Source organism: Carcharodon carcharias, chromosome 20, assembly GCF_017639515.1.
Source record: "Carcharodon carcharias isolate sCarCar2 chromosome 20, sCarCar2.pri, whole genome shotgun sequence".
Classification (NCBI taxonomy): domain Eukaryota; kingdom Metazoa; phylum Chordata; class Chondrichthyes; order Lamniformes; family Lamnidae; genus Carcharodon; species Carcharodon carcharias.
In genome coordinates, this window is record NC_054486.1 from 33,122,296 (window position 1) to 33,328,612 (window position 206,317).

The 206,317-nt window shown below is 46.0% G+C and overlaps 4 protein-coding genes and 1 non-coding gene across 12 annotated transcripts; 1 reads left to right on the forward strand and 4 right to left on the reverse strand.

Moving 5' to 3' along the window:
* Positions 1-1,708: 1,708 nt before the first annotated feature.
* Positions 1,709-68,065, reverse strand: LOC121292725 (serine/threonine-protein kinase PAK 4-like). 3 transcript variants are annotated; one of them, XM_041215051.1, is made up of 10 exons: positions 68,007-68,065; positions 45,828-46,067; positions 42,313-43,023; positions 32,240-32,686; positions 31,294-31,427; positions 29,845-29,971; positions 22,359-22,484; positions 21,155-21,289; positions 9,964-10,081; positions 1,709-1,796 (listed from the first exon to the last, which is right to left on the reverse strand). In XM_041215051.1, coding segments are annotated over exons 2-10 (2,007 nt in total). In that variant the 5' UTR covers positions 46,035-46,067; positions 68,007-68,065; the 3' UTR covers positions 1,709-1,794. The 3 variants fall into 3 exon arrangements, with proteins under 3 accessions (XP_041070985.1, XP_041070984.1, XP_041070986.1); XM_041215050.1 differs by lacking the exon at positions 1,709-1,796 and having other exon boundaries at positions 8,299-10,081; XM_041215052.1 differs by lacking the exons at positions 1,709-1,796; positions 45,828-46,067; positions 68,007-68,065 and adding an exon at positions 43,713-43,933 and having other exon boundaries at positions 8,299-10,081.
* A 1,366-nt stretch (positions 68,066-69,431) lies between these two features.
* Positions 69,432-69,513, reverse strand: trnas-gcu. Its single transcript has one exon. It is a non-coding gene; the product is annotated as a tRNA-Ser (tRNA).
* Positions 69,514-77,619: 8,106 nt separating this feature from the next.
* Positions 77,620-110,240, reverse strand: oip5 (opa interacting protein 5). 3 transcript variants are annotated; one of them, XM_041214997.1, is made up of 6 exons: positions 110,219-110,240; positions 102,325-102,460; positions 92,705-92,771; positions 88,833-88,955; positions 80,521-80,602; positions 77,620-78,961 (listed from the first exon to the last, which is right to left on the reverse strand). In XM_041214997.1, exons 2-6 carry the CDS (start codon positions 102,458-102,460, stop codon positions 78,806-78,808), a joined length of 564 nt encoding a protein of 187 aa, XP_041070931.1. In that variant the 5' UTR covers positions 110,219-110,240; the 3' UTR covers positions 77,620-78,805. The 3 variants fall into 3 exon arrangements, with proteins under 3 accessions (XP_041070931.1, XP_041070929.1, XP_041070930.1); XM_041214995.1 differs by lacking the exon at positions 110,219-110,240 and adding an exon at positions 104,852-104,893; XM_041214996.1 differs by lacking the exon at positions 110,219-110,240 and adding an exon at positions 104,779-104,834.
* Positions 109,152-156,714, forward strand: nusap1 (nucleolar and spindle associated protein 1). 4 transcript variants are annotated; one of them, XM_041214991.1, is made up of 11 exons: positions 109,152-109,288; positions 122,240-122,308; positions 124,556-124,738; positions 124,874-125,051; positions 126,144-126,260; positions 128,475-128,581; positions 141,134-141,327; positions 141,710-141,897; positions 148,925-149,029; positions 150,938-151,025; positions 154,164-156,714. In XM_041214991.1, the coding sequence occupies exons 1-11, from the start codon at positions 109,214-109,216 to the stop codon at positions 154,249-154,251; spliced, it is 1,392 nt and encodes a 463-aa protein (XP_041070925.1). In that variant the 5' UTR covers positions 109,152-109,213; the 3' UTR covers positions 154,252-156,714. The 4 variants fall into 4 exon arrangements, with proteins under 4 accessions (XP_041070925.1, XP_041070927.1, XP_041070926.1 ...); XM_041214993.1 differs by having other exon boundaries at positions 141,710-141,801; XM_041214992.1 differs by having other exon boundaries at positions 141,137-141,327.
* A 6,833-nt stretch (positions 156,715-163,547) lies between these two features.
* On the reverse strand, positions 163,548-198,980 carry ndufaf1 (NADH:ubiquinone oxidoreductase complex assembly factor 1). Its single transcript, XM_041213851.1, has 4 exons — positions 198,285-198,980; positions 178,159-178,344; positions 174,098-174,172; positions 163,548-163,910 (listed from the first exon to the last, which is right to left on the reverse strand). The coding sequence occupies exons 1-4, from the start codon at positions 198,759-198,761 to the stop codon at positions 163,770-163,772; spliced, it is 879 nt and encodes a 292-aa protein (XP_041069785.1). The 5' UTR covers positions 198,762-198,980; the 3' UTR covers positions 163,548-163,769.
* Positions 198,981-206,317: the final 7,337 nt, after the last annotated feature.

The window sequence follows — 206,317 nt, forward strand, 5'->3', positions numbered from 1 at the left end:
CGATAGGTCCAGTGCTAGATCTGCAAACTCTGACACGTGGAGCAGGTAGTTCTAGAAGGGTTAAGTAGATGGGTTGTTCAGCAGTCTCTCCAATATCTTGACTTCATCTCTGCACCTTCCCGATGAAGTCTCTTGATGTGTTCAGTGCCTTCCCAAATGAGCCTCTTCTATTTTGGTTGGTCACAAGCCAGGGTCTCCCAGGAGCTGGTGGGTGTGTTTGACATTTCCAGAGATACTTTGAAGACATCTTGGAACATTTCTGCTGATTTCCTGGGAGTCTTCTGCTGAGACCAAGTTCCAGGTAGAGTAATGCTTCGGGAGTCTGGGTCAGGCATATGAATAACATGCACCATCCAGTGAGGCTGGTTTTGAGTGATTAGTGCCTTGATGCTAGGCAGGTTGACAGGAGAGGATGTGGCACTAACACCATGCTAAAAGAGAGATTCAGGACAAGTCTAGCAACTCAAAACTGGGCATCCATAAGATGCTGTTGGCCATCAGTGGTAGCAAAATTGTATCCAACTACAATTTGTAACCTCATAACCCGGCACACCCCTCACTCATCAATGCCATCAAGCTGGGGGAATCAAGCCTAGTTCAATGAGAAATGAAGGAGAGCGTGCCAGGAGCAGGGCCAGGCATACCTAAAAATGAAGTATGACCTAGTAAAGCTACAACATAGGACTACATGCATGTCAGGCAGCAGAATCAGCATGTGATAAACAAAACTAAACAATTCCATAACCAACAGATCAGCTCAAAGCTCTGCAGTCCTGCCACATCCAGTCGTGACAACAAACCAGAGGAGGAGGCTCCACAAATATCCCCATCCTCAGTGATGGAGGAGCCCAGAACATCAGTGCCAAAGACAAGGCTGAAGTGTTTGTAACCATCTTCAGCCAGAATTGTCGGGTGGATGATCCATCTCAGCCTCCTCCTGTCATCCCCAGCATCGCAGATGCTTATGGTCCTGGTGCCTGCAGGCAAATTCAGACCAACGTTTTAGGTCAATGGCCTTTCAGCAAGAACTGGAAAAAATTAGAGATATAACAGGTTTTAAATTACTTCAGGGGAAGGGAATGTGGGGGAGGGTTGGAAAAAGAACAAACAAGATCTGTAATAGAATGAAAGGCAGAAGAGATTGAACAGCAAAAGGTTTCAAGGTGCAAGGTCCAAAGAGATTGGTAATGGAACAAATAAAGAAATAAAAGATGAGTAGTGAAAATATAAGTAGGATTAGCTGTCTCATCACCAGTACCTGCTGCCCGAAAATTGAGGGAAGAGGTAATGGTCTGAAATTGTTGAACTCAATGTTGAGTCCAGAAGACTGTAAATTGCTGAGTCGAAAGATGAGGTGCGATCCTTGACTTAGCATTGACCTTCATTGGAACACTGTAGCAGGCCTAGGACAGATGGGTCAGAGTGGAAGCAGGGTGAAGAATTAGTATGATAGGTGACTTGAAGTTTGGGGTTACGCTTGGTGACTGAACAGACTGAACTGAATTAGAGGAGACTGCATCGTGAGCAGCAAAGAAAGAACAAGTAAATCACTGTTTCACTTGGAAGGAGTGTCTGGGGCCTTAGCTGGTGAGAAGGGAGGAGGTGCAATGCTTACATGAAAAGATGCCAGGGGAAGGGGATGGGATATTGGAGGTAACTAAATGGATCCAAGCCAGATGGTGAAGTATGAAGCAAGACACAGACCTTTTCCTTGTTAATAGGTTTATTCACAGGATGCAGCAGTACTGATCTCTGCCTCTGAACTAGCAACACAGTGTTCCAGTTGCCTCTTTTTCCTCGAGTAAAACAAAAATCAAACAGACCAACTAACTAATAAATTAATTAACAGCCCCTTAAAAAGGGCATTGTAACAAAAAAAATCAAATCGTTAAAGGAACATAATCAAATAAATTAATATTATGGAGCTAGTGGCTCTTTATACTCTTTTGAGTATACCAATAAAACAAATAAACTAATTAACTGAAGAACAAATTAACAAGTTAACAGCCCCTTAAAGGGTTCTGTGACAAAATGCAAAACTTCAGCAAAAACATTTTAAATGAAAATAATGTTTCAGGAGAAAATGATGCATCCAGCCCCCATGGTGCCCACCAGTCACAAAAGGCCTCAAGTAAGGGATATTACATGCTCCTTCTCCAAGGACAACCAGGGACAGGAGTAGCCATGAAAGAGAGACAGACTGTCAGGTTGAGTGACCCCCCCTCAACTGCCTGCACCTGTTTATGTCAATTTTGGTCAGGCCCAGGAGCAGGCTAATAGGATGTTGCCCTGCCCATCCCCCTCCACACCGGGTGGCCAAAGCTCAGGAGCGTGGGGCTGAAGTGCAACCAAAACATAAGGATCACCCCCTCAAATAGTGGAAAACGGGCTACAACCTTGGACAATCTACATATACATGGAATACGCTCTCCTTGAGGCCGCAGAAAGTGCAGGTGGCCTGGGAGTCTGTGAACAATCATTTGTTGCACGGAACTGCTGCATGCAACACCCTCCACGCCAAAGCCCGATGGTAAAGAGGAGAACTCTCACAGAGAGCCTCCCATCGGGGAGGCCCACTGCCTCTCGTTGGCAGGATGGAACGCTATGGTATGTCCAGACAGCTGGCAAGGGCATGACTGACTCTCTTTATATTCTTTTGGTAGACCAAATTAACAAGGGGAAAAAAGACAATTAGCAAATTAAGTTAAAGTGATAGCCTCTTAAAGGGGCTCTGTAACAAAAGGACAAAACTCCAAAGGAAACTTATCTAAGTCAAAATGACATTGTGGTGGGCTGATGAAACACTCCAGCCCCTATGGTGGTCATGGAAGGGCTCAAGTGTACCGGTAGACACTGTTTTCTCCCTCTCCAGGGACATCCAGGCATGAATGTGTCCGCAGAAAAGAGGCAGGCAGTTGGGCCGGACGACCCCCTCAAGCACCCACTGCCTGGACCTATTAATGGCGATCTAGGCCAGGCCCAGGAGCAGGCTAATGAGGAAATCCTCCCCCCTACCCACAGAATCATGGAATCACAGAATGTTATGGCACAGAAGGAAGTCATTCGGCCCATCATGTCTGCACTGGCTCTCCAAATGAGCATTATGACTTAGTGTCATTTTCCTGCTTTTTCCCTGTACCCTTGCACATTATTTCTATTCAAATAATCATCTAATGCCCTCTTGAATGCCTCGATTGAACTTACCTCCACCACACTTCCAGGCAGTGTATTCCAGATGCGAACCACTCACTGTGTGAAAGCGTTTTTTCCCCACATCACATTTGCTTCTTTTGCAAATCACTTTAAATCTGTGCCTTCTTATTCTCGATCCTTTTACGAGCTGGAACACTTTCTCCCTATCTAATATGTCCAGATCCCCATGATTTTGAACACCTTTACCAAATCTCCTCTTAGCCTTCTCCTCTCCAAGAACAACAGTGCCAACATCTCCAATCTATCTTCATAACTGAAGTTTCTCATCCCTGGAACCATTCTTGTAAACCTCTTCTGCACTCTCTCCAATACGTTCACATTCTTCCTGCAGTGTAGCACCCAGAGCTGTACACAATACTCCAGCTGAGGTCCAACTAGTGTCTTAAGCTCAACATAACCTAGCTGCCCTTGTACTCTATGCCCTTATTAATAAAGTCCAGGATACTGTATGCTTTATTAACTGCTCTCTCCATCTGTCCTGTCACTTTCAATGATATATGCACATCTATACCCAGGTCCCTCTGCTCCTGAAACACCTTAAGAATTGTGCCCCTTATTTTATGTTGTCTCTCCATGTTCTTCCCACCAAAATGCATCACCTCACACTTCTCCACATTGAACTTCATCTGCCACCTATTTGCCCACTCCACCAACATGTCAATGTCCTTTTGATGTTCTATACTGCCCTCCTCACAGTTTGCAATGCTTCCAAGTTTTGTATCATCCGCAAACTTTGAAATTATCTTCTGCACACCAAGATCTAGATCGTTAATATATATCAGGCAAAGCAAGAGTTCCAATACTTGCGGAACTGCACCACACACTTTCCTCCAGCCCGAAAAATATCCATTGACCATTGCCTTCTGTTTCCTATTACTCAGCCAATTTTATATCCATGTTGCTACCGTCCCTTTTATTCCATGGGCTATAACTTTTTTCACAAGTCTGTTGCGTGTCTGACTCTCTTTACATGTGTTCTTAGTCCTGGATCAGACAATGCCCATCAACTGTGTGCCCTTAACAACATAATCAGCCAACCATTAACATTGACCATAGTGTCTCAGTGTGAATGGTCCCTCTAGAGTGCTGAAAGGGGGGAGAGAGGATGTGTTTGGTGGTGGCATCATGTTGGAGGTGACAACAATGGCAGAAGATAATCTGTTGAAAGCGGACGTTGGGGACAAAAAGAATCCTATTATGGTGCTGGGAGAAAGGAGAAAGGATGAGGGCAGGATATCCTGGGTTGAGGAAAAAGGAAACATACCCGAAACGCTAGTATGGTAGGTTGCATTGTCATAACAGGTGTGATGGAGATGGGAAAACTGGAAGATTGGAATGGAATCCTTACAGGAAGTGGGGTGTGAGGAAGTGTAATCAAGCCAGAAATGCTGAGTAGATGATCCATGTTAGCCTCCTCCTGACGGCCCCAGCGTCACAAACGCCAGTCTTTAGCCAATTCGATTCACTCCACATGATATCAGGAAACAGGTGAACATATTGGACACAGCAAAGGTTACAGGCCTTTTTTTATTTTTTTTCTTAGGATGAGAGCGCTACTGGCAAGGTTTCCTGTCCCTAATTGCCCTTGAGTAGCAATCACATTGATGTGGGTCAGGAATCACATCTAGGTTAGACCAGGTAAGGACAGTAGATGTCCTCCCCTGAAAGACACTTGGGAACCAGACAGTTTTTACAGCAATCCAGTAGTTCTACAATCTTTATTAATGAGACTAGCATTTTATTAATTGAATTAAAATACCCCCACCTGCTGTGGTGGGATTTGAACTCATGTCTCTAGAACACGAGTCCAGGCCTCTGGATTACTAGTCCAGCAACATTACTACTATGCTACCATTCCCCCTGACGACAGCCCAGCTGTAGTACTGAAGATTTGTGCTCCAGAACTAGCCATGCATCTAGCCAAGCTGTTTCAGTGCCATTATAACACTATAACACTGGCATCTAGCCAAAAATGTGGAAAATTGTCTAGGTATGTCCTGCCAACAAAAAGCATAGTGGTGATGTTACTGGACTAGTAACCCAGAGGCCCAGGCTAATCCTATGGGGACATATGTTCAGATTCCACCATGGCATTAAATTTAATGAATAAACTGGAATTCAAAAGGTGGTTTCAGTAATGGTATGAAACCACTGTCGATTGTCATAAAAACTCATCTGGTTCACTAATGTACTTTAGAGAAGAAAATTTGTCATCCTTACCTGGGGGTAAGGTCTGACCGGCATGTGACACCATAGAACCATAGAAAAGTTACAGCACAGAAGGAGGCCATTCGGCCCATTTTGTCCACGCCAGCCCGAGGACACCTAGGTGCCCTTTCTAATCCCACCTTCCTGCACCCGGCCTATAGCCCTGCAGCTTACAGCACTTAAGGTGCAGATCCAGGTACTTTTTAAAAGAGGTTAAAGCTTCTGCCTCTACCACCAACTTGGGCAGCGAATTCCAGACACCCACTACCCTCTGCGTAAAAAAGTTCTTCCTCATTTCCCCCCTACACCTTCTGCCACTTATCTTGAATCTATGTCCCCTGGTTCTAGAATTCTTCACCAAGGGAAACAATTTTATCCAGTCCACTCTATCTATTCCTCTCATAATTTTGTACACCTCAACCAAGTCAGCTCTTAGCCCTCTTTGTTCTAAGGAAAATAACCCCAACCTATCCAGTCTCTCCTCATAGCTACACTTTTCTAACCCTGGCCACATTCTAAACCTCCTCTGCACTCTCTCCAGAGCTATTACATCCTTCCTGTAATGTGGTGACCAGAACTGCACACAATACTCCAGTTGTGGCCTCACCAGTGTTTTATACAATTCCAACATTATATCCTTACTTTTATATTCTATACCTCTGCCAATGAAGGAGAACATTCCATATGTCTTCTTTACAACCTTGTCTACTTGAACTGCTGCCTTCTGGGACCTGTGTACTTGTACGCCAAGATCTCTCACTTCATCTACCCCTCTTAGTATATTCCCATTTATTGTGTAATCCCTTTAACTGTTTGACCTCCCTAAATGTATGACGTCACACTTCCCTATGTTAAAATCCATCTGCCACTTTACCGTCCACTCCACCAACCCATCTATATCGTTTTGGAGATTATGGCTATCCTCTACACTATCCACTACTCGGCCAATCTTTGTGTCATCTGCAGCCAATCTTTGTGTCCAGGCCCACAACAATGTGGTTGACTCTTAACTGCCCTCTGAAATGGCCTAGCAAGCCACTCAATTCAAGGGTAATTAGGGACAGGCAATAAATGCTGGCCTTGCCAGTGGCGCCCACATCCCATGAAAGAATTTTAAAAACGTGATGGAAGGTGTCACTGACAGTGAAGAGACACTTACTTAGCTATAACCATTTCACCAATTCTCAGTTTGGGTAGATCAGAGTGTTGTAGCTGTACTGGAACAACTTGGCAAGGCTGGCTCTGGAACATCTTCAGTACTATATTTGTCTGCTCCATGGTATATCTTGGCTGCCATTGCTCTCTAGCTTTGAAAGCTCACCCTCACTCCATGCTCAACTTCCTGTCTTTATCCCATTCGGGTTTTACTGACTGGATCAAGAACCAGAGGGCACAGATTTAAAGGTAATTGGCAAAAGAAATGGCGGCATGAGGAAAATCTTTTTCATGCAACAAGTGGTTAGGATCTGGACTGCTTGAGAGTGTGGTAGCAGAGTCAATTGAGGTTATCAAATGGAAATTGGATCATTATCTGAAAAGGAAGAATTTGCAGGGCTATGTGGAAAAGGTAGGAAGTGACTCTGGTTGAATTGCTTCTTCAGAGGACCAGAACAGACACAATAGGCCAAATGGCCTCCTTCTGTGCTGTAACCCTTCCATAATTCTACGATGGAATTAATATACTTATTATAGGCAGACCCGGACAGCAGATTTTCGTTTAACTTGACCGTTTATAGGGAAGCTTTTACATTATATTCACTGTAGTAAGCTAACAAGATCAACACACCATATTGTACCAACATTGGGCCAAAGAAGCCATTTTGTATTCTGTAATTTATAGTCATTCACATGTATTAATTAATTGCTGTATGATAGTAACCAGCCAGCAACAGATGATCAAGTGAATAGTGAGCCACAATGTATCATTGAAGAAAAAGTAATTAATCAAGTAGTTATTAAAGGCTGGATAATGTGCTAATATTTGAAATATAAAGTATTAATTTGCTGCTCTAAGCATGTGGGAACAGACAGCACTCAGCACTACCATCCTTGACTGTCTGAAGCAGGTACAAGAAAATGAATGGAGACTAGTCCAAACTCAGATAAAAGAAAGATTATGAAATGTCCCATTGTTCTTCTACATGGAACAAAGTGCATAAATGGCCAAATCCGATAAAACTGACCAAATAACAACAATGACATGTTGGATAATCACAACAGAACTGATTCGTAATGAGGTAATGCTACTTCAAGGGTTAAAAGTAGTTTTCAAGAACCATCTTGCTGCTTGCAATTTTGATATTGTCATGGTGGTACTGGGTCTTCCCTGGCAGGATTTGAGAGAATTTGTGAGAAGGTGCAAAAGTCAGTTGTGTATTGATAAAGTATATATTTTTCTTTCTTTTTAAATAAACTTTGATACTATTTGCTATTTCAGAGTCCCGTCTTGCCTTACGGTTGAGTCTCGTTCAAACTATTCCGTTTTAGAGGGTCAATTTGGGACAGATTAATTAGGCCGCGCACAACTAAATTAAACTGAGTCTAAATTTAAATCAAATACCCCTTTAAAACTGACAATGTTTACAAGGAAATAGTAATATAAAAGATACTCTAAGTACAGTGGATCAAGTACAATGGGAACAAAGTCTATTAATGAGCTCTTAATCCATTGCAAAAAATTCTGCTAGAATGGAAAAGTCTCTGGTTTGCATGGACCGGATTGTTTGTCAGGGAAAGTCAGTCAGGTGTATTATCTGGTGTTACAGTGTTAGTGAGTCGAGATTTCACATTTGGTCACTGAACAAATCGCCAGGTTTTCAGAAATACCCCAAAACATTTCAAAGCACTCATCTGAGCCTCTTCATTCTCCAAGTCAGGTTTACCAATGAACTTGTTATTTAATTCCTGTCACATCATGGGCTATGAAGGACAACCTGAACTTGTGAAAATGCAATATAAATGTATATTTTCTTTATCTATAAAATACTATGCAGTGATGCACAAGTACAGCTACACAGGGTTTGCACCATATTCAATGAGAAAATATATATCTGTCTGCAAAGATGCCTTCAGTTCACTCTTATACAGACTAACGGGCTAGTTCACCAAACATAACAAGGAATGCACAGTGAACTAACATCCAGCTCTTTGAGATTACTAGAAACTGTTTAGTTATTTACTACAATATCACCACCAGCAACTTTAGACAATAAACCAAACTGTTCTAAGATCAGAAAACCTTGTCTGCTCTTTAAATATTAAACACATCATTCAATATTTGTGACAGATGAAGTTTGAGGCAGGGCTCTTGAACTTTCTCCAATGATCACTGCAAGGATCCTCCAGTGTTCGCCCTCTAGGTAATACTGCCCAACATAAGGATTAACCTAGTCTAGCCTAGACTCCATCCTCCAAACCTAGCAGTCTAGTCATTCTTGTGCCTGTGCGTTGCACTCATTGGCCCATGCTGTTCAAATGTCATGGGCCTGGAGGTTTGGAAAGTGCTGTTCTTAGTCAGAAAACAGAACTCCAAGTCCTCCTCATATTAGAAACATGAGAGAGATGCAAATTCATTGTGGTGTAAATCTGAAGGCTTCTCATGGGTCTGAAGTTTTGGGTGGGGGTACCAATCCTTGAGTTTGGATGCTCCTATTTCTTATTATTTCTAGACCATGAGTATCATGAGTATGAACAGGATGAAAACCCTGGGTGAGTGAGCCTTTGCATTAGAACTGCCTCAGCAATGGCAATTCTTAACGTAGGCAGTGAGCATGTAGTGTATGTCCTTGTATTTATATGTTGGACCTACCCACACAGTCATGACGCCTCAGTGAATTACTTTGGAAGTTCGTGCATTTAAGATCCTTATAATTGATATTTCAGGTCAGCTGCAAGAGCACAAAAGCTGACAGGCAGCCTGTGAATCCAGCTATATGCTGCCACCCACTGTAAAAATAGATAATATACACAGAAGAACTGCCAAGAGAAACTGTTACAACACCATATTGTCCTCAAATCTTTTGAGAAAACTATTCCCCAAAGAACTGGCCTCATGTTACTTTGAGAAAATACAGAGTGAGCAGATGGTAGCCTGCTTCTGTGGAACTGTCCCCCAATGAGTGTCAGTGTCTGTGGAACTGTTCCCCAATTGGAGGCAGTGGCTGTGGAACTGTATACTAGTGAAAGTCAGTGTCTGTGTCGACTCTAGTTTCTTGCACTACGTGCTGGGGAAAGTGCTATGCTGTGGATCCTGCCGAGTATTCCATCAATACCATAATATACCCACCTATGTGAGGTATTCCAGAGAGCCCAGAAGATTTGCACTATCTAGGGTAAAAACTTTGATTTCCCACTGTCCTCTGCTCGGTCCTTTCCTGTTATAAAGCTGGAATCTTGATGTAAACTCAGCCACCTCTTTTTTCAGCACAGAACTCGGGCCTGAGCTATTACTTTCCTAGGCCAGGGTGACACTTCCCTGTTTGGACACACAAACCCTTCCATAAAGCAATCACTGTCTACACGCCTGGATCAAAGAGATCATACAGTCAGGGGGTCCAGCCTGAAGCATAAATGGATGTGCCAGTAGCTCAATGGATGTAGCTCTCTCTGTCACATCGTGAACCAGCATCCGGTCTAGGAAATCCCTGAGAATTGGAGAGACCTGCAGAAGGAAAAACATTGCCCATCAGTTAACGAGCAAGACAGAGCTGAAGAAAACAACCCGGTAGGAATATTCTATCACAATTCCCCAACCCCATTACCAGAGCTCAGTCTGAATATTTTAATCCCACTTATATCATGCCTTTGGTGTAGATAAACATCCCAAGGCACTTTGTGCCTCTCCCAGACGACATTATTGCTTTGGGTGGGGAGTGTATAAATTGTGCCTTTCTTGTCTGTCATTGTTCATATGTTCACTTCACAGAGGCATCTCACAAATAAATAGACTCCAAAGGTGGGTTTTTTGAGGAGACAAGTGATGTCAACAAGTTTGAATAGGAAGGGAGGAAATAGTTAACAATATCGGTTAACATGGGGGCCAGGAAGGGAAGTTTGGGTAGTCAGGAGTTTGGTAGGGATAGGGTTGAGGGAGCAGGAGATGAGTCTCATGGACATGGTGAGCTCAGAGAGGATATGCTTAGGGCTGGGGCAGGATAAACCTGGGAAGAGGTGGGCAAGGGGAAAAAGGAATAGCAGATGGTCTCAATCTTAGTGACAAAGAAGTTCATGTAATTTTCCCACTTGTTGGGGGAGAGGATGCAAAGAATAGGGGAGGTTTGGCTTGACCTTGAGGGATGGGAGAGAGTAAATGTTTTACTGGGGGTGAGGGTATCAAAGATGGAAGAGAGGCAATGACTGAGCAGACTGACAGCTGTAGCAGCGCCATGGCAAATGGAGGGCCACAGGCTAGGATGTTGGAAGTTTTAAAATGCTATTGCAGTGACTTTGGAATATTTTTTCAAAAGTGGATGTAGAAGGAGTGGGGCTTTTACAGCTTTGGGTGATGTGGGGGTTGTGAGGGACACAGGGTATAACCTTGTCAGTGATTGAGATCATGCAAATAGGGAGGGCACAGGAGAAGACAAGGCTGCAAGGTTAGTCGTGAAAAAAGTTTATGGAGGACAGAAGGCCAGTAAATTTAGATGAGAAAGGACAAGGGAAATTCAAGTGTGATTGAAATTACCAAGGATGAGGAGTCACTGAGTGCAGAGACCGAGGGAGGAATAGCCAAAGACATGCCAACCACTTCGTTTGAATTATCCTCATCCTTAAAGAAATTTTCGGCTACTCTAACATCTGCTCATGTTATTACTTTGACCTCAGGTGACGGACTTTGTTTAGCCAGTGTTCTGGTCACCACACACGATGGGAAAAATACCTGGAACTTGTTCTTGTAACTGCTCCGTCTCTTTAGCCTCTCTCGGACCTTTCATAATTATGGGTGAATTTATTTACCACTCCTACCGATCCAGACAACAAATCACACTCCAATTGCACCTAATATACTCTCCACTTATCCTGTTTACCAATACTTTAGCTTTCATTGAACTCACTGGAGGGAAAACTAGGTCCTTCTCCAGCAAAAGAGTTTGAGTTGCTCCTGTATCCTTAATATAGTTATAGGTTTAGCATATCATTTGATGAAAAAGGGATTATCTTTCCTTTAGACAAAAATCCTTTATATCTCTCATCTACCTTATTTGCTTCACCTGCATTCACAGCAGCGTTTACTTCCAGACCTTTATTTGTAGTTAAAGCTACAATTTGATCCCTGGCATTTTCTTTTTGAATTCCATATTTGGATTCACTCTTACAAACTCCAATAAGTCCCATGGGCTTCCCTCGGAACTCCCAGCATTCTGAATGAATGTGACCCACTTTATTACAATGGAAACACTTAGGCCTTCGAGTTTCACCACCACCCTCAGTGCCTTCCTTCTGATCTGGGGAGGAGATCTCAAAGTATTCCCAGCTATCCATTCTTTACCCTGGCTACTTGCCTTCCTTCCACTCTCCCACTTTCTATCCTTTTCAGATTTATGGGAGTGATGGAAAGAAGGTTTAGTCATGGATCAGCTCATAATCATCAGCCATTACAGCTGCTTGTCTAGCAGTTGCAACCCTTTGGCCTTCAACGTGGGTTCCTATTACAGAAGGGAGGGAGTTTTTAAATTCTTCCAAGGGAATTGTCTCTGAGGACTTCATAGATAGTTTCAACTCCTAATGCTTGTATCTACCTGTCAAAACTAATTCGCTTAATTCTTCAAACTCAATGTAAGTTTGCCCAGGCTGTTTCCTTAAATTATGAAACTTTTGTCTGAATGCTTCAGGGACCAACTCATATGCATTCAAAATGGCCTTTTTCACCACATCTTAATCCCTAGAAACCTCCTCTGACAGCAAAGCATAAATTTCCTGTGCTCTACCTATCAATTTTCTCTGCATGGGCAATGTCCAGTTTTCCTTTGGACAGTTCATCCGTTTAGCTATCTTCTCAAATGAAATAAAGAATGATTCAACATCCTTTTCCTCAAATTTTGGAAGAGCTTGTACAAAGTTAAATATCTCCCCACTGGGTTCTGATCTGGAAATAAGCCCTGCCTCACCTACTGGTGCCTCTTACTTAATTGCCAATAGTTTAAGCTAGAATTTCCTCTCTTTTTCTCTTTCCTCCTTTTCTAACTTTGCCATTTCTAACTCCCTTTGAAAAGTTCTTTCTCTCCTCCTTTTCTTTTTCTTTCTCTACCCTTTCTGTCTGTTCCTTTAGAATGCCCTTTTTGCCTGTTCTCTTTGGAATGCCCTTTCTGCCTGTTCTCTTTGGAATGCCCTTTCTGCCTGTTCCCTTTGGAATGCCCTTTCTGCCTGTTCTCTTTGGAATGCTCTTTCTGCCTGTTCTCTTTGGAATGCCCTTTCTGCCTGTTCTCTTTGGAATGCCCTTTCTGCCTGTTCTCTTTGGAATGCCCTTTCTGCCTGTTCTCTTTGGAATGCCCTTTCTGCCTGTTCTCTCTGGAATGCCCTTTCTGCCTGTTCTCTTTAGAATGCCCTTTCTGCCTGTTCTCTTTGGAATGCCCTTTCTGCCTGTTCTCTTTGGAATGCCCTTTCTGCCTGTTCCCTTTAGAATGCCCTTTCTGCCTGTTCTCTTTGGAATGCCCTTTCTGCCTGTTCCCTTTAGAATGCCCTTTCTGCCTGTTCCCTTTAGAATGCCCTTTCTGCCTGTTCTCTTTGGAATGCCCTTTCTGCCTGTTCTCTTTGGAATGCCCTTTCTGCCTGTTCCCTTTAGAATGCCCTTTCTGCCTGTTCTCTTTGGAATGCCCTTTCTGCCTGTTCCCTTTAGAATGCCCTTTCTGCCTGTTCTCTTTGGAATGCCCTTTCTGCCTGTTCTCTTTGGAATGCCCTTTCTGCCTGTTCTCTTTGGAATGCCCTTTCTGCCTGTTCCCTTTAGAATGCCCTTTCTGCCTGTTCTCTTTGGAATGCCCTTTCTGCCTGTTCCCTTTGGAATGCCCTTTCTGCCTGTTCTCTTTGGAATGCCCTTTCTGCCTGTTCCCTTTGGAATGCCCTTTCTGCCTGTTCTCTTTGGAATGCCCTTTCTGCCTGTTCCCTTTGGAATGCCCTTTCTGCCTGTTCTCTTTGGAATGCCCTTTCTGCCTGTTCTCTCTGGAATGCCCTTTCTGCCTGTTCTCTCTGGAATGCCCTTTCTGCCTATTCTCTTTGGTATGCCCTTTCTCTTTTCTTTTTCTTTCCCTGCCCTTTTTCTGCTGCCTCTAGTTCAATTCTTTTTATTTGCAACTGAATTTGAGCCCATTCCAATGAACCACCCCTTGGAGAACTCAGTCTCTCGGGTATTCCTTCCAGTTTTAAATGCTGTGTCATCTCTTTGATTACCTTTGCCTTCCTGTCTTTGTCAGGCAAACCTACTTTTAATTTGCTTGCCAATTCGATTAACCTGGCTTTTGGGATCCCATGTAAAATCATTAGGGACATTTCTTCCACTTAGCAGTTTCCAGTGCCATCTTATTTTTGACAGTACAAACCTGGTGTATCCTTTGAGCTTTTTACTTCTAAACCTATGCCCAAATGTCGTTGTCCTTTGTTCCAAAATTTCCTGGACCCGAGCCCCCAAACTTTGTCACGACTCACTGGGGATAGTGTGCCGAAATACCAAGCCCCACTGTTCCCCGAGCCACGACAAATGTGAAAAAGTTTTATCAAACTACCAGATTGCCCCAATTCTACCTGTTTAATTTATGTTAACAGAATACGAGTGCCAGGTTTGTAAACTTACTAAGTAAATAACTGTTTATTGAACAAACTGTCATTAACCAGTTGCAAAAGAAAGAAATATGAACTGCTAATTTCTAACTCTATAACCTAAACTCTATCCCTTCTTAAATCCCTATACACACAGATACAAGACACATAGAACACACAAAAACATGGATTTTAAAGATGGGATAAAACAGTTCAACAGCACCAATTCCAGAGTACAGGATTCGATGGGTTGATTTTGGAGGGTAGGATTAGTAAGTTTGCGGATGACACAAAGATTGGCCAGCTGGTTAACAGTGAGGTTGAGTGTCTTGGGCTACAGGAAGATATAGACAGGATGGTCAAATGGGCAGATAAGTGGCAGATGGAATTTAACCCTGGAAAGCGTGAGGTGACACACTTTGGAAGGAGTAATTTGACCAGGAAGTATTCAATGAACGGCATGACACTAGGAAGTTCTGAGGAACAAAGGGACCTTGGCGTGTGTGTCCATAGATCTTTGAAGGCAGAGGGGCATGTTAGTGGGGTGGTGAAAAAGGCATATGGGGCACTTGCCTTTATCAATCGAGGCATAGATTACAAAAATATGGAGGTCATGTTGGAGTTGTATAGAACCTTAGTGAGGCCACAGCTGGAGTACTGTGTGCAGTTCTGGTCGCCACATTATAGGAAGGATGTGATTGCACTGGAGGGGGTGCAGAGGAGATTCACCAGGATGTTGCCTGGGATGAAACATTTAAGTTATGAAGAGAGGTTGGATAGACTTGGGTTGTTTTCATTGGAGCAGAGAAGACTGAGGGGCAACCAGATCGAGGTGTACAAGATTATGAGGGGCACGGACAGGGTGGATAGGGGGGAGCAGCTGTTCCCCTTAGTTGAAGGGTCAGTCACAAGGGGACATAAGTTCAAGGTGAGGAGCAGGAGGTTTAGGGAGGATATGAGGAAAACATTTTTACCCAGAGGGTGGTGATGGTCTGGAATGCGCTGCCTGGGAGGGTGGTAGAGGCGGGTTGCCTCACATCCTTTAAAAAGTACCTGGATGAGCACTTGGCACATCATAATGTTCAAGGCTATGAGCCAAGGACTGGTAAATGGGATTAGGTAGGTAGGTCAGGTGTTTCTCATGTGTCGGTGCAGACTCGATGGGCTGAAGGGCCTCTTCTGCACTGTGAGATTCTGTGTTTCTGTGATGTCTTCCAAATTCCTTTCATTTCTAGTTGATGACGTAAGGTGATCTTCCAGCATTTTCTGTCTTTAGTTCACTGGTTGAGCACTTGCCTTTCAATGTCTCTAACGGTGATTTTTCCCTTTGCCTCTTGACAGGAGTTTTCAGAGAGAATGCAGGTTATAGAGATGTGAGGAGAAAAGGCCAGCTAGCTGAAGGGTCATGAGGACTCGAAACGTCAACTCTTTTCTTCTCCGCTGATGCTGCCAGACCTGCTGAGTTTTTCCAGGTAATTCTGTTTTTGTTTTGGATTTCCAGCATCCGCAGTTTTTTGTTTTTATATATTTGGTATAAGGATCATCAGTTCTTTTTCTCAAACATAAACCAATATAGATTGATGGTTTGTTTATAAACCTTATTACTGGTTTATTTAATCTCCAACAACTCAGTTATTTAGAAAAACTGTATAACCGCATCTGAAAATGGTTTACAAAAAACTTTTTTTTAAAACTTGCCTGTTATTAGTTGCACATTCTGTCTGAACAGACAGAGGGTCATGTTCACCAGTTTAATATCTTTAGCTTGTGGGGTTGGTGAACGAGACAGATTTCTGGAGGATATTTTAGTTTAATTGAGAGTTCTGTAGCTAAAAGCTACCTAAAGTTGGGTATGACTACATTCCATTAATTTCTGTGAAGTGGGTGGCTTCTCTTTAACTTTCTTCTCTTTTCCCGTGTGTTTCTCCTGCTTGAGAGAAGGATTATTTTGTGACACAATGGAAAATTTCTAGGGACTTCCAGTGGTCTGCAGATCTAGTGTGTGAATGACTGCACGAGCACAGTGGTTCCCAACTTCTTTGGTTAAAACATAGAAACGTACGTAGAAAATAGGAGTGGCCATTTGGCCCTTCGAGCCTGCTCCACCATTCATTATGATCATGGCTGATCATCCAACTCAATAACCTGCTCCCACTTTCTCCCCATATCCTTTTCACCCCAAGAGCTATATCCAATTCCTTTTTGAAAACATACAATGTTTTGGCATCAACTACTTTGTGTGGTAGCGAATTCCACAGGCTCACTACTCTCTGGGTGAAGAAATTTCTCCTCATCTCAGTCCTAAATGGTCTACCCCATATCCTCAGTCTGTCACCCCTGGTTCTGGACACCCCCACCATCAGGAACATCCTTCCTACATCCACCCTGTCTAGTCCTGTTAGAATTTTATAGGTTTCTATGAGAATCCTCCCTCATTCTTCTGAACTACAGCGAATACAATCCTAACCGACTCAATCTCTCCTCATATATCAGTTCTGCAATCCCAGGAATCAGTCTGGTAAACCTTTGCTGCACTCCCTCTATAGCAAGAACATTCTTCCTCACATAAGGAGATCAAAACTGCACACAATATCCCAGGTGCGGTCTCACCAAGGCCCTGTACAATTGCAGCAAGACATCCCTGTTCCTGTACTCGAATCCTCTGACTATGAAGGCCAACATACCATTTGCCTTATTTACCACCTGCTGCACCTGCATGCTTACCTTCAGTAACTGGTGTACAAGGACACCCAGGTCTCATTGCACATTCCCCTCTCTCAATTTATAGCCATTCAGATAATAATCTGCTTTCCTGTTTTAGCTACCAAAGTGGATAACTTCACATTTATTCACATTATACTGCATCTGCCACACATTTGCCCACTCACTCAGCTTGACCAAATCACACTGAAGCATCTCTTCGTCCTCCTCACCCTGCCACCCAGTTTTGTGTCATCTGCTAATTTGGAGATATTACATTTCATTCCCTCATCTAAATCATTAATATATATTGTGAATAGCTGGGGTCCCAGCACCAACCCCTGAGGTACCCCACTAGTCGCTGCCTGCCATTCGGAAAAAGATCCATTTATTCCTACTCTTTGTTTCCTGTCTGCCAACCAGTTTTCTATCCATCTCAATACACTAGCCCCAATCCCATGCGCTTTTATTTTACACGCTAATCTCTAATGTGGGACTTTGTCGAAAGCCTTCTGAAAGTCCAAATAAACCAAATCCACTGGCTCCCCCTCATCAACTCTACTAGTTACAACCTTGGAAAATTCCAGTAGATTTGTCAAGCATGATTTCCCTTTCGTAAATCCATGCTAACTGATTCTGCCACTGTTTTCCACCTGCTCAGCTATTAAATCTTTTATAATGGACTCTGGAATTTTCTCCACTACCGTCATCAGGCTGACTGGTCTATAATTACTTGTTTTCTCTCTACCCCCATTTTTAAATAGTGGGGAGTTACATTAACTACCCTCCAATCTGTAGGGACTGTTCCAGAGCCTATGGAATCTCGGAACATGACCACCAATGCATCCACTATTTCTAGGGCCACTTCCTTAAGTACTCTGGGATGTAAACCATAAGACCATAAGACAAAGGAGCAGAAATTAGGCCATTCGGCCCATTGAGTCTGCTCCACCATTCACCCCATAGATTATCAGGCCCTGAGGAGCTATTGGCCTTCAATCCCATCAATTTCCCCAACACCATTTCCCTACTAATATTGATTTCTTTCAGTTCCTCCCTCTCACTAAACCCTGTGTTCCCCAACATTTCTGGTATGTTACTTGTGTCCTCCTTTGTGAAGACAGAACCGAAGTATGTATTTAGTTGGTCAACCATTTTTTTGTTCCCCATTATAAATTCCCCTGTTTCTGACTGTAAGGGACCTACATTTGTCTTCACCAATCTTTTTCTCTTCACATACCTATAGAAACTTTTACAGTCACTTTTTATGTTCCCCGCAAGCTTACTCTCGTACTCTATTTCCCCCTTCTTAATCAATCCCTTGGACCTCCTTTGCTGAATTCTAAACTGCTCCCAATCCTCAGGTCTGTTGTTTTTTCTGGCCAATTTGTTTGCCTCTTCCTTGGATCTAATATTGTCTCTAATTCCCCTTGTAAGCCATGGTTTGGCTACCTTTGATGTTTTACTTTTGCGCCAACAGGAATAAACAATTGTTGCAGTTCACCCATGCGCTCTTTGAATGTTTGCCATTGCCTATCCACCGTCATCCTTTTAAGTAACATTTCCCAATCCATCATAGCCAACTCACGCCTCGTACCATCATAGTTTCCTTTATTAAGATTCAGGACCCTAGTCTCAGAATCAACTACGTCACTTTCCATCTTGATGAAGAATTCTATCACATTATAGTTGCTCATCCCCAAGGGGCCTTACACAACTGGATTGCCAATTATTCCTTTCTCATTACACAATACCCAGTCTAGGATGGCCTGTTCTCTAGTTGGTTCCTCAATGTATTGGTCCAGAAAACCATCCTGTATACACTCCAGGAATTCCTCCTCTACGGTAATGTTACTAACTTGATTTGCCCAATCTATATGCAGATTAAAGTCACCCATAATTACAGATGCTCCTTTATTGCATGCGTTTCTAATTTCCTGTATAATGCCATTCCCAACATCACCACTATAGTTTGGGGGTCTATAAACAACCCCTACTAATGTTTTTTGTCCCTTAGCATTTCTCAGCTCTATCCATACAGATTCCACAACGTCGGAGCTAATATCTTTCCTCACTATTGCATTAATTTCCTCTTTAACCAGCAATGCAACTCCACCACCTTTTCCTTTTTGTCTGTCCTTCCTAAATACTGAATACCCCTGGATGTTCAGTTCCCATCCCTGGTCACCCTGCAACCATGTCTCCATAATCCTGACTATATCTGTTTACATCTATTTGCATGATTAATTCATCCACTTTATTGTGAATGCTCCTCGCATTAAGGCACAAAGCCTTAAGGCTTGTCTTTTTAACACTACTTATCCCATTCCCACTATTTTTCACTAAGGCCCTCTTTGATTCTTGCCCTTGATTTCTCTGCCTAATTTCTCTGAAGAATGCTCCTTTTAAATAGATTTGTAATCACTGCCTCCCGCACCACCACCACCCCCTCACCTGCCACCATCTAAATCATAATACTAATTAGAAAGTTAAACCTACTGATAGATTTCTGAAATATTTAGAAGAATATTAAAATCTTATCCATTTTAAGCAGATTTGGTAGTCATGCCACTGGTACACTTACAAGCTCGGCCTGAAATATTAAAGTAATGGTTCAGGTTGACTGAATGACTGAGACACGTATTGAACATCATCTAACCAGCAGTACAGGTACAAAAGCAGGGTCTCAGGCTGTGGGGCTGGGGTGGGGTGGGAGGGGGGTGCGCATGGATAAGGGGGAACACTTTATCAGTAAATGTTTTGTGGACAGTATTGTGAAGCAGCCCTGGGATGTCTGCTTCCACAATTCATTGCTCAGTCCTACAGGAAAGTGGCAATGCTAGTAGAGGCTGATGTGTACTTCTTCTGTGTGCAGCTAGGAATATATGGTGGTTCCAAAGAGGAGAGGAGGAGGTTTTGTTGCTGATTTTTATTGTTTTGAAGGAACTGAAGATAAAGAAGGACAGTGCCAGGGCTCTTCTCCTGATCAATTTGGCCACTGTTCACAGCATCTTCACAGATCGACATTCATCATGTTCTGATCCAATCTTCGGCCCCAGCTGTACTCCGATTGTACATTTTGACTCCTCTTACAAAAAAATTCCAAGATTTGTAAGTTCCATTACGAGATCATCAGCAAAGTTCAGATATTGTGTCTCTCACAATGAATTCATAAGAGTTGGCATGCTTGTCTACCTCCCTCTTTGAAACCCATCCCTCTCAATCTGACTTTTCTCCATCATCATCAGGGTTTATATACCTTCAGCATTGATTCTAGCCCTCTCTCAGAATGAACTATATTGTTCATAACTCCAATAACATAATTCAAATAAATCTTCATATAAATCCCCTCACGGCTTTGACCACACTACCCCACCCCCACGCCCAGCCCCGAATCTCTGTTGCTTCCTTCAGTCCTACAAACTTACCCCCGCCTCCAACCCTTTCCAAACTCTCCAGTTCTCTGATGGGCCTTTTCTGAATCTCATCCTCCCTTTGCCCCATCATTGGCAGAAGTATCTTGGAGAGACAGATGCAATATTACACCCACCCTCCCTGTGGCCTCCCTGGAGAGTTTACCTGTTTGATTGAGGCCAGAAGTGGTCATATTGCCACCCCATTCTCCCTCTCCCTAAATGCATGGGTTCCAGTGCAGTAAGGAACATTTAGAATTTCTTTACAAGGGCTGTGGAGTCTTTAATTGATTTTAAGAATGTTTGAAAAGGACTTTTTACGGTTTGCATCAATTATAAAGGGATCAATTGCAACTTTCTTGGATAATAAGAAATACTGGTCCATGTGACCTCGTGACTCCTGCCCTGGAAGCAGTATTAACAGTAAGGAAGTTAAGACCAGAATCCATGTGTTAATGGCGGACATAAAGGACAGCTGCAGACACAAAGGAGATCTACAAGTGGAAGAGCTGGCGGTTGAAGGCACAGATGCAGACACAGAGAAAGTGGAACACAGAATTCTTGTGAGGAGAAAAAGCAAATTCCTCTCAGAAAGAGGTCAGTTTTTCTCTTTGGCAGAAAATGATACAGGAGCTCTTGGAGGCACCGCACCAGCTAGCTAAAAAGGTCTACAACCTGAAAAGCTGTGTGACTAGCTTGGACATGTTCTAAGATTTTCTGGTGAAAGGTCCAGCCAGTTGAATTGGACCTGAGCCTGGAGCATACGCAGGCAATGCCATGAGGCCTGAAATGTAGGTAAAACTCTCTTGTCAGGCCCCACCTTCACTGAGCCAATCCTGGGACCCAGGCTTTGAGATATTTGAATCACTGACCTTGTGTTCCAGCTTCAGTCTAGGAGGAGGATTGTCCCGGAGCATCTTCATGGCTTCCACAGGAGAGTCATTGAAATAGGGGGGCTCTCCATCAATCATTTCCATCACCATGATGCCCAGTGACCAAATATCCACCTGCAAACATAAAGGAGTATTTTTACTATCTGTCTACAATCTCATGTTAGCCCAACAACTGTTGCTGCACCAATGCTGTCGGGCGCTTCACCCCAACACACCAGCACTAACACCTCCAGCATGCAGGGCCAGTGCTTCAGCCCCCTACTCCCTCTCTACAACTGTCGCTGCACCTGGGCACTAGTTTGTGGACACTCCATATTGACCTACCCCATCTAAAAGTCAACTTCATCCCACCACAAGGTCTCAGATTTTAACATGGACCATCTCATTCCATTTCATCCCAGCTCTCTGCTTATGACCAGAACAGGTCTCGTCTAATGTCTGTCAAGCCTATGTAACCTGAGTTCCCTCTGTACCCAGCTGCATTCACATTTTGGCTACCTTAATAGTCCAAAGCCCATTACTTATATCTCTTGGGCAATTCTTGTCTGCCCCCTTCCCCACCTGTCACCCAGTCATGCCACCTCTCAATTCTTGCCTCTCAGGTCACTTGTCTCAATCCCTTGCTTCACCCCATCACTACTCCTCTTTCTTCTAACTCTCCTTTACACGTTTCAGGCTTGAATTCACCTCAGTTAAGCCTACGACCACCCTCTGAACCTGTTTCAGCATTCCTGTCATTCTAAGAAGAGCCCATTGAGGTTTCTGCCTCCTTACAAACAGTTGTCCTTTCTAATGGTTCCTGCCAAGCGTGCCTGCTGGGGTCTAACCCCTTTAACCTCCTTCTTATTCCACTTCACCCCCACCCCCAACCCACCACTATCCTTAATGGATCAGCCATCATCCATTAGCCCCTCTCTGTATCGCCCTTCAGAATGTCCCTTCGCTCCTGAACAAGGCCCATGTAACCATTAACTTATCGGGAACAACTGCATTGCCATCCCGGCTTCGACTGAGACTTGGCTTGTGGCTGGTGACATTTTGCCCTTATTGATGTCAGTCCCCAGCAATACTTTCCACCACTTTCCCTATCAGCCTGTTCCTCCATCAGGATCCCCTACCCCAGAGCTAGAGGAACCAACCTCACTTATCCTCACTGATATAGCCTGCCTATGGTGGAACTTACCTCTGGTCCATATGGTAATCGGGCAATCACTTCTGGAGCCATCCAGTATGGTGTCCCAACCAAAGATCTTCGCCTTGGAATCTCCTCATTCACTTGGGCACAAAATCCAAAGTCTGAGAGCTTAATCTGAGAGAGAGAGAATGAGAGAGAATAAATTTGAGAGGGGTCTGGATTATATGATTAGTTTAAAAGCAAGGGACCTGTAAAATCCAAAGGGCGCCCACCACCTCCTGCCCTCCATAGCCCCACTGCAATAAAACGGGGGATGGGGGAGCCATTGAGTGGTTCACCCGTCCTTAACCCTTTGAGGTCTTTACATGCCCAATTAATGATCACTAAACGGCCTCATGGGGAGGCTTATGCCAGTTGGGAAGCCCAGCAGCTTTAGCTGGGTGGAAATGGGGGGTAGCCTCCTTTGACAGCCCCCAGGTCCATCAGAGGCCACCAAGATCATGCTCCCTTTAACCCACCCCCTTAACCTTAACCCAGCTTTCCACCCTCCTCAACTCCCGGCCTTCCCAAGGCCTGTCAACCTGCCAGCAAGACCCCAAACTAACCTGGGCTGCTTGGCATGGTGGGACTGCCTGAAGTCCCAGCAATGTCCACTGCTCCTGGTGGCACTGCTTTAGATGGTCGGCAGCTCTCCAAGACGTGACTGCCTCCCAAGAGATGGCCGTCCCCGACTACAACACTGCTCCCATCATGAGTGAGTTCCTCCACCCACCCCACTTTTTAGCCGCGTGGGATGGGAACTATGGTGCCCCATTATATCCTGCCCAGAGTGTGTGTGAGGTTGAGAGAGACAGAGAGTGAGGGAGATTGAGAGAGAGAGAGAAAGGGATTCTTAGAGTATACGAAAGAAAGAGAATGTGAGAGATTACGAGAGTGTAAGAAAATGGCAGAGACTGGCAGTTTTTTTTTTGTTCCTTCATGCAACTGGGACACCATTGGCTAAACTAGCATTTATTGCCCAAAGGGTCCTTGAGAAGGTGGTGGTGAACTGCCCTCTTGAACCACAGCCCTCTTGAAGGTACACCCACAGTGCTATAGGGAGTTCCAGGATTTTGACCGAGCGACTGTAAAGGAACAGAGATATAGTTCCAAGTCAAGATAGGACTTGGAGGAGAACTTGGTCATGCTCCCATGCACCTGCTGCCCTTGTACTTTGAGGTGGTAGAGGTTATGGGTTTGTAGGATGTCGTGCCAAGTTCTGGCACTGCATCTCACATATGGTACATACTAAGCGCCAGTGGTGGAGGGTGTAGATGTTTAAAATGGTGGATGGGGTGCTAATCAAATGGGTGCTTTGTCCTGGATGGTGTCGAGCTTCTTGAGTGTTGTTGGGGCTACACTAATCCAGGCAAGTGAAGAGTATTCCAGCACACGCCTGACTTATGCACTGTAGATGGTGGACTGGCCTTGGGGAGTTAAGGGATAAGTTACTCTCCATAGAATTCCCAGCCGCTAACCTGATCCTATAGCTACAATATTTACATTCTGGTCCAATTAAGTTTCTGGTCAATGGTGACCCCAAAAATATTGATGGTGGGATAATCAGTGATGTTAATGCTGCTGACTGTCAAGGGAAGATTGTTAGATTGTCTCTTTTTTGTGATGGTCATTGCCTGGCACTTGTATGACCCAAGCCTGAATGTTGTCCAGCTCCTGCTGCATTTGGACACAGACTGCTTCAGCACCATTTGCAATTCCTCGGATACTGAACACTGCAATCATCAGCGAACATCCCCACTTCTGACCTAATAATGGAAGATCATTGATGAAGCAGTTGAAGATGGTTGGGCCTAGGAAATTGCGCTGAGAAATTCTTGAAGCGTTGTCCTGGGGCTAAGATGATTGATCTCCAACAACAACAATCATCTTTCTTTGTGCTAGGAATGACTCCAGCCAATGGAGAGTTTACCCCTGATTCCAATTGACTTCAATTTTACTGGGGCTCCTTGATATTACATTCATCAAATGTTGCCTTGATGTCAATGGCAATCATTCTCACAGCACCTCTGGAATTCAGCTCTATTGTCCATGTTTGGACCAAGGCTGTAATGTGGTCATGAGCCGGATGGCGGAACCCAAAATAAACATCAATAAGCAGGTTTTTGCTGAGTAAGTGTTGCTTGATAGCACTGTCAAAGAACCTTCCATCACTTTGATCAAGAGTAGACTGATGGGGTTTAATTGGCTGGGTTGGATTTGCCCTACTTTTTGTGGACACTGCATCAGTTTGGCTAAGAGTGCGGCTAGTTGTGGTGCACAAGTCTCCAGTACTACTGCCGGGACGTTGTCAGGGCCCATAGCCTTTTCTGCATCATGTGTTCAGCTGTTTCTTCATGTGGAGTGAATCGATTTGGCTGAAGACTGGCATTTGTGATGCTGGGGACCTCAGGAGAAGGCCGAGGAGTATCAGCCACTCACAAAACAGCTTCTATAGACAATAGACAATAGACAAGAGACAATGCTCAATACAGAAGTGACATACACCCTGGTCGCAGTCCAGTGTCTCCGAAGGCTGGCAGATGCCAATACTAATGGTTCTCTTACCACCTGCGCAGACCCAGTCTAGCAGTTATGTCCTTCAGTACTCACCATCTCAGCCAGTAGTGGTGCTACTGAGCCACTGTTGGTGATGGGCATTGAGGTTCTCTACCCAGAATATATTGTGTCCTTGCCTCTCAGTGCTTCTTCCAAGTTCAACATGATGAGTACTGGTAGTAGGTGATAATCAACAGGAAGTTTCCTTGCCGATATTTGACCTGCTGTCATGAGACTTCATGGGGTTCAGAGTGAATACTGAGGACTGCGAGGACCACTCTCTTGTGACTGTATGGCATTGTGCCATGGTCCCCACCCACCACCCTTTGCCCCTATACCTACTATCCCAACCCAACCAGTATCCACCATGGGCAGTCTTCAGGAGCCATGATGAGATAAATAAAATAAAGTTCTAAGTTTCTATTGCAGACTTTATTAAAAAAAACTCATTCATAAAAACCAAATTGCTACATTTACATTCCTTCAACTATATAATCCCTTATAAGAACATACTCGCTCATAAAAACAAGCATTAGAATTCATAGTCCCACTTCAAAGAGTCTATAACCCTTTGGAGCTGTGAAATGGAAGGTAATCATTGTGACAAAGGAAGGTTGTGAAATCAGTCATGCAGCACAAACCTAGTAACTATGCTTTCAGGCTTATGTCAACAAACAGGGTGAAATAGCAAGCACTGATTTTTTTGTGGCTCTGTAAATCTTTGAAAAAAAACTGTGTTAAGGGCAGGAGTTTTAAATGCCTTAATAGCTTCACAGATGCTTTTGACACTTTTGGCCATGCATCTTGACAGTTGCTTTTGACAGTTCCGATAAGTTTATGCCCTTTTTAATGCACATTCAAGTCCAATTTTAACAATCCCAAAGGGTACCTTACCTTTCCCAAAGGTGTCTCAGGATCATATCCAGAGGGGTACCCCATCTCTCCTAAAGGGTGGCCCACTTCTCCAAGGAATCCACAAAGTTTAGACTTGCACCTACCAAGTCTAATCTGCATATGTCACATTTCCCACCCCTGGCTAACAAAATTCAGACATGACTGGAGGCAGCTGCTGTTTTATATCGGCAGTTGCCTCTGTGAAATGAGCACACAGAAATCCTGACCTGGGCCTATTCCCGGCCCCGCAAAAATGGTAGTGTTTGGGGACGGGACCTCTGTAATTTGGCCTCTTCCTTTATCTTTGCAACGACAGAAGACCTCTCTGTTGTGGCAAAAATTCAGGCCTATGAGAGAGGGAAACAGAGTGAGAGAATATAAGAGATAGTGGGTGGAATTTAATGTAGGTGATGTGATGGGAGAATAATGGGAAACCTATGTCACCTCTCCAAGGGGCTTCCATCACTATTTAAATGCAATCAGGCAATTTAGTGGGCAACATCAGGCCTCCCACAGAATTGAGCCCCAGTGGGGTGGATATCCTGCCAAGAGCTGCTAGCCAATCAGAGGCCAATAGCTCCCCATTGCCAGCAGCCCCACTGGGAGCAATGGTTACTGCTGGTAATGCTGTGAGGCCTTCACGAGACATCATTGTTGGATCCCTGGAGACAAGTGAGACAAGGTTGGGAGTCACAGGGAGGAGGTCGCTGGTGGGTGGTGGGGAGGGGCTTGGATGTCAGGGCAGGGGTGGCTGTCAGCAGGCATCCCCCCCCATGCTGGGTTTCTCTATCAGGCACTGCATGCCATTGAAAGAGGGACCCCCCTCTGGGAGGCTGAGCTACCTTCCAGAGCCATGGGAGACCGTTGCAAGCTTGAGAGAATCCCTGAGCCACTACTAATTCCCGATGGGTTCAAGGATAATGGCCAGAATATACCACCTGTCGGGCAGGCGCGTGCCCAACCTGACCCAGCGTAAAATAGTGTGTGATGATGTCAGGCGAGTGGATGATCTATCTCAACCTCCACCAGAGGTCCCTAGCATCAGCGATGCCAGTGTTCAGCCAGTTTGATTCACTTCATGTGATATCAAGAAACGGCTGAAGGCACTGGATACTGCAAGGGCTATGGAACCTGACAACATTCCGGCAATGGTACTGAAGACTTATGCTCCAGAACTGGCCTCGCCCCTAGCCAAGCTGTTCCAGTACAGCTACAACACCAGCATCTACCTGGCAATGTGGAAAATTGCCCAGGTACATCCTGTACACAAAAAGCAGGATAAATCCAACACAGCCAACTACCACCCCATCAATCTACTCTCCATCATCAGTAAAGTGATGGAAGAGGTCATCAACAGTGCTATCAAGCAGCGCTTGCTTAGCAATAAGCTGCTCACTGACGTTCAGTTTGGGTTCCACCAGGGCCACTGAGCTCATGACCTCATTACAACCTTGGTTCAAACAAGGACAAAAGAGTTGAACCCCCGAGGTGAGGTGAGACTGACTGCCCTTGACATCAAGGCAGTATTTGACCGAGTGTGGCATCAAGGAGCCCGAGCAAAACTAGAGTCGATGGAAATCAGGGGGAAAACTGTCCACTGATTGGAGTCATACTTAGCACAAAGGAAGATGGTTGTGGTTGTTAGAGGCCAGTCATCCCAGTTCCAGGTCATCACTGCAGGAGTTCCTCAGGGTAGTGTCCTAGGCCCAAACATCTTCAGCTGCTTCATCAATGACCTTCCTTCCATCTTAAGGTCAGAATTGGGGATGTTTGCTGATGATTGCACAATGTTCAGCACCATTCTCCTCAGGTACTGAAGCAGTCCATGTCCAAATGCAACAAGACCTAGACAATATCCAGGCTTGGGCTGACAAGTGGCAAATAACATTTACGTCACACAAGTGCCAGGCAATGCCCATCTCCATCAATAGAGAATCTAACCATCGCTCCTTGACATTCAATGGCATTACCATCGCTGAATTCCCCCACTATCAACATCCTGAGAATTACCATTGACCAGAAACTGAACGGGACCAGCCATATAAATACTGTGGCTACAAAAGCAGGTCAGAGGCTTGGAATCGTGTGACGAGTAACTCACCTCCTCACTCCCCCAGCACCTGTCCACCATCTACAAGGCACAAGTCAGGAGTGTGATGGAATACTCTCCACTTTCCTGGATGAGTGCAGCTTCAACAACACTCAAGAAGGTTGACACGGTCCAGGACAAAGCAACCTGCTTGATTGGCACCACATCCACAAACATTCACTCTCTCTACCACTGATGCACAGTAGCAGCAGTGTGTATCATCAACAAGATGCACTGCAGGAATTCACCAAGCCTCTCCGGACAGCACCTTCCAAACCCATGACCACTACAATCTAGAAGGACAAGGGTAGCAGATAGATGGGAATGCCACCACCTGGAAGTTCCCCTCCAAACCACTTGCCATCCTGACTTGGAAATGTATTGCCGTTCTTTCACTGTCGCTGGGTCTAAATACTGGGACTTCCTCCCTTACAGCTCTGTGGTATGCCTACACCACATGGACTGCAGCGATTCAAGGTGGCAGCTCGCCACCATCTTCTCAAGGGCAAATAGGGATTGGGCAATAAATGCTGGCCCAGCCAGCGATGCCCAGAACCCAGAATGAATATTAAAAAAACTGCAGCAGCAACACAATGTGAAACCCTCTACCCCACTAACAGTTACCCCATCTATACTCTAAAGGCACATTTAATTGGCCCCAGCTCCTGGGAAGCCTGAGGTCAGAGCTGCACCCAGGATTGGGCAAAATTGCCATCCCAGCACACTCATGGAGGCACAGCAACCAGTGGGGACTTGGTATCAGATTCAACCTCCTCAATGACCCAGGCCTCAGCCGATTGCTGAGCCTTTGCCTCACACTGGTATAGAAGTAACGGGCAGTGAGCAGCCTGCCCCAGGCCCCAATTACAGGTGAGCCCAGACACAGAGACACTCGATAACAAGCAGGGAGGTGTGGGTGGAGGTAGGGTGGGAGATAAGAGGGCAGTTTGATGCTCAGGTCCCAAGGGTGCTGCTGAATTTAACACACTGACAGCTTTCAGCAACAGGCTGCAGCCAGGGAGCAGACATGAGGGTGAGAGGGATCAGAAAGGTTGGACCAGTGGAGAGAGATCAAAGTCTAGACCAGGAAGCAGGAAGTCAGAAGGGTCGGGAGAGGGGGAGATGGGAAGAGGTTGGAAGGGGTCAGAAGAGTCAGGAATGGGAGAAATCGTAACGGTTTCATAGGACTGGGAGGTGATAGGTTAGGTGGGAGTTCAGATTGTGGGTGGGGTTTGTCCAATCGCAGGCGGGTATTGGGGGTGAGGTGGGCACAATAGGTTAGCTTGGTGGGCCAGGGGGAAACACTAATGTCCCTTTAGGCTCACTAGCAGATTATTGCCTTTCCAACATTGCTCGATTTAGCATTCCATGTTTCCCTTTAACTGCCAGGTTTTTCAATGCCTGAGAAAAACAGCCAGAGTTAAACCTAAAATGGAGAAGAAAAAAAAATCAGACGCAGGCACCCTCATTAAAAATTTAGATTAGCAACCCAGCTCCTGCAAGTGGATTGGCTGCCCGCACCCCAAACCACCTCCATTAAAACTTGAGTGGGCGGGCTCAGGACGGATTTGAAAATTTTTACACTTTTGCTTCCCGCCTGACCCAAATGCGCATGTTCTTTTTTGAGGTGTTAAAATTTCCCTCAAGTGCCAGCAGCTAGTCCCCTCCAAGCACCCCCAGCCTTGGTTTGTGTTTTTAACACAATCACTAAACCAGAGGTTGCCAATGGGGTTCACTGGACAGCGAGCAATGTTTGCCTACCTTAGCCCAGAGACAAGGAGTGTAACCCAGCACCCCCACAATCATCCTCCATCTGCTGAGACCAGAGAGGCCAGGGAAGATGTCTAACCAGTTTCCTGCCCTGTGTCCATCTCAGTACCACACCAGGAGCTAAAACTTATAATCACTGCAATTTTGAGGGATATTATTTCAACTTTAACTAGTGATGTCTCTTACCCGTCCGTCGAGTGTGAGCAGAATGGAGTCACTCTTGATGTCTCTGTGGATCACACCCTGGGAGTGGAGGTAAGTCAGAGCCTTCAATATTGACAGGCAAACAGTAGCGATCTGCTCCTCATCCATCCTGTACAAGCAATTAATGCAGGATAATTAGTGAATGCAATCTGTCAGATATCTGTACATGTAGAGAGTGTGACTAGGTCAGGGTGGCACCTGTGGGGAGATAGAGTCAAAGTGACGCCTATAGAGAACAGAGTGTGATTATGTTGGAGTGATATCTATTGAGCACAGAGTGTGGTTGGATTGGGGTGACTTTTCAGGGGACAAAGTGTGACTGAGTCAGAGTGACATCTGTCAAGGAGAGTGACCGGGGTCAGAGTGACTCCTATAAATGACTGAGTGTGACTGGATCACAGATACATTTAGTTGAATTGCATTGAAATTTGACCCAACTCAACAATTGGATCCTTGCCCTCCACGTGAGCAATACTTCTAATCTTACGTGCTCTCCACTGAGTCACTAGAAATAGTCTTTTTCTATCCAGTCAGCCTCATTCATTCATAATTTAGAATATATTTATCAAATCAGCCCATTACCTCCTCTGTGCAAACAAACAGACCCAGTTGATCAAGTTTTTATTTGTACTTGCATTACCTCACATCAGGCAGGAAGCTTATTATTAGGCACAGTAAGTGAGCTAGAGTAACATTAGGTAATGATTGGGTTGACTTTGAGTGCTAGAAATAAAATGCTGACAGGAAGAGCTAGGTGCCAGTATGTCTGTGCAGGTGGAGTAAATTCAGAAATAAGGATATGATTGTGTGAGAAATGTCTGGGAGGATAAGGAAGTGCTGACAGCATGACCAGCCTGATTGCTGAAGCATGTGAAATGTCTACAGTGCAGTAAACAGCTCAAGCTGTAGTGCGCAAATTGAAGATGGGAAGTTCTCTCAGTGACTGCTGATGTCCTTACATGCTCACCTTTTGTTGACCTATATTTAACTGAATAAAGATGGCATACTCCAGGAAACTGGAGGAACACTAAACAGTCTTGAAGAGGCCACTCTAAATGGTCTGGGGGTTTAGTGCATGAATCCCCAATGAGTTTATTACTTGTGAATATCAAGACGTCTGTCTCATAAGTCTGGCTTATGTTCAGTTTATAGTCAATTAATAAATAAAGATTAATCATCAGACAACTTTTCATCTCGAGTCCATGAGCCTATATTGAAATGAAAGATTAAGGAGTGTTTTAACACTAATGAGCCTGTGCTGCATCCTCTCTATTACCTCAATGACAGTCCTATAGTGTGGTGATCAAAATTCCACATGGTATTCCAATTATGATCACTTCATAAAGGATCACCATTACATATCAAGAGTCTGATTCAGATATCAGGATAAACACAGAGTTTGACTCAGTGGAGTGGATGCTGTGAGAGTACCTGGCAAAGGCGATGATATCGGTGAGTGCTCCACCCTGCAGGAGCTCCATCACAACCCACAGTTCATCCCCAACCAGATGGCTGCTGTACATCTCCACCACATTATCATGATGATAATCTCTCATTATTACAACCTGAAGAACAAAACAAAAAGGTCTCTCAGTGATAGGATCTGCCTCCATGGAGGAAAAGCTGTACCACTAATGTACTGATCGCACCGCGCTTGTGTCTCACCACCCTCCTGCCATTGCATTCCTAACCTACCGAACCCCTCTTCACTGTATCTCACCCGCCAATCCCCTCTCTCTGTATCTCTCACCCACCAATCCCCTCTTTATATCTCTAACCCACTGATCATCCCCACCTCACAGTGTCTCTAACCCGCTGATCCTCCCTCACTGTATCTCTAACCCACCAATCCCCCCCTCGCTGTATCTCAACCCACCGATCACCCCCACCTCACAGTATCTCCAACCCACTGATCTCCCTCTCTCTACATTTCTAACCCACCAAACCCCTCTCACTCTATCTCTAACCCACCAATCCCGCCTCACTGTATCTCTAACCCACCAATCCCACCTCACTGTATCTCTAACCCACCAATCCCACCTCTCTGAATCCCTAACCCGCTAAACCCCTCTCTCTGTATCTCTAACCCACCAATCCCCTCTCTCTGTATCTCTAACCCACCAATCCCCTCTCTCTGTATCTCTAACTCACCAATCCCCTCTCTCTGTATCTCTAACCCACCAATCCCCTCTCTCTGTATCTCTAACCCACCAATCCCCTCTCTCTGTATCTCTAACCCACCAATCCCCTCTCTCTGTATCTCTAATCTACTGCCCCCACTCAGTTCCATTTGCCTATTCCCAGTGATTAGTGTGCTCAATGTTTGTAATTTTGAGGTGCATATTGGCACAGCATCCCCAGGAAGCCTCGCCCTTACTTCATTGAAGAGCAGCTCCCGTCGTTGCTGTGTCCTCAAGTCCATCCTTTTCACTGCCACCCTTCGGCCAGTGTGCTTCTCTGTTGCAACACACACGATGCCTGTGGAGCCCTCCCCGATTTTACTGAGGGCCTCCAGCTGGTTCCTGGGATCACTCTGGTTAACCACTGTTGCCATGGCACTCCTGAATTCCTTGTGTGTAACTCTGCAACCTCGATCAGGTGAACTGGTTTGAGGTTGCTGCTGCTGAGCTGGGCTGAGCTGTGGAGAGCTGTGTCTGTTGAGGCTGGGCTGTTGTTGGGTGATCCCTCTCGATGGGTCGGGGACATGGCTTGGTGCTGAGACAAGTTCAGTCTCCTTTTGCTTGGCAATCGCTGCCACATTTTTCCTCAGCCTCAGGGCATCATTCTGAATTATTCCTCCATTCCGCCCAACATGGTTGTTTACCTTTGGAAAAGATTCAAACACAGGTTCAGCTAAAACCTTCAGCAAAAAACTCATCCACCAACACAGAAAAGATCCTCTTCTACACCCTGATCCCTGTCCACATTAGTCCCATCATCACTCCTGATGGTGCCCTGCACCACCAACTCCAGCAGAGTTTACCAAGTCAGCAAAGGATATCTCACTTGCAAGGGACTGGTGGGGTTGTGGGGGGCGGCCTGTTAGTTATGGGCATCCACTAGCAATCCAACATTGCCCCATACAACTCCCCATGCTTTCACAGAAACACTCTCTTCTCCAATCTCCTCAGTGCCTGGTCTGCTACTTAGTCTCAGTTTTCTGCTCCTCTTATGGGAGATTGTTTCATTCAGGGCTGAGCTGGTCCCCATCTGCTATGCTCCACTGCTGCTCAATGACCTCTGCTCTGCCCTATTGTCACTTTTAGCCCTCCACTAGAACACTGAAACCACTTGTACATTAGTCCGTTAGTATGCTGGACATACTAGTATAGTGGATCTAGCATTACACTGGATCAGCCAACACACAGGATTTGCCAGAATACAGGGTGTACAAGTGCACTGGATATACTAGGATAGTGGATCCTCTAGTACACTAGATTCTTTAGTACACTGGTTTTGCTAATATATTAGAACCACTAGCACACTGGAGCTACAAGCACACTGGATCCACTCGGTACAGCGACCAACTAGGAAGGCAAATCGCATGTTGGCCTTTGTTGCAAGGGTATTGGAGTACAAGAATAAAGAAGCCTTGTTACAATTCTACAGAGCATTGGTGAGGCCACACGTGGAATACTGCTTGCAACTTTGGTCTCCATCTCTATGAGAGGTTATATTACGTTGAAGGCAATACAGCGAAGGTTCACTAGATTGGTCCCTGGGATGAAAGGGCTGTCCTTTGATGAGAGGCTGAATAAATGAGGCCTATATTCTCTGGAGTTTAGAAGAATGGGAGGTTATCTCATTGAAACACTTGACAGGGTGGATACTAAGGAGTTGCTTCTGCTAGCTGGGGAATCTAAAACAAAGGGCACAGTTTCAGGATAAGGGGATGATCATTTAGCACTGAGATGGGGAGAAATTTATAAAAACAAAAAACTGCGGATGCTGGAAATCCAAAACATAAACAGAATTACCTGGAAAAACTCAGCACGTCTGACAGCATCAGCGGAGAAGAAAAGAGTTGACGTTTCGAGTCCTCAGAAATTTCTTCATTCAGAAGTGCGTGAATCTTTGGAATTCTTGACTCCAGAGAGTTGTGGGTGCTCTACCATTGAATATATTAAGGCTAAGATAGGCAGATTTTTGATCTCTCAGGGAATCGAGGGATATGGGGAGTGGGAGGGAAAGTGGAATTGAAATCCAAAACCAGCCAATGATTATATTGAATGGCAGAGTAGGTTCAACAGGCCATATGGTCTACCCCTGCTCCTACTTCTTGTGTTCTTATGCCAGTACACTGAATCCGTTTGTACATTGCATTCATTTGTACACTGGATCCACTATTAAATTGAATGTGCCAGCACTGAGGATTTGCTAGTATATGGGGTCTACTAGTACATGTTGGGATATGTTGGGATAGTGGATCCAATAGTATACCAGATCTGCTAGTAAAGTGGATCCACTAGTACTGGATCCATTAGTGTACTGCTTCCACTAGTATACTGGAACCACTAGCACTTTGGATCTGTTAGTATACTGGATCCACTAGTTCAACTGATCCACCTGTTAATTGGATTCACTAGTACACTGGATGTTAGTAAACCAGATACATCAGCACACTGGATTTACTAGTATACTGGAAGCATTAATAAACTGAAATAGCTAGCACACTGGATCTGGTAGTATACTGGATCAGCTAGCACACTGGAACTGTTAGACTCTGAATCTGCTGTCGTGCTGGATCTACTGATATACTGGATCCACTAGTGCACTGGATTCACTGGTACACCAAACCAGGATCCATCAGTACACTGGATCCACTAATATACTGGAAATGCTCGAATATTGGATCTGAGCTAGCACACTCAAATTAAATCCTTTAACGTCCTCATTCTCTACCACCCACCCAAGTATCACACCAAACTTCTCACTGAGATATCTTTAACATATTCCTCACTCGGCCACTGCACCAAGCAACTTCTCATCCCCTCTGATTTCAGTTTCCATCTCAACTCCCCAGAAGCTCATTCACTGAATTCCCTGACTTCCTGTCATCCTTTAAGCTCTCCTTCCATATAAACTCCAATAGTGACAGACACCTCTTGTATTCAAGGTGAGGGCATCTTCTGTCACTTCCTTGCATCCTTCTCCATTCACACTCTCCTTCTTTCTCCCAATCTCATTTTCTTCTGTTTCTGACCCTGAAGTAAACTCTCCCTCAAGTTACCTACAACAGAACTAAGGATGTTACGGCATTAGAGAGGGAGCAGGAAAGATTCACAAGAATGGTTCCAGGGATGAGGAACTTCAGTTATGAAGATAGATTGGAGAAATTAAGACTGTTTTCCTTAGCGAAAAGAAAATTGAGAGGAGATTTAATGGAAGTTTTCAAAGTCATGAGGTGCCTGGGCACAGTAGATAAGTAGAAACTGTTCCTGCTCATGAATGGATCAAGAATGAGAGGGCATGGATTTAAAGTAATTAATAAAAGAAACAAAAGAGAAACTTTTTACATAGTAAGTGGTTAGGGTTTGGAATGCAATGCCTGAGTGTGTAGTGGAGGCAGGTTCAACTGAAGCATTCAAAAGGTAACTAGGCTGTTCTCTGAAATGGAAGGATGTGCAGGGTGTTAGGGAGAAGGCAGGGGAATGGCACTAGGTAAGTTGCTTACATGGAGAGCCGGTGCAGATACCATGGGCCAAATGGCCTCCTTCTGCACCATAACAATTCTGTAATTCTGGAAATACCCAACCTCCTTTTGCCTTTGGCTCTCCATTCACCACAATATTTCTGCAGTTGTTGATCTTCTCAATCACACCCTTACCCGCTACCTTTGATGACCTTGCCCCTAGTAAAACAACCTCTCCCATCTGGTTGTTCGTCTTGGTATGTGGCCCCCATCTTCACTCCCTTGTCCAATAAAAGCAGACTTGAACCTTAATGGTGCATAAGTGCTTTAACCATTCATCAGCAGATCTGGCTGGATGACATCACACACCAGCAGACCCTGCTGTCCTTTGCCAAAACTGCTCACTATTTCTGGATCATCCTGGAATGCAAAGATAAACTCTGGCTTCATTTCTTCACCATCAACCATCTCCATAAACCCCTCTCTCCTGCTTCACCATCCTCACCTCTAACAACAAGTGTTGATAGTTCACTGACTTTTCTCAATAAGCTTAAGGCCATTATTTTGCTGCCTCTGCTGCATCCTCCCCCTCCCCTTACCCACCAGACCAAGCTTGCCCAAGGTTCCTCCTTCCTTAGCTCTGAACTCACAACTTTTTCCAATTTTTTTCCCTATCACCCTCAAGCCAATTTCAAGTTAATCTTATCTGTGAAAACCACCTCCAACTCCCTCAACCTAATTTTCATGAAACTGTTGAAGACCCAACTTCCCTTCCTGGCCCCCATGTTAGCTGATATTGTAAAAGGTTCCCTCTCCTCAGTACTTTTCGCCTCCCCTTCAAATCTGGCAACACCTCTTTAGAAAACAATGTACAAGATATTGGGCTGCAACTTCCTCGGAGTGGCAATCAACATTGGATTATCATCCGTGTCCAATTACTTGCGTAGATATTTTTCCGAGCCTGTATTGCCTGACCTCCTGACTCAGGGTGGGTGAAATCCAGGGAGTGCAGCTCATCTCAACATGGAAGTCCAGCTCTGCCGAATTGAAGGACAACATGCGCCTCTTTTTACAGCACTGGTCAGACCTCATGGGAGATGGGGCCTCAGGAGGGGGGAGGGGGTTGGGGGGCCTGGTCTCAAGTAATATTCACTCCATACTATTGCCAAGCAATGACCATCTCTATAAGGGCACAATCTAACCATCTGCCCTTGACAGCCAGCAGCATTGTCATCACTGAATCTCCCACCATCAACATCTTTGGGGTCACCATCGAGCAGAAACTTAATTGGATTATACATATGAATATTGTGGCTACAGGAGCGGGGATTCTGTGGCAAGTAACTCATCTCATGATGCGCTAAAGCCTGTCCACAATGCATAATGTCAGGATTATGATGGAATACACTCCTGGGTGAGTGCAGCTCCAACAACATTCAAGAAGCTAGACGCCATCCAGGACAAAGCAACCTGCTTGATCAGCACCTCATCCACTACCTTAAACATTCACTCCCTCCACTACTGGCACATAGCGGCAGCAGTGTGTAACATATACAAAATGCTGTGCCAGAACTTGCCAAGGAATCTTACATAAGCCTGTGACACTGAAACAGCTCTTATCAAATTCTCATCCTTTGTGACTATGACCATGCTAAACTATCCCTCCTCATCCTTCTCTATCTGTCTGCAGCCTTTGACAGTTGACCACACTATCCTCCCCCAATGCCTATTCTCTGTTGGCCATCTGGGTGGACCTGTCACTGAAGGGAAGCATTATCCAGAGACTTGCAGTGAGGTTCCCTATTTACACTGACAACACCCAGCTCAAACTCACCACCACCCTCTTTTGATTGCCTCTGATTTGTCAGACTGCTTGTCCGACATCCCATACTGGATGAGCAGAAATTTCCTCCAATTAAAAATTGGGAAGATTAAAGCCATTGTCTTCAAACTCCTCACAAAATCTGTTGCTTTACCACTGATTCCATGTCTTTCCCTGCTTACTGTCTCAGGCTGAACCAGCTTTTTTGCAACCTGGGTGTCCTATTAGACCCTGTAAGCTCGTAATCCCATATCCCCCTCATCACCGAGACTGCCAACCACCACCTCCATCATATTGCCTAACTCTGACCCTGTCTTACCATATCTGCTGCTGACACCTTCATCCATGCTTTTGTTACTTCCAGGTTTGGTTATTCCAATGGTCTCCTGGCTGGTCTCCCATTTTGCACCTTCGCTGAACTTCAAATCATCCAAAAACCCTTCCGCACATACACTAACTTGTACCAGGTTCCATTCTCTCATCACCGTTGTGCTCACTGACCTAAGTTGATTTCACCTTCATTTTAAAATTCTTATCTTTGATTTCAAATTACTCCATGATCTTATCTTTCCCCATCTCTGTAACCTTCTCCAGCCTTACAACCCCCCCAAGAATTCTGCATTCCTTCAATTATGGCCTCTTATATATCCCTTGCTCCCTCCACCTCATCATAGGGATGTACGATTAACATGGTGATTATGTTACTTAACTAGCAACCCAGAGACCTGGACTAATGATCTGATGACATGAGCTCAAATGCTGCTACTGGGGAAATTGTTCTACGAAGCACAGGTCTGATCCATAGCCTGCTCCCTACGTGGTCTGGTCAAAATGTGATTCCGGACCCCACAGCAATGCTGTTGACTTTCAACAGTCCTCTCAAATGGCCTAACAAGCACTTAATTATGTAGGATTGTGCAATAAATGTTTTCTATCGAGGTTCACATTCCATGAATGAGTGAAAAAAATAATTGGCAGCAGTGCCTAGCCCTAAGCTCTGGAATTATCTTCTTAATTAAACCTCTGGCTCTCCACCTCTTTAAGACTCATTAAAACTTACCTCTTTAGGCCAAGCTTTTAGTCACCTAATTTATTTGACTTGCTGACAATTATATCTGCCAACATTTCTGAGAAATGTCTTGGGACATTTTTTGATGTTAAATGTGCTATATGAATGCATGTCATTCTCAATCTATACCATGTCTCTGAACATTAATTTCTCTGAAATAATTTCCAATTAATGCACTGTCTAATTTGATATCTTTCTTTCCAATCATTCTGCGTTAATTCCCACTTTATTTCATTGAAATATTTTCTTGGCCATGTTTCCTAGATGTTTAATCATTCATCTGTCCCATTTCATGTATTGCATTTTCCTTTACAAAATAAGATCATTCTTGGCATTAAACTTGATCCATCATCTACCCGCCCATTCCTCTAACCTATCCATTTACTATTGAGCAGAAACTTAACTGGACCAGTCATATAAATACTGTTACTAAAAGTGTAGGTCAGAGGCTGTTCTAAAGTCAGAACTCATCTCCTGACTCCTCAAAGCCTGTCTCCTCAAAGCATATATCAAGGAGCATGATGGAATACTCTCCACTTGCCTGGATGAGTGCAGCTTCAACAACACTCAAGAAGCTCGAACAAGCTTCCCGGTCAAAGCAGCCCACTTGATTGGCGCCATCCACCAACTTAAACATTCACTCCTTCCATCAGCGACAAACATTGGCAGCTCTGTTTATCATCTACAAGATGCACTGCAGAAACTCACCAAGGTTTCTTTGAAAGTACCTTCCAAACCCATGAGCTCTGGCCAAGACAGCAGACTCATGGGAACTCACCTGCAAGTTCCCCTCCAAGTCACACATCCATCCTGATTTGAAACTAAATCACTGTTCCTTCACTGTCTCTAGGTCAAAATCCTGGAACTCCCTCCCCAACAGCACTGTTGCTGTATCTACACAACACAGACTACAACAGTTCAAGGCAGCAGCTTACCACCACTTTCTCAAGGGATGAGCAATAAATGCTGGCCATGCCAGTGATGCCCACATCCCAACAGCAAATTGTAAGAAAAAGTCCCTCCACCACCTGTAGAATACTGCACAGTTTGTCACGCCCTCTTAATTTGGTAAAATTCACAAACCTCTGCATCTTTATTTTAGTACACACATATATAATTATACGCAAGTATGTTTATAAAATGAGTAACAATGACAAGGTCCTATTTACTTCCCAACCCTATTAGCTCCAAGAAGATGGTGGGCAATATCCTTCTAAACATTATTTCATTGCGCATGGTCTGGTCATTTGAATGCATGATACCTTCAAATTTGTTTGTGCAGCCACAGCTCGTAAAAGGCATAGCCAGTGAGCAGCCTGTGCAGTTCCTTTCAGATTAAAGGAAACCATGGTGGTGGGTCTTCTGTAGCAATGGGTTACAACTGAGTGGTTTGCCCAGAACATGGGACTGGGGTTACATGTAGTTATTTAGTAAGAGCATTAGTAAACCAGTTGAGGTTCTGCAACAGTTACAGAATCATAGGATCATAGAATGGTTACAGCATATAAGGAAGATATTCGACCCATTGTGTCTGTACCAGCTTTCTGCATGAACCATTCACCTGGTGCCTCTCCCCTGCCTTTTATAGTCCTACACATTTTTCTTCTTTAGATAATGATCCAATTCTCTTTTGATAGCCACAATTGAACCTGCCTCCACCACAGCCTCAGGCAGTGCATTCCAGATCTTAAACACTCGCTGTGTAAAAACATTTTTCCTCATGTAATAATTGCTTATTTTGCCAATCACCTTAAATTGGTGTCCTTCTACTAATGGGAGCATTTTCTCCCTATCTACTCTGTACAGGCTCCTCATGATGTTGTAGCCCTCTATCAAATCTCCTTGTAATCTTCCTCAAGGAGAATAGTCCCAGCGTCTCCACTCTATCTAGGTAATTGAAGTTCCTCATCCCTGGAATCATTCTCGTGAATCTTTTCTACAGTCTCTGTAATGCCTTCACATCCTTCTTAAAGTGTGGAGCCCAGAACTGGATGTGATACCCCAGCTGAGGTCGAACTGGTATTTTATACAAGTTTAATATAGCTTCCTTGCTCTTGTATGCTATACCCCTATGTTGGATCCTGGTCACTAGTTTAGTTGGACTAATGGATCCAGGTTGCACGTTTGTTTCAGGTGGCCGAGTTGGTACCATAGACAGAATAGATCAGCAGACAGTTCTTATGTAGAACACATTCTATTTATTTACAAAGGAACACAACAGCTACACTTGAGTGCTTACAACTCAAATCCTGTCTCTGCATTACAGACTCTAACTCTAGACTACTCACTACTGAGGTAGCCCACACTACTCTGCTGTTGGGTACTCAGATCATGTGATCTTCCATTATAACATTCTTCTTAAAGGTATATTACACATCAGCTTACCACACCCGATGAATAAAGCTTAGGATGCTGTATACTTCATTAACTGCTGTCTCAACCTGTCCTGCCACCTTCAATTATTTATGCACATATACACCTCTGTTCCTACAACCCCTTTAGAATGGTACCCTTTATTTTACATTGTCTCTTCATATTCTTTCTACCAAAATGAATCACTTCACATTTCTCTGCATTAAGTTTCATCTGCTACTTGTCTGCCCATTCCACCAACTTGTCAATGTCCTTTTGAAGTTCATCATTATCTTTACAGTTCACAAGACTTCCAAGTTTCATGTCATCTGGAACTTCTGAAATTGTGTCCTCTACACTGAAGTCTAGGTCATTAATATACATCAAGAAAAGCAAGGATCCTAACACCAACCCCTAGGGAACCCCACTATTAGCCTTCCTCCAGTCCAAAAAGCAACTGCTCTCCATTTCCTGTCATTCAGCCATATCCATTTTGCTACTGTTCCTTTTATTCCAATGTTGTTTTCCCCCACCTCTGGTGCCAACAAATTTACCAGAATTGTTAAATTCAACTTCCTACAGTAGGATTTGAACTCACAATCTCTGGTTTACAGGTCCAGGGGTCTAGGCACTAAGCTACAATGGCCTACCTTCATCTTGGGCCTACCTCCAAACATCAGTGGAAAACAAAAGCAATTTCAGAGCAAGTTGACATAATCTGTCTCATATAAATATAATGCCCCGTGGGTAAACAGATGCACTGATGTTCATAATGTCATGGAGCTATTAATGTATATAATAGTTTGGAAAATATTTTTCTTTTAAAATAGAGGTTTATTCTGTGGGTGTGCCTTAATTGGATTAAAGCCAGCTAGATGGGTGATTTGATCTGTACTAGTTTTGATATGTAAGAGAGATGGTGTGTTTTTGCATTTTTGAATAGAGAATTCAAGAAGTAGGGTGAAAACAGACACCTATCTAGCAGCTACCATGCAATATGTTTATATTACTAATAAAATCGGTACTATGAAAGGGGTTTTATTGTTAGAGAGATTTAGTTCAGAGGCTGTTGATACAATGAGAACATTCAATGGGCAGTGGTAGGTATAACAAGACAACCATTTTGGGTGTGTAGAGCAGAGGCAATGTGAGATCAAAAGGCAGCTGTAAGCCTCCAACTGGCTCCACAGGAACCAAAGTGAAAAGAACCTCATTTTGAATTTGTAAGGTGAAAATGTTTTGCCTGGTGTTTGGTTAAGTCTATGGGTTGCTGTTGCCGTAATGAAAATTAGTGTGGGAATTTGTTATAAGTTATGATAGTAGTAATTTATAGTCTTGTGTATATATATTTTAACCTGTGTAAATTAATAAAATGTTTCATTTAGTTTAATGCATAATCACGAGAGCTGGTGGTCTGATTCCTGAATTTAGAGTCACATCTCAAACATAACACTTAAAATTATAGACTATGACAGTTGTTTAAAGTTTCCCTTTAGGATTTTTAAATAACTCCGCTTTACCAATCGCATCGGTCATAACAATAACCTCCAATCTAAGCAATTCCAACTTCCATACCTGAGTTTGAATGACCGATGTGACTCCTGCTGAAGTGTCCGGCAAGGGGTCTGCTGCTAGATTGGTGTTGAGTGAGTGCCCTGTTGTGCCATTCTCTGGAGCGTTGAAGGACGTGCTCGAGCTCAGGTCCAAGCTATGCTCTCTTGTCCACTTTGGGCTGGACTGAACAAAGAAGCAGGACATGGGTCTCCAGCCAAGACTGCTCCTTCTCCCTGGTCTCAACCTGCTCGCCATACGTGGGTGGACAAGTTCTGCAGGGATTTCATTAGATGGGACAGTGACATTCTGGGGTTCAAGTGAAAGACTTGGTAAATTGTAGATAGACTTTGTCCTCTGTCGTTCATATTCCAACGAGGGTATAGTTAGGTTCTGGATTGATCTGTTCATGTGAACCTCACACCCGTTTTGTTGCAAATATGAACACTTTTGTAAACTCAACCTAGCCGTGAAGTTCCCATTCTCTCCTTTACTCCTTCCATGGTGACCTCTGGAGAAGATCCTGCTCCAACGTCCTGTGGAATTTGGCTGCTTTTGCAGCATCTCTTGGGTGCTGTTTTCCTTGATTCTCCTCAATAAGCACTCTTTTCCTCGGGATGAGCAAAAAGTGTTTCTCCGTAAAGAGTTAGATCTAGTGACTGAAAGTTTCTGTAGATCAGACAGCAGCCCTGTGATGTAACCATTGCTTCCAGGTGTGTTTCCACGAACAATGGGCTGTGAAATAAAAGGTAATGTTATTAAGGATTTATTTTAGGATTTATTTATAAGGATTTTATTAATTTTATTATTTTATTAAACTCGTATCATAATCAAGGTCAAAGGTCAGGGGATAGTTTGCATTTGCATTTCCAATCTATGGGTCTAAATCAAAAATTCAGCTTTTGGATTCATCGTTTGCATCTTAAAAGGTGATGTTGCCAGGTTATAATTAATTAGAAACCGTCTGCTCATAGGCCTATCAGAAAAGGAATGTACTGGGTGAATTTTGATACATTACTTCCTATGCAAACAGGCAGTTCTTATCTTATTTGGTTTTCCAGTTGTCAGACACACATGAAAATCCACGAGACTCCCCCAACTAACAGAGAAACCCCCAGAAGGTGAGCTGTTTAATCGGTACAGAATGGGCAGTCTCTCCTTGCAGGTACACGCACTACTTACATAAACCCACAGGGCGAGATTCTGTTTGCTCGGTACAGAGTGAACATTCTCTCCCTGCAAGGACACAATCACTTACAGAAACCCCCACAGGGCAAGACTCTGCTGAGTAGAGAGAGTGAACACTCTCTCCATTAGGGGCACACATCACTACATAAAGCCCACAGCATTTGATCAGTACAATTAATTATTTACCCTCCCCAACCCTGACACAGATTGTCAAACACCCACCGTCGTGGACTCACCTTGGCCTCTCTCCTCAGACACACAGATTGTCAGCTGCCCACTCTGTTCATAGATGAAAAACAAGTTTACATACTTTACCGTTGATGCTGAAACATGACCAGCCTCCTGGGTTAGGGTAAATGCTGCGAAACTGAAGCCCTGTGACACATACACACACACATATACACATTATACTATTCCATACTGAGCACTGAGGTGTCAGTACTTGAGCAGCCCTCCAATCTTTGCCTAATCCTCCTACCACAGGCATGAAGAATGAGGAAAACAACCTGAGTCACTGTAGAATTCACACAAAATTCTAGGTTGCTCCTCCAACAATGGTGTCCAAATAAAGGAAAAATCTTTCTGATGTAGGAATAGACTCATCACCCCTTACAGAATTCATCAACACACACTCGCACACTTATACACATATATATATACATATATATATACACACTTAGGTTCACACAGATTCACATGCTCACACACATTCGCATGCACTCATACACACACGCTTGCACACACACATCCATAAATGCGCACAGACTCAAACATGCTCATAACTCATACACTGGCAAATTCCCATACACACACTGACTCACTCATACAGATACATCAGGACTCATGAATACGCATGCCCTGAGATTCCCAAACTCACTCACTCATGCTCATGCACTCGCAGACACCCACACTCTTACACTCACACTGATACGTATTAATACTTGCACCCACGTACATTCATGCACACTCATAGTCTCACAATCACACGCATACAGTTGCACAGACTCGTGCATGCATTCAGACACTACTGAACTCAATTGTTTCTGTCCTGTGAGATGATGGTTTGCACCATGGTGGTCAATTGTGTGTGTGAAGCATTGCCTGGTGTGACTCAGGAGCCCCACTCTGGCATGGCAGTCTTTGCTGCAGAAGAAGACAGTGCACAAAGAAGGTGCACAATTTGTGGTCTCTGTTTACTCTGAGCCCTCTTTTGGGCCAGCTGAGCTTTTCGATTCTGCTCATCTCTGCCAATGCCCTTCCAAACAGTCAGCCTCCAGAGATCATGGCCATCAGCAATTGCCTCCCAGCGTCACAGTCAATGTCTTCCATCTTCATACCTCCCTTGCAGGTGCCCTTGTAGCAGAGGTATGGACACCCAGGAGGTCATGACTCAGTGGCCAATTCACTGTACAGAAGATCTTTGAGTATACAGCCATCATCCATCCGATGAATGTGGCCAAGCAAGCGCAGACATAATTGGTTTAGCAATGAATGTATGCTGATAGAATTAGCATGCTTCAGGGCATATGAGTTGGTGACCTTGCCCTGCCAAGAGATGTCAAGGATACTGTCTGAGTCAGCAAAGGTGGAAACTGTTCAGCCTCTTCTCCTACCTAGTATATGTTATTCAGGTCTCACCACTATATTGGAATGCGCTGAGGGTGCAGGCTTGGTTGACTCACAATTTGGTGTTCTCAGTCATGCTGCTGTTGTTCCACACTCACTTACTCAGCTTGGAATTCACATGCAGACTCATGCTCATATACTTGCGCACACTGAAAGGCACAGATACTCACACACACTCACACTCAAACTTTCTATCATTGGAAGGTGTAACAGTTATGGGCCGGGAAGAAAATTGATTTTAATTCATGTTATATTGTTATAATGATTAGCTTTAGCTTACAAAGGGTTAACTAACAGTTGCAAAGTTTTTAAACCTCAACTTGAAAGTTAATTTGGAAACAGTGAGATGTTGTTCACTACTTCCCACAGCAGTTAATCCCTGGTGATAGAAGTGTTCCCTGAGGGTAATATCAGGCAGGCAGGTCATCCACTTTCGCATGTTACGTGTTTTAAGACACAGTGGTTTATTAGGTCTGTTTTACTCAGTGCCCTACTGCCCCTTCCCTTTAATTGTTCATCTGTTAAATCCCTCACCCTCAGTGACCCCCTGCCCTCTCCCTCCATGGCCCTCACCTCCTCATGTGCCCCTCACCCTCAGTGCCCCCAATTCTCACCCTCAGCATCTTCACCGTTCATGTCCTTCACCCCCAGTGCCCATGCTCTACCCTCCATGCCCCTCATCCTCAGTGTCTTCACCCCTCACCTTCAGTGCCCACTGGCCTTACCTTTGGTGGTGTGAGCTCCACTGGTGTAACCCCGGATGGATCTACCAAAGGTTTTGGCCGTTTCACGCTCTCTGCTAATAGCCCCTGCCACTGTTGGGGCAGGCCAATGAATTTCTGGTCTTGTGGGTCAAAGGATGTGTGGACCCTGTGCTGGAAGTTGAGAGGAGCCGAAATCTCCAGTCGATGGGCTTTCCTCTTCTTCCACATATCGAACTAGTGCAGGGAGCTTCAAGAATGAATCTGTAATGCAAAGAGACTGAGGTTAGCAGCATATTAGGAGAATAAACAAGCTGGGGCTGGGGACCTGCCAGCAGTATTACCAGGTGCTCACATTCCTTGGTCTGCCTGTCTCTGAAAGCAACCAATGGTAAACAAAGGTGTGCAGCCACACCTCATGGAAACCTGTGAGCAGCTGAATTACAAAGGATGGTTTTTAAAATTATAGACAATCCCACTGTCAGTATGTGGGTTCAGCACTGAACTGAACTGAAGCTAGGTTAGTGACTTGCCCACAATAGCAGCAAGTGGAGTTCCCATCAAAACTTCTTGCCAGCCACCTTTCCAAAAACACTTTTTTCAAAAAATACTTTATTCATAAAGTTTGCAAAAGCACATCACATAATATCGCCCTCAACCTGATGGCTGCATCTGTGCAGCAGAATGAAGTTGTATGTAGGCCCTTGGTATGCGAACACCAAATGTCATTAGGTGCTGAAATTCTATCTGTCATTGACATTACATAAAGCATAACAGAGTTCAATTTCTGTCAATCCAGTATATGGCATTCTCAGGTGCTCATCATTATAGGTTATATTTACAATATACATTTCATGTCAAACATTCTCTGGTGTGTACAGCCTGAGGGGTTTTAGATGGGTTTCAGTGCCTCAGTGTACTATAGTGGGGGGCCTTACACAGTTGCCTCTCCCCATTCAGCCTTTGAACAGCTGTCCCAAGCTTTAGCTTGTCCTTCAGCACGGAGTCCTGCACCTTAGAATGTGCCAGTCTGCAATACTCGACTGTGGACAACTTATTGCATTGGAAAACCAATAAGTTTCAGGTGGGCCAATGATTACCTTTGTTACAAGTTGATGGTCGTCTAGCAGCAGTTGATGTTTATCTTGGTATGGGACCCTGTGATCAGCCCATAGAGCACTGAATCCTGTCTTATGGAACTGCCAAGGGTGAACCTGGACAAAAACCACTGCATCTCTTTCCAGACCTGCTTTGCAACAGCATGTTCTAGAAGAAGGTGGGCAACACTCTCTTTCCCCAGTGCAACTGCCTGGAGGGCAGCATGCAGAGGCAGAGAGACTCTGGGCATGCAGGAAGGATCTGGCAGTGAGGGTCCTCTCACCACCTGCCAAGCTACATCTTGGTGCTTGTTTGAAAGTTCTGGTGATGAGGCATTCTGCCAAACGAATTTGGCAGTCTACTCAAAATATCATCCAACCAGATCCAACATCTTTTCTTGCAGGGCCTCGAGGATGTTAAGTGCAGACCACTGCCTGTTAGATGATCAAAGGTGTTTTTCTACACAAACTTTTCCAGGAGGGACTGGTGGTACAGTATGGTCCAATTAAATGGAGTGTTCCGCAGCAATGTGGCCAGACCCATCCTTCCCAACACCGGGACAGATAGAATTTCAGCACCTAGTGACACTTGGTGTTTGCATACCAAGGGCCTACACACAGCTTCATTCCGCTGCACAGATGCAGCCATCAGGTTGAGGGCGATGTTAGATACGTTTTTCCCTCCCCTATTCCAGAGATTTTGTAAATGGACATGGTCCATTTTCATTCTCTAGATAAAGCAGAAGATGGCTCAGGTGACCAATGTGGCATATGAGCAGGCTATGGGCCTGACCTGCACAGAGAGTGCCTTGTACCTGATGACCAGGTTCTTAACTGCAATGGAGAGGAAGCATCACTCCCACAAGCCCAGGTTTGTTTCACCGTGGCTACATGCTCCTTCCAGTTTTTGGCACATGCCCTGGACCCTCTGAACTATATCCCAAACACCTTCACTTATTCTGACCTGATGGTGAAGGGGACAAAGCTCCAGTTCCCAAAGAATATGACCTCACTCTTGTTATGGTTTACTTTGGCTCCCAAGGCCTGGTCACGGATGCTCCTCAGTCTGCGCACTGACAGTGGATCAGAGCAGAAAATGGTGACATCATCCATGTACAGGAAGGCTTTGACCCGAGTGCCTTCACTGCCTGGGATTGTCACCTCTCATATGCCTGCATCCATCTTGACGGACTCAGCAAAAGCTTCAACCCAGAAACAAGAGGGGGAGAGAGGGCAGCCCTGCCTGACTCCAGATTTGATCAGAAAGCTTTCCACTTCCCAACCATTCACATTAGTAATTCACATCAGTATGGTTCACATTAAGCAGCGAAACGGGTCGCCATTTTCTGATTTGTTCCCTCTCCCCCTTACACTTATAGTGGGAGTAACGTTGCTTTTCTTCATGGATTCTGGAATGTTGCCGGCCAGAAGAATGCCCTTGTACACTTCCAGCAAGTCAGAGGCTGACCCAGACCCAAAGAGTCGAATAGAAATAGGCTGGTAAACCATCACTTCCGGGAGCTTTGCTTGACTCTAAGGGCCAGTGGTCAAAATCTCCTTTTTTTTCCCAAAGGCTCTTTGAGATTTTCTTGAGGGCTACTTTTTGATTTTTGGGGACTATTTAAGATTAAGATTTTAGGTTAGAAACCTAACTTTACTCGAAGCAGTAACTTGCAAACTTGCACTGGGCCTCCATTACAGAAACAAGAGGCTCGATGCTGGGCAGGTGGCCAACAATTAAACGGTTTTTGTTCATTCACCACCATCCCTCCCTGAACCACCATCCTCCTCCAGTTGTTAATGTTAAAGCAAACACAAGCTCTGGAAGGTCAGGGTCTTCTAGATCAACTGGACTCCCAACTTTTTCTACACATCAAAGCTATATAGCAGTCAAAAAAAATCTTATATGCAGACAGACACTTCTAAAGCAGAAACATTTGAAGGAAAATTGAAGGGGAACAGAAGAAAACTGGATATTCCCCACAATATTTTTTCTCCTCCCACCCCACATTTCTACACTTCAAACATTGCTCCCAAAATAATTTGCTGGACAAATATAAAAGAGGAAGAAGGTCAGTGGAAAGGATTTAAGTTTTTTTTCTTTTTTGCTTGCTTATTATTGTTCCAGAAGTTGTCGGTAAACTTGAAAGCCAGGCCCAGGCGGAGAGCTTTAGAAGGAGAAAAATAAATAATTTTTTTTAAAAAAAGAGTTGGGAAATCATTTGCACAAATAAAATAAGCTGCGAGTGTGAAAGTGAGCAACATTGTGCTCAACCTGAAATGCCTTCATCTTCCCCAATCCCCTCTCCTTCCTCAATGTCTCTCTCTCTCACATACACACACTCTCCCTCCCTCCTTCTATCCACGCCCTCTCTCTCTTACCACCCCCTCCCTCCATCTCCCGCCGCACTCTGTCTTTCTCTGCCTCTCCGCCCTCTGTCTCACTCCCTCTCTCTCCCTACCTTCCCCAAATCCCTTCATCTACCTCAGTGTCTATCTCTTTTCTTTCTCTCACACATACTCTCTTTCTATCTTCCCTCTCCCTTCCTCTCTTTCTCTCCTGCTCCTTCCTTCTCTGCCACCCATTCCCTCTCTCTCACTTCCTCTCTCTCCCTACCTCCCACCTTCTTTCCGAGCCTGAAAAGCCTCATTCTTCCCTAATCCCTTCTCCTTCCTCAGTGTCTCTGTCTTTTTCCCCTCTCTCTCACACACTCTCACTCTCTCACAAACACTCTTCCTCCCTCTCCCCTTCTTTCTATCTATCCCTCTCTCTCTCACACCTCCTGGCTGCCATTCTCTCCCTTCCCCTCCCTTTCCATCTTCCCTCCCTCTCTCTCTCTTCCCTCCCTCCCTGCTCTTCCTCCCTCCTTGATTTTCCTCCCTTGCCCTCTTCCTCACTCTCTCCATCCCTGCCTTCCTCCCTCTTCCTCCCTGCCTCCCTTCCCCTCTCTCCCTCTTCCTCTTGCTGCCATCCTTCCTCTTTAGACCCACCCTCCCTCTCTCCCCCTCCCACCCTTGGCTGCTTCTCCCTCTTTTTCCCTCTCCCCCTCCCTCCCCCACTCCTCCCTCCCACTTCCATCACCTCCCTCTCTCCCACCCTCCCCTTCCTCTCTCCCTCCCTCCATTCCTCTCCCACCCTCCTCCACTCCATCTCTCAGGCCTCCTCTCTCCCTCCTCCATTCCTCTTCTTCTCTACAATCCCCAGTCTCCCACCCTCCTTCCTCTCTCTATCCTCGACTTCCTCCCTGCTTCAATCCTCCACTCACCCTCCCTCTCTCACCCTGAAAGGCCTCCTTCTTCCCCCAAAGCTCTCTCCTTCCTCAGTCTCTCTCCCCCTTCTCTCTCACACACACACACACCTCCCCCTTTCTCCCTCTATCTACACCCTCACTCACTCCCTCACCCTCCTTCCCTCTCCCCCTCATTCTTTCCTCTAACTAACCCCACTCTCTCCTCTCCATCTCCATCTGTCCTCCCTACCTCCCCTTCTTCTCTCTCCTCGTCTTCCTCCCTCTTTCTCCCCTCCCTCCCTCTCTCACACTTTCTGCCTCCCTCCCCCCTCTCCCTCCATCTCTCTGCCTCCCTCCCCTTCTCTCTCCCTCCTTTGCGGTCTCCCACTCTCTGCCTCCCACCCTCATCTCCTTCTCTCTCCCTCCTCCTTCTCCCTTTCTCCTCTCTCCCACTCCCTCCCTCCACCACCACCCTCCACCTCCATCTCAGCCCTGGTCTCCCTCCCTCCCCTCTGGTCTCTCTCCCACACTGTCCCCTCCTCTCTCTCCGGATTCCTCCCTTCCTCTTTCACCCCTCCCTCTCTCCTTCCCCCTCCATCTCCCCTACCTCCCTATCCCACTACTTCTCTCCTACCTCCCCCTCAATCTGCCTCCCTCTCTTTCCCTCCATCCTCCCTCCCCTTTGATCTCCACTACCTCCCACTCCCTCTCTCCTCCCTCACTCTCCCTATCACCCACCTTCCCACCCTCCTCTGTCTCTCCCCGTTCCTTTCCTCTCTCCCTTTCTCTCCTCTCCCTCCTCCTCCCTCTCTCCCCTCCCTCCCTCCTCCTCCCTCTCTCTTCCCCTCCCTCCTTCCCTCCTCCTCCCTCTCTCTCCCCCTCCCTCCCTCTCCTGTTCCCTCCCATCTCCTCCTACCTTCCCCCTCCATCTGTCTATCTCCCCACCTTTCCTCTCTCACTCACCCCCTGCCTCCCCTCCTCCCTCTCCACATCCCTCCTCCTCCCTCTATGGCTCGCTCACCCTCCCTCCCCCTCTGCACTTCTGTCTCTCCCTAGTCCCTCCCACCTCCCTCTCCCACCCTCCCTCCTTCAAACCCCCCCCACCATCTCTGTCCCTGCCTCTCCCTACTCCCTCTCTCGCCCCACCTTGTCACCACCATGCTCCCTCCCCAGTCCCGCTCTCCCCCTTCCCTCCCCAGCCCTCTCTCCCCCCCTCCTCTCTCCCCCCCTCCTCTCTCCCCTCCCTCCCTGTCTCTCTCCCCATTCCACCCTCATCTCTACACCCCCTCCCCCATCCAAACCCCTCCATCTCCTGTTCCTCCCTCTCCTCTCCCTTCCCCTCCCTCTCCCCTTCCATGCACGTCCCTCCCCCTCCCTCCCCGTCCCTTCCTCCCTCGCTCACACCCTCCCTCCTTCACCCCCTCTCCCCATCCATCTCTCCCATGTCCCTCTCTCCCCTCCATCACCCCTCACGCTCTCCCGCATCGCTCCCTCCCGCTCCCTCCCTGATCCCTTTCTCCACCCATCCCATCCCGCTCTCTCCTTCGTCCCTCTTTCCCCAACCCTCCCCGTCCGCCTCCCCCATCCCTCCATCCCTTTCTTCACCCCTCCTTCCCCATACCCGTTCCTCTCCCCCTCCCCTTTATCTTCCCTCTTCTCCCCGGCCCTCTCACCCTCTCCTTCCCACCACGTCCTCTCTCCCCAATCCCTTCAAGCCCCACTCTCCCTGTCCTTTCCCTGTCCCTCTCTCCTCCCCTTTCACTCCTCCCCTCCCTCCCCCAAAACCCTTTCTCCCCATCCCTCTGTCCCCTCTGCCTCCCCCTCCCACCCTGTCCCACTCTCCCCTCTCCCACCCTGTCCCTCTCTCCCCTCTCACTGCCTCTCTCCCCTCTCCCTCCCTTTCCTTTCTCTCCCTCCCTCCCTGTCCCTCTCTTTTCTGCCCTACTTTCCACCACTCCCCACCCCCATGCCTCTCTCCGGCTCACTCCCTGTCCACCTATACCCACCCGCCTCTCCATCCTTCTCTTCCCCCTTCCTCCCCATCCCTCTCTCTCCCTCCCCGTCCCTCTCTTCCCCCTCCCTCTCTCTCCATCCCTCTCTCCCCATCCCTCTCTCACCCCTCACTCCCTCCTGTGTCCATCCTTCTTCCACATCCTTCTCTCCCCATCTTCCCTCCTGCCCCTTTCCCTCTCTCACCCTCTCCTCAGTCTTTCTCTCTGCCCCGTCTCTCCTTTGTCCCACTCTCCCCACTCCCACCATCATCCCTCTCTCCCCCCGCCTCCTTTCTCTCCTCTGTCCCTCTCTCCTTCTTCCCCCTCCCCGTCCCTCTCTCCCTCTCCCTCCCATCACTTTTCCCCCTCTATTCCCCTCTCTCCCCCTTCCTCCCCCATTCCACTCTCCCTTCCCTCCCCGTCCCTCTCAACCCCTTTTCCTCCCCGTCCCTCGCAACCTCCTTCCTCCCCCTCCCTCCCCCTCCCCCTCCCCCCACCACATCCCTCCCCTCCCCCTCCACATCCCTCCCCTCTCCCTCGCCTCCTCACCCCTCCCCTTCCCCTCTCCCCCCTCCACATCCCTCCCCTCTCCTTCGCCCCTCCAGCTCTCCCCCCACTCCTCTGCCCCCTCTCCTCTCCCCACGTCCCTTCCCCTGCCCCCTCCCCCCACAGTCCTCCCCCTCTCCCCTCCCCCTCCCTGCTCCCCCCACGTCCCTCCCCCTCCCCCTCCCCCCACATCCCTCTCCCCCTACCCCCACATTCCTCTACCCCCTCCCCCCTCCCCTCTCCCCTCCCGCTCTCCCCATGTCCCTCCCCCTCCCCCCTCCCCACTTTTCCCACATCCCTCCCCCTCCCCTTTCCCTCCTCCCCTCACATCCCTCCCCTCTCCCCCAGTCCCTCCCCCTCTCCCCCTCCTCCCTCCCCTCCCCCCACGTCCCTCCCCTTCTCCCCACGTCCCAGCCCTCCCCCCACGTCCCTCCCCCTCCCCCCACATCCCTCGCCCTCCCCACGTCCATTCCCCTCTCCCCACGTCCCTTCCCCTGCCCCCTCCCCTCACATCCCTCCCCCTCTCCCCTTCCCCCTCCCCTCTCCCCCACGTCCCTCCCCCTCCCCCCTCCCGCTCTCCCCACATCCTTCCCCCTTCCCTCTCCTCTCCCTTCTCCCCTCTCCCTCCTCCCCTCTCCCCTCATGTCCCTCCCCCTCTCCCCCATGTCCCTCCCCCTCCCCGCTCTCCCCATGTCCCTCCCCCTCTCCCCCCTCTCCCCCCCACTCTCCCCACATCCCTCCCCTTCTCCCCACGTCCCTCGCCCTCCCCGCTCTCCCCACGTCCCTCCCCCTCTCCCCATGTCCCTCCTCCTCCCCCCCACGTCCCTCCCCCTCTCCCCTCTCTCTCCCCCCCTCCCTCCACCCATCTCTCCATCCTGTCCCCCTCCCCTCCCTCCCTCCCTCCATCCATCCCCCCCTCCCCTCCCCTCCCTCCCTCCATCTATCCCTCTATCCCTCTCTCCCTCTTTATCTGCACTAGATCTGCCACCATCTTGGCCTCCCTCTCTACTATCTCTCCCACTCTGTTGCTTCAGCTCCCCCAATCACAGGTTCCTTTTCTGCCACCTTTGCTGCTCATCCAATTATCAATTCTGTCTCTGGAGGAGCAGCAAGAGCGGGAAAGAAGGAATCTGTGATTGGAGGAGCTAGAACAGCCTGCATGGGGGAGACAGAACCTGTGATTGGAGGAGCAGCCACACTCATCATTCCCCCAATCAAACTCTGCATTGCTTGCCCAATTTCAACAAGATAATGCTCCTGCAATTGTTCAGGTCTAGAATATTACCTTACATTATGAAAAAATTCATGAAAGATCACCCCCACACATTATTACCTTACATTATAGCTCAATTTGTAAGGGGGTGATTTTTCTTGAATTTTTTGCCCCCGTCATTCCTTTCAATAGGCTAATTGTGACAGTTCATGGGCAAATTCACCTGCATCTTGAGCCCTGCAAGATGGCCTTTGTAGTTAGCAATTCATCCATACTCTTGCCTACTGCTGTCTAAGACTTCCATGATAGAGGACAGGAAGAGCTGGGAAGTTGTGTTGTCTGTGGGCTTCACAACATGCAGGCCAGCATAAAAGGATTTGCTGATCCTTTGTATATCAGCCAGTGATGGTGTTACTGAGCCAGCTTTTTCCTTCAGGTTGTTGATCACAGGGCTCTCTTTGTGTATCTTTTGGAAGAAGAATTGTCAGCACGTCTCATCCTGCTCCATGATGCAGACTCTGGATTGAAAGATGATCTTGGGAGACTTCTCAGACAAAGAGCAAGGCTTGCTGGCTCTTCACCTTTTGGATGTCCTCCCTGATATCAACCCCCATTGACCGCAGCAGGAGCAGATTCTGCATGATATTTGGAATTCAGGACATTCCCCTCTGTTTCTCTCCTTCATCTTCTGAGCATCTTTGAGGATGAAAAACCTCTTGATGTGCACCTTGATTGCTTCGCACCTGCGTGTCTGGGACTCAAAAGGTGGTTTCCCAGTTCTCCAACTTTCATAATCCCCTTTGAGTTCTTCAATGTTTTCTAGGGTCAATAATTTCTCCTTCAGATTTCATGTCCCTATACCAACCTTCTGGTCTTCTTGTAGGTGACATTCAGCCAGTAGGAGGCAATAGTAAGAGTAGAAAGCCAGCTTGACATCAACAGAATGTGAACACTCGGGACACAAACAGGAAGACTATTCTGGAATGGATGGACCCATCTGGCCTCGACTAGGTTTATCTGCACGGTGCTCCATCTGCAGGATTGCTGAAGACATCATGCAGCTTGGAATCTTTCATCACTTCAATCAAGAGTCTGGAAGTGCTGACCAGTTTGCTGTCAGCCCTGTTGGATGGTCCAGCAGCATTGATGCAGCAATTGAAGTCACCACTGAGAATGACCAGCCTGGACATTGCCAGCTGCAGTGTGAGCTGCTGGACGACAGTCAGCCACTTGCTGGTTTTGAGCCAAGGCATAGACGTTGATTAACCGGACCAGGGGGGTTTTTTACATTATGTTCGCTATTCAGAGGCGACCACCCACCACCTCCTTAACTTTAGAGATGGTGAAGTTGTTTCCCTGAGGCAGATACCTAGGCCAGAGGAATAGGAATCACCTTTTGATCAGTTCTCTAGAATTCCTAATGGGCTGTGAAGAGTAACGCAATTATTATTACAGAAGCATCGCAATCATTGACTAGGTGCTGAGGTGCGGTATTTCTCACTCCTGAAGAAACAGCAGGTCAGCTTTGTCCTTGGTGAGGTACCCCAAGATCAAAACACATTGTGTAGTAGATTTAACGCTATGCACGTGAACGGAGACTATCTTTATACCCATTTAAACCATTTATTGTCTCTGCTGGGACCAGGGTGAGAGAGGGTGATCAGGGTGTTATCACAGGTGGGGTTGGTTCAACCATTCGAAAAAATTACAAGTATGCAGGAACCGACGTCTGACTCTCTGTGGGCAGCCATCACCTTTTGCGGCCTTGTATGCATCCATCTGCAGGAGGGTGTTGGCCAGAAACTGCTAGTTTACGGGAGATCTCCACTCATGTGAATCTTGTGCAATGACACAGGGTAGCCTTGGCACCTATAATTTTGGAAATCCACTGGTCATCCAATATGCCCATCACCTTCCCACAGCCAATCAGAAACCAAACAGACCATTTATTACCAATTGGATAAGAACAGGAGGAGGCCATTTAGCCCCTTGAGCCTGTTCCCCCATTCGATGAGATCATGGCCGATCTGTGACCCAACTTTGGCCCATACCCTTTAATAGCTTGGGTTAAAAATCTATCAATCTCAGGATTAAAATTAATAATTGGTCTAGCATAAATTGTAATTTGCATAAAAGAGTTCCAAACTTCTACCTCCCTTTGTGTGTAGAAGTATTCGTTAATTTCACTCCTGTAAGGTCTAGCTCTAGTTTTCAGACTATGCACCCTAGTCCTAGACTCCGCATCCGGCAGAAATAGTTTCACTCTGTCTACCTCATCTGTTCCCCTTAATAGTTTAAAAACTTTGATCAAATCAACCCTTAACCTTCCTTCTAAATTCCAGGGCGCTCTAGTTTGCTTAATTGCTCTTTGGAATTCAACCCTTGGAGTCTAGGTATCATTCAGATAAATCTGATTTGTACTCCCTCCAAGGCCAATGTATCTCTCCAAAGATATGGTACTCAGAGCTGTTCACAGTACACCAGATGCAGGAAAACTAGGGCTTTGTATACCTGAAGCATGACCTCTCTCCCTATATTCTATTCCTCTATATATAAAGGCCAGCATTCCATTAGCCTTTTTTATTTATTTTCTGCACTTGGCCTTGACGTTTTAATATTCATGATCACTAGTCACATCCTGCCAATAAGAGCACCGGCCCTTTACCCCTACTCTGTTTCTTGTCGCTCAGCCAATTTCCTAACCAGGTCAATAATTTGCATTCAATAATATTAGTTTCAACTTCAGCTAAAGTCTCTTATGAGGGATTTATCAAATGACTTCTGGAAATCCATATAACATCCATAGACATTCCCTTTTCCACAATTTCAAAAAATTCAATCATTTTCTATAGACTTTGGAACAGTTCCTAAAGATTGGAGGGTAGCTAATGTAACCTGACTATTTAAAAAGGGAGGCAGAGAGAAAACAGGGAATTATAGACCAGTCAGCCTGACGTCGGTAGTGGGGAAAATTCTAAAGTCCATAATAAAAGATTTAATAGCTGAGCATGTGGAAAACAGTGGCAGCATCGGACAGAATCAGCATGGATTTATGAAGGAGAAATCATGCTTGACAAATCTACTAGAATTTTTCAAGGATGTAACTAGTAGAATTGATGAGCCAGTGGATATGGTTTACTTAGACTTTCAGTAGGCTTTCGACAAAGTCCCACATAAGAGATTAGCATATAAACTTAAAGCACATGGGATTGGGGGTAGTGTATTGAGATGGATAGTAAACTGGTTGGCAGACAGGAAACAAAGAGTAGGAATAAACAGGTCTTTTTCTGAATGGCAGGCAGTGACTAGTGGGGTACCACAGGGATCGGTGCTGGGTCCCCAGCTATTCACAATATATATTAATGATTCAGATGAGGAAATTAAATGTAATATCTCCAGATTTGCAGTTGACACAAAGCTGGGTGGGAGGGTGAGCTGTGAGGGGGATGCAGAGATGCTTCAGTGTGATTTGGACAAGCTGAGTGAGTGGGCAAATGCATGGCAGATGCAGTATAATGTGGATAAATGTGAGGTTATCCATTTTGATAGCAAAAACAGGAAGGCAGATTATTATCTGAATGGCTATAAACTGAGAGATGGGAATGTGCAACAAGACCTGGGTGTCCTTGTACACCAGTTGCTGAAGGTAAGCATGCAGGTGCAGCAGGCGGTAAAGAAGGCAAATGGTATGTTGGCCTTCATAGCCAGAGGATTCGAGTACAGGAACAGGAATGTCTTGCTGCAATTGTGTAGGGCCTTGGTGAGACCACACCTGGAATATTGTGTGCAGTTTTGGTACCCTTATCTGAGGAAGGATGTACTTTCTAAAAAGGGAGTGCAGCAAAGGTTTACCCAATTGATTCCTGGGATGGTGGGACTGACATATGAGGAGAGATTGAGTCGATTAGGATTATATTTGCTGTAGTTCAGAAGAATGAGGGGGGATCTCATAGGAACCTATAAAATTCTAACAGGACTAGACAGGGTAGATACAGAAAGGATGTTCCCGATGGTGGGGGAGTCCAGAATCAGGGGTCACAGCCTGAGGATATGGGGTAGACCACTTAGGACTGAAATGAGGAGAAATTTCTTCACCCAGAGAGTGGTGAGCCTATGGAATTCATTACCACGGAAAGTAGTTGAGACCAAAACATTGTATGTTTTCAAGAAGGAGTTAGGTATAGCTCTTGTGGCGAAAGGGATCAAAGGGTATGGGGAGGAAGCAGGAGCAGGCTATTGAGTTGGATGATCAAGCATGATCATAATGAATGGCGGAGCAGATTCGAAGGTCCGAATGGCCTACTCCTGCTCCTGTTTCTATGTTTCTAGGTTCATTAGGTCTGACTTATCCTTTAAAGTCCGATGTCTCCAATTTCTTTTATGATTAATGAATGAAAGTGTTCAAAGAAGATGAAATATAAACACCCAATTTCTTTTAATGACCCTATGATCTTTCTCCCGGGCTTTTTGCAGCAGGATATTTTTCTTTAATTCCTGACGACTCCTGGACAATCTACTTACGATGCCTGGCCACAGTGCCACCCATAGTTTATTGAACCAGCTTGTGGCTTCCCCTGTACTTACTCAATGAGAGGCTTCTTTTCTTGTGTTCTTATAAAGTGCATTTATTTTATCAGTGGGTGCACTGGATTGAGGTTAGTGTCTGCAAACATAAGTAACAAGTGACTCATCTATACCACATTCTGAGCTCTTAGGGAAAGCCAAGAATTAGCTTATCCACTTCCTGCTGGCTCACACACCAACCATGTGCACTTCAACAAAAGATCACAAGTGACTCACACTGGCTGTGTTTCTGCATCCTGTATGGGCTGACTAGACATTGTTGAGGAGTATGACTGGCACACCCTCCATGGTATACTTGGAAAAGGCTACCAGCAGGCTTCATTCAGGGCAAGGGACCCAGAGTTCGGAGTATGTATCTAAATGTTCCGGTCTGTGTCCTCAAGCCTCACTCTCTGCCCCAGACTCCTCAACCTGTTCTGTTTGATAATTCAGTCCCTTCCCTATGCTGCACTGTGACCCTCAGCCTTTCCAAAAACCCTGTTCTGCACTGTGACCCTCAGCCTTTCCCCTAACCCTGTTTTGCACTGTGACCCTCAGCCTTTCCAAAAACCCTGTTCTGTACTGTGACCCTCAGCCTTTCCAAAAACCCTGTTCTGTACTGTGACCCTCAGCCTTTCCAAAAACCCTGTTCTGCACTGTGACCCTCAGCCTTTCCCCTAACCCTGTTTTGCACTGTGACCCTCAGCCTTTCCAAAAACCCTGTTCTGCACTGTGACCCTCAGCCTTTCCCCTAACCCTGTTTTGCACTGTGACCCTCACCCTTTCCCCTAACCCTGTTCTGCACTGTGATCCTCACCCTTTCCCTTAACCCTGTTCTGCACTGTGACCCTCAGCCTTTCCCCTAACCCTGTTCTGCACTGTGATCCTCACCCTTTCTCCTGACCCTCTTCTGCACTGTGACCCTTAGCCTTTCCCCTAACCCTGTACTGCACTGTGACCCTCAGCCTTTTCCCTGACCATGTTTGGCACTATGACACTCAGCGTTGCCCCCAACTATGTTCTGCACAGTGACCCTCAACTCTTTGCCATCCCTTTTTGTACTGGGCCCCTTGACTGATTCCCTTTCTTGCGCTGTGACCCTCAGTCCTACCCCTTGTAATCTGATTCTCAGCTGGTTGCTAAACTGGTAGAATTTAAAGGGATAATGGTTTTACATTTTCCAAACACGGAATACGATGTTTAATTTGAACTTATCTCCGCTCCAGAGAGGCCTCTTTTCACAGAAGCCTCGGCCTCCTTCTGAGATCCCCAGCATCACAGATGCTAGTCTTCAGCCAATTTAATTCACTCCATGTAAAATCAAGAAACAGCCGAGGGCACTAGATACTGAAAAGGCTATGGGTCCGGACAATATTCTGACAGTAGTACTAATAACTAGCCACACCGGTAGTCAAGCTGTTCCAGTACAGCTACAACATTGGCATCTACCTGGCAATGTGGAAAATTGCCCAGGTATATCCTGTCCACAAAAAGCAGGACAAATCAAACCCGGCCATCAATATCCATCAATATTAAATTAATGGCAATGTCAGAGATGAAGAACTGGATTCATGAGTCTAAAAGTTCAATTGGACCCATTAACAGGCATAAGATCATGATGTATAAATACCCTGCACCCAGTCCCATTGAGGCAGAATGCAAACTTTATGCTGTCTGCTCATCAACATAATGGTAGCATGTAGCCCAGCATGAAACGTACAGCTGACTGGCTGCACATTCAGCAGGGGTCTCAGGTGTTTGGATAACACAATGCACAGTTAGCCTGCACTTCTGAAAGGCTGTCTGTCTCTCTTACAGTAGAAAAGCACTCAGGCTACAGCAGCTGCTGGAACAGTCTGAGGAAAGCTAGGATGGACGGAAGAGGATTACAAATGGAGCAACAAGTCAGAGAGAATTCTCCCAGGTTTTTGGATGCAGGGCTGGGAACCTTGGTCCTGGGGGTCAAGAGGAGGAGAGAGGCCAGGAAGCCTTCAAGGCACACCCTACAAAGAGAACGGGAGCAGGTGGCCAGAGAGGTCAATTCCTGAGGATTGGCTGCAGTGCCAGAAAAGGGTCAGGGATAAGACCAAGGGGTGGTGGTGACATAATGATAATGTCAATGGACTAGAAATCCAGAGGCCCAGGCTATTGCTGTGGGGACATGGGTTCAAATCACGCCATGACAGTTGGTGGAATTTAAATACAATTAATAAATCTGGATTGTTGTTAAAACAAAAACAACTGATCCACTAATGTCCTTTCGGGAAAGAAATCTGCCATCCTTCCCAGATCTGGTCTACATATGTCTCCAGACCCACAACAATGTGGTTGACTCTTAAATGCCCTCTGAAATGCCATAACAAGTGACTCAGTTGTATCAAACTGCTACAAAGTCTAAAAGGAATGGAACAAGATGGACCACCTAGCATCAACCAAGGCACCGAATGACAGCACACGCAGCCCTGATGACCCTGCAAAGTCCTCATTACTAACATCCGAGGGTTTGTGCCAACTTCGCAGACTAGCCAAGAAACAGCCTGACATAGTCATACACACGGAATCATACCTGACAGATAATGTCCCAGACACCACCATCACCATCCCTGGGTATGCCTTGTCCCAATGTCAGGACAGAACCACCAGAGTGGTATACAAAGGGAGTTGCCTTTGGAGATCTCAACATTGACTCTGGACCCCATGAGGTTTCATGGCATCAAACATGAGCAAGAAAACCTACTGCCTCCGCACAACCCCCTTGCCCCCCAAGCTGATGAATTAGCACTTCTCCATTTTGAACACTTTAGGTGCACTGAGGATGGTGAGAGCACAGAATGTACTTTGGGTGGAGGACTTCAATGTCTGTCAGCAAGAGTGGCCCATTAGCATTACTACTGACAGGGCTGACCAAGTCCTAAGGGACATGGCCTGCTAGACTGGTTCTGCAGCAGGTGGTGAGGGAAACAACAAGAGGGAAAATCCCACTTGACCTCATTCTCAGCAATCTACCTGTCACAGATGCATCTGTCCAAGACAGTATTGGTAGAAGTGACCACCACAAAATCAATCATTGTGCCTACAAATTGAGGATACCCCCCATCATGTTGTAGCACTATCACTATGTTAAATGGGATAGATTTTGAATGGATCCAGCAACTCAAAACTGGGTATCCATGAGGCACTGTGGGCCATCAGCAGCAGCAGAATTATGTTCAACCACAATCTGTAACCTCACAGTCCAACAAATCCCCCACTCTACCATTAGCATTAAGCCGGTGGATCAACCGTGGTTCAATAAGGAGGGCATCAAGGAACAGCACCATGCAAACCTAAAAATGAAATGTTAACCTGGTGAAGCTACAACACTGCACACAAAGCTAAACGATCCCACAACCAATGAATCAGATCTAAGCTCTGCAATCCTGCCACATCCAGTCGCGAATGGTGGTGGACAATTAAACAACTATCTAGAGGAGGAGGTTCCACAATGATGGGGGAGCCCAGCACATCAGTGCAAAAGACAAGGCTGAAGCATTTGCAAACATCTTCAGTGAGAAGTGCCACATGGATGATCCATCTCGACCTCCTTCTGAGATCCTCCAGCATCGCAGATGCCGGTCTTCAGCCAATTTAATTCACTCCATGTAAAATCAAGAAACGGCCGAGGGCACTAGATACTGCAAAGGCTATGGGTCCTGACAATATTCTGGCAGTAGTACTAAAGACATGTGCTCTAGAACTAGCCGCACCGATAGCCAAGCTGTTCCAGTACAGCTACAATGCTGGCATCTACCCGGCAATGTGGAAAATTACCCAGGTATGTTCTGTCCACAAAAATCAGGACAAATCCAACCTGCCAATTACTGCCCTATCAGTCTACTCTCCATCGTCAGCAAGGTGATGGAAGGCGTTGTCAATAATGTATCAAGTGGCACTTACTCAGCAATAATCTGCTCACTGATACTCAGTTTGGGTTCCACCAAGGCCACTCAGGTCCTGACCTCTTTACAGCCTTGGTCCAAACATGGTCAAATGAGCTGAACTCTAGAGGTGAGGTGAGAGTAACTGTCCTTGACATCAGGGCAGCATTTGACAAAGTTTGGTACCAAGGAGCCTTAGCAAAACTGATATTACTAGGAATCAGGGCAAAACTCTCCAGTGGTTGGAGTAATACCTAGCACAAAGGAAGATGGCTGCAGTTGTTAGAGGCCAATCATCTCAGTCCCAAGACATTGCTGCCGGAGTTCCTCCGGGTAGTGCCCTAGGCCCAACATCTTCAGCTGTTTCATCAATGACCTTCCTTCCGTCATAATGTCAGAAGTTCGCTGATGATTGCACAATTGTCAGTCCCATTTGCGACTCCTCAGATACTGAAGCAGTCCGTGTCCATATGCAGTAAGACATGGAGAACATTCAGGCTTGGGCTGTTAAGCAGCAAGTGACATTTGCACATGTGCCAGGCAATGACCATCTTCCCATGTCATTCAATGGTATTACCATCACTGAAATCCCCACCATCAACATCCTGGAGGTTACCACAAACTGAATTGGACCAGCCATATGAGTACTGTGGCTATAAGAGCAGATCAGAGGCTAGGAATCCTGCAGTGAGTCACTCACCTCCCGACTTCCCAAAGGCTGTCTACCACCTACAATACGTAAGTCAGGAGTGTGATGGAATACAATCCATTTGCCTGGATGAGTGCAGCTCCAACAACATTCAAAATCAACGCCATCCAGGACAAAGCATCCCGCTTGACTGGCCCTCCATCCACCACCTTAAACATTCACTCATTCCACCACTGTCGCACTGTAGCAGTGGTGTGTTCCACATACAAGATGCACTGTAGCAACCCGCCAAGGCTTTTTTGAGAGCACCTTCTAAACCCATGACCTCTACCACCCAGCAGGACAAGGGCAGCAGATACATGGGAACACCACAACCTGCAAATTCCCCTCCAAGCCACGTGCCATCCTGACTTGGAACTATATTGCAGTTCCTTCACTTTAGCTGTGTGATATCCTGTAACTGCCTTCTTAACAGCACTGTGGGTCTACCTACACCACATGGACAAGCAGTTCAAGAAAAGATCTCATGATCACCTTCTCAAGGGCAATTGGGGATGGGCAATAAATGCTGGCCTAGCCACATCCTATGAAAAAATATATTTTAAAAAGTTCAATGTCTTCACGTGAGTGGTCAAGGTCAGTAAATGCATCTTCACATGATATCTCCTACCCACCCACACTCTCACAGTCCACCTGTGTTCTTGTTATTGGCTTTCAGCCAGACTGCTGCCCCCTATGTTGAGGTGGTCTGAAGGCCCAGAGCAGTTTAAGGGTGTCCTGCAAGGCCATCTACAGTCTCCTCCATTGAAAGTCAGCAGCCTTCCACCAGTCATGCTGTAGCCACTGGGGTTAACACCATGTTGGAGCACTAGTCAAAGCAAGGCACCCGCAAGACAGACAGTAAGGGAATGCACAAGGATGAATAGTTCAGTTTCATTGGTAATATTGGAAATGTTGGATAAAATTGCTACATCTTTTTTGAGCTGTATTTTATTTCAGAATTTTGTCTAAGAGGATTCTGTGATAGTCCGTGGCAGAAGGATGGAATAGTGGAGCAGTGGTGATGTAGTGTTGAGATTCCCAGGAATGTGTCTGTATTCACAGAGAATTCCTGGGAGTGTGTTAGTATTTATAAGGGATTCCCAAGAGTGCGTCTGTGTTTAGAGATTCCCTGGAAACGTGTTGATATTTACAGGGCGTGCCAAGAGAGGGACAGTACTTACAGAGGGTACCCAGGAATGTGTCAGTATTTAGAGGGTGTACCCAGGAGTGAGTCTGAATTTACAGAGGGTCTGTGCCCATATTTACAGGAGGTCTCCAGAATGTGCCAGTATTTACAGGGGACCCTGGGAGTGTCATTACTAATGGGTGGATTCCAGAGCTTATCAGTATTTACAGGAGGTCTCTGAGAGTGTATCAATATTTACAGGGTATAACTTAGAATGTGTCAGTATTTACAGCGCTCATGGGTTGGGGTGGGGGTTGTTCCAGAGTGTGTCAGTACCTACTTGAGGACCCTGAGTGTGTTTCGGTATTTACAGGGTGTTCCTGAGAGTACATCAGTATTTACAGGTGGTCCCTGGGAGTGTATCAGTATTTGCAGGGCTCTATGAGAGTGTGTCAGTATTTATAGGGGGTACCCAGGATTGTGTCAGCATTTACAGTGTGTTCCCATGAGTGTTTCCAGATTTACAGGGATCCCCCAGGAGTGTGTCAGTATTTACTGGGAGTCCCCAGAGTGATTCAATATTAACAGGGGCTCCTTCAGAATATATCAGCATTCACAGGGATGACTTGGTGTGTGTCTGTTTTTACAGGGGTTCCCAGGAATGTGTCAGTACTTATAGGGAAGTCCTGGGAGAGTGTCAATATTTACAGGTGCTTCCAGGAATGTGCCTGTATTTACAGGGCTCCCCCAGTGTATGTCAGTTTTTAAAGGGGAACACAGGGATTGTGACGGTATTTACTGGAGGTCCCAGAATTGTGTCAGCATTTACAGGAGGTCCTGGGAATATGCCAGTATTTATAGGCGGTCCTGGGAGTGTGTCCGTACAAGGGGTCCTGGACGTGTGTTGGTAATTAGAAGGGTTCCCTGGGTGTGCGTGTCAGCATTTATAGGGCTTCCCTGGGAGCCTGTGTGTATATACAAGGGTTCCCAGGAGCTTGTCAGTATTTAAAGGGAGTCCCAAGAGTGTGTCTGTATTTACAGAGGCGTCTCTGGGAGCATCTCAGCATTTACAGAGCATCCTTGGGAGTGTGCCAAAATTTATAAGGGGTTTCTAGAAGTGTGCAGATAATACAAAGCTAGGTGTGAATGTAAGCTGTGCGGAGGGCATAAAGTAGCTGCAGAGAGATATAGACAGGTTAAGTGAGTGGGCAACAAGGTAGCAAAAGGAGTATAATGTGGAGAAGTTGCACTTTGAAAGTAAGCCTAGAAAAGCAAAGTATTTTTCAAAAAACATGAAACTTATAAATATTGTTGATGTTCAGAGAGACGGGAGTACTCGCACAAGGAACACATCAAGTTTGCTTGCAGGTACATCAAACAATTCAGAAAGCAAATGGAATATTCATTAAGTACTGGCAGACTTTTGGGGACCCCTGTAAATGCTTACACTTTCCTGGGGACCCCCTGTAAATACTGACACACCCAGAAACTTCTGTAAACTATAAACTCCCAAAGAGCCCCCTGTAAGTATTGACACGCCAAAGAGCCCCTATAAATACTGACACACTTCCACTGACCCCTTTAAATCCAGACACAGTCCCAAGGGCCAGTTAGCAGAAAACTCGTTTGGAGTCATTCCTCGCCCTAATATTATGATATCTGAATACAAGTGAAGGTGTACTAGCTGGAGGCACAGTAACATTCTCCCTCACTCACCTTCCCTAGAGCTTAATGCTGCACTGGTTTGTGAAATGGCAACACAAGGAGTGCACTTACACACAGGGCTTTCCTGCTTCCCAGCACCAGACTTCTATTTACACTCAGCGATAATGGAAGCAGAACTTCAGCTCTCTGTCCATAAGACCTTTAGACATGGAAGCAGAAGTAGGCCATTTGGCCTATTGAGTCTGCTCCGCCATTCAATGAGATCATGGCTGATCTGTTAATCCTCAATTCCACTTCCCTGCCTTTTCCCCATAACCCTTGAATCCCTTACTGATTAAAAATCTGTCCATCTCAGCCTTGAATATACTTAATGACTCAGCCTCTACAGCCCTCTGCAGTGAAGAATTCCACAGGTTCACTACCCTCTGAAAGAAGAAATTCCTCCTCATCTCTGTCTTAAATGAGCGAACCCTTACTTTGAGATTATGCCCACTGGTCCTAGGCTCTCTCACAATGGAGAACAACCTCTCAGCATCTACCCTGTCAAGCCCCCTAAGAATCTTATATGTTTCAATAAGGTCGCCTCTCATTCTTCTAAACTCCAATGAGTACAGGCCCAACTTACTCAACCTCTCCTCATAAGAAAATCCCTCCATTCCCAGGATCAACCTAGTTAACCTTCTCTGGACAGCCTCCAATGCCAGTATATCTTTCCTTAAATAAGGGGACCAAAACTGTTCTCAGTGTGTTCTAACTAGCGCCTTGTATAGTTTTAGCAAGACTTCCGTATTTTTATACTCCATTCCCTTTGAAATAAAGGCCAACATTCTATTTGCCTTATCTATACCTGCTGAACTTGTATGCTAGCTTTTTGTGATTCATGCACGAGGACCCCCAAATCCCTTTGTGCTGCAGCTTTCTGCAGTCTTTCTCCATTTAAATAATATTCAGCTCCTCTATTCTTCCTGCCAAAGTGCATAGCCTCTCATTTTCCCACATTATATTCCATCTGCCAAGTTTTTGCCCACTCACTTAACCTGTCTATATCCCTCTGTAGACTCTTTGTGTCAAACTCACTGCTTGCCTTCCCACCTATTTTTGTGTCATCCGCAAACTTGGCAATAGTACATTCATTTCCCTCATCCAAGTCATTAATATGTATTGTAAATAATTGTGGCCCCAGCACTGATCCCTGTGGCACTCCACTAGTTACAGGTTGCCATCCTGAAAATGCCCCCCTTATCCCAACTCTCTGTCTTCTCTTAGTTAGCCAATCTTCTATCCATGCTAATATAATACCCCCAACACCATGGGCTTTTATCTTATTAAGTAGCCTTATGTGCAGTACCTTATCGAACACTTTTTGGAAATCCAAATACATAACATCTGCTGGTTCCCTTTTATCTATCCTGCTTGTTACCTCCTCAAAGAATTCTAATAAGTTTGTCAGGCATGATTTCCCCTTCATGAAGCCGTGCTGACTCTGCTTGATTATATTATGTATTTCTAAATGCTCTGCTATTACATCCATTATAACAGACTCTAACATTTTCCCAATGACAGATGTTAAGCTAACTGACCTATAGTTACCTGTTTTTTCTCTCCCTCCCTTTTTGAATAAGGGTGTTACATTGGCAGTTTTCCAATCCTCTGGGACTTTTTCAGAACTAAGGATTCTTGGCAGAGATAGTGGATCCACTATCTCTGTAGCTACTTCTTTTAATATCCTAAGATGCAACCCGTCAGGTCCACGGGACTTATCGGCCTTTAGCCCCATTAGTTTCCCTAGTACTTTTTCTCTAGTGATAGGAGACATTTATGATTCTCTCCTTTGCTTTCCTGACTTTTTTTTCCAGTCTGTTAACTATCTTCTGTCACTGTTGCCCTCAGATCTGTGTGCATTAGCTCTCAGCTGGTGAGGGACAGGAGGAGCATTAATTGGGGGATTTTTCTCTAGCCTCAGACTAGCTTCTAGCCTCTCTTTTTCTCTAGCGTCAGGCTCCCAAAACCTGCAGCACAGGTACCTCATGTAGCTACCTGGAACTTTAACCCCCCACTCCCCCACTCCCACACCATCGCACCCCACTACCCCTACACTATTCAGACATCCACCCACAAACTTTTTTTCTTTTGAGTGTATTCTTGTGAGATAGAATTTACTTACCGCTCGACACCTAGCTGCGGGAGTGTGCTCCAGGAGTGCATGACTGGTTATAAACTGTGACTCACAGCAAGCTGCTGCTTGTTCAAACATTCTGGACTATGATCCTCCTTGCAGGTTTGAAGCCTCAGCAACCAATTCACCAATCAGCAGAGGCTTCTTCGCAAATTCCCTCAAATACTCACAAGAAACCCTGATGGGGAGATCTCAGCTCAGGACCCTCACGCAAGGCCCTCAAACATTACCTTTCTTTACCCTTCATTCCCCTCCCATTCTGTTGACTTTTCTTAAACTATGTTTCCTTAAATAGTGAGTCAGCTCCAGAAATGGGACAATGAGTTGGATAGAGTATTATCCCTCCACTCCTTCCTGCTGCTTCTTCACTTCCACAGGCACCCCTTGGCGCACTGGAGGATACCCAAAGCATTTTATTCACAAGACTGTGTAGATATGACATTCAACTACATAGGGCATCACACCTGAGCCCAATCTTGCCTTCAGCAATGTCGGCTAGCAACTTGCAGCCCTGGCTCAGGAGGCACTGGGGCTAGCTGTGCTGTCCCCAGCAATAAGCAATCAAACCCATAATTTGTAGCTTCATGTTACAGCAAGCTTGGCCTAAATAGCCAAGTGGTTATGGTACTGGGTTTGTAACCCCAAGGTCAAGAGTTCAAATCTCACAATGGCAAACTATGAAACAATGTAACTTCATCTGAAACAGATGGAAACGGGTTTGTACTCGAAAGAGTTACAGCAAGCTGGGTGGGTGTACAGGCGTCTTATTAAGCTCTAGTGTACAGGCACCAAGTTATAGACAGCAGGACATCTCCCAATTAATGCTCCTCGCCAGCTGAGAGGTAATGCGCCCGCATCTGAGGGCGACAGAGGCAGAAGGTAGTTAACAGACTGGAAAAACAGTGAGGAAGGGGAGAAAATCATAAATGTCTCCTGTATTCAGCCAACTATTTGATTCTGATTTGTTTTTATGTTTATCTCCTGCTCTCTCTAAGGGTCCAGCGCAATTGACATGTAAAGTCAGCCTGGGGCCATGCTTCAGGCCTTAGTCTCAAGGTGCTGATTCCCATGGGTCAGTCTGGGGCTGTCAGTACACACTGACCCTCACAGCCAGGGGCCCTGCATGCTCCTGGTAACTACACACTGACCCCCCCATAGTCGGTTTGGGGCTGTGACTACAGACTGACCCTCGCGGTCAACCTGGGGTTCTGCTCCTGGGTCACGGACACAAGTGTATTGAAGGTGGGAGAATGGGCTCTTAGTATTTGTAAAATAATATGCAGTGAGACACACTGAACTGAAAGGTAGAAATGGGAAAAACAGTAAATTCAATAGTTCATACAATAACTAGAAAAATAATTTCAGGTTACTGTACAGCGTATGAAAAAATAGCTCTACAACGGAGCTACAATACGACGAGGATGGGATTCGAACCCACGCGTGCAGAGCACAATGGATTAGCAGTCCATCGCCTTAACCACTCGGCCACCTCGTCACCGACTGCAAGTGGCGCCGATTAGACACTTCATAAGGAAATCCAACCTCCAGTGCGCTCTATGCTGTACACGAAACTCAGTGTTGCGCGTTCCCGTCAAGAGCTCATTGCGCATGCACTACTTGGGAGAGGGCCGAGACGGATACTGCAGGCAGGTGACTGAAAATGCGGGGAAACAGCGCGAGGGACGTCATTGTACGCTGATACAGTAATGCACGTTGTGGCGGAGTAGTGCTCACCATTGCACATTAACATCCACCACTCCATAGTAGTATGGACCATCGCAATCCAGTATGCAGTAGTATACACCATTGTATTACTGTGCACTGTTAATCAATGTCAATATATGCTCTACGCTTCTCACTATTATCCAGGCACCATTACTCTCTAATGTGCAATACAACGCCTAATATACACTACTAGATTAATGTACGCAACTATACACTGGGAGGAGGCTTAGACTGCATTCCACACTAAAAACAGTAAGCTACAACAGTAACTTACATTTATATCAAATACATAGCACAGGAGGATCATCACTGCAGGAGTTCCTCAGGGTGGCGTACTATGCCCAACCATCTTCAGCAGGTTCATCAATGACCTTCCTTCCATCATAAGGTCAGAAGTGGGGATGTTCACTGATAATTGCACAATGTTCAGCACCATTCGCAACTCCAGATAGTGAAGCAGTCCATGTCCAAATGCAGCAAGACCTGGACAATAAACAGGTTTGGGCTGACAAGTGGCAAGTGAAATTTGTACTACACAAGTGCCAGGCATTAACCATCTCCAACAAGAGAGAATCTAACCATCACCCCTTGACGTTCAATTGCACTACCATCACTGAATCCCCCACTAGCAACATCCTGGGGGTTACCATTGATCAGAAACTGAACTGCACTAGTCATATAAATACTGTGGCTACAACAGCAGGTCAGAGGCTAGGAATCCTGTGGCAAGTAACTCACCTCCTGACTCCCCAAAGCCTGTCGACCATCTACAGGGTATAAGTCAGGTGTATGAAGGTATAGTCTCCAATTGCGTGGACTCACCAAGTCTCCTTAGACAGCACATTCCAAATCCACGACCACTATAGTCTAGAAGGACAAAGGCAGCAGACACATGGGAACAGTACCATCTGGAAGTTTCCCTCCAAGGTACACAACATTCTGACTTGGAAATATAATGCCACTCCTTCACTGTCACTGGCTCAAAATCCTGGAACTTCCTTCCTAACAGTAGGTACCTACACCACATGGAAGCAGCAATTAAAGAAGGCAGCTCACAAGCACCTTCTCAAGGGCAATTAGGGATGGGCAATAAATGCTGGCCAGCCAGGGTCACACATCCCATGAATGAAAAAAAAGGCCATTTGGACTATCGTGTCTGTGCCAGACCTCTGCAAGAACAACTCATCTAGTCGCACAGCCCCACCTTTTCTCCTGCAATTTTTTTTTCTTAAGAGAATTATCCAATTATCTTTTGAAGGCCTGAATTGAGTCTGCACTCTCAAGCAGTCCATTCCACATCCTAACCACTCACTGCATTAAAAAAGTTTTTCCTCATGTCATCTTTGCTTCTTTTGACTGCACAACAGATAAACCAGAGAGCTGGAGTCAAAGTAAGTGAATCTTTTGCAAAACTGTTAATTTTGTGCAATAATCACTCATTCGTACCATTTTATCCACTACATTAAACTATATTGTGGTTGCGGCATCACTTTCCGAGCGTCTGAGCTGAACTCCAAGGGTACCGGATATGACAGCATGTCAGTGCCCAACCAGGACTTCAGAACGGATTGTGGTAAATATTATAAATTTCACTCCAGGTTGTGGACTACTCTTGAGCATTCATGGCAGATGTATTATTAAACAAATACACTTTTCAGGCATTTCTTCTTTCCCGTTTAAATTTTCTGCCAAATGAGGAGCATCTCTCCTTCATGAAAGTTTTCACTCTGGCTGTTTTTGATCTGTAATTTTCTGTGACTGTACCCTATGATTAAGTTTTAGTTACAACTTGGTGTTTACACTTTCTCTAGACTCCATCCATCCACTGACATCCATTTGATCTCCCAATACCCTCTGCTGCTTTAATTATTTTAGGTTCTTTGGCTTCAAGCTTCCTTTATAACAAGAACATTGTCTTTCTACCTCCATCTTCTCCACAATGGGCTCTGAACCCTTAACTTCTCCTCTGAACAGTGGACAACCAATTCTCATCCATCACAACTAACATACTTCTTCATCCCGTGGCCATCGTTCCAACCTGCCATATTTGTTCTCACATCTGAACTATGAGTGTCAGCTGTAGTTCAGTTGTAAGCAATCTTTTGGTCTTTCTTTCCATCCTTAGCAATGAGCTTCCTACAGCCCATATTAATAGTCCAGGCTCCCAGGACCACTAATTCTGCTCACTCTCTAAAGATTCCATCCCTTTCTCCTAGATTCTACACTGTATCCACTCTTCCATTGCCATATCCATCACCTATACAATTCCAATATTCTTTCCACTCCGGCTTTCTGGAGGGACGTGTAGTATATTGGGTTAATAATTATAGTAATGAGTTAGTGATGTGTATCATGATGTAACAGTGACATCAATAGTGATGTGCTAGAGAAACTAGAGTAGATGGAAGTCTGTACTCAAGAGAGATTTACCTGCCTAGTAGCTCATTGTGTAAGGAGTGTAAATAAAGTTGTTTGAAACAACCTACAAGAGTTACTCAAGATAAGATAGGCCTCGCAAACAACATACTAAAAAAGACTATTCCTACAGGATATCTTTGTTTGGGAAAATACTACAGGAAGAGCAACTGGAAAACATGGTGCTGCAAGATTGAACAAAGATAAAAGAAAAGCATCTGGGATGCTCTGAAGAAGTCATTCAGACTCAAAACGTTAACTCTGTTTCTCTCTCCACAGATGCTGCCAGACCTGCTAAGCTTTTCCAGCATTTTGTTTTTATTTCAGATTTTCAGCATCTGCAGTATTTTGCTTCTGTCTTTGTTCAGTCCTGCAAACACCCTGTTTTCCAACTGCTCTTCCTGAAGTATTTTCCCATACAAGGGCCTTCACAGGAGTATTATCAAACAAAATTTGGTACCAAACCAGATGAGGTATTAGGACTGGTGACCCAAACCTTGAGGTAGGTTTTAGGGAGCATCTGAAATGAGGAAAGAAGCAGAGAGGAATAGGGAAAGAATTTCAGAGGGTGAGGCCCGGGCAGCTGAAACAAAAAGAAATACAGACTTAAATTTATATAGTGCTTTTCCAACCAGAGGACATCCCAAAGTGTTTTATAGCCAATGAATTACTTTTGAAATGAAGTTCCTGTTGTAAAGTAGGAAATTCTGCAGCTAATTTGCACCATACAGTTCCCGCAAACAGCAATGTGATAATGGCTAGTTAATGTCTTTTTGATGTTGATTGAGTAATAAATATTGGCCAGAGCACTAGGGATAACTCTCCAACTCATCAAATAGTGCTACAGAACCTTGTATATCCACTTTGCAGAGTAGAGGAGGCCTCAGTTAAACATCTTAACTGAAAGACAGCACCTCCAATTGCGCAGCATTTGCTCAGTATTGCACTTCCTCAGTATTGTTAGCTTTGATTTTTGCACAAAAGTCCTTGAGTTGGACTTAAACCTGCAATCTTCTGAATCAGAAACAAGAGTGCTATCAATAGATGCACAGCTGTCACACTGTGACTGCCAATGGTGGAGCAATTAAAATCAGGAAAGAACAAGAAGCCAGAATTGGTGGAGCACAGAAATCTCAGAGGGTTGTGAGCTGAAGGGGATTAGAAATAGGAAGGGTGAATAGGGAAGGATTTGAAAACAAGGATGAGAATTTTAAAATCAAAGCTTTGCCATACCAGGAGCCAATGAAGAGCAGTAAGCACAGGGGTGATGGATGAATGGGACTTGGTGCAATTTAAGATACAGGCAGCAGAGTTTTGGATGTGTTTATGGAGTTTATGGAGAGTGAAAGATGGGATTGGCCAGGAGAGGAATGGATTATCAAGACTTGGAAGTATATTGCCGTTCCTTTACTGCTGCTGGATCACAATTCTGGAACCCCACCCCCCCCACTCCCTAACAGCACTGTGGGTATACCTGCACAGCTTGGACTGCAGCAGTTCAAGGAGGCAGCTCATCACCACCTTCTCAAGGGCAATTAGGGATGGGCAATAAATGCTGGCCTAGCCATCAACACATCCCATGAATGAATTTTAAAAAAAGGTAATAAAGGCATGTATGAGGATTTCGGCAGCAGATGACCTGAGGCAGGGGCAGAGTTTATGAAAATGGAAGCAGGCAGTCACAGTGATGGACCAGATATGAGATCAGAAGTTCATCTCACAATGAAATTGGATGCCAAGGTTAAAATGGTCTGGTCCAGCAGCAGACAGTAACCAAAGAAAAAGATAGTGTTGTTGGCTTAGACTGAAGAGAAGGACTTCTGTCCTCCCAATAATCACTTGGGGTAAGGCTGCTCATTCAGGACTGTGCAGTTGGCTAGCAGTGGAGGGGTCAAGCGAGGTGGAGTTGAAGCAGAGTTGGGCATTGCTGTTTATTCCGCTACACATCGTTCCACCATCCCCCCCCGATTCCGTTCTAATAATCGGCTCGATTATCAGCCAGTTCTAAAGGCTCTTTCAGATGTTGATGATCCAACCACACAGCTCCAGTGTTTTATATTTTCAATATATAGTTTTTACTTTCATCACCTTATTTCCCATTCAGGGAAAGAACAACGATCTTTAGCATACAACTTGCTAATTTTGTTCCCACTAGCACCTTGTCAGCCACTCTATAAGTAAATTGCTCCTCAAAAGTGTTAACTAAAAATATAAATAAAATCATATAACAGCACAAACTCATTATGAACCAACATTAGATGATTGGTAGGAGCATTTAGTATAAAATGTTGGGAGAAGATAGTTTTAATTACTTTTGCCTGCTTCCATCTATCAATTGCAGGCAAGTGTGGACATGACAGGATTAATTAATGACCTCAGAGTAAAGGCACCCCTGGTAGCAGCGACCGCAATATGATGAAATTTTACATCCAGTTTGAAAGGGAGAAGAGCAGGTCTAAGACTAGTATGTTAAACTTAAATAAGGGCAACAATGTGGGGATGAAAGCTGAGCTACCTGAAGTGAACTGGAAAACTAGGCTAGAGGATAGATCAATAGAGAAGCAGTGGCAGACATTTAAGGGGATATTTCAGAATAAGTACATTCCTACTATAAAGAAAAATTCTAAGGGGATGATCCACCATCCGTGGTTAACTAAAGATGTTAAGGAAAGCATCACACTTAAGGAAAAAGCATACAACTCCGCAAAGATGAGTGCCAGGACAGATGATTGGACAGAATATAAAGAACGGCAGAGAACGACTAAAAGGTTAATCAGGAGAAAGAAATTAAAGTATGAGAGGAAGCTAGCTAGAAATGTAAAAATGGATAACTTGAGTGTCTACAAGTATTTAAAAAGGAAAAGAGTAAGTAAAGTGAACGTTGGTCCTCCAGAGTGACAGTGGGGAGTTATTAGGTAATAAGGAAATGGCAGAAGAAATGAACAAATATTTTGCTTCTGTGTTCACAATAGATACAAAAAAATTCCAGTAATAGCTGCAAATCACATGGTCAACGGGAGAAAGGAACTTGGTGAAATTGAAGTCACTAGGGAAACGGCACTGAGCAAATTGGTGGAGCTGCAGGCTGGCAAGTCTCTGGGTCCTAATGGACTACATCCTAGGGTCTTAAGAGGTGGCTAATGAGATAGCTGATGCGCTGGTGTTAATTTTCGAAAATTCACTAGATTCTGGAAAGGTTCCATCAGATTGGAAAGTAGCAAATGTAACCCCTCTATTCAAGAAGGGGAAGGAGGCAGAATATACGAAACCATAGGCCAATTAGCTTGACATCTATCGTGGGCAAGTTATTAGAATTGATCATTAAGGAGGTTATAGCTGGGCACTTAGGAGAACTCAAGGCAATAGAGAAGTCAGCTTAAAAACAAAAAACTGCCGATGCTGGAAATCCAAAACAAAAACAGAATTACCTGGAAAAACTCAGCAGGTCTGGCAGCATCGGCAGAGAAGAGTCAGCTTAGTTTTGTGAAAGGAAAATCATGTTTAATCAATTTCTTGGAGTTTTTTTTGAAGGAGTAACAAGCGCAGTGGATGAAGGGGAGCCTGTGGACGTACTTATACTTGGATTTCCAGAAGGCATTTGATAAGATGCTACATCAAAGATTACTACAGAAAATAAAAGTGCATTGTGTAGTGGGTAACATATTAGCATGGACAGAAGATTGGCTGGCGAGCAGAAAGCAGAGAGAATGCATAAATGGGTCTTTTTCTGATTGGCAGGGTGTGACAAGTAGATTCCCACAGGGTCTGGACTGGGGCCTCAACTTTTTATGATTTACATCAATGACTTAGCTGAGGGGAGTGAAGACATGGTAGCTAAATTTGCAGATGACGGAAATATAGGTAGGAAAGTATATTGTGAAGAGGGCATGAAGTTGCAGAAGAATATAGGTAGATTGAGCGAGTGGGCAAAGATCTGGCAAATGGAGTTTAATGTGGGAAAATGTGAAGTTGTTCACTTTGGCAGGAAGAACAAAAAGGCAGAGTATTACTTAAATGGAGAACAGCTGCATAATTATGAAGTGCAGAGGGATCTGGATGTTCTTGTACGAGTCAGACAAAGTTAGTAGGCAGATACAGCAAGTAATTAAGGCAGCTAATGGAATGCTATCCTTTATTATGAGAGGGATTGAACATAAAAGTAAGGATTATTATGCTCCAGTTATACAGGGCATTGGTGAGACTGCACCTCGAATAGTGTGTGCAGTTTTGGTCTCCTTATTTAAGGAAGGATGTAAATGCATTGGAGGCAGTTCAAAGGAGGTTTACTAGATTGATAACTGGAATGTGTGGGTTGTCATATGAGGAAAGATTGGACAGACTGGGCTTGTTTCCACTGGAGTTTAGAAGAGTGAGGGGTGATTTGATTGACGTATACAAGGTCCTGAACGGCCTTGACAAAGTGGCCTTCGAAAGAATGTTTCCTCTTGTGGGCTAGTCCAGAACTAGGGGGCAGTGTTTTAATATTAGTGATCACTTTTTTAGGACAGAGATGAGGAGAATTTTTTTCTTTCAGGGGGTTGTGCAACTTTGGAATTCTCTGCCTCAGACGGTGGTGGAGGTAGGATCATTGAATATTTTTAAGGCAGTGGTAGATAGATTCTTGTTAGGCAAGGGAATCAAAGGTTATCAGGATTAGATGGGAAGGTGGAAATCAAAACACTAGATCAGCCATGATCTTATTGAATGGCAGAGCAGGCTCGAGGGCCCAAATGGTCTATTCCTGTTCCTATTTCTTATGTTAGATGGGCTTTTCCACTGTAGATTTTAGACCTGTAGCAGTGTAGAAATTCTCAGTTGGATTTTAGTCACTGATCCTCCAGCCCCACTGCAGGTTAGAAATGAAAAAGAAAGACACAAAGTTACAGATTGCTGGATGCTCCTTTATCAACCCCAAATCTAATGTGCAACTCCAGTTGGCATGGACATCCTTCCTTCTTCAGGTTTGCTAGGTAGAATTCCTGGAAACTGACACGGGAGATGCTAATATCCTACGTCATCTACATAAGAGAAATGACCCTGCCTCTCTACATTGAGGCTGCTCCAGGAAATGTACATTAAGAGCACAGCAACAAGGAGTGCAGCTTAGAATCCCCATGCTCAGAATGGGCACATTGGCACCATTAGGGAATGTCTCTGCCTGCATTAGAGGAAAAGTCAGCTCCGAGAAAGTTACAAACCAGGAAGACCCAGTAACTTTGCTACCAGAGACAGTGAGCCATGCAAGTGGCACCGTCTTTCCTCATGCAATATCCTGCAAGAAACAAGAGTTTGAACTCTATTAAAGGTGTGTGCACACAACCTCAAAAATGAACTCTGCATTACAGAATGATAGCTCATTACTTAGGGTGTCAAGGGTGACCGAACTGGAAGACTCATATGAGTAATCAAAATATAGATCTCAAAGCTATTGAGAACAAGAGGCAGAAAATACACAAAACAATGAACCTGCCCCATCCTATTTATTGCATGACTTGTTACAGTATAATATACAGTAATTTTGACCAGAAAAGGATCCTTAAAACATCTGGTACACTAAGTTGGACAAGGTTACACAGAATTCAAGATTACACTTGGATTGTGAAGAGGTACAATGGAATCCAATTTGGTGATAGATTCAGGCAGTCCACTCCAAGTGATAACCAAGTAATTAATGATTTTATCAGAAGGGAGCAAAGCCTATTATGCACATGCTTTTTACAGTGCAACATTGATCAATCTTCAAACAGTGGTATGGAAGATTAATGCTGGAAAATAAGTGTCATTGCAGAGTAAATCACTGCCTAGTTTTTTGAAGTGCTGGTGAGAAACAAGAAAGAGAGCTTAGCTGTGTTGGCCCCAAGCCAGTTGCATTAAGCTAGCCAGTTAACTGGTTATTTAACAATCCAATAGTGCCTATGCTGGTTAATAACTCAGGCAACTGTCTTTCAAAGATAGGAAATCAGCTTTAATCAGTGAAACTGCCTGAATGTTATAGATGATTATTATAATTCTACCAGATGGATTGCAAGATTGGACAGTATGTTTTGATCACGGGAAGTGACTGATCACTACAAGCAACAATTGATATACCTGTAGTTTGAGACCACTGTAAATTAGTAAGTAGTGGTGAAGCAGCTGGCTAACTTACATTTTAGATTGTGTATTGAACATGATGTGGACGTTGAAGTTGACCAGGAACATTTTTGAATACCAGATAGCAGGTTACATTGACTAACGTGGGCTCTATGTGGCATGGGATTACAGTATAAAGGTGAACTGGAGTCCTAGATAGCAAGTTACTGGCTTATGTCAACTTAATTTAACCAGCTGTTGTACAATTCTGTGACCTGATAGCAAGTTACACGCATATGGACGCAATTTGATCACGTGTTGAACTGTGTAGGTGTATTAGAATTCTGAATGTCAGATAGCAGGTTAAACAAACCAATTCTTCATACGTGAGCATGTCTGAAGGTGCACATGAGCAATTCCAAAACAGTGACTTCCACCAGTTCAATCATCGGACCTAAAAATTTCAGAATTCCTTTGAAGTAAGTGAAGTTTATTTTCCAAGGCAGCCAAGTGTGTCAGTTGAGAGTGTGGTTAACTGTGGCTGCACTTCCAAAGGCCCAAAGTGAAATTGAACCCTAAACCTCGCAGCCAAGGTAGTACACTTCCGGTTCACGTCCATGTTCCAAGTCAAGTATGCTGATCCCTAGCCCACTCTCTTCTCCAGCTAATTCATCCAACTTCTTCACTGCTGCCATTAGTCGACAGTGAGCCACCACAAGCTGCCTTTTCAACTGTAAGTTAGAAGGAAAGCAGTCAGAAGGAAGTTCAATGAACAACAGACAGAAACAAGCACTTGCCAGACACTGGCTAGTGCCAGACAAAGTGGGAAAGACAACTGATCAGTTATCTCAAAAGCAACACAAGACTACACAGTAAGCCACGTTCACAGGAGGCCTTGGCTGCACACAGCAATACAGATAGGCATTCAGTGAGGGTAGAAATAATTCCATCAAAATTAGTTATATTGGAAATATTAATCCAAGATCGCTGCTTTAATGGTTAATTGACTGAGTGTTGATGCAATTAACTGATCTCATCAGTGCAACAATTTTCGGCTTGAGTTTATTTGTGCAGACTGAATTATGACCACAACTACACTAGATGGAGCACTTCCTGCACATGTGCAAATGCAGTGTATCTGTGACATCACTGACAGTGATGTTCCAGGCAGCTGCCTGTATTAAGACATACACAGATGAGAAACCCAACTCTGTTCTTGATTCCCCCTTGCCATCTCCCCCCACTGCAACCCCTTGCTACTTCTCCTCACTCCCCATCGCTCCCACCCACTTCCCTCCTGTTACCTTTGCCACTTCTCACTCTCCTCACTGCCTCCCCCACAGCCCCTCATCACTTCACCTCACAAACCCCTGCTCCCTCACACTTTGCTTGTGGCCCTATGCCACTGGCTCTTTCCCCATCCCTGCTGCTACCCCCTAACCCCACTCTCTCTGCCCCTAGCTCGCTTCCAGAACAGATAGCAGGGAGTGGAAGGGGAAAGTGAAGGAACCAGTGAAGTGGAAGGGGAAAGTGAAGGAACCAGTGAAGGGATTAGCCAGGGATCACTGGAGGAGAAGTGGCAAAGGGAGGGGGAGGGAAGTGGGAAGGAGTGGGGGGAAGTAAGCCAGTGGCAAAGCTAGTGGTGAGGGGCTGCAAGGGAAAGGGATTGGAACAGGGGTTGTGAGAAGTGGTAAAGGGTGCAGGCAGTGCTTGGGAGCCAAGGTATCAGGGCGCACAATGATGATGTAAGTGGTTGGAGAAACCATGCATGCACCAGCGGCCAAAATAAACTTGACGATTTCCTTTTCTTATTTGGCAGTGACAGGAGTTAGTGCAGTTGATTTTCACTCTTGCTCTCCTCCCTTCAACTTCCCCGCACTGTGTTATGACCTAACTGTACGTTTTATCACTTCCAATGGAGGCACGATCAAGATCCAAAAAATGTCACCATCGAAATTGCACCCATAAACATGCATCAGACTACACTAGGTCATCCTATAACATGGCCTGTTCAGCATAGGCCCTTTCTGACCATATTTACAATCCAGTGCTGCATCAAATGAACCCACTGTGGGATGAAAGACCGCAGCTTAATGGCCTCCCTTAGTACCTTGAACTTTTACTTAAATCACTGAAGTTCCCAGGTGATTTAGGTTTGAATTATTTTCAATCATGGCTTCAAACATTTTGAAGCTCTTTGTTTCTTACAAATGTAAAAGCGTAATCTTATATATGTGCAGTCTTATTTTCTAAAGATTTAGAACTTTAGAGATATGGAACACAACACTACCTCTCCTATGTGTTGGGTTAAGCTCTGCGGTTGGAGGTTCACGGCTGCAGCTTCCACCTCAGAATTGCTCTGCAACTTGTAGCTGAAAGATGAAATAGTTACACAAATGGATCACTTGGAATTTGTAGCCTTGTTTCTAAAAACAAGATCACTTCAATTTATTCTCAGAGCATCCCAAATCAACCAACAAGTCCCTTTTGAAATGTTGTCTCCATAATATAGGCAATCAACAAGTGCATAGCAAGGCCACGGAAAAAGAAAATGAATGATCATTTTTTGTGTATTGTGATCTTTGAGGAAGGAACATCAGAATGCTCATACTATGCTTTAAAGATCCACTTGAACAGGCCTCATTTTTACCTAGAATTTAACACCTCACTTGATGGACAGCACCTCAGATGTGCAGCACTCCCCTAATACAGCACTGAAGCGTCAGGCTAGATTATGTGCTCAAGACTCAAATGTGGCTTGAACCCACAGACTTTGATTTGGACATGAATGTTACGATTTAAGTCAAGTTGTTAATCATTTCCAGTCCTTCATTAAGTGGCCAGCAGAAACAACTGTTTAAAGCACAAGCCCAATGTAAAGCAGTCAAAATGACAGCAAAAGCCACAAATGAAAGTAGCCTCCTCACCCCACTCCTCCCCCATCATGATCTTGCAGCTAAAAACTAAGAATTTAACATTGAGACAAGGAAACGCCACTGACAGAGTTCAGTACATTTTTTGCTGAAAATCAATCAGAAGCTGCTTAACTTGGTAAAAAGGAACAATGATTAGCAGTTGGAGTAAATACATTCTCCTACCCCTTGGAAATATCCAATAGGTAAATTTAATTCAGGAGGAATTACAAAGAAAACTATCCTGAAGAGGTGTAAAAAGAGCAGCATCAGCAGAAATAAATGTAAAGCACAAAAGAAATCTAGGGAAATAGTGGAGGCAATCTAAAATGAAAGGAGAATCCCTGTGATTATTGAAGTTAAGGGGAAGTCACCTAGGCTGTACCAGAATTAGAAGGACTGAGAGTTAAAAATTCCAGCTTTTAACATACATCAGGATAGGCTTAAATAAATTATATTTACAAGAGAGACAAACCTTCAGTTACATCGAATATACAACACAAAAACAGGCCATACGGCCCAACTAGTCCTTTAGGAACAGTGGACCATTCAGCCCCTGGCACCTGTTCCGCCATCAATGGGACCTTGGCTGATCTGCATACCAACTCCATTTCCCACCTTGGCTCCACATCCCTTAATAGCCTTACCTTGGAAATGTCCAAGCTCAGATTTAAAATTAATTAAGATAGCATCTACAACTTTTTGTTGAACAGAGTTCCACATTTCAAAATAATAAATAGGAGCAGAAGTAGGCCATTCAGCCCTTTAAGACTATTCTGCCACTAAAGAAGATCCTGGCTGCTCTTTTACCTCAGCTACAATATCAATATAGTATCCAAAAATCTACTTGAACCCTTCTATCAACCTTTGCAGGAAGAAATACTCTCTCCCGAATGGCCTGACTCTGTGAATAGTGGTGGACAGTTAAACAACTCACTGGAGGAGGAGGCTCCACAAATATCCTCATCCTCAATGATGGGTGAGCCCAGCACATCAGTGCAAAAGATAAGGCTGAAGCATTTGCAACAATCTTCAGCCAGAAATGCCGAGCGGTTGACCCATCTCAGCCTCCTCCGGAGGTCCCCAGCATCACAGATGCCAGTTTTAAGCCAATTCGATTCACTTCACGTGATATCAGGAAACAGCTGAAGGCACTGGATAGTGCAAAGGCCATAGGCCCTGACAATATTCCGGCAATAGTAATGAAGACTGGTACTCCAGAACTTGCCGCGCCCCTAGTCAAGCTGTTTCAGTACAACACTAGCATCTACCCGGCAATGTGGAAAATTGCCCAGGTATGTCCTGTACACAAAAAATAGGACAAATCCAACCTGGCCAATTACCACCCCATCAGTCTACTCTCAATCAAGAGTAAAATGGAAGGGGTCATCAACAGTGCTATCAAGCGGCACTTGTTTAGCAATAACCTGCTCGCTGATGCCCAATTTGAGTTCCATCAGGGCCACTCAGCTCCTGACCGCATTAGCACCTTGGTTCAATCATGGACAAAAGAGCTGAACTTCCCAAGGTGAGCTAAGAGTGACTGCCCTTGACATCAAGGTAGCATTTCACAGTGCATGGCATCAGGGTGCCCTAGCAAAACTGGAGTCAATGGGAATCAGGGGGGAAACTCTCTGCTGGCTGGAGTCATACCTAGCACAAAGGAAGATGGTTATAGTTGTTGGAGGTCAGTCAACGCAGCTCCAGGACATCACTGCAGAGTTCCTCAGGGTAGTGTCCTGGGCCCAACCATCTTCAGCTGCTTCATCAATGACCTTCTTCCTTCCATCAAAAGGTCAGAATTAGGGATGTTTGCTGATGATTCCACAATGTTCAGCATCATTCCTGACTCCTCAGATACTGAAGCAGTCCAGTCTATATGCAGCAAGACCTGGACAATATCCAGGCTTGGGCTGACAAGTGGCAAGTAACATTCTTGCCTCACAAGTGTCAGACAAATGACCTTCTCTAACAGGAGAGAATCCAGCCATACCCCATGATGTTCATTGGCATTACCATCACTGAATTCCCTATTATCAGCATCCTGGGGGTTCCCATTGACCAGAAACTGAACTGGACTAGCCATATAAATACTCTGGCTGCAAGAGCAGGTCAGAGGCTCGGAATCACGCGACGAGTAACTCACCTCCTGACTCCCCAAAGCCTGTCCGCCATCTACAAGACACAAGTCAGGAGTGTGATGGAATACTCCCCACTTGCCTGAATGAGTGCAGCTCCCACAACACTCAAGAAGCTTGACACTGTCCAGGACAAAGCTGCCTGCTTGATTGGTACTACAAACATTCGCTCCCACCACCAGTGACACACAGTAGCAGCAGTGTGTACCATCTACGAGATGCACGGCAGAAATTCATCAAGGCTCCTTCGACAGCACCTTCCAAACCCATGACCATTGCCATCTAGAAGGACAAGGGCAGCAGATAGATGGGAACACCATCACATCGAAGTTCCCCTCCAAATCACTCACCATCCTAAATTGGAAATATATTGCCGCTCCTTCAGTGTTGCTGGGTCAAAATCCTGGAACTTCCTTCCAAACAGCACCACATGGACTGCAGCGGTTCAAGAAGGTAGCTCACCACTACCTTCTCAAGGGCAACTAGGGATGAGCAATAAATGCTGGCCCAAGCCCGCATCCCATGAATGAATTTTAAAAATTTTAAGATTACATCCCCTGTCCTAGACTCCAACAGCAGGGTAAGCTTCCCTCTATCCCATTAATTCCTTTCAAAACCCTAAAATGCTCAATCCAATCATCCCATAACCTTCTGTATTCCAGGGATTTCAAGAAACCCTATCTTCAGTTGAGCAATGAATTTTTAAATTTCAGTGTATTCAAAATCATTAGGGGTCTGGACAGAGTAGACGGGGAGAAACTGCTTCCACTCATGAAAGGATCAAGAATGAGAGGGAACACATTTGAAGTAATTTACAAAAGAAACAAAGGCCAGATAAGAAAAAAACTTTCACATAGCGGGTGTCTAAGGCCTGGAATGCATGCCTGAGTGTGGTAGAGGCAGACTAATCGAGGCGTTCAAAATAGAATTAGACTATTATTTGAAAAGGAACAATGTGCAGGGTTATGGGGAGAAGGTGGGAGAATGGTACTAAGTAAATTGCTCATTCGGAGAGCCAGTGCAGACACCATGGGCCTTGTGCCCTCCTTCTGCACTGTGAAAATCCTGTGATTCGGAGATTCACTGACAGAGCTGGTTTGTCCCACACAGTATAGTTCCTGCCCAATTCTGGACTTGTCAGTTCAGCTAATATAGACACTTCAGTTCCCTCAAAGACATATAGCTTCAACACAATGACTTCACACTTATCAAAAGTAACATAGCATAGCATTGTCAACCGTGTATCAATGTGTTTCAGAGCTGGAGTGGCGGCTGGGGACATTGTGGAGCATCCACGAGGCAGAAAGTATAGTGGATAGCACGTATAGAGAGGTGGTCACACAGCAGGCTAAGAGTCCACAGGCAGGAAGGGAATGGGTGACCACCAGGCAGAACAAAAGGACTAGGCAGGCAGTGCAGGAATCTCCTGTGGCTATTCCCCTGCAAAACAGATATACCGCTTTGGATACTGTTGAGGGGAATGGCCTCTCAGGGGAAAGCAGCAACAGCCAAATTCATTGCACCACAGTTGGCTCTGCTGCACAGGGGGGGAGTAAAAAGTGTGGAAATGCAATTGTTATAAGGGATTCAATTGTAAGTCATTTCTGTGGCCGCAAACGAGACTCCAGGATGGTATGTTGCCTCCCTGGTGCTAGGGTCAAGGATGTCTCAGAGCAGCTACAGGACATTCTGAAGGGGGGAGGGTGAACAGCCAGTGGTCATGGTACACATTGGTACAAACAACATAGGTAAAAAAAAAGGAGGTCCTAAAAGCAGAATATAGGGAATTAGGAAGTAAGTTGAAAAGCAGGACCTCAAAGGTTGTCATCTCAGGATTACCACCAGTGCCATGTGCTAGTCAGAGTAGAAATAGCAGAATACATCGGATGAATTGGTGGCTGAAGAGATGGTGTGAGGGGGAAGGTTTCAGATTCCTGGGACACTAGGACCAGTTCTGGGGGAGATGGGACCAGTACAAACTAGACGGGTTATACCTGGGCAGGACCGGGACTGATGTCCTAGGGAGAATGTTTACTAGAGTGGTTGGGGAGGGTTTAAACTAAATTGGCAGGGGGAAGGGAACTTTTGCAAGGAGTCAGAGGAGGGGGGATCAAGGACAATAATAAAAGATAAAAACGGGAATAAGAAAAGTGATAGGCAGAGAAATCAAGGGCAAGAATCGAACAGGGCCTCAGTGAAAAAAAGTGGGAACAGGACGAGTAATGTTAAAAAGACAAGCCTTAAGGCTTTGTGCCTTAACGCGAGGAGCATATGCAATAAAGGGGATGAATTAACCGCGCAAATAGAGGTAAACAGGTGTGATATAGTCGGGATTACAGAGACATGGTTGCAGGGTGACCAGGGATGGGAACTGAACATCCAGGGGGATTCAGTATTTAGGAGGGACAGACAAAAAGCAAAAGGCATTGGAGTTGCATTACTGGTTAAAGAGGAAATTAACGCAATAGTGAGGAAAGGTATTAGCTCCGACAATGTGGAATCTGTATGGGCCGAGCTGAGAAACACTATGGGGCAAAAAACATTAGTGGGGGTTGTAGATAGACCCCCAAACTATAGTGGTGTTGTTGGGAATGGCACTAAACAGGAAATTAGAGACACATGCAATAAAGGAGCATCTGTAATTATGGGTGACTTTAATCTGCATATAGATTGGGCAAATCAAGTTAGTAACATTACCGTAGAGGAGGAATTCCTGGAGTGTATATGGGATATTTTTCTGGACCAGTATGTTGAGGAACCAACAAGAGAACAGGCCATCCTAGACTGGGTGTTGTGTAATGAGAAAGGAATAATTGGCAATCTAGTTGTGCAAGGCCCCTTGGGGATGAGCGACCATAATACGATAGAATTCTTCATCAAGATGGAGAGTGACATAGTTGATTCTGAGACTAGGGTCCTGAATTTTAAAAAGGAAACTACTATGGTATGAGGCGCGGGTTGGCTATGATGGATTGGGAAATGTTATTAAAGGGATGACGGTGGATAGGCGTTGGCAAACATTCAAAGAGCGCATGGGTGAACTGCAACAATTGTTTATTCCTGTCTGGCGCAAAAGTAAAACAGGAAAGGTGGCTAAACCATGGCTTACAAGGAAAATTAGAGATAGCATTTGATCCAAGGAAGAGGCATACAAATTGGCTAAAAAAAAACAGACCTGAGGATTGGGAGCAGTTTAGAATTCAGCAGAGGACCAAGGGATTGATTAAGAAGGGGAAAATAGAGTACAAGAGTAAGTTTGCAGGGAACATAAAAAGTGACTGTAAAAGTTTCTATAGGTATGTGAAAAGAAAAAGATTGGTGAAGGCAAATGTAGGTCCCTTACAGTCAGAAACAGGGGAATTTATAATGGGTAACAAAGAAATGGCTGACCAATCAAATACATACTTTGGTTCTGTCTTCACAAAGGAGGACACAAATAACATACCAGAAATGTTGGGGAACATAGGGTTTAGTGAGAGGAAGGAACTGAAAGAAATCAGTATTAGTAGGGAAATGGTATTGGGGAAATTGATGGGATTGAAGGCTGATAATGCCCCAGGGCCTGATAATCTACATCCCAGAGTACTTAAGGAAGTGGCCCTAGAAAAAGCGGATGCATTGGTGGTAATCTTCCGAGATTCTATAGACTCTGGAACAGCTCCTACAGATTGGGGGGGGGGGGGGGGCAGGTAGCTAATGTAACCTCATTATTTAAAAAGGGAGGTCAAGAGAAAACAGGGAATTATAGACCGGTCAGCCTGACGTCGGTAGTGGGGAAAATTCTGGAGTCCACTGTAAAAGATTTAATAGCTGAGCACTTGGAAAACAGTGGCAGAATCGGACAGAGTCAGTATGGATTTATGAAAGAGAAATCATGCTTGACAAATCTACTGGAATTTTTCAATGATGTAACTAGTAGAGTTGATGAGGGGGAGCCAGTGGATGTGGTTTATTTCGACTTTCAGAAGGCTTTCGACAAAGTCCCACATAAGACATTGGCATGTAAAATGAAAGCGCATGGGATTGGGAGTAGTGTATTGAGATGGATAGAGAACTCTCTGCAGATGCTGTCAGACCTGCTGAGTTTTCCCAGGTAATTTTGTTTTTGTTTCAGATTTCCAGCATCCGCAGTATTTTGCTTTTATGGATAGAAAACTGGTTGGCAGACAGGAAACAAAGGGTAAGCATAAATGGGTCTTTTTCCGAATGGCAAGTGGTGACTAGTGGGGTACCGCAGGGGTCGGTATTGGGACCCCAGCTATTCATAATATATATTAATGATTTAGATGAGGGAACTAATTGTAATATCTCCAAATTTGCAGATGACACAAAGCTGGGTGGGAGGGTGAGATGTGAGGATGCCAAGACGCTTCAGTGTGATTTGGACAAGCTGAGTGAGTGGGCAAATGCATGGCAGATGCAGTATAATGTGGATAAACGTGAGGTTATCCATTTTGGTAGCAAAAACAAGAAGGCAGCTTATCATCTGAATAGCTATAAATTGAGAGGGGAATGTACAATGAGACCTGGGTGTCCTCGCACACCAGTCGCTGAAGGTAAGTATGCAGGTGCAGCAAGCGGTAAAGAAGGCAAATGGTATGTTGGCCTTCATAGCCAGAGGAATCGAGTACAGGAGCAGGGATGTCTTGCTATATTATACAGGGCCTTGGTGAGACCACACCTGGAATATTGTGTGCAGTTTTGGTCTCTAAGGAAGGATGTTCTTGCTATAGAGGGAGTGCAGCAAAGGTATACCAGACTGATTCCTGGGATGGCGGGACTGACATATGAGGAGAGATTGAGTCAGTTAGGATTATATTCACTGGAGTTCAGAAGAATGAGGGGAGATCTCATAGAAACCTATACAATTCTAACAGGACTAGACAGGGTAGATGCAGGAAGGATGCTCCCGATTGTGGGGGTGTCCAAAACCAGGTGTCACAGTCAGAGGATACAGGGTAGACCATTTAGGACTGAGAAGAGGAGAAATTTCTTCACCCAGAGAGTGGTGAGCCTGTGGAATTCGCTACCACAGAAAGTAGTTGAGGCCAAAACATTGTGTGTTTTCAAGAAGGAGTTGGATATAGCTCTTGGGGCGAAAGGGATCAAAGGGTATGGGGAGAAAGCGGGAGCAGCTATTGAGTTGGATGATCAGCTATGATCATAATGAATGGTGGAGCAGGCTCAAAGGGCCATATGGCCTACTCCTGCTCCTATTTTCTATGTATGTTTCTATGTAAATTACTAGAACATGGCTTTCAACACAAACAAAAATTCTCAGGGTAACTTTCTACTGACACCTTTCAAAATCTTCATTGGGAATTTGGGAGGACGAACAATCTAAATGTTTTCAATCCTTTCTGGTTGGATTCCACTTAACACCAGATCTGTTAAACCCATTTTCACCATGTTAATCTGATTACTCCCTAAACATTTCACCTAGGATCTTTAGAGGCATTATGAACTGAGTTTGAACCTAGGACCATTAGAGTGTGTACTTTGCTCTATACTGTGCCTGGACCTTTGGCACGAGGACTGCTGTCTCTACTCACCAGTGCAAGGCACTCTTGTCCAAACAGTATAGTCCACGGAGGTGAGATAACAATTCTGTTGTAGACAAAGGAACAATACCCACATTGGCTCTGCAGAAGCTGCAGTACAGGGACTTGTAAAGGCTGCAAACAGAGAACATTATGTAAGAGTGGAAAAGGCCCCTTCAAATAACTTCATGTTACTAACGTTTGCTGTTCCAGTTTCAAAGTCTCATTCTAGTATATTGCAACATCAAGCTGTAGTAGTTTTCTTCTTCTGCAGTTTTATTTCAAAAAATGTTAAACATTAGAAAGTTGTGCGGAAATTAAGACAGCAGAAACTGTAATTGCGATTTGCAGTAATGTACTCATTGGAATTTCCATTTCTTGCCCAATCCATTTTCTCTGCAAATCCTATGCACCATCACACATCCCCCATGATAGTACAAGAGGCAAATGGATGTCTAAATATTGCAATGGTTAAAAGCAAGACTCTGAGCAACCAAACACTGTCACTCTCACCTCTTTGATACTCAAGTAGTTCCCAACAGCCCAGTTTTCTCAGAACACTGCCTTCAATTCTATGCATTATTAGCCCTCCAGTATCTCAAATTCCCCCCTCAGTTCTAGCCATATAGACACTTCAGTTCCCTCAAAAACATATAGCTTCAGCACAATGACTTCACACTTGAGCGCTATCAAAAGTAACATAACATAGCTAGATCTCAGACCTTCCAGCTTCTCCTTAAAAGAGCTTGACAGCAGTTAAATTCATTCTCCATCATCCAACTCAGTTATCTGTAACAAGTTACCAAACTAATAAATCTGAATCTGTTGCATTGGCTTCTGCATCACAAACTGATCCCTCCTCTCCATTGGTATCTGAATTCAATAAATTTTCATTGTCTTTGTATTCAGGTTGTTTATAAAGATTAAAAGCACTAAAGGACCCAGCACTGACCCTTGAGGTCTTCAGTACTTTACCACATCCCAAAACTCTCCTACCCCAGTTCTTGTTGCTTCCTCTCTGAGTCAATGCAATTTCAACTTGCAAGTTTGATCCAGGATTCTCACTGCATTGAGTCTATTGTCCATTAAAGACTTTCTGGAAGCAAAGGTACATTAGGCCTAGAGCTTCCAATGCCCAATTGGGATGTTGTATCCTCCAAAGAGAAATTTGCTCAGACAGGATTTCCTCTTCTGAGGCCATAGGAGGACTACTTTTTTTTTAAAAAATGTAGCGAGTGGTTAGGATTTGGAATGAATTACCCAGAATGCACAGTCTGAGGCTAAGGTGCCGATCATTTAGGACTGAGACGAGGAAACAAAGGGTTGTGAATCTTTGGAATTCTCTACGCCAGAGGTTTATGGATGCTTCATCATTGAATACAGTAAAGGTAGGGATAGACAGAATTTTGTTCTCTCAGAGAATTAAGGGATATGGGGACCAGACAGGAAAATTGAGTTGAAACCCAAGATCAACCATGATCATATTGAATGGTGGAACAAGCTTGACAGGCCATATTTCTTATCTCTTTTGTTACCCAAGAGTGTGGTGGAGACAAATTCAATTGTGGCTTTTAAAAGGCAATTAGATAAGCATCTAAAAGAAAAAAAAAATTACAGGGCTTCAGGGAAAAGCCAGGGGCTGGTACTAGCTGAGTTCCTCTTGCAGAGAACCAGCATGGGCAGGATGCACTCAACAGACTCCTTCTATGCTGTAACAATTTCATGGTCCCATGTTCAGGTCATTTACATAGAAGGGACCTTCAAATGTGTTCCTATTGATTGGTTCTATAATTCTGTCAGTTAATGTAGGACTGACAAGTCTATAGTTACAAAGTTTTGTTTTGCCTTTGGAAAATAAAAACCATGTTGGCTTGTTTCTAATCCAGTTGACAGAGCACTGCATTTATTAATTCTGTTTTGGGTCAGTGTTCTATAGATGATGTCCCTACACTCATTGAGCATCTTCAGGTCTACAGCATCCATTCATTCCTGAGGAATTCATTATTATTTTTTTTCTGGCCAAGCATGTCCTTTTCTATTCAGCTCTAGATTTTTTAGTTCGCACATTTTAGATTACGCTCTTAAATGAACGCCAGCTTGCACTGAGTCTAATTGAACATATAGCATAGAAATAGGCCATTCAGCCCAACTGGTTTATGCCAGCATTTATGTTCCACATAAGCCTCCACCCCTCCACTTCCTATTAATATATCCTTCTATCCCTTTCTCCCTCATGTACTTATCTTGCTTCTCCACAAATACACCAGTACCATTTGATGAGCAGGCTGAACCTATACTCATTGGAGTTTAGAAGAATTAGAGGTGATCTTATTAAAACACAAAAGATTCTGAGATAACTTTTTTTTGACAGGGTAGATGCTGAGAGGATTTTTCTTCCTCTTCTGGGGGAATCTAGAACTAGGAGGCACAGTTTAAAAATAAGGGGATGAGGAGAAATTTATTGTCTCAGAGGGTCATTAGTGTTTGGAATTCTATTACCCAGCAAGCAGTGGAGGCTGGGTCATTGAATATATTCAAGGCAAAGTTAGACAGATTTTTTTTAACTCCCTGCCCCTATAATGCTTAACTTCACTTTCCCTCATGGGAGTCAAGGCCACAACCATATCAGCCATGATCTTACTGAATGGCAGAGCATGCTCAAGGGGCTGAATGGCCTACTTCTGCTCATAATTCTTATGTTTTTATCCTTGTGGTAGCAAATTCCATATTCTAAATCGCTCTGGGTGATCAAGTTCCTCCTGAATTTCCTATTGGGTTTATGAACTCTTAAATTTATGACCCTCTGGTTTTGGACTCTCCCACAAGTGAAAAGTTGTTGTCTACATCTGTCCCATCAAACCCTTTCATTATCTTAAAGATATCAGGTCACCTCTCAGCCTTCTCTCTTCTAGAGAGAAGAGTCCCAATCTATTCAACCTTTCTTGATAAAGTATACCCTCTCAGTTCTGGAATCATCTTTGTGAATCTTTTTTGCATTCTCTTCAATGTCTCTATGCAATACTCTTTTTATAATATGGAGATCAGAACTTTAACTAGTACTCCAAATGTGGTCGAATCAAAGTTCTATATAAGTTTAACATAAGTTCCCCACTATTTAGTTCAACCTCTCCAGAAATGAATATCCATGCTGGTTTCTTTGCTTTTTTAATTACCTTATTAATCCTCATCACCACTTTCAGTGATTTTTATATCTGCATGTATACATCCCTTCACTCCTATACCCCATTTATTCTATTACCCAGGCATTTTGTGACCTCCTGATTTTAACCAAAGTGCACCACCTCATACTTGTCTATTTCAATATAGTATCACAGAAACTCCAACAGTACTTCTATCAAGATCTGTGACTGTGTTTGCTAGCTGAAGTAGCAAATAGCAATTAATAAAGGTTGCTCAATGGTGCTAGGTACATCACAGAAAATTAATCCTGGGAACCAAGGTTAGTGAAAACATTCGACGGTGTAGGCAGTACACCGTGAGCTGAATGCTTAATTCATTTGTTTATTAGTATTGGTTGAGGGAATTTCAGCCACACAAGGTAGACAACCCTCTGCTTCTCTCAAAATTGTATTTTTGCATTCTACTCAACATAGGAATTTGCAATTATATTAAACTATTACATAATTTTTAACCTCAGCTATCAAATATGTACAACTTGAGTTATGAAAACTGTCTTTGGTTCCCATTATTTCCAACTGGAATTCTGATATGGGAACAAAATCACAATGTAAACTTCAGCAAACAGGCTGGCTCGACCATTACACTGGACAGATAGCAGAAGGATTGAGTTTTCAGAAATACTTGGATTGAATGTAGTCAATCTAAAATGCTGTTAAGTGTACTGAGAAGCCTTATGTACTCACCATTCAGATAATGGCCCTTCACACCCTATTAAGGTGGTGGGATCCAGTTCCACATTCTCAGTCACCCCTGAAACCAAGAGGGCAGAAATAAGAGTTTTCTATTAATGAGAAAGAACAATGGAAGAAAGAAATTGTCGACTGGAAGCATCCAGAAAACCAACTGCAACTGGTGATAAGGACTCAGTTGTCTGCTGGGATTGTGGAGTCATGTGTACTCAGGAATGGCAATATGTGGTTCTGCTATATACTCATTATTTACAAAATAATTTCCAGTAAAAATGAAAAATGTTATTGCTTTGAGTTACTCTAAGACCAAGTGTTTAGCCTATGCTTATAGCCTAAAGACCAAGACATTGGAATGGGGTCTAACACCTAGGAACTGCCACATTTGAAATTTTCTACAGAAAGTCAGCTTGTTATTTCATCTCTACAGTCAGATCCTCAGTAGTTTTACCTAAGCTTACTGGAATACATGGATCACTACATTTCAGGCAAGTTTTCATTACACTAACCAACATCTTGCTGAAAGCCATCGTGTCTTTTTTCAGTTGCAATGTCTAACGCAGCCTGAGCACCTGAAAATAGGCCTGCATTTCCAAACCAACCAGGAAACATTCATTGCCTGGGCCAGAACACACCAACTGCCCAGGCTAATTGGAACAACTTCGACCCATTGCATCATAGAATGATTACAGCCCACAAAAGGAACCACTTGGCCTGTCATAACCAAGTCATCTCTCTCCAAGAGCAACTCACCTAGTCCCACTCCCCCACCTTTTCCCTGTAGCCATGCAAATTTTCTTTTCAGATATTTATCCAATTCGCTTTTGAAGGCCTCGATCGAATCTACCTCCATCATACCCTCAGGCAATGTATTCCAGATCCTGTCCGCTTGTTGCATGAAAAAGCTTTTACTCATATCGCCGTTGCTTCTTTTTGCCACAGAAGGCTAGCAGACTGCCTCTCCCTCTCTCCACACCTGTAATCCCCATCAAACCCAACTCTCATTCCTTCCACTGCAGTTATTTTTTGCCTCCTCCTTCATGAAGTTTACCATATACTTGAGAGTGCCAACTTCTTTTTCCATGCTTACTGATTCATCCTGACATTGTCCCTATCCTTTACAAAGCCCGCAATATAAGCCCTTCTCCCTCACCCTTATATTCCAACATCCTGAAAGCACTCATGCAACCATTACAATTTTCTTTGCAGTCTGGCCACCCCAAAGTATCACCACTGCAATCAAAATCAAACACAACATCCAGTTCTTTCAACACTGGTGTCCATTCCATACTCCATTCTCTAGCAGCTTTCCACAATTCACCCCATGGAAACACACTTGTACTTCCTCAAGTTTGCTTTAGGTGAAGCTTAACCAACACAATTATCCCCCTCCCCAGATTCCCAAAGTCCCAGGAGACCCTACCTTCAATAACCTCCCGCAACTAGCTAGTGTGTCAACAGCTTCTTCCCAGCACACAGCACCAGTAGTAATCCTGTAATTATAATCCTCAGGTGTTAAAACAGATTTTTGATCCACAAGGGAGTCAAGGGTTATAGGGACAAGCAGGAAAGTGGAGTCAAGGCCATAATCAGATCAGCCATGACCTTATCGAATGGTGGAGAAGGCTCAATGGGCCCAATGGCCTACTCCTGTTCCAATTTCTTATGATTTTATTAGGTATTACTCTTCAAACTGGAATTCATCTGAAAATCTCCAAGATTTTGACTATTTTCTGTGTGAACTAGGGCTTCTGACCCTTCTCACTCTGTTATTCAATTGCATCCCTTATTGTGACACTTGGAAAACATCAAACTATTATGGATATTCAATCACAAGCTGCAAGAGGCAGCTGTCACCCATATATATAGCGGGGAGCCAGTGGCATAGTGATATTGTCACTAGACCCAGGACAATGCTCTGGGGACCCAAGTCCAAATCGGCAGATAATTAAATACAAATTCAATAATAATCTGCAATTAAAAGTCTGACGATGACCACGTAACCATTGCTGATTGTCACAAAAACCCATCTGGTTCACTAGTACCCTTTAGGGAAGGAAATCTGCTGTCCTTACCTGGTCTGGCCTACATGTGACTCCAGACCCCACAGCAATGTGGTTGACTCTCAAATGCCCTCTGAACAAGGGCAATTAGGGATAGACAATAAATTGTTATGGGCATCTTCATCTTTTGTTCCAGTGCTGCTTGTGGCTTTCCCACTATTAATGCTCTTGAACACATCTCAAGCATCCAACACTCAAGACAATACTGGACTCGGGATCCCTGTTCCTACTATTCCTGCTTCCTCTTATAGATAGTTGATCTACTTTCACCCTCTGCTCTAACTGGGAATTGGTAATTCACATTCCAGAGCCCCTTCCTCATGTATTCTTACAAACTGAACACCTAGAGCAAATCCACCTGAAGACATTTCTTGTATTTATGGTGGTCCTGGAGACCCAGCTTCACACTAGTACCACACAGTTCTTCACCACCAAAACCAGTTATTCAAAGCGAGTCACTAGGAGCTCTACTTATTTGACTTTTTGTGATGAACCACCCTATTTCTCATTCTCCACAAAGATCAAACACAATCCAAACTCTTTGAGATTATAGGAATTATAGGATTATGGGGGTGGAATTTTAAAGGGGGTGCAGGAGCAGAAAGACTTGGGTGTATATGTGCATAGATTATTGAAGGTGGCAGGAGAGGTGGAATAGTATCCTGGGCTTTATTAATAGGGGCATAGAGTACTAGGGCAGGGAGGTCATGCTGAACTTATATAAGATCCTCGTTAGACCACAGCTGGAATATTGTGTACAGTTCTGGGCACCATATTATAGGAAGGATGTGAACTCATTGGAGAGAATGCATAAGAGATTTACAAGAATGGTCCCAGGGATGAGAAACTTCAGCTATGAGGATAGATTGGAGAAGTTGGGGCTGTTTTACTTACAGAGGAGAAGGCTGAGAGGAGACTTGATAGAAGTTTTCAAAATCATGAGGGTTTGAACAGAGTAGGTAAGGAAAAGCTGTTCCCACTCGTAAAAGGATCAGGAACGAGAGGGCACAGATTTAAAGTGATTTCAAAAGAAGCAAACGTGACGTGAGAAAAAACTTTTTCACACAATGAGTGGTTTGGGTTTGGAATGCACTGCCTGAAAGTGTGATGGAGGCAGGTTCAATCGAGGCATTCCAGAGGGCATTAGATGATTATTTGAATAGAAACAAGGTGCAGGGTTACGGGGAAAAGGCAGGGTAACAGCACTAGGTCATAATGCTCATTCGGAGAGCCGGTGCAGATATGATTGGCCGATTGGTCTCCTTCTGTGGCGTTAAGATTCTGTGAATTGCTAGACAAGTAAAGACCAAGGTTCGGCTACCATTCTGGTAGTCACATGACACAATATTACATCTGATAACTAATTATGCCAATCTTTTATTAGTCTACAGCAACCACAGACAAGGTAAGACCTCCACGTTACTCACAATAAGTGGAGGAATGAGTCCAAGGCTAGTCTTTTACCTCAAGCTGGTTTATTCTCAAGACAGCTCTTCAGTCCAACAGACTTTTCCAGTTCCTTCCACACCAGTGTCACAGCTGTACCCATTTATATTATTTTGATGGGTGAACCAATGCCCATCACCTGTTTTAACAAGCAGTTGTCTTTAACAACGTAATTGCCAGTCAACAAGAAGATTGTCAAGTCCAATAACAAAGTAATTACTGATACATATTTCATAAAGCACTGGTGACTTGTGTCAATCCATCATATCTTAGAGATCTCTCTTCTTTCTAACATTTCTTTCATACTAGCTAGATCTATTCTTAGCCTTTTTTCAGCGACACTTATTGTTGAATGAACATTATCCCAGAGACCAGTTATCAACATAACATTCTATGGGCAACCTTCTCGTATAGTGTTTCTGTCAGTATATTGGATAAGTAAACCCCCATATCTATCGCTTCTACTAATGCCAGTGTTTCAGCAGCTAAAATGATTTTCATTACCCTTTTTATTTTCTTGGCCTTCCAAGCCAACAGGCAACATTATTCATTCCCACCAAGAATATGATAAACCCTACTGTGATAGAATATCCATCAGGAAGGTTGGCATGCGAAGCATCGCTAAAAGATGACCAACCTCATATCTTCTGGTCCATCCAAGGCTAGAAATTTAAGTGAGCACCTTTCTGAATTTAGTTTCTTTAATGTTTTATTTGGTCTCAGAACGTCCTCAGCATGTTTCATCATAGTACTCAGTTCCAGCACGCCATAACTAGTGTCATGTCTAGTCTGAGTACACAACCAGTTCAATTGCCCAATCAAACTTCTCAACTGGTCTGTTTCTTCCTTGGATGCAGGATCCTCTTTTTCTGAGTGTCTAATCCGATTTATTAGCATACGATTAACATTTTCTAGATAAGATTGTTGATTCAATGTCACTCCTGACTTGCTCTGCTTAACGTCTAAATCTATGTATTTAAAAGCCCCTGAAGCCTGACTTCCAACCTTCAATTCCTTCTTTATCTATGATTACCCATTGCTCAAATTCTACGCACAGCCTCCACACAGAAAATCATCAACATGCATGATAAAGATTACTGCTAGTTTCTCCTTATGATGCCAGTAGAACATCACAGGGTCTGTCTTTAACTGAGTGCAACCTGTTTTCAACAGGACAGACCTCACGGAAAAATGACGTAATCTTGACGCATCATTAAATCCATAAACACACTTGTTTAGTTTCCACAGCCTTCCTTCTATATTACCAGCGGTTTCAAAAAAAAATTCTCTTTGAAATTTCTCACTTTGCAAAAACTTAGCCTTTATATCAATCGATTTGCACTACCAGGAATATGATGCTACAACAGCTAAAAAAACTTCAAGCTCACTTTCCCTGCAGTAGGCGAGTCCACCTTGACATCTTGATCCCCAAGTCTTTCTTCAAAGCCTTGGGCTACTAATCTCGCTTTAGCCTTGTCTGGAAGTACCTTTTTCTGTACAGATCCACCAGTGAGGTAAGGTTGGTTATCCCCTGTCAGGTATTTCAAATTCTTTCCAACTCTTTTTGTTTGGCTTCCTTTATTAGCTTATTTTCCAATTTATTAGCAACTACTAAAACCTCTCAGTCATAAGGGCTTCTACTTCTGTTTACATTCCTAACTTATTCTGTATTCCTCGTTCTTGTCAAGCTACAACTTCTACTTGCATTCCTCTCTTTCTGCACTACTACTATATGATCTTTCTCCCACGTAAGCAAAGTCCCATTCGCAAGTCTGTGATCTTTTCCCGGGGTCATGACTACTTTCTGGTCCATTATCAGAACTCATACTACGCTTTCTGGGCTTCCACATCGTTACCTTGGTTTGCCAGTCCATGAGTCTTATCTACTACTCTTCATTCTGCACATTTAGCCAAAATTTATATTTATCAGTGGCTTTTCCTACTCTCCCTATGATGGTGGCATCCCCCCACACACTGGCCCCTTCTGGCATGTATGTTACTTTTGGTCCTACTTTGGGTAGTTGCCCTTTTGGATGAGTAGCCTTACCCTGTATCACAATGTTACTTTGCTTATCATCAGTCAACCCTCTCTCTGCTGTAGTCTGCTCCTCATAACTGCCCAATTTGTGTGTATGTGAATTGCATGGTACCTCATCGCTTTCTATGTCCTGTTCAGAACTTGTGCCAATTAACCTTGAAGAATGTACCCTAACAGTTTGATTGCCGGTGTTGCACAATTACTATTTTTTCATCACTCCCTATCACCTTGCCAGGTCCTTTCCACGCTTTCCAACCTTCTGTTTTGTAATATACTATGTTTCCTTATCTAAACTATATTCCAGATGGTTTTATGCGGTACTGTAGGGCTCGCCGAATTTTATCCGAAACCTCAGCTTTAATGAAAGCTATTCTGCCTGCATGCAAAGCATTCAGATGAGCAGATAGAGTGGAGCTAATGCTAGTCCCTTCTAGAACAGGGAGAGCATGTGATATCACCAAAGGCAACTTTGGATTTCTCCCGAAAACCAGCTGGTATGGACTGTACCCCCCAACCATTTGCAAAGAGTTCTTTGCATGCAATGCCTATGCCAGTGCCGTTTGCAGTCTGGTTGATCAGCCAATATTTTATGTAACGTCATCTATCACTGCATGGTTTCTCTCGCAGAGACCATTACTAAACAGGTTCTCAGCTGCAGTGTGCATAACTATGATGTTCAAATTTTCATGTCTCAACATTCCTCATAGGTAATGATGGGGAATTTGCCAATGAAGAATTTCATTGGTGTTCTTAATCCTGTTCCCACCCATTTCTCCATGACCTTATCGACATTGGTCCATTTGTCCTTACTATGTATTGCAGTGGATAGACTAAATCTGGTTGCCATATCTTTAAAGTGTAGCAAAAAAAAAATCCCCCATCCTTGTCCCAAACTGTTAAGTCCATTGCAACAGCATCGTTACATTCCCTGGCTGGTGGCAAGTTCACAGCAGGACATGGTGGTGTCTTGCGATATTTAATACAAATTTCACGCTGAGCAGTGATTTGCTTAATAAGGTCGTCATATCCTTTATCAACCACTCCAGCATCGCATAGTAGTTTTCAGTTTTTGTGGCACCGGATGTGCAAATTGTCTATTTAACTTCCAAATAATCATCTTTTTGTCCACCAAATTCTTATTCCCAGAAGTTAACAAAACTTCATGAATTTTTTGATGGGAAATATCTGACTTCCTTAGTGGCAGGCAGTAATGGCCTGACCAAGTTAAATGTGGATCCATAATTTTTCCAAACACAACTGTTCAATCATTCATCATGTCTCGTGTCATCTGAGCCTTTGTCATCGCAGATCGACTTAACAATAGAGGTATCGCGCTAGAAGCCATATCAGTACTGATGAACAGACTGATCTCTGCTACCTTGAAAGGGAGGACTACTCTTTTGGAAGATGTTAATGTTTTATCATCTCCAAACCTGAAGCAGGTAGAGCTTTCATGCTCCTTGACCTTCTACTGGTCTGCATCATCGAGAGATTTCAGATAGCAGTTAAGCCAATCCATCCCACACACCGTGGAAGTGCAACCACTATCCAGAACTGCACAGTTGAAGGAATCGACCACAAAGAAAATCATCACTGGATTCAAACTCGCAGTGACCAACACAATTCCATCATGGCAGTCACCATCATTTTCAGCCTCAGAAGAATCCATCTCGTGGGTTACCTCAAAAACACGATTCTTTCACCTTGGGCAATTCATTGCATAATGATACTGAGAACCACACTGAAATACCATTCCCCGTGCATTTTTCGGATTTGCAAACCTACAGGTCATCTTCCCAGACCTGCTTTTTATCTCGACTCTCAAATTGTCTAAGGTTACGACCATTTTCAGACCGCCTGTCATTAACCCCGTCTTTGTATTGGAATCTTCATCTAATATTTGGTCGATCTCAAATTCAGCCACCATAGAATCCTCCATCCTTTATTTCATGGCATAGCTGCTTGTATTTGCTAAGGAAGCAGCTGAGAACGACTGTTTCCCCAGAAATCTTTTTAGGGCAGCAGCCTTTTGGTCTAGGAGAGTCTTTCCCTTGGAATTGAACCCCCGTCAGTACTAAAAGTCTAGCAACGTGGAAAATGTGAGCACAATTGAGTAACTTAAATGTCAATACCGACTCTGGAATTTCAAATTCAAATCTCTGTACTTTCATATACCACTTATCAAGATCCATGATATATTCTTCCATGGACTGATCATCTGTTTTCCTAAATCTATCAAAGGTTGTCCAAGCTTCATACACTTCCAATAACTCATCCTTTTTGTAAAACTTATCAAAAAATTGTAATAGAAGAGTCAATCCCTCTTCATTGTCCAAGCCATCCACTTCCATTTCTGAAAATACTTTATTGCTAATCATACTCTTTTCTGAGCAATGATAAAACCAAGGCCATATCTTGCTTCTTCTGGGGTAGAGGTAACCTTGTCCACACCACCTTGTTCTTCCATTGGCAATATGGTTCAGACTCAAAAAATTGGCAGATAGTCAAATCTTGAGATTTTGCACCGTCCTTCCGCCATTCTGTAAATTAAATTGTCAGCAACAGTATGCTTCTTTTCCCTGAGGATTGAGACAAAAAACTTCATATACAGCAATCACCAAAGCTTAAAATTCATCCTCTGCTACCGTGTTCTTCACAATAAGTGCAAGTCATGGAAGAATTAGTCCAAAGCTAATCTTTTACCTCAAGCTGGTTTATACACAAGACAGCTCTTCAGTGCAACAGACTTTTCCAGTTCCTTCCACACCAGAGTGTTACAGTTGTACCCATTTATACTACTTTGATGGGTGAACCAATGCCCATCACCTATTTTAACAAGCAGTCGTCTTAAACAATCTAATTGCTATACAATGTAATTGCCAGTCAACAGAAGATTGCCACGGTCCAATGAAGTGACCTGAGTGAAGAATCATTGTGTCTGGCAGAGGGAAAGAAGGCAAAGAACTAGGTAAAGGCGGAGCAAAGCGGCCTGCAAAGTGCTTCATGATAACATCCAGGGCATCACCAGCAATCAGCCGCCTGGCTTGCTGCGGTGCCAAGCGGATCTCAGGTTTGTTCTATGAGGAGACCTCACGGGGTGCTGAAGGTTTTCCTGGAGAATATGATCAGGGATGCGGTCACCTACATTGAACACGCCAAGCGCAAGATGGTCACTGCCATGGATGTGGTGTACGCTTTGAAATGCCAGGGCCGCACTCTCTGTGGATTCGGTGGCTGAACAACTCAACCCTTTCTACCAAACACACAACAATGTAATTATTGATACATTGACACTCCAAAGGTGGAAAGTTTTAGGAACCATAGAATCAAAGTCACTTGTTTGTACAAAAGCCTGCAAAAATGTCATATTTCAAATTACTCGAACAGCATCCTAAAATATTAGTTTATTAATCTTACTGCTGTCCAAGGCGCTGGTTATAGAGGTGAATGACCCAGACGTCAGTTGCACTCAAAGCTGATTTAGTGCTGATATTTAAGTCTCCTAAGCCATTACAGAATCGAGAAGTTTCAGTGCCCTGAATTGAGTCAAAGGGCAGAACAGGCTGGAAAACACCAGTATCACTCAATGCCAATGTCACTGGCAGTTTTGGAGTGCAAATCTAAAGGAAAGGAGAGTTATCACTTGAGTAAACTTAAACCTAAGCTAATTTATATAGAAAGCACAAAAAAATGACAATGAGCAACAAATTGATGTCAACCTGGAAAGAATATGATCCTCCAGTAATATCTCTTCATACTGCACATAAGTTCTGTGTTGGTAACAGGGTGGGGTAAGAGAAAAAACAGTGATCTCAGTTTGGAAACAACCATAAATCCCCAGATGGAAGGTTGCCCATCACTCAATTCTTTCCCCAGTAAATGGGGTCTGGTGCCACCTGAGTTGTGAGTGAATACTGGAATGAAGGACCATTTGAAAACAGTCAGTACCCTGTGGGGCCCAGTAGTTTCTGCAACACTCATTCCCAGCTCCCACAAACCAAGAAGAGATCTTGCACAAGAAGTTGCAATGTCAAAAATCATCATCCATATATAGCTAACCCAAAACTTACTCAAACACATCAGCAGATTGAGAGTTGAACTGTTACCACAGAACTGCAGAGAATCTCCCAACACAGTGTGACATATCTTGCACTGTAAAATCACACAGTTCTTCGCCTTCAAGGATCCAGCCACCATTTTATCCATCTAGATAGGGCATGCACGAGGAAAGAGACACTGATCAAAACAACATTGCAACAGGAATGTTCAAATAGAATAATTTTATTAAAATATTCAAACTATAGACATTTAACAATTAAATATATTTCTATGTATTACAAAGTTACACACAGAAAACCTCAGGCATATCCTGAATGTCGAATGCTTCCAACAAGCTGAAGTGACAATTTGTGACAAACACAATTTTCTTTCTATTCTAAAACCATGGGTTAGGATCACACAATTAAAAGGAAAATCATTCTCAAGTTGCTATGGTAAGACATTACAGTAGATTTAATGAAGTTTGTTTTATTGTAGAGCATATGGATGATATTGTCTGGCCTTCTGCTCACATAGAATGCCTATTTATTCGGGCCTGAACCCAAACTAAAACTTGCTCACTGGCCCACTATACAGAAACGTGTGGAAGACCCATAACTGTATTTTAAAAAAGCACCCAGAGGGTAGTGGATGCTCCATCATTGAATACATTTAAAGCTGATATGTGCAGATTTTTTGGTCTCAGGGAATCAAAGGACATGGGGTGGGCAGGAAAGTGGAGCGGAGGCCAAAAGGTCAGTCACTATCATATTGAATGGCAGGCCAGGCACTAAGAGCCGTTGGGTCTACTATTGCGTCTATTTCTTATGTTCTTAACGCAATGAAGGTGACCCTACACTGAAGTTGTCAATTTAAACGTCCCTTGAAACACTAGAAACATACTAATGCTGCTTTTAAATTGGTCTTTGGCAGTTCCATATCCCAGGTTTGCTAGAGTTGACAGCTAGGTCAATATAAAACTGCCAGATTGTTGTGTCATTGGGATGTACTTTCTGCCACTAGGCATAATTACAACTCCGGTGGCCATGCCATCTACAATCATTTGCTGAGTATAGGGACAGGAGGAGGTCATTCAGCACCTCAGGTCCATTCTACAAATCAATTAGATCATAGCTGATCTGTATCTTAACTCCATCTGCTCTGGTTCCATGACTGTTAATAACTTCATCTAACAAAGTTTTCTAATTGATCCGGTCTCGACAGCTTTTCAGGGAGTATTCCAGATTTCACTACCTTTTGTGAGAAGAAATGCTTCTAGACAGACTACTATGGTATTTCCCACCAACAGGTACTGTAATACAGATTATCCAACTGATAATAACTAGGTTCATGTTCTTTCCTCCCCCTGGAGAATAGTGTGGAGTGTTGGAAGGATCTGCAGGCTGAATAACAATCTGTTGAATCATATTGTGAACACTCCTTCCAACAAGTCCAGGAGTGGATAAAAGCAAAATACTGTGAATGCTGGAAAATTGAAATAAAAGCAGAAAATGCTGGAAAAACTCAGCAGGTCTGGCAGCATCTGTGGAGAGCGAAGGAGTTAATGCTTCGACTCTGTATAACTCTTCTCCAGAGCTCGAAACATTAACTCTGTTTCTCTCTCCACAGGTGCTGCCAGACTTGCTGAGCTTTTCCAGCATTTTATTTAAGTCCTGGAGCAGCACTTGAACCCAGCTCAGAGGCAGGAGTGCTACCAATTGAATCACAAGACCTCCATGACAACATATGAAAATACAACTCTGCTGCCTCTCACTATTCCAACTGGATGTTCAGTCACCTACAGACCTGGAGTCCAGGTTCTGTGCAAGTTTTTACTTGCCATTGTAATATTGAGCCAGAAAATGTGATTAGTTCTTGCCCTTTGCCTTAGAAACTCAACAGCTTTTCACTAGTCTGTTAAAATAGATTAGAAATATTCTTGTATGTTTAACACTTAAACATTGAATATCGAGGTTCCTCGTATGAAAATCTCAATTACAAAACAGCAAGGGGAGGGGGTTAAAAAGACAAGTACAGCACTTTCCAAGCAGAACCAACTGCATTTATAGTTCACAGGACCCGAAAACAAAACTTGACACTGAGCTAAAGAGGAAATAGGGCATGACTAAAAATAGCTTGTCTAAAGAGGTAGGTTTAAGTCTAGAAGTGAGAAGTGGAAAGGCAATACATTTCAAACGCTGAAGCAGCTGCTGGAATGATCGCTTAAAGGAACAGAGAGGGATCTTATCCCTCTTTTGAGACACTCTTAAAACCTACCTCTTTAAAGCCTTTGGTCATCTGCCCTAATCTCTTCATGTGATTTTATTTAATAACATTTCTGTGAAGCGCTTTGGGGCGTTTGATTACTTTAAAGATGCTAGAAATACAAGTTTTTGTTGAGATATAAAGCAGAGAGCTTTAAGGATAATGTACCAGAAGGAACCCACAAATAAACCCTCCCCCTTATTCTAATACTATATCCCAACATTTTCCTCCGGTCAAGACAACAGCTGTCCTCCATATCACATATCGTCTCTCCCAGCCACCCTTCTCTCTCACCTTTCACTGCAAACAGCCGTTAACATTTGCGCGCCGCTCATGCATTCAAAAAGCTGCGCACGCGCCCGAAGCCGCGCTGTCCAGAGGAAGAGGAGGGATCGGGGTGTGGGTGGAGCGAAGGGACGGGGGTTGAGAGGAGCAGGGGTTGGCGGGGAAGCTGGTGCTGGGGGGCGAGCGGAGCGTGGGGAGGGGTCAGAAGATGAAGAGAAGCAAATCTAGAAATAGAAGGCAGAAAGCTAATAAGCGGAGTATGGAAGATTAAGAAAACAAAGGCTAGAAAATAAACAACAACGAGTTTTCAATGATTAGTGATATATACTTCAGTGTAAGGACTCTAGTGAATAAGGCAGATGAGCTAAGGGCACAGATGACACTTAGAAGTATGATATCCTAGCTATTACTGAACGATGGCTTGAAAGACGGATATGGCAGTTCAGTATTTTTAGTTACAGGATAAAAATAAAAAAAGGATTATAGTATTAAAGAAACAATCACACTGTGAGGATGGATGATTAGAGACCAAATGATAACTTATCTGTGGAGGCAGAAAACATGAGCAAGGTTCTTAATGAATACTGAGTCTGTTTCCACAAAAAGGAGGGAATGATGCAGACATTGCAATTGAGGAAGAGTATGAAATATTGGTTGGGATAAACAAAGTGAGGGAGCAAATATTAAGGTGTTTAACATTCTTGCATGTGGCTAAATCATCAGGTCCAGATGAAATGTATCCCAGGCTGCAAAGGGAAAGGAAGGAAGAAATAGAGGAAGCTCTGACCATCATTTCCCAATCCACTCTGGCTCCAGGCATGGAGTGGGGTGACTGCTAATGGGAGGAAGGGATAGCCCGAATAATTAGTCAGCCTAGCCTCGTTAGTGGGAAAAAATTCAGAGAGACAGGGCAAATCTTCATTTAGAATGGCATGGAATAATCAAGGATAGTCAACATAGATCTGTTATGTGAAAGTTGTATATGACTAACTTAATTGAATTTTTTGAGGAGGTAACAAGAAGGTTGGATGAAGGTAGTGCATTTTATGTAATCTACATGGATTTTAGAAAGGCTTTTGACAAGGTCTCAAATGGCAGGATGGTCAGAAAATTAAAAGCTTGTGTGATCCAAGGAAAACTGGCAAGTTGGATTCAAAATTAGCTCAGTGACAGGAAGCAAACGGTTATGGTTGATGAGTATTTTTGTATCTGGAAGGCTGTTTCCTGTAGGGTTCCACAAGGTTCAGTACTGTTTGTGCCATGTATCAATGATTAAAGACTTTACTGTAGGTGGCATGATTAAGCAATTTGCAGATGTTATGAATATTGTCTGTGTGGTTGATAGCGAGGAAGAAAGCTGCAGACATTAAAGACTGGTCAGGTGAGCAGAAAATTGGCAAATGGAATTCAATCTTGAAAAGTACAAGGTAATGCATTTGGGGAGAACAAACAAGGCGAAGCATACTGAGAATTGCAGAGGAACGGAGAGACCATTGACTGCATGTTCACAGCTGCAGGAAGGTAAATAAAGTGTTCAAGCAGGCATATAGGACACTGCTTTATTGGCCAAGGACTAGAATATAAGACTGGGGAGGTTATTCTAGAACTGTATAAATTGCAAGTTGGACCACAGCTAGAATACTGTGTACAGTTCTGGTCACTGCATTACAGGAAGGATGTGATCACACTCTGGAGTGTACAGAGGAGATTTACAAGGATGTTGCCAGGAATGGAAAATTTTGCTTATGAAGAAAGATGGGTTACATTGGACTAGTTTGCTTTAGAACAGAGGAGGCTGAGGGCAATTTGAGGTGTATAAAATTATTAGGCACCTAGTTGAAGCTTGCAATCATTTACACCTGAAAGGAAAAAAAATGGTTTATTTGTGTTAAAGCGCTGAATGAGATGAAGGATGGAATGAACAGGACAGCTTTGAGATAATGAGTTGGTGCTGCTGGAGAGAGAAGTCAAGAGTATGCACGTGGCAGTGTATGGCATTGAGTGTGGATCTTGCGATATGGTGAGAACAGCAGTTCAAAGAATGCTGAATATTCAGCAGATATCTGTAATCATGGGTGGATCTGAAATATGAAGGGTGGGATTTCAGTTGGAATCCACATGGAATAAACTAGAGGGAGATGGCTGCTGAGGAAAGAGATGTAACTGAACGCAAGTTTTGTTAGATATTTGATCAAACAGGGGAAGGGAAATGGAAAGCAATTAAGGTGGACAAAGTGAAAGAGACAAACAGAAATCCTTTTGGTAAGAAAAGCAGAACTTCTTAAAGGTGGGCATTCCTGGAAGAGAAGTAGCAGTGAATTAAACACTAATGCAAAAGCAAAATCCTGTAGATGTTGGAAATCTGAAATAAAAACAGAAAATGCTGGACTTATTCATCAGACCTGGCAATATCTGTGACAAGGGAAATGGAGTTAACATTTCAGGTTGATGACTTTTCATCAGAACTGGGAAAAGTTAGAGCTGTAACAGGAAAAGTGAAAGGAAGGAGAATAGGTCAAAAGGGAAGGTATGTGATAGAATCAAAGGCAGGAGAGATTGATTAAATCACAAAATTGATGGTGCAAGGCCAAAGGGAGTGATAATGGGAACAAGTAAAGAAACAAATGAGGGTCTAGGAGGAGGTGTGAATGACAGAATTAAGAATAGCTGCTGCCTGAAAATAAAAGCAAGGTGAAAAAAAAGCCTGCAAAGAAAAAGGAAACGAAATCTGGGAAGATGTTACAATCTAAAATTTTTGAACTCAATGTCCAGAAGGCTGTGAAGTGCACAGTCAAAAGGTTGATGTGCTATTCCTCATGCATATGTTGAGCTTCATTGCAACACTTGCGGGCCAAGGACAGAAAGGTCAGGCTGGGAGCAGGCAACTAGAAGCTCAGGGTCACACTTGGAGACTGAACAGAGGTGTTCTGCAAAGCAATCACACAATCTGCATTTGGTCTCCCCAAAGTAAACCTGCTGCGAACAGCAAATACGGTATACTAAGTTGAAAGTAGAAGAAGTAAAGTGCTGTTTAATCCGGAAGGAGTATATGAAGCAAGATGGAGGTAAAAGGTCTGGCTCAACATTGAGTTCAACAATTTCAGACCATAACTGCTGCCTATTTTGTTTCCTGTTCTTTGCATGTTTCAGTTTTTCTCTTATTTTTACTTGCAGTCAGCAGCACACCAGCTCTAGGCACATCCTTTGTTTCTTTTCTTGCCCTATCACTATTCCCGTTGACTCTAAGACTAACTCTTCTCTCCTGTTTTCCACCATATCTGACCTTCCTTTTGGCCTTGTCCCACCCACTGCTCAAAATCTATTTCATCTCCTTTTCCCGGTTCTGATGAAAGATCACAGACCTGCAACATTAACTGTTTCTCTCTTTACAAATGCTGCCAGACCTGCTTAGTGTTTCCTGAATTTTCTGCTTTTATTTCAGACTTCCAGTATCTGCAGTAAGAATATCCACTTAGCTCTACCTTGCTGGTTTCCCACTCTGGCCTCCTGCATGGAATCCCTGATTGGCTAATCAGCATTCTGACAGAATGATCAATCAGGGCACTGAAAGGCAAACCACTTGTAAGTGAATGGAACGTGAGGGATGGTGATAAGGGCAGAGCTGAGCATTTTCCAGAAAGCTATCAGGGGAAACCCAGATGGTCTTGGCTAAACTGGACATCTTGTCATCCTAGGACAAGGGGAACCCTACCGTGGCTCTGGGAGGGAGCAGAAGAGCTGTGAGTAGAAAGGAAGGAAATGTACACAATCGAGGGCCTTCTCAACTAGGCTAGAGTGGAATCCTCAGTTGAGGACAAAGGAAGATGTATCAGAAGCACTGGTACGGAAGCTTGCATTATTGGACCAGATGCGACAGAGATGGAGAATTTGGGAACGTGGAATCGAGTCCCATAGGAAGCGCAGTGTGGGGAAGTGTAGTCAAGGTAACTGTGGGAATCATAAAAGCAAAATACTGTGGATTCTGAAAATTTGAAATAAAATCAGAAAGTGCAGGTCTAGCAGCATTTATGGAGAACTGAAAAGAGTTAACATTTCGAGTCGAGTTCTTTAGAACTCCAAAATGTGGGAATCAATGGATTTATAGTGGATCAGAATAATTGGACACGGTAGGTGTCATTCAAAGGGACCACGTAGGCCTCTAGGTTTCCATTGGCTGTGATACTGAGGAGAGGCGGGATAACGGAGATTGGTAACCAATAGAAATGCAGTTGTGGAATTCGATTGTTTTGATTGTGTTTGACGCGCTTTTCTTTCAGCCAATGGGCGGGCTGGGAGAGAAGATTTAAATCTGAGCGGCAACCGTTAGCGAGCGGCGGGCAGGAGCGCCAAAGGATAGAATAGGACAAGGCAATGGAGCTGGAAGGATTGAAGTACAGCGAGCTGCAGCGACTTGCCAAGCAGCACGGACTGAAGGCCAACCTGAAGGTGAGCAGAACAAAGCGGCATCCCCCAATACCGACCGCCTAATCCGGGGATAGAGAGGAATCCGACACTGGGGGTATGGAGATGGCGAGGAGAAGCTGCTGCTTGGACTGGGGGTTGGGGAGAGGAGAGGAGAGGAGCGGGGTGGGGCATCTGCATCATGCATCTTGAGGTTATTAACATTAATGTTAATGGCCTAATCGCAAGCACTTGGGGGTGGGAGGAATGCATATATTGCATTATAGCTTCATGTTCCCAAAAATGAGATGTCCTGTAATTGGGATTTCACGAGTTAATTTGTGATATTTAGGGTTAAGAAATCCCACTGAGCGACATCTTGTAGAGAGTATTTATAATTGTGACATCTACTGTTGGGAGTTGAATAAAGTGTGTTGAATAAATACAATCTATGGCAATTTTTGTTATGTTATTGATACCGATACTCCAATAATCTTGGTGACACTGAATGTGATTTATGTTGATGACTGGAGTGAAGTGCGTGTTCCTTTACACCCCCGGTGATGGCAACTTCTTGTCGATCAGAGTTCCCAGAAATGCGAATGTGCTTTTTCGCCTACCGTCAGTTAGATCTCAAAGTAGCCCATTATAATAGTACCTGACTGACTCAGTAAACATGGAATTTTTTCTAGTATCGGAATTTCAGATGTGCCGGAAGTCCACACCATCTGTGGGTAACTATGGCTAATGTAAATTTGTACAACTGAGACTTAAGGAACTTAAGTTTCACAAGTTTCAGCAAATGAAAACCTCGGTTAAGGAAGAAGAAGGACATGTCAGAGGAACTGTTAACCGAGGTTTTCCACCCACGGTCATTGACAGGGCCCTCAACCGTGTTCGGCCCATCTCCCGCGCACCTGCCCTCACGCCTTCTCCTCCCTCCCAGAAACATTATAGGGTCCCCCTTGTCCTCACTTGTCACCCCATCAGCCTCCGCATTCAAAGGATCATCCTCCGCCATTTCCACCAACTCCAGCATGATGCCACCACCAAACACATCTTCCCTTCACCCCGCCCCCCCCCCCCCCCCCCCCGTGACATTCAGTAGGGATCGTTCCCTCCGGGACACCCTGGTCCTCTCCTACATCACCCCCTACTCCTCAACCCCCTCCTATGGCACCACCCCATGCCCACGCAAAAGATGCAACACCTGCCCCTTCACTTCCTCTCTCCTCACCGTCCAAGGGCCCAAACACTCCTTTCAAGTGAAGCAGCATTTCACTTGCATTTCCCCTAACTTAGTCTACTGCATTCATTGCTCCCAATGCGGTCTCCTCTACATTGGAGAGACCAAATGTAAACTGGGCGACCGCTTTGCAGAACATATGCGGTCTGTCCACAAGAAAGACCCAAACCACCAAGTTCTGTTGAAGGGTCATGAGGACTCGAAACGTCAACTCTTTTCTTCTCCGCTGATGCAGCCAGACCTGCTGAGTTTTTCCAGGTAATTCTGTTTTTGTTTTTGACCCAAACCACCCTGTTGCTTGCCATTTTAACACTCCACCCTGCTGTCTTGCCCACATGTCTGGCCTTGACTTGCTGCATTGTTCCAGTGAAGCCCAACGCAAACTGGAGGGACAGTGCCTCATCTTCCGACTAGGCACTTTACAGCCTTCCGGACTGAATATTGAATTCAACAACGTTAGATCTTGAACTCCATCCCCACCCCCTTTCCGTTTCTTCCCCCTTCCTTTTGTTTTTTCCAATAATTTATATAGATTTTTCTTTTCCCACCTATTTCCATTATTTTTAAATCTATATCTTTTATGCCCTGTTAGTCTTTCCACCCCACCCCCACTAGAGCTGTACCTTGAGTGTCCTGCCATCCATTCTTAATTAGCACATTGGTTTAGATAATATCACCACCTTCAACACCTCTTTGTTCTTCTGTCTCTGACATCTTTTGATTATCTGCTCTTATCACTGCTTACTTGTCCCTACAACCATACCCCACCCTCCCCCCCAACTTCTCTCCCCCCAGCTTATATTTCACCCCTCTCCTAATATTCACTCAGTTCTGTTGAAGGGTCATGAGGACTCGAAACGTCAACTCTTTTCTTCTCCGCCTATGCTGCCAGACCTGCTGAGTTTTTCCAGGTAATTCTGTTTTTGTTTTGGATTTCCAGCATCCACAGTTTTTTGTTTTTATAGCTTAATATTCCTGGTTGCTGGGTTTTCAGATGGGATCGAGGAGATAAAGGGGTGGGTCACAATAATAGTTAAAGGAAACACTCACAGCTGTGAGTAGATAATGCTAGAAGGAGCATTAAATGAGGCTATATAGATTGAACTTGAGGGACAAAAAAGAGCAATCACTCATTTGGTGTTATAGACCCCTAAACAGTGAGAGGGAGATAAAAGAACAAATATGTAAGCAAATTGCTAAGATGTGCAGAAACAATAGGGCAGTAATTTTCAACTGTCAAAAACCTAGGGAAGTAGAAAGTGCAGGGGTGAAATTAAAAAGGAAACTAAATTAGGAAAGCAAAGAGGGAACAAAAAGTTATTGGCAAGTAAAATCCAGGAAAAGCCCAAGGTGTGTTATAAATGCAAAGAGCTAGGGATAATAATGGAAAGAGTAAGGTCAATTAGAGACCAAAAAAAAACTTGGAGGTGGAAGGTGTGGGCATGGTTTTTGATGAATACTTTGATGATGCTGTTTTCATCAAAGAAGCAGACATCAGTTTTTTTTTCTGGTCTGCGAAGACACGATGAGCTGAATGGCCTCTCATAACTTTTTTCAATGGTTGTAAGGAGGAGTATTGTGAAATATTGGGATAAACCTAGTGAGGGAGGAAGCGTAAAGGAGTTAGCATCTATGAGTGTGGATGAATCACCAGACCCAGATGACATGTAACTGAGGCAAAGGAAAGTCAGGAGGCTCAGACCATCCTTTTCCAATAATTTCTGACTGCAGGCATGGTGCTGGAGGACTTCTACCATTGTAACCTGGAGAAAGGAGTGGTTAGCTGGAGTAATTGCAGGCCTGTCAGCCTTACCTTCGTGGTTGGCAAATTATTGGAAAAGGTTCTGACGATATAAATTCTCATTTAGAGGCACTGATTAATTGAAGACAGTCAGCATGGATTTGTTAAGAGGTCATGTCTGACTAACTTGATTGAATTTTTTTTTGAGGGCAGATGAGGGTAATGTGTTTGATATACGTGGATTTTTAGTTGGGTTTTGACAAGGTCTCACATGGTGGATTGGCCAGAAAATCAAAATCTCATGAGGCCTAAAACTGATTTAGTGGCAGGAAGCAAAAGGTAATGGCCGGTGTAGTATAAGGTTATCTGGCATAGAAATAGTTAATGTGGGACTGAGAAACAGTACTGTCCAGTGTAATGTAAAGAGACACATGACCTCAGTCTAGATGCAGTTGTAGATTGGACAGAGACTGGAGTAGAAGAAAGTATGGAGTTAGCTCATAAATTGTGCTATACCCTGTTATCAATAAACATTTAATGTTCAAGCACACAAGATTCAGAACCTCTTTGTGAGACCTACTGTACATAAAAACACCCAACTGTTGTACGTTGTGTGACAGAGAGGCTGTTTCCTATTGGGCTCTGCAGGGTTCAGTACTGGTCTTTCACTGTTCATGGTATATATCAATGATTCAGACTTAAATGTAGGGCCCGTGATTAACAAGTTTGCAGGTGGTTGGGGGTGGGGGGAATGTGATGGTGGAGGGGCTGGGATTGGTAATGTCACCGGACTAGTAATCCAGAGTCCCAGGCTAATGTTCTGGGGATATAAGCAAAATACTGCGGATGCTGGAAATCTAGAACAAAAATACCTCGAAAAACTCAGCCAGGTCTGACAGCATCTGCGGAGAGGGATACAGTTGACGCTTTGAGTCCGTATGACTCCTCATCAGACCTAAGACATATAGAAATGAGATGAAATATAAGCTGGTAGAGGGGGGGTGGGACAGGTAGAACTCGATAGGGGTCCAGTGATAAGTGGAGGCCAAGAAGAGACTGCCAAAGATGTCATTGACAAAAGGACAAATGGGGCGTTGGCGGTGGTGAATTATCTAAAGAATGCGCTAATGGGAACATTAAGAGTAGCAAGCAGGACAAGCTGGTGGCAGATGGCTCCAGTGGGGGGGGGGATCAAAATAGGCCAAAAGTTGGAGATGAAACAATAGATCGAAATAAACTTAAAAATAGGAGGGAAAAGAAAAATATATTTGTTAAATTATTGGAGAAGGGTGGGGATAGAGGAGAGTGTTCCTTATCTGAAATTGTTGAACTCAATATTAAGTCTGGAAGACTGTAAAGTGCCTAGTCGGAAGATGAGGTGCTGTTCCTCCAGCGTGTGTTGAGCTTCACTGGAACATTGCAGCAAGCCAAGGATGGACATGTGGGCATGAGATCACGGTGGTGTGTTGAAATGGCAAGTGACAGGGAGGTCTGGGTCATGCTTGCGGACAGAAGGTGTTCTGCAAAGCGGTCACCCTGTCTGCATTTGGCCTCTCCAATGTAAAAGAGACCACGTTGGGAGCAGCGAATGCAGTAGACTAAATTGAGGGAAGTGCAAGATTTTCACTTGAAAGGAGTGTTTGGGCCCTTGGATGGTGAGGAGAGGGGAAGTAAAGGGGCAGGTGTTGCGTCCTTCTGCGGTTGCATGGGAAGGTGCTATGGGAGGGGGTTGAGGTGTAGGGGGTGATGGAGGAGTGGACCAGAGTGTCCCAGAGGGAACGATTCCTGCGGAAAGCCGCTGGGGGGGGCTGAAGGGAAGATGTGTTTGGTGATGGCATCATGCTGGAGTTGGCGGAAATGGGGGATGATGATGGGGTGATTAGTGAGGACAAGGGGGACCCTATCGTAGTTTTGGGAGGGAGAGGAAAGTGTGAGGGCGGATGTATCGGAGATGGGCCGGACATGGTTGAGGGCCCTGTCAACGACTGTGGGTGGAAAACCTTGGTTAAGGCAGAAGGAATTGTTTTGGAAAGTGGCATCATCCGAACAGATGCAATGGAGGCGAAGGAACTGAGAGAATGTGATAAGAGTCCTTACAGGAAGCGGGGTGTGAAGAGCTGTAGTCGAGGTAGCTGTGGGAGTTGGTAGGCTTATAATGAATATTGGTGGACAGTCTATCACCAGAAATTGAGACTGAGAGGTCAAGGAAGGGAAGAGAAGTGTCAGTGATGGACCACGTGAAAATGATGGAGGGGTGGAAATTGGAAGCAAAATTAATACATTTTTCCAGATCCAGACGAGAGCATGAAGTGGCACCAAAGCAGTCATCAATGTACCAGAGAAAGAGTTGTGGGAGGGGGCCTGAGTAGGACTAGAACAAGGAATGTTCCACATACTCCACAAAGAGACAGGCATAACTGGGCTGCGCAGGTACCCATAGCCACACCTTTTATTTGGAGGAAGTGAGATGAGTTTAAGGAGAAATTGTTCAGTGAGAAAACAAGTTCAGCCAATTGGAGGAGAGTAGTGGTGGATGGGGATTGTTCAAGGAAGAAGCGGAGAGCCGTCAGACCATCCCGGTGGGGGATGGAGGTGTAGAGGGATTGGACATCCATGGTGAAGAGGCGGTTGGGGCCAGGGAACTGGAAATTGTTGATATGATTTAGGGCATCAGAGGAATCGCAGATGTAGGTGGGAAGAGGCTGGACAAGGGGAGAGAGAATGGGTTCAAGATAGCAAGAAATGAGTTACGTGGGGCAGGAATGGGCTGACATGATCGGTCTGCCAGGACAGTCCTGTTTGTGGATTTTGGGTAGGAGGTGGAAGCTGTGGAAGGAAGTTCTCCAGAGAAGATGAGGTCAGTGACAGTGCTGGAAACAATGGCTTGATGTTCGGTGGTGGGGTCATAGTCCAGAGGATGGTAGGAGGAAGTGTCTGCGAGTTGATGCTCCGCCTTTTCGAGGTAGAGGTCAGTGTGCCAGACAACAACAGCACCACCCTTGTCAGTGGGTTTGATGACAAAGTCAGGGTTCGACCTGAGAGAACGGAGTGCGGCAAATTCAGAAAGAGACAGATTAGAGTGGGTGAGAGAAGCAGAGAAATTGAGACGACTGAAATGTTCTGGGGACATGGGTTCAAATCCCACTACAGCAGCTGGTGGAATTTAAATAAATTTGGAATTAAAAAAGCTAGTCTCACTAATAGTGACCATGAAACCATTGTTGTTAAAAATCCATCTGATTCACTAATATCCTTTTAAGGAAGCCTGCTGTCCTTAACCTGCTCTGGCCCTCATGAGTCCAGACCTATGGCTATTCGTTAATGTTTCGAGCCCATATGACTCTTCATCAGAACCGTCAGAAGAGTCATACAGCCTCGAAATGTTAACTCTGTCTTCCTCTCCACAGATGCTGTCAGACCTGCTGAGTTTTTCCTGCTATTTTTATTTTTGTTTTCAAGATTTCCAACGTCTGCAGTATTTTGCTTTTATCCGTAGCTGTGTGGTTGACTCTGAAATGGCCTAGCAAGGCACTCAGTTGTATCAAACTGCTACAAAGTCCGCAAAAAGGAATGAAACTGGACAGATCACCTGGCATCAATCTAAGCACTGGAAATAACAATGGCAAACTTAGTGCTGTTGACCCTGCAAAGTCCTCCTTTCTAGCATCTGGGGGTTTATTCCAAAATTGGAAATGCTGTTCCACGGGCTAGTCGAGCAACAGCCTGCATTGTCATATTCTTGGATCATACCTCACTGGCAATGTCCCAGACATCACCATCCCTGGGTATGTCCTGACCCATGGGCAGGACAGACCTACGAGGTGGCAGCATAGTGGTATATAGTCAGAAGGGTGTTGCCCTGGGAGTCCCCCTCATTGACTCTGGACCCCATGAAGTCTCATAGCCTCAAGTCAAACATGTGCAAGGAAATTTCTTGTTGATTACCACCTTCTGCCCCCCCCCCCCCCCCCCCCCATGATGAATCATTACTCCTCCATGTTGAATACCACTTGGAAGAAGCGCTGAGGGTGGTTAGGGCACAGAATATAACCTGGGTGGGGGACTTCAATGTCCATCTTCAAGAGTTGCTCAGTGCCACCACGACTGACTGAGCTGGCAGAGTCCTAGAGGACATAGCTGCTAGACTGAGTCTGCAGAAGTTGGTGAGGGAACCAACAAGAGGGAAAACATACTTGTCCTCATCCTCACCAATCTATCTGTTGTAAAAGTGCCTGTCCATGACAGTTTTGGTAGGAGTAACCACTGCACAGTCCTTGCGGAGTCGAAGTTCCGTCTTCACTTTGAGGATGCCCTTGTTATGTTGTGTGACACTATTGCTATGTTAAATGGGGTAAATTTTGAACAGATCTAGCAACTCAAAACTGGGCATCTATGAGCCGCTGTGGGCCATCAGCCACAGTAAAATTGTACACCACTACAATCTGTAACCTCATGGCCTGGTATAACCCCCACTCTACAATTGCAATCAAGCCAGGGGATGAACTCTGGTTCGATGAAGCGTGCTGGAGGGCATGCCAGAGAGCAGCACCAGGCATACTTAAAAATGAGGTGTCAACTTGGTGAAGCTACAATGCAGGACTACTTGCATGCTAAAAAAACAGAAGCAGCATGCAATAGACAGAGCTAAGCAATCCCACAACCAACAGATTAGATCTAAGTTCTGCAGTTGTGAATGGTGATGGATAGTTAAACAACTCACTGGAGGAGGAGGGTCCACAAATATCCCCATCCTCAATGATGGAGCAGTCCAGCACATTGTGCAAAAGACAAGGCAGAAGCATTTGCAACCACCTTCAGCCAGAAGTGCCGAGTGGATGACTCATCTTGCCCTCCACCTGATTTCCCCAGCATCATGCTTGCCAGTCTTCAGCCAATTCAATTCACTCCACATGATATCAAGAAACGGCTGAAGGCACTGGGTATTGCCTGCTTAGGCAACCTGTTCCAGTGCAGCTACACCTGGTAATGTGGAAAGTCACCTTGGTATATCCTGTCCACAAAAAGCAGGACAAATTTAACCTGGTCAATTACCGCCCCACCAGTCTACTCTCAATCATCAGAAAACTGATGGAAGGTTTCGCTGACAGTGCTGTCAAGCAGCACTTACACAGCAATAACCTGCCCCCTAATGCTTACTTTGGGTTCTGGCAGGGCCACTCGGCTCCAGATCTCATTACAGCCTTGATCCAAACATTGACAAAGAGCTGAACTCTAGAGGTGAGGTGAGGTGAGAGTGATTGCTTTTGACACAAGTCGCATGTGACTGAATGTGGCATCAAGGAACTCTAGCAAAACTGATGGGAATCGGCTGGGGGGGGTGGGGTGGCATTTGTGGTCTTTGGAGATCAGTCAGGGACATTGCTGCAGGAGTTCCTCAGCGTAGTCTCCTAGGCCCAATCACCTTAGCTGCTTCGTCAATGAGCTTTCCTCCATCATAAGGTCAGAAGTGGGTATGTTCGCTGCTGATTTCACAATGTTCACTATTCACGACGACACAGATACTGAAGCAGTCCATGTTCAAACGTAGCAAGACCTGGACAATATCCAGGCTTGTGCTGACAAGTGACAAGTAACATTTTGTGCCATACAAGTGTCAGACAATGACCATCTCCATCGAGAGAGAATCTAACTATCGATCCTTGACATTCAATGGCACTATCAACACTGAATCCCCCACTGTCAACAATCTGCGGGTTACCATTGACCGGAAACTGAACTGGACCAGCCATATGAATACTATGATTACAAGAGCAGGTCAGAGGCTAGGAATTCTGCAGTAAGTTACTTGCATCCTGACCCCCCAAAGCCTGTCCAGCCTCTACAAGGCTCAAGTCAGAAGTGTGATAGCATTCTCTCCACTTGCCTGGATGCTTGCAGCTCCAACAATACAAGAAGCTTGACACCATCCAGGATAAAGCAACCTGCTTGGTTGGCACCCCATCCACGACCTTCAGCACTCACTCCCTCCACCACCAAAACACAGTGGGAGCAGTGTGTGTCATCTACAAGATGCAGTGCAGCAACTCAACCAAGTCTCCTTTGACAGCACTTTTGAAACCTAAGACTCTACCACCTAGAAAGACAAGGGCAGCAGATGCATGGGAGCACCACCTGCATGTTTCCCTCCAAACCCTTCACCATCCTGACTTGGAAATATATTGCCATTCCTTCATTGTCACTGTCACTGGGTCAAAATCCTGGAGCTCCCTCCTGAACAGCACTGTGTTTGCACCTACACCACATGGACTTCAGTGGCTAAAGAGGTGGCTCACCACCACCTTCTGAAGGGCAATTGGGGATGGGCAATAAAAATGCTGACCTAGCCAGTGAAGCCCACACCCCATGAAAGAATGTTTTTTTTTTTAAAAAAATATGAAAATTGGCCATGTAGTTGAAAGTAAGGAAGAGATCACTAGACTGGTCAGGTGGGTAGAAAAGTGGCAGAAGTATGAGGTTAAAAGTTTAGGAAGTATAAAGAAGGCAAGGGAATACACAATACATGGTAGGACATTGGAGTAGATCTTATCGAAGTCACAAATGACATGCTGTGTGTCTTTCTTGACCTGTTTGCAACTTTTTGACTGTCATCCTCCATCGTGCCTCCATTGTCATCCAGCTGATTTTTAAAATTCATTTACAGGATTTGGGCGTCGCTGGCTAGGCCAGCACTTATAGCCCACCCCTAATTGCCCTTGAGAAGGTGGTGGAGAGCTGCTGTCTTGAATCGCTGCAGTCCCTGTGATGTGGGAACACCCATGGTGCTGTTTGGGTCCAAATCCTGGAATTTTCTCCCTGTGACAGTGAAGGAACAGTGATATATTTCCAAGTTGGGATGGTGAGAGGCTTGAAGGGAAATGTCCAGGTGGTGGTTTTCCAAAGTGTCTGCTGCCCTTGTCCTTCTAGAATGGTAGTGGTTATGGGTTTGGAAGTTGCAGCCTAAGGAGCCTTGGTGAGTTTCTGCAGTGCATCTTGTCGATGGTACATACTGCTGCTACTGTGCGTCAGTGGTGGAGGGCCTTCGTGTTTGTGGAAGGAATGCCAATCAAGAAGGCTGTTTTGTCCTAGATAGTGTCAAGTTTCTTACTGATGGAGTTGCATGCATCCAGGCAAGTAGAGGGTAGGCTAACACACTTCTGACTTGAGCCTTGTCGATGGTGGACAGGGTTTGGGGAGTCAGGAGGTGAGTTACTCGCCGCAGGATTCCTAGCCTCCGACCTCTTGTAGCCACAGTATTTATATGGCTAGTCCAATTCGGTTGATGGCTAATGGTAACCCCCCCCCACAAGATGTTGATAGTGGGGGATTCGGCGATGGTAATGCCACTGAATGTCAAGGACCTAGGACACTACCCTGAGGAACTCCTGCAGTAACGTCCTGGAACTGAGATTATTGACTTCCAACAACCACAACCATCTTCCTTTTGTGCTAGGTATGACCCCAACCAGTGGACAGTTTTGCCCCTGATTCCCATTGACTCCATTTTTCCTAGGGTTCCTGATGCCATACTTGGTCAAATGCTGCCTTGATGTCAAGGGCAGTCACTCTTACCTCCCTGCTCTCACCTGTTCCATTCTTAGCTCTATAATCCTAGTTGGAGAATCACTTACAAGACTTTTTTCTGCAGCTGCATCATTAATTCTGGTGACCCCAAGGATCAAACCTTGAGCCCTCGTATTTTTTCATCTATATGCTGCCCCTCCAGCATCATCTGAGCATACAGTAGTGGTAGTTTTCACATACGCTGACAATACTCAGCTCACCTTACTAGCTAGTTTTCTCAACTACTCCAGCGTTGCTAAATTATGAACTGTTTACCTGACATCCAGTACTGGGTGAGCAGGAATTTCCTCTTAAATATTGGGAAGGCTGAAGCCATTGTTTTCAGTCCCCAGCCCAAACTCTGTTGTCTAGGAAGTTACTCCATTCCTCTCTATGGCAACAGTCTGGGATTAACCTGTTCACAATCTTGATGTTACATTGGATCCTGGGGATGAGCTTCTGAACTTTTAATCATGCTATCGCTAAAACAGCTTACTTCTACTTCTGTTGCTTCGTCTTTACCTCAGCTGATCTGCTGAAACTGTCATTCATGCCTTTGTTACCTGTAGATTTGATTATTCCAACAGACTGCTGGCTGGTCTCCCACATTCTACCCTCCATAAATCTGAGGTCATCCAAAACTCTGTTGCCAGTGTCTTAACTTATGCCAACTCCCATTCTCCTATCACCCCTGTGCTTGCTGACCTACATTACCTCCTGGTCAAATAACCTCAATTTTAAAATTCTCATCCTTGTATCCAATTCCCTCTGTGGCCTCACCTCTCTCTATCACTGTCATCTCCCCCAGCCCATAAGTATCAGATATCTGTACTCAAATTCTGGCCTTTTATGCATCCCCAGTTTTAACTGCTCCACGATTGGTGGCCATGCCTTTCATTGCTTGGACCCTAATATCTGGAATACCCTCTCTACACCTTTCCGCCTCTTTAGCTCACTTTTCCTCCTTTTAAGATACTCAAAACCTACCTCTTTGACCAAGCTTCTGTTTATCTGACTTAATCTTTCCTTATGTGGCTAAGTGTCATACTTTATTTCATAATGCTTTTTTGAAGTGCGTTAGGATATTTCATTACATTAAAGTTGCTATATAAGTTTGTTAGATCTTGTGGCGCAGTGGGTAGCGTCTCTGCCTCTGAGCCACAAGCTCCAGGTTTGAGTCCCAACCCAGGAATTGATGGTCAAGGAAGGTGTGTTCATATTGCGGCCAAGCAGGTTGAGTATCAACCTACAAATCTTCCATTGCATGCCAATGGCAGGTGGTAAGTGTGGGTGAGATTCTTGATCAGCCATGTGATGGAAAGAAAGTTGGAGCCTCTACCATCACTATCCATGGATCCAGACTACAACATGCTTGTGAACAGTGCATGTTGCCACACCAATTTGGACTCAGTGGTTTCTACCACTATAAATTTGTTATAATAAAAGCAAAATACTGCAGATGCTGGAAATTTGAAATAAAAACGGAATGCTAGGGGAAAAAAACAGCAGGCTTAGCAACATCTGTGGAGAGAAAGAGTTAACGTTTCAAGTCTAGTATGACTCTTCATCAGAATTGGAGAGTGGTAGAAATATCCATAAATTTGCCCATCTACAGATCCTGATGATAGCAGGGCAGGTAGATAAGATGGTCACAAAGGCACATGGGATAGTTTCCTTTATTAACTGAAGCATAGATTATAAGAGCAGGGAGGTTACACTACAGCTGTATGAAATACTAGCTTTGTACACAGCTGGAGTACCATGTACATTTCTGGTCTTAGAGCGTACAGACGAAGTATTGCCAGGAATAGAGAATTTTAACTATGGGGAAAGATTGGATGGGCTGGGATTAGTTTCTTTGGAACGAATGAGGCTGAGGTGAGTTTTTATTGAGGTATATAAAATTGAAGAGCCAATAAAGAGTGAAAAGGAAGGTCATGTTTCCATTAGCAGAGGACAATAATGGGGAAGCATAGATTTAAAGTCATTGGTGGAAGGATTCAAGTAGAATTGAGAAGTCATTTTTTTCACCCAGAAGATGGGTGGGATCTAGAACTCTACCTGAAAAGTTGGTAGAGGCAAACTATCACAGCATTTAAAACAATTAGATATGTTCTTGAGGTACCATAACCTTGTAGGTCTACGGATCAAGAGCTGGAAAATGAGATGAGGCTGGACAACTTTCTTTTGGCTATTACAGACAAGATGGGTTCAGTGGCCTGATCCTGCACTATAAATTTTCTGTTTTTATTAAGGTTGCAAAAATTAATTGTTCAACCCAAATGACGTTGAAGTTTTAGTTTTGGGCTGTAAATGGCAAACACTTTATTAAGTTTGCAACCTGTTCTAAAGGACATTATGGTTTCTATCATGTTCATAAAAATATGAAATTTTCCCTTTTAAGTTGTTTAATACCTCTGTTCATTGTCTTTCCCACCTTTTTTAACAGGCAGATAAGTTACTGAAAGGCTTGCAAGAGCACTTCCAACAAGAATTGAAGGGTGATGCTGTTCTGAAGGTATAAATGTGAAAATAAAATTTTATAACTGAATAAAGAGCAGCTTATATTTATATAGCACCTCTAACTTAGTAAAACATTCCAAAGAGCTTGACAGGAGTGTTATCAAACAAAATTTGACACTGAACCAAATGGAGAGATATTAGGGCAGATAAGGAATGAGCTTTAAGAGTGTCTTAAAGAAGGTGGGGAATGGGGAGATTTAGGTAGGGAATTTCATAATTTAGGGCCTTGATACCTGAAGACAACTGCCAATGGTGGCGAGATTAAAATTGGGGATATGCAAGAGACCAGGATTGGAAGAAGTGGCTTTAATTTTATTTTTATCAGTGCTGTTTCTGACTCCACCCTGGAAGAATAGAATTGAAGGGTTGAATGGCCTTCTCTTTCTCAGCATTAGAGCCACCAATCTTGATAGGGCCCAGATCAGGAGAGGATAGAGTTTGGGCACTTTTGTCAAACTGTATTCAGTTGATACATAAAATGGAAGTAATGGTTAATTGTGTCAGCCTTCTGAAAAATGTGGAACACCCCTTATAGCCTCAGGTATGTGAATAGTCTAGCGTTGCGGACAAGAGGGGGTGTTAATTTCACCCGATTTCTTCTCTCACCACCCATCGTAAACGGAAAAGTGTTTTGATTTGCTTCCCTGTTCATAAGTGGTGGTGTATTTCCCAACCTCTCAGTTGCAGTGTGATCCAATTTTCTATTAATAACCCGACAGCAAACTCAAGATAGGATGAACTCAAAGGGTTAGTTTATTTGCACACACTGCAACATGGGAGGAGGGTAGCAATGTTGCCCCCTTTGCATTCAGACAGTAAAAGAGGAATAGAGAAAATAAAGATTTACAGGACAAAAAGAATTATTGTTTCATGTGAATCCAGAATCAAAATCCAATGAGGTATTCCTTTACGGACGCTGGCAGGCTGAAAACCGTTGCTGCATAATTCACTTTTCCAGTAGAGTTGACTTCACAGGAGGAAATCGGCATGCAGCGATGCAGTATTGTGGGTGCTATTACAGAAGTTCCAGTAAAAACATTGTAGATGAGACCATGGATTTAATCTGGGCCCTTTTCTGTGCTGTTGCTTGTAGATGTTAAAATAGCAGATGGAAGTTTTCAATACATCAAGGCAATATATCTGGCTCCACAAGCTAGAGGTTCATGTCACATGACTCCCACCTCTCCACTCTGGCTTTGACAAAGGGAGTGCATCCCTTTGTCTGGGTCTCTGAGATTATTAAATGTTCCAAACGTTAAGACTTGAAAGAAAGGTTACAGGGTCCTTCATCCTAGCAGATGGGTAGGCTTTGGTTTGCCAGGCCTGGCTTATGAAATGCCAATGGCCTTTGTATTGTTCTCTTTGAATTTGGTCTCTGTAGCCAACAGGGAGCTGTTAGTATCTCTTCAGAGATAACGAGAGGCAAACTCCTACGATATAGCCATGGTAGCCCCTTTTGCTCGAGGGTCACAGACAGACATAGCTTCAGTCATTTTAAAAGGTTTTTGTCCAATTATTAAAATTTTAGAAATATCCAGTGTGAGGTCGTAGTCCCCTGACATTAGTTTCAAGCAGCAAGGTTAGTGTTGCGCTTTTAAAAAGTGAGTACAACTTGCGAAGAGGTGCAGACAATTGTTCTAAATAGTATTTAGAAGGATTTAGTCAAAGCTTTGCCAATTTGGTGTTTGAGCAGAGATGGCAAAATATGTCTTTCAGGTGCGCTGAACCATAGAACAATCAGTGAGAAGCCCAATTGTCTAACAATCTAATATTGAAAACACATAATGCTAAATTGATAGATTAGCCCTCTTTATCTGAAAAACCATGTGAATTATGCCTACAGACTTTGCTTAATACTTGGTGAGCCCACATTCCAGTATTTCTGTTTATCTTGGGAGTGAGAGATCCATATGGAACTCTTTTACTTGCCCTCTAGATGTTGCTGCTTCTGAATAATAGCTTTTCCTTGTGTTCTCACTGAGTTGTAAAAGGCAAAGTAACAAAACTGACTAAGATGTGACCTTTCATAGTTGGGTGGGTAGTGAAAGGAAGCCCAGTAAATGTAACAGTAGGTAAGCTGAGGTGAGGCTGCACATGACCCTTGGCTTTAGTGAACAGGATGAAACCTGCCACATTTGTTGAATGTTGTCATGTAGCACAAGGAGCTTTACCTGCTTGTAAGCAGAACTATTGTAAGCAATGTTGGTTTGTGTTGCTGAAGCATATTTACGTTTGTTTGTAGACTCCTGAAGAAGAAAATAAATGTAATACAGTTGATGTAGAAAAATGGGAAGACTCTAATGTGACTAAACGACGAGGCAAAGGGAGATTGTCTAATGAAAGCAAGGAAGAGCTGAATGGAAGTCAGAATGAATCTGTTCACCTGCAGGCTGTCACAGCTTCTGATAATGAACAACCTTCAATGGTACAGCATCTGTACTGCTGAATTATTGTCTGCACGAGTTCGCATTCTGTCCTGCTGTCTAACATGGAATTTTATCTGTTATGATTCTGTTCCAAGATATTTTAAATGCTACTTTATTATGAAATGCTTGTGCAGGAGCTGTCACCTCATTTGGAAATGTGCCAAAACACAGACGGTTCAGACTCCAAGAGAAGACAAAGAAAACATGGTGCTGTATCTGGGGCTGAAAGTACAGGAAGTGTGGCTGATGGAAGTGCTACTGTGACCCAATGCGCACATTTATCACCTGAGAGAGCAGCTAATACGTCCAAAGGTAGTGCTGGGCAATTATTTAACCTCATCTCACACATGCTCGAGATTCTTTGGGATGTAATTAATATGTTGTTGAAATGGATTGATCTTTTTGTCACTTTTTTTAAAACTGAACTTAATTTTTGCCTGTCAAACCAAAAATATTTTCAACCAGTTTGGGGTTTATAGAGTAAATAAAAACATTCACACTTCATCTTTACTTTGTGAAGATGAAAGCAATTGGTCTTTACACATTTCAAGTAAGCTCCTAATTCAAAAACTGCCAAAATGTCCCAAATTTGATTCTGCTTTGTACTGAGTTAGCTGGTTCACACTGGATCAGAGCCCTTGGGCTAGAGAAAGAAAAGAATCAGCCAATGATCCCTTGTGGGATGTGTGTGTATGTTAATGATTGCCTTTTGTTGAACATCATATGACATGCAAATTCCTCTCTTTCAGGCTGCAATGCTGGTTGATCACCCTTCTCTGTCTCTATTCCTATCAACCATCACTTTTGGATTTGGCAGGTGGTTTTACAGCCATTTACCCTTCCTGCCACTTTCCCTCCCCATTTTTCCAGGCTGGGGACCAGCACGGATTGATGCTGGCCTGCCTGCACCCGCCACTGGGTTCTTCTGTGGCCAACAAGCCCTGGAGTGGGACTCAAACCCTGAGCATTCTGACTTAAAGGGAGAGTGACTTTTCTTGTCTGCACAGCAGTCACACTGAGGTAGCAAGCAGTGTAGTCTGGTATTAAGAAATCGGAAAACTGGACCACTCTTGTTCTACAATCATGGATGATGGGGTTGGGCTTGGCTGTGATGGCCTGTTGGGGAAAAAACGAGAGAATGTCATTTTTTTTTTCCCCCTGAGAACTGCTTGATTGCTTGATCAAGTTCAAGCAACTTGTAACCTACAATGTTAACAATCTGTGAAGTTGGCCCTTCTAGAATCCAGACAAACTGCACACACCACCTTAACTTGAGGTGCTGTCAGCAACATCATTTTGTTTCTTGTGTAATAAGTCCAGCTTCCAAAATCAGAATAGTTGGGAGATTCTGATGAAAAAAAAAATCCTACAAGTGGCTAGTCATTGGTCCTGTCTTTACTAAAGGAACTACTGCTCGATCGAAGACTGGCAAAATTCCACGTTTTGTTGGAGCAGCTGGGAAAGCTGGATTCAAGACTTCCATTATAATTGGAAAAACTGGACTAAACCATGTCACCCCTGGTAAGAGACTATTTGTAATTCCCTCTATGTAAAGGGAAGGAGGAGTTTCATGTTGGGACATTGCCACTCTATCCTACATTGCTGTATACAATGTTGGGTGTCTTGCTATGCTGCTCTGAAGATTGTCATATATTGTATGTAATCTTTGTTTCTGACACTAGAAATACGATATTAGCACTGAATACAAAGAGTAGAAGTTCTCCCAGGTGCCTGTACTGACATCATCTCACTTTCATTACAAACATTCTTTCATAAATTGAGTGAGAACTCCATACATATGTCAGCCCACCTGTAATGCATATTATTTGCATCCCGTTCTTTTACTGAAGAGGCTACTAATGAGGTAGTAGAAATGAGGAGAAATATACACATGTTCAGGTAGAAGGTTAAAGGAGCTTTGATTGTGGCATCCTTGCTGTCACATTTGACCCCAAGATGAACTTTTTGCTCATCTTCACATGATCACTAAGACTGGTTGTTTATTTCCACCTCCCATAACTTCGTCTCTGTCTCTACTCATCTGCTGAAACCCGCATTTGTCTTTTTTACCTCCAGACTTGACTATCCCAATGTGCACATGGCTAGTATCCCACATTCTACTCTCCATAAACTTGAGGTCATTCAAAACTCTGCTGCACATGTCTTAACTTGCATCAAGTTCTGTTTACTTACAGTAGGGATTTTGGACATGATTGAGCAGCCAACAGCAAGAACATGAGGTAGTAAAGAGGAAAGATTGTTTAAGCACAAAACATGACTTAGTAAACTGGGCAGTAATTAATACAGCGTAACAGGTTAGATTTCCTGTTCTAGCTATGAACAACGGAACAAGCAAAAACCTGAACTGGGTTTGTCTTGTAGACTTCTCAAGCTTTGACTTAAACTCCGGTAGTCTTTTTGGGCTTCTCATACATCTTGGATCCTGGGTAGAGGTAGTACCTCTTGTTGGATCTGTTTTACTTGCTGCAAAGAGCATGGTTTTGACTCCTTTTTTTCCTTATACCCTCAACAGTTAATTAGTCCCCTCCTTTACAAACCAGTTGACCTGCTACTAAGACACATAATTGATTTTGAATTGGCCTTGCATGTCTGATATTGGCTCCTAATCTAATCTATTACATTTCTAAGAAGAAGATGCTCAAGTATCCAGAACACCCTATGAATCTGTACCAGCTCTAACCTGACTGGTTCAGCTTCATGCAGTTAAAGACAAGTTTGTGGACCATGATTACAAAATTTCACTTAAAATTATGTAGCTTTATAAATTTAAATATGTGGTTTAATTCTTTTACAAAGGGTAATTTTATGGCATGATTTTCTCACCCTACCCCAAAACCTGTGCTTGCTGACTTACATTGGTTTCTGATCATGCAATATGTTAATTTTAAATTTTTTATCCCTGTTTTCAAATCCTTCTATGGCTTTCCCTCTCTGTCTGTACTCGTATTGAGCCCACAACCCTCAGATATCTGCGCTAAACTAATTCTTGCCTTTTGAACATCCCCAATTTTAATTGCCTTGCTATTCAGTTGCTTAGGTTCTAAGCTCCATTACTCTCCACATATCTTTCTGCCCCTCTACCTCACTTTCCTCCTTTTTAAGACACTCCTTAAAACTTACCACTTTGACCAAGAATTTGGTAATCTGACCTAATATTTACTTAGGTGGCTTAGTGTTGTATTTGTTTTATAATGCTCCTGTGAAGCACCTTGGAGCGTGTTGTTACATTAAAGGCACAATATAAATAAGTAGGTAATGACAGAGCACCAGGGTCAATACATAAAACTTTAATGAGTAAAGGGAATAGTGACACAGGAATGGTGAATTTTGAATGTCATTCCTATCTTCATAAAAGGAGATAAACATTAGAAATCAATTAGCTTAAGGTTAGTGGCAGAAAATATGCTAGAATTTCTACCAAGAGATAAGATAACTAAACAGCTGGCGAATAAAGAATGTGATTTTGGAAGTCAGCTCAGGACCATGTTTAAACAATCTTATTGAATTCTTCATAGAAGTAGCAGAGTAGACTAGGCGAATGCAGTGAATATGGTACACATGTCTCCTAAAAGGCTTTTCATGAGGGCCACAGAGTCTCATGGGTTCAGTTTATTAATTCAGTGTGTTATTTGGAATTCTTGGATCTGTTTTGATAATGCTGTGTGATATTTGAGATTGAGATCCATGTGTTAATATAGCATTTTATACTTCTAGACTGGAAAAAGATTCATCAAGCTAGTTTTAACAAGATGGAGTCAATTGACTTGTATGTTGAGCGAAAAAGGAAACGCATTGAAGCTTTTGGTAACTCTGCCAAACAGGTGAGGATAAGTTTATAATTCAGTGGGTGGCTGTGCTTTGATGTCTGTCATATGCACTATCCCCTGCTCCAATGAGGGCACTACAGATTATCTATTTGAGGGGTCATTTTATGACCAATACCACCAGCTTTAACCCTGCTCACTGTTCATGTCCATCTAAAACATGAACTGTTTCTGGAAGTAGGCAATTATAAACATGCTCAAGCTCCCATGTGCAAACTCAGTAGGTGAGTGACCATGCTGTTGTGCCATGTAGGAAAATATAGTGTAAAATGAATTCCCAAATGCATGTGCTGTTTCCCTTACTCCTGAGTATCAAATATGCAAAAAGGTTTGCTGGGAATCTTGATTTGGTTGTAGTTTCTCATATCTATTAAATTAGAATTTGAAGTATAGTAAAGATAAATGTACTTTTTTGTCTGGTGCATAGCTATGCAGAACAGAAGGGCTAATTCATGCCGATTAGTGTTTGCTGTTCTCAGCAAGGCTGCTTCAGATGATCTCGGTTTCCCTACTCAGCTGGAGTTTCTGCTCCTGATGTCTATACGATGACCTCTGATGGGAAATGAGCTTGTAGATGTTAGATAATTGAATTTCACTGTGATACCTTCTGTGGGCAAGTAACATTGCTAACGCTGTCAGAATATTGACATTCAAGAAAGCAGCTTTGACTTGTGGAATTGTAGACTGGAATTGGGATTTTTTACTTACCTGGGATTTCATTGCACTATTCACAGTGTGACAGAATGACTGACCAATTAGCTGGAAAGAAATGGGAAGCTTAGAACCAAAACAAAAAATGCTGGAAAATCTCAGCAGATCTGACAGCATCTGTGGAGAAAGGAAAAACAAAATTAATGTTTTGAGTCTGTATGACCCTTCTCCAGAGCTGAAGAGAAGTGGAAATGTGGTGAAATTTATACTGTTTAAGGGGTGTGGAGCTGGATAGAAGGCCAGCAATAGGTGGGGACAAAGGACAGATTGATAAAGATGTCATGAACTAAAGGGCAAAGTGGTGTTAATGGTAGTGGTTGTGCTTTTTTTTAAAAAAAAAGGTGCTAATGCCGGCGTAAAGGTAAGAAAGCCAAATGTGATTATAGCAGAACAAGGATAGCATTGTGTGAAAGAACAACATGGAACAAGTGAAAGATGGCCCTGTATGGGACGGGGTTTGGTGGGGGTGGGGGGAAGAGAGAGAGATAGAAAATGGGATATTGAAGAGGATAAAACTGGGGATAAATGAATAAAAATAAAACAAGTGGATAAAAAAATAAAAATGAATGTCATAAAAAAGGGGATAATAAAAGAGGGTGAGGGTGGAGGAGAGTTCAAGGTCTGAAGTTGTTGAATTCATGCCATCTGTCACTTGTTCCCTGTTCTTTCACACAAGGCTATCCTTGTTCTCCTAAAAGCACATTCGGCTTTCTTACCTTTATGCCACCATTAGCACCCTATTTTTTTTTTAGCACTAACCACTACCATTTAACAATCCCTTTGTCCTTTAGTTCATGACATCTTTGTCAATCCCCCTTTTGCATCCCCCCCCTCCCGCCCTCAATCACTGGCCTTCTATCCAGCTCCACCTGCCCCACCCTGCTTAAACAGTATAAATTTCATCACATTTCCACTTCTCTTCATCTCTGAAGAAGGATCATACGTACTCGAAATGCTAACTTTGTTTTTCTTTCTCCATAGATGCTGTCAGAGCTGCTGAGTTTTTCCAGAATTTTCTGTTTTTGTTTAGATTTCCAGCGTCCACAGTACTTTGCTTTTATATTATGGGAAGATTAGAAGATTGCTGCCTCTAGAACATTTCTATCATCCAACTCTGCTCTTCTGTGAATATCAATGCACAACCCTCTTTGCTAGAACTGCCTCCTTAATCTTATTTCCCTATCTGCTTCTCATAAACCATAGAATGATTACAGCACAGAATGAAGCTGTTCAGCCCATCACCTCTGTGCCGGCTCTCCACAAGAGCAACTGGGCTAGTGCCACTCCCCCTTGCCATTTCCCTTTCCCTGCAAATTTCCTCTCTTCAGATAATTATCCAATTCCCTTTTGAAAGTATCAATTAAAGCATCGTCTAATTTTTCAGCACGTACTTTTCATTCACCTAGATTTTACACAACTTAGATTTCTGTTTACCAGTGTGAAGCATTTCAGATGTATTGCAAATAGCATTGGAAACAAAGATTTCATAAATTTAAATTAGAGTTACAGCAAATGTTAGTTTTCATAATGACCTTTCATCTTCCATATGGTACCTAATTAAGAGTAGGCGTTACAGAAAATTAAATTCACATCTTGGCACCTAGAGTGTCTACTGGGCCCACAGTACTGATGCCAGCTTCACGTTGAGCTGTTCACTAATTTTCATTTCACTGCTCTTTCCACATATGCTTGATATTTTGCCTCTAATTTCCCTTAGAAATATTCAGATCGATTCTGCTTCAATGGACACTGGACATACTGTAATAACTCTATAGCGTGGGAAAAACATTCTTCTTAACCTTCCCCTCTGTGCTTCAAGTACTAACTCTGCATTTATACCTCCATGTTACTGATTTATCAGTCATTGGGAATTGTCTTTCACTGTTTACTATTCTCATAATTCTGAATATTTCTGTGACATCACTGCAGCAAAGAAAACAACAGTAACTTCAAATTTAATAAGATTTAGCAGTAAATATTGTCAGAGGAAGGAGGTGGTGGCAGAGTAGCATTGTCATTGGCTCCAGAGACCCAGGGTAATGCTCTGGGGCCTCTGGTTTGAATCTCACCACCGTGGCAGATGGTGGAATTTGAATTCAAAAGATCTGAAATTTGTCAATTGTCATAAAAACCCAAGTGGTTCACTAATTTCCTCTAGGGAAGGAAATCTGCTATCCTTACCTGGTCTGGCTTACATGTGACTCCAGACCCACAGCAATGTGGCTGACTTTAAACTGCCCTCTGAAATGTATCTCAAATCGCCAGAAAGTCTATAAGGAATGAAACTAGACGGGCCACCTGGCATAGACCTAGATGCTGGAAATGACAATGGCATACTCAGCCCTGTTGACCCTGTGAAGTCCTCCTTGCTAACATCTGGGGGCTTGTGTGAAAATTAGGACAGCTGTGTCACAAACTAGTCAAGTAAGAGCCTGACATAGTCATACTCATGGAACCATTTCTTACAGATAATATCCCAGGTACCACCAACAACATCACTGGATATGTCCTGTCCCACTGGCAGGACAGACCCAGCAGAGGTGGCGGCACAGTGGTATACAGTCAGGTGGGAATTGCCCTGGGAGTCCTCAACATTGACCTCATGAAGTCTCATGGCATCAGGTCAAAAATTGGCAAAGTCACCTCCTGATTACCACATACCACTCCCCTGCAGCTGATGAATCGATGCTCCTCCATGTTAAATACTATTTGGAGGAAGCACTGAGGGTAACAAGGGTGCAGAACGTACTCTGGGTGGGGGACATTAATGCCCATCAGCAAGAGTGGCTGGGTAGCACCGCTACTGACTGAGCTGGCCAAGTCCTAAAGGATGGAGCTGCTAGACTGGGTTTGCAGCAGGTGGTGAGGGAAACACATACTTGACCTCATCCTCACCAACCTGCCTGCCGCAGATGCATCTGTCCATGAACGTATTGTTAGGAGTGACCAGTGCACAGCCCTTGTGGAGGAGGCGGCTCCACAAATATCACCATCCTCAATGACGGGGGAGCCCAGCACAGTAGTGCAAAAGATAAGGCTGAAACATTTGCAACAATCTTGATCCAGATGTGCCAAGTGGATGATCCATCTCAGCCTCCTCCAGAGGTCCCCAGTGATGCCAATCTTCAGCTAATTAAATTTGCTCCACTGAAGACACTGGATACTGCAAAGGCCATGGACCCTGACAATATTCCGGCAATAGTACTGAGCACTTGTGGTTCACAACTTGCTGTGTCCCTAACCAAGCTGTACCAGTACAGCTACAACACCACCTATCCAACAATGGAAAATAGCCCATGTAGGTGCTGTACGCAAGAAAAAGGACAAATCCAACATGACCAATACCACCTCATCAGCCTACTCTTGATCATCAGTAAAGTAATGGAAAGGGCCATCAAAAGTGCTATTAAGCGGCACTTGCTTAGCAATAACCTGCTCACTGACGCCCTGTTTGGGTTCTGCCAGGGCCACTCAAGTCCTAACCTCATTACAGCCTTGGTTCAAACATGGACAAAAGAGCTGAACTCCCGGGGTGAGGTGAGAGTGACTGCCCTTGACATCAAGGCAGCATTTACCACGTATAAGACCATAAGACATAGGAGCAGAAATTAGACAATTCGGCCCATCGAGTCTGCTCTGCCATTCAATCATGGCTGATGAATTTCTCAACCCCATTCTCCCGCCTTCTCCCCGTAACCTTTGATCCCCTTACCAATCAAGAACCTATCTATCTCGGTCTTAAATACACTCAATGACCTGGCCTCCACAGCCTTCTGTGGCAATGAATTCCATAGATTCACCACTTCCTGGCTAAAGAAGTTTCTCCTCATCTCTGTTCTAAAAGGTCTTCCCTTTACTCTGAGGCTGTGCCCTCAGGTCCTAGTCTCTCCTACTAATGGAAACATCTTCCCCACGTCCACTCTATTCAGGCCTTTCAGTATTCTGTAAGTTTCAATCAGATCCCCCCCTCATCCTTCTAAACTCCATCGAGTATAGACCCAGAGTCCTCCTACGTTAAGTCTTTCATTCCTGGGATTGTTCTCGTGAACCTTCTCTGAACCCTCTCCAGGGCCAGAACATCCTGAGATACGGGGCCCAAAATTGCTCACAATATTCTAAATGTGGCCTGACCAGAGCCTTATAAAGCGTCAGCAGCACATCCCTGCTTTTATGTTGTAGTCCTCTCGAAATAAATGCCAACATTGCATTTGCCTTCCTAACTGCCAACTCAACCTGCCAGTTAACCTTAAGAGAATCCTGGACTAGGACTCCCAAGTCCCCCTGCACTCCAGACTTCTGAATTCTCTCCCCATTTAGAAAATAGTCTATGCCTCTATTCTTCCTACCAAAGTGCATGAACTCACACTTCCCCACGTTGTATTCCATCTGCCACTTCTTTGCCCATTCTCCTAACCTGTCCAAATCCTTCTACAGCCTCCCCGCCTCCTCAATACGACCTGTCCCTCCACCTATCTTTGTATCATCTGCAAACTTAGCCAGGATGTCCTCAGTTCCTTCATCTAGATCATTAATGTATAAAGTGAAAAGTTGTGGTCCCAACACTGACTCATGCGGAACTCCACTAGTCACCGGCCGCCATCCTGAGAAGGACCCCCTTATCCCCACTCTCTGCCTCCTGCCAGACAGCCAATCTTCTATCCATGCTAGTACCTTGCCTCTAACACCATGGGCTCTTATCTTACTGAGCGGCCTCCTGTGCGGCACCTTGTCAAAGGCCTTCTGAAGTCCAAGTAAATAACATCCATTGGCTCTCCTTTGTCTAACCTACTCGTTACCTCCTCAAAGAATTCTAACAGATTTGTCAGGCATGACCTCCCCTTGATGAAACCATGCTGACTTTGCCCTATTTTACCATGCACTTCCAAGTATTCTGAAATCTCATCCTTAATAATGGACTCTAAAATCTTACCAACGACTGAGGTCAAGCTAATCGGCCTGTAATTTCCCGTCTTTTGCCTCACTCCCTTCTTAAATGGGGGGTTACATTAGCGATTTTCCAGTCCTCTGGGACCCTCCCTGACTCGAGTGATTCCTGAAAGATCACCACTAACGCCTCCACTATCTCTTCAGCTATCTCCTTCAGAACTCTGGGGTGTAATCCATCTGGTCCAGGTGATTTATCCACCTTCAGACCTTTCAGTTTTCCTAGCACCTTCTCCTTGGTAATGGCCACCATGCTCACCTCTGCCCCCCGACTCTCTTGAACTTTGGCGATGTTACTCGTGTCTTCCACCATGAAGACTGATGCAAAGTACCTCTTCAGTCCTCCACCATTTCTTTGTTCCCCACTACTACTTCTCCAGCGTCATTTTCCAGTGGCCCAATGTCCACTTTTGCCTCTCTCTTACCCTTTATATATCTAAAAAAAACTCTTGCAATCTTCTTTTATATTACTGGCTAGTTTACCCTCATATTTAATCTTCTCCCTCCTTATTTCTTTTTTAGTTGGTCTTTGTAGGCTTCCCAATCCTCTGGTTTCCCACTGCCCTTCACGGCATTGTATGCTTTCTCTTTAGCTTTTATGCTGTCCCTGACTTCCCTTGTCAGCCATGGTTGCCTCGTCCTCCCTTTAGAATGCTTATTCTTCCTAGGGATGAATTTTTGGTGTGTCTCCCAAATTACTCCCAGAAACTCCTGCCATTGCTGTTCCACTGTCTTTCCTGCTAGGCTCATCTCCCAGTCAATTCTGGCCAGCTCCTCCCTCATGCCTCTGTAGTTGCCTTTATTCAACAGTAATACCGTTACTGATTTCAGCTTTTTCCTCTCAAATTGCAGGGTAAATTATCATATTATGATCACTTTCTCCTAAACGTTCCTTCACCTTAAGCTCCCTTATCAAATCTGCCTCATTACACATCATTAAATCTAGAATGCCTGTTCCCTAGTGGGCTCCACCACAAGCTGCTCCAAAAAGCCATCTCGTAGACATTCCACAAATTCCTTTTCTTGGGATCCACTACCAACCTGATTTTCCCAGTCTACCTGCATATTTAAATCCTCCATGATCACTGTAACCTTGCCTTTCTTACACACCTTTTCTATCTCCTGGTGTATCTTGTGCCCCATATCCTGACTACTGTTCAGAGGCCTGTACATAACTCCCATTATGGTTTTTTTTTACCTTTTGCGGTTCCTCAACTCTACCCACACAGATTCTACATCATCTGCCCCAAAGTCATTTCTTGCTATCAGTTTAATTTCATTTCTTACTAACAAAGCAACTCCACTCCCTCTGCCAACCTGCCTATCTTTTCGATAGGATGTATAGCCTTGGATATTTAGCTCCCAGTCCTGATCCCCTTGCAGCCATGTCTCCGTGATGACCACCACATCATACCTGCCAATTTCAATCTGCGCCACAAGCTCGTTTACCTTATTTTATATACTGTGTGTATTCAGATACAACACCTTCAGTTCTGTATTTCCCGTCCCCTTTCTCGTTGTCATATTTATTGCATCAAGGAGCCCTAGCAATGGGAGTCAATGGGAATCTGGGGGGACGGTGGTGGGGGAAATCTCTCTGCTGGTTGGAGTTATATTTAGCACAAAAGAAGATGGTTGTTGGAGGTCGGTCGTCTCGGTTCCAGGACATCACTGCAGGAATTCTTCAGGGTAGTGTCCTAGGCCCAACCACCTTCAGTTGTTTCATCAATGACCTTCCCTCCGTCATAAGGTCAGAAGTTGGGATGTTCGCTGATGATTGCATTATATTCAGCAACATTCTCGACTCCTCAGCAATCCATGTAGCAAGACTTGGACAACATCCAGGCTTGGGCTGACAAGTGGCAAGTAACATTCTTGCTATACAAGTGCCAGGCAATGACCATCTCCAACAAGAGAGAATCTAGCCATCGCCTGATGACATTCAATGGCATTACTATCGCTGAATCCCCCGCTATCAACATCCTTGGGGTTACCATCGACCAAAAACTAAACTAGATTAAGTATATGAATACTGTGGCTACAAGAGCAGGACAGAGGCTAGGGATCCTTGAGTCACCCCCCCCGCCCCCTTCTGCTAAAATCCTGTGCAACATCTACAAGCTACAAGACAGGATTGTGATGGAATGCTCTCCACTTGCCTGGATGCGTGCAGCTCCAACAACACTCCTCAAGCTCGATACCAGCCAGGACAAACCAGCCCATTTGATTGGACCCCATCTGCCACCCACAAACATTCATTCTCTCCACACTGACACACAAAGGCAGTAGTGTGTACCATCTACAAGGTGCACACTGCAGAAACTCACTAACTCTTCAGACAGCACCTTCCAAACCCACAATTGTTACCATCTGTTGAAATGTTAGCTGAAAATCACCTTCCTTCCTCAGAGAACCTGAAATAAAGCTTCCATATAACAATGTAAATGCTCTCCACTTGCCTGGATGCGTGCAGCTCCAACAACACTCCTCAAGCTCAATACCAGCCAGGACAAACCAGCCCATTTGATTGGACCCCATCTGCCACCCACAAACATTCATTCTCTCCACACTGACACACACAGGCAGTAGTGTGTACCATCTACAAGGTGCACACTGCAGAAACTCACTAACTCTTCAGACAGCACCTTCCAAACCCACAACTGTTACCATCTGTTGAAATGTTAGCTGAAAATCACCTTCCTTCCTCAGAGAACCTGAAATAAAGCTTCCATATAACAATGTAAAGGTCAGAAGGATTATGAAACTGAAAATCTACTCTATTAAATTCCTCAGTACTAAAGAAGGACAAGGGCAGCAGATGCATGGGAACGCTACCACCTGGAAGTTCCCCTCTAAGCCATTCACCATCCTGATTTGGGATCCTAAAATTCCTAAAACTCCCTAACAGAACTGTGGGTGTACCTACACCACATGGACTGTAGCCGTTCAAGAAGTCAGCTCACCATCACCACCTCAAGGGCAGTGAGGGATGGGCAATAAATGCTGGCCATTGCCAGCAACACCCACATCCCATGTATTTAAAATATTTTAGAGTGGTGGGCCCAATTAGGAACCAAAATTGAGATCTATTATTGAAGGCAGAATCCATGGCTGAGGTTCTAAATGAGTACTGTACAATCACTATTTACCATTAGAAGAAAACTTTGCCAAAGCTACAGTAATTGAAGCTGTTGGAATACAGGATGAGTTAAAATTGGTAAAGAGGAGATACTAGAAAAGCTGCCAGTACTTAAAGTAGAATAAGAACGGTTTGTATCCGGGTGGAGAAGCAATAATCCAGGATAAAATTAACTAGGCTGATGAGGTGTGTGTGTGCGTGCGCGTGTGTGCGCGTGTGCGCGTGCGCTCGTGTGTGCGTGCGCTCGTGTGCGCTCGTGTTCGAAATGTCTGGATTTGGAATGCACTGCCTGATAGGTTGTAGAACCAGATTTAATTGCATCTTTCAAAATGGCATTGGATAAATACTTAAAAGTATTGAAGGGGAATGGGGCTAATCTCCAATATCTTTTCTATATTATAACCCAAAGTTGCACATAATATATCAAAGCCTAATCGCTATTGTATACAAATTCCTCAGTGCCTCCTTGCTTTTTCTCCAATGGCCTATACGTAAAACCCTGAATTTTATTTGTACTCCTGGCTTTTCCAACCTCTTATCCTGTGTATCTGTGCATCTTGATCACCTCCCTACACTTTATTGAAATCTACTAAACACATGGCTAGGTTTCATAGACCCTCTCTCCCTGTCATAATTAATCCATACTTCGAGAATAAGAATTTTCACGAAGGCATTAATGCCACTTGATTGTCATATAGGTGACCCAACATGAGGTGTTAATACAGAGTTGGCCTTATTTCTTAAATGCTTTGCTTCTTTCTGAAGTAGATTGAACTGATTTTCTGTTTAAATGTTAGTTGAAAACCACCTTCCTCAAAGAACCTGAAAAAAGCAGTAGCAGCAGTGTGTATCATCTACAAGGTGCACTGCAGGAATTCACCAAGGCTCCTTAGACAGCACCTTCCAAACCCGCAACCACTACCATCTAGAAGGACAAGGGCAGCAGATAGATGGGAACACCACCACCTGGAATTTCCCCTCCAAGCCACTCACCGTCCTGACTTGGAAATATATCACTGTTCCTTCACTGTCACTGGGTCAAAATCCTGGAACTCCCTTCCTAACAGCACTGAGTGTACCTACACCACATGGACTGCAGCACTTGCTCACCACCACCTTCTCGAGGGCAACTAGGGATGGGCAATAAATGCTGGCCCAGCCAGGAAAGCCCACATCTCATGAATGAATAAAAAAAAAGCTTGCATACGACAATGTAAAGGTCGGAAGGATTATGAAACTAAAAATCTACTCCATTAAATTCCTCCGTACTAAATAAATCAATTTGAAATGACTATATTGTACTAACAGAAAACTACACTTAACACAATAATTTTTATGGTTATAGTGGAAGTTCTAAAACGCCTTTGCCAGCAGACATTGTAATAGGGTCAAATATGTCATTTGGCTAAGACCTGAACTCCCTGCTAGGTGACTCATGACCTGATGATGAACTTCTGCATTGGCTGGTTTAGTTTGCTGCTGGTAAATGGAAGAGATGCAAGTCTGTTATATCAATTTCTACCTTATTCAATAGAGAAACAGTGGCAGATATTTCAGAATACCCCTGAATAAGTATGTTCCTACTTTAAAGAAAAATTCTTAAGGGAGAACTCCCCATCCTTGGTCAACTAAAGAAATTGGGCAAAGCATCACACTTAAGAAAAAAGCATGTAACTGCGCAAAAATGAGTGGCAGGTCAGGTAATTGGCCGGAATATAAAGAACGACAGAATAACTAAAAGGTTAATCAGGCGAAAGAAGTTTAAGAGTATGTGAGAAAGCTAGCTAGAAATGTAGAAACTTTTACTATCCGTTTTTACAGGTATTTGAAAGAGTAAGTAAAGAGAGAATCGACAATGTGGAGTTAATAGTAAATAATAAGAAAATGGTGGATGAAATGAACAAATTTTGCTTCTGTTTACATTGGAGGATACAAAAACATCCAAGTAAAGCTGTAAATCAGAAGGGGGAAAGGATCTTGGTGAACTTACAATCACTAGGGAAGTAGTACTGAGCCAGCTGATGGAGCTGTGGGCTGTCAAATCTCCGGGTCCAGATGGACTTCATCCTTTGGTCTTAAAAGAGGTGGCTAATGAGGTAGATGCATTGGTGTTAATTTTCCAAAATTCCCTAGATTCTGGAAAAGTTCTATCACACTGGAAAATAGTAGCTATAAACCCTCTATTCAAGAAGGGAGGGAAGCCAAAAACAGGAAACTATAGCCCGTTAGCTTGACATCTGTCATGGGAAATGTGTTAGAGTTGATCATTAAGAGTTTATAGCTGGGCACTTAGGAAAAACCAAGGTAAACAGCATGGTTTTGTGAAAGGGAAATCCTGTTTAACCAATTTATTAGAGTGCTTTGAATGAGTAACATGCTATCCACTGCTGTGGAGTGGATAGGGGAGCCTAGAGACACACTGTGCTTAGATTTCCAGAAGGCATTTGGTAAGGTGCCACATCAAAGGTTACTGCGGAAAATAAAAGCTCATGGTGTAGTGGGTAACATATTAGCATGGATAGAAGATTGGCTGGCTGGCAAAAAACAGGAGTTTTGCATAAATGGGTCTTTTTCTGATTGGCAGAATGTGACAAGTGGAGTCCCACAGGGGTCTGCACTGGGGCTTCAACTTTTTACAGTTTACGTCAATGACTTAGATGGGGGGCAGCGGGGTGAAGACATGGTAGTTGAATTTGCAGACAACACAAAGACAGGTGGGAAAGAATGTTGTGAAGAAGACTTGAGTTTACAGACAGATAGGCTGAGTGAGTCGGCTAAAATCTGGCAGATTGGAGTATAATGTGGGAAAATGTGAAGTTGTTCACTTTGGCAGGCAGAATAATAAAGCAGAGTATTACTTAAACGGAGAACAACTGTAGAATTCAGAGATGCAGAGGGACTTAGGTGTTCTCATGCATGAGTCAAAATGTTAGTATGCGGGTACAGCACGTAATCAAGAAGGCTAATGGAATGCTATCCTTTATTGTGAGAGGAATTGAAGATAAAAATAAGGATGCTATGCTTCAGTTATATTGGGCATTGGTGAGACCGCATCTCGAATACTGTGCAGTTTTGGTCTCTTATTTAAGAAAGAATGTAAATGTGTTAGAGGCTGTTCAGAAAAAGTTTACTAGATCAATACCTGGAACAAGCAGGTCGTCTTATGAGGATAGGTTGGACAGGCTGGGCTTGTTTCCACTGGAGTTTAGAGTGAATGGTGACTTGATTGAAGTATATAAGATCCTGAATGGTCTTGACAAGGTGGACATGGGAAGGATGTTTCCTCTTGTGGGGGAATCCAGAACTAGGGGGCACTATTTTAAAATTAGGAGTTGTCCTTTTAGGACCGGTGAGAAGAATTTTTTTCTGAGGGTTGTGACCTTGGAACTCCCTGCCTCCGAAGGCTGTGGAAGCAGGGTCATTGAATGTTTTTAAGGCAGAGGTAGGTAGATTCTGGTTAGGCAAGGGATGGGAATGTAGAACTCTAAACACAAACAGATCAGCTGTGATCTTATTGAATGCAGAGCAGGCTCAAGGGACCAAGTGCCCTACTTCTGCTATTTCATATGTTCATACATTAGAACATTGTCTCCAATATCTAATCAACTCCAATCAATTTTATAGGCAGGGACTGAAACCGTTTTCTATTCAAAATTGTATCTGGTGCTACTTTAATCAGGGTGCAGCTCTGTGTTGTAATATTTTCCTTTTTATAAGCAATGTAAGGTTTATCATTTTCCCCCTCTCTTTCTTAGAAGTCAGTGAATGAACCAAAAAATCTGAAGAGCACACTCCCGTTTTTTAGCCCAGTACATCAGACTTTAAAATTTGACCGATTATCCACACCCACCAACCAGCGTAAATCACCACGTTGCTCTGCTGCTGCAGTCACCTTGAATGAAAAATCAGTTTTGCCTTCTGTGTGCTCTGTCACCAAAACGAATGTCAGGTAATGTCTTCAACCACTTTCAACAAGATTCAGAGAAAGATTTGGGCTAACTTAAGTTCTTGTGATTTTTTTTAAATCAATTTCTGTGCACTTCATTCTTGAATATTGTGCCAATTTAGAAACCTACCTGTCTAAGGAATAGAAAATGTATGAACTGGAAGCCTATCTAGAGTTGGGGTTGGAGGTACATCCTCAAAATAATATGGTGTTCTTGACCCTAATTTTTCTCATAGTGCTAATTTTTCAGTGCTATTGCTCCTCCACTTTTCTCTTTCATGCTCATTATTTCCTTATTTCACTTCCCTCCTTTTCCCCACTCACCTGCTGGTCTAAGTGTCTGTTTCAGTTCGTGTGCAAATTTAATATTCATTATGGTGCACAGGTTTACAGATGCTACCAAGGTCAATGATAAACGTGGTGCGATGAAGACTCCAACCACGAAGTCTACTTACACAGAACTGTCCAGTAACCCAGGTACTGAAGTGAAAAAAATCAAACTGGCGGGATCTGAGAAACTTAGAGGCCAGAAACAAACAGATATCAACGCTAGTAACCCTGGTCAGACTAAAGGTACTGCTTCAGTAGAGTCCAAGTTTGATTGTGTTTGGCTTTTGTATGCTACATCTTGTTGGGGGGCAGTTAACTCAGTTGGCTAGGTGGCTAGCGAATGGATCAGATTAGTGCCAGCGGCATGGGGTTTGATTCCTGTACTGGTAAGGTAGATTCAGGGCCTGCCTTCTCACTCTACCCGTAGTAAACAATCATGGTACTTTACTGTGGTTCGGTGAATAATCGCCCAGGAACTTCCTTCAAGCAAAGAACTCGAGAGTAGAGGGTGGCTATATCTTAGCAGTGTTATGTATCTGGCACTCGATCAATTGAAATACCAATGGTGTGTAAGCCCTAAGGCCAGTTCTGGTGACCAATTGCTCCTTTTGGTGATGATCCTCCTGGACCATGTAAAATAATGGACTTGATTGTTGGGAGTATTACGGACTGTGGGAGAAGTGCACAGTTAATTCTAGCCTGAAGATAAAAGCAAAATACTGCGGATGCTGGAAATCTAGAACAAAAACAAAAGTACCTGGAAAAACTCAGCAGGTCTGACAGCATCTGCGGAGAGGGATACAGTTAGCGTTTCAAGTCTGAATGACACTTCATCAGAACTAAGGAAAAATAGAAAAGAGGTGAAATATAAGCTGGTTGAAGCTTATATTTCACCTCCTTTCTATTTTTCCTTAGTTCTGATGAGTCATTCGGACTCAAAACGCTAACTGTATCCCTCTCCGCAGATACTGTCAGACCTGCTGAATTTTTCCAGGTTTTTGTTTTAATTCTAGCCCCACTTCTCTGCAGGTTGCAACAATAGTTTAAATGTTTAATTCACTCTCAAAACTGGCCAATGGTTACCCTTTGATATTGTTATTGCCAGCATAAAAACACTCTAACCAGGCTTCTTTCAGTAAGTGCAAAATAATTGATTTATTATAGAACAAACTTCTTTTTAAAAACTAGTTAATAAACTGGTTAACATACAAGTTGTAGTTTAGAAGTGTAATGATTTTCCCCTTTTTTTTGGGGGGATAAGACAGATATTTGAACCCCTATACACACACTTTCAAAAACAGAACAGGATAAAACAAACAGTCTCCTGCAGAGGCTGGAGTATGGAAACATTTCTTTTAAAAGGATAAAATTCGAAGATATTCCGACACTGTTGATCTAACACATTTCTGGTCACAATAGATCTGGAAGTTCTTCCAATGGATTTTTTTGGTGAAACTATCCTTGATGACTTACTTATCACAACTTTGCAAACTCTCAAAAAAAAAATAGATGAATTATCCTTGTGAGGCAAGTTCTAAGGAAAGTTTAACATGGGTGGAGCAGAAAGAGAGTTTTTCTTGTAGCCTGCTTCCAAAGCACCTCCCACACAAACTCTGCATGATTAGTTTTTAAAGACCAAGATGTTCAAAGAATACTTCTCTTAGGCCAGGTGTTTTAAACAATCAGCAAGCGTCTTTAGCCTGGTAACATCAGTTCTTTGTTAACTTAGATATAAAAAATTATCTCTCCTCTGGGTGTTCCCTGCCGGGTATCCATCTTGACTTGTGATTTCTTGAAGAATGGCATATTCACAGCCCGAATTAATATTGCAAACTTTTAAAAATAACTCAGGAGGAGGAATGTCCAAACTTCAAATGTCCTTCAAATTTTTTCAAAGAACAGGTTCCTCGCAGGATTAAAATTGCGTAATTTCTATATAATAGCCAAATAAATAGCAGTCTCTACATTCAGAAGAGGAAAAAGTTCCTGTTTGATTGTGTCCTTGGTGTTTATTTGGAGAATTAACATCCAAATTGGATAGTGGAAAGCTTGTGACATAGACGAGACATTTCATATAAAACTTAAGAAACTCAGAACTGTCGGGAATCCTGATGAACCCTGGGAATGGGTAAGATATTGATTGTAACTCTTTCGAGTACAAACACATTTCCATCTGTTCCTATTCAGATGAAGTTAAATTGTTTCATAGTTTGCCATTGTGAGATTTGAACTCTTGATCTTGGGGTTACAAACCCAGTACCATAACCACTTGGCTATTTAGGCCAAGCAAGAGATATTGATTGTAACTCTTTCAAGTACAAACTCGTTTCCATCTGTTTCAGATGAAGTTACATTGTTTCATAGTTTGCCATTGTGAGATTTGAACTCTTGATTCCTTCTGATGCATGCAGCACGCAAACTTTGTGTGCCTGCTCATTACCACATTTGTAACTCTTTTGAGTACAAACACATTTCCATCTGTTTCAGATGAAGTTACATTGTTTCATAGTTTGCCATTGTGAGATTTGAGCTCTTGATCTTGGGGTTGCAAGCCCAGTACTATAACCACTTGGCTATTTAGGCCAAGCCGGAATTTGAACCCGGGACCTCTTGCACGATCATTTAACAAAAATCCCGAAGCGAGAATCATACCTCTAGACCAACGAGCGTTCAACTCTTTCAAGTACAAACCCGTTTCCATCTGTTTCAGATGAAGTTACATTGTTTCATAGTTGCCATTGTGAGATTTGAACTCTTGATACTCTTTTGAGTAAACCTGTTTCCATCTGTTTCAGATGAAGTTACATTGTTTCATAGTTTGCCATTGTGAGATTTGAACTCTTGATCTTGGGGTTACAAACCCAGTTCCATAACCACTTGGCTACTTAGGCCAAGCCAGAGATATTGATTGTAGGTTGAGTGCTCATTTGAAGGGGCGGGGCAAGCGATTGTGACAACTCGACAGGGTGTCAGGGATTGGTGTTGGGACTGGAACTGTTTAATCAATGACCTGGACTCTAGCTCAATGCAAACCAGTCAAATTTTCAGATGAAATAAAATTGGAAAGGGTAGTGGAAGAAGAGGCAGCTCAACCATGACAAATGAGTTGGACCAAGTATGTAAATAGGTAATATAATGGCAGATGAGATTGAAGCACTGCCAAGAGAAGGGAAAATTGATAACATACACTAATAAATTGTGTTGCAGTTGCAGAGAATGCAGTTGTAATAGACCTGAGTGTCTTGGTAGAGTTGACTCTAAGCATGCCCAATCAACACAGCAATAATCAATAAGGTGAATAAAATGTTGAGTACAAGTCAGTGGTCATGTAACCCCACAATTTAAGAAAAGCGAGATGGGGAAATGAGGGAATTATAGACCTGTTAGTCTAACATCTATTGACAGGTAATTGCTCAAGTCTCTAAGGATAGGATGATTGAGCACCTTGAGATTTTGAAATTTTTCAGCTGATCAGAGAAAGCCAACAAGGATTTGCAAATGTTTTGAAGAGGTGTCTAAAATAGTAGACAGAGAATGTCTATTAACATTATTTAAATGGACTTCCAGAAGGCATTTGATAAAAGTCCCTCATAAGATATTGTTGCTTAAAGTTGAAGCTCATGGAACTGAAGGCAAATTATTGACCTGGTTAGGAAATTAGCTGAACGGCAGGAGACAGAGTAGGGCTAATGGGCAAGTGCTTTAATTGGCAGGACATGATGTCCTGTAAAGATTTGTGCAGGGGTATCTATTAATAATTTACATGAAGAGACAGAGAACCATATATCCAAGTTTTCTGTTGACACAAAGATAGGGATAGCAGTGTAGGTGGAGGCTCAAAATGGCGAGAGATTAATAGAATTGAATGGGCAAAGCTACCAAATAGATTTCAGTATAGGCAAGTGTGAGGTCATCCACTTTTTCCTTAAAAGAATATCAGAGTACTTTCTAAATGAAGACCCAGAGACAGTGGAAATCCAGGTACATAAATCATTAAAATGTCACTGAGGTAAGAAAATTAAAGCTAATAGAATGCTGGCCTTTCTATCTAGAAGACTGGAAAGTAAGGGGATATAAATCATACCTCCACTGTAGAAGGCCCTATTTAGACACTTGGAGCAGAATTTTGCCCTTGGTGTGCAGAGGTGGTCAGGAAGCCACCCAAGAACGGCAGCACTCTGCGATTTTACACGGGCAAGCCAATTAAAGCCCGCCCAGCATGATATGTGGCCTGGGAAGGACCACAAAGAGGCGGGCGGGGGCATCATGTCCACCAACTCCAATGCTGACATGGCAGCCGATTCAACTGCGGTCTTGGCAGCCCCTGGAAAGCTGCCACTGAAGGATGCGGAAGCCTTGTGAATGGAAACAGTGGTGGGAGGGCAGACTAGCGGGGCAGTTGGCTCCGCATTTCTCGGATGAGTGCCTCACAGCCCTCCGGGAGGAGGTGGCAGTGAGGAGAGAAACCCTCCTCCCAGGGATGGGAGAAGGAGCCCCCCTACAGAAAAAGCCTGGGAGGAGCTGGCATCTTGGGTCAGCAGCCACGACATGTTGAGGCACACATGGGTGCAGTGCCAGAAGCGCTTCAACGACCTCCTGCGATCGGGAAGGGTGACTACCATGTTGGCATGGGTCACTTTGCAGAACAGTTAAAAGCTACCCATCCCCACGTGGACCTCAAGTTGTTAGAGTGTGAGTGGCAAATGTGAATGAGGTAGGAGCTGGCCAAGGGGGTGAGCCCTGGTTGCTTGGACCGAGTGCCTTGCAGCTCAAGGACAGCAAATCGGCTGAGCCCTGCGCTATGTTCCTCAGGTAGGATTGGTCAGTCTTCAGTGGCATAACATCGCCATGTAGCTGATCAGTGCACGTTGAGGGTACTTCACACTCACTTGAAGTGCAGGCGGAGGCAGAAAGTGCCCAGGGCGCTGGCAGTTGGAGGATTGCTGAGGACCAGGACAATGCTCAGACGATGGCTGATGATGGACCTCTGGAGCTGCCCATGAGGCAACAGGTGCTGAATGTCCAGCAGGGTGTGTGGGAGGATCTGGAGGAGATACACGAGGGAATGCTTGCCATGGTGTCTGTTGTGGAGGAGTTCCTGTGGAGCACAAGCACTGCGTTGACCCTCATGGCCAAGCGCAGTGCCGCCTCCATGGATAGAGTGGTGACTCTCATGGAGAGGCTCCTCCAGGGATTCAACCAGGGCTTCCTGGGGATGCGCTTGGACCTGTAAGCCCTCACACCGGCAATGATCTCAACTGGTCAGTGTCAGTGTGGAAGATGGATTGGGCACCCAGTATCCAAGCTAGGTGCCCATCCATCAATGGTGAGCAGGGAGGTCCAAAGTTGGCGCACAAGCTGCCTGTTGTCTCTGCGGGCTCCTCTCAGCTCTCCGGATGATGGCAGCAGCCCCTCTGCCAGTGACCAAGGCATCTGAGGTTGGGGAGATGCAGTCATGGCACTGGCTGCTCCCTCCCAGGCGGAGGCTGCACAGGCCAGAGGAAGCCCGCCAAGGTCATCAAGGCCGACAAGATAGCAGAGTGAGCAGGCTGTCTCCAATGCCAGTGCCAACGAGGGGGGAGCACCTAGACGTAGCAACCGCGAGCGAAAACGTAAAGCACCTTAAGCACAACACGGCCTTATCACGGGTGATATTTCGTTCCCCCATTTTTCATTTTTTTTTAATGGTGTGATGGAAAACCACCAGTTTATGTTAATTTCTGCAATGTTTCACATTCACAAGTAAATTAGATGTTACTTTGTGCAACTGGCCTCTATGCTTCATTTGTTCTGTAGGTGCAGGGTAGGCAATGATGTTATGATGGACGTGTGTCTCCTGTAACTTTATTGCAATGGCACAGAGGGTATGTTGTTGACCAAGGAACTGGTCTTGTCAGGAGTCAAGTATGGAGCCTGCAGCTCTGGCACGTGGTGGTGCTTTTTCTTATCTGGTAGTCTAGCTGAAGGAGTGTTGGATCAAAGCGACCTGGATGGCCCTGCCTCCCTGGAGGTTACCCAGGTCAGCGTCTATGCCCTCAGTGTTCTCCTCACCGTGCTCGTCCTCTGACTCACTACTGGACTCATCATCTGTTGCCTGTGCAGCTGCATCAAGATCTTCTTCCTCCACTGCATCCCCTCTTGCCAGTGCCAGATTGTGGAGAGCGCAGCATGCAACCACTATCCATGACATACAATCTGGACGTAATGACCCCTCTTATCCCGTCCATGGATGAGGTTTGGACAATTGTGGCCTACCCATTTTGTCCATGCAATGGCCTAAATATTGCACAAGCTACGTAAAGTCAGAGACAATTGTTGTCTCAAGGGCCTTAACTGTCCACTTACTTAATGGCGGGCATGCCTCCGTCTCCATTGTGCATGCGCCTAGTGAAATATTGCGGGAATGCACATTGACGTCAGCACGCTTGGCTGATGTCAATGCGTTTTAACGCTCAAGTGGATCGGGCACATACCCACCCATCAAGCTAAAAATTCTGCCCCTGGAGAATTGTGAGCAGTTCTGGACACCACCGTCATAGGGATATATTGACCTTGGAGGGAGTGCAGTACAGACTTACCGGAATGATACCTAAATGCCAAAGATTAAATCAAGAGGAGCAGTTAGACAAACTAGGATTGTAATCCCTAGAATTTACAAGATTAAGGGACAATTGACGTTTTCAAGATATTAGGGCAAATGATAAGGTAAATAGAGGGAAGCCAGGGATGTAGCTTAAATGTTAGAGCCAGATCTTTCAGCAGTAGAGTTGGGAAATAATTATATGCAGCAATTAACGTTAGATAAATTAAGCAATTGATTTCTGATTTTTAAAATGATGACAAATCTAAGATAGGATATGGCAGCGGGGGTGGGGAGCGGGAGAAGGTTGGTGTGTGGAGTGGTTCACTGTTTCACCATGATTCACATTGAATAATGGAATAGGAGTCAGGCGGCTAAATTGCTGGCTACTTTTCCTATGTTCCTAGAACATTAATAAATTGTATTGTGTGCACCAAAGACATGAGAAGAAATAAAAGGTCTGAAATATGAAGAATTGTTGGAGAGAGCTGGGCTTTTCTGCCTTTAAATATGTTCTGTAAGGTGATTTTTCTAGATTTGTAATTTTATAGATATATCTTTTCCTTCAAACTGAATTTTAAGTTGAGATCAAGGGGATACAAAATCAAAGTAGCCAACAGCACACTTAGGAGAAATTAATTTTACTTAAACATTGTTTTTAATGGTCTCATTGTTATTCCCCGGTTTCAGTGGTTACTCCATATCGGTTCTTTGGCAGCACTACTCCTGGAACCAACAAAAAGTTTGACCTGAAGGCAAGCTTGACTCGCCCTCTTACGTACAAGCCACACAAAGGTCAGCATTCATCTCTTCACTTGCACTTTCGCAAAATTTCCTCTGTCAGGTCAAAGTACAAATATTGGTAAAGCACGTTTTCAGATAGAATTACAGCACAGGAGGCCATTTTGCTCTTGTGCCCATGTCAACTTTGAAAAAGCAATGCATTTAATGCCATTATTCACACCCTTATTAAATTGTTGTCTTCACATAATTATCCAATTCTCTCAAGCTGGTGGGACATTCCATCTAGTAATCCTCCTAACTTAAATTTATTGTCAAAAGAGCAAATTATGCCCTCTAGTTACTAAATCAATTACCAATGAAAAAATATTTCCTTATTTGAGCTCCTCTAAACCATAAGAAACTCTCTATAAGCTAAAGACTTAGTTCAAATATCATGGGGAGTTTCTTTTGCCCTTGACTTCCTAAAATAAGGAGCCATAGTTTGATACAATATTCTAACTAAAATTTGCAGCACCTTGGAGAAAGAGCAGGGTTGTGGGAATAATTGGTAGCTCTGTCAAACAGCTGACACAGGGATGATGGGCTGAATGGCCTCCTGTGCTCCAAGATTCTGATTCAACTACAGTCTAAGCAAAAGGTTTCATGTACAGTATTACCATTTCATTTGAGGATTTCTCCCTCTCCCTGTCCTGAGACTACCTACCTTTAATGGACTTCAAATCTGCAAATGTTAGCAGCCCTCTGATCCCTCAACCATGTGGCTATTCTTCACACATGACTCTGAGATGGTGAACGTCAGCATATTATTTACTCATAGTAATATTGGCCAAAGCTAACCCTGTCTTCACTTGATGTCCACATGTGCTTTTCAATAGCTTCTGTCACAAGGCTGGGATTCTTCCCACCCAGGTTGAGGCTACCCTGCAAGAGATGCTCTAAGAGACTGAACAATCCAAGTTCCGTTATTAACTAACAACTGACCAGTGCTTTGTGCCATTGGGGTGCATGGTTTTAGTTGGTTAAAACTCCAAAATTCGAATGTGCATAAGGGGAGGATTGGACCCAGGTAATGTCTGTTACCAACCAGCAGGACCAGATTGTCCATGAGTATCTCCAACCTAAACCAAGGAACCCAGCATGTGTGCAAGAGATGAGGCTGATGTATTTGCAAGCATTTTCAGTTCATTTCAAAGTGTCAAAAGGTTGATTCTGCTCAGTTTCTTTGAGGTATCTTCCATTATGAAAACCAGTATCCAGCCAATTTGGGATTGCTCCATGTGACACTGAAAATCAGTTAAACACATTGGACGTGGCAAAGTCTATGGGTCTTGATAATTCTGGTGTGATGCTGAAGAACTGTGCACCAGAGCAAACAGCTCCTGAGCCAAGCTGTTCCAAAACAGCTATGATACTCTCATCAACTATTTAAAAAGTTGCCCATACATGTCTTATCCGCAAAAAGTAAGATAAATCTAACCCCTATCCTCCTCCTCCAATCCTAAGTGATGGAAGGAACAATCGGTGTTGCCAATAAGCATCTGCTCACAAACGTTCACTACTTGGCTCTGGAGTAGCACAGTACGCTTCAACTGATACAGACCTGAAATGGTGTTGGTCCCCAATTATGGATAGAAACGCAGTGAGCTGAATTGTATTCTCCCAGTAGATGGAATGGGGTGACTTGACTCATCTCCACACCATTCTCCTGTGCTCTCTATAGCCACATTGTCAGAAAGTTGGGTGGAGTTTATCCATCTGCCTAATCAACCGGATCTGAAAGGGATGGGGCAGGAAATAACCTTGCTTAGGCCAAGGAGCCCTGCTTTGTGGACAGCATTCAATTAGTTAGCGCCATGGCTCTACGGTTAACTTTCATGCTTAATTTGGAATGGACCTCTATTTGAATAGTTCTGAATCGCCACCAACTCTCTTTACCTAATAACTTATTCTGCTTTTTAGGAAAGCTGAAAAGTTGGGAAGAGATGAAAGAGAACAGAATGACCTATTCTCTCAGAAAGGATCATAAGCAGCCGAAGTTACAGACCAGGTGAGGGTTTACTCAGTTAGGTCTCTATATATGTATCAGTTTTTTAGTTTACTGATGTGCGGCATTTAGAATCTGGTAAACTAGGTATGTGGCCCCTTGATCTTTATCTTTCCGAATTCATTTTTTAAGGTCAGGATTGGTGTTGGTGTGGGAACAAACTCATTGAAGAGGGCAAAATGATACATGGGTTTCACACCTCAACTGGGACTTCTAAAAGATAATTGAAAGGATTGTGTGTGCACAGAAATAGCACGTTCCTAAATTTGGACTCGTCGGGGTAAGGGGGTGCTTGCCTCACAGGGTGAACCCTGGAATGTTTTCAGTTACATGGGGAATAATCTGGAGAAATAAGGGAGTGAAAGTATTGATTTTCATTGATTCTTTCAACAGTTAGTTGGCTGGATAATTATCTGTTGCAATATGCCCTGGAGAACAAACAGAAGAGCTAGTGTAGCTGAATAAAGTAATTTGTGTTTTTTTTTGATAGCACCGTCAGTTGGTTTCTTAATAATCTGCTCATTTAGTTGAGGCTTAGAAATGTTTTGTTTCAGGGTGTGGAAGGAGATTTCTTTTTCTGATAACAAAACAAAAAATGCTGGAAAAACTCAGCCGGTCTAACAGCATCTGTGGAGAGAAAAACAGAATTAATGTTTAGAGTCCATATGACTCTTCAGAGCCAAAGAAAAGTTAAAATGTGATGAAATTTATACTGTTTAAGGAGGGGTAGAGCAGGTGAAGCTGGATGGAAGACCAGCGATAGATGGGGCGGAGGAGAGATTAACAAAGATGCCATGAACAAAAGGACAAAGGGGTGTTAATGGTAGTGGTACTGGTTAAAGAAGGTGCTGATGGTGGCATTAAGTTAAGAAAGGAGAATGTGATAATAGCAGGACAAGAGTAAGCACTCTGGAAAGAACAACATAAACAAGTGACAGCTGGCCCTAGTGGGGGTGGGTGGGGAGGGGGGGGACGGTGGTGGGGAAAAAAGATCGAAATAGGATAAAAGGTGGGGATAAAGCAATGAATAAAAATGAAAATAAATAAAAATAAGCAGATAAGAAATAAAAATTTAAAAATGAATATTGAAAAAAGGATAAAAGATGAGGATGGAGGAGAGTGTTCATGGTCTGAAGTTGTTGAACTCAATGTTAAGTCCAGAAGGCTGAGGTGCTGTTACTCCAGTTTGCATTGGACTTCACTGAAACATTGCAGCAGGCCAAAGACAGACATGTGGGCAGGATGGCAAGTAACAGGAAGGTCTGGTTCATGCTTGTGGACAGACCAAAGGTGTTCCGCAAAGCGGTTACCCAGTCTGCATTTGGTGCCTCCAATGTAGAGGAGACTGCATTGGGAGCAGCAAATGCAGTGGACCAAATTGAAGGAGGTGTAAATGAAGTGCCGCTTCACCTGAAAGGAGTGTTTGGGCCCTTGGATGGTGAGGAGGTAAAGGGGCAGGTGTTGCACCTTCTGCAATTGCATGGGAAGGTGCCCGTGGGAGGGGGGATGAGGTGTTGGGGGTGATGGAGGAGGGAACAGTCCCTATGGAATGCCAACAGCTTGGGGGGGGTGGGGGGGGGCGCGAAGGGAAGGTGTGTTTGGTGATGGCACCATGCTGGAGTTGGCAGAAATGGCGGAGGATGATCCTTTGAATGCAGAGGCTGGTGGGGTGAAAAGTGAGGACAAGGGGAACGTGGTTCTGGGAGGGAGAGGAAGGTGTGAGGGCAGAGGCGTGGGAGATGGGTCGGACACGATTGAGGGTCCTGTCAACCACTGTGGGTGGGAAACCATGGTTGCAGAAGAGGGTTGCAGAAAGTGGCATCATCGAAACAGATGCAATGGAGGCGAAGGAACTGAGAATGGGATGGAGTCCTTACAGGAAGTAGGGTGTTGAAGAGCTGTAGGTGAGGTAGAGGTCAGTATGCCAGACAACAACAGCTCCATTCTTATCGGCAGGTTTGATAACAAAGTCAGGGTAGGACCTGAGAGAACGGAGCAAGGTAAGTTCAGAAGGAGACAGGTTAGAGTGGGTGAGAGGAGCAGAGAAACTAAGACGTCTGAAGTCATGCTGACAGTTCTCAATGAGATGATCAAGTGCAGGTAAGAGGCCAGAGGGAGGGGTCCAGATGGAGGGAGAATACTGAAGGCAAGTGAAAGCATCTGTTGAACTGGGGGAGAAATCTTGCCCAAAGAAATTAGCATGGAGACGAAGGCAAGAAGAGTTCAACATCGTGCTGAGCCTGGAATTCATTGAGGTGGGGGCGTAAGGGTATGAAACTGAGTCCTTTGCTGAGTACTGAACATTCAGCATCAGAGAGGGGAAGGTCAAAGGGTATGGTGAAAACATGACAAGGGTTGGGATTAGAAGATGGGATGGGGTCAGAGGGATGGGAAGGGGTGGAGGGTCCTGGATGGACGTTGGTATCAATGAGTTCTTGGAGCTTGCGTTCCTTATCACCTGAAAGGAAGAGACAAAGTTTCTTGTTAAGGTGTCAGTGAGACGAAGGATAAAATAAAACTGAGGACGAGGACAGCTTTGAGATGGTTGGTGCTGCTGGAGGGAGAGGTCGAGTGTGTTCATATGGCAGTGCATGGCTCTCAGGATGCGCCGATTTCTTTTTCTGACTGCTTTCCCCATAGCTCCACAGGTGTTTGCTACTTGCCGGCTGTGCAATTCCATAGGCGGTGGTAACTGTCAATACAAGGTCTTCCCATGTGTGAGCGGAGACTGAGTGGTGGTAGGCTATTCAACTGTGGGAGAAATCAACTTTATACAATGTTCACTCAACATTCATGTCCACTATACAGCCTGAGTCATTGGATAATGATTGGGACATGACCATTGACTTGTTTCCCCATTTTGTTTGCTGCCCATCTCAGCCCTGCCACCGCCACCACTCCCACACCCCCCCCCCCCCCCAAAACACACACACACACACACACACACACACACACACACACACACACACACACACACAAAAAAAACTTAACCCAGGGACTGAGAGACACACTGTACCATTTTGGCTGAGCCATTGTGGCCAGTATGGCTTGACCTGATTTTGTAGTAGATTTGATACCTCTTTAGGGTTAGCAGATGTTTAACTGCACTGAGGATTTTAACCTAGGCTTGTTTTATCATAGGGAGAACCGGCGGGAAAAGTTTTTGGAAAAACGGAAAGAGAGAAAGAATGATGTGATCAGTGCAAGGCGAGGACTGGCCATGGCATGAAAGAAACCAATGTTCTGTACTGTCCACTATACTACTTGCCATCTTTTGTATATATGTGTTTATGGTTGAACATTCCCATCTTTTAATTTCTTTTTTTTTTCATCTGTATAAAGCACTGTCCACTCTAAGCTTTGGTTCATGTGATTTTAGCCACAAAACTAAATCGATTTTGCAATTAAATGTCTTCCTGAACCAACTCAGTGAGGCCTAATAATTTCCTTGCACCATAATGTATGTCACTGTTAAAATCCTCTGTTTTTCAGATACTATGTTTGGTTTTATTTGCCTATTGAATTGAGTGAGTAGGCTTGCTGGTGTGAGAAGTAGAAGTCCCTCACTGCATACAGGAGACCCCAGTAACGTGCAGCTTACTGGGGAGGAATAGAGGGAGCTGTGCTGTACCTGGGTGTGTTTAACACTGGGCAACAATAATTCTAAAAAGAACCAAAGTCACTTACCTACATGAGCATTAGACTTCAGTCAGGATGCAGCTTGCTTAAAGACCTGACCTTCCTGTTGTCTGTTTACCCAATTACCAGCTTTTAAATGTTTGCTTTCCACTTTGAAGATCTTGAACTGTCTCCAGTAGCGAAACTGCATTAAGGTACTTCAAATTCTAACTGGCAGACCATTAATTGAAGCACTTCTCTGTTTAACCGAGAGGAATCTGTCTCATTCATGTATTTGAATATTTGCCTCTGTAAATCTTTCCATCCTTTTTTTTGCTTTGAAGCTTGAATTACATCCTATTCTAGACAGCTTGATTTCAGTGGCATTTCTTTAAATGTCCTGTTTATAATGTGCAAAAAGCTTAATTTGCCTCCCAAGTTACTGATTTACAGCCTGTAGACTGCCTGCTTTTTTTTACAAAGATAATTAGCTGGGGCTAGGGGATGGGAAGGAAGAGGGACACTGGATGGTGCAGTGGATTAGGTATTGATTTTTCAGTTCTGGGGCAGGGGTTCAATTTCAGTTTGGGACAAAAAACATAAAATGGTGGGGAAGAGAGCATGGTCTGGTGCTCCCAGACTGTTTGGTTTTTTTTAAAAAAAAATGAAGTTTTAAAGTCCAAAAGATGAATACTAATTTGTAGCACTTGCAGTAATATTCCAGGGCTTGTATTGAGGTACTTTCCAACCATCTTTATGGTTAAGGTCCTTTGTATCATCTATTAAGCAGCAAATCTGCCGCCTGGGAGTTGGGGGAATGAGAAAGTGCTGGAGATGCCCACAAGATCCATCAGCACCTGGGTTGGGAAGGTTTGTTACAGTTTTGGGATTGAGCCCTTCATGTTAGTTTAGTGCCAACTGAGGTACCAGTATTTTCTGTCTTTACTCCAGATTTTTTACCACTCTAAGGTGATGATTTAGCTACTATTGAGACTGTCTGTCTGTAGACTGGTGCAGCCCTGAACAATTTGAAATTAAATAGAGTTTGGGATTTTTTTTGTTTCAAATCTTAATAGTGGCATAAGATTCTGCTGGCTGGGCTCAAACTGAACACAGCCCCATATCCCAAAAAAGATACGTCACCGAATTACAATATCCTATTGAAACAGTTTGCCACTGCTTTTTGTATATACTGTGCCCTGTTTGTGTTTGATTGTGTGCTAATCTTTCTTCCTTTAGAGCTTTCTGCAGAAAGCTAAAACTTTAACAAGATGCCTTTCCTAAAGGGAACTGTAACAGTTAAGGTATGTTGCACACCCCTTTAATTGATCCTCTTTAATCTGCTTGTGTTCAGTCCCCATTCCTATATAGAATTGAGAGAATCCTTATTGGTAAATATAAATTGCACCACTTGCTCAGTTAGATCCAGGCAAATAACTGGAACTTGAGCTGCTGTGGGCATGCTAGAAATACTCAGGTCAGGCAAAATCTTTCTCCACAGATGAGAATTTCCAACATTTTTCTGTTTAATTTCCAGCATCCACGGTACTTTGCTTTTCATTAAGTACATGCTGGTTAGTTGTCCCTGCCTGTAGTGAGGCTGCAGCAAAGATAAAAGAAAGTTGTCCAAGTACCCACTCCTACTTGTGTGGATGTCAGCTGAGGACGGGAAAATGGTGATGCCATGTTTTGTTGAATGTCCTGACAAAGCTCATGTGGATTCACACAAAGAATAGCAGCTGTGGAAACATAACAGCATAAATAGCACCTTAAGGAGAGAGATTAATTAGTCAACTGTGAGAGATGATTATGGGGGAAGTTGCAACTTTGTAGTTCTTTCTTGGCACCTGATGTTTACCAGTCTCTTTTGAAAAGGTTTTTTTTAAACTATGCCTGGATTGTTCTTGCAATGTTGTGCTTTTGTAAGGATAGGATGAAAATTGTGAAAATAAAACTTAGTTTGCTAATTTGTGAGAACAGGATTTCTTTCCTGATATAGGAAATGGGATTGACTTCCTATCATCATGGGATTGCACGCACTCAATGTTTGTGAAATAAATAATCACTTTCTTGACAACTGCCTCCTTGTATTGCAGTCCACATGCCATCACTCTTTGAACCAGAAAGGCAAGTGTTCAAGATCAATTGTAGAGATTATAAGTGGCTTAATTCAAAACCAACTGAGGACCACTGTAACAAGATGTGTTTCTGCTGTCATACCCCACTACTGTGATTCTGAGGGACAAATTAGCTACCTAATTTGTCTGCTTGACATCCTATACTTATTCCAGTTGTGGCATTTAAGGCTTTTTAGTAGTATAGTGCATAATTTCATCTTGTGAAGAGGCCTCATCATGGAAGTCCTGGAGAAGGAAGACCCTGAAAAGCCATGAGGTATAAAGATCATGTGGAGGAGAATCTCATATTGTGCAGCAAGGGACTGCTTGATTGCCAGAAGCCCATCCGCTGCTTTGTTTAATCCCCTACCTGTTAAAGGATGCCTTTGTCTGTGTGAATCAGCTCATATAACCCAGAGGTATACCACCATCAACCTCTGCTGAACAGACATATCTGACTCTCTTGTAAACAAAAACTACACATTTAAAAACTCTAAAGTGCCTTTTGAATTTTCTGGGGTTGCAAAAGATGCTCCAGCACCTTTTATAAATCAGTTCTAATGTCCATGTAACAACTTCAAACCTTGTTTAAATTACTGCAGCTACTTTTAGCAACAGCTCCACAGCATAAAGTAAAATAGGACTGTAGCAAAGAAGGGGCTATTAAAGACTAAAACTTGATTTAAAAAAAAATGAGGGAATTCTGGGGTGAGGCCTGTGCATCTGATTTTTGTGGGACTGGAAGAGGTTAGAGATGGGGAAGGGCATGATTCAGATAGGGTGCTTTAAACTAGGTCAAATTAAACTTATGGAGTTGGAAGACTCAAGCACAATTAGCAAGGACAGGTACGATGGACTGATGAATATGAAGGCTGGGAAGTCAAACAGGAGTATTGTAATGATCAAATCTGGAGGTGACAAAGGCACAGATGAAGATTTCACTATTGGAAGAGACAGACAGTGTTAATGGAAGTAGGTGCTTTTTGCAATAGAAAGAATATGGGGTTTGAATTGAGCTTTATTAGGAACTAGAGTTAGTTTTAAGTAAGTTAGGGTGTAAGGAATAAGGTATAGCTTTAAGTTTAAGTTTTGGCTTTAATTTATATTTTGTACGTGTTAAGATAGGTTTCCATTTCACTTTAGAATGTTGCCTGCAAATCTGGGTTTGTTTGTGTACCTGCATTTCAATGAGGTTTTATGACCCTTGAAGTGGAGAGCTGTTTTTTTTTGGGGAGGGAGGGGTGTGGTTAGTGGTTTAGGGAAGTTAAAAAATAGGAAAAACTATGCTGTTGCCTGGCAACAGGAGACCTACAGAGAGGGACAGAAAGATAAAAGAAAAAAGCTGCGGGATGCTGGAAATCTAAAATAAAAATACCAAGTAGTTTCAGTTCATTTGATCTGTGGATACTACAGGGTGAGGAAGCTGGACAGAAGAGGGAACTGCAGAGAGCAGATGCACTCCCTCCTCCACCGATGCATAGTGACAGAAGTGTGTACTTTCTACAAGATGCAATGCAGCAACTCACCAAAGCTTCTTTGACAACACCTTCCAAACCCACCTCCACCACCGAGAAGGATAAGGGCAGCAGATGTATGGGAATACCACCACCTGCAAGTTCCCTCTAAGCCACATATCATCCTGAGTTAGAACTATATTGATGTTCCTTTACTTCCACTGGGTCAAAATCCTAGAACTCCCTTCTTAAAAGCACTGTAGGTGTACCTAAACCACATGGACTGCAGCAGTTCATGAAAGTGACTCACCACCACCCTCCCGACATGAATTAGGGACTAGCAATAAATGCTGGCCTAGCCAGTGATGCTCACATCCCATGAACAAATAAAAAGCAATCTTATCATGTTAAATGAGCATCTAAACAAAGACACCACAACACACATTACTCCAGTGATGGAGACATCAAGTATCTACCTAGCTTATGATTACTTCTTGGGAATAATTTATGTTTCATCTTTCAAACAGCTTCCTTTATCTCAGATTTAATAAACATCAGCATCACTATCTCTTAAAATACCTCAAAATTCAAATGTCAGCTTGTACATATAACATTCATCAAAGATACATTCATGACATTCAGGACACCATGCAAAAAAAATGAAATTCACAACTTTAATTACATCCCATTGTAATACATCCTTTAGGAAATGAAATCTGCTATCCTTACCTGATCTGGCCTACATGTGGGACTCCAGTCCCACAGCAATGTGCTTGACTCTTAAAAGCCCTCCAAACAAGGGCAATAGGGGATGGGCAATAAATTCTGGCCTAGCCAGCAATGCCCGCATCCCATGAATGAATATTTTAAAAATCACCTGAATGGAATTGCTATCAAAAGGATGACCAGACACAGTACTTCAAAAGAGAAATAAACAGGAATAGTCAGAAATTTACTTACACTTTTAGCTAATAGATATAACTGAGATAACATTGTACAAACCAAAGCGATCTTCTCGTTGTGATGATTCAATTACACTTCAGCTTTCATAATACATGGCATTCAAAAATGAACTTAAATGCAATTTAAATAATTCATTAGAAGACAGTTGAAACAAACAATCTGTTGGGAAAGTAAGATCATCATGTGGTAGGCCACTAGCCACAACGACTGTTATCCTGATTTTGCTAGTTTTGGTCTCCTTATTTGAAAAAGAATATAACTGAGCTAATATCAATTCAGAAAAAGTTCACTCAACTCATTCCTGGAATGAAGGGCGTATCTTGTGAAGAATGGTTGAATAGATTGGGACTACACCCATTGTAGCTTAGAAGAATGAGCAGTGATCTTACTGAAATATATAAGATCCTGATGGGACTTGATAGAGTGGAGAGTAGGAGGATAGTTCCTCTTGTGGGGAGACTAGAACCGGGACATAGTTTAAAAATAAGAAGTATCCCTTTTAAGACAGAGATGAGGAGAAATATTTTCTCTCACTGGGTCATTAGTCTGTGGGATTCTCTTCCCCAGAAAGCAGTGAAAGCTGGGTCATTGAATTTTTATTCAAGATTGAGTTAGATAATTTTTGATAGACGAGGGAGTCAAGAGTTAAGTAAGGGCAAACAAGAAAGTGGAGATGAGACCACAATCAGATTAGCCATGATTTTAGTGAATGGTGGAGCTGGCTTGAAGGGCCAAATGCCCTACTCCTGTTCCTAAGTCCTATGTTTCTATGCTGTGTCTTGCCAATCCTTTGTGACACATCCATATCTTTTTTCAGGGTCATTGGCTACACTCTGATCACCTTGCTTTTGTTATGACACAGCAGTTGATAATGGCTGAGTTATTTAAAATCCCAGAGGAAAATTTAAAACAACTGTCATAATCTATATTTTCAATTGGCATGTTTTGAGTTGCAGCTTTAAATTCAGGAATAAGACCACCAGTTCTCGAGAGGTTTTTATATCAAACTAAATGAAATAGTTAATTTACAATAAATTAAAACACACATGACTACAAATTACTATCATAACTTTTAACAAATTCTGAAATATTTCTCCATTAAGCCAACAATAACCAATAGACTTAAACAGACACCAGGCAAAGCATTTTTCACCTTACGAATTCAAAATGAGGTTCCTTGGTAAGCTTACAGGCTTAGATCTTACGTGCCTTTGACCTGCACACACAAACTCCTTTCTGTTAAACCAAGCCTTTCTCTAAGAATGTAAATTTTCATTGTATCACCAGGCCTTTATAGCCCCTTTCATAGTACTAATGTTATTAGTAATATAAACACTGCTTGGTGTCTCCTAGCTAGGTGCAAAATTGCACTCCCATTTTTGAATGCTTTATTCAGCAAAATGCAAATGTACCCTCCTTACTGTTTACATCTCAAAACTACTATACATCAAAGCACCCAGACTAGCTGGCTTTAATCAATTAACACACGCACAGACTAAAACTCTATTTTTTTTTTAATTCCCATAACATTATATACATTAATATCTCTTCATGACACTTTCCTATCAGATTGTTTGTTTCAACTGTCTTCTAATGGATTATCTAAATTGCATTAAAGTTTATTTTTGAATGTCATATATTGGTGTCCTTCTTTGATGAAAGCTGAAGTGTAATCAAAGCGATTGCTTTGGTGTGTACAATGTTATCTCAGTTATATCTATCATATATTCTATCAAATGATAAAACAATTCTAATGTCTCTTACAATCATATCAGGTCAATTTTAAACATAACCACTAACATCTCTCCAGATTTGAAAAAAATACTTATATATATGATCAAACTGATGAAATATTCTCTAATCCAGAGAGCAGTGGAGGGTGGGTCATTAAATATATCCAAGGCGGAGTTAAACAGATTTTTGATCTGCAAGGGAATCAAAGGTTATTGGGGTGGCCGGGGGGGGGGGGTGGGGTGGTGCAAGCAGGAAAGTGGAGTTCAAGCCACAATCAGATCAGCCAGGATGAGATCAGTTGGAGGTTCGGTAGGGGGGTGGCAAGTGCCATACTCCTGCTCCTAATTTTTATGTGTCATGAGGTTGAATGGTCTCCTCCTGTTCCCATACGGTGACTTTAATCATTCTTAGCAATTTTTTAAATTCATTCATGGGATGAGTGTTGCCAGTATTTATTGCCCATTCCATTCATTGCCCTTGAGAAGGTGGTGGTGAGTGCCTTGCTAGGCCTTTCAGAGGGCGTTGTCAACTACATTGCTGTGGACCTGGAATCATATGTAGGCCAGACCAGGTAAGGATGGCAGATTTCCTTCCCTAAAGGACATTAGTGAACCAGCTGGGTTTTTATGACCAAACGCAGACTGGGTGACCACTTTGCAGAATACCTTCGGTCTGTCAGCAAGCATCACCCAGACCTCCCTGTCGCTTGCCATTTTAACACTCCACTCTGCTCTCTTGCCCACATGTCTGTCCTTGGCTTGCTGCATTGTTCCAGTGAAGCTCAATGCAAACTGGAGGGACAGCACCTCATCTTCCGACTAGGCACTTTACAGCCTTCCGGCCTGAATATCGAGTTCAACAATTTTAGATCTTGAACTCCATCCCCACCCCCTTTATGTTTCTTCACCCTCTTTGTTTTTTCCAATAATTTATATAGATTTTTCTTTTCCCACCTATTTCCATTATTTTTATACCTTTTATGCCCTTTTAGTCTTATTTCACCCCACCCCCACTAGAGCTATCTGTACCTTGCTTGTCCTGCTATCCACTCTTAATTAGCACATTCTTTTAGATAATATCACCACCTTCAACACCTCTTTGTTCTTTTGTCTGTGACATCTTTTGGTTATCTCCTCCTATCACTGCTTGCTTGTCCCAACAACCACCACCTTCCCCTCCCCCCCACCTTAAACCAGCTTATATTTCACCCCTCTCCTATTTTTACTTAGTTCTGTTGAAGGGTCATGAGAACTCGAAACATCACCTGTACTCTTCTCCGCCGACGCTGCCAGACCTGCTGAGTTTTTCCAGGTATTAATGTATTTGTTTTGGATTTCCAGCATCCGCAGTTTTTTGTTTTTATCTCTGGGTTTTTATGACAATTGTTTCATGGTCATCGTTAGACTTTTAATTCCAGATTTATTTTAAATTCAAATTTCACCATCTGCCATAATGAGATGCAAACCTGGGTCCCCAGAGCAATATCCTGGTACTCTGAATTACTAGTCCAGTGACAATATCACTACACCTCCCCTTTTATGGACACCCAAGCTGCTTGCTTGTTCTGCAGACAAAATTAAGAAATTATTTCTATCCTTTATGTAGTGTCAGAAGTTTCAGCCCCTTTCACTTTCTAAAGGAGCTGCTCCACCCATTACTCTGCTCATCTTTGGTAACCTGGTGAATAGGGGAATGAGCTGATCAGAGGGCTGCCTTGTGGGTCTATGCCTGGGGCTGGCCAACATCAACAGACATGGATCGAGCAGTGTCCAGTGGGACACTTGAGATCTTCTTTGGCTGACAGGCACCACTGAATATAGATCATTTGATCACTGGAGAAAATAATCTTATAATTTAATATATTTTTAATTTGTTTAGGCAACTGTTAGTAGTGCATTCCTTTGGGGAGGACACTTGTGAAATATATGTTCTTATTTATGCCACTGGGTTAACCAGCCCCCCGCCCTCCCCTCCAGCAACTTATTAGTACATCAATGAACCCATCTTACATGTGCTTGTTCCTGTTTCTCTTCCTCTTTCTTATTATTCCCATCATTCACTCCTCTTTCCTTTCCACCATCTCCTTTTTTCCCTGTGAGCTCGTCTCCTTTCACCTGTGTTTTTTCTTCTCTTTTTTCCTTATTTAAAATTGGTGTTGCATGAGGCCAGAATTGGAAGAGTGCAGACATCCCAGAGGTTTGTAGGACTAAGGGAAGTTTAATAGATAGGGAGGGGGTAGGGCTATGGAAGGATTTGAAAACAGTATTACCTTAGGTGGCGTGAGTCAAATTTTATCTGATTAATGCTCCTGTGAAGCACCTTGGAATGTTTTACTGCATTAAAGGTGCTATATAAGTTGTTGTTGGAAAGGCAATAGTTGAGTTTTTATACTTGCCTTTCCTTTTGTTTTTGTCAGGCTACAATCACACACTCTTTCTGGTAGTTAAATTCAATTCACAATTCACCATATTCATGAAGTTTAACAACTCACAACCTCAAAGCTGCCAGTCCAGAATGATCAACACCTATACCAGGATACCCATGAATGAATGCCAGTGATACATCATCATCTTGTGCCTGAACAGGAGCAACCTCCCACAGAGAATACTCAGTGTTGTGTAGTAAGTATAGGTCAACGATTACAAAGACAAACTTTATTACAACTTCTTCATATACATTCAACGCTCCAAGATCCAGGTGAGATGTTATTGCTGCAGAGTCCATCAATGCTCTCTTCAAATGGGCTGAAGAAGTACACAGTCAGCACAGCCACCAGAAAAGATCTTCGCTAAGCACAGGCAAGTGCTCCTATTTATAGCCTGTGCAGGTTGGTCTGAGGTTATACAGCCCTATGAATCTAGTTATACCTCTGGGTTCCTTTTGTATTTCTCATAGGCAAATTCCTCAGTGTGAGCCCGGTCATTGCACACAGCAATGAAGTCAATTTCCAGTTGGAATGGCCCATCCACCTTGTCACCCAGTGTGAAGCCAATTGTGTTGATCTGGAACAAATCAAAACATTTCAGGAACATCTCCAAGGACTTATACATTCTGCTGCTTTCTTATCCTCAGGATCAGTAACCCCACCCACCCCGCCTCCAGATCCAGTAACTACAGTTATTCACTGCTTAAAACAGAACCTGAAGACCACAGGCAGTCAAAGTAGCTCACATGTCTCTTCCAAAAAGGGCGTTTTCTTTGCTGGAATGCGCTGCCATTGGCACCTAGTGCTGTTCCCTGTACACCACACAATTGCCCATTCTGTGAGAGCTCACACAGCGTTGCTCAGACTGATTGGATAGGAATCACCAATTGGAGGGGCAGGACTTCCACCTCAGAGGTAGTTGCTTCTCCACCTTGCCCCGTCCTGGGAACCCAATGTTTCAACCACAGGATCATCTGAATGAAGATCCTTTGGGGAGCTTTGTCAGGCTCAGGATTCAGAAATAAAAACAAAAATAGCTGGAAAAACTCAGCAGGTCTGACAGCATCTGTGGAGAGGAAGACAGATTTAACGTTTCGAGTCCGTATGGCCCTTCATGAGAACAGATAAAGAGTCATACGGTACTCGAAACGTTAACTCTGTCTTCCACGCCACAGATGCTGTCAGACCTGCTGAGTTTTTCCAGCTATTTTTGTTTTTGTTTCAGATTTCCAGCATCTGCAGTATTTTGCTATCAGGATTCGGAAAGTTGGCCCCAGCATCCAGTGCTCCACCTGTACAAATGGAGGATGCTACCTTCCCCCTTTTGCGTGTAATTTGCATGCACCCATATCTAACTTGGGCATATGTTAGTCACTGACATCAAGCACTTTTCCAGCCTGGGCCCAAGTATCGGTCCAAGTGGATAGCTTTGCAGGAAAGCTGGAGCCTCATCTCAAAGGGTGTCGACAGAGCTACAGGAGGTCGCTAGATAGAGCTGCCAACTCTGATTGGAGGTATTATCACATGACATTCTGAGCACATGATACCTCACCATGTGATGTGATGCCTATTCACATCATCTGATCATGTGACATTTGTTCACATGACTTCTACCAATGCTATTTAATTTACCATACAAAGGTTGGGTCTGTAGGTGGCTATCTTTGTTTATGATTCCAAGAACTAGAAGAGTGCAGGAGTGAAAACTGAGGACAGAAAAAGGGAAATCCAAGTCCCCAAAATGAAATACTGAGAATCCCCCAATACAAAGCCCTTTGATTCCTAAGCCCTCCTGACTGCCCACTGTCCAGCCTTCCACACATGGCTCTGGGATGGGGACACTGAAACATGTGGGAAGTCCTAGACGCACCTTGTGCTCTGACTGACCACGTGTGCAGCAAGTGCCACCAGCTGAAGCTACTTGAGCTCAGGGTTTCGGAGCTTGAGCGGCAACTGGACATTTAAAATTGCTAAATCTCCCAACTGCTGGAGGCACCGCTCCAGGGAGCTACCCACAATTCCCAGTCACTCTGGGAGGAATAGGAACCCAGCATTGGATCATCATAGACCATAATGGGCAACTGTAGTCACACCTAATCAAAACTCCAATGCACAAAAAGGATTCCCAGTTTGTACAGCTCGGGTACACACCGCTTCACTGCGGGAACAGTGTCCTGCAGTCAGCATTGCGGTGGAGCAGTCTGGGAAGAGTGTCCTGCAGTCAGTTCTTGTTGAAAATAACAAGAGTGACATTACAAGACAGCGTGAGAGAGCAGTGGAGAGATCGGAACCAGCACGAGTGTGGGGAAACTTCAAAAAGTGACTTCCGCACAAAGGTGAGAGCTGATTGGGGAGTAGTGGGTAAGTGTTTTTCTCCAGTTTAAAGTAGATTAAGCTAAGGAAAGGAAGGGTTTTAGTTTTTATTTAAAGTACATAAATAATTTAACTTTTTTTTTACTGTATTTAACTTAAACGGGTTTTTTGTCAACTAGAGGCATGGCAGTGCAGCTCAGTCCCGCGAAACATGTGGGAAGTCCTAGATGCTCCTTACACTCTGACCACGTGTGCAGGAAGTGCCACTAGCTGCTACTTGAGCTCAGGGTTTCGGAGCTTGAAAGGCAGCTGGGGGCACTGAGGTGTATCCGCGTGGCTGAGAGTTTCGTGGATAGCATGTTTTTAGACGTGCTCACCCCACAGCTTACAGAAGTGCAGACAGAGAAGGAATGGGTGACCATCAGTCAGAAGAAAGGTGTCAGGCAGGTAGTCAGGAAATCCCCAGGGTGCATCTCAGTCGAGAACCGTTTTTCTGTCTTGGAAAACGGTGAGAGTGACGATTCCTCTGGGAAGTGCAGCCATGTTCATGGCACTGTGAGTGGCTCAGTTATACGGTTGGCCGGGGAGGAAAAGAGGGGAAAAGCAATAGTGGCAGGAGACTTGATAGTAAGAGGAACAGACAGGCTTTTCTGTGGCCTTAGACGTGACTCCAGGATGGAATGTTGCTGATGTCAAGGATGTCACTGAACATTAATTGGGCATTCTAAAGGGGGAGGGCAAACAGACAGAGATCATGGTACCAATGACATAGGTAGAAAGAGGGATGAGGTCCTGCAAGCAGAATTTAGGGAGGTAGGAAACATTAAAGAACAGGACTTCAAAAGTAGTAATCTCTGGATTACTTCTGATGCCACGTACTAGTGAGTGTAGAAATAGGAGATTAGACCAGATGAATGCGTGGCTGGAGAGATGGTGCAGGAGGGAGGGCTTTAGATTTCTGGGTCATTGGGATCGTTTCTGGGGGTGGTGGGACCTGTACAAGGTGAATGAGTTACACCTGAACTGGAATGGGACCAACTTTCTTGAGGGGAAATTTGCTAGTGCTGTTGGGGAGGGTTTAAACTAACTTGGCAGGGGGATGAGATCCTGAGAGGAGGTTCAGCAGGGGGAGATGCACAGCCAAAATTAGAAAAGAAAGCAAGTGAGTCTGGAAGGCATAGGAATTATAGACCAGTTAAGGCACAAGGGAGTTTGGCAAGGTTGGATGGTATTTACTTCAATGCAAGGAGTCTGACAAATAAGGCATATGAGTTGAGGGCACAAATTAACACATGGAAGTATCATGTCATTGCTGTCACAGAGACATGGTTGAGAGGGGGCAGATTGGCAGCCCAATATTCCAGGATATAGGGTCTTCAGGCAAGACAGGGAAGGAGGTAAAAGAGGAAGGGGTATCGCAATATTCATCAAGGAATCAAATACAGCAGTAAGGAGGGATGACATCTTAGAAGCTCCTCAAATGAAGCCATATGGGTGGAACTGAAAAACAAAAAAGGAGCAATCAAATTGCTGGGAGTGTACTATAGGCCCCCAAACAGTCAGAGAGAAATAGAAGAGCAGATATGTAGGCAAATTTCAGAGAAGTGTAAAAATAATAGGGTAGTAATAGTGGGGGATTTTAACATCCCCAACATTAACTGGGTTAGTCATAGTGTGATAGGTTTAGAGGGAGCAGAATTCTTAAAATGCATCCAGGAGAGCTTTTTAAGCCAGTACGTAGAAGGTCCTACAAGACAGGGGCAGTCTTGGACTTAATTTTAGGGAATGAAGCCAGGCAACTGGTAGCGGTATCAGTGGGGGAGCATTTTGCAGATTGTGATCATAACACCGTTAGATTTAAGGTTGTTATGGAGAAGGACAAGGACAGGCCAGAAATCAGAGTTCGAAATTGGGGGAAGGTCGATTTTAATAAGATCAGATATGATTAGCCAGAGTGGACTGGGAGCAGCTACTTTTAGGTAAATCTGCATCGGAGCAGTGGGACTCATTCAAGAAGGGAATAGGGAGAGTACAGGGCCAACATATTCCAGTAAAGATAAAGGGAGGAACTAACAAATCCAGGGAACCCTGGATGTCGAGGGATATACAGGATCGAATAAAGAGAATAAGGGAGACTTACGGCAGATACCGAGGGCTCAAAACAGTGGAAGCCCTAGAGAAATATAGGATGTGTAGGGGACAACTTAAAAAGCAAATTAGGAGAGCAAAAAGAGAGCATGAGAAAATATTGGCAGGTAAAATAAAGGAAAATCCAAAGTTATTTTACAAGTACATTAAGTGTAAGAGGATAACTAGGGAAAGAGTAGGGCCCATTAAGGATCTTGGTGGTAATATTGTGTGGAGCCGGAAGACGTAGGTAAGGTTCTAAATGAATACTTCGTGTCAGTGTTCACAAGCGAGGGGGATGACGTGGGTATGGAAATCAGGCAGAAGGACTGTGATAATTTTAAAAATTAGCATAGATAGGGAGGAAGTTCTAAGTGGTCTGGCAGGCTTAAAAGTAGATAAATCTCCAGGCCCGGATGAAATGTATCCCAGACTGTTGAGTGAGGCAAGGAAGGTGATAGCAGGGGCGCAGGCAATAATTTTCAATACCTCTCTGGCCACAGAAGAGGTGCCAGAGGACTGCCAATGTGATACCATTACTCAAGAAGGGAGGAAGGGATAAACCAGGGAACTACAGGCCAGTCAATCTAACCTCAGTGGTGGGGAAACTATTGGAAGCAATTCTGAGGGACAGAATTAATCTACACCTGGAGAGGCAGGGATTAATCAAGGACAGTCAGCATGGTTTAGTTAAGGGAAGGTCATGTCTGACCAATTTGATTGAATTTTTCAAAAAGGTGACCAGGTGTGTAGATGAGGGCAATGCATTTGACATAGTCTGCTTGGACTTCAGCAAGGCTTTTGATAAGGTCCCGCATGGGAGACTGATAATGAAGGTAAGAGCCCATGAGATCCAAGGTAATTTGGCAAATTGGATCCAGAATTGGCTGAATGGCAGGAAGCAGAAGGTGATGGTCGAGGGGTGTTTTTGTGACTGGATGCCTGTGTCCAGTGGGGTTCCACAGGGATCATTATTGGGTCCCTTGCTGTTTGTGGTATATATAAATGATTTAGACTTGAATGTAGGAGGATTAATCAGTAAGTTCGCGGATGACACAAAAATTGGTGGGGTGGTAAATAGTGAGGATGATAGCCTTAGATTACAGGAGGATATAGATGGGCTGATCAGTGGCAAATGGAATTTAATCCGGATAAGTCTGAGGTGATGCACTGGGGCAGGACAAACAAGGCACAGGAATACACGATGAATGGTAGGACCTGGGAAGTACCGAGGATCAGAGGAACCTTGGTGTGCATGTCCACCGGTCCCTTAAGGTAGCAGGACAGGTAGATAAGGTGGTTAAGAAGGCATATGGGATACTTGTCTTTATTAGCCAAGGCATAGAATATAAGAGCAGAAAGGTTACGCTGGAACTGTATAAAACGCTGGTTAGACCACAGCTAGAGTATTGCGTGCAGTTCTGGAATCCGCATTAGAGGAAGGATGTGGTTGCACCAGAGAGTGCAGAGGAGATTTACCAGAATGTTGCCTGGGCTGGAGAGTTTTAGTTATGAGGAGAGATTAGATAGACTAGGGTTATTTTCCCTGGAGCAGAGGAGATTGAGGGGGGACATGATTGAGGTGTTTAAAATTATGAGGGGCGTAGATAGGGTAGACAGAAAGGAACTTTTCCCCTTGGTGTGGGAATCAATAACCAGGGGGCATAGATTAAGGTAAGGGGCAGGAGGTTTAGAGGGGATGTGAGGAAGAATTTTTTCACCCAGAGGGTGGTGGAAATCTGGAACTCACTGCCTGAAAGGGTGGTAGAGACAGAAACCCTCATAGCATTTAAGAAGTATTTGGATGTGCACTTACGATGCCTTGGCTTAGTGCTGGAAAATGGGATTAGAATAGTTACGTACTTGTTTAACCGGTGCAGACTCGATGGGCTGAAGGGTCTTTTGCTGTGCTGTAGACCTCTATGACTCTATTTAATCCTAACTGGCAGAACGTGACTTGTGGTGCCCCACAAGGATCTGTGTTCGAGCCTCGACCGTTTACTGGACAGTAAAATTTCTCTTATCCGGCATTATACCAGCCGGAATTCTCTACTAATTGGAATTTGCGCCATCGGCCTGCCTCAAACCCCCCTCTCCTCAGCAGCTTCTGCTGGAGTCTATATAGGGCCAGTATCAAAAAGAAATAAACACGCCAGTCCAAAGCCAGATCAAGATCCCTATAAGTCTCACTCTCTCCGGAGTTTGGAATTCTTTGAAGGGCACAATGCCACTGCCCCAGGGTTGCGGAGACAGAGTTTGATTTGGAGAGAATGCTGGAACCCGGAATCAGTGGTGGCCACAACAGATCGCGTCTTACACAAGACCACCTCATCTCACACACACAGGAGGGGTGAGGGAAAGAGAGTGCTGCAGTTAAGAATATAGATAGATATACATTGATAACTTTCTAAGCAAAAATCAAAGCATGCCGTGTTAACTCCCTATTAACCAGCATTTCTGCGCCACCTATTCCTGGAGCATGTCGGACAACAGAAATTTTTCTGTATTTATTAACAACTTAGATGGGATATAAAGCAATATGTCCAAATTTGCCCATGATAATGATAGGCGACATTGTAGTAATGTAGATGGAAGCTTAAAATTACAAAGAAATATTATTAAGCGAATGGGTAAAACTATAGTAAATGAGAGTTTCAATAAAAGCGAATGTGTGGTCTTCCAATTGGACCTAAAATGATAAAACAGGATACTTTCTAAATGATAAAAAGCTATAAACAGTGGAGATCAAAAGAGATTTGGGATCCATATACATGGGGTGCATGTCCACAGGTCCTCGAAGGCGGCAGGACAGATGGACAAGATGGTCAAGAAAGGATATGGAATGCTTTCCTTTATTGGGCGAGGTACTGAATACAAAAGCAGGGATGTAATCATTGAAATGCATAAAACACTGGTTAGGCCACAGCTAGAATTTTGTGTACAGTTCTGGTCACCACATTATAGGAAGAACATAATTGCTCTGGAGAGGGCAAAGATTGGATAGGCTAGGGTTGTTTCCCTGAGAACAGAGGAGGGTCAGGGATGACCTAATTGAGGTGTACAAAATTATGAGGGGCCTAGATAGGGTGACAGTAAAGACTTGTTTCCTCTAGCTGAGGGGTCAATTACTGGGAACCCAGCAGGGTGCATAGATTTAAGGTGATTGGTAGAAGGATTAGAGGGGACATGAGGAAAAACTTTTTCACCCAGTGGGTGGTGGGCATCTGGAATTCACTGTCTAAGTTGGTGTTTAAGGCTGAAACATTCAACTCATTTAAAAGGTACCTGGATCTACATCTGAAGTGCTGTAACCTGCAAGGCTATGGACCAGGTACTGGAAAGTGGGATTAAAATGAGCGGCTAGTTTCTTTTATCTCTTTTTGGCCGGCGTAGACACAATGGGCTGAATGGCCTCTTTCTGTACCATAACTTTTCTATTGTCTATAGGTACAGAAAATAATCACAAAAGCTAATGGAATGCTGGGCTTTGCATCTAGAGGACTATAGAATAAAAAGTGGGCAAAAGTCATGCTTCAGCTATAGAAAGCACTGATTAGGTCACAACAAAAACGAAAAATGCTGGCAAAACTTAGCAGGTCTGACAGCATCTGTGGAGAGAAAGACAGAGTTAAAGTTGAGTCCATATGACTCTTCTTCACAGCGTCATACGGACTTGAAACGTTAACTCTGTCTTTCTCTCCACAGATGCTGTCAGACCTGAATTTTTCTAGCATTTTTGTTTTTGTTTCAGATTTCCAGCATCGGCAGTATTTTGCCTTTATCTTATCGGTTAGGGCACTACATCTTTGAAAGGATATATTGTTCTTTGAAAGACTGCAGGACAGATTTGTCTGAATGATACCTAGACTTAAAAGGTTAAATTCTGAGAAGCAATTACACAAATTAGAGTTGTAGTTCCTGAATTTTAGAAAGTTAAGAGGCGATTTGATCAAAGTTTTCAAGATATTAATGGAAGCTGATAGGGTAGGTAGAAAGAAACCATCTCCACTATTTGGAGTGCAGAGTTAGGGAACATAGTCTAAAAATTAGAGCCAGACCTTTCAGGAGTGACATCTGGAAAGACTTCTACACGCAAAAGATAGGAGTTTGGAACTGTTTTCTACAAACGCCAGTTGATGCAAGATCAAACGTTAATTTTGAATCTGAGAACAGACATTGTTAACCAAAGGTATTAAGGGGCAAAGACAAATAAACGGAGTTAGGCCACAGATCAGCCATGATCTCATTGATTGGAGGAAAACACTCAAGGAGCTGAGTGGATCCTGTTTCTGTATTCCTATAACTTCCTAGCTCCAATGCTGAGCTGCGGAAATGCAGCCAAATGATCACACGGGAGGTCCAGATGCCTTTCTCATAGTTATACTGCACACAGACACAAGCTTCCACTTCACTTCCATTTATAACTGAGATAAGCACTTTTCAGAATTTATTCACCATTCTCCTGAAAACAATCACTTCTACCACTCATGTTTATCCCAGATATCCTATCTCCGCCAATTCTCACTGACCTTTCATCATTTCCATTAGTATTAATTACAAGAGGCCCTGCTTAATCCAAATTAAGTGCGCTGGCTATTTTGCGCAATTCAAGGAGCTGTTTGTGGTCACTTCCTGCCCACTGCTATTCATCCTGTAACACTGATTTAACACACATCAGTAAAGAATCTAGTTGAGCATCTTCCTTCAAAAACTCAAGACTTTCAGACCAACTTCCCTCAGCAGAAACAATTCCTTCCGTGTATCATCCTCTTATTACATGTTAATTTCTGAGACATTCATAAGCAAGGCAGCAGTGGTTCAGGGACTTGGACCAGCGCTTTCAGGTCAAAGTTGCTGGGACTTGAGACAGAACTCTACCAGCCCCACAGAGCTTGGCAATATTCCCAACACTTTGTGCCGGCACTGGTAATATTTTGGGAGCTCACCTTAAAATCTATCAAACATTAAACCTGCCATACCATATAGCAGACCACTCCTGAAATGCACATTCTATAAGGGTTGGGGACAGTACTGCATTATTAAGCTTCCACTGTATTCTGAAATAGAGACATTGCCAGGACCACAGAGATCCCAGGCTTGATCCCGTTCTGTGCAGTGCTAGCTGGATCAGCCACAGCGGCATTGCAGAAGACAATAAGTGCCCCAGTTACAAAGGGAAAGTGACTGAGCCAGGGATCCTGCTCCTTATGGTTGTGCAGTAGCTGCTAGCTGCTACAGGAGAGCACTGTGCCTCCTGCCAATGCAAGATGGCTGCCAAAACCGGTCTGTGCATACGCACTTGGCTGTCCATAAGCAGAATCCTTTGTTGTCATTTGCAGGAGACACAGTGCCAATTGGAAGCCATTCACCCAGTTTCTGAGCCTGGTGGCAGGCAGTTACGGCACAGTCTCCAAGCAGGGGAGGCTTCTGATTCCAGGGATTGTGATAGGGAGGGAGCGGAGGGTTCTGATCCCTGAAGCCGTTCACTCATAGTTTCTGAGCCCCTTGGTGGAAGGGCAGTCAGGCAGGTTGCAGCCTCCTCAGAGGAAAGGCTTCTGATTCCAGAAATCAGGTTGGGGAGAGAAGAGAGGTTTCTCATCCACCCGGTGACAGCTGCAATTCTGTTTGCAGCTCTGGGGCTCATTTCTTCCAGCACACCATATTTAAGTACCAACAAACAGGCAGACGATGGAATATAGGCTTAATTACACACCATCCCTTCGACAACTGAGTTACACTACTATGACAAGATGTTTATTGGAAGAAAGGTGCCTTCCCAAAAGAATGGGGAAAAATGGCAAGGAAAATGTTAAGGAAATCAAATGGGATAAAGAAAACTGTGGGACCCCTGAGAAATTCTGCTGCCTTCGCTCTAATATTTGCAGTTCCAGGGCCAGTAATCAACGCGCATGCACCCTACTCCCGATTGCCCGCTATAAAGATGGCAGTCGCGCTTACAACTGCACATACACAGCATTGGCAGCAAACATAGCCACAGGGGAGAGTGCACATATGTTGCTGGGCGAAGGCAAGATGGCTTAAGATCTCCTGTACAATGAAGCTCACTGTTTCAGCTCAAACTTAACAGACAAGTGAGGCACCTCTAGGGCGAGAGAGCAGCAAACTTAGTTTCACAATCTTCAGTACATATGCTGCAACCCATTAGAAACTGCATTTCCCTTTGCTCATGCCACTTGTCGGAGATACAATCAGTGACACGTAGCAAGAGGGGAAGCTCCACTGATCATTGGCATAATTGTCCAAGCAGAACGGGTTCTGATTAAACACCCCAGCTATTCATGCAGTTCAATAAAGGTCTCCAACCTTGTCCAACCACAATGGGTGCTGGTTATCCTGGATTCGACCCCGACTGGACAGGAAAAACTTGGAGAACGGAATCTAGAAAAACACAAGAATCACAGATTTTAAAAAACCGTTTCCTTGGCCTTCAGATAAAGTGAAAGCAGGTAGAGACCAAGAGATCCTCCAACAGGCAGTTCTGGCTCAAAAACATGAGCAGGGCAGCTTCAGATCGTCCACAGCAGGTTATGAGACACCCACCTCCCCCAACCACACCCCCCCTAATTCCACCTTCAATCCCTCCTTCTCCGCCCATCCAAGATCCAACTCCTTCTTCCCATCCCACGCAGGGAGTCACTCGCCCTGGCGGGATAAGTAGACACTATGGTCAATGAAAAATTAATTTTCACTTGGGGAAGCATGGGTTATTAAGGGGTAGGCAGCACAGATTTGTTAAAGGCAAATCATGTTTGACTAACTTTTGAGTTATTTGATGAAGAAACAGAGAGAGTTGATGAAGTTGGTGCAGTAGATGCTGTAAAAAAATTATGTGGACTTTCAAAAGACATTTGATAAAGTACCACATAGCAGACTTATTTGGAAAATAGAAGCACATGGGATTAATGGAACAGTGATAACTCACGTACATATATGTTCTTACGTGCAAGGTGTAGTGGGGAACAAGAGGCAGAGTGTAGTGGTGAAAGAATGTTTTTTCTACTGCAGAAAGATATGCTATTGGGTTCGCCAGGATTAGATATTGGGATAATTGCTTGTCCTCTTATATATAAATGACCTGGACTTGAGTATAGGAAGCATAATTTCAAAGTTTGCAAATTTAGATTCCACAAGAACCTCCAAAAGACAAGAGCGCATGTACTTGATGAGAACTCATTTGCAGGATTACGCAGAATACACAGGGATGCAGGATGAAATTGATGAGATGTATCAAAATGCCAGCACAGGCAGCATGGGCCGAATGGCCTGTTTCTTTGTTTCAAGATTCCAAGATAATGAAATTCTTAACAATGAACCTAGAAAATCATAGTATGAGACAAAGTCAACATCGTTTTACGAAAGGGAAATCATGTTTGACAAATGTATTTGAGATTTTTTAGGATGTAACTAACAGGCTAGTTAAAGGAGAACCAGTAGATATCATATACATAGATTTCCAAAAGGCATTTGGTAAGGTGCCACACTAAACGTAAGATAAGGGCACATGAAGTTGTGAGTAATATATTAACATGGACAGAAGATTGGTTAACCGACAAAAAGCAGAGAGAAACTAGTGGATTGCCACAAGGATCAGTTATCTACGGTAATGACTTAGATGAAGAGACTAACAGCAATGTATCTTATCTAAGTTTGCTGAAGATGCAAAGCTAGGTGAGAATATAAGTTGTGAGGAGGACATAAGAGAATTCAAAGGGATATAGACAGGTTAAGTGAATGGGCAACATGGTGGCAGATGGAGTATAACGTAGAGAAGTGTGAGCTTATTCACTTTGGTGGAAGATCAGAAAAACAGAATTTTTTTAAATATTGAAGTTCAGAAGACTTGGGTGTACATGTAAAAAGAACACAGAAATTTGGCACTAAAATAAATGCAAAATACTGCAGATGCTGGAGATCCGAAATAAAAGCAGAAAGTGCTGGAAAAACTGAGCAGGTAGCATCTGTTGACAAAGAAACAAAGTTAATGTTTAGAGTCCAACATGACTCTTCTTCAAGTGACAGAAATTTGGCATACAGGTACAGCAAGCAATTGGGAAAGCAAATGGCCTTTATTGCAAAGGAATTGGACTACAAAAATCATAGAATTGAAGAATTATTGCAGCATAGAAGGAGACCATTCAATCCATTGTGTCAGCGCCAACTCTCCAAATAAGCAAGTGCTTGCCATCGCCCCCCCACTCCTCTCTCCGTAACCCCAGCACATTCTTCCTTTTCAGATAATAATCCAATTTCCTCTTGAATGCCTTGATTGAACCTGCCTCCACCACACTCTTAAGCAGCGCGTTCCAGATCTTAACAGTTGCTGTGTGAAAAAGTTTTTCCTCATGTCTCCATTGCCTCTTTTGCAAATTACCTTAAACCTATGCCTTCTCGATGTTATCGATCCTTCCACCAGTGAGAACAGTTTTTCCCTATCTAGTCTGTCCAGACCCTTCATGATTTTGAATACCTCTATCAAATCTCTCCTCCAATGTATCTACCTAACTGCTCCTCATCCTTGGAACCATTCTCGTGAATCTTTTCTGCACTCTCTACAATGCCTTCACGTCTTTCCTAAAGCTTGGCGCCCAGAATTGGACGGAATACTCCAGTTGAGGCTGAACCAGTGTTCTGTACAAGTTTAACATAACCTCCTTGCTTTTGTTTCTATGTACCCATTTTTAAAGCCTAGGATACTGTATGCTTTATTTACCGCTCTCTCAACCTGTCCTGCCACCTTCAATAATTTATGTACATATACACCCGGGTCCCTCTGATCCTGCACCTCCTTTAGGATCGTACCCTTTATTTAATATTGTCCCTCCATGTTTTTCCTATCAAAATGAATCATTTTACACTTCTCTGCATTGAACTTCGTCCACCAGTTGTCCTTTCATTCCACCATCTTGTCTACATCCTTTCAAAGCTCTACACTGTCCTCTTCACAGTTCATAATGCTTCCAAGTTTCATATCATCCACAAATTTTGAAATTGTGCCCTGTACACCAAGATCTAGGTCATTAATATATATCAGGAAAAGCAAGAGTCCCAACACCAACCCCTGGGGAACTCGACTACAAACAATCCTCCAGTCTGAGAAACATCCATTAACCACTACTCTCTGTTTCCTGTCACTCAGCCAATTTCATATCCATGTTGCCATTGTATCTTTTATTCAAAGAGCTATATCTTTCATAAGTCCATTGTGCAGCACTGTATCAAATGCCTTTTGAAGTCCATGGACACCACATCAATAGCATTTCCCTCAACAACCCTCTCTGTTACCTTTCAAAAAATTCCACCAAGTTAAAAATGATTTAACCATAAAAAATCCATTCTGGCTTTCCTTAATTAACCCACATATGTCCAAATGACTATCAATTTTGTCTCAAATTATTGTTTATTGAAGCTTCCCCAACACCGAAGTTAAACAGGCTAGCCTGTAGTGGCTGGGTTTATCTTTACACCTTTTTTTGAGCAAGGATGTAACATTTGGGACCACCTGAGTCTAAAGACGACTGAGGAAATCTAAGATAGAATGAGGTGGTCTTGCTATAGTTGTACAGGGCTTTACTAAGACCATGCCTGGAGTATTGCGTGCAGTTTTGGTCTCCATATTTAAGGAAGAATATACTTACAGTGGAAGCAGTATAACAAAAGTTCACTGGATTGGTTCCTGGGTTGAGAGCGTTATCCTATGATAAGAGGCTGAGTAAATTGAGCCTATGCTCTCCAGAGTTTAAAAGAATTAAAGATGATCTCATTCAAACATTCAAGATTCTGAAGGAGCTTGACAGGATAGACAGAGGTTGTTTCCCCTAGGTGGGGAATCTAGAACATAGTGACACAATCTCAGGATAAGAAATTGACCATTTAGGACAGATGAGGAGAAACTTCTTCATTCAAAGGGTTGTGAATCTTTGGAATTCTCTCCCCTAGAGGGTTGTGGATAGTTCATTGCTGAATATTTAAGGCTGCGATCGATAGATTTCTGGTCTCTCAGAGAACCAAGGGATCTGAAGAAGAGGGCAGGAAAGTGAAGTTGAGGCAGGAGGTTAGCCACTATCACACTGAATGGTGGAGCACTTTTGATGGGCCCAATGGTCTACACCTGCTCCTATTTCGCATATTCTTATGTTGCTATGATTCTAACCCCTGCCTCAGGCAGTAGTCCCACAGTACCGTTCTGCTGTGTCAGCTCATAAGATGAACTCAAGACTCTGGAGTGGGAGTGGAACCGTATGACTCGGAGGAGAGACAGCTACCCACTGACCCACAACTAATATAAGGATGAGATTCCACGGGAGTCCTGTACTCAAAGGTATAAACTAGCGCCTTCAGATGAACGAGCAGAAAGACAGTTCTACCTTCACATCCTGCCAATAGGGGCCTCCCTGGGTGAAGAGGAAATAATTGTAGAGGTCATCCTTCTGATGAGTGAAGTACATCTCACTGCTGATGTTCACCATCCAGGGTCGGCCATCCCCTCGGACCCGCAAGTGCAGTGTGTTGAAATTCGACAGGTCATAGTATTTCTTGAGGTCAAAGGCACCCTGCAGCAGGGAGAAAAGAAAGCTATGTGACTGGAGACAATGACACCCAAGGTGCTGTCACTGGTGTCTCCAGAAACACTTCAGCACTGTCAAACCATGACTATGGAGCAGTGAGAAATTTTAATAATTTGGATGAGGAAGGATGGTGTTGGGGAGTCAGGGAGAGTCAGAAATGGGGAGTTGAGAGAGTCAGAAATGGGGAGGATGAGAGAGCTTGGGCATAGTTGAGAAGTTTAATGGGGAGCTGAGAGAGCTCAGCGGGGAAAGGGGAGGGAGCTTGGTGGGGGAAGGGGAGAAAGTTGAAGGGGAAAGAATTCCGAGGGTAGGGAAGAAAGGTCAGGAGGGAGGGAAGGAATGTTTTCAGTGGGTGTGGCAGAGGGAGATGGGGGGGTGGCAGAGGGAGACAGGGATTGGGGAGCTGGTATTTGAGTGGTGAGTGTTGAGAGTGTGGGGTTGGGGGATTGAAGGAAATTCAGAGGTGTTTGTGGTGTACACAGGGTTTGGGGGGGATCGATTTGCAGAGGGGGTTTGGGGGGGATCGGGATGCAGAGGGGGTTTGGGGGGATCGGGATGCAGAGGGGGTTTGGGGGGGATCGGGATGCAGAGGGGGTTTGGGGGGGATCGGGATGCAGAGGGGGTTTGGGGGGATCGGGATGCAGAGGGGGTTTGGGGGGGGATCGGGATGCAGAGGGGGTTTGGGGGGGATCGGGATGCAGAGGGGGTTTGGGGGGGATCGGGATGCAGAGGGGGTTTGGGGGGGATCGGGATGCAGAGGGGGTTTGGGGGGGATCGGGATGCAGAGGGGGTTTGGGGGGGATCGGGATGCAGAGGGGGTTTGGGGGGGGATCGGGATGCAGAGGGGGTTTGGGGGGGGATCGGGATGCAGAGGGGGTTTGGGGGGGATCGGGATGCAGAGGGGGTTTGGGGGGGATCGGGATGCAGAGGGGGTTTGGGGGGGATCGGGATGCAGAGGGGGTTTGGGGGGGATCGGGATGCAGAGGGGGTTTGGGGGGGATCGGGATGCAGAGGGGGTTTGGGGGGGATCGGGATGCAGAGGGGGTTTGGGGGGGATCGGGATGCAGAGGGGGTTTGGGGGGGATCGGGATGCAGAGGGGGTTTGGGGGGGATCGGGATGCAGGGGGTGTTTGGGGGGGATCGGGATGCAGAGGGTGTTTGGGGGGGATCGGGATGCAGAGGGTGTTTGGGGGGGATCGGGATGCAGAGGGTGTTTGGGGGGGATCGGGATGCAGAGGGTGTTTGGGGGGATCGGGATGCAGAGGGTGTTTGGGGGGGATCGGGATGCAGAGGGTGTTTGGGGGGGATCGGGATGCAGAGGGTGTTTGGGGGGGATCGGGATGCAGGGGGTGTTTGGGGGGGATCGGGATGCAGAGGGTGTTTGGGGGGGATCGGGATGCAGAGGGTGTTTGGGCGGATGGGGATGCAGAGGGTGTTTGGGGGGATGGGGATGCAGAGGGTGTTTGGGGGATGGGGATGCAGAGGGTGTTTGGGGGGGATCGGGATGCAGAGGGTGTTTGGGGGGGATCGGGATGCAGAGGGTGTTTGGGGGGGATCGGGATGCAGAGGGTGTTTGGGGGGGATCGGGATGCAGAGGGTGTTTGGGGGGGATCGGGATGCAGAGGGTGTTTGGGCGGATCGGGATGCAGAGGGTGTTTGGGGGGATCGGAATGCAGAGGGTGTTTGGGGGGGATGGGGATGCAGAGGGTGTTTGGGGGGGATGGGGATGCAGAGGGTGTTTGGGGGGATCGGGATGCAGAGGGTGATTGGGCAATCAGGTGTAGAGGAGGTTTAGGGGATCAGGGTGTAGGGGGATTTCGGGGGATCATGGTGTAGAAGGGGTTGGGTATACAGGGAGTTTGGGGGAATTGGGGTTTATCGGGGGGGGGGAAATCGGGATATACAGGGAGTTTGGAGGGAATCGAAGTGAAGACGGAGTTTGCAGGGATTGGGGTGTGGAGTAGGTTTGGGGGAGAGTGGGGTATAGAAGAGATTTAGGGGAGATTGGGGATAGAGGGGAGTTAGGGGAGGGAGAGGTGTAGAGTGGATTTAGGGGAGATCAGGGTGTAGAGGGGATTTAGAGGAGATCGGGGTGTAGAGGGGATTTAGGGGAGAGCGGGGTGTAGAGGGGATTTAGGGGAGAGCGGGGTGTAGAGGGGATTTAGGGGAGAGCGGGATGTAGAGGGGATTTAGGGAGAGCGGGGTGCAGAGGGGATTTAGGGGAGAGCGGGGTGTAGAGGGGATTTAGGGGAGAGCGGGGTGTAGAGGGGATTTAGGGGAGAGCGGGGTGTAGAGGGGATTTAGGGGAGAGCGGGGAGTAGAGGGGTTTTAGGGGAGAGCGGGGTGTAGAGGGGGAGAGCGGGAAGGAGAGGGGGTTTAGGGGAGAGCGAAAGCGGGGTGTAGAGGGGATTTAGGTGAGATCGGGGTGTAGAGGGGATTTAGGGGAGAGCGGGCTGTAGAGGGGATTTAGGGGAAAGCGGGCTGTAGAGGGGATGTAGGGGAGAGCGGGCTGTAGAGGGGATGTAGGGGAGAGCGGGGTGTAGAGGGGATGTAGGGGAGAGCGGGGTGTAGAGGGGATGTAGGGGAGAGCGGGGTGTAGAGGGGATGTAGGGGAGAGCGGGGTGAAGAGGGGATGTAGGGGAGAGCGGGGTGAAGAGGGGATGTAGGGGAGAGCGGGGTGAAGAGGGGATGTAGGGGAGAGCGGGGTGTAGAGGGGATTTAGGGGAGAGCGGGGTGTAGAGGGGATCTGGGGAGAGCGGGGTGTAGAGGGGAAATAGGGGAGAGCGGGGTGTAGAGGGGATTTAGGGGAGAGCGGGGTGTAGAGGGGATTTAGGGGAGAGCGGGGTGTAGAGGGGATTTAGGGGAGAGCGGGGTGTAGAGGGGATTTAGGGGAGAGCGGGGTGTAGAGGGCATTTAGGGGAGAGCGGGGTGTAGAGGGGATTTAGGGGACAGCGGGGTGTAGAGGGGATTTAGGGGACAGCGGGGTGTAGAGGGGATTTAGGGGACAGCGGGGTGTAGAGGGCATTTAGGGGACAGCGGGGTGTAGAGGGCATTTAGGGGACAGCGGGGTGTAGAGGGCATTTAGGGGAGAGCGGGGTGTAGAGGGCATTTAGGGGAGAGCGGGGTGTAGATGGGATTTAGGGGAGAGCGGGATGTAGAGGGGATTTAGGGGAGAGCGGGGTGTAGAGGGCATTTAGGGGAGAGCGGGGTGTAGAGGGCATTTAGGGGAGAGCGGGGTGTAGAGGGCATTTAGGGGAGAGCGGGGTGTAGAGGGTATTTAGGGGAGAGCGGGGTATAGAGGGCATTTAGGGGAGAGCGGGCTGTAGAGGGCATTTAGGGGAGAGCGGGGTGTAGAGGGGATTAAGGGGAGAGCGAGGTGTAGAGGGGATTAAGGGGAGATCGGGATGTAGAGGGGATTTGGGGAGAGCGGGGATCAAGGGGAGAACGGAGTGTAGAGAGGGAGAGCAGGGTGTAGAGGGGGAGAGCAGGGTGCAGAGGGGGTTTAGGGGAGACCGAGAGCGGGGTATAGACGGGATTTATGGGAGAGCGGAGTATAGAGGGGATTTAGGGGAGAGCGGGGTGTAGATGGGATTTAGGGGAGAGCGGGATGTAGAGGGGATTTAGGGGAGAGAGCGATGTAGGGTGGAGAGCGGGGTGTAGAGGGAATTTAGGGGAGATCGGGGTGTAGAGGGGTTCTAGGGGAGAGCGGGGCGAAGAGGGGATGTAGGGGAGAGCGGGGCGTAGAGGGGATTTAGGGGAGAGCGGGGCGTAGAGGGGAATTAGGGGAGGGCGGGGCGTAGCGGGGGAGGGCGGGGCGTAGCGGGGAGGGCGGGGCGTAGCGGGGGAGGGCGGGGCGTAGCGGGGGAGGGCGGGGCGTAGCGGGGGAGGGCGGGGCGTAGCGGGGGAGGGCGGGGCGTAGCGGGGGAGGGCGGGGCGTAGCGGGGGAGGGCGGGGCGTAGCGGGGAGGGCGGGGCGTAGCGGGGAGGGCGGGGCGTAGCGGGGAGGGCGGGGCGTAGCGGGGGGGGGCGGGGCGTAGCGGGGGGGGCGGGGCGTAGCGGGGGAGGGCGGGGCGTAGCGGGGGAGGGCGGGGCGTAGCGGGGAGGGCGGGGGCGTAGCGGGGGAGGGCGGGGCGTAGCGGGGGAGGGCGGGGCGTAGCGGGGGAGGGCGGGGCGTAGCGGGGGAGGGCGGGGCGTAGCGGGGGAGGGCGGGGCGTAGCGGGGGAGGGCGGGGCGTAGCGGGGGAGGGCGGGGCGTAGCGGGGGAGGGCGGGGCGTAGCGGGGGAGGGCGGGGCGTAGCGGGGAGGGCGGGGCGTAGCGGGGAGGGCGGGGGCGTAGCGGGGAGGGCGGGGCGTAGCGGGGGAGGGCGGGGCGTAGCGGGGGAGGGCGGGGGCGTAGCGGGGGAGGGCGGGGCGTAGCGGGGGAGGGCGGGGCGTAGCGGGGGAGGGCGGGGCGTAGAGGGGGAGGGCGGGGCGTAGAGGGGGAGGGCGGGGCGTAGAGGGGGAGGGCGGGGCGTAGAGGGGGAGGGCGGGGCGTAGAGGGGGAGGGCGGGGCGTAGAGGGGGAGGGCGGGGCGTAGAGGGGGAGGGCGGGGCGTAGAGGGGGAGGGCGGGGCGTAGAGGGGAGGGCGGGGCGTAGAGGGGGAGGGCGGGGCGTAGAGGGGAGGGCGGGGCGTAGAGGGGGAGGGCGGGGCGTAGAGGGGGAGGGCGGGGCGTAGAGGGGGAGGGCGGGGCGTAGAGGGGGAGGGCGGGGCGTAGAGGGGGAGGGCGGGGCGTAGAGGGGGAGGGCGGGGCGTAGAGGGGGAGGGCGGGGCGTAGAGGGGGAGGGCGGGGCGTAGAGGGGGAGGGCGGGGCGTAGAGGGGGAGGGCGGGGCGTAGAGGGGGAGGGCGGGGCGTAGAGGGGGAGGGCGGGGCGTAGAGGGGGAGGGCGGGGCGTAGAGGGGGAGGGCGGGGCGTAGAGGGGGAGGGCGGGGCGTAGAGGGGGAGGGCGGGGCGTAGAGGGGGAGGGCGGGGCGTAGAGGGGGAGGGCGGGGCGTAGAGGGGGAGGGCGGGGCGTAGAGGGGGAGGGCGGGGCGTAGAGGGGGAGGGCGGGGCGTAGAGGGGGAGGGCGGGGCGTAGAGGGGGAGGGCGGGGCGTAGAGGGGGAGGGCGGGGCGTAGAGGGGGAGGGCGGGGCGTAGAGGGGGAGGGCGGGGCGTAGAGGGGGAGGGCGGGGCGTAGAGGGGGAGGGCGGGGCGTAGAGGGGGAGGGCGGGGCGTAGAGGGGGAGGGCGGGGCGTAGAGGGGGAGGGCGGGGCGTAGAGGGGGAGGGCGGGGCGTAGAGGGGGAGGGCGGGGCGTAGAGGGGGAGGGCGGGGCGTAGAGGGGGAGGGCGGGGCGTAGAGGGGGAGGGCGGGGCGTAGAGGGGGAGGGCGGGGCGTAGAGGGGGAGGGCGGGGCGTAGAGGGGGAGGGCGGGGCGTAGAGGGGGAGGGCGGGGCGTAGAGGGGGAGGGCGGGGCGTAGAGGGGGAGGGCGGGGCGTAGAGGGGGAGGGCGGGGCGTAGAGGGGGAGGGCGGGGCGTAGAGGGGGAGGGCGGGGCGTAGAGGGGGAGGGCGGGGCGTAGAGGGGGAGGGCGGGGCGTAGAGGGGGAGGGCGGGGCGTAGAGGGGGAGGGCGGGGCGTAGAGGGGGAGGGCGGGGCGTAGAGGGGGAGGGCGGGGCGTAGAGGGGGAGGGCGGGGCGTAGAGGGGGAGGGCGGGGCGTAGAGGGGGAGGGCGGGGCGTAGAGGGGGAGGGCGGGGCGTAGAGGGGGAGGGCGGGGCGTAGAGGGGGAGGGCGGGGCGTAGAGGGGGAGGGCGGGGCGTAGAGGGGGAGGGCGGGGCGTAGAGGGGGAGGGCGGGGCGTAGAGGGGGAGGGCGGGGCGTAGAGGGGGAGGGCGGGGCGTAGAGGGGGAGGGCGGGGCGTAGAGGGGGAGGGCGGGGCGTAGAGGGGGAGGGCGGGGCGTAGAGGGGGAGGGCGGGGCGTAGAGGGGGAGGGCGGGGCGTAGAGGGGGAGGGCGGGGCGTAGAGGGGGAGGGCGGGGGCGTAGAGGGGGAGGGCGGGGCGTAGAGGGGGAGGGCGGGGCGTAGAGGGGGAGGGCGGGGCGTAGAGGGGGAGGGCGGGGCGTAGAGGGGGAGGGCGGGGCGTAGAGGGGGAGGGCGGGGCGTAGAGGGGGAGGGCGGGGCGTAGAGGGGGAGGGCGGGGCGTAGAGGGGGAGGGCGGGGCGTAGAGGGGGAGGGCGGGGCGTAGAGGGGGAGGGCGGGGCGTAGAGGGGGAGGGCGGGGCGTAGAGGGGGAGGGCGGGGCGTAGAGGGGGAGGGCGGGGCGTAGAGGGGGAGGGCGGGGCGTAGAGGGGGAGGGCGGGGCGTAGAGGGGGAGGGCGGGGCGTAGAGGGGGAGGGCGGGGCGTAGAGGGGGAGGGCGGGGCGTAGAGGGGGAGGGCGGGGCGTAGAGGGGGAGGGCGGGGCGTAGAGGGGGAGGGCGGGGCGTAGAGGGGGAGGGCGGGGGTAGAGGGGGAGGGCGGGGGCGTAGAGGGGGAGCGGGGCGTAGAGGGGGAGGGCGGGGCGTAGAGGGGGAGAGCGGGGCGTAGAGGGGGAGAGCGGGGCGTAGAGGGGGAGAGCGGGTCGTAGAGGGGGAGAGCGGGTCGTAGAGGGGGAGAGCGGGTCGTAGAGGGGGAGAGCGGGTCGTAGAGGGGGAGAGCGGGGCGTAGAGGGGGGAGAGCGGGTCGTAGAGGGGGAGAGCGGGTGTAGAGGGGGAGAGCGGGGCTGTAGAGGGGGAGCGGGGGCGTAGAGGGGGAGAGCGGGGCGTAGAGGGGGAGAGCGGGGCGTAGAGGGGGAGAGCGGGGCGTAGAGGGGGAGAGCGGGGCGTAGAGGGGGAGAGCGGGGCGTAGAGGGGGAGAGCGGGGCGTAGAGGGGGAGAGCGGGGCGTAGAGGGGAGAGAGCGGGGCGTATAGTGGGGGAGAGCGGGGCGTAGAGGGGGAGAGCGGGGCGTAGAGGGGGAGAGCGGGGCGTAGAGGGGGAGAGCGGGGCGTAGAGGGGATTTAGGGGAGATCGGGGTGTAGAGGGGATTTAGGGGAGAGCGGGGTGTAGAGGGGATTTAGGGGAGAGCAGGGTGTAGAGGGGATTTAGGGGAGAGCGGGGTGTAGAGGGGGAGAGCGGGGTGTAGGTGGGGTTTAGGGGAGAGCGAGAGCGGGGTGTAGAGGGGATTTAGGGGAGAGCGGAGTGTAGAGGGGATTTAGGGGAGAGCGGGGTGTAGAGGGGATTTAGGGGAGAGCCGGGTGTAGAGGGGATTAAGGGGAGAGCTGGGTGTAGAGGGGATTTAGGGGAGAGCAGGGTGTAGAGGGGATTTAGGGGAGAGCGGGGTGTAGAGGGGATTTAGGGGAGAGCGGGGTGTAGAGGGGATTTAGGTGAGAGCAGGGTGTAGAGGGGATTTAGGGGAGAGCGGGTGTAGAGGGGATTTAGGGGAGAGCGGCGTGTAGAGGGGATTTAGGGGAGAGCAGGGTGTAGAGGGGGAGAGCGGGGTGTAGAGGGGATTTAGGGGAGATCGGGGTGTAGAGGGGTTTTAGGGGAGAGCGGGGTGTAGAGGGGTTTTAGGGGAGAGCGGGGTGTAGAGGGGATTTGGGGACAGCGGGGTGTAGAGGGGATTTAGGGGAGAGTGGGGTGTAGAGGGGATTTAGGGGAGAGTGGGGTGTAGAGGGGATTTAGGGGAGAGTGGGGCGTAGAGGGGATTTAGGGGAGAGCGGGGTGTAGAGGGGATCTAAGGGAGAGCGGGGTGTAGAGGGGATTTAGGGGAGAGCGGGGTGTAGAGGGGATTTAGGGGAGAGCTGGGTGTAGAGGGGATTTAGGGGAGAGCGGGGTGTAGAGGGGATTTAGGGGAGAGTGGGGTGTAGAGGGGATTTAGGGGAGAGTGGGGTGTAGATGGGATTTAGAGGAGAGTGGGGTGTAGATGGGATTTAGAGGAGAGTGGGGTGTAGAGGGGATTTAGGGAAGAGCGGGGTGTAGAGGGGATTTAGGGGAGAGCCGGGTGTAGAGGGGATTTAGGGGAGAGCGGGGTGTAGAGGGGATTTGCGGGAGAGCGGGGTGTGGAGGGGATTGGGGAGAGCGGGGTGTAGAGGGGATCTAGGGGAGAGCTGAGTGTAGAGGGGATTTAGGGGAGAGTGGGGTGTAGGGGGAGAGCAGGCTGTAGAGGGGGATAGCGGGGAGTAGAGGGGGAGAGCGGGGTGTAGGGGGGGTTTAGGGGAGAGCGGGGTGTAGAGGGCATTTAGGGGAGAGCGGGGTGTAGAGGGCATTTAGGGGAGAGCGGGGTGTAGAGGGCATTTAGGGGAGAGCGGGGTGTAGAGGGCATTTAGGGGAGGGCGGGGTGTAGAGGGGATTTGCGGGAGACCGGGGTGTAGAGGGGATTGGGGAGAGCAGGGTGTAGAGGGGATCTAGGGGAGAGCTGAGTGTAGCAGGGATTTAGGGGAGAGTGGGGTGTAGAGGCGGTTTAGGGAAGAGCGGGGTGTAGAGGCGGTTTAGGGAAGAGCGGGGTGTAGAGGGGATTTAGGGAGAGAGCGAGGCGTAGAGGGAATTTAGGGGAGAGCGGCGTGTAGAGGGGATTTAGGGGAGAGCAGGGTGTAGAGGGGGAGAGCGGGGTGTAGAGGGGATTTAGGGGAGATCGGGGTGTAGAGGGGATTTAGGGGAGAGCGGGGTGTAGAGGGGATTTAGGGGAGAGCGGGGTGTAGAGGGGATTTAGGGGAGAGCGGGGTGTAAAGGGGATTTAGAGGAGAGCGGGGTGTAGAGGGGATTTAGGGGAGATAGGGGTGTAGAGGGGATTTAGGGGAGAGCGGGGTGTAGAGGGGATTTGCGGGAGAGCGGGGTGTAGAGGGGATTGGGGAGAGCAGGGTGTAGAGGGGATCTAGGGGAGAGCTGAGTGTAGCGGGGATTTAGGGGAGAGTGGGGTGTAGGGGGAGAGCGGGCTGTAGAGAGGGATAGCGGGGTGTAGAGGGGATTTAGGTGAGAGCGGGGTGAAGAGGGGATTTACGGGAGAGCGGGGTGTAGAGGCGGTTTAGGGAAGAGCGGGGTGTAGAGGCGGTTTAGGGAAGAGCGGGGTGTAGAGGGGATTTAGGGAGAGAGCGAGGCGTAGAGGGGATTTAGGGGAGAGCGGCATGTAGAGGGGATTTAGGGGAGAGCAGGGTGTAGAGGGGGAGAGCGGGGTGTAGAGGGGATTTACGGGAGATCAGGATGTAGAGGGGTTTTAGGGGAGAGCGGGGTGTAGAGGGGATTTGGGGACAGCGGGGTGTAGAGGGGATTTAGGGGAGAGTGGGGTGTAGAGGGGATTTAGGGGAGAGCGGGGTGTAGAGGGGATCTAGGTGAGAGCGGGGTGTAGAGGGGATCTAGGGGAGAGCGGGGTGTAGAGGGGATTTAGGGGAGAGCGGGGTGTAGAGGGGATTTAGGGGAGAGCGGGGTGTAGTGGGGATTTAGGGGAGAGTGGGGTGTAGAAGGGATTTAGGGGAGAGCGGGGTGTAGAGGGGATTTAGGGGAGAGCGGGGGTGTAGAGGGGATTTAGAGGAGAGCGGGGTGTAGAGGGGATTTAGGGGAGATAGGGGTGTAGTGGGGATTTGCGGGAGAGCGGGGTGTAGAGGGGATTGGGGAGAGCAGGGTGTAGAGGGGATCTAGGGGAGAGCTGAGTGTAGCGGGGATTTAGGGGAGAGTGGGGTGTAGGGGGAGAGCGGGCTGTAGAGCGGGATAGCGGGGAGTAGAGGGGGAGAGCGGGGTGTAGAGGGGATTTAGGGGAGAGCGGGGTGAAGAGGGGATTTACGGGAGAGCGGGGTGTAGAGGGGATTTAGGTGAGAGCGGGGTGAAGAGGGGATTTAGGGGAGAGCGGGGTGTAGAGGGGATTTAGGGAAGAGCGGGGTGTAGAGGGGATTTAGGGGAGAGCGGGGTGTAGAGGGAATTTAGGGAGAGAGCGAGGCGTAGAGGGGATTTAGGGGAGAGCGGGGTGAAGAGGGGATTTACGGGAGAGCGGGGTGTAGAGGGGATTTAGGTGAGAGCGGGGTGAAGAGGGGATTTACGGGAGAGCGGGGTGTAGAGGGGATTTAGGGGAGAGCGGGGTGAAGAGGGGATTTACGGGAGAGCAGGGCGTAGAGGGGATTTAGGTGAGAGCGGGGTGAAGAGGGGATTTACGGGAGAGCGGGGTGTAGAGGGGGTTTATGGGAGAGCGGGGTGTAGAGCGGATTTAGGGGTGAGCGGGGTGTAGAGGGGATTTGGGGAGAGCGGGGTGTAGAGGGGATTTAGGGAAGAGCGGGGTGTAGAGGGGATTTAGGAGAGAGCGGGGTGTAGAGGGGATTTAGGGAGAGAGCGAGGTGTAGAGGGGATTTAGGGGAGAGCGGGGTGTAGAGGGGTTTTAGGGGAGAGCAGGGTGTAGAGGGGATTTCGGGGAGAGCAGGGTGTAGAGGGGATTTAGGGGAGAGCGGGGTGTAGAGGGGATTTAGGGGAGAGCAGGGTGTAGAGGGGGAGAGCGGGGTGTAGAGGGGATTTAGGGGAGATCGGGGTGTAGAGGGGTTTTAGGGGAGAGTGGGGTTGTAGAGGGGATTTAGGGGAGAGCGGGGTGTAGAGGGGATTCAGGCGAGTGCGGGGTGTAGAGGGGATGTAGGGGAGAGCGGGGTGTAGAGGGGACTTGGGGAGAGCGGGGTGTAGAGGGGACTTGGGGAGAGCGGGGTGTAGAGGGGATTTAGGGGAGAGCGGGGTGTAGAGGGGATTTAGGGGTGAGCGGGGTGTAGAGGGGATTCAGGCGAGTGCGGGGTGTAGAGGGGATGTAGGGGAGAGCGGGGTGTAGAGGGAATTTAGGGGAGAGCGGGGTGTAGAGGGGATTTAGGGGAGAGCGGGGTGAAGAGGGGATTTAGGGGAGAGCGGGGTGTAGAGGGGATTTAGGGGAGAGCGGGGTGTTGAGGGGATTTAGGGGAGAGCGGGGTGTAGAGGGGATTTAGGGGAGAGTGGGGTGTAGAGGGGATTTAGGGGAGAGCGGGGTGTAGAGGGGATTTAGGGGAGAGCGGGGTGTAGAGGGGATATAGGGGAGAGCGGGGTGTAGAGGGGATTTAGGGGAGAGCGGGGTGTAGAGGGGATTTAGGGGAGAGCGGGGTGTAGAGGGGATTTAGGGGAGAGTGGGGTGTAAACGGGGAGAGCGGGCTGTAGAGGGGGAGAGCGGGGTGTAGAGGGGGAGAACGGGGTGTAGAGGGGGTTTAGGGGAGAGCGGGGTGTAGAGGGGGAGAGCGGGGCGTAGAGGGGATTTAGGGGAGATCGAGGTGTAGAGGGGCTCTAGGGGAGAGCAGGGTGTAGAGGGGATTTAGGGGAGAGCGGGGTGTGGAGGGTATTTAGGGGAGAGCAGGGTGTAGAGGGGATTTAGGGGAGAGCGGGGTGTAGAGGGGATGTAGGGGAGAGCGGGGTGTAGAGGAGTTTTAGGGGAGAGCGGGGTGTAGAGGGGGTTTATGGGAGAGCGGGGTGTAGAGCGGATTTAGGGGAGAGCGGGGTGTAGAGGGGATTTAGGGGAGAGCGGGGTGTAGAGGGGATTTAGGGGAGAGCGGGGTGTAGAGGGGATTTAGGGGAGAGCGGGCTGTAGAGGGGATTTAGGGGAGAGCGGGGTGTAGAGGGGATTTAGGGGAGAGCGGGGTGTAGAGGGGATTTAGGGGAGAGCGGGGTGTAGAGAGGATTTAGGGGAGAGCGGGGTGTAGAGGGGATTTAGGGGAGAGCGGGGTGTCGAGGGGATTTAGGGGAGAGCGGGGTGTAGAGGGGATTTAGGGGAGAGCGGGGTGTAGAGGGGATTTAGGGGAGAGTGGGGTGTAAACGGGGAGAGCGGGCTGTAGAGGGGGAGAGCGGGGTGTAGAGGGGGAGAGCGGGGTGTAGAGGGGGAGAACGGGGTGTAGAGGGGGAGAACGGGGTGTAGAGGGGGTTTAGGGGAGAGCGAGAGCGGGGTGCAGAGGAGATTTATGGGAGATCGGGGTGTAGAGGGGATTTAGGGGAGAGCGGGGTGTAGAGGGGGAGAGCGGGGCGTAGAGGGTATTTAGGGGAGATTGAGGTGTAGAGGGGCTCTAGGCAGAGCGGGGTGTAGAGGGGATTTAGGGGAGAGCGGGGTGTGGAGGGTATTTAGGGGAGAGCAGGGTGTAGAGGGGATTTAGGGGAGAGCGGGGTGTAGAGGGGATGTAGGGGAGAGCGGGGTGTAGAGGAGTTTTAGGGGAGAGCGGGGTGTAGAGGGGTTTTAGGGGAGTGGGGGGTGTAGAGGGGATTTTGGGGAGAGCGGGGTGTAGAGGGGATTTAGGGGAGAGCGGGGTGTAGAGGGGATTTAGGGGAGAGCGGGGTGTAGAGGGGATTTAGGGGAGAGCGGGGTGTAGAGGGGATTTAGGGGAGAGCGGGGTGTAGAGGGGATTTAGGGGAGAGCGGGGTGTAGAGGGGATTTAGGGGAGAGCGGGGTGTAGAGGGGATTTAGGGGAGAGCGGGGTGTAGAGGGGATTTAGGGGAGAGCGGGGTGTAGAGGGGATTTAGGGGAGAGCGGGGTGTAGAGGGGATTTAGGGGAGAGCGGGGTGTAGAGGGGATTTAGGGGAGAGCGGGGTGTAGAGGGGATTTAGGGGAGAGCGGGGTGTAGAGGGGATTTAGGGGAGAGCGGGGTGTAGAGGGGATTTAGGGGAGAGCGGGGTGTAGAGGGGATTTAGGGGAGAGCGGGGTGTAGAGGGGATTTAGGGGAGAGCGGGGTGTAGAGGGGATTTAGGGGAGAGCGGGGTGTAGAGGGGATTTAGGGGGAGAGCGGGGTGTAGAGGGGATTTAGGGGAGAGCGGGGTGTAGAGGGGATTTAGGGGAGAGCGGGGTGTAGAGGGGATTTAGGGGAGAGCGGGGTGTAGAGGGGATTTAGGGGAGAGTGGGGTGTAAACGGGGAGAGCGGGCTGTAGAGGGGGAGAGCGGGGTGTAGAGGGGGAGAACGGGGTGTAGAGGGGGTTTAGGGGAGAGCGAGAGCGGGGTGCAGAGGAGATTTATGGGAGATCGGGGTGTAGAGGGGATTTAGGGAGAGAGCGAGGCGTAGAGGGGATTTAGGGGAGAGCGGCATGTAGAGGGGATTTAGGGGAGAGCAGGGTGTAGAGGGGGAGAGCGGGGTGTAGAGGGGATTTACGGGAGATCAGGATGTAGAGGGGTTTTAGGGGAGAGCGGGGTGTAGAGGGGATTTGGGGACAGCGGGGTGTAGAGGGGATTTAGGGGAGAGTGGGGTGTAGAGGGGATTTAGGGGAGAGCGGGGTGTAGAGGGGATCTAGGTGAGAGCGGGGTGTAGAGGGGATCTAGGGGAGAGCGGGGTGTAGAGGGGATTTAGGGGAGAGCGGGGTGTAGAGGGGATTTAGGGGAGAGCGGGGTGTAGTGGGGATTTAGGGGAGAGTGGGGTGTAGAAGGGATTTAGGGGAGAGCGGGGTGTAGAGGGGATTTAGGGGAGAGCGGGGTGTAGAGGGGATTTAGAGGAGAGCGGGGTGTAGAGGGGATTTAGGGGAGATAGGGGTGTAGTGGGGATTTGCGGGAGAGCGGGGTGTAGAGGGGATTGGGGAGAGCAGGGTGTAGAGGGGATCTAGGGGAGAGCTGAGTGTAGCGGGGATTTAGGGGAGAGTGGGGTGTAGGGGGAGAGCGGGCTGTAGAGCGGGATAGCGGGGAGTAGAGGGGGAGAGCGGGGTGTAGAGGGGATTTAGGGGAGAGCGGGGTGAAGAGGGGATTTACGGGAGAGCGGGGTGTAGAGGGGATTTAGGTGAGAGCGGGGTGAAGAGGGGATTTAGGGGAGAGCGGGGTGTAGAGGGGATTTAGGGAAGAGCGGGGTGTAGAGGGGATTTAGGGGAGAGCGGGGTGTAGAGGGAATTTAGGGAGAGAGCGAGGCGTAGAGGGGATTTAGGGGAGAGCGGGGTGAAGAGGGGATTTACGGGAGAGCGGGGTGTAGAGGGGATTTAGGTGAGAGCGGGGTGAAGAGGGGATTTACGGGAGAGCGGGGTGTAGAGGGGATTTAGGGGAGAGCGGGGTGAAGAGGGGATTTACGGGAGAGCAGGGCGTAGAGGGGATTTAGGTGAGAGCGGGGTGAAGAGGGGATTTACGGGAGAGCGGGGTGTAGAGGGGGTTTATGGGAGAGCGGGGTGTAGAGCGGATTTAGGGGTGAGCGGGGTGTAGAGGGGATTTGGGGAGAGCGGGGTGTAGAGGGGATTTAGGGAAGAGCGGGGTGTAGAGGGGATTTAGGAGAGAGCGGGGTGTAGAGGGGATTTAGGGAGAGAGCGAGGTGTAGAGGGGATTTAGGGGAGAGCGGGGTGTAGAGGGGTTTTAGGGGAGAGCAGGGTGTAGAGGGGATTTCGGGGAGAGCAGGGTGTAGAGGGGATTTAGGGGAGAGCGGGGTGTAGAGGGGATTTAGGGGAGAGCAGGGTGTAGAGGGGGAGAGCGGGGTGTAGAGGGGATTTAGGGGAGATCGGGGTGTAGAGGGGTTTTAGGGGAGAGTGGGGTGTAGAGGGGATTTAGGGGAGAGCGGGGTGTAGAGGGGATTCAGGCGAGTGCGGGGTGTAGAGGGGATGTAGGGGAGAGCGGGGTGTAGAGGGGACTTGGGGAGAGCGGGGTGTAGAGGGGACTTGGGGAGAGCGGGGTGTAGAGGGGATTTAGGGGAGAGCGGGGTGTAGAGGGGATTTAGGGGTGAGCGGGGTGTAGAGGGGATTCAGGCGAGTGCGGGGTGTAGAGGGGATGTAGGGGAGAGCGGGGTGTAGAGGGAATTTAGGGGAGAGCGGGGTGTAGAGGGGATTTAGGGGAGAGCGGGGTGAAGAGGGGATTTAGGGGAGAGCGGGGTGTAGAGGGGATTTAGGGGAGAGCGGGGTGTTGAGGGGATTTAGGGGAGAGCGGGGTGTAGAGGGGATTTAGGGGAGAGCGGGGTGTAGAGGGGATTTAGGGGAGAGCGGGGTGTGGAGGGTATTTAGGGGAGAGCAGGGTGTAGAGGGGATTTAGGGGAGAGCGGGGTGTAGAGGGGATGTAGGGGAGAGCGGGGTGTAGAGGGGTTTTAGGGGAGAGCGGGGTGTAGAGGGGGTTTATGGGAGAGCGGGGTGTAGAGCGGATTTAGGGGAGAGCGGGGGTGTAGAGGGGATTTAGGGGAGAGCGGGGTGTAGAGGGGATTTAGGGGAGAGCGGGGTGTAGAGGGGATTTAGGGGAGAGCGGGCTGTAGAGGGGATTTAGGGGAGAGCGGGGTGTAGAGGGGATTTAGGGGAGAGCGGGGTGTAGAGGGGATTTAGGGGAGAGCGGGGTGTAGAGAGGATTTAGGGGAGAGCGGGGTGTAGAGGGGATTTAGGGGAGAGCGGGGTGTCGAGGGGATTTAGGGGAGAGCGGGGTGTAGAGGGGATTTAGGGGAGAGCGGGGTGTAGAGGGGATTTAGGGGAGAGTGGGGTGTAAACGGGGAGAGCGGGCTGTAGAGGGGGAGAGCGGGGTGTAGAGGGGGAGAGCGGGGTGTAGAGGGGGAGAACGGGGTGTAGAGGGGAGAACGGGGTGTAGAGGGGGTTTAGGGGAGAGCGAGAGCGGGGTGCAGAGGAGATTTATGGGAGATCGGGGTGTAGAGGGGATTTAGGGGAGAGCGGGGTGTAGAGGGGGAGAGCGGGGCGTAGAGGGTATTTAGGGGAGATTGAGGTGTAGAGGGGCTCTAGGCAGAGCGGGGTGTAGAGGGGATTTAGGGGAGAGCGGGGTGTGGAGGGTATTTAGGGGAGAGCAGGGTGTAGAGGGGATTTAGGGGAGAGCGGGGTGTAGAGGGGATGTAGGGGAGAGCGGGGTGTAGAGGAGTTTTAGGGGAGAGCGGGGTGTAGAGGGGTTTTAGGGGAGTGCGGGGTGTAGAGGGGATTTAGGGGAGAGCGGGGTGTAGAGGGGATTTAGGGGAGAGCGGGGTGTAGAGGGGATGTAGGGGAGAGCGGGGTGTAGAGGGGATTTAGGGGAGAGCGGGGTGTAGAGGGGATTTAGGGGAGAGCGGGGTGTAGAGGGGATTTAGGGGAGAGCGGGGTGTAGAGGGGATTTAGGGGAGAGCGGGGTGTAGAGGGGATTTAGGGGAGAGCGGGGTGTAGAGGGGATTTAGGGGAGAGCGGGGTGTAGAGGGGATTTAGGGGAGAGCGGGGTGTAGAGGGGATTTAGGGGAGAGCGGGGTGTAGAGGGGATTTAGGGGAGAGCGGGGTGTAGAGGGGATTTAGGGGAGAGCGGGGTGTAGAGGGGATTTAGGGGAGAGCGGGGTGTAGAGGGGATTTAGGGGAGAGCGGGGTGTAGAGGGGATTTAGGGGAGAGCGGGGTGTAGAGGGGATTTAGGGGAGAGCGGGGTGTAGAGGGGATTTAGGGAGAGCGGGGTGTAGAGGGGATTTAGGGGAGAGCGGGGTGTAGAGGGGATTTAGGGGAGAGCGGGGTGTAGAGGGGATTTAGGGGAGAGCGGGGTGTAGAGGGGATTTAGGGGAGAGCGGGGTGTAGAGGGGATTTAGGGGAGAGTGGGGTGTAAACGGGGAGAGCGGGCTGTAGAGGGGGAGAGCGGGGTGTAGAGGGGGAGAACGGGGTGTAGAGGGGGTTTAGGGGAGAGCGAGAGCGGGGTGCAGAGGAGATTTATGGGAGATCGGGGTGTAGAGGGGATTTAGGGGAGAGCGGGGTGTAGAGGGGGAGAGCGGGGCGTAGAGGGGATTTAGGGGAGATTGAGGTGTAGAGGGGCTCTAGGGGAGAGCGGGGTGTAGAGGGGATTTAGGGGAGAGCGGGGTGTGGAGGGTATTTAGGGGAGAGCAGAGTGTAGAGGGGATTTAGGGGAGAGCGGGGTGTAGAGGGGATGTAGGGGAGAGCGGGGTGTAGAGGGGATGTAGGGGAGAGCGGGGTGTAGAGGAGTTTTAGGGGAGAGCGGGGTGTAGAGGGGTTTTAGGGGAGTACGGGGTGTAGAGGGGATTTTGGGGAGAGCGGGGTGTAGAGGGGATTTAGGGGAGAACGGGGCGTAGAGGGGATTTAGGGGAGAACGGGGCGTAGAGGGGACTTAGGGGAGAGCGCAGTGTAGAGGGGATTTAGGGGAGAGCAGAGTGTAGAGGGGATGCAGGGGACAGCGGGGTGTAGGGGGGATTTAGGGGAGAGCGGGGAGTAGAGGGGAGAGCGGGGTGTAGGGGGGATTTAGGGGAGAGCGATAGCGGGGTGTAGAGGGGATTTAGGGAGATTGGGGTGTAGAGGGGACTTGGGGAGAGCGGGGTGTAGAGGGGACTTAGGGGAGAGCGGGGTGTAGAGGGGACTTAGGGGAGAGCGGGGCGTAGAGGGGATTTAGGGGAGAGCGGGGCGTAGAGGGGATTTAGGGGAGAGCGGGGCGTAGAGGGGATTTAGGGGAGAGCGGGGCGTAGAGGGGATTTAGGGGAGAGCGGGGCGTAGAGGGGATTTAGGGGAGAGAGGGGCGTAGAGGGGATTTAGGGGAGAGCGGGGCGTAGAGGGGATTTAGGGGAGAGCGGGGCGTAGAGGGGATTTAGGGGAGAGCGGGGCGTAGAGGGGATTTAGGGGGGAGCGGGTCGTAGAGGGGATTTAGGGGAGAGCGGGGCGTAGAGGGGATTTAGGGGAGATCGAGGTGTAGAGGCGCTCTAGGGGAGAGCGGGTTGTAGAGGGGATTTAGGGGAGAGCGGGGTGTGGAGGGTATTTAGGGGAGAGCAGGGTGTAGAGGGGATTTAGGGGAGAGCGGGGTGTAGAGGGGATGTAGGGGAGAGCAGGGTGTAGAGGAGTTTTAGGGGAGAGCGGGGTGTAGAGGGGTTTTAGGGGAGAACGGGGTGTAGAGGGGATTTAGGGGAGAGCGGGGTGTAGAGGGGAATTAGGGGAGTGCGGGGTGTAGAGGGGATTTAGGGGAGAACGGGGTATAGAGGGGATTTAGGGGAGAACGGGGCGTAGAGGGGATTTAGGGGAGAACGGGGCGTAGAGGGGACTTAGGGGAGAGCGCAGTGTAGAGGGGATTTAGGGGAGAGCGGGGTGTAGAGGGGATTTAGGGGAGAGCGGGGTATAGAGGGGATTTAGGGGAGAGCAGAGTGTAGAGGGGATGTAGGGGACAGCGGGGTGTAGGGGGGATTTAGGGGAGAGCGGGGAGTAGAGGGGGAGAGCGGGGTGTAGGGGGGATTTAGGGGAGAACGATAGCGGGGTGTAGAGGGGATTTAGGGGAGATTGGGGTGTAGAGGGGACTTAGGGGAGAGCGGGGTGTAGAGGGGACTTAGGGGAGAGCGGGGTGTAGAGGGGACTTAGGGGAGAGCGGGGCGTAGAGGGGATTTAGGGGACAGCGGGGTGTAGAGGGGATTTGGGGAGAGCGGGGTGTAGAGGGGATTTGGGGAGAGCGGGGTGTAGTAGGGATCTGGGGAGAGCGGGGTGTAGAGGGGATTTAGGGGCGAGCTGGGTGTAGAGGGGATTTGGGGAGAGCGGGGTGTAGAGGGGATTTGGGGAGAGCGGGGTGTAGTAGGGATTTGGGGAGAGTGGGGTGTAGTAGGGATTTGGGGAGAGTGGGGTGTAGTAGGGATTTGGGGAGAGCGGGGTGTAGAGGGGATTTAGGGAAGAGCGGGGTGTAGAGGGGATTTAGGGAAGAGCGGGGTGTAGAGGGGATTTAGGGGAGAGCGGGGTGTAGAGGGGATTTAGGGGAGAGCGGGGTGTAGAGGGGATTTAGGGGAGAGCGGGGTGTAGAGGGGATTTAGGGGAGAGCGGGGTGTAGAGGGGATTTAGGGGAGAGCGGGGTGTAGAGGGGATTTGGGGAGAGCGGGGTGTAGTAGGGATTTGGGGAGAGTGGGGTGTAGTAGGGATTTGGGGAGAGTGGGGCGTAGAGGGGATTTAGGGGAGAGCGGGGTGTAGAGGGGATTTAGGGGAGAGCGGGGTGTAGAGGGGATTTGGGGAGAGCGGGGTGTCGAGGGGATTTGGGGAGAGCGGGGTGTAGTAGGGATCTGGGGAGAGCGGGGTGTAGAGGGGATTTAGGGGCGAGCTGGGTGTAGAGGGGATTTGGGGAGAGCGGGGTGTCGAGGGGATTTAGGGGAGAGCGGGGTGTAGAGGGGATTTGGGGAGAGCGGGGTGTAGAGGGGATTTAGGGGCGAGCTGGGTGTAGAGGGGATTTGGGGAGAGCGGGGTGTCGAGGGGATTTAGGGGAGAGCGGGGTGTAGTAGGGATTTGGGGAGAGTGGGGTGTAGTAGGGATTTGGGGAGAGTGGGGTGTAGTAGGGATTTGGGGAGAGCGGGGTGTAGAGGGGATTTAGGGAAGAGCGGGGTGTAGAGGGGATTTAGGGGAGAGCGGGGTGTAGAGGGGATTTAGGGGAGAGCGGGGTGTAGAGGGGATTTAGGGGAGAGCGGGGTGTAGAGGGGATTTAGGGGAGAGCGGGGTGTAGAGGGATTTAGGGGAGAGCGGGGTGTAGAGGGGATTTGGGGAGAGCGGGGTGTAGTAGGGATTTGGGGAGAGTGGGGTGTAGTAGGGATTTGGGGAGAGTGGGGCGTAGAGGGGATTTAGGGGAGAGCGGGGTGTAGAGGGGATTTAGGGGAGAGCGGGGTGTAGAGGGGATTTGGGGAGAGCGGGGTGTCGAGGGGATTTGGGGAGAGCGGGGTGTAGTAGGGATCTGGGGAGAGCGGGGTGTAGAGGGGATTTAGGGGCGAGCTGGGTGTAGAGGGGATTTGGGGAGAGCGGGGTGTCGAGGGGATTTAGGGGAGAGCGGGGTGTAGAGGGGATTTGGGGAGAGCGGGGTGTAGAGGGGATTTAGGGGCGAGCTGGGTGTAGAGGGGATTTGGGGAGAGCGGGGTGTCGAGGGGATTTAGGGGAGAGCGGGGTGTAGAGGGTATTTGGGGAGAGCGGGGTGTAGAGGGGATTTAGGGGCGAGCTGGGTGTAGAGGGGATTTGGGGAGAGCGGGGTGTAGTAGGGATCTGGGGAGAGCGGGGTGTAGAGCGGGTTTGCGGTGAAGAGGAAAAGCCCCTGACCTTGAGCGGACGGCTCCTGAGGCTGCAGTAGCCGCTGTATCGCGTTTCCCCGTCCCGGGGCGGCTCCGTGCTGAGCTCCCCAGTCAGCAGTGCCGTCCGCCCGTTACCGCCAACGCTAAGTCGGGCCCGGCTCCGGCCGCCAATCTCCTGGTCACTGGAGACCCGCCAGTGTTTCAGGCTGTCCGGGCCCTGGGCCTGCCACAGGAGGCGGCTCTGTTCCTGCAGTTCCAGGCGGAGGGAGCGGCCCTCAGGGCCCCGCAGCCGCCCCAATGCCTCCTCCTGCAGGAGGCTCCAGTGCCGGCCCACACTCTCCAGGCCCTTCCGCCAGTCCCAGCTCAGCCACTTCCAGGGGGGCGGCTTGTGGACTGGGGCCCCGGGCCTTCGGTATCCGCGGCTTAGGCCAGGACCGGGGACCAGGCTCCCGCGACCCGGACAGACCAGCCACCAAAGCCGGCCCGCCATCTTGGGAGGCTGCATATGGCGGGAGGGGTTGCCACAAACCTCCAGGATGGCCCTGGAGTCTCCCACCTGACAGAAAGATCATGGGTCACTAAAGATTCTTTTTTTAAATTTCCTTCAACACTTTTGTTAATTATATAAAACATTGCGGCAGGCTGCTTGACTGTTAGGTAGCGGGTTGAGAGATGATGAAGCCGCCAGGAATACACCCAACAAAAAAGTTGGCAACCCCAAGCAAATCCTCCAGTAACCCCCAAATCCCCCTGTAACTCCCCAGTGAACTTCGAATCCCCCCCCCCGTGAGCGGCCCGAACCTCCCGCAGCCCCTCTCTCTCTCCCCGTGGCCCCTCCCCCCCGATCTCTCCACACTCTGGTCAGAGCCACACAAAAGGCAGGCATTGAACTATAGGGGGCAGTATAGAGAGATACCGCAATGTTTTTTTTGGGCAAAAAAATATATACTTTATTCATAAAATATCTTCAACCACATTCCAAACCATTTCAAGATCACCATTACAAAGGTACAATAAGGTTCAACTTTTACAACATGTATCTCAAGGTGCATCAGTACAAACAATGAATATTACAATCATTTGCAGACATTCATTTTGGGCTGTATAGCCGGAGGGGCTCTACACAGTTCCCAGCCCCTCAGTGCACAGTGGCAGAAAGGTCTTAGGCAGCAACCCTTCCCCATTGCGCCTTTGCGGCAGCTGCCCCAAGCTTTAGTGTGTCCCTCAGCACGTGGTCCTGGACTTTGGAACGTGCCAGTCTGCAACCCTCGGTCCGGGACAACTCTTTGCGCTGGAAGACCAACAAGTTTCGGGCAGACCAAAGAGCATCTTTCACCGAGTTGATGATCCTCCAGCTGCAGTTGATGTTTGTCTCAGTGTGTGTCCCTGGGAACAGCCCGTATAGCACAAAGTCCTGTGTCACAGAACTGCTCGGGAAGAACCTTGACAGAAACCACTGCATCTCTCTCCAGACCTTCTTTGCAAAGGCACAATCTACAAGGTGGTGAACAATGGTCTCTTCCCCACCACCGCCACCTCGAGGGCAACGTGCCAAGGGGGTGAGACTCCTGGCGTGTAGGAAGGATCTGATGGGGAGGGCCTTTCTCACCACCAACCAAGCTACATCTTGGTGCTTGTTGGAAAGTTCTGGTGATGAGGCATTCTGCTCGGGGAACCATCCCATGGGATCCACCCTCTCCTTTTCCCTCAGGACCTCTAAGACATTACGAGCCGACCACTGCCTTATGGAATTGTGGTCAAAAGTGTTTCTCTGCATAAATTTTTCCACAAGGGACAGGTGGTTACAGCACGGCCCAACTACTTGGAGCGTTCCGCAGTAGCGTGGCCAGATCCATCCTTCGCAACACTGGGGACAGGTAGAACCTCAGCATGTGGTGACACTTGGTGTTTGCATACTGAGGTCTACGCACCGCTTGATGCAGCCACACACAAAGGTGGCCATCAGTATGAGGGCAATATTGGACACGTTTTTTCCCCCTTTATCTGGAGGCTTGTACACTGCGTCCCTGCGGACACGATCCATTTTCGACCTCCAGAAAAAGCGGAAGATGACACAGGTGATCGCCATCGCGCAGAAATGTGGAATGGGCCAGACCTGCGCCATGTACAGCAAAAGCGAGAGTGCCTCGCACCTGATGACCAGATTCTTACCCGCAATGGAGAGGGTGCGTCGCTCCCACATGCCCAGTTTCCTCTTCACCATAGACACTCGCTCCTTCCAGTTTCTAAAGCATGCCCTGGTCCCTCCGAACCATATCCCCAGCACCTTCAGGCCGTCAGCCCTGACAGTGAAGGGGACAAAGGATCAGTCAGCCCAGTTCCCGAAAAACATGGCCTCGCTCTTCCCACGATTTACCTTGGCTCCTGAGGCCAGTTCGAACTGGTTGCAAACGTGGATCAGCCTGCGCACCGACAGCGGATCCGAGCAGAAGACGGTGACATCATCCATGTACAGGGAGGCTTTGATCTGAGTGCCTCCACTGCCTGGGATTGTCACTCCTCTTATGCCCAGATCCTTCCTGATGGACTCAGCAAAGGGTTCTATGCAACACACGAAAAGAACAGGCGAGAGAGGACAGCCCTGCCTGACTCCAGATTTAATCAGAAAGCTATCAGATTCCCACCCATTGATTGAGACTGTACTACTGATGTTAGTGTAGAGCAGTTGGATCCAATTGCGAATTCCCTCCCCAAACCCCATTTTGGAGAGCACATCCACCATGTAGGTGTGCGATATTCTGTCAAAGGCCTACTGATCCAGGCTGATGAGGCAGGTATCTACACCCCTGTCCTGTACAAAGGCAATCGTATCCCTGAGCAGCGCGAAGTTGTCAGAAATCTTCCTGCCCGGCACAGTGCAGGTCCGGTCAGGGTGGATCACCAATTCCAGAGCGGATATCCAAATGCGATGATCTTGGACAGAATCTTATAGTCCACATTCAACAGTGAAATGGGTCACCAATTTCTAAATTCCTCCCTTCCCCCCTTGTGCTTTTAGATGAGGGTGATAATGCCTTTCCTCATGGATTCTGACATACTGCCGGCCAGGAGCATACTCTCGTACACTTCTAGCAGGTCTGGGCCCATCCAGTCCCACAGAGCCAAATACAACTCCGCCGGCAAGCAGTCGCTTCCGGGAGTTTTAATCTTCTCGAAGGACCCAAGGGCCTTAGTCAGTTCGTCAGGAGTTAGCAGTTTGTCCAGGCTCTCCCATGTACTGTTGTCTAAGACCTCCGTGATAGAGGACAGGAAGGACTGGGAGGCCATGCTGTCTGTGGGCTTCATGTCATACAATCCAGCATAAAAGGATTTGCTGATCCTCAAAATGTCGGACTGTGATGACTTTACTGAGCCGTCTTCTTCCTTCAGGCTGCTGATCATGGAGCTCTCTCTGCTCTCTCTGTGTACCTTTTGGAAGAAGAAACGTGAGCACGTCTCAGCCTGCTCCACGGAGCGAACTCTGGAACGGAAGATGATCTTGGAGGCCTCCGAGGCAGAGAGCGAGGCTTGACATTGAACCCCATCGACCGCAGCCAGAGCAGATTCTGCATGTTTTTCTGGAGTCAGGACATTTCCCTCTGTTCGTTTCTAGCTTTCTGGGTGCCTTTGAGAATGAAAAACCTCTTGATGTTTCCCTTGATCGCTTCCCACCAATGTGTCAGGGACTCAAAGAGGGTTTCACGGTTCTCCAACCTTTGTAATCTCTCTTGAGCTCCTCAACACTCTCTGGGGTCAGCAGTTGCACGTTTAGCTTCTATGCCCCCCTGCCCACCCTCTGGTCCTTCTCTAAGTGACAATCAGCCAGTAGGAGGCAGTGGTCAGAGAAGAACACCAGCTTGATGTCGGTGGATCTGACTGTGAAGGCACGGGACACAAACAGGAAGTCTATCCTGGAACAGATGGACCCATCTGGCCGCGACCCAGTGTCTCTACGCTGCGCTCCATCTGCAGGGTTGCTGAAGACGTCATGCAGCTTGGCATCCTTAACTGTTTCCATCAGGGATCTGGACGTAGCGTCCAATCTGCTGTCGGCCCTGCCGGATCGTCCAGCCGCATCGATGATGCAGTTGAAGTCGCCGCCCAGAATGAGCGGCCTGGAGGTTGCCAGCAGCAGTGGGAGCTGCTGAAAAACCTCCAGCCGCTCGGCCCCTTGTGACGGGGCGTACACGTTAATTAACCGGAGAGGAGCGTTTTTGTACATTACGTCTGCTACGAGGAGGCACCCGCCCACCACCTCCTTCACCTCGGAGACGGTGAAGTTGCCTCCCCACAGCAGAATCCCCAGGCCGGAGGAATGAGAGTCGATTCTGCCTGACTAGATCGATGGCCCATGGGACCACCATCGTGACCATTGCCTGTAGGAGCTGAGGTGCGGTATCACACACTCCTGCAGAAACCACAGGTCAGCTTTGACCTTGGCAAGGTAGTCCAAGGTCGCAACACATCGCATAGTAGATTTAATGCTACGCACATTTATGGATACAATTTTTAAACCCATTTTAAAGCATTTATTCTCTTACCCAATCTGTTGTCTCTGAGAGTCCCAGACCTTTAGTCTGCTCCTTCATACCCGTAGTGTGCTCAAATTGCCTCACTTTGGATGGGCTGAGGAAATACCTATTGGCAGTGTTCTGCTCAGGTGGCATCTGGGGGTCCGTGCAGAGAGCGGGGTTTGAAATGACCTTTGTTGGAGAAGCTTCTCCAATTCTTTCCCCCTCTGGGGCGTTGCTGCTCCTGGCTTTCTGGAGCTGGGGTGCGCTGAGCACCTCGCTGCTCCCGGCTTCCTGGAGCTGTGGTGCACTGGCCTCTTCGGGTTGTAGGCAAAGTTGGGGTGCGCTGGTCTCCTCATTGTCTCCAAAGTTCTGGAGCTCGGGTGTATCGTCCTCCAACTCCCTAGAGATTTGCTGCTTCCTTTGGCGGCGCTGCCTGGCACTTCTTCATCCGAAGAGCTGCTGCCTTTGTCATCTGTGTCGGATGGGAGACGCCTCTTGCCACATGTCTGGGGATTGGCTTGGTCCCTTCTTAGCCCCTTCTTCCTTTTGGCTCTCTTCACCGTCTGCCACTCCCCCTGCTGCTTTTCCACTGCTGCCTCCTCCTCCTCCATTGATTCGCTCTCCTGAGGAGTGGGAGGTTCAAGGGGCAGTGCTGTTGATTGGCTGTCTGTTGCCTCAATAATTTCCTCCACCTTGTCTCTCCCTGTGTCCTCCTTTGTCCCGTTGTTCTCCCTGGGGTCCTTGGTGGTTGGAGTGACACAAAGCATTTCTTCTGCTTCCCCCTCGTTGGTTTTGGCTGCCTGTGCATAAGTACGGCAGCGTTTGGGGCAGGTCCTGTAGAGGTGACCTGCCTTGCCATACAGGTTGCAGCACTTAGTCTGTTTGCAGTCTTTTGTCTGGTGCCCTTCCTGTTTGCAGTTCTTGCAGAGGATGGCGCTGCAGTTGGCCGCCACATGACCAGCCTTGCCACATGAGCGACAAAGTTTGGGTTGCCCAGCGTAGACAAGGTAGCCCCGGCTTCCCCCGATAGCGAATCTGGAAGGAGGGTAGAAGGTGGCTCCCTTACCGTCGGTCTTGAGCGTGACCTTAACCTGGCATTTGTATGTCCAGATCTCCAAATCATCTCTAACCTCGGTGCAGCTCCCAATCTTGTCGAACTACCTGATGAGGAAGGTAAGCACCTCGGCGACAGGGACGTAGGGGTTGTAAAGATGCTCAGTCACTACCCGGTCCCGTGCAATGGCAGAGCAAAGAGCGGCTCCACTGTCAGGATCTTCATCTCCGGCAGGTCTCTCTTCTCCTCGAACACCTTCAGGAACTTGATGCAGGCTGCCATTTGCTTGAACGTCACATCGAAAAATCCAGTGCTGGGGAAGTCTTGCAGGCAGTAAATCTCCGCAGCTTCGAATCCACACACCTTTAACAGGATTCTCTTGGTGAAGAAGGCCCGATCCATAGGTGCTCCTCCTTCGCTGTCCTTCACTGTGACTCAGATGGTGTTAGGTACCCGATGGTATGGGGTTCGATTGGTTATAGCATTTGCTTCATGATGTTGCCCTGGCAGAACCATGATCATGGTCTCTCCCCTGCCAGGTAAGTATCCTGAGAGATACCGCAATGATTGTCCTTAGTGTCAAACATCTTAAAAATAAAAGAAAGGCTTACATCTATATAATGCTTTTCTTGAACTCAGGACATCCCAACACACTTTACAGCCAATGAGATGCTGTCAGTGTTATAACATATTTTTACTTCAGATTTTCAGCATCCATAGTATTTTGCTTTTAAAATATATGAAAATGGGGCAACCAATTTACACACAATATCCCACAAACAGCAGTGTGGCCTTAACCACTGGTGATCTGTTTTAGTGATGTTGATTTGAGTAAATACCCTTTTAAGTAACTGAATAAAGGTTGACAGATATACTATAAAGAAAGACTGGAGAAACTTATGCTTTTCAGCATAAAGTGTCTGATATACAAGTCTCAAATTCTTTATTCATCTTATTAATATATGAGTGAAAACTTGAGGGCCCAGCAAAGATCCCTGAAAAAATCACTTGGCACAACCCACCAATCAGTGTACTTCTTATCCTGACTCCCTGTCTCTTATCTACCAACCAGTTGCCAATTCATATCATACATTGATCCAATTCTGAGTCCCCTGAGTTTTTATATCAATTTTTCTCTCTCCCTATTTCTCTCCAGTTCAGAGCTTGTTTTTCTCCCTCGCTCTCTTTTTCTCTCTCACTCTCTGTCCATTTTTCTTTCTCTATTTCTCTCTCTAGGCTTTTCACTTTGATTTTTAAAATTTATCTATTTTTTCTCACACTCCTTCTCTAGCTATTCTTTTTCTTTCCTTTTTTCTGCCTTTCTGACTATTTTTCTTTTTCTCCATCTCTTTCTTTCTCTTTTAGATAGAGCTTAGAAATAAAAAGGGTGAGGGAGGGTTCAGGTGAGGGGGAATATATGAAGAGAAATGTCGAGGCCAAAGGGCAGTATAGCGATTTGGGTAAAGATAAATAGAATGTAACAGGAAGGGATATAGAATTTAACGGTAATAGTGCATCTGTGAATAAGGTCAAATCCGGAAAAATTATAAAAAGCTAAAATTAAGGGTGCTTTTTCTGAATGTGTGAAGCATTTGTAACAAGATAGATTAATTAATAGCACAAACAGATAAATGTGTTTTATATAATAGCCATTACAGAAACACGGATGCATGGTTAACAATTTGGGAACTGAGTATTTCAGGGTACTTGACATTTAAAAAGGGAAAAGGTAAAAGGGAAAGGGTGGGGAGGGGTTTGCAGAGTAGCCCTGATAATAAAGGATGATACAGAGACAGCAGTGATGAAGGATCTTGGCTCAGAAGAGCAGCAAGTAGAATCAATATGGGCGGAACAAGGGTCAGAAAACACTGATTGGATGAGTTTATGGGCTCCCTAATAGTAGCAATACTGTTGGATAGAGTATTAATCAAGAAATAAGAGAAGCTTGGCTTGTAAAAAGGCAATGCAATAATTGTGGAAAACTTTAATCTTCGTATAGACTGAACCAATTAAATTGGCTAAAGTAGTTTGAAGGGCAAGTTCATGGAACGCATCTGAAATGGTTTCCCAAAACAAAATGTGTGAAACCAAACAGGGAAGAGGATATTGGAGATCTTGTCATGTGTAAGTAGAGATGGTTAATTAGTAATCTCATAGCAAGGGAACCTCTGGGGAACAGTGATCATAATATGATGGAATTTTACATTGAATTCAAGAGTCTGAACCTAGAATATTTAACTTAAATAACACCAATTGCATAGGTAGAGGATAAATAGGGAAATTAGATTTAAAAGTGTGATGTTAGATAAATAACAGTGATTTTAAGGAAATAATTTTCAGAAATATACGTTCCATTGAGAAGTAAAATCTTCATGGGAAAAGTGATCCATTCAAGGCTAACTAATGAGGTTATGAATGGTATTAGATTAAATGAAGAGGCTTATAATATTGCCAACAAGAATAAGACCATAAGACATAGGAGCAGAAGTAGGC

Bases quoted from the DNA above. Each gene is read 5' to 3' on its own strand.
- LOC121292725 (XM_041215050.1), bottom strand. From the start codon at position 46,034: ATGTGGAAGAAGAGGAAAGCCCATCGACTGGAGATTTCGGCTCCTCTC. The intron at 43,024-45,827 runs GTAAGGCCAGTG...TTTATTTCACAG, and splicing joins TGGAGCTCACACCACCAAAG to CCCATTGTTCGTGGAAACAC. The intron at 29,972-31,293 runs GTACTCTCACAG...TTGCTTGTACAG, and splicing joins GATATCATCGCCTTTGCCAG to GATGGATGAGGAGCAGATCG.
- nusap1 (XM_041214991.1), top strand. From the start codon at position 109,214: ATGGAGCTGGAAGGATTGAAGTACAGCGAGCTGCAGCGACTTGCCAAG. The intron at 141,898-148,924 runs GTACTGCTTCAG...CCCCGGTTTCAG, and splicing joins TAACCCTGGTCAGACTAAAG to TGGTTACTCCATATCGGTTC. The intron at 149,030-150,937 runs GTCAGCATTCAT...TCTGCTTTTTAG, and splicing joins TACGTACAAGCCACACAAAG to GAAAGCTGAAAAGTTGGGAA.
- ndufaf1 (XM_041213851.1), bottom strand. From the start codon at position 198,761: ATGCAGCCTCCCAAGATGGCGGGCCGGCTTTGGTGGCTGGTCTGTCCG. The intron at 174,173-178,158 runs GTAGAACTGTCT...GTGTTTTTCTAG, and splicing joins CCTATTGGCAGGATGTGAAG to ATTCCGTTCTCCAAGTTTTT. The intron at 163,911-174,097 runs GTTGGAGACCTT...GATTTGTTCCAG, and splicing joins ACCCATTGTGGTTGGACAAG to ATCAACACAATTGGCTTCAC.
- oip5 (XM_041214997.1), bottom strand. From the start codon at position 102,460: ATGGATAAAATGGTGGCTGGATCCTTGAAGGCGAAGAACTGTGTGATT. The intron at 80,603-88,832 runs GTGAGTAGAGAC...TTCATCTTTCAG, and splicing joins GACAAGAGTGCCTTGCACTG to CTACAAGTTGCAGAGCAATT. The intron at 78,962-80,520 runs GTAGTGTTGTGT...TCTAACTTACAG, and splicing joins TAACCCAACACATAGGAGAG to TTGAAAAGGCAGCTTGTGGT.